Source organism: Falco biarmicus, chromosome 3 (genome assembly GCF_023638135.1).
Source record: "Falco biarmicus isolate bFalBia1 chromosome 3, bFalBia1.pri, whole genome shotgun sequence".
NCBI classification, from domain to species: domain Eukaryota; kingdom Metazoa; phylum Chordata; class Aves; order Falconiformes; family Falconidae; genus Falco; species Falco biarmicus.
The window spans coordinates 36,905,827-37,194,184 of record NC_079290.1 but is presented as its reverse complement, the minus strand read 5'-3'; the positions used below and the strand labels follow the sequence as shown (position 1 = coordinate 37,194,184).

General features: G+C 43.3%; 2 protein-coding genes across 7 annotated transcripts; both read right to left on the bottom strand.

The window, feature by feature from the left end:
- Positions 1-4,884: 4,884 nt before the first annotated feature.
- Positions 4,885-8,496, bottom strand: HEY1 (hes related family bHLH transcription factor with YRPW motif 1). Its single transcript, XM_056333526.1, has 5 exons — positions 8,118-8,496; positions 7,922-7,997; positions 7,761-7,844; positions 7,566-7,647; positions 4,885-6,738 (listed from the first exon to the last, which is right to left on the bottom strand). Exons 1-5 carry the CDS (start codon positions 8,312-8,314, stop codon positions 6,155-6,157), a joined length of 1,023 nt encoding a protein of 340 aa, XP_056189501.1. The 5' UTR covers positions 8,315-8,496; the 3' UTR covers positions 4,885-6,154.
- Positions 8,497-61,111: 52,615 nt separating this feature from the next.
- On the bottom strand, positions 61,112-188,986 carry TPD52 (tumor protein D52). 6 transcript variants are annotated; one of them, XM_056330267.1, is made up of 8 exons: positions 188,834-188,986; positions 160,943-161,058; positions 159,034-159,182; positions 158,127-158,228; positions 157,059-157,085; positions 152,103-152,144; positions 150,706-150,754; positions 148,160-149,654 (listed from the first exon to the last, which is right to left on the bottom strand). In XM_056330267.1, exons 1-8 carry the CDS (start codon positions 188,853-188,855, stop codon positions 149,538-149,540), a joined length of 624 nt encoding a protein of 207 aa, XP_056186242.1. In that variant the 5' UTR covers positions 188,856-188,986; the 3' UTR covers positions 148,160-149,537. The 6 variants fall into 6 exon arrangements, with proteins under 6 accessions (XP_056186245.1, XP_056186242.1, XP_056186239.1 ...); XM_056330264.1 differs by lacking the exon at positions 188,834-188,986 and adding an exon at positions 166,018-166,501; XM_056330268.1 differs by lacking the exon at positions 188,834-188,986 and adding an exon at positions 166,028-166,142.
- Positions 188,987-288,358: the final 99,372 nt, after the last annotated feature.

Sequence of the window (288,358 nt, the reverse complement as noted above, 5' to 3'; positions counted from 1 at the left end):
CTTTAAAATAAGGACTATTCAGTACTAGTACAGGATTTCCTCTTGTTGTTGATAATTTCCTCTTAACAGAAGACGCAATGGATCCCAGAGAAATTCAAAGGAGCAATCTACAGACAGTTAGGCATCTGCATTACACAGGGAACATTCTTCAATCACATTGATGTTTTCCTGATGAAGTAAAAAATAGATCTACCTGCTGTGTACCATGTAAAAGAGTTCCTACAGCACACACTTCAGTTCCTTTTTCTACATTTTTAATCATTATCCAATCCCACAAACTTTTACAAAACCATTGCTGAACAACAACAACAGATTATGATTATTCTCATTTCATCTTTTGATACTGAAATTCAGGCTCTGAAATGGCCTCTGTTAAAGGAGACAGGCTTGATGATAATAAGAAGCAGTATTACTAAGTTACTATCTGCACTATCAATAGTAGATATATAATACAAAGCGAGTTAACAACCCTGCATTCTCTCTACCAGATGTTCCTTATCTCAAAAGCAGGTTCCATACTCACTTTCACTAGAAGAGCCAGTTTTCCACTACTGGACTGAATGTGCAGCTGCCCTACTCACCTGATGGAGGAGACCTCATAACTATGTAGACGGCTAACACATGCCCAGAAACACCATCCCAAAATCCAGGAGCTAAGTGGCTGCACCAGCAGCTAGGTGGTAGCCACTGATGAAGGCTGAGAGATTTGTGGAAGTGGCTGCCAGTCATTAGGTGCTTGTATCAGTTATCCTGATGTATCAAATTCTCTGTCAAGTTGGGTCACAAGCCCCCTCTCATGCATGGACCATGCTTTAATTCCTTGAACTCCTTACACTCACTTGACCAGATCGTACAAATGCAATCAGTAAATTATCCTGTGATGCATTCTTACAGCCAGCGACAGTCCATCTGAGCCCTGGTTCCTCCCTAGCCAGTAAGATGACCCATCAAATACAATGAAGAAATTCACACACATTTGTTTCAGCACCTTACTGGTTTTAAATTATGTGCCTCAGTCTTTCTGTGTTGCTCATCTGATTCTGGCTTGTTGAGCAGAATTATGAATACCAAGAGTATTGCCTTCCCTACTCTGAATCCTTTACAAACCTTCATGCAGCTTATTTTGTCATCTGATGTCACTCATTTCCATATCTTTGCAACAGGCAATGCAAACAATGCAAGTCTTCATCCATCTGTTCACAGCCTCAGTTTTCCTCTGATCCTGCACATCAGCCTTCCTTCCTGCTCCCTGCCATTCTCTCACAGAGCTGTTTCACCAACTCTTCTACTCCCAGCACCCTTATTCTGTGAAAGCAGTGCAAAACAGAGAAATGCACGTACTGTCAGCATTTAACCTGTTGCCACTGTCTGTGCCTAGATTTTACAGCTTACCTTGGAGAGAGACAAGCTATCTGGAAGCTCCAAGAAGCCTTTCCAATGCGGAGAGAAGCAAGTCATCTGCAGAGATCTCCTTGTGCTGAGGCTGCCTCGACGAGCAGCAGTGCAGATGTGCACAGCTGGCTCCAGCGACCCCCTCTTCCTTTCCAGGAGGCTTCACCTGAAGAAAGGGGCCTGGTCTGAAAAGGTCCAAGCAGCGTAATGTGGTTAAGGGCTCTATAAGCAGGGCAGAACGCCCCCAGTGCTTAGCTCTTTTGAGCACATAGATACCCCACCACCACCACCACCCCACCACCCCCCGCATTATACAGTTGTGTTACATGGTGCAATCAAGAAAAATGAAAAAAACAACTGCCTATGAACTTTACTTTGCTGGGAGGGCTTGGGCAAGCTGTACACAGCACAGGTCAAAGCAAGGCAGTTTGGTCCACTGCTTCAAGCTGCAAGAATGATGAGCAGAATTTGCTAGAGAAAAATTGCGTGGGACTAGCTGGAATATGAGAGAACAACATATAATACTCAAGCACTTCCTTAATAAAAGCTTTCACCAAATGAACACTTCAGACTCCCAAAAGACACCTTCAAGTATCTGTATCTTACTAAGCATTGGCATTTCAACATTTATTTCCGCAGTCAAGCTACTATATTGCAAGCATGAGTCAATGCCTGCATCTTCTGACTCCAGAAGAAAGGGACTGCTCTAATTTTTATTTATAAGCTGGGCAAATGGAGAGAGAGTGGCATTCAATTACCGGCAGCGCACACACTGCCCCATGTAGTGCATGAGGCAGGGCAGGCTGGTTAATACATGGACATATTCATGCCTTGGTGTACTGAGTCACAAGTACCACAACCCATCTCCACAACCTTTCATGTATGGCCTCAGAAACAGGCTTTGTAAATCATTTTTGTTGCCTTCCAGCAGAAAGCCCATGACCTCCACACTATTCACTGCAGACTTCCAGCTCCATACAGAGTATGTTACAATCCAAACTGGGAGTTTCTGGCAAGCAGCACTTGTGAATATGCACACAATATAAAACAGGAAGAAGGATTTCAGTTTATCAGTGCTCACTTGGGCTTGTTTGTTGCTGAGGCAAAAAAAAACCTGGCAGGCTTCCCACCACTATGCAATAGTCTAGGAAGGCTCCTGTCACCTGGGGACTCACATGCTGATGTGTGAGTGAAGAGAGCAATAGCCAGGATTCATGGGGTTTTCAGCATGATCCTAATAAACCCTGTCATACTTACTAGTGTTAAGACAGGAGCACTGAACAGAAACTGTCTTAAGAACTACTGACAGCTTCTTTCCAAAAGCTAAAAAATGTCACTTTCATGAGCTGTGCCTTTACGCCACAGCGCAGAATGATTTCCAAAGGTTTCTATCTGCTTTTATGCAGCACTCACCAGCCTCTTAAATTTATTCTGCACTCAAATCCAGCTTCCTTGATAAAGGAAGATAATATTAGCTTATAAGAAATACACATCATCTTAAATCCCACACAAAGCTTTAGCCTGAGGATTTCCGGACAGACATAGTTCATCCAAAGCAATTGAAGGTAGTTCAGGGGGTCATGGGATCAAGTCACATATGCATTTCCTTTCTTCTCCGGCATCCCTCTGGTTAAGCCTGTGCTCCTGAATTGCTCTTTTGCAATAGGGTAAACAAATAAATGTTTTGGGTTCAGGAGATATCTGTTGTCTGTAGAAGCAAGCTTATTTTGCCTTTCTCACTTTGTCCATAGAAACCTAGCATCCTACAGGAAAGAAGAATAGCCACACATCTCAGAACCGTAGTTTTTGAGAAACAACAGCATTGTCATTCGTATAGAAAATTTCTAACCACCACTGTGTCTTGATGAAGGGAAAACAAGCACTGCCATCCCTTTTTCACAGCTGACAACACAGACATGGATTAAGCGATTGCCAAGCATAATTTAGTAAGTTAGCAGCACAAGTAGCAATAGAGTCCTGCACTTCCCCATTTGAATTACTAGGTTTTGTCAGTTGCTAGAATCCATTCATCTCTTTCTACAATAACAATCAGTAGATTTTGAGTCCCTAAAAATTAATATAGACTTAGTGCAACAGTTGAATAAAATTAGTACTTCTCATTAATACCTTTGCCACTGGTAATGGAAAGAGAAGACAGTGGGTATAGAGACAAACACCAGCAGCTAAACTTTTATTGCACTCTCTGCTTCTGAAGTCCATTCAAGAGTAGGACAGTGGGACGAAAATAATTATAGGGGTCTTTCTACACAAAAGAGCCAGCTATTTAGAGGCAGGCAAAGTCATTTGAATGTCAATGAAATAACCATTAAAAGGCTGAGAAGCATTGCCATTTATTAAAAGATCTAAAGAATAGTTGCATGCACTATAGCAATCTTCTAGGTAGGAGTTGTTAATTTGGTATAAAAACCTATTAGGGACAGGGCAGAGCATAATTAAACAGGAGACAATACACACTGTGAAAAGGAAACTGGATTTGGAATTTTACAGCCTCTTATTTCATGTTTCTACATGAAATACTGTGCTCTATAATCTCTCCTTAATAACACCTATATATTTCTAGCTCCCACAGCGTTTTGCATTTCGTTTCTAGCAGTGGTCTCCTACAGCCTAGGGAGGAAGGTAAAACAAGGTTACGCACTTGAATGCTCTCCCACTCTTTCCAGCCTCACGGCAATCCTTCTTCCGAGAAAGCCTCTCATCAATGCCACTCCTTAATTGGCCCGGGAGCCCGTCTTTAAAAAAAGCTCTCGTCTCCCACAGGGCCGAGCTCTTTCTGCTATTCTGGCAGAGCTAAATCCAGACAAGGATGTGCCATTTACCAACACAAGTGTACTATAAATTCAAATGTACAGGAAAGAAGCAAGGTACTTCCAGAAGTTGTTGATGTTCTAACAGACCACATCTGGAGAAAATCTATCTACGTGTAAGCCTGACAGGTTGTTAGTTCAAGAAAACGTGTAAGACACTGGTAGTACCACTCAATAACAAACAGAGGATCAGTCAAGAGACCCTGGGTAGACTCTGCACTAATGCACTGAACATTAAGCTAAACCCAACTGCTAGGCACAAGACTTTGTTACAGAGCTATATGACACGAGTTAGAAAAGGCCTCTGCAAAGATGATCACTTTTTAATATTTATACAAAACAGTAAGAATATTCAGGTGTAGTGCAGCTTTAACCTCTCCTTTAGCAGTAACCCTGGTGCCTTTGCTGTCGCCCACACACTGCCAGGCAAGTAGAAGTGACACACAAAATGACTCCTACGTTATCCTTCCCTCCACTGTTAGCCTGAGGCACTGCAGTTCCTCATGTACACAGCTACTGTAGCTAAGTATGCCATAATATTTGAGAAAAAAGTAAATACAAATGCCCACAGCAGGACTAAGTAGCAATTGTTTGACATCTCCCGTAACACCCAGAGGCATAGAATTCTCCACTGATATATATCAAACAATCATGTCATTTAAAATACTTTGTTCTTTCTCCTTTATTTAGCCACAACACAAATACAAGAGCAGTCAAACCCCGTCCAGTGAATCTCACTAGGTAAAACCTGTTCAGATTAAAATTCTCATGAAAACAACCAAAATGTATGTACATGCACACACTCTCACTCACACAAGAATTCAGCAGAGCCCTTACAGAACAAGGAGTGGTCTGAACTGCACCTAAAACATGACAGAAAAAATCAACCGTTTAGGATACATCTGTAGAGCAAGAAGGCTGTGCACTGAACAGTTCCCCACTGTGCCATTCCATCGGCTCTTTAAATACCAGCATCATTCATTCCAGGTGCAAATTTGAAGCTCGCAGAGGGACAGAGTCTGACCTCAGTTACCCAAGAACACAGGGTCACAGAACAACTACTCCACTGTAACTCAGAGCAGAATCTGGCTCTATGAAATGGATGCGCATATGACTAGCTCTGGCTGGAAGACTACTACAGGTGACAACTTTTTTTTTTCCCTTCACTTCCCCAGCAACTAAACCCACCACCAATATAATTTGGCTTTTGCACCATCCTCACTCTAGAGTTTGCTCTAAAGCATGTACTGCTCCTTTCCATGGAAGAAATAGTGTTGCAGTTCTGAGATGTGAGTAAATGTCCACTAGGGACTAGAATAAGACCACCAAATATACCAAACCACTGCAGAAGAAATAGAAATTGAGCTCTATAGAAAAACCTGGTCAAGCTGGTCCATCTGATTTGTCAACGCTTTGTTCAGAAGTATAAGACTCAAATATAGTTTACAAAAGGAGTAATTCTTTATAGGACATCTCAATGTCACAATACTAACAAACCCACAGCTTGTTAATGCTGAGAAAAGAGGTCTTGGAAAAATTAATATCTAAACTAGGCTGTTGCTAACAATAATAGGTGATATCTCTTCATAAAAAGGCAGTCTGACACACTCAAGAATAATGAAACATTTGAAACAAACTGTTTACAAAAGTGATTTAAATGCTCAGCACAAATCTAACACAAGCGTTAACGACTATTGTAATTTTATTTTTGGACAACTTCAGCAACTATTTAAAAAAAACCAACAAACAAACAAACTCCTAATACAAAAATGTAGAAAACAAAAAGAAAAATCCAAAGAGACAGTTTTTAGACAAACTTAGTTAAGGTGAAGCTGTACCTTTGTCCCAGTTATTAAGAACTTCAACTTTAAGCGTTGCATAACCCAGCTCAGCTAGGTTTGTAGGTTTCCCCACCCTTACTAAAGAGTTAGTTCTTAGAAGGCTCCAATCTCAGTCCCCCAGGGTCTGTATGGTTTGCTAAGGGTTGCTGACTGCGTCGGTGTAGCCGGGCTCAGCACATTGGGGGAGAGCAGATGGAAGGAGCCAAACGAAAAGGGGAATGCAGACAGAGATGCCATGGAGGAGAGGAGAGGAGGAGACAGTTTGGTAGTCGATGTGACCACCGGGAGCACTGGTCCAACGCTGCCATTTGGGGGCACTCTGAGTGAGGAAGTTTCAGCATGTGGGGCAGCAATTCTGGTCTGGTGATGCGGTTCCGTGGAGGAAGCTGTAGTACTGGTATTACCGTGCCCATTTTGAGCCAGCAGCAACGGGTGAGATATGTGAGGGTGATGTCCAAAGGCACTGCCCCAAGGAATGTGTCCAATGCCAGTGTGTGCGCTACTTGCTGCTTCCCGTTGAGAGGCGTAGTTATTGAGATGAGACACAAGTCGAACTCGCAGAGGATCGGAGGCGTCCAGACCCTCTATAATACTAAGGTATCGAGCAACTTCAGCCAGGCACTCTCGAAACCCTAGACTCCGATAGTCCATAGCCAAAGCATGAGCATCAAAATAGCCTAAGAGAAAAGAACAAAAAATGGACTCTTAAGACGTTGTTTTCTAGTCATTGCCTACATGTAGCCTCCCCACTCCACCCTCCCCTATAAGCATACTTCGCTTGGATGTGGTTAGTATTCCCAACCATAGATTAGCTGCCAAGCTCCTTTTTTTTTCCTCCTTCTTTTTTGTCCAACAAGCTTTTCTTTTCTATCTGTGCTGTGATGCTGCAAGTCCCAAGACCAGTCACAGGCTGCCATTTTTAAACTGGAATTGGACACTATCACTGGAGGAAAGTACTTTTGTTTTTTCCACGACTCCCCAGTCCAAGCAAAACCACAGTGCAGTGAAACTCATCAGAAACACTAGTCCTAGCTTATCAGAGGGGAATTCTGCAGGCAACACGCTTTTTCCCTAAAAGTGCATTTCACCATTGCTGCTAGTTCTCTTCACTACCCATTTCATCCTGTATATTTTCCTAGTTTGCGTTCTGAACTTTTCATAAAGTTAGAGAAGCAAATAATTGACCACAACAAAAACCTCGTGTTTTCCAAGTTGCCAAAAGCCGCTTCACTTCACAGTGCTGACACATCACTAGAGAGACTCGTAATCACTCTCCCCTAGAACAACCCGGAGCTAGCACTGTAAAATGTTACAGTGCCAGCGATGCTGCAAATCTTGTCAAGTAGAAGAAAGTCCCAAATTCCTGACAAAACATAAGAGAGTTCCCATTCACTTTCTCCAGGCACTCCCACAGCACACTGCACACCAAATGCTAGGGAACGCGCTCCTCTGGCAGCAGCCCCTCTGCGGAGCCACTGACCCGCTGTCAGGCACCAAACTTTACCTTTCCCTCCTGCTGTATGCAACATTTTCAGGTGATCGACAGTCATCTGCAGAATCTCTGCTTTTTCCAGCTTGGCTGATCCCTAGGAGAGAAAGGGAAGCACGGAACCTTGCAGGCAGCGCCAGAGACGTTAAGAGGGGTGACCCTCCACCCCGGGAAGAGGGGGAGGCAGCGCGGAAGGCCACCGGGCGCTACCTGCTTCTCAAAGGCGCTGGGCACCAGCCTCCTCAGCTCGGACAGGCTGTTGTTGATGCGATCGCGGCGACGCTTCTCGATGATCTGGGGGGGCAGAAAGCGGGGGGTCAGGGGCGGGCGGGCCGGGCTGCGCGGAGCCGCGGCCGGCCGCAGGCACTCACCCCTCGGCGCCTCTTCCTGGCCAGGATCTGCGAGCTGGTGGAGGGAGACACGGAGCCCGCGGCCGAGCTCAAGTTCCTGCGGGGAGCAGCGGGACACCGGTCACCACAGGCACCGCCACCCCGCGGGGAGCGGGGGTGCCGGGGCTCCGCGGGGCTGAGGGGAGGGAACCGCGGCGCCCACCCCGCCGGCGCTCACCCGTTCTCGTCCGCGCTCTCCTTCTCCACCTCGACGGCCTCGTCCAGCTCCTCGCTGTCCGACGAGCTGTACTCGGGGTGCGCCCGCTTCATGGCGGCGGCGGGGCGCGGGCGGCCGTCGGGCAGGCGGCGGGGGGCGCGCGGGAGGAGGGCGCCCAGCGCGCGCCCCGCGCCTCGCCCCGCGCCCGTCTCCCCCATGGCGTTCCCACGCCTCGTCTCTTACCCGCCGCGGGCAGCGGGCGGGCAGCGGGCGGGCAGCGGGCAGCGGGCGGCGGGCAAGCGAGCAGACAGCCGGGCAGCGCACGCCCGCCACCGCCCGCCGCTCAGCACCGCCACGCGCGGCCCCCGCCGCCCCCATTGGCCGCCGCCGGCCTGGCCTCGGCCAATTGCCGCCGCCGGCCGGCCGCCGGGCCCCGCCCCCTCGGCTGGGAACGGGGCGGCGGGGGAGGCGCGGCCGCGCGCCGCCGGCCGTGGGAAAGCCGCGCGGGGCGCGGCGGGCGGCGGCGCTGCGGCGCGGGGCGGCGCGCGGCAGCGGCGGCCGCCGCGTGCGGGCGCCGGCGGGGGGCGGGGCGGACCCCCGGCTGGGCGAGCCGGCGGCGGGGCGGCGCGGGGGGGGCACGGCGCGGGGCGGCTGCGCGGCGGGGCGCCCCGGGGTGTCCCGCGGCCGTGGCGGCGCGGTTCCCGGTAGCCCCATCCCTGCGGGCCGCCTGCGCCCCGCGGGGCCAGCTGCCGCCTCCGAGGCCGGCGTGGCTTCGGGGCGCCTCCCCGAGGCAGCGAGGCCCCGGGCGCCGCGTGAGGCGGGGAGGAAGCCCTAGCGGCAGCCGCTTGCGCTCCCTCGGAAGCCGGGTGACATGGTCGGCCACGGCCCGGAGCCGGGGGGGCGCTGGAGCTCGGGGGGGGCGGGGGGGGGCAGCTTTTCGGGCAGCGCAGGGGAGGCGCCCCACTGCGCTTTTCTGAACTGCAGACCTGCCGGGCAGAGCCGCTCCCGGTGTCTCCTGTGTTTTGGAGGTGGGGAGAAGCAGCAGCGGTTTTTAAGAAGTCGAAAGCAAATGCGCTTTGCTGTGCCGGTGCTGGCCGGGAGGACGGGGCGGCGGGGAAGGCCAGCGCTGCATGCCGGGCTGCCGAGCCCAGGCCCTGCTCGCGGTGAGCACATGCTGCCCGGCGCTGAGCGGGGCCCCGAGCCTGCGTGCCGTGTGCCCCAGCACAAGGCCTCTTCGTTCTGCCAGCGTTCTCGGGCGGAGGTGCTGGCAAAATGGGACAGGTGAAATGAGGGTGTACTCTTTGAGGTGGTTTCATAATAATTAAGTTTTCATTTACATGAAGCCTTTCAACTAAGGCACCTCTCTTCCAAGTGGACTCTTCGCATTTTGAAATTGGAGGGGCTGGAGGATAACCAAGCTGTGCGTAGTGTGAGGTGCAAAGAATCGACAAACCCAGGTTTCCCCTTTTCAGGATCCTGGAACAGCTGCCTTCAGCCTCCCAGTTGTTTGGGTGAAAGTTCCTGGCACGGAGTTGCTCCAGATTTCATGCAGTTGCCCGTGTTTTTGCAAAGCATCTCTGCTGGGAAGGGAAATGGGAGCAAGGACCAGGCTAAAGGCAGTAGAAGGGTTGCATTTAAGATGGAAGCAGTTCCGCAGCCACCTCTAGGGAGCTGAGGGCGATAGAAATGTTCCCACAATACAGTTTTCATAAATATATCCTTTCTGCAGTGCTATAATTAAGCTTGTGTCAGCACCACATTACTGAATCCACCTTGCCAGCCTCTGTATTTTTGTTGTGAAACACCTCTGTCTGCACCACTTGCTTTTACAGGACCAAAAGCCAGGTCACTAGAAGGCGCAGTGACGTTTATGCATTTTTGGCCTGCAAATGACATATCTGGCTTTTCCCATCCAGGCATGTATATGTCTTCTTCCTACTAGGGGGGAAAAAAACATTGTAAAAGAGGTTACTGGCATTAGGCATTCATTACTTGTGAGTAGAGCTCTGGCCACCCACATTTCCAGCAGTCAGATCCTGGAGCTGCCCCCCATCCTTAGCTCCGTGAACCACTGGTGCCAGGCAGCCTCCAAAGATGCCTTCAGACCTTGTGGAGACACCGACTTCTCCCAGTAATTTACAGGAATGGGCAGGTAGAGTGTAGCTGGGTCTCAGTGTAAGCAACTTCAGTTGGCGATCAGCTGCCGTGGGAAGATAAGAAATGTGTGTGGTTTCAGTCTTCCCATCCAGCATTAGGAGGAACAGACAACAAAACCAGCTTTAAATTACTCTTGTGCTTTTCTGGTACTAGGCAGGGCCTGGTCCTCAGCATTGGTCTAATTGTTAAGTGTGGCCCAAAGGGAAGTTTTATTAGCCAGAAATTATGAACGTGTTGAGACAGCGCTGTCGTGCACCTCTCTCGCCAGGAGGGCAGGGCAGATGGGAGAGCAGCCCTTTGCTTGCCAAAGTCAAAGGAAATTAAAATGACAGTGTAGAAGGTGGTGGCACTTCTATAAAGAGCTTAACTTCAGACCCCATTGATACCTTCACAGCAATGAGGCAATGAACCTTAGGAGATGACAGCCTTCTCTCCTCTCCCCTACACTGCCACGGTGCCTCCCATCTCCCTGCTTCACACTGCAGCACAACCACCCTCTTGCCTTCTCACGCTCGCCTTTTACTACAGCCATCCCTGTCTCTCAGTCACCCCACCATCCAAGGATTTTGTCCCACACCCCTTCCTATCACACATGCCAGTGTGCCTGCCTCCCCCGCTGCCCCCGCCTGTTTCCCCTTTGGCTTCCAGGTCTGGCACAACTCAGCGTTTCCAGCTCCAGGCTCCGCAGCCACTTCTGGCTGTCCCAGTGCTGAAAGCAGGAGTGGCAGGACAGGGCAAAGCCGTCCCGGCAAAGCAGACTCAAGTTTGAGACATGCAGCGACTGTTAGTCAGTCCCTTGGAAGGGAGCAGAGTCGTCTTTTGTGCGCGCCTCCCGTTTGTCCTTGCTGAGTGCCTCCTGCAGCGATGCCGGTGGTGGCCAGGGTCCCACTGAAAGGGGGTGGTTATTGCTGCTGCAGGCTTTCCTCCAGCGGAGACCTGCCACTGCTGACCCTTGCTCTAGTGTGCGCGATAAATTAACTCCCATCCCCTTCCTTTCCGTCTTCTCTCCCAAGGGAGCAAGTGCTTTGAAGAGTAATCCTATCAACCTGTCACCCCAAGTCCCGGAAACTCGCCGTTACCATGGTTACTGTGCCCAATTCAACCGGTGGCTCTGGCACTCGCACTGCAGCCAGGCGAGAGCATCGATGCCCCCCGCGACACCCCCCTCCCCCCCCCCCCCGCGTATATCGAGCTGCAGCATCAGCTCTGCAAGCAAGAAGTTGCTGCTGCTCCAGATCCTGTATTTTTCCTTACTGCCTCCTGGCTGAACGTGTGGATCATTGGTGCCACTGACACGGTTCAGAACAAGTTAGCACAGATCGAATGGAAGCGCCTGAGAAGTGCACGGGAGCCACGGAGGAGGTTTCTAAACTTCTTGCACGACCTGTTAGCAGTACTACAACCGTAAATGTGTTTTCTCAGGAGCTGAACACTGAAATTCATGTCTGCGTGTCGCCGAGGTCCAGGTACCCAGTTTGGAAGTCAGGCTGGGGTGCTCTCTGAGCCTGCTGGCCCCAAGCTCTGCCCTGCAGATACTGTGTGCCGCTGTGCTGGTGAGCAGCCACTGCAGCAGGACAGCAATCAACATTATACACACTCATGTGCATCTGTAGTGATGTCCAGGTCATCAAGATGTTTCTGTCTTCAAGCCAGCCAAGGATGGGGATAATTTTTACATCAAAGTCCCTACTGTAAGCAGAATGGCCCAGCGGCAACACTTCTGCTGCAGCGTAGGTTTCAGCTCTCATTTTCTGCAAGTAGTGTGTAGCTATAAATAAGCAAGACTAGCACTGTCAGCATACTAACAGCAGCAGTGCAGATTTCCCTTCTGGATGGCTCCAAACAAAGTAGACAGTCTTTGCATTTACCTGATTAGGCTTCAGCTCACCTCCAAGCCCAGACCTGGGCTACAACTGTGTAAAAGGCTAATCTGTGAATACACATCCAAGCCGCTGACAGGCAAAGGTACCTCATACTCAGTCAGCCCTCTGACTGAGGAACAGCCAGATCGGCTATTTTATCACCTGGTTTCCTTTCCAATCAATTCAACTCCTTTTTTTCTTTTTATGCAAGCTTCCCTCTGAGCCAAGGCTCTTACAGACAGCAGCTTCTTCCAGTAGACATCACGTCTCCCATTCCTAAAGTACAGCCTGCCCTGTGCACTGAAGGAGGCCAAGACCCAACATGAGGAATGACACCAGGTCATGTCAAGTAATGGCTGTCTGGTAACAGATGCAAAAGGGGGCTGACTTGGGGTGGCGTAGGGTGGAAAATTCTGGTTTGATTTGCATCCACCTTTGCTCTTAATTACAGGAATATGATGTAATGTCCACGTGTGTAAGAGTGTACCTTGTGTGTAAAATCACACAAGAAATTCACTAACACGTTATTGATGGGACAGCCTCTGTCATCATTGCCAAATGCTGGAGGGCAAAATGGCCACAGATGTGTGTCACCTGCAGACAGCATCCTGCCAAGGTGACAATTTCACCATAGCTGGGCAGTTTATTTATCCCCCTGTTCATTCCTCGGCATCAGAGTGCAGTTTGCACCAGGTATCACAGAGTAAAAATGTGTTTTTGTTTTTGCTGACCTTTTTTCAATCAAGCTCTCTGTAGTTTGCTGAAACAGTTTTCTTCTGTTCCTGCAGTACTTTTCTCATAATTGGACTGAGAAATAATCATACAGAAACCTGCTCTGGTTTCCTGCTGTTGAAGTCCTTGCAGTCCATCAAGGAACAGCCTGACTAGCCATTTTTTCTGTGCAATTTTGCAACTTCAGTGTTTTAAGAGCAGTATTCAGACCATGCTTTGTGTTACACAGTGATGTATGGAAGTCCCTGCTCCAGAGAGTTTACTTTGAGACCTACTTTGAGTTTTCTTTGCCAGTAAGATGCAGCTTTGAGAAAAATGTGTGTGTGCTATACATTCTTGCTAGGAAGCATAGAATAGAAAACAACTCCCAGACCATCTGTGGCACGATGCAAACAGTTATTTAAAAGCACGCACTTTCAAGGGGAAACCCTGAGTTTCTGGCAAATAGAAATAATCATTTTTCCTATACAAGTTTCCTAGATCTAAATTTCATCATGCAAAAATAAAAATGAAAGTTGAGCATGCCCTGTAGCTGTTGGTAAGTACAGTTTGGAATAAAGCAAACCAAAGTAATAGTTTATTGCTTTTGAAGGTACCAGCTATTAAAGGCTCCGATGACCATTGCACAGACAAGTTAAATGAAAACGGTGGATATTACCTATCTGACATGGTAAGCACTAACTCCTGGAAAAGAGTCTTTTTATTTTCTCCCAAATGATAACCTGTATTCATGTCCCACCTTTCTGCCATAGCATGTACTAGACACCTGCTGTCCCGCAGTGATCAGCCACCTGAGCAAAAGTTAGACCTGGGGAAACAACCACTACATAAGACACCCCCCGGTCACAGAGTAATGAACTGTGAGGGGACGTTCAGTATGTGTGACAAGAGTGAGAAAGTGCCAGAGATTTTTAATTGCCACAAGGTGCTCAGGATTTTGGCTAGGGTTTCATCGTGGAGATCCTGGCAAAGTAACCTGATTTGCCTACTTTAGGTAAAATAAAGACTAAGCTTGACTGGTCTGAATGTGAAAGCTTATTCCAGGCAGGCAGAGTATTTGGACATGGGAGGATATCAAAATCAAATCCTATCATCAGTTGTCTCTTCCATTACGTTATGGAATACCAGGATAAAAATAAACAACAGAAGTGCCGCTCTGATTTTGCCAGTACAAAGTTAGATACCGAACCTACTTTTTGTTAGAGAAACCTTTATTTCCTAAATAATCTACATGTGTATCAGCATGTGACCTGAGAGTTTTTGACTCCAAACGGAGGGGTCATAAAGCAGCTAATTCTGAGATTCAAGCCAATTTTGAAGTGCCACAAAAACATAATAACAAAATGGAAGTGACCTGCACTGACACTGAGGGTATTTTCCTGCAGGGTGCCTCATTTCAGACTTGTTCACGATACTTAAAGACTCCAGCATTCCTACAACTTTCAGAAAAGCCAGGACTTGTAGAACCTGCAGAGCTGACCAATATAGCAGGGCAAAACCAACATCCTGCGTGGATCCACTGTTCTCAGAGTGACCTTCATTTCATCTGCTTTTAAGGAAGAAAAATTATTCCAGGAGAAATAGTTTTCTTTTGAAATAGGCCCACCTAAAAGATCTATTCCAAATAAACTGAGTCACATGGGAACAGGAGCTACCAAAGCAGCATCCCAGGTCAGCTATAGCAGTAACTTCCCATGCATACCCAGGCCTCTCTTTTGATTCGTAGTGCTGTAGCCGCAATAAAAATCCCTTGTGCATACTTGTCACAAAACCAAATCGCTAGGACATGCCTCTGGATACATAACTGTCAGAGCACTGCGATGCCATGATGATGAGTTCTGTATGAACACCTCCACAGCCAGTATTAATGACGGTGCTCTAAAGCAAGTGCAAACAGTCACACACTCTTAATGCTTAAACCACAGCAAATGTGTTTATTCCCACACAATTACTTCGTTGTAACATGTCTTAAATCTGTGGTCGGCCAGGGAAGTGGTGACCACTTCTCACATATATAATGTATACCAAACATATTCAGCTTGGCAGGAAGACAAGAAGCTGGAAGTGTCACACTGGAGCCTAGCCCCCTGACAGCATGAGACATGTGCTTGTAAGCTGTCTCAAGGAGGATATTTGATTGCCCTCTTTCTTCTTCTGCCTCTCTCCCAACAAAAGTGGAGTGACCTCCCCCATGACCTGGCAAGTGCTGAAATTCCCCAAACACATTTTTCTGTTGTGCCCCGATGCTGAACAAAAGGAAACGAAGCAGCCTCGATATACTTGAGGTATGGAATGAAAATAATAGCTGGCTCTTGCTCATCCTGCAAAAGCTGATCTTCACCTCCTGCCCAGCACAGTTTGCACTGCCTCCCACGCTTATCTGCTGTATTGTTGGCAGCTTTTTCAGATTTATACACTTATTTATTTATTTATGCCTTTATTTATTTATTTGGAGAAGGGCAGAGTGGGGGGCGGGTGGGGGGAGGAGGGGGGGGTCTATGTAATTGCAGTTTACACTGCGTTCCCACGCTACTATTGTTTGTGGCTTTGTTTCCTATTCCCATCACGTGTGCTAATTAGTTGGAGCTGCTGGCTAGCTGGGAGGCGTGTGTCTGGAGTAAAAGCAGAAAGATCACTTCCTGGAGGGATCTAGGCAATCTGAACAATTCTTTGCTTTACTTTCAGCCCTCTCCCTCCCCCTGGCTTTACCACTCGGGGAAGAGAGAAGTGCTGATTGTCAAACGCTAGCCACAGGAGCAGCAGAGATTTTCTCTTCTGAAAAGGAGCAACGCACCGAGTCAAAGAAAATCGGGCTGGAAAGAACACCTCGTCTGTGTTTAACAAACGATTTTTAAATATTTTTTTTTCCTCTAGAAATCCCCAGTATCTTTCTGTTGTGGCTAAGAAGGTAAAAGCAGCACTTTAAAAAAAAATCCTCAGGTTATTTTAGCCTGCCCTCTTAGGAAGTGAGTCAGATTCTTATGGCAAGGCTAAAGCTAGATCATGCCATGGCTTGCAAAACAAAATGAGACCTGGAGAGAGAGAGGAAGAATTACCTGAGTCATGCATTTGCTTATTAGTGCAGGCGTCTGACAGCAAGGCCAAGTCACATGGGGAGACCAAATACCTGTGCATGGATCAGGTTTTAGATTCAACATTTGATTTGGTTTAGGCATTTTTTCTTTTAAATCTCCAGCTAAATCCCCCTACCCATAACCTTGGTGCTTTTCAAATGCTGAAACCCCGCTCAGATTGTGCAGGCAGCATGCAGCCCACACAGGCACCGGGCTGGAGCCTCTTCGGTGGGAGCTACCAGGGTCCCACCGACCCCTGGTGTCATGTCAGTGGCCTTGGCTGAAACCCGTCTTTCTAGTTCAGGCAGCAAGCCCTGGGGCTGTGCTCCTCTGGCATTAATAATCCTTGTCCCACCGGTCTAGAGTGACCCTCCGTGTTCTCCGGTTTCACACGCTGAGTTAAAAAGCGGGGGGCTGAGAGGGTGCGGGCAAGAGCCACAGCTGCACCAGGGGAGGGGGTTCCTGCGGCTAGTGATCCCCTGTAGGGACAGTCGTAGCTGGGGCTCTGCTCATTTCAGCCCTGGGCAGCTGGCTTGAGTGCATAATGCCCTAATGCCTGCGTTACCACTGCGATCGGGCTTGGTGAAGACACGGGCGTGCTCAGAAGGAGCCAGGTCCTAACCTAGCACATTGCAGGGGGAGAGCCAAGCGCTCACCCAGAAACAGGAGAAGGTCTAAGGCTGCATTTGCTTCTCTTTCACCAGGTGCAAGCTTGTGAGAGCAAAGGTTTGCTGCTAATAACCGTAGTCCAAGTATAGCCTGTGCTTTCCTATACAGCTCTGGTAACTTCTAAGGAAAAGCCCAAAGAAATGGCTGAGTCTGCCCCGCCATTGTGGGGTTGCAGCTAGGTAAAAACCTGAATTTCCATCCTCTGGGAAATTCCAGTATTTCTAAAATTTTGTTTTATTTTCACTTGGGGCAGGGAGAATTGAAGTATCTTAAGCCTGTTTGGTTTGGGGTTTTCCTGTCCTTTCTGTGGGGAACGTAAGTCCTAAGTTTTGGAAACAGTGAAACACTTCCCTGTGAGTCAGCTCAGCTTTAAATGGCACCTCTTTGATTATTATATTGGATGTCGTCGTTTATGCCATCCCCCAACCCTGTTTTTTCTTAGAAACTGGGCCCCCTTTCTGGGTTACCTGTCTTGTGATACCCTCTTCAGCTCAGGGTACAGGAAAATACTTTGAATTACGGAGGGTACAGGCTGGCTGGCTGGCCCAGAGCAAGGCTGGGTAATTTTTTTGCCATGGAAAAAAAGTGTTCTACAGTCCCTCTGCAAGGCTTCAGAGCTGCCATCTTCATACCATCATGCACAGCCAGCCTTCTGTTCACAACCACTTTTGCCATTTACAAGGACTTCACATCCACAGAGTAGTTCCAGTTGCTTTGGTAGGTAAATTGGGAAAATATTTGCAGTCTAACTTTTGATGAGATAAGGAGCTAGAATTTCAGGAGAGATGTGACCAAGTAGCTGGTGACCCAGCCCTCTGCAGATGGGCAAGCACTTCTGGTGCTCCAGTGGGTGGCAAAGCACGGTCTGCCTTGGAGCCAGGCTCACCCACCGTGAATGTGTAGAGGCTTAATGAGGCTAAGACCTGCAGAGTCCACCCTGCATTGCAGCCTGCTTTACTGAGGAAACAGGTGGCTGGCGAGGAAGGCACCCTATAGAAATATGGAGGGCATTTGCATGTGCATTGTTAACTTCATTATTTCCATTAAATAACCCCTGACTTGGCCCCGGGTTTGTATCTTTGACAACCATGACAAGCAAATAGTCTTCAGCAGTGTCCCGTCAGATCCTCCTTTTCCTGGTGGAAAGCATGCCTCTCCTTGGCAATGGCTACTGAGGGGAAAACTAGGCTTTAACGTAGCACTAACAGTCCGTAGAGTCTGCAGCCTTTTGCACCTGTGGTCTTCTCTGGCTTTAAACATTATAATGTATTATTATTTATTTCTTTTATAATACAACTCATGAACCGTTCTAGCCACTGACCTCCCAGAGAGATTGCTAATCAGGCAAAATTACACTGCAGGGAGTGGTGAGTGCTGTGTTCAGATATCTTTTAAGGATTTCTAAGGACCACCAACATCTTTGCACAAGTAACCTGAACCAAAGGAAAAATAATCTAGCAAAGCAACTCTGTGCACTGTAGCAATTACAAAACTTCATCAGGAATTAATCTAGTAAATTATTTTTTAGTTCTTGCAACTCATTTTTTATATTTAGAAATTAAAAAGCTCCAGCAAGAACGACAAAACAAGCCCAGCCCATCAGTGAGTCATTCAAAAGCTCTCTGTTCTTTTTCCTGTTTTCTCACTGAATATGGAAAGTGGCTCGTGATTCTGTCCTGATATGCAAGGCCTATTTGAGAATGGTTTAGCTGCCTGAGGGAGCTCCACTCAGACTTCGTGGCCACAGTTGCCTACAACAGCCACTGCAGTGAAACAACATAGCTCCAGCTAAAAGAGAGGATTCTGGGTCCATTGCAAAACACTCTGTGAAGATGCCCACCCCTTTTGGAACAACAAAGTAAGTGAATGACCTCATTTCAACTTTCTGTGTGTGTGTGTACTGGTACAGTACGCTTGGTTACACACAAAAATGTTTTAAATGGTGCTTTCCCATGGTCAGCAGAATTTATAAACCTTGTTTCCTATGCAGTGATGCTCTCTATCCTGATACTGGCCCAATATCTGTACCTGCCCATTCACTCCACAGTGCTGCTGCCTGCGCCCACAGGCTGGCACATGGGCAGGAGGCAGAGTGCTGCTGCGGGCATGAGGGCTTGGGCGTGCTGACTACCCAGATCGACTCTTCTGGCATGGCCAGTGGAAGACTAATCTAGGTCCCTCTTCATCAGTCTTGCATAAAACCTGTAGGGTTTTCATTAGTTTGAACCTCCCATTTGTCACAGGCTGTGAGTGTTGGCCAACAGCCTTCAGCGTTACTGAGTGGAAAATGTCTGCTTGATAGACGGGTAAACAGCAAGGCAGGTAAATGACATGGTTGCCAAAGCTTGGTTACCAGAGGAAATCAATTTAAAAAGAGCCTCTTTCAAGTACTAAAATGTTTCCCGGTGGATTAGGAGGAAGAAATTATTTCTGTCCTTACAGGTAGTAGTAACAATGGTATTGCTGTAGACCTGATGTTCTAAATAAATGAGACACAGTTTTTTTAGGAAGAGTCAATATCTTCAGATCTAAGGTTTGTGTGCCCAGTTTATCCACTTTCTCAGCTATATCACCTGGTCTAGTAAAAGATATTCCCTTCCTTTGTAAACTTTGCCTCTCTTAAGGATTTGGAAGACTCTTAGACACTAGAGTAATGGGCCTCAGAATAGGTACACAGATTAGATAGTTAATCAGTCACTCACAGATTGTTTCTGAGATAGGAGAGCTTTCATATGCTCTCATGGAGAGTTCTTGGGTTTGTGATGACTGAAAATGGGGGGATGGTTTCAGTACTGCATTTACAAATACAGGAATGTAGAGCCTACCTTTAACTTGAAAATATTTGCATAAAGCATTCGGGTAATATAAAGGAAACTGATTACTTTATACCAGCTGGATTACAGCAAGCCAATATTGACTTCAGGTTTTGGTTGTCAGCAAGATTTATTTTGCTCAAGGTAAATATTGACTGTGGCACAGCCAAGGACAGTATTTACTTTGGAGGAATATAAATCTTGTGGCTCAAAACTGGAAGTCAATATCTTCATTGTTATACTTTTTCGTAAATACTAGGGGGGGGGCTGTGGCTAATGGGAACCATATATGTACATAATTTAAGAGAGTAGTTCTGATGCAGTGGGGGAAAAAAAAGAAAATATGGAAAGAGAGTTATAACCTTGGACCAGTAAAAGATGGGAGATGCTGAAAGGAACAACACAGTTGGAATATTGTAACTTCCAGGTAAGCCCTCCCTGCAGACACTGGTTGTTGACCTCTTGAAAAGTAAACAGCAAGAAATGTAAGCGGTAGCTGCCATCAGGAATGGTATAACATACGGAACAAGAATTTCTGTTCCCAGCCTCCTTTGAACTGTTAGTTGATTTTGTCTTAATACTCTGTAAGCCCTACAAAATACAACACCCCTGCTCTGTTACGGGGCAAGTTTAGAAAGCCTTTGAAATTGTGCTTATCGGAGTCTTTGTCACTTGTGTCTCTGTAAAGAAACACAGCATCCAAACTTAAGCCAAGAGGAAGACAGGGAGTCTGTTTGGATTTGGGGCCGCTAACGTGGAAAATGCTATGTTGCTTTTCACTCAGTTGGCAAAATCATGGAGGAGGCATTAAAATCCATAACTATTATGTTTTCTATTAAATCTCTCGGCACATACGCACACACACCATCTTCCTTGAGGCAACATACAACACTTTCCCAGTCAGACTGCTACAAGAATATAAAAACAGCCATTACACTGCTAATGTCAGAGATAGTCCTATTAATTACAGAGACAGACAGCCCGCAGGATCCCATGGAGCTGGAAGAGGAGGAGTGCTCCCCAGAACAGAGCCTAGATGTAACAGCATGCAAAAGGTGCTGACAGGTAACCCCAGCTGAGAAGAACCAGCCACCAGCTGGAAAAGACTACCAAGGGCTATGGCTGGTCTCCCAGAGGCCTCATTCATGCCACCACATCGCTGCAGGTAGCAGGATGAGTTTGATGCAGGCTAGCTAAAATACACCTTCTTAGATAAGAAGCCCATGGACTTGATCCCTAGCCAGGTATATCTTGTAGCTGCTGGAGCTGAGACCTTGCGGACCTGGAGCTCAGCCCTCATTCCAGATGACACAGGTGTTAATGGAGCCAAATTGCGTCTCTGATCTGGAAATCCAGCCTTGACATGAACATCTCTTCCAAGTGGTGCCAAAGACCGAGTGTTAAGAGCATGTAGCAGCAAAAGGAGACCTACATGGCCCTGGGCTGCCTTTCACCTGCCAGCTGCATCAGAAGGCAGGAGCAGCAGTGGAGACACTCACTGAGCCCACAAACGTGACAGGAGTCAGGTCTTTACAGCAGGCCATTTGCTATCTCAAGAAAATCCTCATCTGGTGGCTTCCAGCTGGATTTGCCATTACCTGTGCTCGCCAGCATTAATGTTTGCCTTTCAAAAGCTCTACGGACTTAACAGCTGTTGTGGCCATTGCTGCGAAGATACAAACTGAGCTTATTAGAAATGCTGGCCTCCTTGCTTCATGCATTATTTCTATTTGTATGTTGTAGCCTCTCCGAAACGTTGCTATCAGAGCTGAGAAAACCCATACCAGCCTTCCTGCATCTACCCTCTCCCTCGGCTTCGCTGTGCCTGTGGTAGCGCTTAGCATCTCAGGTAGGCAGATCCCCATCTGGAAGCTTTGCTGCGGCCAGTCCTGTGCATGAGCGATGACAGGCCTTCAAACAGCTTTCAGGGGACTCAAACAGAGGAGTTGCCCAAGTCATCCAACAGCAACGTTAGCTCAGGTCCATCCTCTCTTGCAATAAGTGACTCTCTATATGTTTGGGATCAATAAATGTCAGCCTGGTATGAAATGACTTAATAAGATTAAGTTACTGTACATTAACAAGGTAACATCGGGGTAACATGATCGTGTATTGCCTTTCACCAGGCAGCAAATTACTGTTTTAGTAATTTTTATTCTTCCTGTATTTTTATGGTTTGGTCTAGAAGGTGGAAGAAATTTTGAATATGGAATTTCACACTTCTGAGGTAACAGATGTGAATTTTGTCCCTCAATTCACAGGAAAATAATTCACTCCTGACTAAACAAATGCCAAGAGAAACACAATGGGTTTGGAATAAGATACTCCCCTGCATGAATGCCTCAGAATATTGTAGGAGGGAACTCTAGAAAGTAATGGACAGCAGTCCTTTCATTACAGCATCTACAAGACACAGGGTTGTTTAGGAAAAGATAGTTACCACACAGAGGCATGTGGTCCTCAAGATGAAAACCTGTCACATGCTGAAAATTCATCTGAGAGCAGCGTGTCTTGTGAAAAGCATTTGCTCTCATAATGGCAAGGGGCTCAGTTTCAGCTCAGGTAATTGATTGTGTGTCTGTTCATCTTGGTTGGCTGTAACTTAAGGATCTCACCTTTTTTTTCCGTGCAGAGTTCTTCCTTACATACAAAGTGCTGTCTCCAAGGGTGGGACACATCCAACCCCTTCCCGCATGTCAGGCCTTCAGCCTCAGTCTTAAAATAAACGTGAGTTCTCCCGGTGGGATCACGTGAGGGGTAACCAGGCTATAATTGAGTCCCCTGGGAGGGTTTTACGTGAAGAGGAGATGAGGTTTGTGGCTTTGTCCAAGCCAAGGAGCTGAGGTAGGAAATAAAGGGGGACCCAAGAGGAGCTCTCCCTTGCTCTCACCTCCCATGCCAAGAAAGGCATAATGGTGCATTTTGAAATTAATATTTATCTTCTGGTTCTGCTGTTCAAAAAATTTTTCATTCCCTGTGTTTGTGTAGTTTTAAGGCTTCTTTGGCTTTAGTGAAGTCCCTTCCCTTGTTCAGATTAATAACATTTTTTATAACTGGCCGTGCTAGAGGTCTGGAACACTGTCCACCTCTTTGGGAAATAATTACCATTTGTGTGGTCTAATAAATGGTCCCAGAGGGTTCAACATGAAATAGCCAGGGTCTACAGGAAAGAAAACTATGTGGAAACTCACACAGCCCCACTAATCTGCAAGGAAAAAAAAAAAGTTGTACCCTGGGGTAAGAACCAGTAGCGACTCGCTTAATTGCTACCATGTCAGCGTGTGAAACTACTACCTCCGCACAAGCTAATGCAAACCTGATGCGGTTAGATTTCTGATTAAGACCAGCTAAATTTCACTTCAAACGAGCAGATAATCCCCGCGACAGATCTGCTGTGCAGCCGGGGCTGTGTTTGTTATCTGAGCCTGGTGAGGTGGCTGGTGGCAGGGACACGGACACCCCAGGGCAGCCACCTTTAACGTGCAATGGGCATAAATAGGGTGGCTGGTGCCTCTGAATCCGTGTCCGTCCCTCTCCCACTTGGCTCACTCAGCCTGCGGAGGGGAAACTGAGCTGGAAGGCGATGAGAGCAGAAGGCGAAGCCCCTTTGATTAGACCACAAATGATCCTCTGCATTTCAATCCCATTTTCTTTTTTCCCCTAAGAAATTGTGCTTCAATGAGGGCAGCCTTACAAAGTCTCCCAAGTCCAGCAGTCCCCACCATGACCACATGAGGAGGGACTGTGAGTGCAGAGGAGGAGGCCAGACCCTGCTCAGCTGCCCCTGAGCAGCACAGATTTGGGCTCAGAAAGTGATAACTCAAAACCCTGCTTTGTTCCAGCGGGGCCAGCCAGCCTGCCCAGAGGCTGTGATGCCGTGGCCGAAACGATGCCCATCTTCTCTTCAGCACAGGACAGCCTTCCCGTAGTGGCTCTTCCCCAGACCCTTGCCCCAGACTGGGCCATGCAATGGCCTTGCATTCCTTGGCTTGGATTTTGAGAGCAGCTCATAAGCTGCTCCAAGAGCAAAGTCCTGACCCCAGGCTCCCTGACCTGGCGTTGCTCCCAGTGCACGTTGAGATGTGCTTACACTGCCCGGCCCTTCAGCCCCTGCCCAGTTGCACAGGAAGCCTGTGGTAAAGCCAGGAATAAAACTGTTGCCAGAAGGACCTCCTGGCAGTCCTGCCCCTGCCTTAATCACTAGATTGCACTTCCTTTGCTTCACTCGTTACACAGGATTTCTTCTTTTTTGGTATTTTTAGTGGGCTGCTCTCCAGTTTCCAGTGGGTTTCGGACATGGTAAATAACAAGGCTGCTGTTTGTTTCTTTTAGGTGTACGTGAACACTTTCAGATACAAATTCCTGTAGTCTTTTCTTTGAAAGGAATCAAAATTCAGAAGTGTACAAAGCAAAACTTCTCTTACAATGCTTTCAATGCTCCTGTAAATCTTTCCTCTTTTAATTAAAGCTACAGAGAAGTGTACATGACAGTGATGCGCTATCTCCCATGTTACACGCTGCAGTCACTGAAGGAGAGATCCCACAGGTGCTTAGTGGTGCACCAGGCAGCGCCTAGTGCATGGCAGAAGTGTCCTCATTCATCACCAGTGGAGATGCTACAGAGAGGTTGGGTAGGTTCAACAGGGAGGGGCAGTGCCAAGACACTGCCCACCTCTGCGTTCTGCAAACACCGTATATTTTCAAGAAAACGTGTTTGGTTTTATCTGAAAATACTGAGATGTTTCATTACTAGCTCTTGTACAGGGAAACTGTTTTTCAAGGAAGTACCAGGCGGGTTGTTAGGAGGAAAGGGGCAATGAAAGAGGAGAGAGCAGCTGTCTGAGACTGATCAGAGGAGCTTTAAGTAGGTGAAAGCAACAGTACTGGCTTCTCTTTCAGGTCCCTTAGGGTCATCTTCACAGGACCCCTTGTTTGGGTGGCATGTGCACACACAAGAAGAGAGGTGTTTATCTTGTTTGGCCATACAACATCCTGAATGACTTCTAGAGGAATGGGTGTTGAGGACCATAGGCTATTGCTGCCGTAGCTGTTGCTGGCACCTGAAGTTCAAAGTGGGCTAAACAGCTCATGGAGCATGCATTCACAGATGTCCACCTTGAGAAGCTGTTTCATTGGTGTCATTCTCCTCAGCGCCCCTCTGAGACCTGCTCTCTTCCATCAGCAGCCCACCAGCTCTGATGGGCACACCGCCCCATTTTTGTAGCATCTCTTTTCGCCCGCCTAAGAAACAACATCCAGCTCTGCAACCTTATAATGCATACTAGCTAACCTCACACACACAGTGACTCGGTGCCGATAACAGAGTTGACGTTGAATGGCTGAATCCCCTGATTTGCACTGCCCCGCCATAAATTAAGTGAACTCTACCCCCAGCACCCCATCCCTATGACCTCCGAGGTGCTATATTTATCAGGGCACTTTGTGTGCTAAGTCAATGTGGAAATTGGGTTAGTCATACTTTCCTGGAAGTGTGATCTTGCTCTGTTTGGCTGCAACCCGTGAGCTTCCTCAGCGCTGCAAGCACTTTTAAAACCAAATGCTGTTGCAGTGTAAAGCCTTCCTGCTCCATTATGAACCAGGACTGAAACGATTTGCATTGGAAGCCAGCAGGAATTCAGGTTAAAAAAAAAAAAAAGAAAGAAAGGGGTGTGCTGAGGTGGCTGAACCAATGCGTTTCACACGGAGGTTTGCTTTCAGCTGAGAAAGGGATTAGTGGTTATGTGAGATAGGAGAGTCCTGCAGAGAAGTCACAGGACTGGGTTGTTCCCTAGCTGAACTGCTGCATCTCTTAAGAAAACTGGAGCAGCCCCAACACGAAACAGAATTATCGATCCTTAACATATCATGAGAATGAGAAGAGAAATCATATTGCAAGCAGGCAGTAAACAAGGAGAAAAGTTACCTGTTCCAGGTAAATGAACAGTCAGGAGCTCATCAAGACATAATAAATTCAAATTGCCTGAAGGACAACATCATCCTATTTCTTGATATCCCTTTTTGGTGGTTATTATCTGAAGTTACAGGGTAAGCTTTGGAGGACCCCTCATACTAAGCATTCAGACTCTAAACTGAATCCTCAAAAATGTTTGCAAGTTCATAAAGCAGGAAAGATTCACAATATTTTATTTAACACTGATTTTATTTAAATGATGCTTTAGACTAACTCAAATATCAAAACTCAATTATATTTCAGTGACTTTGACACAGCATGTTCATTTCAAAATTTGCACAAATTGAAGCACTTCTCACTCCAAAATCCTATTCTGGAGAGAGTTCTGCTTTGAGGAATTGTTATTTACTGTTGCAAAACACTCCACAGAAAGCTTGTGATGGCCAGAGTTTGTGGATTTACACTGATTCAGTCCTGATGGCACTGGAAATTCAAAGGTGAGTTATTTGCATTGTGTGCCTTGACCATCACCTGCAGAACTGCAAATGGACCCTGTGCTGCCTCCTGCCCTGCCGCGCTGCGTCAGCACCTTCGCACCCAAAGGCCAAACCTGCTAAAACATCTGAGTCTCAAATGCACCTGTAGCTCTAACTTCCTACCTCATTTGATGGTCACTTCTCATTAAGGCCATGAAAAAGTCTCATAAAGCCATGAAAAGTTTTCCAACTCTAAAACTTGCACAGTACAAAAGCCTCTACTTTTTCATACTCTTTGTTTTGTACAAGAAACTGTCTTCTGTAATGCTTTGCTGTCAACTATCAGATTCTTCAGAAGAATTCGTTTCTCTCTTTTCAGGACAACCAACTGCTTAGCTGCATCCTGTGAGGCAGTGGAAGCAATGCCTTGTCGCCCTGCTGCTCTTGCACAGGGGTGGATTGACTGCTAGTGTATGGTTACCCCTGAGTGACAGCAGCAGGGAGCAGAATCAGTGAGTTATCCAGCAGGTGAGCTGTGACAAACCCCAAATCTGTCAACAAGCTGGAGAAGCACCTCCTCTCTTCCTTGCAGTCAAGGCTTTTCAGTGATTTAGCACTGAACAAGGTTTTCTAGTCCTTAACCTGAGGGAGTAATGCCTTCCCTCCTGGAAGTCCTAGGCTGAGCTGGGAGACTTCAACAAAAAACGTCTATGTGCAAGAAGAAACATCTGCCTATGGTTGGTGCTAGCTGGAGGAGGCCCAGTCGCTAGCCAGAGAATGGGGCACCTGGACCCTATTGTTCTCCCACAGGGCTGTGTCAGCTTCCCCGGAAAGTTGGGTTGATCTCCTCCAGCAAGGATTGGGCGATGTTTGAGAGTAGAGTTGGGCAGAGAGGGGATTATGCAAACCAGGAGACACTGGCAAAATGGCAAGATCAGGCTACCAGAGCTTGAAGGCAGAGAACTGGGGGATGCTGCCCCATGCATCTTTCCAGTTCTCATAGAATATGAATATCTAAACAACATGCATTTGCGGTTTGCTGCCTACCAACAACTTCCGGAACAATCCTTATGCTCTTTCCAAAAGTGAGCAAACTATGAACAACCATGAAATTGAATGTTACATCCTCCCCAAGTACTGCAGCAGACAGCACTGTCAGGAACCCTGGATAAGCAGTAAGAAACCCTGTGTGGATGAGGCTTGCAAGCAGTCAGGGCTCAAAGCTCCCCTTACGATGAGTAACACTGACATTTCTTACAGGAGGCATAAAGATCTGTCCATCTCTGTGTGTCTTTCCCTGACCTTGGCTGGCCTGTGACCAAGGGGACTGAACGAAAGATGCACTGCAGGGGAAACTTTCCTTGCAGAGTCTGCCAGGCTCTGTCTTGAGATTTAGTTTCCTGTGACCCAAAGCAGCGTGAGGCATGTGTCAGGTTGTCTGTAAGCTGGGAGTAGCAAACCCTTGCTGTAAAAACTCTGGGCTTACTCTACCTGGATTACGTCTATATTCTTAAATAAACAGTCCAGGGCTCATGAGGCCAAGTGCCACAACACAGCTTATACCCACACAACTAAACTTTCTTTCCCCTCAGGAGAGACTGGCCTCATCCCTTCTGCTTATTGGGGACTGGACTAGAGCCATGCTGGTGAACAAACTGACAACCTGGATAATCGTGGAAGACTGGCAAAGCCCACTGCCTGCCAGCTTGAAGTCTTGGTGACAAGGGACGTCCTGCTGTGAACAGGGATCCTGAAGCTGGTCTGGCTGCAGCTGATACAGCTGAAGCAGTTGCCGTTCAAAGTGTTCATTGTCCCCCCATCTCACCCACCTCAGCAGATCTGCCACCAGACCTGTGGGAATTAGTCATCCAAGCCAGCTCAGCCAAACCTGGCTGAGTTTAAGTGGGTTTGGTACAAGGTTCTTCAAGGACCTGAGTCATTCAGAGACATGGCAATTAAGGACTGATTTTGTGATCAGCTGCAATGTCTGTAGGAGGTGAAACGACTTCAGGCCGGGGAAGTCTTGTTCTGGCTGATGTGGAGGCAAGGAATGAATGGTGGCCCTCTGTGTGGCCTTCACACTGAGCACAAGTCATTCGCTGGTCGCTTCATTCCGCAGCTCAGTGTGACAAAATGTGATGGTGCCCAGGTGTCTGCCTTTACTGGGAGCATCCTACCAGTGGAGAGGGTAGGACTCCGGTCCAGTCTGTAAGTGCCTGGGAAGAGCGGGAAATAATGCCTCTGTTATATTGCAGGGTCACTCGCTACAAGTCATAGCGTACCTCTACATCTTTCCCAGTTTGTGACCCACAACTGCATGAGATCGGCGACAGCCTCTCCCCGCTGCCAGCTGCTCTGGTTTTCAGCCAGGCTGCGCAGATCAGCCTGGCAGTAAGTCTCTGAGACTTCAAGAGCTGCAAAGTGTAGGTCTGATCCTGCCCTGTAGCTGAGGGCAAGCTGCCCTCTGGATCTGCAGAGTCTGTGGAGCCTTGGCTCCACTGTCAGGCATTGTCTTGCTCTTTGGTTTGCTTTTTATTTATGAGAATTAGCCTGGAGGTTGAGAAATCACAAATGGACTGGGCGATGTTTGCAAGTAGAGTTGGGCAGAGAAGGGATTATGCAAAGCAGGAGACACTGGAAAATCAAATCAAAAATACTGTCCTGCAAGGCGGGTTGCATAATAAAAATAACAATTAAAAGAAGCAAGCAAGCAAGCAAAGCAATCTGGTCTATGGATAGGAGCCTTTCTGGTCATGTTCTGACCCCTGCTCCCGCAGCCCTCGGGGAGATGCGCAGGGACCGGCGGGTGGGGGGGTCCGGCGGAGCGGGGCGGCCGCAGCGGCGGGCGGGGCGGGCGGACGGGCGCCGGGGTGCGGTGGCCCCGCGGGCGGCCACGCATTGTGCGCGGCACGGCGAGCCGGCGCTCCGGTGCCAGCCGCGAAAACAAATGCCTTCCCGCTGTCTCCTGGAAATGCTTCCACCGCTCCCGCTGAGCGAGTTCATTTCAAAGCCAGCTGACTTTTTGCCCTTTCTAATAGAGCTTAAAATGTTTCTGCTCTCCAGCCGCCTCCCCCCGCCCCCGGCGCTGCACTCGCAGGCATTAATACCGCGGGTTTGTGACATGCCAGCGCAGTATACGGCCATCGCGAGGATTAGGCGGCGATGGGTATCTGAGGGGCCGGGGCGGTCTTAAGATTCTTCCCCACAGCGGCAGTGAAACGCTATAAACCCGCAAATCTGAAAAGCTATGGGTTAAAGCCAGCAAAATCCCCTTTGGAGTCTAACCCCTCCAGCTGCGGGGCTGCCGTCCCGCCTTTCCCACCCCGGACTTTTTTTTTTTTTCATTCTTTTTTTTCCCTTTCTTTTTTTTTTTTTTTTTTTTTATGGCTCTTCTCCCCACCCGCCGGCCGCGGCGGAGCGGAGCGGGCCGTGCGGGCGGCGGGGCCGTGCGGGCGGAGCGCGGCGGGGAGCGCTCCCGGAGCGGCGGCAGCTCCGCCCGGCGCTGCCCTGCGCCCGGCCCCGCAGCTGCCCGCCCGCCGGGGCCGTGTGTGTTTAGGAGGTGCCGTTTCCCACAGCTCTGATCTAATGCAGCTGTAATTCAATCTCCGTGTGACCGACACTCCGCCGGCGCTCTCCCACCCGCCGGCAGGCTCCTCTCTCCCAGGCTGTGTGTGTGTTACACATTTACACTGTCAATCTGACAGGCTCCCCTCAAACAACCCCTCTGTATAGATTTACAATGTCAATCAGGCGGGCTGCGGGGGCTGACTGCGGCACCGACCCCCGCCGCTGCCGCCCCCCCCGCCGCCGCCGGGCCCGCAGCACGGTCACCCTATACCTGCCACTCAGCCCCGGCAAAAGGACTTTTGTTTAATGGCATTTGTGTGCGACCACAAAGAGCAAAGGCAGCTGAAGCAGATAAGGCTGAGAACCTGAAACAGATGTAAAAGAGATCAGATCGAGTTTTCTGCGGATCCTCCACTCCCGCAGAGATTTATGACCCCTTTTAACCCCATTTTGAACAGGTTAAACTGGGCTCGTTTGATGCGGACGAAATGAGACCGGCACTTGTGCAAAAACACACCCAGAGGAAGGGATCAGCCCCCAGGTTTGCTCCAACCCGTTGGGCCGCTGTGCCGCTCCGCGTGTGAGCGCTGTGCACACACATCCCGGCGGAGTGCCAAGCTGCCGGCTGACCTTTGGCCCCCGGAGAGTCCTGATTTTGGGCTGGCAGCTTACAGCCCAGCAAGGCAGGCAAGGCAGGCGGACAATAGCGGACGGGAGCACAGCACAACAATAAGCTGTCCTTGGAAGTGCTGGGCTGCGATTGTCATCCCAGACACAATCATGGGAGACTCGGTTGGGATCAGTTTCTTTTGGCAGGCGGCTTTGAACTCTGCTTTTCCCTTCCTGCTTCTCCGTTAATTATAAGTTTCTGCTTCTTCCCAATGACAGATGAACCCGCCAGGGGCGAGAAAAACCAAAGGGAAAGATTCTGCTCGGTTAGCACGGCTAAGCCTCTGTTGACTTGCACCAGTTTACTCCAGAGTTACACCAGAGGGCCTGAACTGAGAGAGGAATATAGCTTAGTAGTAGTTTGGCCAGTGGTTTGTAGAAAGGGGACAAACCAGTCTTCCTTGCAGGTTTGGCAAAGTGCCGTGATAATCACTGCAGGTAACAGCAAAGCTTTTCTGCTCACTTACTGCTGCAGAACTGCCCTCCTCCTCCTCCTCCTCCCCCCTCCCACGGGCACCAACAGCACCAAGTTCTAGAAGATCCCGGGGGTCATTTCTGGAGGGGCTATACCAAAACTGGAGCCCCCAGTAAAAGACCCATTCTGCATGTTGCATCCTCGGGCTGGGATGCTGGCTGAGCTGGGGCAGGGCAGTGCTGGTCCCTGGGCTGCATTTTGGGAATCACCAGCCAGCATCGCTGGGCTGAGCCTTCAGCTGGAGGCTTCCAGCTCCTGCACTGCCCAAAGGAAGTGGTGACAGCTCTGCAGCCCCCTTACAACTCCAGTCCCATTGCCCTTACCTGGGAGGTGACCCAGTTATTTTTTTTTTAACATGAGTATCAGAGTTTCACTGATATCAGGAGGGGGCTTGTAAGAATGTGCTTTTCCCACTGTTCTCCTAAAATGGAGACTTGAAACAAAGCAGACCTAGAAAAACTAAAATAAGAAGGACCGTGTCAATTATTTTCCTTTCATGGATATTACTGACTCATTACAGTTTTCTAGTAAGTACACTGAGTTTTTGAAGCCAGCTGTAAGAAGTGAAACATATTTCATTTTGTCATACAGGGCTTCTTCTGAACCCCCTTGTTTTCTCTGGTCGGAGATGGAGGTAAAGGAGGAAAGTCCTCTGACAGCGAATTAGAGTGTTCAACTTGTGGCTGTGCCTCCGCCCTCCCACACATGCACCTGTGTCCCCAAGCCTCTAACAGCAACAGAGCTAAATAAAGCTTTGCTTGCTCAAAGGAAAATAAGAAATGTGACCATCCTGCCTGGGAAGGAGAGAAAACTTCTAACTAGAGGTCATGTCTCGAGTCTGTATTCATAGGGCACATGCTACTGGTAAGGGCCCCAAGAGAAGAAGAAAGAGCATAAAGATAAAAAACAGAAGACTCATAAAACAGAATTGGAGGCCTCTAAATTTTCTCACTTTTGGGGTGAGTACTTTCTGCTGACCTTCTGCCCAGCACCTGAGTCACACCCGTGCAAATGACCAGAGATGCCTGTATTTTTCCCCACATTTTGTGCATATATGAGAGAATTCAACTTGCACCAAGGGGGCAGAAAACCAAGTATTTGCCACAGCTGCCTGTGCCGTGGGTTCATGTCCATCAGCAAACACCCAGAGCTGGGGAGAGGAGGCTCCACACGTGGGCAGCTGCTCCCAGAGAGGCAGCGTGTGCACCACAAAGCCCCACGTCCTGCCGCCGCTGTGGGGCTGGGGCTCAGCCCAAGTCTCAGCCTCTCCTGTCCCCGTGTTGCTGGAGGAACTGAAGTTCCTCTGGCTTTGTGCAGACAACGTTCCAGGGCCAAGAGCAAGAGGGCACGAGGACATCTTCCCGCTCCTTCAGCCTGAGACCAGGTAGAGCTTAGTCTAACTCCCTGCTCCTGTCATCTCTGCCTCAGCCTAACACCATCACCCTAAATTCAAGAGATGAGCAGAGAGAGGTTTTTTTTTTATTTAAAGGCAACATAAAAAGACTATTATAAAGGTTAAAAGCCCCATATAATTATCTTATTTTATTTTATTTTCAGTCCCGTGGTATTAATTAAAAAAACATTACCCAGCTTGAGAATTTGATTCCTTCGGCCTGATAGGGGGAAGGAAAGGAATCTCTCTTGAGAAAGGTCTCCAGAGTCCTTAATCACCATTTAGGGGCCCTGCTCTTTGAAGGACCATAGAGGAACAAAGTGGTTTGGGGATTAGCGAATGGCTTTTATTTCTTCCCTAATGATGAGCAAAGTGCAACGAATGCCTAGGGCAGATGATAAATTGAGTCAGAAAATGTTGCACGAGTGCCCTTTGCTAAGTGTCAACAATATAAAAAAATGCCTCTGTTTGCTCATAAGAAATAATGTTTGAATCATTAAACAGTAGAGATGGTATTGGCCATATTTAACTGCCTTGTACCTGCAGCCCCTTTGCAAACAACCCCTTTGAAGTGACTTCAAAGGGTCTGTGCACATAAGGAGAGGCTGCAGTATCAGTCACTGCACTGGTTACTCACTGGACTGTGGAGCAGAGCACAACAGAGCTGAGCTGCCTCTGCCCAACAACCTCATTCAGCAATGGGAGTGAAAAGGAAGACCATCCAAAAGCCCCTGAGAATATTTTACTCCAAAGAAGAGAAAGAAGAAAATACAGCATGTTCCTTTCAATGTTGTCCTCCAAGCCACTTTGAGCCAGAGTTTCCTTCAGCCATGGGGGAAAAAAAAGGATGTTGATTCTAGGGGGAAAAAATTAAATAGAGTCATGATGCTCTGTAGTATGTTTCTGAAAGCATCTGTGGTGAGGGTGAAGAATTCAGGATGGAGCAAATATCCCCAGAAGTCACTGGAGACAATCCCTGGTTTTAGAGAGTGCCAAGCCAGGCTTGAGTCAAAGTTAGCAGGAGTCAGAAAGCTCAGGAGCTAACTTAACAGAAAACAACCAAATTTGCAAACCAGGCTGTAATTTCTTTCCTTTTGTAAGGCTGAGATACAGCTCCATCTCAAAGTGCAGGCAGGAATTAACATACTGAATGATAGGGCTGGATTTGTGGAAGTGCCTTTTCTTCTTTCCTTCTTTTTATAGACAATTTTCCCCTCTTTGCACAGACACCATAAGAGTCATTGAATTCAGGCTGTCTGTGCTGTCCAGGTAGGCAAAGATCACATCAGGATGCTACACCTCATTGGTTTCAACTTGGAGAAATGATATAAGTTCCTTGGGTAGATCTAGAGCTCAGATCATTTTCTTTGGAAAATAGCGAGATACTGACAGGAGGTTAATTTTATGTGCTCATCTTACTTGTCCGTTCATTAAAAAGGAAGCCTACAATGATAAGCTGTTCAAAAGTGCAGTGTTTTTATGTCTGGGGTTATGCATTTCAGTCATATATATGACATCCTTTTCTACCTATTGTGGCCATTTTAAAGGTTCAAAAGCACTTTCTGAGGAAAGACACAATATAAATACATACTACATGATTGTATTCTGCAAGATATTCTTCATAAGTAACCCTCACCAAACATGTGTAAGTGTTCTTCCTTCTTTAAAAATCTAAAATCGGTTTTTAGGTTTTTAAGTTGAGAGGGTTTAATAAGGATTTTGGGCAGGATGGGGAATCAGGCATGAACCTCAGGATTTCTGAGATAATTAGTATTTTGAAATGATGAAACAGCGTGAATAGAAGTGCCAATGGTTTATCTCCATGGAGACAAATAAATTACCTGCTACTACAGAAAAGCAACCTGGTTAGCACCTTAGATACTTGTAAGGAATGAAAAAAATAATGATAGGGCAAGCACTCCCCAATTAGCAATTGGCAGAGAAAGAAAATACCTTGTAATGGAGAATGAAGACTAGCAACATGCTTTACTGCATGTTACCTGAATATATATATATCTATAAAAAGCTGAGCTAGCATTATTGTCTTCATTAAGATACCTATACTGTGCAGGTGACGTAAATGGATGAAGTGCTTATAGAGATATACATATATATAAACTTTACTGAAGCGGGAAAGTGGGAATTTTGAATATAAGGAGCTAGAGAGCTTGTGTTTGCCTCTCTTTTATGAAATTAAACAAATAGGGGAGCAACAGATTTTTTTTAGGGTTGAAATCGGAAGCAAATACTTTGACTAAGCCAAGGAAGCATAGAGATTAGGAAAACATTGTGGTCAAGAAAAGTAAAGATGGATGCTATATAGACCTCCAAAGATGCAGAAGAGAGCAATTACGATATGGGTTTCATATATGCCAAGAATGTCACAGTGCCAGTCTTTATGAAAACATGTATCAGTGGCTCAAAATGGCTTCTAGAAAAAGCCAAAAATGGGTTCAAAAAAGGGGTTCAGGCAAACTGCCATGGCTGGAGGGAGCAGAGGGAGGAAGTGAGAAGGGAAGCTTCACGGTGAAAAGCAGTGCCACAGCTTATGAACCCCTTGGGTCATGGATGGGCTAGGAATGGAAACTTGGTTCCCAGGGACCAATGCCATCGTGGTCTCCTCACAGGCTGAAGGAAAGGAACATTGCCCTTAATCAGGAGCAAACCAGAGGATGCCTGCCTCAGGCATAAGGCTGATGGGGGAGTAGCTAGAGACAGCTCGGTCTTTGGAGCTAGTCTTAGGAAAAAGGATCCTTCTGCAAGGGAAGAACTCCCTGGAAGCACGTTTGTGATCCTGGAAACTGCAAACACATTGTGAATAGACAGAAAAGCTAAACACACAGAGAGGTGATCCATAAAGAAAGCTAAATCAATTGTAGTAAAGTGGAGACAGGGATGAGGGCAGTAGGTTCAGCATTGCTCAGTAAAGATGCAAGAGATTAGGGTGAGCAATAAGCAAAAGGCCTTCCAACTGTAAACAAGCTGGGAAAAGAGGACTCTGGGAAAGCTGAACAAATAAGCAGAAGTGACTTTAAAAGATACTTAGAGGAGCAAAAATAAATCTTGTATAGAGCCCTTCCGAGAGTGCTTTGCAGCAGCATCGTCATGTGACATCAGGTGTTCAGAGAAAGTCACGTCGCCCCTCTGCATACCTGTCTGTGCCGATCCTGGCCAACGAGCAAGGCCATATGCTAGCATCCCTATAGAGCAGGCTGAGGTTTGGATCTCATTTCTGCAGATGCCAGAGGTTGCGTGAGCTCTTAAGGAATAAATACTAGAAACATTTGGCTAAAGACGGATAGGACAGGTCAGAGGAGCTTCCTGGGCAGTCAGATTTTGATTTAATCTGAATTAAATAGTGAATATTGGCAAATAGTGAAATAGGAAAAAGAGATAAGCTGGGTTTACTCTACATTTTATTAATATTTTGAAACTGAGCTGATGAACAGGTTAACAGATGACGAGCCAGGATATGAAGTTTTAATCTGTCAGCTACCAGTGTTTCATAGACAACTTTTCATCCCTCCCAGTCATGATACTTTATATATTTACATAAGGAAACAAGAAGCAGAAAATCCTGATAATTTTAATCTTCTTATAGCCCGAACTTCTGCAGAGAAAAAAAAAGGGAGAAAGATGCTTTGTCATTATTTCCCTTTGGAAAAAAAATCACATGCCACATGGTCATAAAGCCCTGAACTGAGAACGATAACAAGTCCCCTTTCCCAAAATGCTTACAATGTGGAGAGGGGGAAAAAATGGTTTTGTGTGTAGAGGGGATAAATGGTCTTTTCATATCCAGAAGTGCTTTATTTTCGCGTGAGTCATAGCTGGTTTGAGTAAGTCCTTTAAAATGCCTCACATTTTGGCTCTGGACATGGAAAGACTGTCAGAAGTCAAGTTTCTTAAAGTCACTCAAAGGAGGTATATGAGCTAGGGAAACAGTGCGATTCCACCGTTGCAGACCCTGTCCCAGGTCACTGGCTGTTGGTGGCACTGGTGACCCCACAGCCACTGCCACCATGGGAGCTTCAACATGTGCACGCAAGCCTGTTTGGATCACATCAAAGCAATATGGCTTTCAGATGTGAGCGGGGACATGCGACCCTGCCTGTGGAGGTGGAGCCTAACTGGTGCTAGCAACCAGTTTTGGGGTGTTTATGTGGGGTTTTTAGCTTATGTTGTGCTTTTGTCTAGAAAACATCCCTAGGGATGGCAAGGGTGGCTCCTGTCAGGGAAGTCTTTTGTGCCAGCATTTAAACAGGATCTGTTCAGGATGCTCACAGTTAATTCATACCATTCCACATTTCCAGAGCCTTTTTCAGTCCTTGTACCTAAGCCTGAAAGCTCCAATTGTTTCCTCAGCATTTCAAGATTGGAATCAGCTCAGGTCTCTGGGTGGAGATATCCTCTGGGCCAGGGTATTGTTGCCTGGTCCGTCAGTCCCGTCCCCACCCCCCCCCCCGTCCCCCCACCCCCACCCCCCCACCCCTGTCAGCTGTGTTTGCTGGGATGCCCGGCAGGACTCCCGGCGCTGTGCAAGTGCCTCTACAGCTGTCAGGGATGTTACATTGCCCGATTCCAGTCTGAAGGGCTTGGGGGCACGGAAGAAAACAGAAGCGATGGGAGGCTTCGTAGCCCTCCTGGCTGACTTTCCACCAACCAGACATACTTCCCCATCCATCTCCCTGGGAGAGGCAAGGGATATGGGAAGAACCTCCAGGAGCATGGATATCTGCCACAGCTCTTGTTACAGGGTTTCTGGACCACTTCATGTGTTTCTCTTTTATCAGTAGGAGCCATGCCTGAGGCATGGAGAAGCCCCCACAGAGAACCTGCTGCAAGTGGCTTTCATTCTGCAATTGGAGTTGCTCTGAATTATTCTGGGGAGAGTGGGGATTTTCAAGCAAAACTCTGGAGAGAGCACTTTGGATGATGAAAATAATTCCCTTACCCAGTGGAAGAGCTTTGCATCTCCCCTTTGGCCTATTTGGCCTCTTCCAAGGCTCAATAAGAGTCATTAAAACTTCTGGCAGTTTGCTGTAAGCCAGGCCTAATGTTGAAGCAAGCCTATCCCTGAGGATTTTATTGAACTACATATAAAAATAAATTACACATTCAGTACAATAGCCCCGCATTGCCTGTTTGATACTAAAATCAGCTTTGTCCCATCTATTCACCTTCCAGTGCACTTCGAATGCAGCTAATGAGAGATTTCCACCATGGAAATGATGGGGGGAGGCTGTCCTGTCGCTCAGACACCTTTCTCTCATTGCAGCCACCAGCCTATGGCTGGATTTGTTCCTGACATCTTGGTGCCCTGTCTACCACATATTCACATCCATTAATGAGCCTCTCTCCTATTCTGAATGTTACCTGTCACATGAGGAAGGTGAATCTATTATAAGGTGAGTCACAAAACAGTCAAGACCAAGCTGAAAAAGCCACAGAGATTCCCTTAACAAGCAATGGCCACAGGATGCAGCCAGCAGAAGACAGTCCTCAGCAATTATAATGAAAAATCATAGCCAAGACACCATCAGATCTGAATTTGTCTCTTTTTGTCTCACTGCATTGCTTTGCAGCCGTGACATCACCTGATTTAACTAAGTCCACCGTCTCCCTGCCATTAGGCACTGGCAAGGAGCTGCAGGTACCCTGCAGGGCTCAGCGCAGCCAAGAGGGAAACCTCTGAGGGTTTTTGCTCTGTTCAATCAAACCGATTTGCTGCCAGGCCAACATGCATGTGACACACTTAAACCCCCTTCGATTGCATGCCCTAAATCATTAGGAAGTCAGGAACTGTTGTTCCTGAGTTTATAAAGTTATGGCATGCCCCAGCTCTGCTGGTATTTAATTGCCAGTACCACAGTCACCATTCCCACCTGTCAGGCTAACCCCAAAACAAGCACCAGGGCTGCTCATCCCGTGGGATCCCCCATGAGGAATGTCTGACTCCAGGAAGTAAATTGCATTTCAAACTGGCATCTCCTGTGGCTGCAGTCAATGAGGAACACTGCCCCATCTACCTCTCTTGGCGAATAAATTGCTCAGCCTCTGTACCTGTCAGCAGGGTCAGGTAAGTCTCTAAATTATCTCAGAAAACAAACTTTTCTAATACAATATGGTGAACAGATTTGCCAGAAATTTGAGAAGAGAAAAAGCAGTAGTGAGGCCAGGACACCATCAGGTTTTAGGAACAGCCCAGCATGCTTTGGGCAACTGATGGTTCCTCAGCAGCGCTAGTAGTTTCTGACCCAACTCCCTCAAATGCCTTTTTCAGAAAGATGCATGAAAACGTCTGTGCAAGCCATGACCTCAGGCCACAAATGCCACCCCTTGCATCTTGGACCATTGCACAATCCTGTGGAGGGACTTGCCCATTCTCAGACCGTCCCCCTGCTTGTCTCACCATGCCACCAATGAGGCTCAGAGTAGGCTGGGCACACAGCAGCATGCCCAGATAAATAATAAACTTTTATTTATGCTAAGGAAACATATCTTCTGATCTGAGTCCATCCATACATCATTTTTTGTTTTTCCCCTTGCTAAAAAAAACCTTTGAAACAGATATTGATGCAGCTGGATCAGCTCCACTCTAGAAATTTAGCAGTTTGAACTCTTCTCAGTTGGTACCTCTGAAAATTGGAGTCCTTGTGTTTTGTCTCAAGAATAACCCTGCCATGAAACCAGCACGCTGGGTTTCCTAAAGCAGGACTGTCACTGTGCCTCTTATTTAACCCCAATGATCAGGTCCAGATTTCCTTCCATGGAGACTCAAGGATTTCTGTCATCCTTCACAAAGAAAACAGCAGTAGATGCTACGTAACCTTTCTTCCAAGAGCAACATGTACTTCCCATGTGTACCTTTACATCTGCCCCAGCCTGCACGTGGGTACAGCTGTGAGAGAGAAAGGGAGGGAAACAGAGAGCCAGGAGAGGCCATGGAAGGCAGGGCAGGACCAAGAGCAATCTTCTCCCTGTGGTATCACCTAAACTGACACTACCATCACATCTCACCTGCCTTAGCAGCAATACCTCATTCTTCACCCTTAAACACACCCTTTGAATGAGGGAAGAGACCATCAGCCAATGCTGGAGCTTGGGGTAAAAAGCAGCGGGTGGACTTTAGCTCCTGCTGAACTATTGTGTAGTAGACTCTGGTGGTGGTGGTGATGGTGGCAGTGGCCGTGGTGGTGGCCACCCTGGCCACGGTGCAGGGTTGCCTGAGCCTGGGTACAGTGGGATCCCAGGTGCTCTGATGGGAAGATCAGGGTTGGCACAAATGCCAAAGTTGCAGCCAAGAAGGAAGCAACCAGAAAAGCCCCCAGGAGAGCTGGTCTCCCCTGCCATGGTTGAGAGGTGGCAATGGGAGTTGTTCTGGTGTCTGTAAAGAGGAAAAGAGAAAGGCAGAGAGGTGAGGGGAGGATCAGCCACATCAAGGAATGGGAATGAGAAAGGGGCTCTGGCTGAGCCAGGTGCCTGCTGGATTGTTCTGTATTTTCTCCCAACTCTTGGGCACAGCCAAGAGAAATCCTTCAGACCCTGAAAGTTGACTTACCTATCAAGCTCCTTTCCATCTGTCTGTTGATACATACAGTTGGAAAGTTTCAGAAAGATCCAGTTAAACTTGATGTAAACCACAAAGTCATGTTTTCTACAAACCTCCCACAAAGTCTTTCAAGCCTAACCTAAACTTAGCATTGCCAACTCTCCTGAGATTTTTCTTGATGTCTTGTGATAACGGGTGTTTTTCCTAAAGCCACAGCTCCTGAGTGGAAATCATTATGTGAGAATCTCGGCTTTCATTAAAAAGTAGATTTGTATCCCTCAGGGCCATGAAAGAAAGCTCAAAATTGTGAATCAAGTGAATCGTACTGGCTTAGAAAACAGAAGAAAAATCAAAAGAAGCCCATGGAAACTACCATGCCCACAGCTCAACACAACTCCTGGTCTGGGGCAGCAGGAGCCATCACTGCAGGGTCATTGACTTTGTTCTCGGGTGAACTGCCCTGTGCCACCACACACTGCAAAATAAAGGTCTATAAACTTTTGTTTGGTAGTTGTTGGGCGATTGGATGCCTTCACTATGTTCTATTTTGGAGTGCATAGAGGTAGAAAGATATTCACCAGTCCAGGTGTGCACACAGGCATGCAGGCACATACCCACCTCCAGTATCAGGTTTGCTGGTGTAGACACAGTCATCATTGCAGTTACAGAGACATAAAACCCAGACAAATTCATCAGCCTCACAAGAGACCCACTGCAGATATTTTTCAGTTATAATGAGGCTACAAAAAGAACCTGAAGATTCTTAGTTTTCTGATTACAATATTGGGAATAAATGTTACAGAGCAAAAAACAAGTGCTTGCATGTCGCCTGCTGATTTCTCTAACTAAACTCCTCTGAGTACAGTAACAGGAGACTGAAAGAAACAATTTGATCCTTATCCTAATACAGAAACACATTCAAAAAGAGCAGGGAAAATAGGACCTGCGTCTTTAGCTTGGCATCTCTGTCAGTCTTTTATATACAGATTTCACTTGAGTGCATGCTTGAACTGTTATATTTTAATTTGAGAACATAAACATACTATTTTCAGTACGAAAAGAGCTGGTTGTTCCCAGCCACGAATGCTTTGGTGATTTCTTTCTGCCAGTGAAGGACAGCATTCTTCAGAGCAAGTACATCACTGACTTTGCTGCCCAGGTGCAGCAAAATGCAGAGGCAGGTGATGCACTCCTGCACTGCTACAGGTTTTTTTTGGCACTGAAGTGAACTGCTATAGAAAAGAAGCAGGGAAAGAAATTTCAGATTGGTCAAAGAGGAAAAACTTTTTGTGACCTTTGAAAGAGCACTGCAGAAATCCAGCTGCCTCACGAGTGAGCGCCAGACACAGCAGCATTAGAAAGCTTTGCATTAAGGGGCTGAGTCTGAAGGTTTTCTTGGAGGGGAAAGTGCTGGTTTAAAGGTTTTTAAAAGCTCAGGTCACATGTGTGCGCATCCTGCTCAGCAAAATATATTCTGAGCCTTTTCTCTTAACACTTCTTATTTTCTAACTAAGATAATTGAATGACTCAGTGAACATGGCTGGCATTAAAATCTTGGGGGAGGGAAAAGCAGAGGTAGCAAGCTCTAAATCCTCTGCCAAATCCCCTTTTCATAATTTATAGTCTGTCACCAGTTTATCACTGAGAACTGTCCCTCTTTTTCTCATTCTCCAGGCTCCTTTCCCAGTGGACAGTCCATGCCAGCTGTCTCGGCAGCAGGAACGTCCTTTTTTTCCCAAGCCTCAACCTGTGGGAAAATCTTCATTGGCCAGTAATTGATTCCACCCTGCCAGCTCCATTACTTTAGTCTACAGTCAAACTGCCAGCAAGCTGGAGACGGGCAGCCTCAGCCCTCCCCTGCTCCCACTATTGAAGTCCACTCCTACCCTGGCCGTTAGCTACTGGGGCTCTGAGTTGATGTGTCAGCCCGCCCTGCAATTAGCACTAATCTGAAAATTGGCCTTTGCTAGCAAAGCCAAGCACCTGACAGCTAATTGTTGATGTCAGATTGATGTGCATTTAATACGGAAAGGTTATTTATCAAAGGGTACTTTTTTTTTTTTTTTTCTGTTGGTCTTGGTTTGTCTCTGGATTGCCACAGGCACTTACAACCCACAAACCAATAAAGTTCTTATACTTCATTTAACTTAAGGAGCCTTCTAAATACCCTTTTCAAACTCTCCGTGTAGGGCAGTGCAGTACTCATCTATTTATATTGTTTAAAAAGAAACCTCTGCTAACCAAGCAGTTATTGTTTTTAGTCTCTTTTTTTGGGATCAAAATATTGGGGGGAGAAGAAAGGTTGATAACAGAATAGCAACCGCCAACCAGCCCTGGGATTAAAAATGAATTGAGTTTTGACTCATCCCCAGAGTCTTGCCAGCCTTTCTTTACACCAGGCTGCTCCAGTGTTTACAGTATTACCTATGGTTTCCCTGGCTGCCTGTATCATAGGAAACACTCAGGGAAAAATACCAGTCCTGTTGATTTTAATACAGTTTTTGCCACTCATTACAACAGCAGAGCAGGGACTTGCTCAGTGGCTTTGTGGATCCAGAAGGACATGGTCCTTCAGGTCCTCATTCTGTGATCAGATGGCAGAAGGCAAAGCCCTGTGCGCACAGAAACCCCCACAATCTGCGGTGAAGTTGGCTGACACCTATCTACCATAAAACGGGACCTCTTGCTGGCAAAGGTCGTAGCTAAATGTTTCCCAGAGTGCAGGGCAATCGCTAGACTGAAAACAGGCTGTACTCTGAGCATTACCATTGGGAGCATCTGCCCGATGCTGCACAAGTTACCACCTAGCACCCCCATAAATAGCTTAAAAAAGCAAACCCACCAGGTATTTAAAAAAAATCACATTTGTTTGGGTTGGACACACATTTCAAGTCATGCTAAAGTTCTGCCAAAAAAACAGTAAGGTTTTGCAGTCGCTCAGAGGAAATTAATATATCCTGTGGAACCTAGGAGGTCAGCAAAGATACTAGGGGCACACATAAAACTCTGGCACACAAGCTACAGTATGAAAAAAAGTGGGTGGTTTTAAATTAAGCAAGAGAGAAGACAGTCTCCAGCATGGAAAAAATGTATGAAAAGTGGTAAATCAGATAGGACACAAACACAACAACTGTTTGATACAAATCATATTCTGACAGGGAAATGAGAAGTACCAGTGTGAGCTGTGTGAAGCAATTGCTCTTATTCATTCCACAGGTGGAGGAAAACATTTTCATGTCTATTGAATGTATCTCCTTTTTGAATGAAGGTGGTCAAGCATTTCACAGTGTCTCTATCCTGTAAATACTGTGTTTTAAAATATAAAAGTATGTCATTTATATTCTTCCACTAACTTCACACCACAAAAAAGTAAGCGGAAAATATCCAACCATGAAGGATCTAGAGAAGGACTTTCACATAAAAAAAAAACAAAACACCTTTCAAAAGAAAATATTAATTAATTCACATTTCATCATTCATTAGGCATTTCCTGGATAACGTCTGTGCCTTACTTTCAATATTAAATTTTATCCTCTGCAGTGAGTTGTTTAATAAATTGGACAAATTAAAAAATTGGAGGTAAACAAAAAATACAGTAGAGTTTACTTGGAGCGATGAATGGAGCAATGTGAGCAGATGAAGCAGAGGCACCCCACTTACTGAGGCTGAGGGCTGGGGCAGGCAGGACTCAGCACCCAGCATCCAGCAGAGCTGCTGTCAAAGTCCTGCACATCCTGGTGGTCCCTGGGCAGATGGAGGATAGATAAAACTTTCACCACCGTCAGGGCTGCCACTTTGCCAGGGTCACTGCGCTCTGCTGAGACCAGCAATCACACCACTTGCTCTGATGGGTGCTGGACATGCTGATCCTCCTGGGCAGAAACTCCGGGCCACTGCAGATTCAGGGAGAGCAGCCCCTGCCCAGAGCTGCGTGTCCCAGCTGCAGAGCTGCTGTGGGGCCACGGGCAGCCAGCAAAGGCTGGGCGCATCCCGCACGCGTGAGCACCGGCCCCAGATGCAAAACTCCCCACCTGGCACCCTTGCAGGCAGCACATAAACTAAGCAAACGCTTCATTTTAAGTGCATGCTTAAACCCCTCCGGGTTGGTCCTCAACCGAATTTAAAGATGTGTCGGAAAGTTTTGGCAGCGTTGCTTTCAACTTGGCTGGCGAGGAGATGTTGAAAGCTACACGACTGCATCCACACTGGAGTTCTGAAATGTGTTAATTAAGACATTCTGTTACCAGCCCTTTCCTTCCTACGCAAGACAAAACCCACCGGGTGATAAACGTGACTGAAATGATTCGTATGTTTTAATGCTTTCCTGAATATGGATCAATTTTAACACTTTTTATAACACTTGTATCCTAGCCAAGACAAAGCCAACGACTCCAGTCTGATTCAAGCACATGTTTAACACCCTCCACTGAATAGGTCCTAGAAAAGGAGAGAGTTCAAGAAGTCATCTCTCTTACTCCCCTGCTCAGGGCAGGAGAGCCGCCAGGTAAATGTGTCTGAGCTGTCCTTAAAGATTTCCAGTAACAAAAGCTGCACAAATTCCCTCAGGCAATTTATCCTACTCCTTCAGTTTCCTTACCAATAGAAATTATTTTATGAAGTCTTAACACAGTCCTCCCCTACTGCAATTTAAACCATCACTTTTCTTTCCTGCTTTCCATGGACATGGAGAATGCTGGTCCCCACAGCTGACGCATATGTAGTTGAAGACCTCCACATTTTCATTAATCCAAACAATGCTGATCTCTCAGTGTTTCCTCAGAAACATACCCCAGGCCCCTGAGCACTGTTTTCTTCTGCATTCCCAACAACTGACCCCCCTGGAACTGGTTGCCCCAGTGGAGGCCACACAAGTGTGAGCATAGTGGAGGGATGAGGTTGTAGATCCTGCCAAGCTATTCTCCTTTTACACGTCCCAGTAGGACACTTGTCTTCCCTGCCACAACATGACAATGCTGAATTGCTACCCTCTGCAATGCCATTTTTGCAGAACTGTTGCCTCCTCTATAGCTGCACTTCATTGCATCACAAGTTTGGAGAGCCACTGGGCCCAGGGGCTTCACAACTGCTCCTCTGTAGCACTGAGGTTTTGGGCAGCACTCCTTCAAACCTGCTGCTCCTGAGGGCCAGCCTCTTCTCACCAGTCCTTCCCCAACCCAGATATCTCTCCACACATCGTCTTGCATCACGGACACCTCCCTCTCCCCTGAAAAAATGAAATTCCCACCCAGACCAGCCCCCTCTGCAGAAGTCCCCCCTGGTGCCCTCCAGACCCCACATTCCCCTCCTGGCAGGGCAGGATGAAGCTGACACAAAGGTGATGCATGTGTGGTGTGACAGACCTGCTGAGATGTCCTTCATGTAGACAAGCATCCCTGACTTCATGGAGGGCCTCTTTGGGAAGGGCCAGTTTCATGAGGGCACCAATCCCTCCATTGATGCCAAAGCAGAAGCACTGTCTTGCAGAACATCCTCCTTCTGCAGAGCTGAGGACAACCAGCAGACTTGGGAACTAAGGTGCACATGCAAAGGACAGATGCTGGAGCCTGACTCCATTCCCCTCACCTTTGGATACAAGGAAGCTAAAAGCCCTGCTCCCTGCTCTCCCACCACTCAGTCAGAAAATGTGGGCACCTCTGGGGTGACTACAGATAGGTTTCTTTCTAATTCCTCCATGATAAGCCCCAAAAGATGGCCCTGGTGATAGATTTATGCCTTAGTATCATTCTCGTCTGTGATGTACATAATGTGAACGTTATTTAGATAGCCATCAGCGTACATCCTGGCATGGAGTACACCAGCTGCTAGTTCAGCAAGAGTTTCAGAAAAAAAAAAAAAAGGGAAATTTTCATTATATAAAGTTTTCTCTTACTTAAGTATTAATATCTCTAGTTAATACATATCCCTGTAATCTGGAACAAAGGCCTACTTCTTAGCATGTAAAAGCTTCTTTCTATCAGATTGGAACACTTCTGTGTCTTGGTTAGCTTATATGTTGAGTTACTTAAAAAAGAAGGAAAAAAATGCGATTTTAGCATCAGCTAAAATGAGGAAAAGATCTTAGCCCGTCCAACCAAAACAATGACTTGATGCAGGACTCAAGTCTATCAGGTAATGCTCAAGGGAACGTTTTAAATAAAGAAAAAAGAGTGGAAGTGGAAAAAAAAAATCATCATTGTGTTCTTATTCAGTAATGTTCCTCCACTAGCATTAACAGCTTATCTCACCATCGAAGCACTTCTAGATAACAGACTGGGTTTTATGTTGAGTACAGGCTGTACCAAGTCACTAAAACCTTTCTGTTGTCAAAGATTATGTAAAATGGTCAATCAAAGTGTCACTTCTTCCTGCCCGCCTCCCAGGCTGTTCTGCTGCATAGCTCCTTATAAAAGCCAAGCATAAAGGAGAAGCAAAGTGCTGAAAAGTGCAAAAAAATGGCACGTTGCAGAGCTGGCAGGAGCATGGGGCATGCCACCACCACAGAGCTACATTTCAGAAGGTCGTACCACAAGGTCACTCATGTAAAGAGAGAAAAATATCCAAATTAAAATTGTTTAGTGAATTTGTCCTTGTAAAAACATTTTTGTTTAGCAGCCTGTGCACCTGCAGAGCTGCTGAGGAGCTTTCTATGCCTTGGCCAGTACAATAGGTCCCAGCACAACACCAATGTGGAAGATGAAGCTGGAATAGCTTCAGGAGAATTAGACTTTTCTAGCATTTCAAATGAGATTTCTAGAGTGTCTACGCCATGTCCATCATTCAGAAATAAGCTGTGTGAGATCAAAACAATGAAAAATCATGAAATCTGATAACTGAATTGAAAAAGTTGCTTGGTTTCGTTGTTGTTGGTTTGTTTTTCCCAAGTAGGTTTTCATACCTATTTTAGAGCAATTTTGATGGTGCTTTCTGAGGAGACCTAGGTGTACAAGGTGGCATCTGCAGTTTGGTGCTCCATGACCAGTGTTTATGTGTGATGGAAACAGCTCCTCTGAGCCAGAGCAGTCCCACAGGCATCACGAGCAGCAGGGCTTTGGGGACAAACTCCTCCTCCACATGAGGGCAAAGTGATCACCTCAGCCATGGAAATACCCGCAGACATCAGAGCAGCTTTGACTGAAGGAAGATTGCTCAGGAGTGTCTGTGCCAGGCCTCAGAGAGGTGGGAGGTCTAGGTAAAGAGGACATCAAATTCAATATGTTGTGACCTCTTTTTTTCCTCCTCATTATTTTTTTCTTCAGGAAGATGAGATGCCCATTCTCCTCCATCAGTCAGCTCAGGCAAAGTAATTTTTCAGGCCAGTCACTGCTCCTACCTAGGTTAAACACAGATAGGCATTGATAAATGCCTTGGAGGATGCAGTGCTCTTGAAGCCCACCCAGAGGAACGGTGGAGTTAGATGAATGTCATGGATGAAGCTCAGTTTTAGCCAACCGGAGCTGGTTGATGCAGCACATAGGATGAGGCCCAGGCGCCTCATCTGAGATCAGGTCCCCTGTTTGGGGTGGATGACTGAGACAAGGACAGCTGTACTGGGTCAGACCAGTACTGCCCAGCTTCCAACTGTTGGCAGATCTGCCTCAGCCAGCAGCAGCCTCTGTGCATTTAGCAACCCTTGACAGCTTTGCTCTCCTTCAGTTTCTGGAGTCTGCCCTTCAATTTGTGCATGTTTTCAGCCTCCCCAGCATCCTGCAGCAAGGAGCCAACTACACATCACCTGGAGAAGGGTTTTGCTTCTGCTCACTCTGAACTTGCTGCTTGCTGGCTTTATTGGATGCCCCTATTCCTTGCACTGGAAGAACCATCACTCCCTACCATAAAGCAATGTTACAGACCTCTATCAGTCACACCTGCCCTCAGCCATCTCATTTTCTCAGCACCAGAAGGAAACAAACCAATTGCATCTCAACCTTAATGCTCATATACCCGGGAAAACTGAGCAGGTAGGAGAGCTGCATATGTTTGTGTAGGGTTGGAATAAGCATTTGCTAAGTATTTGCTTAACATACAAATGCCTTTCATATTTTGAGATAGACAAATCAAGCCTGTGCTCCAAGGAAGGGATCAGATGATGTCTTCCCCCCAGCAGAGATTTTCCAAGATTTTAACCTGGATTCATCTGCATATTCTAAGCACATGGATTGACAGGGAGGGGAGGTGGGTAACAAAGAGCTTGTGCTATTTGTGATTTGTGCTAGAGAGTACATAAAGAAAAGGACCAAGAAAAAGAATTCCTACCTCTCAAATGTCCAAGAGCTGGTCAAGACTAAATACAGTTTGTATCAACAAGAGCAGCAAACCACCAGCACATCTCGTTTTCATCTGCTATACATGGGGGCCTGACATGATAGATTTAAAGGAAACCTGCATACCATTGCACCAGGATACATGTCCTCTTACAAACTGTATGCACATGCACACAGGCATAGTTGTATCATGTGCTGGCAAGTAATGGAGAAGTTTAACAAGCATACCTGAAATAGCTCACATACTTAAGAGATGCCAAACAGGCTCCTTACACCATTTCCAGAGGTTTTTTTCCCCTGCTCTCCTCATCCCCCAGCCATTCAAACAACAGTTGTTCATGTGGGCTTGCACTCTCACGCAGTCATCAATTAGAAGGCGATGACTTGAAAAACTGTCATTTGTCATTGCAAGCCAAAACGAGCAGGCCTACTCCTTCATGCCCAGCTCTGATGAGGAGCTTCCCCAGGCCTGGGCTTGCTCCAGGCTCAAGTGCTCTTGCTCCACTACCTGGTCCCTCTGATTTGTCCTCCTCCTTCTCTTCCTGCCTCATTCCATGTTCCCTGCACCCACCATTGCACAGTCTTGCCTCCCTCCCCCCTTTCCTTCTAGCCCACTCTGCCAGGCTTTTACAGGCTTTTTCTCCCCTCTTATTTGCATCTCCCCCTTGCTCCAACGGTGTTTGCTGGCAATCCATCCTCCCAGGCACTCACGACGGCTGTGATAGCTGAGCAGCAGCTACAAATACCCCAAGACAACATAACTTCTGTGTTTGGGGAGTTAAACCTGCTATTTCCCCATTGCAAAAGCACCCAAACCTGAAAGTTAGTGCGTTCACAAAGGGCTGATTGATCAACATAAAAGGGTGAGAACCAAATGTGCTTTGCAGAAGAGCCTGAGGGGTTTATAGAGATGTACCTGAGCAATGCAGAGAGGATGTCTGAGCAGTTGTATGGGATGGTCCAGCTAAGGGTGGGAAAGTTAGGTTGGAAATGGCAAAGAAAAAATGGAAAAGAGAAGCTGGACTGTCATGAAGAAGCTTCTTGGTGAAGAGATCTAAGAGACAGGACAGGGAGTGGATGCTCCTTCGCTTTAGCCATTTAAAACTGGATTTACGGTCACGCTAGATGCGGCACTGCAGAGGCACGGATGCCCTGGGGGACAGTCCCCTGCAAGCCAGATGGCCTTGATTCCCTGCAGTGGGACTTGTGCCGGGGAACCTCTTCTCCCATGAGCACACAGTGTCCTGTCCACCTCCAGGGTGGCCCTCACAAAAACCCCAGGTGACAATAAGGCCCCGAAGCAACCGCATTCCCCTGGGAGGGGGCTTCCTCTGTGCTGTCTGGGGGCCACAGCATATGGCAGTCACTGGGTTTGGCCTTGCAGTTCAATTAAATTAAAAAAAAAAAAAAAAAAAGAAAGAAAAAAGCTGTAGCCCCCTTCTGGGGGGGTGAGGAGGTGGACGGTCTCCCCAGTAGCTGCCTAATCACTCACAGGGTGACGGCCCTGCTCCTGTCAGCACAAACTAGCAATTACGATTAATGGGCTGTGGCAATCGGATCCCGGCACTAACAGAGACAGCAGGTCCTGCCATTTGCATGCAGTAAATAATTCAGGCTGTCAGCTGTTCGGATGCGAATCGGTAATGTTGCGGTTAAACACTGGCCACATGGCTAATTTGAGGTGTTCCCACCAGCCCCCGTACCGGGGAGAATTGGCTCTGTGCTGGGGCAGGGGCACAGCTGTGCCACCGGCACAGCCCCAGCAGGCCCCGCGCCACCCTGGCCAGACCCCGCCTGTCAGCCTGTGCTCAGCTAATGACATGTCCTTCTGGTAGCAAAAAGCCAGGAAAAGCCCAACACCTTCTCATTTAGCTTAAGTTTCAAGGGACCACGAAGTTGAGAAGATGGGGAATGCTGGATGCCAGCGAGCAAGCTCCAGTGATTAAACCTACCTGTGCTTGCAGCCATGGCCAAGTGTTCCACAGGGATCAAATGCATGGCCGGACTCAAAATTGGAGTATCCCTATACTAAAAATGTAGCATCATATAACAACCTCAGGGTTCATCAACTAAACCTGATTTTGAAAGTCCAAAGGTAGTGTTCCAGAAGGGCCTCAGTTCAGGAGAGTACGCAGTGGGTACCTGACATGAGCATCCACAGACCACTCCGGGTGAACAAGGTGTGCACTGCCAACATCCCATTCTGCCTATCCAGCTGTGAGAGGTGTGTTTGAATGTACCCACCCTTATGCAGAAATAATTCTTTTAGCATAACCCTTTAGGGTGGAAAGACTTAACTATCCTAAGCTGAATTACTGCTTTTCAGCGGCACAGCATGAAGAATAACAAACATGGGGCAGAAGGGACAGAATTATTTGGGAAGTAATGGGAAAAAAATAGCACAGGAAGTTGTCTACCCGTGCATCGATCCAGTTCTTCATCCCTTGTTTCCCATGAAGAGAAGGGACAGTGAGAGATCTGGCACAAGCACAACACCAGACTCGGAAGGACCAAGCTGTTTCTTCACTAGCACCTCAGTGTGGACAACTGTAGCTAAATCCTGTCATTTACATTCAAATCAGACTTGCTGTATTCAGCCGTGTGCCCGCATTCACTGGCCTGGTGCGCAGACTGAGAGGGGCTGCGTTTCACGTTAGGAGCTTGAAATGGTTCAGAGTTGTCCCATATGGCTCAGTGCCCCAGAAGCACCTTGCTAAGCATCATCCCCCCAGCAAATGTATTGGGCTGCAGTACTGGCAGATTTCTTGGGAGTACTTGGCTTTTTCAAATATGCATGTCTTTTAGTAGAAAGAAAGCATCTGATTAAGAAATATAAATAGTGACAGGCATTCTTCTGAGGAAATGAAAAGAAAAAATGTTGATCGATCCTCAGACTTTTAGAGTTTGAAATTAAAAATGAAAAGAAGGGGGGTGGCAAATAGTAATATTCTGTATAAGCACAGTAGCATAATCATGGTAGGAAAATCATGGTAATGAATAGCAAAACGTAAGTTTAAAGGCACGAGGTCACTTTGCTGAACAAGTACCTACCTCTGAACATGCGTACGGGCAGATCAAGGTGCCTGTGTCAGCCCAGTCTTTTCAGCACTGAGCTCACATCTGTCTGAAAATGTCTGGGCATGTTCCATTCATCCCGCCTGTATTTAGGACAAGTAATTAAGAGAGTGTGATTGTCAGAAGGTCAAGCTATTTCAGATCTACAAAGACTTAAAATCCATTCAAGTGCTCAAACGTATGCACTGAATAGTCCCACTGTGGCCAAAGGGCCATGAAGCAGCATGGAAATCAGGCAGCAGTATGGGTTTTCGCACATCAGAGCCATATTTTTATCCTCATTGAGGCCCAAGGTAGTTATGCATATATACACCAGCAGTAAAACAACAGAGTGATCCTTTATGACAGCATGACCATAATCTAACTTGACAAATGCAGTTGTCAGCATCCCTTAAAGTAAATTATAACTACGCCCCCTTGGCTAAATCCTGAGCCCTTTCAAATAACAAAACAAACGGCTCTCTCCCAAGAGTTGTGTTCTCTGCATTGTATTTTCTGACATGCTTTCCCACCATCAACCTTTCATCCTGCTGAACTAATTTCCATTGTAAGTGGCGGAAGGCAGGGAGGATAACTCCTGCTAACTGCACACTGGTGAAGTGCAAAACTGCCCAGAGGAAGGGCAGCAGAGGGGGCACATCCCTGGCAGGGACGGCCACCAAGTCCTGTGTCAAGGAGCTCAAATAGGGTAACATGTACATATAACTGTGCTTTTGTATAAATAGCGATAAACTGGGGCTAACAAGTGGCAAAAGGTCCTCCCCAGCTGCCCATCTTCAGAGCTCACAGGGTGCTACTGTGGTTTGCATCAGGTGCTTAGCTGCAGCTCTTCCAGCCTGGCGCTCCCACTGCTACCATCAAACAAGGCATCCAAAATAAGGTCAGAGACGTTGCAACTGGCCCTTTTACAGGAGGGACTCGGCTGAGCTCAGGGTCCTACCACAGCGTTGAAGGGAGACACAAGCAAGGTGCTGCCAGAGGCACTGCTACAGATAGCTAGCCGCATACTTTTATCTTTCTGTGTAAATTGAAGAAAAAATGCCTTTTACATCCGATTTTCTCCACCCAGTACCCACGCACAGTTGTATTCTATACTGTACGCTACAGACCTCTCTGGGTTGCACAAGGGACCATGCTTTTGATCTGCCCAGGTCCATGCACCTGAGACTCAATTCTGCTCCAGGAAGACCTTCTGCCCTTTCAAAACCACTCAATAAAGGTGGAACTATAATGACACTTATTTCTCATGAAGACAGGACCACGTGCTCTGTGTGTCCCATCTGGGCTTGGCTTTGCCCTCCAGCAGGAGTGAAACGGCAGTGATTCTTTCAGGGACACACAGGTGCTTTATCGCAGGGAGACTTCCAGTGCAAAGCTATATGCCTGCAGGGAGGGTTGATAGAGACCAAGATGAGCAGGAGTTTCATTTGTTTTCCCTTTGTTCTCTGTATTTTCTTTACCCTAATATTTTGGGTTTCACCCATAAGAACCCAACCTTTGCTTCCCCTCTGATTTGTGGGTCAGTCACAGCAATGTAGAAAGCTGTATTGACATTAGTATAACTCACAGAAAATTTAATTCCATGGCCTTGCCAGAGCCTAACCAAGGCTGACGGGGCTGTCACAGCTTGGATGGATAGGACAGTTCAAGGAAAATCATCCTCATAATTGGTGGTGGCTATTCATTAGCTGAACTCTTCTTTCTGCATCAACGTTGTTTCTCAGCCCCAGTCTGTGTGTGGTGACAGTTTTAGTGGAATATGAAGGCTTGGAGTCTTCGCTTCACTAAGAGAAGGGCTGAACCTGCCAAACCCTAACCCTGGGGTTGCATCCTGCCTTTAAGATTTGCCTGGTGGCCTCACCCACAGGCACCTTCTTGCCCCAGAGCTCAGCAGCACTATTCTGGAGATGGAGAGGCAACTGCCTTCCATTTCCTGCCCCTGTCCATGGAAGTATATCTTCCAAAACAAGCAACTAGAACGATAACTAGCCTTAAATTGTACAAACAGCAGGGTCAAAGTTGGTTGGAAACTCACTCAGGAGGGAGTTTCTGGGGTGTGAAGTAGCACAGCAGTTGTGCAAGAGCAGCGGCCTCTCCAGATGGCTCAGCAGGACCTAGGGAGGATGTGTCCATGGCCTTAGCACACTGCATCTATCTTAAGGTATCCAGTGGAAATACCTTGGAAACCATCTTAGATATAGACCTCTCCCACTCCCATGCTTCATGCGTGCAGCTTCCAGCAACAGGATAAAAAAACGGAGGGCTAACAAGTTTATCAAGTTGTGCTTTAGTCCCCACAGTACGTCGGCTGCTCCTATTGCTGCCAAGAGACATGGCAAGAGGGTTTGTCAGCCCATCCAGCTTCCGATGCGGCCAACTGCTGACGCGCGTGGAGGGAGCGACAAAAGTGCCCTGCCATGCTGCTGCCACCAGCCCCTGACCAGCTGGCCGTGGAGCACAGCTCCTGTCACAGAGGATAAGTGGGAGTCAGCTGAAATCCTTCTTCCTTGTCCCAACAGCCGAAGATAAACAAGACAGCCTGGTGTGCATGGTCACCGCTGCCTTCACCCCATGGGGTGTCTCAGGTGGACAGTACCCAGGCACAGAGAGATCTTCACCACGTCATCTAAACGGAGTCTGAAATTGAGGTCTCTGAGATAGACTGCAGCTATCTGGATGTGGCCAACTGCAGGGCTGAGCCCTAATCCAAGTCCGGAAGGATTCAGCTAGCTGGCCTGATCCTGCACATCGCCTCAGGTCTCCTTAGGTGACTCGGGATCAGCAGTGCCAGCAGACAAAAGACCCTGGGGGGCAAGCATTCACAGCTGCAAGGCAGCTTCAGCTCACTGCTGTTTTCAGAGCCTCAGCAGATAGAAAATAGCAGGTGCATTAAGCTCCAAAAGAAGAGTATAACAGGCTGTAAATTAAAACGTGCCCAGCAATCTGCGTACAGTCAAATAAGGAATGATGCATGGAAAACAGCAGAGGTTCGCATTCATCTCCGGATGATCATTCACGGGATGCACAACAATACAATCTCACACACAGAAATCAGAGAGTCTTTCTGAAATGAAAGATCTGCTCTTCCCGCCTGTACTTCTTTTTTTTTTTTTTTCCCCCCAAATAAAGATTTCCAATGTGCTGAAATCGTTAATAATAATAATTGGGAAAAAAAAAAAGTCTCTGGGAAATTATTGGCATGAGCTTTCAAGGCTCTAAATTAAGGCCAGCCTAATTTTCCAATTAGGCAGCTTGATAGGCAAGATGACATGTGCAGAGTAGAAGGGCAGGCTCTAAACGGCATTTTTATGAACATTTCTCATGCCTGCAGCAGCCTTTCTATACCCAACAGCTGAGGAGTGCACTTTCCCATGCCGTCAGGGGTGAGGAGGTTACGACTCCAGCATTGTGCCCCTTGTTTTTCACACAAGAACCCGGCGCGCCACAGCTCGCTTGAAAGGGTCCAGCGCCCCGGAGAGGGGCGGGTGCCCCCAGCCCCCCTGGCGCTGCTGGCTCTCCTGCCCGCCCGGCGGCTCCCCTGCCTGCCCCCCGCCCAGCCCCGCGCCCACCGCTCCAGCGGGCACCTCCGTTTAACCCGCCATTGAGGCGGATGACCGGCAACGCTAATTGGGATTGGGGGGACCTTTTATCAGAGTCGGTAAATGAAACTTCAGCTCCCCGGTGATGCAGCGTGTGCAAAGAAGCCACAGCCCGAGGTGCAAAGGGCACGGCAGAAAGATTTCAAGCCGACGCTGCTCTTTCACAGCTCCAGCTGCCAGGCAGCCGCCCGCCTCCCTGGGCTCCTGCCCTCGCCTCCCCTGCTCGCCCGGGCGAGGGAAACCCGGGCGCCGGGGCAGCGCATCGCTCCCAAGCTTGCTGAAGACTCTGCCACCCCAAATGCTGCTGTGAACTCAGTGGTGGTCTGCTGGGAGCCAACAGGAACCCAAACCAGCGTGTGAGACCCTCCCTCACAGGCAGCAAAGCCTGGCCCTCAAGGGACGATGAAACGACATGCCAGCGCCTGCTGGCAGCTACGTGATCCTGAGCAAACCACAGCAGGCCTCTTTGTGCCTCCTTCTCCGGGTCAGGCTATTTAACAGCTAGATCCGTGCTAGCCTGCAACAAGCCAGGGGAGCTCACATAAGGGCTTTGGCAGACAGGGAAGGCAGGAGTGAGCAGTGACAGGGCAGGAAAGGACATTTAAACATAAGAGTCCACGGATCACTGCTGCTCTGAAAAACCACCCTTGAAGAACAGCCCTGCCAGCTGCAAGATGCTGCTGGCAGTCAAATCGACAAAACTGTCCTTTAACTTGGTGGGGCTGGCACCGAGCTCTGAGCTGATGGACACCCTTACCACACTGCACGCAGGCCTGAACCTAAAGAAATCTAAGTCTGACTGAACCTATTCCCAGTTTGTCCATGCATGCAGCAGGAATAAAGCAGGAAGAATGATACCTTTGGTGGGAGATGGCAGTAGCCACGTGAAGTAGCCACAGTATTTCTTCCACTGCAGGGAAAGCCATGCTGAACAAACAGCAAGACAGCCTCAAGGATATGCAGAAGGTACCAGTTTCCACCTTTGCCACTTCTGGAGGTCCCTGATTTCCTGCGGTCCTTTAGCAATTGGATCCCAAAGTGAAGACCATACCCTCCTAGCTCAGGAGTTGATCACCTCCATGCCATACAGAAGAAGCTCTAAGCTTTTACAGTCTTAGAGAAATGAAAAGAAACAGTGTTCAGAGCGGCATCTGAAATAAGATGCCAACAGATCACATAATCACAGGTCGGTTGAAGTGGGAAGAGACCTCTGGAGGTCATCTGGTCCAGCTCCCCTACTCAAGCAGGACCACCTAGAGCTGGCTGCCTAGGACTGTGTCCTGGTGGTTTTTGAATATTGCCAAGGATGGAGACTCCACAACCTCTCTGGGCAACCTGTGCCAGTGCTCGGCCACCCCCACAGTAAAAAAGTGTTTCCTGATGTTTGAGGGAGCCTCCTGTGTTTCAGTGTGTGCCCAGTGCCTCTGCTCCTGTCACTGGCCACCACTGGAGTCCTCCTTTGGCCTCTTTCTGAAGATAGGAGTGACATTTGTTTTCCTCCAGTCCTCAGGCACCTCTCTTGGTCACCATGACCAGCAAGACACCCATACACCCATTTGCGAGGCAGGTCGGGATGTACCCTGAACTCTCTTCTCTGACGTCTCTGTACGTTTTGGTAATTGGCACATTAGATTGTGGCCTTCAACTTCATTTAGTTCTGTGTTTTATTTGTATTCAATTTAGTCATTTTGACATGAAAATGGCAACTCCTGTCCCTGGGAAGAGAAGTATTAAGCCCTTACCTTTCTCCCCCATGCTACTGGACTGAGACCGTGCAATACCACATTCCCGTATGCGTTATGTCTTATACATCAGCGAGGTTTGAGGCTGAGAAGATGAGCAAAGATTCAACTGGCTGAGCTGCTGTTTTGTGAAAGGCAGTTAACAACAGAGTTGATTCTTTCAGTAGTTCTTTGATTTCTCATACAAGACAGGAGAAAGAAAAAAAAAAAAGACCCTTTTTACTCTAAATGTCAACATTTTTCAGTAATTTAAATATGCTGCCACTTTCAGCAGTTAACCCAAAGCTGCAGAGTGACTACAGCATCCACCCCAAGGCTGCCTTGGATCGATTAACCCATTTGAGAAGTGTCCCTCTCGGCTGCACTTGGCACCCAGCCTGCTGCAGACAGGCTGCAGCGGTAACAAACGGCCCGTGTCCTCCTCACAGCCGCCATACAGAGCCAGCGCACCAGCCTGCTCAACTTTGATTGAACAAGACACAACCCAGAAGGAAATAAGAATACTGAAGCGTATTTACTGATGTTAGTCTAATGCAGTCATACCGAGGATAATATTTATTTTGGGTTATGGCCAGCTGACAATGTAATAGCCTCATTTGGGCAGTCTAGACCCTTCATATGTGATAAACCCTTCCCCAGAATGCATAATTCCCTAAAAAATACATGCAGAGTGCATGCTGTATCTAGCAGAAATGCTCTCTAGCCAAAACAGACGACTTGAAAAGCTTTCTGAGCACGAGGGAATAATGCTGTCAGAAAAAAAGCACGAACAATCATTTGCCTGATTTATAAATGTGGCAGTATTAAGAAATGAGGAGGAACCCAAACTTTCCAGAATGCCCTAAAGAAAAGCAAAATGTGAAGTATTCTTTTCCTTAGAAATGAGCTCCGTGCCAAAGCTTTGGTGGCAAGATGCTGATTCGCTTTCAATAGGCAGGCCTGATTTCTTGAGCATTTCCCTTTTTCCCCATCTCATCACCTAAAGGCCTGGAATATGAAAGCGCAGACAAGCCCAGGGGGATTTACCAGGTCTTGTTATAGCACATCAGTCACCAAAAGAACACTGAACTATTTCCATTTTTCTTCCAGCTCCCCATCACGATCAAGCTGTTTTGCTTTCCAAGTATGTATGAACTGTTTTAATGTTCTGTTCATAAAATAAATGGTAGAATTTCAGGAAAACTTATTAAAACCTTCAAAACAGGACTCGAGTAACACAAACTAAACTAAAACCCCAGCTAAAACTCAGCTAAAACCCCAAACAGCTTGGATTCTGTATTTATTAAAGCTAACTTTGCTTACAAGCACACCTGTAAAACCAGAAAGCACTACAGACATTCAGGTGTGAGACTTGGGTGGAGTAAGAAGTGGATGTGGGGTAGGGTGAAGTTCACGGACACTTCAGTTACAGGCCTAAAAAAAGTGTCCTAGCAGAATGGGTGGAAACATTTCTCGCTTGTGTAGAAGTTAAGATCTGTAGCTGCCCACAGCTACTTGCGACTAATCACCCAGCAGCCGACCGAGTGGGGACGGCAAGACTGGGATAGTAGCCGGCCCCTCTGCTCAGGATGCTTTCCAGGCTGTTCACTGAGCACTCACCATCACATCTCCGAGCATAAATTTTACCTCATATCAAGCATGAATTACAACTACTTGAAGCGAATCTGACACATTCATCCAAATTTCAGTGGGAAATTTTAAGAGATGTGGGCATCATGCAAAGCAGTACCCGATACAGGAAGATGAGGAATTGAGTATCTGCTAATGAAGTGGGATCTGTGCTGTTTTCAGAGCTGAAAATTTTCAGAGCAGAACCACCTTCAACACTTTCAAATATCAAGACTGTTATAGGAAAAAACCTCTTCTGACAGATCAAGAAACAGCGACCTGCTAACACCAAATGTCTTCTCAGCTCCATAATAAAAAAATCAATTGTGTGAGGTTAAATCCATGTGATTTTAGTAATTATCTTTGCTCATCTGGTCAGTGCTTCAGAGTGAGACAAAAATAACAAAATTTAGAATAAAACATAGCATGATATATAGAAAAATTCCCAATTTTGGCAGTCTGATGAATGTAGTTGCAGAACTCGGCTTATACTGGCCTCAGGATTCTCAGCAAAACGACGGATTTACACTTGACTCAGTACGTTGACTCAGCAGCACTCATTTGGTTAATACTAGTAATACATGTAGTATACTTAAGTGACAGGAGTATTCCAGGTGGTGGTGCAGGCTAGGCACAGTGCCACAGGAGCTGCTGGTGTGGCTTTACCCCCCCTTTATGTTAGCAGAAATTACTGTCTTCACACATGAGATAAGAATGACCTCCAAACAAAAAGATGCATGTGACTGCCCAAACCAAGACACATGCAAGGCCACTCAGGAATCCGAACTATGTGGACAAGGAGACTTAGAGGAATGGGTTGTACATATGCTTGTGTGCACCTGGCAGCAGAAAATGCAAAGAGAAGGAGCAAAAAGGCATGCAGTCATAAAGAAAGAGTGAACTCCGGGGGACAGGTGGCAACCAGCAGAAAAGTGTCTGCATTTTTCATTCTTCTGTATGGATGGCCCTAGAAATACCTGTTTGCATTATCAACTTCTACTCTGGTAAAAAAGTGGAGTGAAAAATGATAATAGTCTCAATAGGCACAGGACCATGCAGTTGTGCCATTGTAGTTGTTCAGTAACAAATGTTGGTTGTTCCTTACGTTGCATTAAGGACCTCTGGTCTACACATATTCTTGGCATATGCAGGTATTACAAGTATGAAACACAACCCCAGCTGCACACCACAAAGACATTGCAGAATTCCCTGCTCTGTCATTGCAGTTCTGCATTTGGGAGTTGTACAGAATTGAGGAAATGTGTGGTGGGCTTAGGCTACCCCAGAGATGACTCCCTGGGACAACTCTTGTCTGAACAGCTTAGAGGTCCAATAAACAATGGCCTTGAAGGTCACCAAAGATGAGTTGGGAGAACGGCTGGTTCTCCAAAGGCCAGAAAGGCTAGCAGCAGCCTCAAGCCATTGAAGGTTCAACCACACAATATGTAAGATGATCAGTTTATGTGAACTTGCGAGTTTCCAAATAAAACATTAAGCTGGATCTGAAACAGCAACTTCTACAGTCTCTAAAAGTCACTTCTCTAAATGTTAGCCAAGGAAGAGTTGATAAAACCACTATTTGATACCCACTGTGAAATAACTCTTAGACTGCCCCCAAAACATTAATGTATGTATTTCCTCCCAAATCACTCTTATTTAGGGTTGATCAAGCATGTAGGATGAGTTACATTCAACAGACAGGATTTCTCTTTGATACTTTAAATCCCTTCCGACTTCTTAAAAAGGCCTTCTTTTCCTACTCCAGTGCTAGGATAACTCTTCACCTGGAGGCTAACACCCAATGAAATTCATGTTCAAACTCCCCCAAGATCACTGAGATGAATGAGCAAATTAAAGCAACAAAACAAACTCACATTGCTTGTTTCCTCTCTCTTGTTTGGATCCTTACTGATTTCAGAAACAGAACTTCAGTCTGCAAAACTATAACAGGATCTGCTAAAACATGCCCATTCCCTTCAGAATGATTAGGCATTATCCATGATGAGTCCTCCTCATCTTTTGGGCAAATAAATACCTTATATCAGAAATATATATCAGAAATATTCTCCTTGACAGATCATGCATGAGACGTATTTTGGAAATTACCCACAGCAGGTACCCTTAAAAGAGAAATGACAATGCTTTAGGAAAAGAATTCTAAAATGATTAAAGCTTTTGCATCCTGTTCTGAGTGATTTTTTTGGGGCCATATGAAGACTTGCAGAGTTTGGGTGGCGATCTGACCCACAGGCCAGCTACAATCTAGCAGAATTGCTCACAGTTTCTGCTCTCTGATGCCATCTCATCCAAGTATCTCTCAGATGCAGGCAAGGAAAGGGGGGTGTGAGCCATGTTAGCCTGGAGCTGGCTCCCTGGTACCCTGCTTGTTTAGGAATCCCTTATCTCCTCTTCCCTCATGTGGCTGAAACAGCAATATACTCAGTCGTGAGAGGCAGAAGCCACCATCCTTTAGTGGCTCCATCACTGCTCACATGGCCTGCTCCAGCAGAAAGATGAGGTGTCTGTGGATTTGTGTAATACACACTTAAGCCAGTGTACATTTTGCTGAGTTAGTACATACAGCGAGAAACATGTTGTCATTGCATAGTCACTACGGACAAACAAGGCAATACCACCTTAGAAAATTTCATTTTATTCCAATATCTGGGCAAAATACTTGAAGATTAATCAGGCTTTCTTTTGTAATTCAGTGGTATAAATGGCAAATTTCACTTGCCCTCAGCACACCTGCTAGGCGCTATGCAGATCGCCAAGTGACTGTGCAGAATTCAGCTGTGGGTATACTAGAAATCAAAAGAAATGGTCTCTTGATAGCAAAAGCTCTGAAAGATTTGGAAATAGCATAGCATGATTCTTTTGTTGTGCATTCAGATACCCATTAAATTTATCTTAAATACACTTACAGAAACCTAAGACCTACGCTTGGCCTACTACATTGCAATAGTTTCTTTTTGTTTATATTAACATCCAGAGAAAATTTACTAACATGCATTGGAAATGAGTGCTCCAGTCAAAGCAAAGAATTACCTCTAGTTCTTCATGCAGATACAGATTAAAACCAGTATCTGCAGTAAAACATTCTGCACTGCAACTTGGAAATCAGGAACCCTTGATATAGTTCTGTAGGAAACACCATACTGGAAGGAGCACAACAGCAAGCTTCGGATTTCCTCCATGGAAGTACAATGCCTTAGATCAACACCCTTTTGGGATGGGAAGCTGAACTCTGGAATTCTTTACACAAAAATATGTAAACATTCAATTAATAATACCCATGGAAGCTCAATCAACCTTTCACATTGAAATCTAAACTGAAAAAGTGAGAAAGATGAGTGAATATAAACGGAGCAAGAATCAGGTACAATGTGCTTATTCTTTTATTGATCTCGTTATTTATATAACCAGGCAGACAGACACTTTTAAATTCCTGAGGAAACATTTGTGTAATTTGCTATAGAGCACAAAGCGCATTTATTTACATGAAATTCACTCCTTTTGCTTTGTTTGCTTGCTTTCTGCAAGCCCTAAAAGCACCGCATCGGCTTCCAGCAATGTTGTATCAGTTTTTGCGCCCAAGAACCTAGATGTGAGTTCAAGATCCAGCAGTCTCAGGCGTACTCGCGTTCCTCTCTGATACTTTCTGTAAAGCAAAGGGGAGAAGAAGGTAAGTTTTGTTAGGCAACGGTTTTGCATCTCCTAAGGCTGCTCTCCTGTCTGCAGACCAAAGCAGCAGCCCCACAGAAAACAACGTGCTGCAATGGAAGCCCAACACTGTTGTGATGCCTCAGCACTGGAACTGCTGGGACACACTCTGTAACACCACAGAGCCAGTCTCTGTTGATACAGTCCTGCCCATGGAAAAGCAGGCACCACCAGATCCTGCTGAGGGAACGCAGGCTCTACAGAAAAGCAGTTTACTCTATAGGAAACTGTTCGTGTCTTCCATCAAAATATTTTACTGTATCATCTGCTATCATGCACACAATGATCTGTGGGATGATATATCATTAAAGGGGATGACAAGTCATCATTAGATCACTGGTGACATTGCTATAATCAAAAAGCATAATGCCAGCTAACTATGGTTTTTATTTCCAGTTCTGGGCCTCAGGCAAGGGGACTTTTCTTGTCTTATCCCCTCCTCTGAAGAGTGGGTATCATCTGCAAGTTTTTTATTACATATAATTAAAGAGAAACCCCACAACTGCTGTGAAGAAACATTCTGCCTATGGGGTTGAGTTCCACTGTTTTACACTTTTTCTTCTTTCTTCCTTTTTCCTTTCAAGTCAGAAGATGCGCGCATTCAATGTGTTTTAAGAACAGACCCTGTGTCAAGATGTCCATGCCAGATTAGTGAAGATTTTTTAAATACTAGCATCTTTTTTACCGGAGAGCTACTGATCAAAGTCCAGAAATAAAACTGAGAAATATGCTTTTCAAAGTTCAAGCCACACTTTTTTTCCGTAGTCAAAGCATGAAGAGCTGAAAATGCATCAAGCTTGACCATCATGAGGAAAAGCAAGAGAAAGCTTGAAACATTCTCCCATTCCTGACTGGGGAAAGTGTAACAGGGAAGCCTGGTTGCATGCAATTCCATCTTGCTCACTTTCACCTTCAGCTTGGGCAGTCTTTACTGTCTGACAGTTGTTTTCTAGCATGGAGCAAAACTGAATTGGGTTTCAACTGCCTTTGGCACATCAAACCAAGATCCTTTTGGAAAACTAAACATCTTAAGAAAAGATGCTGGCCTTGCATTTATCTTTTTTTTCCCCTGTCAATTCTATTTTACATTAATTTCCTGTGGCTCTTGGTTAATCCCAGATAATATACTGTTATGTTAAAAGTGCAAAGGAAGATCATTTGATACCTCCACTCTGAACAAGTAGCTAACATAGGGTACTTCAGCCAGCAAGATTTCTGCCAATGAACATTATGACGATCTGCATGAATCAACACAGTTGAAACACCACACATTTTCTTAAAAACATAAATGTGAAGTCCTTCATCTGTCCAACATGCAAGTAACCACTGCTGCAGCAAAGAGCATGGCACAGCTACCAAAGACAGAGAACAGTTTATGTTTGGTTGTTCCTAAATAGCTGGAAAGGATCAATTCTGCCCCTTTCTCTGTGAAATACTTACATTTCAAACCAGAACAGTTTCACAACTGACGATAATTATTCACGAAAGCTAATATGCAACATTTCAGAGGAGTAAGACAAGGGCAAAACAAAATTAAAAGACAATGTGTAAGACCTTAAAAATGGACGGTACCTTCTGGGATTTGTTAGACTTATTTAAAAGAGAAAGTTCCCCAAAGGAGTCAGGACGTTTTGAGATAAGAAGGGGAATGAAGAGGAAAGCTTCTCACTGACAAATCTTAAATGAAGACACCAGTTGACTCATGATTTTAGCCATTTGGGTATATAGGAGAAATCTCCAGAAAATTCTCTAGCATGAACCAAACCTTTACCTTTCCAAGAGCTACTGGCTAGATGGGTTGCCTTTGCGTCCAACCATTAAGTTATCCTGATCCCTAACACTATCTTTGGCATAAATTCTCAGACCTTTTTGCCTTCATCAATGAGTGTGAGGAGTTCATGGGGCATGAGAAAAGACTTTTTAAAAAAAAAGAGAGAGAGAAAGAGTAGGTTTTGAGAGAAGGCAAAATAAGAGGGAGAGAAGGAAATCTGAAAGGAAGAAATGGTCTGTGGAAACAGGAAAAAGGGAGCCAGGCTGGATGGGGCTTGGAGCACCCTGGTCCAGCAGAAGGTGTCCCTGCCCATGGCAGGGGTTGGAACTAGATGATCTTTAAGGTCCCTTCCAACCCAAACCATTCTATGGTTCTATGATTCCGATACCTTATAATGAGAAAAAAAACATGCTTAAAAGATTTGAAAGAGGGGATAACTGATAAAGCAGGTGAGAAAAAGCACTGAAAAGACTGCAGGCGAACAGTGTAGAAATGAAGGAAACTATATACAAAGTAGAGCCACAGAAGAGGAAAAAAGTCACTGAAAAGTAAAGACTGCATAAAACTATTAAAGCTTGAGTCACACTAAACTCGGACCTGTGAACAACAACATTCTGTGCTGCTTTTAAGAAGATGGACATGCTTTTAACCTAATAAAAATTAATACTAAAACTAGCGGTTCTGTGACAAATATTAAAGACCATCCACGCCTCTGCCTTTTTCTTCTCTCCTTCCTCCTAGAGGAAAAGTATCTTACTGGTAACAGAAAGCAGGACGCTATTGTGAAAACTGGCTTCAGGGTCCAACACTTTTCTGCTGAAGATTGAACTGAATAAGTTTTAAATTGAATTAGAAGTCCTCTCTCTATTTGACAGCACAGAGTGGGAAAGAGATTGAGCTCCATCTTTATAACCAAAATAAAAACCATTATCATCATGCAACAGTTCCTTTTGGGCTGATTGCTAGACTAGAGTGGTAGGTGTTTTGCAAGTGCATAGATGAAACCGCTATTTTTCTAATAAAACCTTTAAAGTGCTATTTAGAGCCTGGAAAATCTGAGGAAAATTTGTGAAGAAACTGTGCTTCTCATGATTAATAAATCTAATCTAATAATAAATTAATAATCTTAAGCATGACTCCTCCTGTTTTAGCATTATGAAGACTTTGCTCATTGTACAGTCTGCAGAGAACTCTGCTCAAATTTCCAGACACGACTTCAGCATACACTTGTAATGCAAAATCCAAGCAATTGTATTTTCATAGAAAGCACCACAACCTTCATTGCTGCTTCAGTAATTCTGATTCCAGATACTTTAATCGTACTTAATTATTAAAGAAGGTCTTCCAGGCACAGCATATCTGCTTACAAAGAGATCCTGAAGAACATCACTTTATGGAGCTGCCACAACTGCCAACCTGTATGGATATAAACATTTAGTTTTGTGGCAGATGTTCTGTTCAGCTAGAACACTTTACAATAAATGAGAAGTGGAAGATGTAGAAAATGTAGCAAGATGAGCACAGCATGCAGTGGTGGTCTACTCAACACCTTTAGAACAAGAGGAAATTATAGGTTGCTCTATGCATAGTAAGCATACTCTTATCCACGAAGGTATTTATCCTTTCAACAGATAAAACTATCCTATGGTTATGGCAGAAGCTTGAAGCAGGACCCAGAAACAAAGCAGGCATTTTATTATTTTCAGCAACGGTGTCCTAGGAGACACAGGACACCAATGTAAAAGGAAAGAAACCATCTACCCCATTTTGCAAAAGGACTTGCTTTATTTTTAAGTAACAATGCTGGTATTCAAGATCATCCTATCTCATGACCATCAGTAGGAACCATTAACCTTCACCCAACTCCCAAGCACTGTGTCCATTGAAGATGCACATTTTCCTCCTACTGCTTCCTATTGCCAGGTAAGAGTATTAAATTCACTTTAAAGTAGACAAAGGTAGTTTAGTTTCATATATAAGTGGAAGTATAGGAATATTCTACAGAACCTAAAAAAAACTATTTTGCAAGCAGAGTCAAAGCTTTCTCCACTTCTATAGAATTTATTGACAAGAGCTACCAATTTTAACCCTTTGGGAACACCAGTTTTGCATGGGAGGACTCTGTCTTACACACAGCTTCAGAGGTGGGACTCCACCGGCTGCTGTTGCTGAGACGTGACCCCATCTCAGGCCAGTGTCGGCGGAGCACCCACTGAAACACCCACCAGAAACCTCTGCCTGAACTTCAGCCAAGGATCAGTGTGCTCCAAAAAACTCTCTCTGCTGTGAATGAGTGCTGCTGCAGGCTTCTCTCCCTCTCTTCTGGAGTGGGCAAAGCACTGGGTACAGGTGCACCTTTCCTCAAACATCCACTTCCAGAAGATGACTTTAAGTTATGTTGGAGGCAACCTAAATAATTGCTCTTTGTAATTTCTGGACTGCCACAGAAAAGAATTTGAAAAAAATCAAGATGAAAATCCTTTTTCTTATTTGAACCGTAAGTCTGTACAACCATACATCAGCAACATCATACTGCATGTAAGAGCACAGAGAAAGCATACAGTACAGCCTTGCAAATGCCGCTTAAAGAACCTTTAAGAGCAAACAAAAAAATGAGCGTTTATGTCCTCTCACTACATTAGAAGTAGGGTCTTTTATCTTTGCACACAAATATCAAACTACTGTGTCCTAACTTACATCAAGTAGGTTTTCTCTTTGCTGAACACATAAATAGCACAGCATATACTTCCACACCTAAGCAGCTTGGAAGCTTCCTTCTGACTGACTATATCCCTTTTATTGCAACTTGGCCCCTCCTGATCCTTTCCCTTTTTCACAGAAGTTTTAAAGCTCTTAAAATCCTGATGATAAATTAAAGGAAACAGCCAAAACCCCCAAAACTCTTTAGTCAGGATTTTAAACTTGTGATTTTTAAAAAGTAAGTCACTTTACTATTTTCCCTTAAAATATATGAATAAACAAAAAAACCCTAATATTTTTACATAATAAAATTGGAGGGGGAAGATATGGAATGACATATTTCAGCTTTTGCTAACTTTAAAGAATGCTGGGGGGTAATTTTTTTTTAATTTTTTTTAATTTAAAAGTCATTCCAGGCTACAGCAGAAGGTTTACAAAGGGAGTTAACTTGGAAAGCAATGAGCATGTAGAAACAAGGAGGCTGTAACTAAAAATGGGGTTTTGATCCTAATTATACCATTTGCTACCAAAATGGAACAGTAGTTTTTGCAGGTGTGCAATTTCACATGTAGAGGAAGTATCCTCGTTACTACACAGCATTAAAATTTTTATTCAAACTTTAAATTATAGGTGTAGGCATTAAAGGATTTTGTTAAACTATGTAATATTTAAAACTACATGTGATCACAAATTAGCAAGCAGTCCTTTTTCTATTAAAACTACTCAAGTTATTAGTTTAAAATTTAAAGTAACAAACCTTCTGGTCTTGGAAACAGTGCTACAAAAATAACAGCGCAATTACAGAAATGGTTGAGTCTCACTAGGTCTTGGCTAGTATTTCCCACTCATTTTAAAAGTGGATTTTAAAGCATCCACAGATATCCCCTATTCCATACTATAAAAATACAGGACTTCTATTTTGAGACAAATGGAATATTTTAGCTTACAGTCCCTCTATTTTGTTACTGCTTTTGGAATGGCAACTTGTGCAATGCAAAGCTGAACAAACTAGCAAGGGCTGGCCATGACCACTCTCACCCACCGCTCATTCTTCCATGCCACCTGTCCCACCTCTCATAAACATGCATTTCTGAATGGAGCAGGAAGGCAACTATTAAATCTGTTTTTTAATTCTTATACTGAGGGTGACATTTAATTCTAATTTTTTACGTTTTTTGCAACATTATGTTTTAAAATCTCCCAACACATTCTAACGATGGCTTTCGAAAACTGCAATAAAAGGAACCCCTGGATTATCTCCCATACAAAATAGATTAATATATAAAACATTCCAAAGACAGGGTTAGAGTTGAGCCATGGTACTCTCAGAGAATGCTATGAGAAGTCTTGATGTCTTTCACTTTTGTACCATGAGAATTTCAAAATGTGGTTTTCAGACCTATTATTCAGGAGGGTTTGTTTCAGTGCCTTAACAGAGTCCAGTACAGAACAGTTTATAAATTCTTAATTGTTTCATTTTCTCTTTTTTTTTTATTATGTGGAAGGCATCACATTATCAACCTCAGAAAAAATACAACAACAAACGTAACGGAATACATTTGACCATCACTTTTTCTCCAGATTTTTTGTTCGCTCTTCCTACCACTGTTCAAATCCACTCAAAATCACCCTGCAGCTCCCCATTAGTCATACCAAAACTACGATGCACCTCCAGAAGCAGGTCCACGTCTACCTGACCCCAGCCAGCAGCAAAGCAGTGCAGCTGGGGTGGAACAAAGCTGTGTGTGGAACACTTAAATCTTGTACCTCAAAAACATTTTCAAGCATTCACAGATGCTGCCCGAGCCCACACTGGTCTCAATTTCATGAGCAAAGAGAGGCCATAGAGCTGGTTAGGGAGCTACCCTGGCACAGATCTATAGGATTTCTGTATAGGTCACCCTCTGATGCCTTACAGGGAAGGAGCTCAACAAGAGCACACCAATTCCCTGCAACCCCTCACTCACTGCCAGTATATATAAAATTCTTGTTCAGAAGAAACACGGATTAGATCAGCAGATTGCTGTCAAGTTGAAGGCAGCGCAGTTCTGTGCAGCAATCTACATCTTGCTCAAGTGGCTTTTTCTAGCCAGGTACACACCGTGCATCTAGCAATGGCAATCCTGCTTCCAGCAGCTGGATCAGCAATCATAATGTAACACCACCACCGCCCTCAGTATGAGCTCTTAAGCAATGCTGGGGCAAAAAGACCAAATTCCAGCTTTGCATGTATGAGCAAGACAGCAGAAAGTGGTGGTAGAAACGCAGTGTGAATTCTGCACAAAGCAGAACAGGGGATGGCAAGAGATACTAGGAGACTGTAGTATCCTGCTGCCTACCTTCCTTTAAAGGCTATTAAAGAGAGGACAAAGAACATGCATAACACTGAATAACCATGTGAAGATCTTGATCTGTTATGTTATTAAAAAGACTGAGCTGTCTATACCTTTACAGAAAGAAAATACTGGTATTAAAAGGTGCTTAAATCTATCTGGGAAAAGCATGTAACAGCAGGAAAACGAAGTCCATCAAATGCAAATGGGACTCACAATTTTGCCAATAATATTGATGAACCACTAGAAAAAATCTCCAAGCACTGAGACTTTCCAGCCATTGACGGCCTCAAGTGAAGAGATGTCAAAACAGGTGTGTTAGTTCAGTTCAGAATTACGTGCTGAAATGTCATGTCTCGTGAAACAGTGAAGTCCTGAGAGGTGACCTGAAGATCCCTTTTGGCTTAAATTTTATTCAACCATTATTTATTATCACAGTACCCCGTCACTCAAATAAAGGATGGATATTCAAATTAGGATTTTCAAAGCACCTCTGTTCTCTGCAATCAAACCGTTCACAAAAAATGCTCCAAAGTTGCTGGTTATATTCGATGGGAAAATTCAGACTTTCTGCTCGTGACTCATCAACCCACTGCCACTTCAGCTTTATTTGTTTCCTACTCAGCTTGTTTTCCTCTTTCCATGAGCTAAGCAAGCAAATATGCACTCATTTCTTCTGAACATTTACCATTTATGACTCCTGCCTAGTATTTTTTCGGAATATTTTTGCTCCTTGTGTCAAAGCCATCCTTTCACAAGCAAGAAGGCTCTACTCTGCTAGATACAAGCACAGATCTAGATACTTTACTAGATAAAAGCAGATAAAAGCCTCTCATATCCACGGAAGCATTTAACAGAATGCTCTAAGCCTGTGTGAAACCATAAGCTTAAACAACAGCCACTGTCACCTTGTGTTTTTGAACAACAGTGCATAAGCAGAGCCTATAGCAAGCATCCCTAAAACCAAAAGGTGCTTTTATGCACCTTGAGGAAGTCCAAAGCCGAACCCCACTGTAGTCTGACCACTGCTAAAGCAGAAATTTGAAATGAATGCCAGAAAGAATTTGGGGATATTACCTACATCCTGATGTGAAGAACACCCTTGAACCACTTTAATATACCCCTGGTCAACTGGAGCTTACAGAAGCAAGCACACACATTAACACTACTGCACATACTGACACTTGGTGGGCAGGTAACTTACCAGACTGGTGACAGCAGCAGAATTTGGGGGTCACCCCATCATTAGGGTGCTTATGCTTAAGGAGTTGCCCAAAACTGTACATATTGGTCAAACCCTGGCATCTTCATTCTGTGGGACCCAAGTTCAGGGGCCTTGTCACTGTTTCCTGCATCTCCACTGTTGGCCATTGAGACAACTGGTGGCCCCTTGAAAATGGCACAGATGTAGGTGAATGAAACATGGAAGTTTTCATTCCTATAGCTAAGAGAAGGTAAATGCAAAGCCTGACAAGCATTGTTTTATGGTTCTCATGGAAAAGCCCTGAGCAAACCACTGTGAAGACATTACCAAGCTCTGCTGTTACAATGATGTCAATAATCAAGATATTTAAATCTAATTCTGTTCTACTCAGTATGGACAGTCAAAACTCTCAGTGGAGCTTCTTAGTTGTGAAAAACTTCTAAGAAGTAACACATTTGCCTTCGATTCAGACAAAAAACAAAGTTCCAATACTTACTAGAACAGACCAAAAAAATCTTGCTGTAATTTTTGCTACAGTTTCTGCAAGAATCAATTTGCATTCACTAAAACTTTTGGGACAGGATCATTCCTTCTTCAGAGAAGGAATCCTCAGAATAATCTAGATTTTGAAATTTACTTCATATCCCATCAAAGATGAACACTATAACCTTTTCTCTATGGGATGGTGAGGTAAGCCTTGACAAACGAAACTTGCCATAGGTGGCTCCTGTCATCTAAGAACTTGTATCAGATATAGTTATGTCATCACACAGTAATTTATGCCAGTTGCTTTCTCAGTCCATAACATATTGAGAGGAAACATAACTCTAAAATAAAAGAAATCTGAGCATTTAATCTAAATCGTTATATTTTTCTGCTGTTTATTCAGTGAACTATTTTGATTAAAATATTGCTTTGTAATTTATATACAAAATGCTCACAAATAAAGACTATATACTTAAATATATGCAAAATGTATTCAATTATACTACAAAACATCAACAAGACCTCATAGCTCTTCATGCTTATGGGCACCAGAAGCCAGGAAAATTGATTAAAAGATGAAAGAAAAATGAACAAACTCATGTGAAGCACGCCCTAGCTCACACTCTTCTGTCCATCTTTCCGCAAGTGATCTCTATTGCAGTTCCTGCTCCTTCCCTTTCTCACACTGGGACCTTGTCTCAGTCAGACACTTTTCATGGACACAGCCCTAAACCTTCAGCCCTCCAAATTTCAAATGCAGTTACCACAATACTGTTCTAGTTTTCCTCTTGATACACGTGGTCTCAATCTTACTCTCTTTCTATACTTAGTCCATTTTCCTAATCATAACTTCCCTAATCTCTCGCCCTCTCCCTGGGGTGTCTGACCAGGGATTTCCGGTGTTCTTTTTCTACCCCAGGAAAAACTATTAAAGACATTTTTTCTTGTCCTCTCTTACTTACTGCCTCCTCACTGATCCTAGTCCCAGTCCATTTCTTACCCCATCACAAGTTTTCTCTTTCACCACTAAGCTCAACTGTCTTCTTTTTCTTGCAGTGCTTCTCAGTTTTCTCCCTCAGCTGATTCCAGTCCCCTTGCACCAGCCATCCTGGCAAGTCTCTTACAAGGGATTAAAAATAGTAGGTTTTGAAAATCCAAACATGGTTGTTATCAACATTCAAATCAGACCGTTTCTCCTCCTGACTGTCTGGGTAATGACACTAGCTAAGGGAACAACGACAATGAATTTAAAAACCTGCCCAGCCTTGGTGCTCAGCCCTCAAGGTCTGTACAGCTTGGAGAAGTTGTCATACAGGAAAAACTTCAGCAAACCAGGATAATTCACATACTGTCAGCAGGTTTTTGCAGACATGTCTTCTAACCCTGCTCTGACACTCCCATCTGCACTGATAGCAAGTACTGCCCATGTCCTTTGCCTTTAAACCCCATCATAGCTATATATTGGATTTATTCTTCTCTTGGGAGAGCTGGATACAGAAGATGAGTGGGGAGGCTATTCCAGGGGCACTGAGTGCTGGTAACCATGTTCATGTTAAGAGCTGGCATAGACAAGACAGACAGAAGATGAGCTGCTGAAGAGCTGGATTCTCAGTTGCACATGACTCCAACAGGAGAGATGGGAAAGATGCTGATGATGAGGGAAGGCTGGATGCTAATGATCTGGGGTCTCAGAGGAAGCCTGGGAGGTGGGAAGGGGGTCTAGAAGAGATGTAGGTTGAGGAATACAACTTTGGAGAATGTGGGTGAGGTTTGTGGGGAATACTGGGTTGGTAAGACTTGGTGGGCTTAAGCGAAGAGGAAGAACTGGATGGGACTCTAAGCCAAGAGGAGCTGGAGGACCCATGTGGTTCCCCTTTATCAATCAGCTAAGGCCACAGGAGGGCTGCTCCTTCCCAAAGGACTGCTGAGAAGTACCAGCCTCTTCAGTTGACCTCCCTATTCCTATGTCTTTTCCCAATTCTCCTTTCGACTGTTGGTGCCAACACAAAAGCACTGCCTGTAACACCTGCCCTCTGGTGTGCTCAGTCACTCTTACTGCTCCCCTGTGGCAAAAGTAAAGTCACATTTATGTAGCAGTTAAGTCTATAAAATGAAGCATATGCAGATTGCTCAGACAACTGCAAGACACGCAGTGAAGAAGTAATTGAAGATTTTAGCTAACAATATCTGACAGCATCAACACTATGGTCTGACAAAGCTACAAGAGGATGAAATGGGATCTTGTAGGGAAAAAGCACCACTGTAACGTTTCTTATAGATTACAGACCTAACTATTTCCAGTACATGCAAATCATCTTGAAGCATCACTGAACGCACAAATCTAGAATATATGCCTGCATATAAATAGCACAGAATATTACCCACCATTTTAAGGTATGTCAAGTAATACTTACTTTAAGTGTCAATTCCTTGTTAGTGTCCATTTAATCTGAATGTCCCAAGAACAACCTCATCTATTTACATTATGAATGAACAATAGCGACTAATGCTGAACTGACTTTCTGATGAAAAAGAGGTCATGGAGCTCCTGTAAAAGGGTCATTTTCAGATTTGGTCAGGAACGTTTCTTTGTAAGCTAACACTTGCATTATTCATTCAAATGGCTTTCACAGTTAATAAAAGCCTATTCAGAGACAACATGAAAATCCTACTGGGGAGTGGCACCTTAAAAATAAAACCAGTTTGACATTGTCAGTTTGATTTTCAAAAACTGGCAAGGAAGAGTGTGAAGCATGGGGAAGGCTCACTCCTCTGCAGAATGCCATGCGCCTGTCTGAGAAACCCAATATTTGATGGTTCCACTTTCTGCTAAAAATAACTAATATTAAGAGATCTTAACTGGAGTCTGGAGAGGGACAGATTTGCAAAAGGTGTATTTCAGTTTTTTAAAAAAATGTGTTTTTATGAAACAAAAGAGGAAAACATATTAAAAATATCCATGAAGAACATGGTGGCTCTAGGCAAGGAGTTAACAGTAAGACAGCTCAGCTAGCAAGCCACTCACCTGTTGCAGTGATGCCAGAAGTGAGCTCAGACTGCTAAGGGCAGCTTTTAGAAATACTAAAGGGAGGGAAAAAGCATACAAAATAGCATGAAACAAAGGTACTACCAGACACCATTAAGATATCAGAAATGACAAAGGTTAACCTAATGCTGTAATGCTTGAGGTTAAGAAAATACAGATTATCCCTGAACATAACTATCAAAAGGAATTTAGAAGGAACATCAGAAAATTTTGTTTTGGAGGCAATGCAGAAGAAATGAACAGCTGGATATATCAAAAGAGACATGCAGACAAAATCCAGCAGTTGCAGGTTGCAAGTCGACAAGGAGGTACCTCCAAGGAAAGCTAAGAAAGAAACCGTGTTGCTGGCTACAGCAGCAGAATGTGTCCTGGGTTTCTGAAACCACAGGCAGCAGAAGGGTAGGATGGGTTTCCAAAGGGGATTCTGTTCAGGGGACACTGACACAGAAAAAGGAGCATGCTTATAGTTTTAAAAGGGGGACTGAAAGAAGAGGGAAAGGCTTAGAGTCAGTACAATCTAAGCAATTCAGTGAAACTGGAGAGACAAACAAGAAGTAGGTCTCAGGGATGAAGAAAGCTTATTTAAGAATAGTAAAAAGTAGGTGTATTCATGACAGCAGAACTGCATCCAGTATGCAGAGTACACCTGGAAATGAACTAGCAACAACTGCCACCTACGAGGAGAACAACCATCTTCCTGATCTACTTGGTCGGCTTATGCACTCTTTTGTAACTTTTGTTGTCTTCTGGTCAATAGAGAATCACTGGTAAGTTCTCATTAAATACAATACACAAACATGGACTGAGAAAACACACCAAATAAAGCTGTGGTTCTTTTATTTCTAGATGCGGAAAGATGAAAGCTCTACAGAAAATTAAATCACTCCATCTTTGTCCACAGTGAGGGAACTAGAGATAGATAAAAATATCTGGAGAAAAAGTGAAGGAATAGAGCTTCTGTCATTAGAGGAGGAAACCAGGAAACAAAACAATAGTTCTTACACAGAGTCAAGTAACTTTCTCCTCTATAGCCTCCCCTCCAAATTCTCCCTAGAAGCAGCTTCTTCAAGGAATTTTTCATCTGTAAGCTATTTCTTGAGCCATTTTGAAATGGAGCCATAACTCATTTTCTCCGTCTTAAACTGTGCAATCTTTCAACTGAATTTACATAGGCAGACCTTTCATATCCGAATATATTTATAAAGGGGGTATAAAACTGTCAACCAAAGAGTTCAAGTCATGACAAAATCTGTGTGTATTTCAGGAATGGAGATAAAAAAAATAACACAATATGGACAAAAGGAACTTCATCTAGACCCCAGCTGACAAGTCTGTATTTCTCTTGCTCGGTACCATCAACAACAGAAGAACTGGATTCGGAGCTTTGGGTTGGGCAAAGTTGTCATCAACTGTGCCCAAAGAAGCACCATGTTCTCTGGCAGAGAGATTCTGTTGTACAAGAAACAATTTTAAAGGGCTATATCCTTTTCTGTATGAAAGCTCAGGAAAACACCTAATGTTATCAGTTTCTACTTTTAAGCTGTTTTCTTTGAACCATTATATAGAAAACCCAGAACAGATGTCCTAACAATTATTCAAAGAAGGCATGTATCATATCAGACCTTCATACAACTAAAAAACTAAGGGCTGAAAGTACGACAGCTCTGTCTTCACAGCCAGACCGCTTCTGCTAGCTCACCAAAGACGGCTGGTAAGACCTCTACTCAACGCAGCAAAACCGCTGCACATGCCTGGGACAAACCTCGTGACTGTCCAAACTATGCCAACCATACCTTGAACGACTGCTTGCCAAGGGGAGAGTGTTATTAGCCAGGCTTGGCTCAAACAATTCCCTGCCCACAAAGCTACTTTAATGTACTGTCTCCACTGGGGAAAAAGCCACAGTAATCCAACAATACATTACGATACTTTCCCATCACTGCAGCAATTCCCACCACAGGCAACACTTTGTCTCCAACAAAGAAGCCTCACATTCTGCGCCTGCAAAAAAACCTATCCATACTGTAGGGATGCCAAGAGGAACATCTGTGTGCTCAGAAGGACACAAAACTGGCTTTTTGTGTGCGTGTGTGTGTGTGTGCGCGCGCGCCTGGGTGAAAGAGTGGGGGCGGGGAGCTCACGGACAATAGCTTGTGTGACTGCCTGGTAAGGAAATGCTCTTTCATTCCCTTCCTCCTTCCTTTAATTTATTTTTTAATCCGAACAAGGGAGTCAAACAGCCGCAGCAGTTATCAACTACTTCTCCAAGCCCAGTGAAAAGAGTTAAGTTGCTCCCATGTTACTAGTTTTAGCCTCGATTTATTTTAACCAGAAAGGATTTATTTAGGTGTTAAAACACTTACATCTACTTTTCATCAACTAATCTGAGGATTCTGGGTCTACTTGTCCCTTTAGCACAAATTATTATGACTGTAATGTAAACCTCATTCCTGAAATTCTGAACTACAGATCATAAAATGTCTCCTACAGGACGGATGCATTTGTGAGCTTTGGTTATGAACAAAGCGAAGTTTAAAAAGGAGGGGGGAAAATCAGACAAAAGAAGTACAGATACTGCTGCCTTTGAATGTTGGGTCAATCATTTGGAGAGCAGTGTAAGACAATGTGAACCAGGAACTTGCACCACCGTGAAATTAGAACTGTAAAGCAATGGAAACCAGCCCAGTGGACGCAAGTGATTATAGAAAGACCCTCTACAGAGGGCAAAGACCATTGCTTACTGATGAGCATTTATATTTTGTTTTTATAAGACCTACTCAATCAACTATTTAAATAATCCAACAATTCTTTACTGATGGATTGAAAAATGCTGCTGTATTCTCCACTTCAGAAGGTACTTTCTGGTGGTGGGATTGCCCTGGCCCAGTGACATTTAACTATGTTCAAGTTCGTGGCTACATGCAAAAATCAGAAGAAACTGTAATTTTTTTTCCCTGGAGCTATGCTTACTCACGCCATACTCTCCTTTTCTTCCTTCCCATTCTCCAGCTGCTCCTTCCCAACCTGTGTGGTACAAACTCATCATCTGACAGAGACCATTAACTCAGACTGCTCCATGCTTCATCTTTAATGCCTGCAGTACCTCCAAAACTGGGAACAAGCAGCCCAGGGAATCAATTAGCAGCAAATTATCTGTTTTCCCAAATACCTGTAACTCTTTAACCAAGGGTCTGAAATTACATCCCCATCCCTTTGGGGAAAAAGGAGCCAGGAGATGTAAATCTGGAACAGAGCTCTGCCTTTAAAAGCCTCTCAAAGAGCTGAGAGGAACGCGCTTGAGCAAAGCAGGCAGGTTTTGATATACCTGTTACATATTAGACAAAGAATATGGTATTTTCTGTTCACGGTGTGCAGTGTTATCTTAGTGTGCCTTCTCCAGAGGAAACTGAGTTACAGGACCTCCTACAACTCCTGTCCACATGGAAAGGGAATAAAACAGCTCTGTCATGTAGGAGAGCGATCCATGGCATTTTACTCTGGATGTGGAGACACCAGTCCAGCACTTCCACTTCAGGAAGCTCAGTGCAGGGACGGCTGAACTCAGGCATGCAGAGTTCAGGTCTAGCAGAGCTCCCTGGGTGTGGAAGCAGTCCAAGCACCTTTACTGGGCACATCTTGACTTACACACCATGCAGACCTAAACTGTTTCTCCACGGTGCCAGATCTGATTCAGCTGCGCTAGACTCCCAGTATCAGAGGCACCAAGGGGCACAGTGAAAGTGGCTTTTCAGAGAGCCAGCTAAGGACAAGGAATTTTTTTTTACCTCTTGTTTAGCCCTGATCCTGCCAAATCAAGACTGATTACACCTTTCTGCATTGGGCTCCAACTTCCAGAAGCTCTTATTGACCCAGGTCTAATGCTGCCTGAATAGGAAGAGTCGGCTCTAGTTCGGCGTTGCACTTAAGCTCGTATGTCCAGCTGGAACTCAGGACATGAAAGGCTATGACACAGCGCTGCAAGAAACCAGCCCACATATGAAGGGGCTTGAGGTGGCTGGGTAGCAACACCTCCTGCATGAAACCACCTGGATGACCTTCCTAGTGCATCCTGTGATAGCCCTGAGATCCTGGCAAATGGACTAAACAGCCCAATCACCTTGTAGAAGAGGCGACTGCAAAGAATTAAGTCCAAACTAGGACTCATTTCCCTAAAACACAACTAAATACTTGAATAGAGTTTGAGTATTTACTTAAGCTTAGTACTGCGTGAAAGAAAAATAACTCACCTGTTGTATGCATGAATAAAAATCACCAGAAAATAAAGATAATTGCTTAATACAACATCTGTGCACATACAGACAATATATTTTCTTATTTTGCAGTTTCCAGTGAAAGTACGTTGATATAAATGCTCATGAAAACAAGATTAAAATGTTGAATTCAATCAAAGATAAGAAACACAATTTTTGGAGATTTTTTCTTTTTCCCCTCATTGCTATTGCCAAATCCTCGACCCAGTTTCAGAGCATGACTGTGCAAATCCTGAAATATTTGTGAACTAGTGCTTGCATTCAAGAGTTCTGGTCCATGTCATTGACATAGATAAGCTTACTAATTTCTGTGGGACTACATGTACAGCTGTGCAATATGCCTGCACAAGTGGCTGCTGAACTGGGGCTAAAAAACCCCCAACCAACAACATAATGAAGAACAGATAGAACAAAACAAGGAGACAACATCTCTCATTTGCTGGACTTTTTCAGAACAGTAACTCTTCTTTACAAATGTAACACATTTCTACTCTACTTTTCCTGTTTTCCTCCAAACTTTAGGTAGTTAAACAGAAGCTCCCCAGGTAACTTCTCTGCCCTCCTTCTCCTTATTAGCGTTCATTTGATTTTAAAAAAGGCACCAAAAGTTTCTCTAGCTGGTGTCATAGGATACAAGCATTCCATGAAAACATTTGCTCCTAGCTAATGCTTCCACCAACTCCTAGAAGACCCAGCACCTTGGCCTATATCCTGTATTATAGGAGTGAAAAAGTGAAGCTGTTAAGATCCTGTCTCATTTTCTCTCTGTTACCTACTACTGCTGTACATTCTACACCCGACCCTTGACAATATGCAAAAAATATTAAAACCTTGTATCACAATCTCCTTAATTCACCACTGCAGTTACTCTGTACTGCCTCTAAGTCCTGATTTTAAAGCCCTACTGTAAAACTGCTCGCTACTTAAGAAAACAGTCCACATCTCCTTTGTGTGCAGTAATTCTGCAAGGGTCTTCACTTGTTCAATCACAATTTGTTTGCGCTGTAGCTTTGAAAGGTTTCTCCCAAATTATCTGCAAAATGACAGAAACAGACTTCAAGCCCCTTCCCCGTTTTTCTTTTTTTTAATTTGCAGAATAAAAAATATTGTTCATTTGCAGAATACTCTACTGAATATTTACATTTATACTCTTAAAAACACTGGAAAGATATTTCAAGACTCCAAAGATTCCAAACACTTGTAAAATGCATTACACCTTTCTATAAATGCAGAAAACCATTCTAAGCAAATTGTGATCAGATGCTTTGTATCCTCACCTTTAGTTTCTGACAAGTAAGAATGCGTTTTGTATTTTAATAGGTTTTGAAGCTGTTCAGGAATAGAAAACCAAATACATTCTGCCAGTGAATTACTGCAGACTTATAAGCGGTGGCACACATGAACATCACAGAGCGGTTCTGGAAATACTTGCAAAGAAGCCCAGCATATGCACCCATCACCCTTCCACACACTTCTCCAGGTCATGCACCTTTTTGTTCTCCATTTTTAATCATTTACTCTCTTTTTTTTCCCCTAAGCTGCCTTGAAAACCTTGACTGCTTAACTTACCACCCTCAGACTCCTAGGCACTGCACTGTGGAGAGCTGTGGTAGAGGCTGTGCATGCACGGGCTTTGCTGTGGTGAATTATCTCAACAGAGCTCAAGGACTCACTTGCACTTCTAATTTTTGTTCTGCCCTGCATGTGGCAGGAATGTTGGAGCCCATGAGGCTGGGACTGCCTGCCCAGCACAAACCTGAGCTGCTGAAAGGGCAGACTGAGCCTTCTTCCTTAACCCGCACCTGACCACTCCTGATTGTGTCCTTGTGACAGGGCAAGCTGTATGGCTGCCAACCAGATCCGGAACTGGATTCATGTGAAAACTAATAAAAGAAAAAAAAAGTCAGTTTTCCTCTGCATCAGCTCCCTGCCCCAGCTCTACAGGCGGCTGCACAAGGGAGATGGCCAGTGCAAGCGGCTGAGGGAACGCCAGCGTGGGCCCTGCCTGCGTCTGCTCACAGCAGAAAATGAGGCCACAAAAACAATTTGGGACTCCCTCCATCCCTCTGTCCACTGGTAACTGACATCAAGAGGAACTAGTTAGATGGAGAAATAGGATAAAAGACAACAGGCTTGCCAGTGCATCATATTGGAGGCGTTTCATTAAAGCATATGAAAGCCAATGGAAAATTCAGTTTATAAGCCTAGAAGAAAAGGGGCACCCAAAATGTTCGTATTTGCCTTGAGTAAATAAAGGCAGCCCTTGGTTTAAATGCCAACTTTGTACTAAAGATTTAGTAATACCAACAAAACAAAGAACGGTTTTGTCCCAATCAATGTTCAAATAAGCTTGGTCATTGAAAAGGGACCTGCTTATCACTTCTGCCTATCTCAGAAGCCAGTTTGTGGTTATATTAGTTAGCAAAAGTGACAGAGACCTCAAGACTGCTTCCATACCTTTCACTTGTTAGTCTTTTCTTTCTATCGTTCAAGAATTTCAGCTCCTGCTATTGCTTACCTTCTGGTGGAATACAGTAAGACACAATTAATCATGATAACAAAATCCTATTCTTGTTTGTGAGTAAAACTAATTGTAGTACAGTATTTCTTTTCCATCACCTCAGAAGGTGCCTTGCAGCTTTCCCACAGTATCAAGTTCCCGATACATGCACACACACAGAGGGTGCCTAGGTGACGACTCATTCCAGCTTAACCTACCTTTTCAAACAAACTTCTCCAAACAATGTATTATCTGCATTTTAAAGGGGGTGTGTGTGGGGGTGTGTGTGTGAAATTCTATCACTCTCTCTATAAAAAGGACAGGGAGGTTTATTGTACTCCACAAAAGATTTAAGGAAAGTATTGATGGTCCAAGTAATCTGTAATACCCTGGAGGTGGAAAGAATTATTCTGAAAGTTTTCTCACACAAGGAAAAGGGAAAAAAAAATACACATAAATGATTTTACCTATTGATGGGTCAATTCCACTGAAAAATTTCATCTACTCTGAAAGAATTCACTTATGCATTTTAAAAGATTATGCCTGCAGTACCACACTTTTGAAGCTAATGGTGTTAGTTATCACAATAATGACTATACAAGGCAAAACCAGGCATTCAGTCACCCAGGTCAAATTCAGTTTCTCTTATACTTGGGAATAAACTCGGATTACGTGAGTGATAAAACACCCACAGTGCCCAAAGCATGGCTGAACACCAGGAGGCAGGTACAAGTTTACATCGTTACAAGACTGATCCCCAGTACCTGCTTGGCTGTTCATCACCTGTAGAAATTTAACCTGCAACCAGGACGCACAGCGTACGTCCTCCCATGGACAGATGTAAGTTCAGCACCGTTACCACCACTGTGCCGCAGTGCTTATGGACTGAAACCTTAAATTCAGCTCCAGTAATGCTGAATCCTTGTGATCCACCAAGTTCTTTAAGCACGTTGCAGCTGCACCCTTTCAGACCCCATCTTAGCCACATCTCATGCTTTCCCATTTCAGCATTAACCACACTTAGGAATAAATGAACTATTAGAAGAAAGCGTGCTAGTTAAGGTGAAGTTATTCAAACTCCGTACTGATGGATGTGCGCCAGTAACACACAAAGAAAACCATGTCAGTTAAAAACTATTTGTTCCACACTGTAATTAAAGTCTTAAAACAAAATGTTTAAACACTTGAATTAACTTTCTTTTTACAATACGTGATCTATTTGTTTAGCCTTTCATCTATGGGCAGAACAGATTTGATCAAATCAAATCATCTCAATAATAAGACGTGACAAAATAGGAGTAATTAACTAAACTTTTTGCATAGGAATCATTTTAGTATATGAAAAGTCATGTTGTTTGGAATATATAAATAAAACTTACATAAATATACATAAAGTTTAATATATAAAAAGTCAGATTTATTTCATATAGGATTTTAGCAACATGCCACACTTAACACCCAATAAAACAGCAAATAAATGCCAGAACAATGGCTTTGCTTCATCAACTGCAGCAAAAATCAGAAAGAAACCACGTAAGTTCTACAGTTCAGCTAGCACTGCAATTACTGTTAGATGGGATCTGGAAATCCCTGGAAGGGGACCTAGATTTGTCTGTGCATTTGATTCTCTGCCCCAAGAGCAATTTTTGTGGCCAAGAGATGCAGCATCATCATTTCTGAACGGCAGTGGGGGACTGGCAGTCAGGCTCACCCCTGCAGAGCTGGGGTAATGGTAAGGCAGCAGCTACCCTGACCTCACTGCTGCAACAGTGTTAGTGAAGTGGCTCAGGGAACTCCACGGGATCCCTTTCACTATATGAACAGTTAGTAGCTCACACTCTTGTTACATAATGATATAGAGAACAGATTTACCTCCAAATAATTATTTCAGTGGTTTTCTTTCAGCTTTATCAGGCGTAATTCCAATGTTTCAGCCTTACTTAAGAAACAAAATTAATTTTGCTGGAGGGTTTGGAGAAGAGACCAAGTAATTGTTTACTGAATGTTCTTGGAACACCATCATCATAGTCGGCATGTCAAATACATGCTCATCCATCTTTGTGATGGAAAAATAACAATTTATAACACTTGCGTCATTTGGTATCACAGTACAAGCACCACTCCTACTACAACCTATGTTTATATTAAAACATAGCAAGTCTGAAGGTAACACTGGACTAAAAACGCCTTATAATACTGATATTTTGTAGAAATCTGGTTAAAGTAAAAAAAAAAAAAGGTGAGGACTAACACAAATAAAGAATTTAATATTCAAACACCTGGATTTTATCCTTAGTTCATGCCTTGGATGTTTCACAATAAATGTTTCACAGCAAACTGCTTTGCACAGTAATTGCACAGTAATACACAGCTTAGCAGTTTGGTATCAAATACTGGTAACTAAACTGCATGCCCCAAAAGACTAAAAATATTTAGATTTTTCAGTGTAGCAGTATGTTAGTCTTAAAGATGCCATCCTTCAACACATAGAAGTGACAGTGCTGTAACTCAACGTGCTAGAGTATGCCATAGCAAGTGATGGACAGAAAGTAACTCTGAGCTAATAATCTTTTGCGTTTTCAACACTTATTTCCTGATTTTGATATCTAAATAACTTCTATGAAATGACTAATTGATATATCTGGCAATAACAAGATACCTTCTTAAAGAGCTTCCCTTTCAGGAGTCAACTTTTTTGTGCATATGTGCACACAGAAGCAGTCAAGCAATAACAGATTTTAATTAAACTATAATGTGTGTGTAGGCTCATACCAAATACTCCCATATGATGGTGATACTGGATGTTCACATGTTTTTCTTTTTTTCCCCCCTACCATTTTCTAGCTTGAACAGAAAACAACCCAGGTACAAAGCTGTTACTTACAGTTCATTCTTCAATAAGACCCACTTTTCCTCATAGCACAGATGAGAAAAAATAGGAAATTACAGGGCCAGATGTTGAGAAGGCACATCATGAGGTTATTGTTAAACAGTGCAAGCTCTTGGTGAGCCAGAAAATATATATTTACTCAAGTTACAGTTCAGCAAAGCCTGCTAGTAAATTGTTTTAGAGGTAAGGTCATATGACTGACCACCTCAGCTTCTTCCAACAATTATCAAGCATATAGAAAGGAATGAGAGCTGAATGAAATGCATAAACTGTGACTGAGGTGGCAGAATCAATTCTGGGTAATAGCTGTATCAGTATTTCAGCCAAAAGCTTCCCATGTCACTCCCCATTATTTCATGGCCATTTACAAAAGAAGTTGAGCAAATTACTTTGAGATTGTATTTATGAGTATTTCTCATCCATCTGGGTGACTTATAAGGGAACATAAGAAGCTTAAAAAAACCCCAGTATTTTATATGCAGCACACATAAGTATTTATTTCAGGAACTTTGAAGTGTTTATTGGCACCTACTGTACTGGAAAGCTGGCTTTTCTACAGTACTTGTCTTGAAGTGTCTCAAAAGCAAGTCTTCCTTAATGATCAGCCACTTTTTAAACGCTTGACCAAAAACAGAAAAATTAAAGGTGGGAGGAGACTTCCAGTCTTACCTTTTACACTAAAGGAGTCTACCCCTGACAAATATTTATCAAACTTGTTTTTAAGAAACATCCACAAAGGAAAGTTTTTTTTAAACAGCCCCTAGGTAAGCCCTTTCAGAGTTTCACCATCCTAACAGTTGAACTTGTTCACCTAATATCTAAGCTAATTGTTTAAGCTAATTGTCTAAACCATGCCAATTTTTTTTTGTTCTTCCTCCAGCAAAGATCAAAAGATATGACTGAATAATTTTCTATACTGGAAATAGGTTTCAAATACAGGCACTAATTATTTTCATACTGAAATAATTAAAAAAATGATGAAATACAAGACTTTCTTTAATACTTTGTTAATTCTGGTATTTATGACATGAAGGAAAGCTGTAAGAAAGTGGCAAAAATAAGCTTTTGAAAAGCTAAAGATGAGGTTGCTCCAATTTGCAATTCAGTCCCTTAGGTATACATTCAAGTTTGATCAACATCACTGGCTGTACTGCTATGGGAAGCATATCATAGAGCAGAAAAAAGAGCCTAACTTTTTAAAATTGCAGTTCAGTTTTCAGTTTTCTCTTCCTCCCCTGAGAAAATCAGCACTGCCAATAGCTGTTATTCTTGGCACTACCAGAAATCACTCCATGCAAAGCAAACTATTACCCAACACAAAAAAAGACACTTGATTCTCTAATCATAAGACTGATGACTGGCACAGTGATCGAAGGACTGTGAAATGCAAATCCATTTTTCTGTCCAGGAGAAATAAAACAATAAGAAGTCCAGAAATCACTGTTTCTTCCTGACTACTATCAGTCCTCCCTCACCGGGCTGCAGGACATGTCTTTCTGCTGTCAGCATTCACGTTGCCTTTGGTCTAGGAGAAGAACCAGTAGACACTGAAAGATACTAAAATAATGGAGAGCTGTCTGGAGATGAGCATTGCTTAGAGAAGCTGACGCATTTGAAGGCCCTCACCATAAGCACCTATGAAATCTCTTTGCGTGTCCAAATACCCACTATCTTAGCTCAGTCTATGTGGATTGTCAAGCAAGCAGCATGAGGCACCCCCCCAATGAAGGCTACCCCTGCCAAACTTCAAGGTTTTGCCCAGAAGCAGGGCAGGTAACACTCCATGAAAAAACACCCACAGCAACGCACTTTCAGAAATGCTTGAAACTTCTCTGCAATACAGAAAGTAAAATAAACAAACAGCAGAGTCAAGGAAAAATGATGACGGATAATTTAATTCCAAGCATTCAAAACCTTGCAGAATTCACCATTACAAGTAACAGCAGATATAAAACACAGTGTATGAGGCAAGCTCCCTTAGGGAGCACCACAATCAGTTTTGCCTACGTAGTATAAACAGATGTGCACATTAAACAATTGCTTGCTAATAATGAACTGTATTGAAGAGCTGCTTTACTATGGGAACAACCACCCCACATCAAAAGAACTTAATTTGTATATCAAAGGAGAAATTACACTCAATAATAAGGGTTTTTTTGAATTGTCACCTAAAAACAGTATAGGACAAACCTAACTTTTGGTCTGAAGACTTTTGAAGGGAGAAGAGATTTCCGTAACAGCTCCCCCCACCCCCAACCCCCCCCCAAAAAAAAAAGAAAAAGAAAACACACGCTGCATACTGCAAATATCATAGGAAAGAACAGAAACTAATTTTAACTATGCGGTATGAGGAGGTGGGTGTGAAAAAAAGGAAGACTACTTCTTACACATACTCCAAAACCTCTCAGCAACATCAAAGGCAAGCATGCCACATTCTTCCAAGAGGTGTTTGTTTACGCTCCCAGAGTAGTTTATGGTGCGTAGGACTCCCAATTGCATGGAGGAATGTGCTCCCACCAGTACCAAGATCCTCTCACACTTTCCTATTTACTCCTCAAACACCTCCTTTATTCCACTAGCCCTATATGAAAGCTTGCTAGAGACTCAAGAGGCACACAGTGCTGCGCCACTGAAGCCTGCTTTGCCCACTCGCAGCAGAATATTAAATATCGCTCTGCTCTCTCCCTGCTGCTCTCCTCTTTCAAGAAACACTTTCGTGCTCTCTGCAGAATTTTGCTACTTCATTCAACACCATCTACAAAGTCTGAAGTAGCTTAGTGGTGGGCTTTATGTCATTTACTGATGATGGCATGGCTTTATGTCACACACAGCACTTTCAGGCTTTTCACTAATCCCCATTCTTTTCTTCTAAGCCTTATGTTACTTGAGAATTTGACAGGAGGAAGTTTCATATGGACAAGGCCTTCCAAAACCAAGCTGCCACTGGTTGTTGACCAGATGAAATACAGCACAGTAGAGCTTTCATCTGTCAAAGGCTGCACAAACCATAATGCAAGCTCTTACTCTTTTTCTCCAAACAAGGGCAGAAGTAAAAGCTCAAGGTTCAAACTCATTTGAGTCTTTAAACCCCACAGAAGTTCTCTGAACAAAGAGCCAAGTGCTACAAGCAAGGACAGCCACGCACTACTTTCCGTTTTACCTCTCTGTGTAGGAAAATCATCAAAAAAATGTTAAACCTTTTGTGAAGAGATCCCATTTCTTGTATCATTGTACAACTAAAAGAGATGGTGTTACAAGATTTTAAATTCGGTACAAAACTTCAACTCAATTGGTTAGAATTAAGCAATAAAAACATTTCTGCTTAAAAATCAAGTCACATGGTGACTCTGTCACCAGTCTAAACCCATAAAATGGAGAAGAAAAAAACGGTAGGTAAGTTCAATGTACTCAATTACTTCCATTAATTGTTTACACTTCCTAATGAAATCAAATAGTTTCACAGCTCTAAGCAATATAGCTTAGCGATGAAAAAGCTGGCCATACCCTCCTTGTTTTGAAGTCTCTCTACTCATGAGCTGTTCCTAGCAGGAAACACCCTTCCTCCAGCTGTAAGGACAGTTGAGCAGCTGCCTTAATAACCAATGCCAACTCCACATATTAATACATAAAAGCAGCTGCCTGCCTGCCTATGCAGCTGAAGGAAAAGTGCTGGAGGCACAGGCCAGTATCTAATACTGGCACTGATTGCAAAGGCAGCTGCTCGGTTCATACAGCTGCAGGAAGAGTGCTAGGTATCAAAATCAGAGGAGAAATGGAAGATGAAATGGCTCAAGCTGTGTAATCTAATTCCCAGAATTTATAACAGATACTTGCATCCTTAATCTCTGATCCTCAGCTACCCATTTGTGAACTGAGATAAATATAGGATAACTATGCCTGCCTGCTCATAGGATCCTGAAAAATTAAATTCATTTGTGACTGTGAAGCATATTAATATGATATCCCACCAATGCCAAGAAGAAATAGGGAATTCTATCTTCTTTGTGAACTATTCAAAGCACGGCATAGTTGTTCATTACATAAATACCATTCGTTCTATACATTAAATAATATTAAAGACTCAGAAAAAATTAAGATGAAAATTAAGCATGGATGGGCAAATTAAGCACTCTTCAACTTCTGAGTGCTAGCTAGACTTTGTACACCACACACACATACTAGAGAAACATGCCCTGGTTTCCCTGCTCTGACTCAGTAGGCATATGTAGCAGTCTGTACTTCACTGCATAGCATAAATACCGTAAGCAGCTTATATCGCTTTTGGAAAAAGCAATCTCCATCGATATGCTGCAGCTGACGACAAACACTGAATAAGCTGTATTCTCAAAGTGGTACAGAACCTGCATGCAATTACTAGCACAAGGGGCTTTCAGATCCCCTTCTTTGTTGAAAGGGCAACTACAGGGCCAGCAGAACTGACCAGACTCTTTCAGTTGGGAGCAGGGAAGAAGTGGTAAAAAGAGAACAGAAGTGGAAAACAGACAGCAGTATCTCTCAGAAACACAGGATCTCTGCTGCAGTGGACTTCAGTATATGAGGCACAAGGGAGGAACCAAACACAGGACAAGAATCAGAAGTGGAGGGAAATCTAGGGGCAGAAGATGGCATGAAGAGCTTCATACAGCACCAGCTCTTCATCTCGTGCCAACTCTTAACTTTGGGTCTCATCTCCAGAGTGAGACCAAGGGGTTGCTCCTGGGTTAGAAAGCTCTGAATCAGGTGCAAAGAACCTCCAGTGCCTCTGTGGGAACCAGCACTGGGCTGGCACAACTAGTAGGTCTCCATGCAGCCAGGTACCTCTGACTCAGGCCCACAGCGTACTCCACAGTACTGACACCATGTCTCCCCTTGCTCTCTAGAACATTTCAAGACTTTATTTAACTTAAGCTGAGATGCCCTAATTCTGGCTGAATTGCTAAGCAAATGTCTGGGGAAAGAAAAATCAACAACCTCAACCATATAGAAATTGCCGTTATCTGTTCTCAACTAGCCAGTTCCTGGCTATGCAATGGTATAAATGCAATTTAACAGCTACTGTAACTGCTGACAGAACACAGTAACAGCCAATACTTGTGTATTTACTAGAAACCGAGCCTTTCAAAAGTTCCCATAAGAAAGAAATACCTGATACACAGTGAAAACCATCTACATCAAAATCATCAGAAATACTCCATATCCTGTTGGGTTATTCCACACAGCATTATTAAGAAAAAATAAATTGATCAAGAAGTCTTTTAGATAAAGAAGTCTTACAAATGTTTTTATTCAACCACTTTATTAAAGAAGACAAGCAGAAGATAAAAGAAAATGAAATCTCACAGTGTTCCTAATTACCCCTCCTCAATTTCTCTAGGCTTTTGGCAAAGTTTGAAGATCATATACTGCATAAAATTGCAATAAAATGCATACATTTAAATGACTGGTACCATTATGGATGCCTGCAACGTACTGTTTCAATACCAAATAAATTTTAATATTGGTATCAAATTGAGTGAACTTATGAAGACAGCTCTTTGTTGTGCTGCTGGATGTGTTTCTATGTTTCAGAACTGAAGCACACGGTAAACAAACCACTCACACACCTCATGATAGGCTCAATTATACCTAAAACCCTGGCTGATAATTAGTGCTTCCTACTCAATTCCCTGTCATTCACACAAAACCTCTAATGAAAGCGAATACGTTGGTGTGTGACATGCTGCATTTTATCAATACCCTATATACAAAGGTAAAATTAATTCACTACCAATAATGTTATCCTCCACTGCTCTATTAGTCAAGAACTTCCTTGCCCCCTACCCAAGACTCTAGTAAATGAAGAGATTCTTGTAATTTTTTCCCAAAATGGTGATGGCATTTCCCTCTTTCTGCGATACATCTGTTGTATTGAATGCGAATGTAGACTGAAATGTCTGAGGAAATCAAGCAGACACTTTCAAAATATCTCCAAATCCAAAGATTTAGAGCAGAAGAAGAATGGCAAGCTGCACAAGCTAAAAGACAACATCAATGGTGGCCAGCAGGTCGAGGGAGGTGATTCACCCCCTCTACTCCACTCTGGTGACAGCCCACCTGGAGTGCTGCGTTCAGCTCTGAGGCCTCCAGCACAAGAAACATGGATCTGTCAGACCAGGTCCAGGGGAGGCCCTTGAAAATGACTGGGGGATGGAACACCTCTCCTATGAAGAAAGGCTCTGAAAGTTGGGATTGTTCAGCCTGGAGAAGGCTCTGGGGAGACCTTATTGCAGCTTTCAATGTATAAAGGGGTCTTCTTAGAAAGATAAGCACAGACTTTTTGCCAAGGCCAGTAGTGACAGGACGAGGGGATAAGTTAAAAGAATGTAGATTTAGATTGAACATAACGAGGAAATTTTTATGACAAGTATGGCAGGACACTGGCCCAGGTTGCCCAGAGCAGCTGTGGGTGCCCCATCCCTGGAAGTGCTCAAGGCCAGGCTGGACGGGGCTTTGAGCAACCTGGTCTAGTGGAAGGTGTCCCTGCCCATGGCAGGGGGGTTGGAACTAGAGGATCTTTGAAGGTCTCTTCCAACCCAAACCAGACTACAACTGTATGATTCTCCTAGCTGCAGACCAGATTCCTAACATGACAGCCAACACACACAAGTGTTACAAAAAGGATTACTTCCATCATACACTCAAAACACCAGTGAAGGATCTGGAGATTTTTAGCACATTTTAGGGTTTTATTTAGTTTAGTTAGGTTTAAAGAAATAATGGCTAGAATATCCTGCTGTTAGGTACTCTCCTACTTTCCTGAAGACTCTCCCTTTGAGTGCCATCAGACAGGTAGTGGACTATCATATCTACAGTATAGATGATGTGGAACTGGAGGATGTACAGGATAGAGAAAAAAATAAGAACAAAACTCTTCTGCCTATCTCTGAAACGACTGTCAGCAGAATATGCAGCCCTACATAGTAAAATCTCACATAAGAAATATTCCCAGATGCGCTGCAGAGATGGGCCAATCCCCAACAACTATGCACACAAGCAACATGCACTGTCGAGAAGAGAACAGTCTTAAACTATTACTCCTCTATTCATAGCATAATTACTATACAGCTTCATACAGGTTGTTTTCATTATATTCTACAAGTGGCAACTCCAATCTGTACACAAACTGGGAGAACAATTTGACTTCCTCTATTTTCTTTCCCTAGGTACTGTGTGTTTCTATATATCTCAGAGGAGTTCAGTACTCTTATTCAGCTTTTACTTTTCTGAAATTAAAGCAATTAAGGTTTTAACAGGAACCTTTCCCTATGAACAAGTCTTAAACAGAAAAAGCCCACTAAACAGTTGCAGTAGACAATGGCCAATAAATACTGGGATTAATAATGAAATCTACACTTTTTTTACAAAATGCAATTCTCTGTACATCTTTATTCAAAACATAAGAAAACATCTGTATACAGGATTAGACGCAGCAATTTTATCTTAGCATTCAGAAATATTTGTTATATTAAGCAAAACATCAGTCAACATTTAACTCCAGCAACTGGCTGAGGTATGATATAACTACATACTTTTATGTAGTATGTTACGCATAAATTATTAATTAATATATTACATCTTAATTTATTCTTACAAGTCTCAACTAAGCAAGGTAAGAATCTGAACACTAAGGAACAAGGTAGTGTTGAATTTTTCTTGACACCCTCCATTACAGCACAGTTCTGCAAATTGGCACAAGCAGATGTAGATGCTTCACTAGCTTCCAAGCTGCTTCGCAGTCTTGACTGCCAGAAAACAGATACTGGGAAGCCATAGCAACATTTATGCCATTTATCAGTAGAGTCCTTTTCAATTATGATGTGTGTCAACAAATTTCAGCCAGGAAGAATAATGTCTCCTGGCTAAAAAACAGAAATAATAAATTCATTTACTTCCTACTCCTGCCCAAAAAAGCCTGTATTCATGGGTACCTTACAGTTTCCGTGCTGTGATTTTTTTTCTTTCATAAAATGGGAATAATAATTTATTATAGCAGAAAAACATACTTCGTTAATATTTACAACATTCTACTTGAGGATTCCAAAGTCAGCAACAGAAATTAGTAATGTGATATAACAAGCCGTACAGAGACACATCTTATTGACATTTACTCATACAAGCTAGAGTACGTACACGTAACTACTGCTTCCCCTAGAACGTCATCAAGCCTTCATACAAGCTCAAGATCATGAATAGCAGCAGGCATTTCATTACAGGGATGCACAAAACAGGCAAGAAGATACAATTCCTACCCTGAAAGCCTACAAACATATTTTTAATGAAAAATTAATTGAGCTTAAAACAGGAGGGAAGGACAAGTGAAGATGACAAACCAGCCACGAGGTTTCTCAGGACTTATTTTTAAAAATATAGATCATGGTAATTCAGAACAATTTTAAAAAAGATAAATATAGACTGAGGTTCATTGTAGGGATTATCCACACCACAAGGAGACTACAATTAAAATGATAGGAAAAAAAACCCCATTCTTAAGATCAGTCAATAAAAGAAAGGTAGAAAAAAAGTTAAAAGAGATAAAGATAGAAAAAAAAACCCAAATTTGTTCTGCAGTCAGAGTAGCTGGGCATATGTCTTTAGGGTTCCTGTGAATGTGTATCCATATATTTCTGTACTGCAATCACTGCTGGTCTAATGTGACCCAAATATTCAGCAACTCACCCCGCAGGCCAATGAGCTCTCCTTAGTCTCCTCTTAATCTCCTGGTGGGAAAACACCCTTGGACAGGAGCATCACTCTCTGGGGGTTTGCTGAGTGGAAGCAGTGGCTGCAGGCTGCATCTCATACACGGTCGTGAAACCTGCCGAGTGCTGCCATGTTTTGCCTCTCACATCCCTGCTCCCACCGCAAGCCACGCAGCTAAACATTTAAGCAAGTGAAAAGGTTTTTACTCTCCAAATGCCGTTTGTTTTCTTACAGAAAACATCCAAAGGAGGGGTTGCCAATACATTTTGTGCAGTTTGAAAAGCTGTTCAGAAAATAATCAGGTTTTTAGGAAGTATTTCAGGGTGCAATGGAGTACAATTTACAGCAAGACACTGCTAGTCCCAGGGGAAAGCAGGAGAGATCCAACACTTATCTACAACAAACTTGTTCGACTTGGCTTGTGCTCACAGTGCGCTGGCGGGGCGGGCTGGCTCTCCTCGCACAACGGCACTTGTGTCTTCTCAAGGCTCCTCAAGTTCCCACCAACCTCTTGCTCCGCGGGAGAGAACAGCAGCATACTTGTTCACTTCAGCGTACTTTTTCATTAGAGAAGAAATGTTGATTTCAGGGGTCATTTCAAAAATAATTACGTCGAACAAAAGCACCTCTTCCGTTTGGGATTACTACCTATGAAAACTTTAAATTTTACTTCCACAACAAAGACCATGCAGAACACGGTAATACCAGATTACAACACTTAGATTACGATTCAAATCATGAAAATTAAACCTACATCTGTGAAAACAGCACTGGTTTGCTGCAGACTTTAATCTCAAATAAACTGAAAATTAGTAAATAAATAGATCACTAAAACACGCAATCACAAGATCAGAACTGAAGTTTATCAACCTATATAAAAAATTATTCTTACTATTTTGGATGCCATCCTTCACCAGCCCCCTACTATGCCTTCTCCAATTCCAGCATATGTTTGTGTCTCTGCTTGAGATAATTTTTGATAGCGGGCAAACTAATTAAACATTCTTTAGAAGCCACAGGGCTGAAGTCACTGTGCAGTGACTAAACACTGCAGCTGTCAGGAGAGGCAAAGTGGGTTCCCATCCTAATCCCACACTGACCTCGGAGCCGAGCCTGAGAACCTGTCAGAAAGGTGCTCTCACAGCACAAGACAGCGAGCAGCAGCTGCTTATGCTCAGCAGGCTGCAGCCAGGCCTTTTTTTGGGTTTTTTTTGTTTGTTTGTTTATTTTCTTTTTTTTCCCCTCCTTTGTTTTTATGTTTTTTGGGGTTTTGGTTGTTGTTTTTTTTTACTGTCACTTTGGATACACACTGCACAACACTTGTACATCATCCTCGTTCCTGGTGAGAAGGAGCTGTCTCTGAGCTCAGTTTTTCACAAGCTCAAAAGCTGCTCAAGCCCAGGACGAAACCCAATGTCCTCTAGTCAAATTGCAGGCCAAAAACCTGCACCCACCCTGTGCATGGGATAAGAAGCATGAAAGATGTATGTAAAGGTATTTCCAAATCCAATTAAATGCAGGTATTTGACAATGTAATTAATGAAAGTATTAAGCTTTTTCTTCCCTTGAAAATAAAGAAAATTAATTTGAAAAGTACATCAATAAGCAAAAAAGAAACTTATTTAATCATACTAAATTAGTCATTAAAGCATAAATATCTGGCTGAATATCTAACCTATCTTTAATCTGAAGGTGTGATTTTAAAATACAAGGTAGAAGGCAGAGAGTAAGCAAACTTATTTTTATGTTTTAACCAAGATGCAATGCAGATGCAATATCAACTCACAGTGAAAAACCTGACAAACAACAGACTCAACAGAGAAGGAAAACCTGAATAATGCCTTTGATTTAGGCATTCGTTCAAAAAACCACAATTCTCAGCAATTCAACTAGGTATGATCTGTCCATAAAGACTCAAACTCCTAAATTGACTGGACAACAGCAGTATTGTCTGCAGATCAGTAAAGGAGTTGGTATATCCGTGGTGACAATACTCTAGCCACCATGCTTCTCATCCAAGCGATCTCCTCACAGCACCTTGGAGCAGCCTAATTTTCTAAAATAAAAAAGAATGCAAATGTAATCACTGTTTATGGAAAGGTCATTCTGAAACCGAGAGACTGGAAAAGGACACCTTTTTTTTTTTTTTTATGAGTTACTAAAACAGAGTTTAAAGAATTGCTCAGCACCTCAGCATTACTCAGCACTCCTCATCAGTTCTGATTACAGTTCACTGCAGGGTCTAGCCCAATGCACTGCAAAGACCTGTTCTCATCACACACAATCCAAAATTTTCCTTTGGTGCCATGACCCCATCCTTCCACCACCAATTAAACAACTTGGCAAGCTTCCTCCAGTTCAACCCAACTTTTACAAATTTGGCACATGTGTTTCCTGGTTTTGTACAAGCAGGGCATTTCCTGACTGGAAGAATGGATACTGGTTTGAAGAAGATCTTGATTACAGATAAAGTCTCACCTCCACTGAAGTCTCACATAAAATTTCAAATAATACTTAGTGATATCTATAACCAAATATTGAAAAAAAAGTCACGTGATCATCGATCCTGGTCTGACCTCAGAAATAAATACATCTTAAACTAGGAAAGCAGGGTTACTGCCTTTTTCTTAAGTAACTTTCAGACACTGCCTTCTTACTGTTTCTCAAAGGTACCAGTGCTTAGATGACGAAATAGTTAGATCTCCTCTAAGTGGTGGGAATTGAGAAGAGCATTTGAATTCTGCCTTCTCCTGTGAACAGCATTTTCCTGCTAATTTCTGGGACTGCATCAAACCACCTGAAGTCTCAGTTTCCCAGCCGTCAAGGCAATAGGAGAGAGGTGAGTAACAGGCATTTGGACAACAGTATCATCACTCCTCCAGGCGTCAAGCCACTCCTGAGGAATCAACAGCTAGAAGTTCCTTCGCAAAAGAGGTTACCAGGAGCATATCAAGCCTCTCCTCTGATCAGCACACTGACTTATAAAACACAGCACTGTATTAAAAGATCTTCATCCTTTGGGCTTAGAGGTATTTCAAGACACGGGGCCTGGATATATAAAAGACTTTCTAGTAGGCAGATTTCTATTATTTAAAGGTATTTTTGAAGCTGAAGCAAAGGAAGTATTTATTCACAAAACTTAAGTCTTCAAGACACAGGCTCCAAAGAGTGCCTGCCTACGTGAGAACCACCTCACAGCATACCTTTGTGTTTCAAATACAAGTTGCATTCCTTCAGCTGAGGCTCCTTCTAGGAAGCAAACTTAAATAAGATACAAATTAAAATCTGTAAAAACAAAATTCCATATGAAACTTTACCCCTGGGAAAAGGAAAGAGAAACAAAGAGCAGATTGCATGCGACAGATGTTAGCCACGTCTCTCATGGTGTTGTTGGAATGTGCATGTGTACATGGCAATGGGTGCAGGAGATGGGACCTAACCAGAATAAAACTCGATCTACAGAAGGACATGGGCAAAACTTTGCTTTTAATCTTCAAAGTGCAGTTGGGATCATTATCCCATCATACCTAATTAATATTCAAAGTGATTAAAACCTTAAGGGAATATAGGTTTATAAACTATGAGAGATTGAGCCTGGATACACTGACTATAAAAGATAAGGCTCACTGCTATGAACAGCCCACAAAATACTTATTAAAACTCCATCTGAGAAGTTTTAGGCTTGATAAAGAGAGTGACCACAGATGAGCTCTTTTAAATAAAAAAATAATCTGGTCATAAGTAGGAATCCCGAGGAAGTTTGTAGACTGTTTGTTTCCAACCAGGAATTTTTAACAGCCTCATTATTACCTGAATTAAAAGATGCCTTTCTCATTAATCAAAATTTTGACTGTAAATACACATTTTTTTATTATCCTAGAAGTTACCTGATTTATTGATAAGAATATTGGGGAAAGATTTTATACTTTTGTCAGTATATGTCACGTAGTTCACTATATAATTAATGCTTTCTGCTATGATTTGAGTTGGCTACAAAGCAACCTCCTGCAAAATGACTAAAAGTTGAACTTTCAAATCAAGAAAGGAGTACCACCAGAACAGGAGATACTCCACTGGGGAAATTACTGATTGATAAAATGGTGTATCTACTATATTGCCAGCTGGTCGTGGTGTTTGCCTTCAGAGAGAGGCTGTACCACTATTCACATAAGTACAATCATTTCCCAATGTATACCTGACAGGTGCCAATTTCAAGCCCAGTTAAAACAAAACCATTCTTACCAGCAGTACTTCTGCAATCATATCCTTCTATCAGCTGCAGGATGCAAAAAGCTAAAATAAACTATTCAGGTAGCAGCTAGCCACACTGCTAGACTGCATGTTACATTAATTGTCTGTCTGCCCAGCCAGAAAGTTTTGAGTACATTTACTGTTTTAATGGGGAAAATAACTGACTGAGGAGGGTGGGGAGGCAGAATTTGGGGGGGTCAAATTTCCAAAATCTAACCTTCTGAAAGCTGATTTTCTATTCATGGTATTGACTGTCTAATTAGATTTTAACCCTCTTCCTCATCAAGCAATAGCGACTTCTTATTTCATATTCACATAGAAACAGAGTAGCGTTCTTGTTCTCCATCTGCTGGCTCTGCAGCAGCAGTTGACCATGATTTCCAGAACACTCCCATTGCTGACAAGGCAGCAAGGAACCAGACAGAAAGACTTTATCCTACACCCCTTACTATTAATATTTGATGAAGCTGTGTCTGTAATGAAATGAAAGCAGACATAACAGAACCAGAAATAATCCCAGAACTAATCAGACAGAAAATATGAAGGTGATGACCTGGGCTTTATGACTGCAAAGAATTCACTGCTTTAATCATACTCATTTCTTCTGAGTACCTTTACTTCAGACCGGCTATCTGTTAAGAATGATATTTACTTTTATTTACTACAACATGATAATTATGATCATCATTGTTTTGTATCACTGATATGACATTAGTGATCTCACAGCTTATATTGTGCCATACCCTGGAGTTCTACTTGATCCAAGTGTTAATTTAACAGTCACCTTCAAAATAATCCCGCACACGGAGCCTATCGTGCGTGCCTGTATCCCTCCCGCCTCTTACTGACAGTTTCTAATAAGCAGTAATTAAGTTTTTTAAAAGCTGATAGCAAAAGTTGTAGATACACATTTTCACCCTTGCAAGTATACGAGAGACAGAGACACTCCCAGCACAGAGGCTAGCATGGAGCAGGATGCTGTAGAAGACGGACGCCCAGACAGGCTAGCCTAAAACAGCAGCCAGCAGTTAAACAAGGTGGGTTCACTCATCCAGCAACCTCTGATGTGCGGCATGATCAAACTTCCAGTGGAGTCACTGGGACTACTCCAAAGACTCTGCTGCTCCAGCTTCCCCAAACAGTCCTGTATCACGCAACATTGCTTAAAATGTGGACAAGAATGGCCCAGGTGCCAAGAAAAAGGCTACTTCTATAGAATGCTAGCGACGATTGCCAGCATCCCATTTACATCCTTCTAAATTTTCACGTGTCTCATTTCCCACTCACTGGACTGACCTCAAATTTCATTTACCTCTTCCCCTAGCCCAGAGCACTGGTTACCTTGTCAGACTATCACAATCTAGTCCAGATGGCGTACTGACAGCTACTCCAGCTGCTACAGGGAAGGAGAGGCAGTTCTCAGATGGCCTCCTGCCTCGCTTTTCAGTGGGAAAACTAAGAGAGACTACGTAACTGGGATCAGATGGTTTGGTGCAAGGCTGAAAGGAGCCAAACTATAGATCTGTATCACTCCAAAACAGTTAACTTAGATTTCCAGAGATTTCCAGAAGGTCCCTTCAAAGGAGACCATAAAAAAACCCACCCCACACATAACACCACACTAAGCTGTCATGGAATAAGGATAATCATCACACTGAGGAATGGGAAAGACAGGAAATAAAATGAGGAATGAAGTGGTTGATATTTTTTCAATACAGGGAAATCATCAGTCGAGTCCCACAGCAAACTAATACTGCAACCTGTATGCAGTCTCCGCCTAAAATCAGAAAGGGGGTTACAACTATTTATGTTAGTAAAAATAAAGCTAGTCACAGATTCATAAGGACCTCACTGAGTAGTGTGAATGGAATATGAAGTGACAAATGAAATCCAATGCAGGTAAGTGTGAAGCGCTGCACATCAAGGGGAAAATAGCCAAAATTTACATTCATGCTAAACTACTTTCTATTGCGCAGGAATGTGGAGTTACAAGAGATGATTTTAAAGAAAACACCTGCTTTGGACTCTGCTTCAGTCAAAAAGCAAATTGAGTATTTGGCTTTACATAAGAAAAAAGAGAACTAAACCAAAAATATTTTTTGCTGCTGTACAAATTAATGGCCTTAAAAAGTGTCCCTTTCATTTATCCTCTTCCCTGTGAAAGGATATAGTTATCTTCCAAGTGTTCAGAAAACAGTGGAAAAAATAGCTGGGACAGTTCAGCCTCAAAAAGAAAGGACTGAATGGTGTGACCAGTGCTCCCTGCTCCTGACCCCTGGTAAACTTCAATTTTGTGTGACAAACAGGAATACATATGAGTCTTGAGTCACGGAAAGCAGTGAGCGGATAAAATGCTTCGTTGTTGCTTCTAATGCAGGAATAAGTGGGCATTAAATACAACCGGCATGATAAGCAAAGAAAAAAAACCCTTCATTTATCACACAGGTGGGGATATTCTGTCATTAGTTACTGCAGACGCTGAAGCAGTTGACAGAGGTTCCAGGAGTGTTTTGCTAGGGCAGGAGAGATCGCTGAAGGGCTGTTAACCATGCAGACACTACCTCTTGCTCAGGAAGTCCCTCCACCCACAGGTGGCTGGAAGCTGAACAAAAGCCCCGTTCTGCTATTGCCGCGCCCATAAAGCTTCCCCAGGCACTGGCTACTGCTGCAGACCACGTCCTGCAAGAGGTACTGCTGCCTTACCCCAAAAAGCTGGTTTTACTTTCTTGTTTCTGCCACCAGAAGCCACAGGCAACCACAGCCACAGGCTTTGGGGGAAGGAGATCAGGTGGTAGGCAGGCTGGAGGGAGGCAAATCCAACAAAAGCCTGGAGTCCTCAGCCAGCTGGAAAGTCCTTCCCTTCCTCTCAGTTCTGTGTTCTGCATCCATTCAAAATACCTTAGAAACCTCAAATATTTTCAAATATCCCCAGACGTGAGTTAAATAGCTGTGATTAGAGGAATGCAGAGTCTCTAAAAGCTACACTTAAACCAAAATACCCAAAGACCAGGAATCTCATCACTTACCTGGAAGCAAAACTTAGTCACTGAAAAAGGAAAATACAGATGTCCTGGAAACTTTCTGTTGTTCAAACAAACATGAAAAAGTTTTTAAAATAATTGGTTTAAAAATAACAATGCAAAAAATAAGCCTGAATCTAAACTGAAGGTAATTCAGCAAAAAGTTGTTCATGCTTCTCACAAGGAATGCAACCTTGCTTTAATTTGCTTTATTTTTTTTAAATTGTTTAGATTTTTTAATGCCTGTATAGCCTCTTTCATTTGAGGTAATGAAAACCTAAGAAGTGACTGAAAACTGCAAGCCAAACTCATTCCTTTCATGTATTTATACCTTTTAAAATGCACGCATCTGACTCAACACTTCTTTCAACATAATCAAAACCAAGAGTTCCTACATTAAAAATGTACCTTTTCTGTCACTGAATAGCTGTAGAAAAAACAGAGTTAATCCTTTTATACTGAGGGAAACCCTCGATAACATACTTTATTCACTGAAAACACATTGTGACTGACTTTCATCTGGTATGGGAGGAGGTCATGCATAGTGTCAGTGCTTCAGTGAATTAAAATCGTGCTCACAGAGTGCCCTGAGAGGCCACAAAAGTGTCTCTTGACCAGTGACTCTCTGTCCCGACCACAGGGCATCACAGATACACCACAATGATGGCAGCTATGGGGCTCTCCCCAACAAAACGAAGGCAGGGTGATGCCACCTTCCTAATCCAACATGTTCTATCACACCTAAGGATTTGTCCTATCACCAGGCCTAAGAAACCATCTCAACAAAAGAATAGACTCACTGGCTTCTCAGATGACCAGAGGTGGGCAGGGAGGATGGAAAAAAGGGAGCTGTACAGATCACCAACATAGGAAGGGTGAAAAAGTCACAATGGATCAAAATAATAACACTAACAAAAAGGACCACCTTTTATGCATCTGGAAAAGTTATTCCTTATTACTTTGGGTAGTTTAGTTGTTGTTTTTTTTTTCTTTTTGGGGGGCCGGGGCATTACTTTCTTGCTTCATATTTAGCTTCATATCTACAGTAACATCAAAATTATATACTGCATAACTACTGCCTACCATTTGATCCCCATTTGCATAACTGATGTATGCAGATGTCCAACACTTTGTAACCACACCATCTAATTGCCAGTATTATTTTTTTCAGACCCCTTCTCCAACTTGTCAACTTAATTTTGAAACCTAAGGCCATATTACATTTAAAGGAATCTGAAACTGGATAAGCAGCTTCTCTCAGCTTGGTATCACCTACATGTTTAATGGGCACACTCAGTATTCCATCACTCTGATCATTAATGAAAATGCCGGTAGCTACCATTAATCCAAGGCAGTGTCCTATGGAAGCAAACTCAATGTATCTTTTTCTTCAGACAATGAACCATTTGCTGATACTGATGCACTACGGTTTTGCATGTACTGTTTAGTTCCTACCTTCCTAGTTTGCTATCAGGCGGCCACCAAGATGGCATAAAAATACTAACTAATGTCAAGCTTCTGACATGTACTGTTTCCCTTCTGTCCACAAAACCTGTTGACCCCAATGACTAATTTTTTAAAGAAAACTAAATTCATTTTACACAATTTGTAACAAATCCAAAGAGATTGTTACTCACCTCCTTGTCTTCTGGGGTTTTGCAAGATATAATGCAAACAAGGAAATTATTTCATTTCCTAAATTAAAAAAATTACAACTATCATACAGTAAATTACATTCCACTTCTAAAAGTTTACAGTCACCTATGACAGGCTGAATGAGATTCTACTAGATTTAAAAGTGAATTGATTAAATGTAGAGAGATTTACTTATCCTTTCAAACTGCAGTCCTCCTAATTTTGCTGTCCTTGCTTTACATATACGATTTTAAACAGAAAATGCTCTGGACAGGGAAGAATTAATTTTCTTAGTGGAGCGAAAACTTGCAGCAACAGTGCTGTATAAAATACTGTGCAATCACACAACAAATCCAAAGATCAAGTATTGAATTTTTAACCTACGAATTCACTTCCCCTTAATGTTAACTGAAGTCACCCGAATACAATACTACCTCAAAACCCACAGCCCTCTGTGAGGGCCAGATTGGCCCGAGTTTATGTGTTGTGAAGCCTCACTGAAGCGAAACAACATTTCAATCTCAATACCAAGAAATTGTTTCAAGTACTCAAGTTTGGCCCAGAATGGTCCCATGCTCAGTTACACCTCCAGATAAATTTATTCCACCAGTCTCTGAACAGCATATAATAAAACACAACACAGAGAGGAACCCTAAAATGCAAAGGCACGCTGCAGAAATGTCTGCTGATGCTGAACACCTACACTGCACATAGGATCTTGATCCCTATTTCATTCTTGCAACCTGTTGTGCCCCATTTTACCATGTCAAAAGCAGGTGAAAACAGCAATAAGATGTGTTTCTCACTCACTATCAAGTTTTACAAACTCGTATGACTACACTGCTGCAGAACAAGAAATATGAAAATATGCAACGTCCATTACGATTTAATAGTATAACTGACTCGTTCCCTTACCTGGCAATAGTTCAGTTACCACTATCCTCTGTTCAATAGAGATTGAAATAAAACACATAATCCAAGAAATAATATCTGAGCAGAATACATTTACATATAAATTTATATATGCACACATACAATTCTGAGCAACTTAATTGTGATTCTAATGCTACACAAACGATTTCCTGATTCTAATACTACAAAACAATTTCCCCACAATCAATATAATAAAATGAGCAAAACATTTCCCTGACAAGTATATCTAAAAAGCAAACAGTTTTCCAAATACTTACTTTTCTCTTTAGGACTTCTTAAATTTCAGCCTCATTCCTTAATATATTTTACAAGCTAAGGCTCAAATATGAACCTTTCTTCTTGGTTTACAAGAATTACAAGTAAAAGGGTTTTATTAAAGAGAGTGACATTAAACACTAAAAGTATCAGTGGAACGTATGTGCTATATACCTAATTTTCAAATAATTTAGCTATGGAATTTTTCACTGTAAATATTAATTATGCATTCCAATATGTATTTTCTCATGGTAGATCTTAACTGATCCTCAACAGTTCTTTCATAAAACAACTGTTCTCAAATAACTGGGTCAAGCTGTTATGTTTACAAGTGTCTAAATACAAATTTACACAGACTTGTTACATTCCTTAAAATAAACAAACATGCATGCAAACTGTTTACAGTAATACATTTAAGGATTGGCTTTGCTCTTATATTTCTATTTAATATAATTGCACAGACATTTGGAAAAGCAGAGCAGATCACTGACTGTCCAAATATTTCTCCTAGAAAACACACAGAAAATGTAAACACATAACTTCTGCAGTAAAATTAACTTGGCAGTAGCTGCATGCTTCCAAGACCAGTTTGGTCAGAAGAAAACATCTCCATCCTCAAGGCCACTGTCTGTTTTCCCATGTGGTTCCTTTGGAAGGAATAACCCATGTCTTCACTAGGCAGGGAAGAGACACTTAACCATCCATGGCATACAACTAGAGTGCCCACACAGGAAGAGCTGGCTGTCTCAGAAGCATAATGCCCGTGAATAAACCCAAGAAGTTCAATTTATACTCCAATTACATACATGTACTTGGAAGCCTTCCACTGGACCTGGAATTCTTTACTATCTGTGCTTTCTATAAATGAAAAGACATCACCTTTTCCAAGCAGAAGGTAACCCTTCTTCATGCAATAAGACCTAAGCAGGTGGTGTCCTCCACGAAGGTCCTTCTCTTCTGAAGCTGCCTGTACTATGATTGAATGTTATGGAAACAGGTCTTTTTCTTGCTTTGCAGGGTGAACTTTCACTGTTGGAAGGTTCTGATGGGTTCCTCTGAAGTGATGCCTGATCCCAGGCAAAAAGTCAAATTTGTGAGTAGAAAGCATAAGATGGGAGGTAATCTTTCCAGGGCCATTAACACCTTACTCCAAGTGGGTTTTTATCAAAGGAAAGTGCAGACTGTAATTCCCAGCTGACTTTTTAGATTTCTCTCCATATAGCCAAAATCTAATCAAACAGCGCGAAACAGGTCCATAATGGTACCCACCAGCCTGGCACACAAAACGCCAGCGCTAGCATTGCCACTCTGCCATCGCTCAACAGGCAAGGGTAGAGTTATAAAGTTGAGAAATGCTCCAGCGAGGTGCTGAAATAACAGATTATTGTTATGCACACAACTGGCATGGATTAAATGACTATTCAGTGCCTAACTAATTAGCAGGACTTCTACCCTGTTGTGACCTGCAAGGCTCCTGATAGGATTTACTATATAACGCAGAGTCCCACTGAAGTGAATAGGGTCTACCTGGAGATCTAAAGGTACACAAGTATGTTTTTTATTTGATCTTGTTACTTATTATTAAATATTAATACCAGTAAAGACTATTTTTGGTAGTGTGGCTTTGTAGAGTCAGACTGCAATGCATTATTAATGTTGTTGTACCTAAAAGGAGATGACTTTCAGGCCTTCACAGACTGGATTTAGGTGTTTAATTTCTACTGAAATTCAGCAAGACACAGAAAAGCTCAACTACTGTTGGTACCTCTGGAAACTCTCTCAAACTTACAACACATTTTTCTTCCCTTCACATACAGGTATGGGGCATCTCAACATTCACACAGACCCCAAGAAGCAGTCTTACAAATTCTTTTTTTTTAAAAAACCTGTAAAAATACATGCCTTTCTACACACACTATATAAACGTACCAGCTTGAGGAGTACCTACCCTACTGTGTCTCTGAATATGGGCCTCTACATACACAATGTTATCAGCTCAATTTTATCACAATCTGTACCTGTATTTCTTATTGTAAGATCCAGTAACCTAGTCCTGAAATTATAAGCAGCCTTATTGTTTCATTCTTAAATAACAAGTTTGGTGTTTCATTTTACGTTTAATCTGTATCATCCATCCTGTGACAATATAAGATTAATTGGGCAACTTGATAGTATATTTTTCCCACCAGAACCATAAATAGGCCATAACCTTGGGAAAGCAGTATCTATTAATAATTCTTAGAAGTAAATCATCCTAATTCTTAAAAAAACCAAACCAGTAATTCCCAATTTGAAAAGCATCACCACAGGTCATCAATATTTTAAAATCTTCTCAGCCTCAAATTTCAGAATCTCCCATTTTCCCATTGTAAGGGAAATACTGTACTCATTCTTTACAGTGCGCAAACCCACATTTCCTTCACAGTTTTAACTAGCCCGCCCCCCCCACCCCTTCAACTGCAGGCCACGATGTGCAGGGCATCACTGCAAAAATAATGTATTTTTTTTTATTGACAGGCATTTTCCCCTCTGCATCCCCAGGTCCTTTCTTTTTAAGGCTACAGTGGTGAAGCAGGACTGGAAAGTGCTCAGCTGCTTTGTGTCTATCTGGGCAGCATCTTGCTTTCCCACAACAGGTAGGCACAGGCAGAGAGTACTGCTGAATGCAGGAGACCTCGCCAGAGGCTCAAACCACTAGTTACTGCTGCCGTTTCAGGCTCAGCGTATTTTCTATTGACCATGGCTCTTTGCCAAGCTCTAATTAAGACACTTCAGTATGTCAGAGAGTTAACCCTCTGCTGCACCCACCTTCTCCAGAAGCAATCAAGGTATAAGCATCTTCCTTCTAGAAATACCAGAGCAACTTTCCCGTTACTGGCACTTTGAGGGCTCCAAGCCCTCCACATTTTTAGCTCACCAATTCTACAAATGAAGATGAATTAAGCAGGTAGTTGGCACTATGACTTTTAGCAGCATTTCTAAAAGCCAGTAAGTATTCCTCCTGCATGAATTTGGTGTGTACTGCTGTTGTCCATTTTCCTTCAAAGAAAAACAGACGGGTCACAAATTATCACAGAGCAGAATTCCTTTAAAAAAACAAAACTGTTGAAAATTCTTTACTCTCCAAGTAGTTTTTTGTTTCATTCTTGAGGGCTGCAGAGCAGCAACACTGTTGTAAGGGAAATGAGGAACTCTGAAGGATCGAGAGCTGCATTTTATTTTACAACACATCAAATATAGATGCAACATCTGCTGATCTATCAGTACTATCTATTGGTCTCAAGAAGAATAACCACCACTGACCTGAATGAGGGGAAGCTGTGACAATAGTCAGAGAGGGTAAATGGAAGCCCATGTCGAGGATGACTTGCATCGACTGTTATCTGTATTTTCTTGTTCCAAAACCCCGTTTAACCACTGCATCCTGTCTATACACAGAAATCTTCCCCCATGAAAAGCAATATAAGCCACAATGCGACTGAGAGATGAACTAAGTTAATTTCATTCTAGTAAACGGGGGCAGGGGGATGTCTTAACTTGAATTGAGAAATGTCTACATGCAATAAAACCAATAGGAAAAAGCAAACTGTTTCAACTTTTAAAGAGTTACAAAACCAGCAAATGTAGTTGACTAGCCAACTGCCCACATATTGCACAGTATAACAAGGTATTTCATAATGGAGGCTTTGATTACTTTGGGGCAATAAATCTGAATTTTACACAGTCTAAATGAGGTAATTTGTAAACCAATCCCATTTCTTTGCTCTTAACTGTGCATTAGCTCCCATGGCAGGAAAAACGGAGCTGTCTTCCAAAGCTGTTACTGATCTGATCTTGGTTGTGAACAATTTTTTCCTTTTTGCAGTGAAATTCTCTCCTTTAGACAGTATGTTAGCAACTAAAATACCTGATCCTCCCTGTAGCTGTGTTTCTGTAAAAGCAGCATCCGAGCCCTTCATTTTGACACATCCAGAAAACTACATGCTACATGAACGTGCTCATAACGTTGTCTCAGTATTAAATGGTATTGCACATTTTTAAACCAAAATAAATAAACTATCTAGTGGGCTTAAGAGTTATTAAATGTTTTAAAAATTTAGTAAGATTAATTTCAAATGTTTTGTGCTATTCTAGCTTTTCTATTATTCTAGCTATATATATAATATATAGAATAGCTATATATTAACTATTCTAGCTAACAAGATCTAGTGCTGAAATAAACGTACTTTTGTAAAATCTGAAAAAAAATCTTTATAAGGAAAAAGGTTAACATTCAGCTGTGTTGCAAGTTCATAGGACCATGATTCCTTTCCCACAGGCTGTACAAAGACAAAGCCTAAAAGGAGCAGTGGTGACAGGTAAGCCTTCATCTATCCGTACTGTCCATTCCTATGCTTAATTTTCTTTATAGCTGTAACCCACAGACGCTATGTATCAGAAAAGGGTTGTCCTGCACTGTGCTATCAGAACATTATTTCCTGTACTCACAAGGGTATGCCGTCGAATATATTTTTAGAAAGGTTGTTTCAGTTTCCACGGAGTTCTTTTGAACTCGCAGGGGCAATGCATGCCAAGCATACTGTTGTTTTTACACGTAGGTTATGGTATCCTGGGGCCTTTTGTTGAAACAAGCCAACTAATTTATCTTAGAAATCTTTTTTCTTTTTTTTGACTCACACTTCACTCTCCTTCTAAGAAAGGTACATGAACTATGCCCATTTAGATCATGGCTACATATGCATCACATTTAGGACTGACTTTACCAGTAAGTATACTAATTTCAGGAAGAATATTATTCATTTCCACTTCCAACGCATAAAGATACGATACTGACTGATAGATAATATTGTTGCATTGTGAATAGTCTCACATAGGCTAACTCATACTAAACTAAAATAGGAAAAGATATACATTAAAACTTAATCATTATCTAATCCACTACATAAATCTTAAAAAAAAATCAAGCAGAATTCTTTGTAGAAGGTATAATAAATAGCTGTTTTTCATGTGATACATGCTGCTGCTATGAAAGACAATGGAAAAGCTGTTAAATGTTGATCAGAGATAATCTTGTTTCCCATTTAATAGCAAGCATTTCAAGTACTATCACCTCCAAGAAAAAACCCCCAAACAAATCCCCTCATTATTCATTTTAACTGAAATTCTTTATGCTTATTTGCATTTTAATTCTGTAAGTTACTGCTTTTTCATTAAAATTAATTAGACCAACAAAGTCATTATGAATTTTTCATTCTGGAAAAACCTAGAAGCCCACACTGAAGTTGTTCTCTGTGAAGTGCAGGCCAGGATGTTGAGTACGCATATTGCATGCGCAGGTAAGCAGTTTTCAGTGCATATCCAAGAAGTCTACATTCTCTGCTCTCTTATTTTCTCTAGAACTGCAAGAAATTTGTCTATAATACCTTGTTTGCTGAAGTATGAAACTAAAGTACATATACAAGTGCACATACCATGCAAGCTTCCCTGCCCCCCCCCCCCCCCCCCCAGATTACATTGATGCTACTACCTTAACGCTCCAAACCACGGAGAACATAATTATTTCTACACCTAGTTTTCAACTTTCCTTTCATTATACAGCACTACCTTCCAAACATAAGAGAATGCTACAGTGGTTAATACTTACTTCAATAAGTCAGATGACATACTAAAGACCTTGCCTCTTGGAAAATGTATTCTTATAACTCCTTTTGAATTACCTAAAAACACTCAGAATTACAGCTCAGACATCACAGGATGCACATGGCATCAAAACTGGAGCACCCCAGTTAAAAGTTTGCTCAAGTTGTACTATTAAGTAAGTCAGGGGTCAAAACAATTTAGCCAGGAAGCTTCTTGCTCTCTGATATGAATTCTCATTTCAAGTTCTTCCTGCTTTTCAGATTTGGAGTAAAAAAGGTCTTCTTAGTTATAGAAGCATTTTAAAGAGTGTAAGGCATTTACAGACTTCTACAGGATAAATCTTCAGTCTTATTTATCTCCTCTACAGGTAACACACCTGAGGAAGACATTGGTTTAGACAATTGAGTCCTTTAGATACATATAATTATTTGGTATTCCCTTTAGGGTACCAAAACCAGCAGGTGCTAAAGGAGAAATACTGTTTTGACTATTTTCTGTTTTTAAGCAGAGAAATGAGCAAATTGTTTAGGAGACAAAGATACATAGGTGAGAAAAAACAAACCCCTAAGACTATCTAGTATTTTTATGAAGTTCATGAATCTGATGGGGAATGCATAGATAGAATTTTCTGCACATTTGGAAAAATTTGTCTTGACAGACTGGCAGAGAGACTGTGTATAACCCTGGTATATCCTAGAAAAGTCTCTAAGGAAATTTATTCCTTCCTACAGCAGTAAGATCAGAGCGCCACAGAATCAGATAATTGTGAAGATACACTTTAACTGACTTTTGCTGGTACAGTGACTTAGTCTTTCCTTACTGTCTACTGCCTGAAAAAGATGCTAATGCTAACACATTTCTGGAAACATTTGAAATCTTTTTGGTTTTTGCTTTTTTACACTTGCTTCTTGCATAATAGTCAGTAAGTTCTATAGAATAAGGAGCAGAAAACCGTAGAAATCAAGTAAAAAAACAAGAAAAGAGAAAAAGCTAATTACATAACCGATGCTTGTACAAGACAATTGTAGAGATCCACAATACAAGCAGATTCCCACAAGTCTGAGCAGACCAGCTTTCCTCCCTCCCTGCTCCACGAGTATGGAGCCAGCCCTCCACTCTGAAACAGCAGACATGCCTTTGCAGAAGCAAGTTTCGCACTTTTAGCAATTACAGTCCTCCCATAACTATGAAGTATTATACATACACACACACACACATATATATATTATATTTGCCATAACATGTAGCACCTACACTCCCTGTTGCGTTACACTCCATGTTGCAATAGCTCTTCAGAATAATTGCCTCCTAAGGAGCAGCACTGGGATGCAAATGCAAGGAGAAGCAGCTAACCATTCATTCCTGCAAGAGATCCCTTAAAGCAGGGGTTTATCAGCTGGCTGCACTCCCCTCCTGCCCTGCAGACAGAGCTGCCCAACACTGAGTGTGCTCCCAGCGTTGATGTGCCATGAAAGTCACCCAGGGCCATGTAACCCTCTCCCCTAATTTCCATAGTGGTTGCTGTCTACCCTGTCACTGAAAGTTGCACAGGACAGAAAAGCACACTGTTTTAATAATTATGTATGTTAAGCAGAGACCTCTTCCCTCCCGGGAGAAGGAGGGAGCAGAGGGGGATGAGAGAGAGGATGTGTCAGACTAATTTACATGCAAATACTACGCCTCAGTTCCAAAGTACATTAAAAGAAAAAGCAGTTGCCCTAAAACAATTTATGGCCTGCAATGTTTTATTACCCTTGTACACTTACCAACTAAGTTTTGAAATGCTGGCCTATTGATAATGAAGGTTTGTCATCTGGAAATCCTGGCAACCCAGCCTCTAGGATCAGAGCCACTGTAAGACTCTTGGTTTAGAAAAAAAATAAAATTAAATTAGTTAACGTAGTGGCTGTTTCCAGAGCTATTCTGCAAGACAGGAAGACAAAAGTATTTTGCAGCTTCTCCTGATCTAAAACTGCTAAATATTACCTGGATCTAGAGCCCAGCCAAGCTCACAGCTATGGGAAAAATCTGATGCATAAGGTAACAGAAATACCCAAGCAACCACGCTCACACTTATTCCTGCCTACATGGATAAAGTATCCACCTTGTTGACCTGTCAGTCTCACTAATCCACCCTCTATTTTCAGTTAATATCATTAAAGTTCAGCGCTTGAGAGCCTGGAGGGAGAGCCGAGCGCCCCATCCCCTTTTTCCATGGGGCGGTAACCAGATGTCAATGGCCGCAGCTGTGACTACATAATTACCTGTTTGCATGAACGCGGACCGCAGTTTAGATTTAATAGGTCAGACGACAATGCAGCAAAACGCATTTAGCCCACGATTACCCCTTTTCAAACATTCTCTCGCTCGCAACTTCGACCCTGGGAACATTGCGGGCACAGACTCGGGTCAATAAGAAACACTGGCCGGCACAATGGGGCTGGCCTCAAACAGCGCTGTTGACAGACACCGGCACAAAGGCAGTGAATAGAGTCCCCCTCAGTTCTCACACAGAGCGAAGAATGAGTCAGTGTACTGCCGCTTTAGTGCTCTGTTTGTACAGTGTATACAGCTTTTGTCCCCCGCCACTGTTCGCCGCTCAATGGGGGCTAAAGAGCCGAGGAAGTGAGGGCGGAAGAATGGCTCCACACTCGCCCCGGCAGCCAGCGGCCGATCCGATCCGATCCCCCTGCGCAGGGCAGCTCCGCCGGGAAGCCCGGAGCTGCAGCCGCGGCTCCCGGTGCACGGCAGTGCGCTGCTGGCTCCCGACCGCGGGCAAAGCCGCCGCGCCGTGCCGGGGTTTTGAGGAACATACTGTAACTCCCTCAAAAACAAGAACACAGCAACATACCGCCCCACGCCCACCATGACCCAATTTGTGGCTGCAACTGTGGAGTGGCTGGAAGAAAACGGGCATATTATGAGCAATCCAGACCGAATAACTTGGTTGTAATAACAGGCCACAGCCCTAACAAGCTGCAGGCGTTGTGAAGGACATGTGCAAGGCCAAGGGAGATAGGGAGGCTGTGTGTTCTCGGAGAGATGGGGGAGTTGGATGGAAAGATGAGAAAAAACAGGATGCCTGCACAAGGGGGGAGCAGCATGTGGGCACCACACCGGGACCAATCATAAGGGAGGTGGAAGCGTGTGAACGAGTAGTTTTAACCTATCACTTTTTACATAACAAAGCCTACGTAGCGTGTGTATCTTTTGCTGAGAGTATAAATTGCTGCAAGTCTTTCAATAAAATGGCACTAACTTGATCACATTGGTCGTATAAGTTGTGTCTGAGCCTTCTGCGTCAACATGCAACGACCAAGAAGAAAAACTGCGCGTCGGATATAGAATTACAACAGTCCTACAACCCTTCAAAAGGTGCATCAAAGATGGTAACAATGCAGGCGTCCTTTTAAATCTCCACTGCAAAGACTTTTAAAGGAACTGAGAGAGCAGCAAAAAACAACCATAGTTATGCATCTGTATTTCACACAACGCAAAGACTGCGCAAATACAGGGTCAGGGAAAATTTATCATAGACATATGATTACATATCATTGCATATGCACCTGTACATTAGTTAACTATTAGCAGAGAAGAAAACCACTTCACAGAGATTACTGCTACTCTTCAAATAATTATTTTGGTCAACTTTCCCTTCATGGAAACCGTACTCCTATTATTTACATTACCATCCTTATAAGCAAGTTTAAGAAACAGAAGTAGCCCTCTAGCACAACGTCAAAACTGTTACCTTCACCTGCTTCATACAGTAGAGTATAAAACAAAAGACACATACTTTATTCTAAGGAGTGAAGTCTTTGCTTGCAAAAGGTAACTAGACTTTTGAATGATTAGCATGAAGCTAATAAGGGAGATAGCAACTACACTTTAACTCATGCAGACTATACTGCAGATAAAGTCATACATGATAAAGTTGGAGTGAAAAAATTGTTTAACATGTTTTAAGACTGGGAATTGCTTTAAAAAAAAAAAAAAAGGGGTGGGGTGGGAAGAAGAAAACTGCATTTTAAATTAAACAAATCCCTGGATTTCCATAAATGGAACACAAAGAACATTGTTCATTTTACCACTAATAGCCAAGACTGTACGAGCATGCTTTCTACTGCCCTTTCAATTCTATTTTTTAAGCTCGAAATGCTGGAATGTTATCACATTAGTATTTGGGGGCTTTCTTCTATAGGTGGTTAAAGAAATCGATCTGTCTAATGTCAGAAAAAAAATAAATCCCACAAATCGAAAGTTTCGTTATGTATGAACTAGTCATAAGGATTTGGGGAGTCTGAAGCCATGACTTTCACTCTTGGCAAACGACTTGTGCTAGTAACCTGAAAGATACGTGAAGACCATCACCTTATTCTCAGATATTTTATTTTAAAACAGCACAAGAATTTCTACGCTTTGTATCTACATATGGCCTTCCTTAAAGAAAGCAGGCCTACCTGCTCTGAACACTAGCTATAAGACATATGACTGCACTTGAGCACACTAGCACTATGTATGTAGAACAGGCCAACCCTTTGTACAAATGCCAAAGCATGCCTGCAAGCCTACCAAGGATCTGATCAATCACAATCCTGAATGGACATTTTGAGTTCACTTTACAGGTCGAAAATCCTCACTTTTCAACTACTATCAGGGTTATAACATACCCTGCCACAGTAATACTCACAGATCTAAAGGCTGAGCAGCAAAGCTAGAAGAATTAACATCTAGCACATTTATTTATTTTTTTTATAATAAACGGGAAATTCCCAGCAGAGAAAGACCTTCCAAGTTTGCCCTATGACGACAGAAGAGGAAAATGGAAACATAAACTGTTTCACCCAATCTTTCAAAAGAGTGATTCTAGATGGGGATGGATAAGAAGCAGACCAAGAACTTACATGTCAGGATCAAGGGTGGACAGGGGCAGGTGACACTGTAGTGGTGGTCTGCTACAGGCTGCCTGACCAGAAAGACTGAGGGGATGCGTCCCCTCTGTAGATAGAGAGGAAAAGCCTCATATTCACAAGCCCTGGTCCTCATGGGGGATTTCAACCACACCGGTATCTGTTGGAGAGACAACACAGCAGGGCATAAACAGTCCAGGAGGTTCCTGAAATGCGTTGGAGATAAATTCCTACTCCAAGTGACAGAGGAGCCAACAAGGAGAGGTGCTATGCTGGACCTTCTTCTCACCAACAAGGAGGGGCTGGAGGGGAATGTGAAGCTCAAGGGCAGCCTTGGCTGCAGCGACCATGAAATGGTGGAGTTCAAGATCCTTGGCGCAGCAAGGAGGGTGCACAGCAAGCTTGCTGCCCTGGCCTTCAGGAGAGCAGACTTTGGCCTCTTCAGTGATCTGCTTGGTAGAGTACCGTGGGGTAAAGCCCTGGAGGGAGCAGGTACCCCAAGAAACCTGGTTAATATTCAAGGATCACATCCTCCAAGCTCAGGAGTGATGCGTCCCAACAAATAGGAAGGTGGGCAAAAACGCCAGGAAACCTGCAGGGTGAACAAGGAGCTCCTGGACAAACTCAAGCATGAAAAAGAAAGCTACAGAGGATGGAAGCAAGGACAGGTAGCCTGTGAGGAACACAGAAATTGTCCAAGCAGCCAGGGATCAGTTTAGGAAAGCTAAAGCCTGATAGAATTAAATCTGACCAGGGACATTAACAGCAACAAGAAAAGCTTCTATAGGTACATCAGTGATAAAAGGACGACCAGGGGAAATGTGGGCCCTCTCTGGAAGGAATGGAAGACCTGGTTACCCTGTACATGAAGAAGACTGAGGTACTCAAAGACTTTTTTGCCTTGGTCTTCAGTGGCAAGTACCCCAGCCACACCGCCCAAGTCACAGAAGGCAAAGGCAGGGACTGGGAGAATGAAGAACAACCCACTGCAGAAGATAAAGTTCGGGACCATCTATGGCATCTGAATATGCACAAGTCCATGGGACCTGATGAGAGGCATCCACAGGTCCTGAGGGAACTGATAGATGAAGTGGCTAAGCCACTATTCATTGTATTTGAGACATCATGGCAGTCTGGTGAAGTTCCCACTGACTGGAAAAGGGGAAACACCCCCCATTTTTACAAAAGGGAAAAAAGAAGACCCAGGAACTGCAGACTGCTCAGTCTCACTTCTGTGCCCAGAAAGATCAAGGAGTAGATCCTGCTGGTAACAATGCTAATGCACATGGAAAATGAGCAGGTGACTGGTGACAACCAGCAGCCAACATGGCTTCACTAAGGGCAATTTATGCCTGACAGATTTGATGGCTTTCTACAGCAAGGTAACAGTGTCGGTGGGTGAGGGAAGAGCAACTGATGTCATCTACGTGGACTTGTGCAAAGAATTTGACACTATTCCACATGACATGCTTGTCTCTTAAACTGGAGAGACATGGATTTGATGGATAGACCACTTGGTGGATAAGGAATTGGCTGGATGGTGGCACTCAAGGAGTTGCTTCAACGGCTAAGTGTCCAAGCAGAGACCAGTGATGAGTGGCCTTCCTCAGGGTTCAGTGCTGGCACCAGCGCTGTTTAACATCTTTGTCGGCAACACGGACTGGGTCGAGTGCACCCTCAGCACAAGCTGTGTGGTACAGCCAACACGCTGGAGGGAAGGGATGCCATCCAGAGGGACCCTGAAAGGCTTGAGAGGTGGGCTTGTGCAAACCTCACGAAGTTCAACAAGGTCGTGCACATGGGTCAGGGCAACCCCAAGCACAGATACAGGCTGGGTGGAGAACAGATTAAGAGCAGCCTCAAGGAGAAAGACTTGGATGTGTTGATGGACAAGAAGCTCAATCAACATGACCCAGCAATGTGCACTTGCAGCCCAGAAAGCCAACCATATCCTGGGCTGCATCAACAGAAGCATGACCAGCAGGTTGAGGGAAGTGATTCTCCCCCGCTGCTCCTCTCTCATGAGACCAAATCTGGAGTACTGCATTCAGCTCCAGGGCCCCCAACATAAGAAGGTCATGGATCTGTTGGAGGAAGTCCAGAGGGGGCCATGAAGATGATGAGAGGGCTGGAGCACCTCCCCTATGAGGACGGGCTGAGAGAGTTGGGGTAGTTCAGCCTGCAGAAGAGAAGGCTCCAGGGAGCCTTTAGAGCAGCCTTTCAGTAGCTAAAGGGAGCCTCCAAGAAAGCTGGAGAGGGACTTTTTATAGGGCATGTAGCGATAGGACATGGGGGAATGGCTCAAACTGAAAAATGGCAGATTTAGATTAGATATTAGGAAGAAATTTTTCACTATGAGGGTGATGAGGCACTGGAACAGGTTGCCCAGAGAAGCTGTGGATGGCCCATCCCTGGAAGTGTTCATGGCCAGGTTGGACGGGGCTTTGAGCAACATGGTTTAGTGGAAGATGTCCCTGCCCATAGCAGGAGGGTTGGAACTAGAGGTTCTTTAAGGTCACTTCGAACCCAAACCATTTTATGATGCTATGATAAATCGCTGCAAAACTCCTTTTCATTTTTTTCTAAGCTTAAATGACTGCTTAGCAAGCTAAACCTAGCCTAACCTACTCCAGCAATGCTATTCCCTTCCACTGGCTTACTATAATTTAGTTTTAGCTAAATGCAACGGTGTATAGAGCAGGCCAAAGCTTAGCGTCTTAACGAATCTTGTAGAAGCAGAGTAGTATTTCAAACCTTCACTTTACAGCAACATGTGATTCAAGTCACCAAAAGACCCAGAATGGGATACTGTATTTGCTGCCACGCATCACCGCTGCTCCATCCCCCCCGCGCCAGGGCTGGCAGCCGTGGCAGCTCTGCCTCCTGTCAAGCAGAGGATCACAGCTTGTTTACTGAGCCCTGTCTGGAGGAAGCAGAGCACATTTCAGTCTCGTCTGCAGCAGCCCTGTCAAGTCAGCTGCCAAGAACAGTCCTGAAAGGCTTTGGAGAGAGCAAAATCTAGTACTTAGGCGGCAAGTAGACTAGTCTGGCACCAAGGACCCGAAGATGAGTGAAGGGCAGCAGGCACTACCTGATCTGAAAGACTAAAACACTTTTAGGTAACTTCTATAAAGTCATAGGAAAAGACATGACTGAACTCCTTAAGTAGAAGGACAGATTAGCAATCAATTTAGAATTACCACTCAGATTAAGATCTCTGCCTGAATATTTGAAGTTAATGAGTACAAATTACAAATAAATCAAACTTGTATACTACGTACATCTCCTCATAACTATGAACTTTAGACCTGGAAAGTCTGATTGGGATTTCAGGTTGTAGGAGATTATAGTTTAAATATTTATTTTTTAAAAAAAAAATCAACACTCCATTACTTCCAGAAGATTTCAGAAGGGATAAATGTGCACTGTACGTTTCTATAATGACATGCTTTATATAGGTTTGTATGAACTGTGAAACTGGTTCATAAGATCTCATTGCCTTTGGAAGAGCCCACTACCTACTATGAAAATAACACGAGGTTTCACAGAGAACAAGTAAGCAATCCTTCATTCCTTCTAGAAAAATAATTAATCAAAGAAAAATTGCTTAAGCCCTTTTTCTCTTACCCTACTAATGGGAAGTCACCAAACACTAGTAAATGATAGGCATTTTTCATTGTACCCAGTGGTTATTTCCCTGCCTTCAGAGTCGTATCGCAATTTCTCAGCTAAGTGGGTACGTGCTCATGCACTGTGACCACATTATGTGCACTTTTCCATGTGATCAGAGCCTGTCAAGTCTCAAACCAGATAATTTAAAATACACCTTCAGTATTCTTCAGAACAATCCCTTTAGGATTTGGAGGACTGGGGGCTGTGTGCATGCATGTGTGCATATTATTTCTCACCCAAGCTGGGCAGCTGGATTTTGAGTTCTTTAGACAAAAAATAAATTGTTGTAAAATGCTAAGACAGGAAAACACAAAATTTGCCTCTTGACAGCTATCACAAAAGGAAAAAGTAAAGAGCTTTGGGATTTTTTACAAAAATGCTCCATGATTGACTATCATCATACCTCCTATTTCAGCGTCCATAAATCATGACTATGTTCAGCAAGTTCACAAAGCAGCAGACATCTGCATCCCTGCTTGGCTGCTATCATGCCTGAAATGCTGACAGAGCCATGGCAGCAGTGACCACACACAGACTCAAAAATCTACTAAGGCAAGTTTTAACAGCTACTGCATACTCTTAGAAGAGTAACACTTTTTTTTTTCTCCCCAATATATCAGTCTTTACATACACCGCAATTCCTTTAGCACAACAGCATACCTGCCTAGGTTTTTAAATTTAATCTTGACAACTTAAGAAAAATCAGGCAAGCAAATACAATAGCAGGGACTGTGTTATCACACACTCTTTACATAGTAAGGGCAACTACGTACAACCTAACTGTTGCTTTAGTTCTTCTATTGCCTCTGCTTCTTCCTCCAAAACATTTGATATAAAAATTATAATAAATTGCTATTTCCATCCTTGTTCCACACAAGCACATGTGAAAAGAGAAGCAGCAAGGACTGTGTTGCTTTTATTAGCATATTAGTAAGCAGAAAAGAAAAATAAATTTCTCTTAAATATCAGACATGCAATAAAATGTTAAGAGGGGTGTTCTGCCTCTAAACACCACTTTTCCTTTTTATTCAGGTTTGCTGAGCTGCCTGGCAAAGCGGCTGAATCCCCTACACAGCTTGGAAACACTCAGCCTTAAAATTCTTACCTTCCTTTGTAGGAATTTACCTGCCTTTGTGCCCTAGTTGGATAATGGCATCTAAATAGGCTGACAAGGAGTTACAGAAAGCATCAGGGGAACAAAACCATGTCAGGGGTTTGGTGTGTAGGAGTAACAGAATTGATTTTATCAGCCTTTTGGGCCTATTCCAAGTGGCAGTCAACACCCACTTCTCCCTTGATGAACCATCCCTCTGTACAGACAGCTGATGCAAATACAAATGCATGACTAAATCCCCAATGGCCACAGGCAGCTTTTAAGTATCTTCAAGGATGGAGACTCCACAACCTCTCTGGGTAACTCATGCCAGTCTCAGTCACTTTCACAGTAAAAAAGTGTTCAGAGGGAACCTCCTGTGTTTCAGCGTGTGCCCAGTGCCTCTGGTCCTGTCACTGGGCACCACTGAAAAGAGCCTGGCTCAGTCTTCTTTGTACCCTGCCTTCACGTATTTGTAGACATTGATGAGATCCCCCCTGAGCCTTCTCTTCTCCAGGCTGAAGAGTCCCAGCTCTCTCAGCCTCTCCTCATTGGAAAGATGTTCCAGTCCATCATCTTAGGGTCCTTCACTGGACGGTCTCCTGAACTGGGGAGCCCAAAACTGGCCCCAGCACTCCCGGTCTGGCCTCACCAGGACTGAGTGGAGGAGAAGGATTATCTCCCTCCACTCACGGGCAATGCTTTACCTAATGCAGCCCAGGACACCACTCATCATCTTTGTCAGAAGGGCACACTGCTAGCTCATGTTCAACTTTGTGTCCACCAGGACCACCAGAGCCTTTTTTGCCAAGCTGCTTTCCAGTCTGGTAGCCCCAGCACGTACTGGTGCCTGGGGTTTTTCCTCCCCAGAGAAAGGACTTTGCAATTCTTTTTGTTGAACTTCACAAGGCTCCTGTCCGCCCATCTCTCCAGCCCGTCAAAGTCCCTCTGGATGATAGCACAACCACCCTTTGTAACAACTCCTCTGAGTTCTGTACTCTAGGCAAACTTGCTGACGGTACATTCCATCCCATCAGCGAGGTCGCTAATGAAGATGTTAAACAGGACTGGAGCCAGTATCGAGCCCTGCCGTACACTGCTAGTTACCGACCTCCAGCTCGAGTAATCTTAGTATTACATAGCAGACTGAGAAGAATTATCAGTAAAATAATTCTGTACATCATCTCTAGTTTTGCCAATATTAACAACTTTATCCTATCTTTCTGCTATTGAGTGTCCTAAAGTCTTGGCTCTTGCAGTTGTACAGCTACACAAGAAGTTCAATTGCCTTTTTAAAAAAGTTGGTTTAATTAAAAATTCCTATTCTGCCAAGTCAAAAAAGAAGTGATGTGAACTCAAAGACTAGAGAACCCCAAAAGTAATAAAACAAAACATAAAACCAACTTTAACATCATGATTTGTGAGAGGCTTGACTCATGCCTTCTGAAGAGCTCGAGGTTGATGTATTACCTGCAGAGTGTTTCCCTAGCTGTGCTAATTCCCTTCTCAGACTTGCTTACTGAAACTGCTCCAGAGGGATGAATAATTAATTACCACCATGGTTATATGATAGCATTAATTTTCCTGGGTAAGATCTATTTTATATGAAGACTTATAATTCACATTTGGTCCAAACCATCATTAATATGGTTTCTCAACCCAGAAACTAAATAGCTTCTGTCTTTGGGCAAGTTTACACCTCAGTGGATTGCCATGAGCTAGTTTAGACCAAGCTGGCTCCCAAACTGAAATCAAAGGCCACATTAGCGCAACACTGCAGCTCAACTGATTATCCTCAGAAGAGGGTTTAGCACACAATTACACCCAGCCTAATAAAGCAGTTATACTGCCTCAGTAACCTACACATTTAGCCCTTACATCTGTTACAGTAACAGGTCAAAGTGACCAGACTAAGCCAGAAACATCTGCACATTGCTCCACAGTTTAATAAAGTACAGTTCCCTGTACGCCTGAAAAGTACCACACACCTATATAACTACCATGTCCCTACCTCATCTGTTGTCACCCAGAGTCACTGGTCAGTGAAACATGTTGGGGACCATTAGGGTTTTCACTAAAATTCATGTTCTTCTGCATCTAGAATGGCTGAGATTCCTCGAGCCTTGTCTAGCTATTGAGGCAATTAATATACTTTACTGGAAGTATTTAAGGGACAGATCTTCCTGCATGCAAATGGCAAGGCTTTCTTAAAGTGTGGGGCAAAAGAAAAAAGAATTTCCAAATATGCTGCATATAGAGATTCAAGTCATTTATACTCACCGATTTCAAAACAAAATACTAGAAACAATTTCAATTCTTCTGCCAAAACATGACTTTATAATCCTAGTTTCTATGGTTCTTGACAGCCAATAGCTGGATTAGGCAAAAAGAGAGAGTTTAACCTACCTCAACTTTTACAGACAACACTCAAGCCTTCCAATGCAGTAATAAGTTTCTCAAGCCTTTTCTTCCCTATTATGAGTGCACGTCCACATATGAGAAGAAGTGTGGCTTAAAGAGTATTTACAGACTTTGACACTGCCAGAAAAGCTCCGGGCCACCTATGGACTGCTTTGTTCTCCCAAGATGTCTTATACAGCATATTCCATATCCCATTTATCATTATGCCCTGGGAAGACAAAGCTGGCACAAAATTTTCACCAGTAAATGCTACGAGTTTTGTGAGATTTTTTTTCCTCCAAAGGCAATTAAATCCCATAACTCTCTGCTACTTTAAACTTATTATAGAAGTGAAAATACAGATGAAAAAGTGACTGGCAGGCTCGCATGCACTGCTGTGGCCATAATCCCAGGTCTATGCTGTTTATTCCATACCACATGCTGTGTAGGGTGCCTCATTAATATGGATTAACTGTACTTTCGATACCCAACACCTAACCTGCGGTATTATTACATTAACTAAACTCTAAAGTATCTATCTGGGATGAAAAATTTACAGTATAGTAAAAAAAATGTTTACAGACTTTGGGCTCCAGGAACTCTGGAAGCACAGTCTTGTGCATTACAGAACCACACAAAGCCAATACCTCCATCTGTGGCTGAAAATAACCACTGAAGAATGATGTACAGTGGGTGGCAAAAACAGTCACAATTGTAAAGTAACCAAGCAAATAATAATAACCAAGCTATGTCCATAGGGGATAAAAATGCTATAATTTCCAAAATTCATGCTGCTATAAATAAGTTAGAGGTTATTTGCTGAAGTACACAGATGAAGTTTGCAATCACATGGCTATTCTGCATGCCTGTTTTAAAAAAATAAAGAGAGCTGAAATTGTTCCGACAGCAGACAGAGTGGCACCGTGTGTATTGTTTGGGCTCGGAGCAATGGCGAATTGCACTATATAGAAGCTTTGTAGAAAAGGGAGTTCATCCCACCTCCCTGCATTTAGCCCTCTTCAAGATAAACAATAAGGCTTCCTTTTTAAGTTGCAATGTTGGTATGTGGGAACAGGACAACAAGATCAGTCCTGTTTACTATTTCTCCCTGGAATTTGGGCACAGTTTGAGACCAAAGGCTGACCAGAATGCCAAAGCCCAAGTTTGCTGATGACTAGTGCAAACCACCTTGGTCCTTAGAGAATTTCAACATAACATTCTGGTGATTTTCATCACAGAAAGAGACTGGTTTTCACAGTGTGGAGACTGGCTGTCTGGTTATGTATTCCACAGAAGATACAAACTGGAAGAGATTCAGGAAAGCATGTGCACACTTCGTATTATACTTCAGCAAATTTTACCAGGTCATAATTATTCAACAATTCAAAAACAATATTTAAGTTCATCTTTCAAAATGCAGAGGAATTTTGCCCTCTAGTAGGCAGGATAATTTGGAACCAAAGAAGGGTGAGGGAGGAGCAAGGCAGTATCAAAAACATGTTAGCAACATGACACTGATGGATGTAAACTGTTTGAAGTTATAGGCACAAAGGCAATCCCTGTTATATAAACCGACCAGATTCTCCCAGGCTGCTTTCCTGGTCAGGTAAGTGTTCATGTTGACTAAATAAGATTATGTTAATAGGTATTTTAGTAATCATTTCTGCTTTAATTATGTATATAAATGAACAAATCTCAGGACAATTACTTATAAAGCTTTCCAACAGCATTATGAGAAGAAACATACCACATACTGCTATAACACGGCCACCTCTAAAACATGGCAACTGCTTAAAAACACACAACAAATCTGCAAATTCTAACAGTTCAGTAGAGAAACGGTGGTAAAAAGCTGAGCAGTAATATGTAAGCTAAAAAGGCTTACTAACTTATATAATACTGAATAGATATAATAATATAAAACTTTAATTATAAATGTAAAATCATATTTATATTTGAAATATATATTAGCAATCGGTATTGGAAAAAAGAATGCAGAGAACAAGCCTGGAAGGGGTACAAGTAGTAAACAACGGAGCACATGAACGAGGCAATGGCAGCAAAAGATGATGGAAGGAAGGAAGATAATGTATTCCCTGTAAGAGACTGGTTACACATTTTCTCCATCACCTTACAAGATTTTTTCTACAGTGTGGTTACTACTAGAAAGGCTTGTGAGAAAAAAAGACCAATCTGTTGGGAATGAAAACTGCAACAGAAGGAAAGCAATGAAGGAGGAAACAACCGATTTAATACTGATGAGCTAACAGCAACAATTTGTACACATAAATAAAACCAGAAAATACTGCTAGTACAGTTACTGTGTTCATTCTTCTCACTTACCAAAAGTGGGAGTTAAAAATAATTTTCCTCAGCAGACCTTGAGCCTCTTCTAAGCAAGACTACACCATGGAAATCAGAAGCAATTTTGCACACCAACCCAGCATGATGTGCACTTCATCAGTACTTTCAACATGCATTAATATTAATGTAAAAAAAATACTAAGTTTCAACAGGTTTTCAGTCTCATATGACATGTTTTTTCTGCATCTGCATGAGTCTGAAAATTGTACTTGCAAAAGCATCGTTTATTGTATAACTTGTACTGCTGGTTAGCAATTTCCTCTTTCCCCTTGAGAATTACACATAACAGATAGATGCTATTTTGCTGGCAACAGACAGTAAAAAGGAAGTAGACCACTGTAAAAACAAACATGTAAAACTAAAATCAGCATTACTGCAGCAAGAAATGTCTCCTGTATCTATCACAGTAATTACTTTTCTTTTTAAGCAGTAATAGTTCCATCAACATTTAAAGTTTTACATGAAAGCTGTCGCATGTACCAGCCTGCCAGAACAGCAACACTCCAGTAAGTATAGGATAGGGAAGAAATACATATTCTAAGGAAAACATCACTAAATCTCTCCACTGCCACCAGGTCTGTATCCTGCAGATGGCCCATACTGCTACTCAAAGACTTTTCTCCCAATTAGTCACAGACGCCAGGTTAAAGCGTAAATTTGATGCTTGTGATTCCTCTGGCAAAGGCCCTGAGGAAGGGAGCAGGGTGCCGGGTCTCTCTATCGGCCAGCCTCCTGCCAGTTGTCTGGTCTTTACTTAATTTTAAAAGAAAGAGTTAGAAAGGTTATGTCTTTAACATTGTCTCTCTAAACCTTTCCATAATAATCTTGCACCATTATCTACACAAAAGTCAGGAAAACTAGGGTCCAGCAGGCAAAGGGTGAATTTACCACACACCAACATCTTCCCATGTGCAAGTATCTTTGCTGCACATGAGAGTAGTTTACTTGGTGCTTTGTGCGAGGTAGCTCCTTCTGGTTGAAAGATGCACTAATTGTTCCAGAAGCATATTCACATGGCATCAAAATGGGATAGTTGGCTCCAAAGTCACCCTCCGGCCTAACATGCCGTGACTTTATTTAATACGCAAACTGGAACTAAACCAAATGGTGCCTTCTTGTGCCTCCCTCCTGCACAAAATCTCCCTCCATGCACCTCTGGGTTTTTTTCAGAAATTGATTTTTTTTTAATCTTACAAGATCTTTTAAACAGTTTCAACTATCACTAATAAATTTAAAGACTGTCTTAATCAAACAAATGTGCTGGAAAACAGGCAGCCTTATTCACATTACCCAGTCTAAAAAGAAACATTGTTTTAATTGGATTCCATTCTGCCTTATCTATAAAATATTTTAAAAATAGAAGAAAAAGAGAAGAATTTAAAACGTTTCCCAAATAAAATTAACCCTGGCAGCCATTCAAACCACGTAAATATTTTGATATAATTTACAGAAACAGCATTAGGTAATGTTTTATGACGCTCATTAAGCTGTCATGTTCTAAATCACAACTGGCATCAAATGATTTCTTCCCTCCTCTACTACTTAAGTTTGGCAAATACGCACTGTATAAAAGGTGTCAAGTAAAATCGCCACAGGATATACTGGAAATCCCTGCACCAGCTGCATACTCAAAACATAAAGGAAGTGTCTTTCTGATCCTACAGCCTGATAATACTGGAGTTGCTGGAGGGTTACAGCAGTCTTTGAAAATAAAGCTTCATTACATTGGCATGGAGAGGTGCAGTTTAATCCTTTGGAAGCTGGTCCTGCAATCCTACATTTCAGAAAATTGCTGAAAGCCATTGTGCTTTTGATGGGAACTGGTCATTAACAGTACAGGTGCAGACCATGCAACAGGCAGTGTCAGCACAACCCCTTCCCACATTTTCTGGTTCTTAAGAATTCCATCTGATAATGGCAGAAGCAGGCTGTAACAGCACCTTTTTGCCATGGATTAAGTTGTTGCTCAATTGGAGATCTAAGGCAGACACTTTCCTCTTTAGGACTTCATTTCCTCTGCATGTTAAAAGAAAAAAGAAAATACACCACTTTCTTCCTATAGCTGAAAAGTTACTTCACCCTTACTTCCTACAGACCCTTTCTCATTTGTATACACTCTGGATGCTTTACAGAATTGCTGTATGTTGATGGCATAAAATGCAAACTTAATACAGCATTTAAGTCAAAGTGTATTAAAGAAGCATGTTTGTACTAATTACAGTATATTTAGTACAGCACATATTAAATAAAACCTTGAAATCATAAGGGTAATAAATATTCTTGTCACATTAAATAAATAACAAAATGCCATTGATATTTATAATCAAATGCACCCTTGTCCAACCCTGTGAGATTTTGCCAGTATCTTTTATCTAAGCAAACTGATGCATGCTTCCTATCTCAATACCATCAATGTTGATAATGAAATATATTCTTTGCCATCCTGTGAAAACAGCTTTCCCAGAGAGGATAGGAAGAAGGAAACAAACAGTGAAACCCAAAAGGAAATAGTTAGCAGGTTCTTCAAATGTTTATACGATTTGAATTTTCTATTATTATTGTTCTAAGGTTTCTTATACTTAATAGTTTGTGGTGTTTTCTTTTATCTGTTTTTGTGTTGGTTTGTTTTTTTTTAAAGGCTGAAGTTTACTTTAGAAGAACTGATGGGGAAAAAAAAATTATGTAGTTACTTCAAATCTTCCAAGTGAGGGACACCTTTTTTTGTAGTTGCTCTTTTACACAAGACAGTCTTGAGAAAGAAAGAATCCTTTCTTATGGCCACATGGTGGTAATGCTACAGGGTCTTTCACTTAGACATTCCAAGAAATCACAACTGTCAGGATCAGGACGCAGCAGTTTAAGAGAACAAGTTTTACAAACAAGAACCTCTTGTAGGTTTTTTGTTTATTTTCAAGTAACTTCTAGTCAAAGAGCGAAGGACATTATACAACAAAAAGAAAACTGTATTATAGTATCGTGAAAGTAGTTGAGTTCTGGTGAGAAAAAGCTAAACAACCTAGGAAATATCAACAGCACATGTCCTTGTAAAGATACCTTTTTACATAAATGCAAGAGTTTTTTTTCCTTTAAAGATGATAAACTAGTATTTTGAAGGAGTTGCCAAATACCTGAAAAGACAACACAGTAAACCCAAAGATCAGCATCAGAATACAGGTTCTCGAAGAGCCATGCTCTCAAAACTGACTTCATAAAAATGATATCATGAAGTTCTGTGTCTGAAGATTAAATCTGGTTCTTCTGTCCTGAACTGATGGCCTTCAAGAAATCATCTGTTATCTGTAAATTAAAATGCCCACTCTTCTCCTTGACACGAACAATAAACACTTTGCAAATAAACCAGTGAACAGTTCTGATTACATCACATACAATATGGTGATAAGGTCACTTTTGTCAGCAAGTGAATTAACTAAAATAACAGTAACAAAGTCTTACTGCAGTCACCAATTTAAGCTGGTATAGATCTAAATACACACTGCAAATTCCACCCAGTTACTTTCAAGCTTTGGTAGAAGATATTCTAGCACTAGTTTGACCTTTATTCTGATGATCAAATGCAGTTACTGCCTTCCAAAGAGAAGCCAGTGTCCATCAAAAGACTCTAAGCCTTCACGCTTACTAAGACACTGGCATATGAAAAGACTGTATTTGTTTTGATTAGACAAACTTTACTCTGTAAATCCATGAGCTGCTGCCTTTATAAGCAGATCAAAGCAATTGTACAAGCAAAGGCATAAGTCTTCCCACTACTTTTTAATAAGCAGGAGACCCAAACTCAGCAGCACCTGAATGCTATTGATGACATACACAGCTAGCCAAGACAGCAGTTTTCTGTGTTTATTTTTGATTCCATGAGTAGTTTGCAAATATTGTGTTACAAATCCCAGTTAGAAAGGAACTGGTACAACCGTGTTTATGACACAGCACCTTATGACAAGCTAAAGATAAACAACAGAACAAAAGATTGCACGTGACTGCAATTTTTTGCAAATCCAGGTAAATTTTAGAAATTGCAATTCCACAAACACAATGAATTGGAAAAGGTGGCAAGTTTTATTTATCTATTTTCTTACACAAATATTTTTATTTAGAGGATTAAGTCCATATAGCATTTAAACACTTAATTAGTCAGAGACAAATTCAGGTTCCTGGACTGAAATGAGGAGAAAAGGGATTTGAATCAGTCACCTACATCTCAAATGAATGCTCTAAGTCCATCAAACCCAAAGCATCATCACTACCACTTCCACTGCCACTACATTCTCAATGTTGTAAATGCTGTCTGTATTGTTTTGTGAACTACCACCTTTAGTTCCAAATTTTATTTCATAAGAAAAAAAATGCTCAGGCTATTAATTACCCTCTCTCCACTCCCGCTCAAAAGCAGTGAGAAGGAAGTAGAAACAAGCCTTAGGTGGATCTGCTTGTTTTCATCATTGTAACAGGCGGCCAAAAATGTAACTGGCCTAAGACAGTCTCAGCCCCAGCCTTATTACGCTCCCAGCATCAATGGACAACTGACTGAGGCATCTGCTCCAACAGCAGTTTTCCCAGGCCTCATTTTCCCCTGTACCCTCCAACATGCACCACAAAAAAAAGACATACAACACTAATTAGGAAGAAGATGAGAGCAGGGAAGGAGTTGACAGACACTTGTCTGCCTGGGAGCTTTTTTAGGAAGACCTATTTCGTCACTGGCCCCCAATTTGTCTTGCCACCCAAGTGTCCCAGAGCACCATGACAAAATGAGCTATTAACACCACACAAGGAAACAAGTAAGCAGCAGGCTCAGCATGAATCGTAGTTAGGGATTTGAAGAGAACGTACAAAGTTGCCTGCTCCCCAAACCTGGGAGGAAGCACGCAAGCAAACATGGGACAAGGCAAAGGGGGCAGCACTGGAAGCAAGGATGGGGCATGAGTGCATGGAGCCTTGCTATGAACCATGCCAGGAAGCAGTTGAGAGCTATGGGTCACAATCAGAGAGGAGACCAAGACAGACAGCGTCACAGTGGATGTCTGCTATGGGCTGCCTGATCAGAAAGAGCAAGTGGATGAAGCCTCATTCAAACAACCAGAAGCCATCTCATGACTGCAGGCCCTGATTCTCACAGGGGACTTCAGATGTCCTGATGTCTGCTCAAGCAGAAACAAACACAGAGCAGAACAAGCAATCCAGAGTGAGTGCCCTGGCATCATCCTTTGCCACAAGTGCCAGACAGCCCAGCCAGGGCAGGTCTCCCGCCAGACACGTTACTCAGGGCAGGAGAACACTGTCTGGGAACATGGTAGCTGATGGCAGCCTCAGCTGCAGTGACCACCAATGCCAAGAGCTTACAAACTGAAGGAAAGTGAGAAAGACAAGTGGCAGAAGAGAGATCTGGGCTCCAGGACATTACTTTGGTTTATTCAGGGTAGACAAGTGTCCTGGCTTCAGTTGGGACAGAGATAATTTTCTTCTTAGTAGCTGGTGCAGTGCTGTGTTTTGGATTTGGTGTGAGAACAATGTTGGTAACACACTTACCTTTTAAGCTGTTGCTGGGTGATGTTTATACTCAGTCAAGGACTTTTCAGTTTCCCGGGCCCTGCCAGCGAGAGGGCTGGAGGGGCACAGGACATTGGGAGGGGACACAGCCAGGACAGGCGACCCAAACTAGCCAAAGGGATATTCCATACCATGGGATGTCATACTCAGCAATAAAAGCTGGGGTTAGAAGAAGTAAGGGGGGGACATCCAGAATTATGGCATTTGTCTTCCCAAATAACGGTTACACGTGATGGAGCCCCGCTTTCCTGGGGATGGCTGAACACCTGCCTGCCCATGGGAAGCAGTGAATGAATTCCTTGCTTTGCTTTGCTTGCATGTGCAGCTTTTACTTTACCTATTCAACTGTCTTTACCTCAATCCACAGGTTTTCTCACTTTTATTCTTCTCCTTGTCTCCCCCATCCCGCTGTGGGGAGAGCGAAGAAGCATGTGGAGCTTTGTCGCCAGCTAGGGTTAAACCATGACAAGAAGCTCTCCCGACTTGAAAAGGTGCCCAGAGAGAGGCCATTGATCCATAAGGAACTGATAAATTCATCAATGCTCTACAGTGGTCTTCCCCAACGTTCAAAAGTTGAGCTGGCCTGGCAGAAGGACAGCTCAGCTGAACAGGGAGCTTCAGTCTGAACTCTACCATAAAAACAAAATGAATGGCCACAGACTGAGATGAATGCAGAAGCATTCCTCAGACGTGCAAGAATGGACTGGGAAAGGCAAAGCTTATCTAGATTTAGAATAGCAAGAGATACAAAGAGCAACAAGGATTTTACCACTACAGCAGCAGCAAAAGACAGAAAATCTTCTGCTGATGCCAAATGTGACAGGCATAAAGGACACTGCTCATCCTGGGCCATCAATCACATATGCTTTAAAAGTCACAGACCTATCCAAAAAAGGAAGTTGAGTATACAATGCTCTGATAAAATACTATCACAAACTTGCACAGTAACGTGATTATTTCTGTTAAATCTTGTTTTTTTAAAAAAAAACCCAACTATTTCAGAACTGCTTATCACAGGAACACGATTTAGACACAGTGACCTTGCTGATTAACAATGATATTCCTCCTCTCTCAAGGAAAAAAAGAAAGAGGGAAAAAGAGATGGACCAATAATAGTGATGTTATGAATTCGAACACATGGTATTTTGCCTACATATTAAAAACTAAGCATTAAAGCAACCTGGAGACAAATTAAATAGACAAGATATTCTTGAATAGTACATAATCATGAGGCGCTAAAGACAGTTTAGTAACCTTACAAATGCCGCTTCCACTAGAATTTGTTGCTTTCTTACCTTTTAGCTCTAACTACTGCATTCCCCAGCACACCTGTTCTAGTTCCACCACAGCTGTTCTAGTTCAGGACACACAGTGGAACCTGCCACCAAAGTCTATACAAAATCTTCTTCTACAATATATTTGACCACATTAGCACTGATCATCTCTTATAAACAGTATTATCACAAATAATGTGTAAACTCCCTAGTACATCACCTCACGTATATACATTTAGCACAGAAAGTTCTTGCCTAAGGAGGCTTACCATTTACATGGGATTAAATTTCCACATCCACAAAACTCTCAAGTATTTCAATAGTTAGTGCTTGTTTTAACAACTCAGATGATAGTGATGTCCCCTCTCCTCAGTGACAAAACACCCAGTAACTTCCCTTGGTCATCATAAGCTGGAAAAATGTAGATAGCAACAATGCAAACTTGCAAAGGAATCTGCATTCAAGATGATGTCTGAGCTATCCAGATTTGTCTGTGACCATACTTTTATTCTGCACAACATGTTAACTTCTACGGTTTAAACCACAAAATTCATATGAACTACCCAAGCTCAGTCCAGAAGATGGTCAAATCCCATTAACTAAGAATTTCAGTATGTCATTCACATATGTTAATTGCTTACCATAAGTTTATTACTTACTTCCCATCCACTCCTGGTCTTTTGCACACACAGTGAAACTTGCCACCAAAATCTATATAAAGATCATCTTCCACAACATGAAATATTCGACCAATGGCAATTTTATCTTTGGCAGGTCCCATCTGAATTAAAGGAGAGCGTCTCAACATAGATGCAAAGGATTCCGATTTCTCTGAAGGAACCTACAAATAAATAATAATAAAAAAACATTTCAGAAAACATACTCTCAGAAGGAGGAAGTAAATTAAACTTAACACACAAAATTTATTCACTAAATTACAAGCAAAGATTTCAAGTGTCTGGCACATTTTTAGTAAAGACTTCTAAGAAGGCACCTGATACATTTCTCCAGCCCCAAACATTTTACCCATTAAAGGTAAAGCTTTCATTAATTCAGTCACACAAAAACATAATTTGGATCTCCTGAAAACATCTGCCAGTTCTACTATTGATTACATAAGTTGATTTGAAAATGCATTCCCAATGTTAGGAGATGCTCCTGAAAAAGAACATCTGTCATGTCTTTGGTGAAAACCAAAACAGAATTAGTACCTTGCAGCTATTCATGCAGCTGTTTAATAATGAATAATACTTAAATCTTTGTTTTAAAGAACAAAACCATTTTGGCAAAGCAGCAAAAGTAGAAGGCATGCACAGGACTGATACAACACATTAAAAAATTCTAAACCATCACCTTTTAGTAGGGCCTGTAGCAACAGAAAATGGGGTAATAGCTTTAAACTAGAAGAGGGTAGATTTAGATTAGATATTAGGAAGAAATTCTTTACTGTGAGGGTGGTGAGGCACTGGCACAGGTTGCCCAGAGAAGCTGTGGATGCCCCATCCCTGGAATTGGCTGGATGGGGCCTTGAGCAACCTGGTCCAGTGGAAGGTGTCCCTGCCCATGGCAGGAGGGTAGGAACTAGATGACCTTTAAAGGTCCCTTTCAATCCAAACCATTCTGTGATTCTCTCATTTTTCACCTACAATATCAAAGTAAATATTTTAATTCATTAACTAACTAAATAAAATGCCAGTTTCTTCTTAAGAGAGCTTTTGGAAAATGGAAGAACATAAATCCTCCTGCTCTTTCTCATGGAGACATCTCTGTCCTGTGATCTGAAAAACCTGACTATCACAGGCTACGCATTGTATGTTAGGTGAAAATACCCAGTTGTATCTAAGTGAGACTCATTCTCAGATACACCTTCCCTGACAGACTAAATTTGACCACTTTTTAAGATGTGAAATTCAATTAGTAAGAAAAACCTTCTTGCCAGTAACAAATGAAAGGGTCAACACATTTTGGAAGCAACACGTACCTGAAATCTGAAAGTGAAACTAAGGAAATAATTCCATAGATGGATAAACAGATTAAAAAATGAAATTAATTTCCCCCCGCATCTGGTGGTAATTAACTGATCCAATAATTACTTCATGCAAAATTTCAGACTAATTTCAAGCCAGCAGAAGAGCTAATAAGAAAAAAAATAATCAAGCAATTGAACGTTTAAAGATCTGTTGGCTTCCATGACACACTTTCCCATTGACCACTTCAAGTGAATGCTGAAAATCCATCTATATTCTGTGTGAACAGAGAATAATGCCATTGTTTCCCACTTGTACATTTGGAAGCTTTTGTTCTTGGGGAAGTCAAAACAAGAGACAGTTTTGAATTACACCTCTGCTGGAAGGCACAAACAGCATGGGTTGTTCTGACATGACATAGCCTCAGGAATTACAAGCTAGAGATCTGACACCTGATAAATCTGCTGCTTTAGAAACAGGAACTATTAAATGTAGCATCCCAAGGACAAGGGCTGGACAAAGTGCAACGTCTGCACAGGTGTATGCACACACACCACAAAAACAAGGGTGACAGTAGAACACAAACAGAGCAATAGGATTTTAAACAGAAAAGCTAGTATCAGATAAGGTTCCAAACAGGTTTGTTTGAATTTCACAATGCAGTTTAAATTCAAATAGATGAAAATTAATTTTACAGGATGCATTTGTAAGTGCTCCAAGAATACATGCAAAACAGTGGAAGCAATAAAAGGAAGTATTTAAATGAGATTCATGATATGAATTGAGGGGGCAGCAGCAGTCTAGATGCAACTTTAAATCCATGTATAAGCCATAAGCTAAAAGTAAACATTTCAAAATTAACACCCCCTAAAAATTACTCCATCTGGGCACGAGATCATAAATCAATCCTCATACTGAAATGCCAAAACCTGTTTTAAAGGAAACTGAGGTACAACAAAGTGCAAAATGTAATAGTCTTCCACCAGCTTTTTCACTATGAACTCTAGTGAGTTTGCAGAATCATCCGATTGGTTTGGAACTCAACTGTTTGCTCCTGTAAAGTAACAGAACACTTTTCCACTATCCTGTACGCACATAATCATTGTTTTCAAAAATGATACATCTCATCTTGACTATGCCTTGCCACTCAACACCAAGTTACTGCAGTCAAATACAACAAAACTCGACGGTCAACTACTTTATCCATTGAATTGATTGTTCAATTCCCCACTTCCCTAACCAGTGTTACCGCATTTCTCTGTCTTTCACACCTGACTTAAGTCAATTTGTCTAGGGAAGATGATGCCAATGAAAACAATCATCCAGAAAGTGATAGCAGGAATGCTCATAGCAGAGGATTTCTAGTAGATGCTCTGTCTCTCAGATGGATGTAGCTGAGTGCTACAAACAAAAACAACTTCCCAATTAAGAGTTAACATTATCAAAGGGAGATGCCTGCAGGGACTTAAGAAATACACATATGTAAATGCAGAAGGGCAGCATATACGATACTGAAGAGATGCACACAAGCACAGTATCATCAGCTGGCAGAGATGCTGGCTTTTCAGGAACCAGTGTTTCAGAATAAATCATCTTTCCAAATACTTTTGCTGCTCCATCTATGAGACCAAACATCTGACAAAAATCTTTCTGCAGTCCTCCAAAATCTCTGTTAAGTCTTCTAAATTTAGAATACAAGTCTATGTGTTTAAACCAACCAAGCAGGCACCACCACCATGCCCTCTCTTGCCCTCTCTACTCCCTCCAAGACAACTCCTGTCCCCTTATGCCACCACTGAAACTTGTACTACCCCAGAGTAAGCCTGTTTCAGGAATGTAACAAAGAGAAGCTATTTACTTTCTTGTAAGGACGGTTTTCTGTTGGTCTCAGTTCCAAACTAGATCACCAAAGGACCAAGCGAGTATCAGAATGAACAAACAAGAGTGTGAGAGTGCCCACAAACAAGTACAAAGTTAAGAACAAGGCAGCAACATACAAACTCAGGATGATACAGACTACTATAATTTCATCCCAGAATATTTTCAGCTATCCTTCATAGCAAGGCAAACTAATAAGAAAATTGGTTTAGGGAAAAAAACACACCAAAATCCTACTACTAATAATTATAAAAAAAACACCAAAAAAGGCAGATGTTACCATTGTAGGCTAATGCATATATACTCCCCACTAAGTTCAAGTCTTTCTTTTCATATTTCAACAGGATGTGAGGAGGTCCACCCATGGTTTGGATTAATTTAATGAATGCTAGCAGAATCACACACTACGCTAGATGATCAATTTCCATTAACTGAACTGCTTTTTCTTATATGTAGATCAACTGGAAAAAAAAAAACCCAACAAACAAACAGTGAGCTAGTAGAGAGGATCAAGAGAACTTCTGATTTTAGTTTGAAGATTTTCCTAAGTTATCTAGAAAGATGACATTAGTAATGGCCATTGAACATGCTGAGCAATAGTGAGGCTTTTTTTAACCAACAGAACAATATACAGTAAATTCCTTCATCTCTCGGCAATTATACTTGTTAAATGGCATTCACCTCATTCTTGTTGCCTTCATACAGTGGCACACACAGTAGGCTCCGTACCCTAAAAAAATGTTGCTTGTGAAATTTTTATCTCCACATCCTGAAGACGGTTACACCAACATCCTATGGATTTCCTGGTTTTATCACCTATAAATGGTCCATTCTAGTTAACAACATCCCTCTCCTTTATCTCTCTGGCAGGAAAAAATACAGATACAAAATTCTTCCCATTTGCAAACTTGCCTATGAAATAATCTCTGTACACAACCCACAAGGGCCATCTTTACACACTGACAGATGTGGTCATTCCTTATTAGAACAGAGATTAAACTCACTAAGATACAGATGTTATGTACAAATAAATCCTTGGTCATTCTTCACTGTGGACAGTTTTCCAAGAAGCCACCTGGAATCTGTTTGAATTCTAACACAGCTCTACAAGTCTGCAGCATTCTCCATTCCACCACCTGGAGAGGAAATTCTCAATAGCAGAAGTATCTGATTTACATACACAAGAATTCTCAAGAAACTCCACTGGCTACTGCCATCAAGGATTCTTTTGTGGACAGTCTAGAAATAGAGTGAGCTAAAACACAGTGTCTTCTACAGTTTTCTACATAACCTCAAGGAGATCTCATTAAACAGTAATTACCTCAAGCATTTAAAGAGATTTAATGACATTTTGAGTACTTTCCTCCATGATTTCTAAATCTCCTTAACTGGCTTCCCACATTAGCACTACAGAAAAAGAAGACTTTAAGATAACAGGGCAACATACTTTATTAAGCACTCTTCTGATTCTCAAGGAGCGTTAGGCACACAGCTGTGATAGATAATGCATCAACAACATGTCAAGTTGCAAAAATTGAAGAATATTACAAAATTCAGACACACAAAGGGCACATTCTTCTAAAGAACCTGAAGTATAAAGGCATTTTCCCCCTACTCCTTCTTAAATGCCTAACTTGCTTGATTTTCCATCCAATTTCTCGGGTTTAAGTTTTTTCACAAATACTTGGATGCCATTCACTTTCTGTGTGCATAGTGCAGTAAAAACCAGTAACCCTTTCAATAACAGAATACTCTGCAAGATGATATATATTAACCAGAGAGTGGAAAAAGTCATAGATCTAAACCCCAGTAAGATCCAAATGAAAGAAGTTACTCCAATGGAGGATGTAACATACTATTTCTGGAGCAAAACCTATGACTATACGAACAGGGTGGTCCTATCCCACCCACTAAGCAATAAGTTTTTAAAACCCTAGCTACACGTTTTATGTTTGCTTGCAAAGGCAAGTATCATGTATGTTGGAATGTGAGAGATAAGGATAAACATGGGGAAGTAGGATGGGAGATTGGTAATCTGACTGCTACAGTTAATGGGTGAATGACATCAAACAGCATGCAAAGAACACAACCCTCCATAATTAGCAAATTTGTGTTCCTCAGCACTGTCATCCATAGCTAGAAAGATTTTTCTGTCCAAAACTAGTTACACAAAACAACAAAATGGGAAAACTGATTTGCAGCAACAAGTTAGTACAATGCCACAATAGGTAGAGGCCCAATGGATTTGAGATACTCAAAACTTGACTGGAAAAGGCCTTGAGCCACTTGAACCAAGTCTGCCCTGCTTGGAGCAATGGGTCTGAACAGATGACCTCCTGAGATCACTTTCAACTTATTTAATTTAGGAAGACTGGGAGCCTGCTATAAAGAATATTAAAACAAAACCCAATACATTAAGCTACTCTCTGACCAAGTACATACTGATAAGGCACTTAATTCAACCAAGCAACCTAAAGAAATTTCACAATCTACGAGCCTACCAGACCTCAGTTTTCCATACCTTGTAACTACTAAAAGTGTGCAGTTGCTTAGATGTTAGATGTTGCGCACCTAAATCCCAGGATTTTTTAAAAAAGTTGTTGTAGGCATTACTAGGGTAACAGGTCACAGTGATTCATGCAGTTCATTTACCAAACTCCTCTTGGGTGTACTTTTAATACTTTTTTACTCAGAGGGCTTGTTGCATTCAAGTCAAAACTCCACTGTGCAGAAGGATATCACCTTAAAGGCAACAGGACCAACTCAGTATACTGCAAAAATCTGACATCCAACAGTCAACAGCCTTCCATCCAGAAGCAGCATAACAAGCATTGCCAGCTCAAATGTTCTCCTAAATTTATCAAAGAACAAGCATCAAGCTTTGTTTTCACGACCATGGTTTCCCTGCACACTGAAGTTGTTGCAAGAAATGAGGGCGAAGCCTTCAGGAGGAGCACTGAGAGGACTGACACATGATTACAGTGACTGAAATTTCAACATACAAGCAATTACAGCTCAAAGTAATTTCTCTGGGTGCCGCCACCTTTTCATACATTAAACTATTTGGTCTAATGCTGATGACTCTTTATTGAGAAGTCAAATACATCTTATTCTGGTCTCAGAATATAATTATTCAAATTTTAGGCCTCAGGCCCTTATCTCAGAGATGTACAGCTCTCAGTCTCCCCTCAACCAAATCAATTCAGGAAACAAAATCTGAAAAATACTTGTACTTGCCATATACAGTACATGACTCGCTTATATTTTGTAGTATTGGGAGAAATCAGAAGTCTAAGACAAAATAGAACTCTGGAGCATCACTTGGAGTTTCATGTGAACAGTTATACAAAGACAGGAATCATCTCTTCAGTATGACATGCACCTCCTCTTCTCCATCTCCATTCCACCCTTTGAAAAAGAGACATTCGCAGAAAATACAAAATTACCTGTTATCCTCTTATTTGCAAAAAGCATTTGTCTCAAGTAGTATTAAAAAGGACAATTTGCAAATCGCTAGCACAATATACATTATGCACACATGCAGAATACACACCACAGACACCATCTTGATGCTCCAGTGTCCAAGAGGTGTATAAGGCTATTTAGCCTTTTTTGAAGCCTGATGTTTAACTCTGCAGTATATACTAAGGCAAGTATTAAAATGCTGTTGTTTAAAAAACCCAAATGTTCATGGATAAAGCAGACATGAAACTATGCATGTAACAGAAAACATGTAGGTTATTCTTATACAACTCTGCATAATGCAAACTAGGACACAAGTTTTAACTAGTATACAAGTCATCAAATACAACTGCCATAAAATTCACCCAAGGCTCGTAAGTGACAGCACATCATCCCACTTACAGCACACAGTTACAATCAAAGACAGCATGAACTCAGCTTGTTCTTTTAAAGTCCACTGGTTTGCGTTTTTTCCCCACCATAATCTAGCTTTTTCCTCCCCGATTAGTGGCCTGAGGTTTTGCCTTATAAAAAAAAAAAAAACAAACCAAAACCCAAACAACTGACATTCATACTGTTGCCCAATAGATTCGACTTACAACCCAAATGGGGCAACCACAAAGATGAGGAAGCTCTCTTCAGCTTCCTTTGAACAAGAGATTTCTCCATTTTATTCTATACAAACAGATAAAAGTAAAGAACTAAGTAAACTTCTTGCTAACAAAAGGTCTTGAAGATTAACTACTATACAAAGCTGAAACAAAACCAAGATTTGTGTTATTTATTAAACCTACTGAAGGAAAATAGTCCGAAGAGAAAGCATAAAAGGAGGATCCATGACTCAAAGCAGAAAAAAATGCAGTGATTTAAGGAAAAATCTAAGATTAATGACTGCAAAGGCACAAAGAAGAGCTCTGAAAGCAGTCAAGGAGAAAACCAGAAGCTTCCCTGCTAGTAAGCAAGATATTTATAAAAAGCTTCATATGAATCACTTCCTACGCGAAGACTGTTACAAGGCTCAGTTTCTGTAAAGACAGCACTTGCACACCAATTTACACTATGATGACCTGAACCCTTTAAGGGAATTATTGTAGTTATAAGGATTCTAATATATACTAATATTGATTATTTAATATCTACAATCTAATAGAAGAAATATCAGTGCAACTAAAAATTCTAGCAGATGCCATATTCATTAATTTCCGCCCATACTTGAGTAGAGATTTGAATTGCACCCTCAATGGCAGCAAACCCCAAATTACATCATTTTGGAATAAACATAAACAGTGTCTATAACCATCTTTTTAAAGGAAAGTTATGAAAAAAGCAGGAGAGGGGAGAAGAAAACAGAACCACTTTTTAATACAATATGGTACTACAAAACCAGTACTCAAGAGCAGCATGTGAGCACTGAAAGTTTTTCCTCCAAAACTTCAAAGTTTAGAGGGGAAAAAACCTCAGACTTTATGATTGGAAAAAAGCAAAGGAAAACAGCTCTTTTTGCCTAGAAGAGGATGAGGGAAATTGACTGCTATGTTTTCATTCTTACCGTTATTAAATCTTTATTAACTTCAAAACCCTTGCATACTTAGGGTTTTAACTGTCCAGAGTTATTTCCCATCACAATCTTAAAACTACAAGTATCCCCAAAGAACTACCACAAAGCAAAGCAAACTTCTGCTGTTTCAATCAAGAGGAACATCCATACATTCTCCTCAGCGCAGCAAAGAAACATGGTTTTATTTTAGAAAGCAAATCAAAACTCTTCAGCCAAAAAGGCTGGAAGCAAAAAGCTGAAATTAGGCATTTAAGCATCTCTTGGTGAAAAGCAGTGACTAAGTGTTTTGGCAAAGCGTCATGTAAACTTCACTGTAGATATTAGGTTTTCTGATGACTAATTTACCGTGCAAGTCTAACAGCATTTTGTAAAGACCTGTTCATTAAAACTCTGGCTCATTTTTTTAAATGCTGCAGGATTAGACTTTAAGGAGCATAGGTACAGAAGTTAAGCTATCTCAACACTCACTGCTAACTTGAAGGTAAAATCTGGCAGTGACCTTCCTGCATGCAATGTGCTAGAAAGAAGTCTGTGTCCCAGTGCAACTTGGGAACACACCTGAAGTTCTGGAGAAGAGCACCCTCTCCCCTTGTGGAACATTTGAGAGAGCATGATCTACTCCGTAAGCCCTCTGTGCAGCTTGCCTTGGACAAAACAATCTGGCAATATTTTAAACCTTAGCTGTAAACCAGAGAACTTAAAGCTGCTCTTGCCGATCTATCTGAAACCAGCTGAGCTACAAGCCCGGCAAAATGAAGAGTATCTTACTTTATGTTTCAGTATAGTCCTAAGTAAACTATAATACTACTGAAAAAAAAAAAGCCTCTAGGAAATCCCATTTAGACAGTTATATTAAGTGGGTACCCAAGTTGTCTTTAGAAGTCAAAAACATCAAAAGTAATACTGGAATAGGAACTCTGATGCTTCTTTCTTACATGCATGTATTACAATTGATGCTTTTTTCTTAGAATGGTTTGGGTTGGAAGGAACCTTTGAAGATCAGCTAGTCCAACCACCTCTGTCATGGGCAGGGACATCTTTCACTAGGACAGGTTGCTTAAAGCCCCATCTAATGTGACCTTGAACACTTCCAATGATGGGGGTTCTACAACTTCCCTGGGCAACCTGTTCCAGTGTCCAACCACCCTCACCATTCTCCCTTTTGTCCAACCTAAACCTACTCTCCTTTACACCTGTATTTTAAAAACAATGCAAGATTCATCATATTCTATTTGATACCAGTTTATGTTCGTCCACACCCTTCCATCAAGTTCCAACTTTTGATACGCATTGCAATGCTGACCAATGAATACAGCATATTCCAAACCTAATTTTATTTTTGCATACAGAATAACTTCTAATTAAAAGTATTTCAGCTGTGCAGAGAGCACACAGTATACTTGTATGTATATATTTGTATATATATTGTCCTCATAATAATGAACAATGTAATCTTGTGAACTAAGCACATTTTTCAAAGAGATGTAAATAACAATTAACCAAATACATGGAGCACATTAACCAATAAAATACCCATGATGAAAACAACCTTTGTCTCTCAATTACATTCTTCAAGTAGGATCATGCAGATCTCAAAAGTAAAAAAGTCACAGAAAGGGGATTTGTACACCATGCATAATATTTAACAGGTTTTCCTGAACTGCACTTTTGTATCCAAACTTCTTTGCTGTCTAGAAATCTCTTTAAGTTCTTGTTAAGGCTCTCCGCACCTTCTTTCTACTTGAAGATGGATATTTCTTGTACTGCATCTAGATGATAAGTCTATTAACTGCTCTTCAAACTCATGAAAGAGCATAATTATTCAGAATACTTCGTAAAATGACGAGTCACCAGTGTCTTATTACAGGCTGCTAAATCAAGACTGTTCACAATACAAAAAACATACATTGCTTTTAATAGAATTAATAAACTAACCTTGTATGTCCTACAACATACTGCAGTATAATAGTAAATCTGAAGACAGGTGATTTTTTTTAGTCAATCATGGCTATACCTGCCCCTTATCAGAAGAGTCAAAGATACACTCTATTTTGTTTGAGTCTGAATTTTGTGGTATTACATACACCACCACACGTGACTAAAATTTAAAACTTTACTACTTTTTCCTGTGACTTTATCCAACTGTCCTTAGGAGGAATAGCATAAAACAATAGGGTACATCTGGGGAGGGGAAAGATACCACAGCTGTATCAAGAAAGTTAACCATCTACAGCTGCTTCTAGACCCTTTTTTAAAGCTTCTTCATCAATCAATTGCCCATTTAAAATACTAGAAAGCAGCAAAGTCATATAGCTAACACACTATCATGTTACCCAAATCACCACTGCTTACCCACAAATCTTATAAATGTACAATCTGCTGCACTAGTTGACTCAATACCAACTTATTTGTGTTTGTAGTAAAACGAAGGCTTTTCCAATTACCTTCACATTTTGATTGGGTACACAGTGCAGAATCTGCAAACCAAGACTTCCATAAAGAATTTCAAATGCAGCTTTGCAAATATGCTGTTGGCTAGCCAGAAGGATCATCTACTAAACAATGCTAAGCTAGGGATTTATTTCATAACACAAAATAGTACATAATCTGGTCACAATAGAGCTGCTTATTTTTCTTGAATTTAAATAACTTCTACCCATAACTTAAAACAAAAAGTATTTATGTCTTTCTTTCAAGGATTACTTTATAGCAAAAAATCGGAACATTGCAATGGTATCAATACAAGATTAATGAAACATGAAGGTTTCACAAAGGTGGAAAGAAAGAACGGATGAAAACACAGAGGTGAAGACAACAGTACAGAAAAAAATTTATTGATGTTCTGCTTTAAGGAATAAAAGAAGAGCTGAGTCTTATTACAATTTCTTTATTAGTAACAGGAAAGGAAACAAATTCAGTTAATTTATACTTATTTAAGTATTTTTACTACTTTATGTATATGGAAAGAGATGAAAAAAAACAGGAACCAGGAGGTGATTCCTACAATGCCCAGAACCTGTATGTCCATGGCTTTTCACATTCCTCCCACCTACCTCCAATTTACACATACTCCTCCCCTACGCCTGCACCAGTTCCTAAATGAGCTGGGATCAGCTATCTCAACAGTATGATTCCCACCCACGCTGAGGAGCACACAGACACCTGCCAGTGTGCGCTTACCAAAACTCACAGCCTGCGGAACACCCAAAGCGTCTAACTCTCCTCCAGTGCAACTCTGAACAGAAATCACCTAGTCTCTCTATCAGGGAAAGCAGGTGAACCTACTGCATGGATTACAGCAAAAACAAAATCATGCCAGCACACACAGACCTATGAACAGCCCACAGTGTTTTGGGCCCAACATCTGCCTGTGCAGCTAGATTGCTTAGACATAACTCTGCATCACGTCTCTGAGCAATGGTATCTGTGTCCTCGCATTTTAGGCTGCTCTACAGGGCTGCCATGCTGAAACAGGACACTGGCAACGCCACACAACAGCACTTTCTTATCTTCAGCCTGACAGTTTCTCCATTTATCTCAATCCTGCCCTTCCAGGCTCTTTTTTTCCAGTCTCCTGGGGGGCAGGATACTGTTTCAATAGTCACAGTAGGAGAATAATTGGGATCTCCCACAGCAACAGTGGATGTAAATATCCTGTTGATAACAAGCACTAGGACAGATTTCAGTGCCCATTTAACCTTTACATTATGCTTCCATACACCTTCTTCTAGATATCTCACATGATAAAAAAGAGGCTGCTGGCATTCACTTGCTTTTCTCCATGACTCTGACAGTGCCAAGACAGTTTGAATTTTCGGATTCCACTCTGCCAGCCAGTCATCCAAGGCATATCACACGTGCCTACCACTCACTGACCTCCAGCCATGCCAAAGTGATCACTTGCCAACCCAGAGCTATCTGGACTTAGTTCCAGAAGACAACTGCATCCGCTGCTTCTCCAGCGCTGTGGTCTTCCTTATGCCAACCAAGGCCAGAACAGTGCCAGGTGCTCAGGGCCTGCCCATGTGGATTTGTGTTCCTGAGTCACTGCTGCCTATCGCAACTGTGTACAATTTCACTGTAGTATAATTACATTCTCCAAAGAAGCCACATGCACCATTCCTCTGCTGTCCAACAACATTAGAAGTCTGTCTACTTCATTTCAGAGACTGTTGCTCCAACACCATGTTGAGTTTTACAAAATTCTGTTGTGCAGGCATTTCTGTCATATGCAAAGGCGGTCATCCGACAGACTCAGCTGCACCCACAGCTGGGCCAAACCCAAGTCAGAACAGCCAAGTTTTGGTGCCTCAGCTAGAGCATTCACAAGCTAGAACTGCTCCTTCCTAGAGGTCAAAAGAAGGACAAACAGGCTCATTCCCACTGTAATGCAAACCAGCATTTCAGGCAGATCTAGCTGAGACAATGCAAGAAGCCTGCGATGCAGTCCTTATTTAGCATGAACCTGAAGGCACCAGGATGAGTTCACAGCATAGCAGGGGCAGACATAACCCAAGTTTCTCAAGCACAGCTGTATAAGCTGGCAAAGTAAGCCAAGAGAAACTTCCAGGTAATGAAAACTCATTCCAGTTCCCACAACTGGCAGGACTCACTCTCAGTTAGTCAGCAGTTTCCAATATTTGAATGCTAGCCAGAAAGAGTAACCTTGTGCTTGACATACATATTTGTAATCAATCAAAAAATGTTTTTAAGTTATTCATTAACACTAGAAATGCACTCCATCTACACAAAGATTATGGGTGTCCTAAGACATATTACACTGTGAAAATTACAAGCGAAAATTGCACCAAGTGTAACTAAGTATTTTTGTTCTCAAATAACTGCAACTTCAGTAAAATAATCTTCTAAATGTTAACTTAAGTGGGAAGATAGATTGAAAGAAATACCTCCCATCTATAATTACATTAAAAATAATTCTTATTTTTTTTAATGTTTGATTTCAAAACATCCAGTGTTATACATTATTTTAAACCAAGGTTGCCAAGATTCTGCATAAGCAAGGCAGATACACATCACTTATAAAGAATATCCAGAATATTCAGAACAGAACACTTCTTTAAAATTCTCACTTGTATTTTAGCTTTTAATCTCTCCCCTAAAACATAAATAGATATGATAATTCTTTATATCACCTATTAAAATAGTTTTTACTTTCTTCTCTTTATGAACATTGATTTTTTTTAATAGTAACAAGAAATTAAAATAGACACCCTCCTCAGATTTCTGAATCCTTTCAGGAAAGAACCTGTAGCTGACACAAGTAAATTTAAAAATACTTATGTTTCTGCAAGAATACTTTACCTATTTCAGAAATTAGTTATTATCATGTATTGATACCAACCCTGTCCCTTCCATCTGAACTTTAGACAAAGCCAGTTATGTTCCTTCTTAATAAATGCTTTCCTTAAAACACGGTATTCAAGGAACTAAATAGGAAATTCCTCAAACATGCTACTTCTTTGAGATCCAGAAACAAGCAATGCCCTCTGCTGTGCCGGGTGTGGAGTTTCACCAAAACCCTAGCGCAGCATCCCTGCCTCGGTGGGACCCGCAGCCTGGTGGAGAGGCTGAAGATCTCTGCTTCTGAAACAAAGACACTGATTCTGCTCACATCACTGATCTCTGACACGCACCTGATGGTTTGTACCCTGTTACTGTAAAGTAAAAAGGTACCAACAGAGTTTTAGCACATTGTAACACATGGCAGACCAGCAGCAAGGTAACATAGGGATAACCCATTTCTACCTAAAAATCTATGTGACAAACTTCCCCACTCGTTCTTCAAAACATTTTTAGACTATTTAGTTCACAGTACTCGAAAATGTGCAATTTATTCTTAATTAGTTATTTAAGTCTAACATTTTCTTCAAATGTTGGTAACCTAGCTAAGAAAGTAGCTCAACCACCATTTCTCTACCTGTATCAACAAAAATCATCACATCCTTCCTTTTAAAAGTCAAGGTTTCCCATTTTGCTAGGCAGGCAGCTTCAATCTGCAAATACAGGTAACACCTAAAGCATTTCCAGTCCTTCTAAAAGATTTCTGTAAACAATTCCACAGTGAAGAAAAGAACTTTAAACTTGCCCTTTTTTTGTTCAGTTTAGAATACAAAATTTAGCCATTATAAAAATGCAGAAGGAAAAAGCAGTAAGAAGTAAGCTGCCTGCTGTAGACAGTTGAACATCATGTGGATGTTATCAGAATATTTTGCCTACCAAGTTCATTTTTAACAATTTCAATCAATATTTAAGCGCCTGCTCTGTTTGCAAAACATAACAACAGAACTGTAAACTGAAGGTGAAAAATAAAACACAAAACCCTAAAAAATTACCAACACAGCAGAAAATACCACCAGGCAACGATGAAGCATTATCCGCAGTACGCATTTGCTGCTGTGCCCAAAAAACTTACTAAGCTACCTAGGGAAAACATCATCATGCTTTCTGAATCATCTTAGACGAACACATCTCAACACACCCATTTATCAAGTTTCCTGACATTTGCCTAAAATAAGCCACTGCCTACCAAGTATCATAGTATTCATTCCATTTCAAAAATGAGGGAAAAACATCTGACACAGGACATCAGTACCAAAACATTAAGCCTCCCCCCTCGTCCCAAAATGAAACAGAAACACTAAGGACCCAAATAACATCTCTGCGCTCTTGAAGGGTGTAAGTACACCAAAATCCAGGCAGCATTTTGTACCCGTCTACTTGCCTGCAGAGATAAGGAGCACAAACCTTCCTCTGGCTGCAGCTCAGATAAGGGATGAGCACAACCACTTTTCTCCTGCTTGAAAAAGAAGATCCTGCAGCTGCGTGGCACCCGAAAGGGACTGTAGCTAGAGCCACCGCACCCTCTCCTGAGGAGAGCAAGTTGCTCCCCTCAGAAGGATTTTCTCAAAAGGTCTTCTAATGCTTTCAGTTTTTCCAGCAGCATCCAGTACATCCTCCCGTAAGTATTGCTCAGCTTTATGCCACATTAGTATCAGGATTGCTCCCAGATGTGGAAAGTTTATTTAGTACACCCCTAGCAATCAAAAAAACAGTTAAAATTGGTGAAAAGGTGATTTCAAGAAAAATACACAGAACCAACAGATTACACTCCAAATCAGACCCCTTTCATTTTCTTCGTTTCAGTACGTCATCTTCCACTGCTAACTCATTCTCACCAAACCCCACTCCCTCTCCTGCACACTCTTAAAAGAGCAAACAGTGAATAACATCAATCACACTTGGGCTCACTGAGCACTTTGCTAACTGGCTTAAGAACAGCACGAAAGTGGATTCATAACAATCTTCTTCATCTCACTGTTATGCTTTTAACATCACCACGACACTGTAAAGCAAGCTACTGGTCTTCCTCTTGTTTGAGTAAGAAAATAATGCAGCAAAGTGTAGAGCAATGCAGAGTTGTAGTCCAGCTCTTCATTTTACTTTCCTAGTTTGATTTGTGTATTGAATTATTTATATTTGTGTGAATTATTTATATTTGTGTATATAATTCCACTTGGAAAAGATGCTGTAAACACTATGTAGCATTCAAGTCAGTTAAGAACCTTTAAAGGCTTAATGACAATTTATTTATAGATAGAAACAGAATAGAATACATTCCTAGCTTCTTACTTCAAAAGAAAGAAAGGGGAAAAAAAAGGAAAACAAAAAAATTACTCCCCAAATCCCCAAAGTAGCATTCAGTTTCTTCCACGCCTAGATCAAATGAATCCCTTCCTAAACTCTTCTGTGGACATCTGCCTTGGACACCACCTGAGCCAGCACCTTTGCTCAGGCAAACCTTTTGTCTTTGCACAGCCAGCCTTGCTAGCGTGGATATTCAATGAAAAACAGGATCATAGAATGGTTTGGGTCAGAAGGGGCCTTAAAGATCATCCAGTTCCAACCCCCCTACCATGGGCAGGGACACCTTCCACTAGATCAGGTTGCTCAAAGCCCCACCCAGCCTGGCCAGCCTAGCCTTGATGGGATGGGGCATGCACAGCTCCTCTGGGAAACCCATTCCAGTGCCTCACCACCCTCATAGTGAAGACTTTCTTCCGTATAGCTGAACTACATCTACCCTCTTTCAGTTTAAAGTCATTATCTCTTGTTGATCACTACACGCCCTTGTAAAAGTGTCACAGTTTATGCAGTAATTTCGGGTTATCAGGTCCTGGATTCAGTGACACAGACATTTCTAGTTCTATACTCCCAGCACTAAACTACTCCAGCAATATTAATTCACAACACTAATCTCCATACCCTACTGGGCACAGTACAAGTAACCCCAGCCCCTGACGTCGTCAAACAGAAATGGAAAAGTTAGAAAAAGATGTGACAAGGATCAAGAGCAGCATGGAATCACTTCCACTTGAGGAAAAGTCAGAGCTCAGGATTTTTCACCCTGGAAGAGATATTCTGCGATGTGCTAGTACACAAACACACAGAGCTTTTTTCTGTTTCCCTAGACATCTGCTAACGGCCACTGTCACAACAGGCACTGGAAAAATCAGCACGATGAAAACCAAGTCAACAGCCAGAGAAAGTGATGGTTATTCACAAAATCTCTACATTCATCTTACCACTCGGCTAATTCATTCCCAACTTTCATTAGCTCATATTCTCATACCCACTGACTCACAACCAGAAGTGTATAACCAAAGTGGTCTGGGGCAAGACCACTTGGCACCACGGACAAAGAATGCCAGCTATCAAGGCCCCACCACAGCTCCAAGATTCTTCCTGTTTGGCAATGATGAATTAGGTTTTGGACAAACCCTTCACACCCTTCAGGTGCCAACAGTTGTTTACAGGGTGGCCCTTTGCTCCAGAATCTCACTGCAGCCTCAATAACAGCAGGCTGCTGCTCACTGTGTCTCTCCCTGTCTTCACGCTGGAGCAAATGGAGGAAAGCAAATGGCACATAAGATATGTGACAAGCCTACTGCCCTCCTGTTGTTGTTTGGAAGCAGGGTCTGCTCTTGACAAATCATCTGTGCTGCAGACTCACAGCACAGGCCTTGGCAAAAACATCATGAGCCTCAATTTTACTCCCATGAACAAGTTCCCGGAGAACTGTGGCCTCCAATACACGCTACTGTTTCAACCCCTGGCCTGCTGTTTCTTTGATACCTTCACACGTATGCATTTCCACAGGTGTTTCATTCACATCAGCCTTCATATTTCCACCACAAATCCGTCGAGTACCGGTTTACCAGTTCTTTGATTTGGCCTGCTAAAACTGTTTAATTAAAGATTTCCCACATCCTCCCTGCCCGACTTTAGCAGTCACAACGCAGTTTTGCCCACGGAGCTGTACCTTGCTTCCTAAACAACCAGAAGTACTTGCATGCTTTCTAGACCGGATTTTTGTAGGAGTACGTTAAAAACAAAGCATAAAAACTCTCCGCGCATCCATAGGATGTTTACTACGCAGGGTGAAGCAGGGAGGAGAGAAAACCACGCGAAATCAGCCGGGCACGCGGGCAGAAGGGCCGCAGCAGGGGGAAGCGCAGCGGCGGGGAAGCGGGCCGCCCGCGCCGGCCAGCGGGCAGAGGGGGCGGCGGCAGACGGCGGCGGCAGGCCCGCGGCGGGCACTGCCGGGGCGGCCGGGCCAGGCCCGCCCGCGGACACCGGCCCGGCCCACACGCCACGCCCTCACCTGCCGGCGGCCGGGGGCCGCGGTCCCGGTGCCCGACCGCTCCTCCGTCTGCTGCGGGAGGGTCCCGGCACCCGGCGCTCCCGCCGGCGGGGCGCCGCCGCACCGCCTCACCGCCGGCAGCCGCAGCCGCCACGGCCGGACCCCGGCCCGCACGGCGGCGAGGCCCCATCTCGGCGCCGCCATGGCTGTCCGCGTGGAGGGCGGAGCGTGAACTCTGACCCCGCGTCACGCCCGGGTCAGGGGCACGCGGCGGGCGCAAGCGCACCGGGCTCTGCTGAGGCGGGCGGCCGCCATCTTGGCTGAGGGGCGCTGGGCTCCGCCCTGCGGCGGCGGCACGGCACGGCCAGGCCCGTCTGCCCGCGGCGCCCCCCACCGGCCTGCGGGGGAACGCGCACAGCGCCGGGAAAGGCGCACCCGGCTGCCCGCTCCGCCCCGTGCCGCTCCAGGCGCTGCCGGCCGCGTGCCCGCTCCCGCCCGCAGGGCTGCGGGTGAGGGGAAGGAGCGAGCCCCGCCGCCCCTCAGCCGCCTGAGGAGCCGGCCCGGCAGGCCGAGAGGCAGAGGCGGCGACAGGCCTGCCTCGGGGAGCAGGGAGTAGGTGGCGGCTGCGACATTAACACGCACAGCCTGGAAAAACTTCAGTTGCAACAGCCACCCGAAGGCTGCTTGCACTCCAGGGGAAGGTGCAGGCAGAGGAAGATGCAGCCGAAGGTTACACGAGGCCGCAGCTGCAAAGCTGAGTGAATTACATTACAGATCCAACGATACAGGCACCTGGCCTTAAAAAAAAAAAATAATTAATCAATTACTCCACAACTCTGAAAGCCCAACTCTGGATGAGATGACCCTAATTAATCAGATAAGTAGGAACCCATAGAACAAGGCCCATGTTCCAGAAGGACCTGCCCTATGGAGGAAGAGCGCCACTCACTGTGTCATTCCATTCTCCATTGCTTTGTCAAGGTGTATCTGTCAGAGGCTGAGGGTATATCTCAAACCATTTTCTGAACTTCCCAGTGTAATCAGGGCAGTTTAATTTTCTGTAAACTACTAGAAGTCAACCTAGGCCTAGTCTCTTCCAGAAATGCCAAGCTCATCCATGCACATTCCCCCTGGTACAGCACTACTTTGAAACCAAACTCAAAAGGACTGTTTCAACTAGAAATAAAACCAACTTATTTATATAAGCCTCCATATTCACAACACAATACATTCCTCATATACAGGTTTTTATTAAGCTTCTCATACTTGATTAAACATATATACTACATCTGACATGCTAATATGGTTGTCAGGAGCCAACGTTTTTCCCTCCAGACATTTGTGGCAGTTGAAGCTCCATGGATTTCACACAAACGTTTCAAAACTTGGTTCCAGTTCTAAGCACAGTGATAAAACACTTGCTGGGAGTTCTAACTATACTGATGCCATGTGCCAGAAAGATACAAAATGCAAGAACCTGGAAAAGTACATCAGATAAAGCAACAGGTAGGAGAACAGATCTTGTAAGAGCTATGCTGCAGTATGACACTGTGCACCTCTTGAAACAGATTTCTGGGGTCTTAACCAGGGATTGGGGTGCTAGTGGTACAAGCCTTTAACACATGAAAAAAAAAACCCAAAACTGTGTAGCAGATGTTTTCAATGATCAGCCTACAAGGGAAACAACATTAGCATTTGAGAGCAATTCCCTTGATGCCCAAGAAAGAACCACTTTTGTGTTCAGGCTTATTTTTACAGTCCATGCTTTGTTTGGTGCAAATGTGATGCCACCATGTGTGAACTAAGATGAATCTATTCAAGACTGATCAAAAGTTCAGAAGAGTGTCTCTTGCCACATTATCATCATGTACAAAAAGCAAGACTAAAAATGTTATTGTAACTGAACCAAACCAGTACTATTAGGCATCTTGCTTCCATTTGTGATGGTCAGAAGTTTCCTAGGTGGATAAGCCACAGACAAATCAGTAAGTTCTAGATGTTATGTGTTATCCTATCCGCATCTGTTGTATGAGGAACACGCTCATAAGACAGTACACTCCTACCCATGTGTAATCCTGCTGTGAATAACTTGTTTAAAGCCTGCTGAAGCAGAAGTCCTTTCTTTAGCTGGGAGTGATCCTTCTAGTTCGGTGTCCTGTGCAGGCAACACTTAACTGAAAAAATCACAAGGGAGTGAAGTAACAAGCTTCAGTTTGGCAGTGGCAGTAGATTCATAATGATTAAGTTGAGCAGTAGTTACAGATTCAAAAGAAATTATGTATCCACAGTATATGTACAGTATAATTAACTTCTCAAAAGAGGGTTTTTTCATTGCTATATTTTAAAGGTTGCCTTCAAATTACAGATAAGTCCTTTAAACGCTTGAAAGGCATAAAAATTCCCCTTCCCACACAAAACCCCAAACAATGGATTTTAGTTTCAAAAATAGTTTGAACCCAACAAACAAGCTTGGTATCAGTTAATCTGGTAAAATAGCTACGTGCTAAATAAAAGCACATCTGGTGGAAAGAGCGCAAAGAATGTTACAAGTGTGCTTAGTTTTTGCTTGCAGCATCTGGCAGTGGGTAGCAGGACAGAGGCAGGAATCTCAGTGGGTCTCCTCCTGTGTCTGTTCTGCAGTAGTTTCTGTGGCACTGGCATTGGCAGCAGAATTAAGAACTTCTCCAAAGTCTCCCCCAGCAGGTTTGCTTCCTCCAACTTTAGACTGGAACACAGAGAGCACCTCAACATAAAATTGCAGTTACTTGACATGCCAAACACACACACCTGCATAAAATCAGTACCTGTGCATGAGTAAGTTTAGTAACTCCCTTCAGCAGAACGGCTTTTTTCAGGACTGAGCTACCTCTATTATACTCTACAGACAAGTCTTTACGTATCATGCAGAAAACAAGCACCAGATCAACATAGCAGCCTCCCTCTGACTTCAAGATACACAAAACATGAAGCAGCCCTGATTCCAGGGAGTCTGCAGATTGACACACCCGCAGTTAAAAATGGAGACAGGTATGCAGCCTTTGAAAGATTCAGTTATAACTCACTTCTGTATTGCTCAAGAAATAGCCTTGAACAGTTTGCAGTCTCAACAGCAATTCCCAAGATTTTTAGTGGAGCACAGCAACTATTTTACTTTCTCCAGGTAATGGGTTTGCCTTTCCGCTTCCTTCTATGGTATATACCCTGTGGAATGTCTAGTTGCCCATGCTATCACTTGCATGCTTCTCATCCAACCCAGTGTGTACACAAGAACAGTCAAATCTGGTCCAGTTAGATGTATTAGTTATTTTACCATGATTTTTTTACCTGGAGAAGCTATTAATGGTTGCTTCTGGCACTTGAGGCTTTTGTGAGTAAATTTTAAATTAAGGTACAAAGTCCTTGCGTATTTTATGCCAGAAATAAGAGAAATATCCCAAGCTACTCTCCTGTGTAGGAAACTAGTCCTTAGGAAGGCACAGAAATAAAAGCCTATACCATTTTAGATACATACTACTACATATGTTATACTGGCTGTGCAGGTTAGCTAGCTCTTAGTCCTTCTAGTTAAAAGCATCCTCCTGTAAGAGGTGCAGGAAGCCCATTTTTATTCTCAAATCATTAGGCAGAGAAACCATTTCCATAGTACTTAAAATGACATCGTCTAAGCACCTTCAGCAGTTTACCAGTAACTAAAAAACAGGATACCCAGAGTCCACTTCAGTCTTCTCTCCACATCCACAGCTCCATAATCCCCAAAGCTTTTTAGTAATGCTTACCTTTAAGCTTTCAACTTTTTCCTCAAAGGATTTGAAAGTAGGAGAATTTCTAGGAAAATAATAAAAGGAACCACAAAATTAAAAATGTATCTGATTAGTCTATGAACATCAGAAAACAAGCAGTTACTTTTCCCAGTGTCAACATGAGTTTTGTTTATTTGGGGGTCTTTCCTTATTTTAAGAGTAGCCTAAAAATAATTTAGATCTGGATCGCCCAAAGTACTACAAAACTAAAATTCAAACACACTCAAGTTGCAGCTCATTTGTGTCTTTGGCAACTAAGCATTGCCAAGCTCAGCAATAGGATCTTTCATCACCCCGTGGAAGGGAGAACTTATTCCCATGTTTTCAAACAGGTTTCTGGCTTAAAGGATTTGTTTGGAAAAGCTTAGTCACCACTTCTGGATAGCCTAGTACATTATTGCTGAAGAAAGCCTTGTAATTAGAGGCTTTTCACTTGTTAGAGAAAAATCAGTTTAGTTTAATAGGGTATGTGTTCAATTAACAAAACATGGTTCGCAGTGGCATTTTTTGCTAACATGTTAAATTTCAGGGAGACTCCCCCTTGCCTTTTAAGTGCTGGAGATAGCTGTGATGACAAATGGTAAATTCTGCATATGAAGAGCACGACAGCTTGGGATCTTCAATTCTGAGGGCCAGTTTATTATTTAGTAGGGTCAGAAGAGCAGCTTTCTGCTCTGTCACTGCCATTTGCAAGTTGTGCAACAGCTTGTGCGCGTTTTCTGCCTTTATGCAGGATGGAAGATGCTTGCCTTCAGTGGACCAGGACTAGGGATTCATAGCAGACTAAAAAAATTATTACGTAAAGATGAGAGGTTTATTTCAGAAGAGGTCTTAAGCTTCCCTTACCCCTTTGCTTGGTATTTGTGCAAGTCACCCACACTTAGCAGAACTCTTTCATTTGGGAAAGCACAGTGACATATCTATCTCTCTCTCAAACCAGACTCTCTCAGGAGAGGGAGGGACACAGTGCCAAGCAAGAGGAGAGAAAAAGGCAAGCACTTCAAGTCAGCAAGAGACTTTTTGTGAAACCACAGTATGTTTTTGTCCACTTTCATTGTTCTAAAACAGATGCCAAGCTATTGCCTTTTAAACTTGGTATCATTTAGTAGCATTACGTTTCTAACAGGCAGGGAAAAGTTGTCATAGTTCTCCAAACAGCAGGGAAGTGCACTTGGTCACATTCCAGATGCGTGATAACCACCATCATTAAGCAGAAATAAAACAAATTTTATCCCGTACAGGAAAACCATTACAAAGTTGGGTAGGTTTTTTCGGTTTTGTTTTAAATCTACAGTAGTTGACTTAAGTTCAATACGATTTGGTTCCACACATGAAAATAAACAAACAAAACAGCTGGATTATGCATACATTACCTCATAATAGGCATACTAATTGAATGCTGTATGGAGCGTATACTAAATGCCAGCATTAAGAAAAAAGAAAGCGAGAAGTTAGTTTGAGAGACAGACTGAGAAGAAATTGTCTTAGAGAGCTGACTTCTGAATACTATCTTTGGTAAATAGCTGAACAGTCTTACAGTCTTCTATAGTAACTGCTTGGGTTTGCTTTTTTAAAATTGCTTAGCCATGCACACACACAAGTACATCAGAGCAAAAGCTGCAACAACTTTTTTCTTTTTAGAAGGATTCAAGTGCCATGCTTGTTAGTACGCATTCTGCTTAGCTGCAACAGTTTGCCTACTCATTAAGTTTATCAAGCAATGAGAGTCATGATGCATTTACAGTTTTGACAATATCAAGTAGAAAGTCAACATTCAAGAGTCTTACCAATCAACTAGTCTTCCTACTGAAAGAATTATTCCTCCATTCAGAAGGCTTCCATTTCAATTCAGTGTAATATTTCCATACTCATCAATAAAAATTACCTACTCGTCAATATAAATTATTTAGCAACAGCAGTCACCTCAATCTGTATTCAAGGCCAGGTTTATGCAGGGGGCAGGGAGAAAGTCCTTGTCTCAACCTTGTTCTGAAATTCATTGAGGATTTCTGTAACCTGCTAGCGGCTGTACAGTTACCGTTTGCTTAGCGACAACACACACCTACTCCTGGAAGGTGACTGGATATGGATTAAGAAGCTCCCAAATAACTGCAAGACCACCTGGAATTTAATTTCTTTTTCATATTCTAGAAAATCCCTGTTTACTCTTGATACAAATTAGTCTTACACATTAAATGTTTCTTGTCAAATTCCACAATAGTATGTTAGAAAAACTGTTGATCACAATTTTTCATAAATATACTTGGAATGAAATTTCGAGTGGGCTTTATGATGTCTTTCAAGAGAATACTTTCGGGGGGGGGGGGGGCGGCGCAAAAATCCAACCCCAACACTCACATTTGCTGCACCTCCAAAACTCCAGTTCGTATTTCAGCATAACGGAAGATACATTCACACATGCAAAAAGGTTCTGTGTTCATTGCAAAATGAGCTTTAAGAGATGCTTTCAGGAAGCTCATCAGTAGAATACAGTGACAGAAAAAAAACTATACACATAAAAAGATCCCTTCAGGTTGGGATCCCTTACGGCAGGTGCACAACTGAAGGCTGGTTTGTAGGTAGTGTATTGGGGATCAGATACGCAAAGGCCAGATGCTGTCCTGACACTCGCCAGTAATGCATGTCCGTGTTTCCTCCACTTCCCCAACCCCTTTTCTGCTGTTTCATCTTCACAGATGCTTTGGCTTCCACAAGCTTTTCCAGAACACGTAGAAACTGACTGTCTTTCGGAATGTAATTTGTATTCCTCACTGTGTTGCCGATTACTACAAGTTCTGGTCTTGCTACATGCGAAGTTTTAGTACAGCATTAGGCTGATACTAACAGTTCTCTGTCCATTTGTGATCAGCTGCTTCCCCTCACCCTGCAAGAAGGGCCTCCCCACCAGAATAAGTTTAAGGCTAAAGAGGGTGAAAATGACCTTCTTTTCCCCATATATATTTACAACCTGGAGGCATGCTTACACTGCAAAGCAACAACCTGTGGTGTATTGCAGATCTTTTAACAGGTGTCTAGGGAAATTTAATCTCATAGAGATTATTTAATTGAAGAACCATTAATACACTGTGAAGGATTTACTTGCTGTTGTACAGTACACTTACATACACTCCATATCCATCTTGTAAAATGTCACCATAAGATAGTATATAGTTTTATCACAGAATGATCTGGTTTGCAAGAGAATTGGATTAGATAAATGCAGTTGATCTTTTTTAAACATCAAATCACCTGTTCAAGTAGTGCAAAGAAGCACAGTTAAACCTTTAAAAGCCTTAAGAAGAGAACCTGTATTTAATTTCTTTTCATAAATGACAGAATGCCACATCAAAGCACTTACTCAAGTAAGCTATCAAGTTGGGCAGTCTGGAAAAGAGAAGCCCTTTTTACAGTGCTCATGAGCAAGCCCCTAGCTTTAATATATATATATATAAACCCCAAAAAGTTGCTCTCCAGCCTTCCATGTATTTTGTGTTGCATTGAAAGTTTTCCTATCCTTTATACAATTACTTTTTATAGCTACTACATTGCCTCACATTTTGAAAATGCACAAGGAGGTATACCAGAGTCCCTGCCTGGAAAACAGGGGCTTAAAGACTGTGTAAGCCCCAGTTATTTGCTTTTGTTCACAGATAGGTTTTCAGCTGATACGCTGATAAATGATAATATTCAGCAGTTCACAGATTTCCAAAGCAAGCAAAGAAAGTTATTCTGCAATCTCAGAGCACAGCAAAGATGGATTTCTGTTCCATAGTATGGATGCAGTGCAAGAAGAGCTAATTACAAAGTCATTGCTCAGGAAGTTTGCAGATTGCTAGAGGAAAGACCCAAAGGTGATTTGAAAGCAACTGCAAAAGATCTGCAGAATTTAGTTTTTATCTTGATCCACTATAACTTACAGTTTCTCAAAATCAGTCTGAGAGGTACCAACAATTTACATCATTTTAATTGCTATTTGATGCATATATTTCCATAAGGACTAGCATTCCACTAGATGATGCTAGTGACTGCCTAGTTGACTTAGGACACAAAGAAATGGAATGAAGCTGCACCAGGGGAACTTCAGATGGGACATTACAAAAAGGCTCTCCACTGAGAGGGTAGTCGGTCATTGGAACAGGCTCCCTAAGGGAAGTATTCAGGGCACCAAGCCTGTCAGAGTTGAAGGAACATCTGGATGACGCTCTCAGTCATATGATCTCGTTTTAGGTAGTCCTGCAAGGAGCAGGGATTTTGACTTGATGATCCTTACAGGTCCCTTCCAACTTCAGATAGTCTGTGATTCTACAATCTTGGTACTACTGCTGTTTTGCACATAATACTCATGTTGCCTATATAAGGAAAGCTAGCTCATCAAAAGTTCAAGATATTCTTATAAAGAAGAATGAAGGTATTAAGAGAAACCTAAGAAGGAACAAAGTGCATTTTCAGCACAACAAAAAGCAGAAGAAACACACACAGAGGAAGCAATAATGCACAGACTTCACACCACCAGTCCTCTCTCTTCCTTTCTGTTTCAGTACTTTCCAAATTCACAGCTCCACCAGCTGCCTTACTCCCTTTCGCAACTCCCTCCAACATCATTCTTGCAGTGCAAAGTAATTAAGACCTGCATGTGATGTTTACTGCATGGAACATGTGGAAGTAGCTGAACACAGAAGAAGTCATGCCATTAAAGCTGAGAAGTCCCTAAGCTAAAACAGTAGAAGAAAAGAAAAGCCATGTTGAAGAAGCTACATAAGAGTTTAAGAATAAATATTCACCTGGATATTCAGTATTTATTCAAGTAAGTATCAGGCCCATCGATTCTCATTTCCAGGAAAGAACTCGGGCATATAAACTTTTCTGAAGTTCAGACTTGTGCAGTCTTAAAGATAGATGCCACTTGAGTGGTCAACACAACACTGAATTCACTGACTGAATCCCAGATGAACTTGGTCATCATGAAAGCAAAAATACTCAAGGGTTTTAAATCTCTTGTTTAAGTGCAACTAAGATCTTGAACAGCACTAATTCTTCCCACTTTTTTTTTTTTTTTTGCTTTGTTTTAAACTCAGCTGCTCCTGAATTTATAAAATACCTTGAATTTCCATTGCCAAGATTCTTCCCAAGAAGCACACCAACAGTGTGGACTCCCTCCCAGTGGCCCAGTTTCTGATTAAGAGTTCTCAACACCCACCTAGCTACTAACTTGCGAAATTGGGACACTCTTCTTTTGAAGTATTAAATTCCAGAAGTGGGTTATAAGTCTGTGCTTGTCCTTGCCAAATGCAATAGTTAATACTAGTAGCGGAACACCATAGCCTTAAGGAAGAAAGGTGAACCCTGTTAAGGTGAACCCTGTTAAGTGAGCAGTCAAGCTCTGCATCCAAAAGTTACAGAAGACATCTTTCAGGCTCCGTTTGTCTCACTGATGCTAAAGGGGAAGTGTTTCAGACAGGCTGCTATTCTTGTACTTGAGCAAACAGCTCACTTCAGAGTCTGAGTTCTGACAGCATCCCGTCCCTGGTCCCTGCCCGTCTCCTCCCCAGGCACCGCTCCTGAGGCTACAGCTCCTAGTTAGCATTCTAGAAGCCAGATCCCTACATCTTTTTAGAGATCCCACTGTCTTTAGCTACTTAGTGGGAGAGTACAGAAAAGATGAAGCCAGACTCAGAGGTGTGCACAGAGGGGATGAGAGGCAATGGACAGAAGTTGCCACAGGAAATTTAACTACTGAAAACTTAACACTGAGTATTTGCTTAGACTAGGCAGATAAAGGGCAATGCAGACAAGGTAACTAAAATACTTCAGCAGCTCCAGACACCGAGTAATCAACTCAAAGATAACTACTGTTGCACTAGACAAACTATGAACAGAGAATGCATAAATTATTTTACATTTAGACTCTAGTGATTTGATTAGAATCACAATGGTAAACAGCCACTGTAACAGACACAAAAAAAGGGAAAATTTCTACTCTGTCAAAGCACAAACAGTGTACAAACAAAGAGAAAGAGGAATGCTGCATGCCATTGACCTCAAAACCATATTCTGTCTCATTACAAAAAACCATGCAGTAGCATTTAAACAGATTCCTTTCTTACAAGGACGAGAGACTAATTATTATTATGTATTCTCATGATTTCATGTTCTGAGATAGTTACCACGAGAACATGAAACATCTTCCCTGACATTGAGAGCTTCAGTTTTACATTAACACTGGAGAAAAAAAGAAATTACCTTTTACAGACAAAACTTATTTAAAGATTTTAATGGAGACAGTCTGACTATATGCTTAGTTTCAGAAACAATTCTTGCGCCCACCTTACCTAAAGGAATGTGAAAATGCCTGTAGTCTGCACAATGCCAGAGTAAGCATTAAAGAGAGAAAGGAAGTTCTGATAAATCTGAAGAAAAATATGTAACTATGTAGCTGCACCTCAAAGTGTTTTCTCACTAGACCTCAAAAGCAAGAAAGAGGTTAATGGCAGCACTTTAAAACAGAGGGCTGATTTTATTACACTGCTTTCCAATGCATCAACATTCTGTTAGAATGCATGAATTTTTATTTGTCCAATAATTTAAAAATATGTTTGATTCACTACTCGCAACAAATTACAAGCAGAGATGAATGTTTCTGTATGTTCCATTAAAATAAAAAGTAAAAATAAAAAAGTAAAAACTTAAAGTAAGAATTAAATCATCAAAGAAATAGTTGTAAGCTAAGCATATGATTGGATTGCATCCAGATAGAGTTTTGCATGCAGCTCACAATAGTGCTAAAAATGACCACCACACTTACCCAATTTGCATGAAGGGCTGTGTCACTTGACACAAGTCAAAATACATTGTATGCCCATATTTAAGAATTTTAATGTGCCAATAGTCTAGTAAAAAGGTAATAAAATCAAGCCCCTGCTATGAGGTAAAACAGCTTACAAAGAAATAAAACACACCTGAAAGGAATCCACACACAAGACAGGAAAAAAACCCCCAAACAACAACCAAACAAACCAAACCACAAAGAGTGAAAGACATTAGTTGTTTAAATGTAGTATTCCACATGCTGAGAAAGTCAGAGAACAGAAATGGCAATGCTACATGCATCACACAGAGGCAGGCAGACACACTGCCACCTGTAACCCTATCAGAAATATAAGAGTAGCAGTGGAGTTGCTTCTGATGCTTATATAAAATACACACCACAGAACTCTTCTGCATCAGTGAGGACATATAAGGAGATTTTGCAGCAAGTTGCTCAGCTCTGCTAAACGAGATGCTAAGGGCTCTTGGTAGATTAACTCTTAGAAGTGCTAGATACATTAACAGCATAAATTTCAGGGATCACCTGCTTAAATCAAAAGTGCAAATACTTGGGAAAAGCTGAAGAAACCTACCTGACATCTTCAAACTTTTTGGTTATGACTGAACCAACAGATGAAAAAGCAGCAGAAGCCTTCTGACCAGCCTGAGACAGGGTTTCTGATGTTTTCTTGTATCTGTGTTCAAACAAAATTAAGTCTGTAGATATTTTAATAGAAAACATAAGGAACCTTTTAGTGTACGCAAATTCACATCAAACCCAGATGTGTACTTCAGCTTTGGGGTCAAATGGACAAGCTACTTAAGAGATTATTTTGAGCCATTGCAGTCCCTTCTGGCTACAGTATCTCTGCCACCTTAGACTTCATATCAGGTTTATCAACATGTACTACTACCCCACCTGCAGAAAAGATGCGATCTGCTATTGTAGGACATTAACAAAAACACACACAAAAAAGAGAAAAGGTCTGGTTTTTGTGCCAGGCATATAAAATCTTGTACCAAATGGTTTTGTCAAGAAACTTCACCATAAAAAGTTTGAGGTACATCCTCTTACATTCTGTGTAGTCATTACTTGCAGAAGGTGTTTCACTCTAGACCTTAAGCTAACAGCTGTGTTTGGCAAGAGCATTAACTGTGACTTTGCACTCTTCCTGCACGAGCTCAGTTTACAACAATTTTGCAGGCTGGAGAAGAAGGGTGTTCTGCTGGACTTTGGACACCTCTGTATCTCAGATCCGTCAGCCAAAAAGTGTAATAGAATATTACGGTCAATCATTCTTATCTTGCATGAGATGATATAGCTAATAGTGGCCTTCTTTAAAGTAATCGATAATGATTTATCCAGGTAAGTTTTAGTGCAACTTAACTTTGTTATTTACACTCATCTGATTTCACAAGAACAGAGGGTTTAGACATCACACAAGAACTACATAGTTTTCACCCCAACAGCTGAGACGATCATCACAAACTGGTACATACGCTGTGGTTGATGTCACATCTTGCCAGCTTTTGGTAATGTTCTGCCTTAGCTCCTGTAGTGAGTTAATTCCCAGCTTTCTCTTGATTTCTGCTAGATGCTTCTCTTTGGCAGCTAGCACTTGTGAGAGTGTCTGGATTTCTTCTTCCACCTGTGCCAGCAGAGTTGATGAGAGATAAGTTAACAAGCGATATACCCAGCTATTTAACAATGTATTTTTTAAAACATCTACCAGGCATCAGTAATGAGAGGGCTAACATTTTTAACATTGCCTCACAGTTGTTTCTAAACACTAAAAGGAAAATCCAATATAGTCTACAACAAGAGCCAGTGAAAAAGCAATCTACAAGCAGCTAGCTCTGTTACTGGGATATGCACAAGGAAGTTGGTAACTAAAAGATTATATAGTTAGAAGTCATTACCTTCAGACAACATTAGCCTATGTGAAGCTTGAAGATTAGTCAAACCTGGGACAATTGCCAAGCCTGTATTCTCCTTCCACGTCAGAAGAGATACCAATGTATGACAAGTATCAGGAAGCTCAGAGCATGTCTGATCCACACACAAGTTTTGCTTCCTTGCTTGAACAGAAAGGTTCTTTTGTGGCTTAAGCCAACAACTGCAGGCTGCATCCAACTACAGGAATGCCTTCCCCAGAGCAGGGGTGAAAATGGTGGCAGACTGAGCAATTATAAAAAAACAAAACACCTCCCAAAACAACAAGAGCAAGAAAAAAAACCACCCACCCCCAAAAAAACTCAGAACAAAGCACAAAAACAAACAAACAAAAAACCTAACCAAAAAAACACAACAACAAAAACACAGCACCTGCTCAGCAACTAGAAAACATGTTATTGTTTATATACTTCCTTCCTTACACATATGGTTACTTCAGTCTCTCAAAGAAGCATGACCAGATCACGTCCAGACATGTCAAAAATAGTTTTAGGATGCCATTCTGTGGGCTATACAGATGTTACAGAGGCACTAAGGTCGTAAGTACAAAGGTGAAGGGCATACATCAATCCTACTTCCTCAACCAGACTGGACCACCCTACTTTAGAGTATCAGGCTGCCCACTCATTCAAGCTCCTTTGAGGAAATACCAGTATTTTCAATGCACCTTTCTTTCGGATACCTGTTCAACATCCAGTGTGACAAACCCTAGCAGGACTAGATTTCCCTCATCTTCCGCTGATTTTTTTGGCATGAAATAATACTCAGGACTACCAAAACCATGACTGCATTAAATGCGTTTATTTCACAGCTAACTTTCATTTACCAATCTTGGTCTTAAGTCAGTGTCTTCTATTAGGGTCCTAAAGCCACACAAAACTACAAAAGAAAAGGGACTGACTCAAAGGTTGACTTTGACAACTTCTGAAATGCATGTATCAGGCTTGAATATTTGACTGTCCTTCAAAGACTACTACTTTAACCCTCTCAAAAAATTTCTGTTACATGAACTACCGACAAGAATAGTTACATGGTTAGATATTAGCATAACAGTATCTACATCAATATTATTACAAAATATCCTTCATGAAAACAACAGCTTTAGTTACTCCACACCAGTTGAGACCACACTTGGTTTTGGCTGCCAACCATGTTCTGTGTGACAGCTTATTTACTCCCTTCTCACCTGAGGAAAAAAAAGGGTTAGGCATTTACACATCTTGGTTTAAGATCTGCACGCTCAGTACTTCTAGCTTAATTCCCCACAGCCAGAACTGGCTGTTCTTTCCTCCTTGACACCTTCCCTTTCCCTCCCCACAATACACAGGAGTGCCATATCTAGCTTTAGACATTCACAGAATAAATATGCAAAGCATTAACTCTATGTTCAGAGACAGCGTTACCCCAGATTTTCATTCTCAAAACCAGTTTAAGAGCTATTTGCAAGAGGTTTACCTTAGCAAGCTCTTTTCTTAGTTCATCCTGTTCTTCTTCTGAGAGTGTTTCTGCCATACCGACTGTAGCAGCAGCATCCTCTCCAACCTCAGGTATAGAGTCACTTCTCAGCAGCCCTTGAGGTGAATAAACCATTAAGAGTCAGATCATCACGAGTCTGCCAGATAGCAGGTAATGTTAATACGCAGCCCTTTTGTGCCAGTGGACAAAAAAACCTGATGTGACACCAGAGTCACATTCCCCAAGTACTACAGCGTACAGGAAACCAGAGGCATTTTACTGGCTGTTTCGTTCCATCAGGTTGTATTAAGGCTCAATATAATTGCAGCTGCTGCTATAATAGGAGACTGGAGACACGTTGAGAACAATGCAGCCCACTACCATAGAAAGCAAGGTGCAGAACACAACGTCCCAACCAATGGTTCCTATACAACCTCTGCCCAGGAGTCCTTACACACTCTGCTCGGTCTTGCTCATGTGGCACAGAAACTCTGGAAGCGCTCAAGACCAAAGCTGAGGCTCCCTCCCTCACTGCTCTTCGGATCAGATAAAAAAAAAAATGCCCTTTCTGAGCACACTGGGAACAGTCATGGTGACAAGCAAGCTCAGCAACAGCAGAGGGTTGCACTGCAAGTACGAACTATTCCCCCATACCCTGCACAATCTCTCTGACCCTAGTAACTGGGACCACTGTGGCTAGAAAGTTGCAGATACCACGGAACTAGAAGTCAGCTGCTGGTTTTGCACCTGGACATTGAGACAGGTGAGAAGCCCAGAGAAGGAGCCTGGGAACAAAAGGCTGTCACTTCAGACAAAGCAGTGGAGTGCTGGGAAGGGACTGATGGGGATGTGCATCCACTCACACTGCTGCCTCTTCCCCTTCCAAATCCAGAAACTAAAACACTGCCAAACTCTGTATGAATCCCAAACATCCCTATGGTCTTCCTCAAATTTCAGCTTCACAGCTTCAGGGAAAGGAGAGAGAACAATACTATTTGTATTACTATGATGTGCTTGCTTTAAAGATTCATTTATTGCTAGTCCTCAGTGGTTGCAGTAAGATCACTTTAAACATCTTCTAATGCAACAAACAGATATTCCAGCAAAAGACTCCCCATTTTGAATCCTTGTAGCTGACTTAAACATGGTTTGCCAGAATTAAGGAATTCTGTTCTAATTTGCAGAGAGACTGCGTGGTGGAATAGTTACGGATTCCTAGAACTAATTCTCTGTTCAAGAAGTAAAATAGCTTTATAGATAGTAAAAAAGAAAATCTTAAAATAGAAGAAAAAAAACCCAGGAGGATTGATTGTTTGTAAGAGAGGGTGAGTGTGTGTATATGTATATAAATTTATAATTCAGACAAGTTGAGGACATATTAAGTAATGTTCCCTTACTAATCACTATAGTAATTAACCAGATAAAATTCCATTCTCATTTCAGCAGCTTCTGATGGCACTCCATACTACCATTTGGTCTGGGAATCCAAAAACTCATTAACGTGCAATGAGACCACCACTATGATTTCATTATGAGGCTTGACATCAAATAGCTGCATAACAATCAACTGAAGAGTTAGGGAAAAAACAATTCTGTAAGTCTGCAATTAGTTGTAGGTATTCTAAGAAACATGCTCCTAGCGGCAGGTGAAGCCTAAGAAAAGAAGTTCTCGATCAAGTTACTGAACTCAGTTAAAACTCAATTCCACAAGTTCTTTCTGAAACAGTATGTTTTCTGCCTTTGTGTCCAGAACATTCATCCTCTAGAAGCACACCGCTACATGGGCAGAACACTTGCAAATGTTAAGTTACCACAGAGCACACCAAGAAGGAAGTGTACAGAAAGCAAATGAAACCCCATTCTGCAATTATATGTAAAATCTATGCCACATTTCCCCAGAGATTTATGTCTGTCTTCTACACAAACATGACATCTTTCCTACAGGTTTCCAAATACATTATTTTTCTGGCAGAAATCTAGGGCAGAAGAAAAGTTCAAGTTTAATGCCCAAACCAAAACACAGCACTACAGCACCAAAAAGAGGATTACAGCTTATGTCTCACAATCAGATAATTTTTGTTTTATACATCAAATGGTTAAGAATGCCATACCTTTTAGTCAAATTGCTATTTATCCTATTAGTTACACATGCCTATACTGAAGGAACACTAACCATTTAAACTGCATTTTCCCCTGACACTCTGTATGACCCCCAGGAGGCTGGCCTCTGACTCCTGACCTTATTGTCCATCTGCAGGCCCTTCAAGGACTACAGAGCTTGCCATTGCAAAAGCCATTTCAGAAAGTCTGCAAGTACAAAAGCCCATGCTGACTCCAAGAGCATTAGCACATCCAGCTGAGCCTGTTAAATCTGGTTATGAAGTCATCTGGATTATCTTACCAAAAATAGATCAAGTCAATCCAGCAGTAGGAAAACATGCTGGATTGTCTCCTGCAGCAATAGCTTCTGTTTGGGGAATGCACCTTCTTCCCTTTGTAAAACTATTGTTCTAAGGGAGTCTGTGCTGCTTGTTGCCTACACTGAACTTAGGACACAATGGTAAGAAGCAAGGGAATGAACTCTCCTCCCCTTCCCATTTCTAGATCTTTCAGGAATACAGGAAATCACTGCTACTCAAGAGTCCTCCATACCTCACTCTGTACATCTGACCATGCCTTCCTCTCCTCTTTGCCTTCCGCCACCCTTCCATTTATTACTTTTCCTTTAGCTGCACTTGAAGTATGCAAACACCTTCCATAAATCTTTATTCTGTCATCTCCCTTCTCTTCCCCTGTAACTGTTCACCTCTCTGCTTGCTTTGCTCCCATTCCTCCGTTCATTTCAATACTTGCAGAACACAGAGCTCATCTGTGCTACAGGAAGGCAGTGTTAGGCAGCCTGACCAAGAAGGTAACAACCCACAGACCTCCACAATGGTGTGGCTGCAACCCATCAGCTAGGGCTGACAGACAGTAAGATCCTGGCTTTAAGCAAGCTTCATAAGGAAAGGTACACAGCTTACCTTAGACATTTTTGTGGGGTTTGGGGCAAGAAACCACAAAGGGAAACAGCAGTCAGCCAACAGATGGAAATACTTCAACTCAGTCTGTTATTGAGAGAGCATTTCTCAATTGTGGTCTTCTGCTCACCAGCAGAACTGTTGTTATTGGCTTCCAACTTGTTACCTTTCATTACATTAGTTCTTTTGCATTTTCAGGGTTGCAAAGGACTCAAAATTCAGTCATTTGGTACTCTGATTGCTATAACCAAGTTTAGCTGAACATTTTGCATCTCAAACTCTTAAACAGAGTAAAAATGTCATTGGGGGGGAAAAATGGGAAGACTTATCTAGTATTATGAAAATGTAACTAGTTTTAAGGTCAGTTTTTAGGTGTCTGTATTTCTAATACTAACATATTATCCCAGCAGTTTATTAGATCTACTTATATGAACCAAATAAAGACATGAAAAGGTTAGTTGATTAGGACTCCATAGACTACGTTTAGGGAGACGGCACTTAAATGCCTATTATTCTTCCAGGGTAGGCAAAGCATTGGAGTCATTCCTGGTTTGGCATTTGCTTTGGTTAGTTTCAACCAAAGTTCGTGCCCTATTTTGACCAGAGGTTCCTACCTCTTTCTGGCCTGAATTCAGAGATCAGCAGTAAACATTAGCAGTTTAAGGAAGTAGTGGTCATTTCAGATGAGCAGCCTTTGGGGTGGGGGAGGGTTAGCCTTCACAAAGGTTTATCTTCAGACACATTCTCTGTGAGACACTCAGAATGAGTATTTTGGCTATCACTATACAGTTGGCAAAGCTAAAGAAAAAAGGCACTTCAGAGTTCAGGAGAACAAGCTGTTACAAGGTTTAAGATCACTCCAACATTTGAGTAACATACAGTGCTACAGAGGATATTTATTTTGCAACATGTAAGAAAGATCAAATTGAAGTGCTTCACATTTATCTCAGTGAAAAAGGCAAAGTGAGACATACTTCTTCAGCTCAGGGGAAAAAGTTCTTGGGCTTCTCCCAAACGCTAATCATACATTCATTCAAAGTGAATGAAAAAGGAAAAAAAAAAAAAAGCTCAGCAAAGGTTAGTGCTTCTGGTGATGCATCACCACCAGATACAAAGGACTGCTCCCCCCTGCTTTAGAAGAGATGGGAGATACAGTAATTGCAGAAGTGAAAGCTGACCACTGTTTCCCAGAGGCCCCAGTTCACAAATTCAGAGGTTTCCTTTAGTTCCCCAAGGGATGCACCTTTCTTTAAGATTTTAAAGAACAAGCCCATTAAATAAATGTAATTTTGCTTTGCCTTGTCACACCTGAAGTAGGACTAAGCTTTCTATATTTTTAATTACTCTGGAAGATCATGTCTGGCAGCACATGATGGAAAGGAAAGGTGGTAAAACCAGACTAGGATGCATTGGAGGGCACAGCCATAAGTGTTCTGTACAATTTACTAGCTAGAAACTAGTAGGGTTAAGCACTAGACGGACGCTGCTCCAGCACAACACACAACAGCCACTTCCTCAGGGGAGTGCAAGTACAGTTAGTATCTGCAGGCACAAGATTTACAGCATTTTAAATACTAGGTGGAACATAGTAAATGTTTTAGAGGGCATTTTAATTAATCAGTGTATTTTCAGTACTAAGGCAAGAGTAGACGTTAGACTATTCAGTGCTCTGAAGTCATACTAAGTATGCAATTCCTAACCTCTCCACAAAAAAGCTAATAGTCAAACTAAGCCAAATAGTTCAATCTTGCAGAAGCTGTGCTTTTGTTCCTAATTTTTTGGGTCACCTTGTTTTCCTTTCTGCCTTTCTACTGAATTAAGAAGTATCAAATAAGGTAAAGCTGGTAAATGCATAGCATGAGATACTACCTACATGACACACCAAAGCTAATAAACTACCAGAGTTACAGCAGATCAGCTTTCACCTTCATTTACACTGGTGTTTCAGCCAAATTTTATAGATTCTTAATTTGAAAAGTTCCTTTTTACAGATATTAATCTAAGTTTTCCATCTAGAGGTTTTTTAAAAAAAAAAAAAAAAAAGAAGGAAGTTACCAGACTTCACCAGTGTAGGCGATCCAGGTGGAGAAAGGTTTATGCTAGGCGACAGGTAAAGATAGTTTCGGTTCACTCCAGCATTGAAATCGAAGGGTGATTTGTAATCCTCATACAGATCCATGCCAGAAAATTCAGAACGCGCAGCCATCCTCTTCTTCCACTGAAACGCTCATCTTCGCTTTCTGGGTGACCCAGACAGCAGGATTCAGAAACCCTCTGTTCCTTCACATGACCACTCGCTATACCTCCTTGTAAAACTGAGCTCTCTTATGCCTCTGTTAGATTTGATAGAGCCATCTAGCAAGTGATTTCTTAGCCATCTTGTAGCTGCTGCTGTTTACACGGCACAAAGTTAAGTTCCTGTAAATCCGGTGCTGGACTTGAACAGACCGTTCCTTTAACAAACATTCACAGTACACCGTTTGTGGCTTCTGGGAAAGCCTTGGTCCTCTGCAGAACTGCATCAAGAATTTTCAATGATTTAAGTAAAAAAAGGTCAGCTGACTGCAGCTACACCAGGATATTCTTAATCTTCTAGGACACAAAAGGATTACTAGCCGTAATCTATCCTATATACCATCTGTGTAGGACTTTTTCCTCTGATTAATGGAAAATTCTGTGTGCGTAACTACTTCTCCAGCTGCTTCTGCCAGTGTAATTATCAGTAGCCAGAACCCAGTCTCTGCTGCCCAGGTATCACGCTTTAGTGTGAGCTCAAAATAGAGGAAAGCAGCGCTCATCTCTGAAGGCTATGCTATAACCACTGTCTAGGTTTTGTAATGAACATGCTAATGTGCACTATGATTTTTGCCCATGAGGCTAAACATATGCGAGAGGTTTTGGGGTTTTTGTGGGTTGGTTTTATTTTTTGTTTTATTGGGTTTTTTTCCAAAAAAGATTACTGAAGTGCACTGCCCTATATCCCTGGTGCTTCAGCCAGCGTCATTCAGAGCAGCCAGTTACGCCATGAACCATTAACACTGGAATGCATTGTCCTGATGAAATGTATTCATGTTTTGACACGTATACCATGAAGAAAGATCAACTTATGTAAACCATCTGACTTCATGCTGGGGGTACAGGATTTAGCTCTGGGAAACGGAAGTGCTTCTTACCTAAAAGAGGCACTCAGCACAGTTTTGCAGTGCTTCGCTATTTTCTTTTTTCCCCAAGGCCAGCTTCTTTCACTGAGAAACAACCTTACTAGCAGTAAGTAGATTGCCCTTACAGCTGAGCAACAATTTCCTCTCAGCCTCACACCTCCAACTCGGCTCTTCACTTCAGCCTGCACACAGAAAAGCATAACCAAATGGAAGTTAATCTTTTTCTCCACCATAAGAGTGATGTTTTAAGACAGAGACAGTCAGCGGCATCACACCACCCTCTGTTCAGTGCTGCGAAAGTGAAGGAGCCTTGCAGCATACCCCATGTCAAGCCTAGACAATGTGTTCCCTGGAAGAAAGCATACCACTTCTGAAGTTTTAACTTCCCATTGCCACTGCAGTCTGTTCCTGTGCTCACTGACCTTCCAGCTAATTAAAGAACACTTCCTTTAGGCTGCCGACCTACACTGGCTTCTGGTCCAGATTCCCTGCAGTCTCATGACAATGAGAGTGCCAGAACCAGAAACACAGGTCTCTGCCATTTTCCGAACCCACTGAAAAGAGGAAAATGCAATGCCCCTCTGCATTTCCGACATGTGACTGTGGCATCTGCCAGAAATACTACAAAGTTCACCTGACAAAGGTCAAAGCTTTGGTCACAGATTCTAGTTAAAGCATCCAGAGGCAGCAGAGAACTAACATGGCTACAGGGTTAATATACTCTCTATCAACCACACGCGCTAGTAAGAATAGCTACTGATTCTGGTTTGCAGCCTTCCCTCCTGTAACTCAGCAGGCGGGGACTGCATTCCCTGCAAAAGGCTTGGGCAGTAATTGTACTAACTGGATTAGACAAAATGACAACTTATCAGATGTGGCACACTGGAAGAGCTGGGTGTGTTCTACTGACACTCTCCCAACACAGAAAAAGTGTGAAAGTAAAGCTACCCCCTACAACTTTTCCCAACCCCAGAGAATCATTCAATGTAACACCAGTCAATGCTAGCAGGCTACAATGCCGGAAAGTAGCTACCATAGGAAAAAGAGCCCTTACAAAGATTTGCTCATCCCTGCTAACAATCAGCACTACCATCTCCTGGCCAAGGGCACTTACTGGAGTCAACACGTATGTTCTTGTGATTTACAGGAAACCCTCTGCATTCAATTTTACCTCATACCATCCCTTCAAAGAAATTAGTACTCTTTTGCATCTTTATTGTGCAAAAGTTGGTTTCATCTCCCTAGAAACATCTGGATTGCAAATCTGAGACCGCTGACCTGGTCTGTCACCACCACAGGAAGCGCATATGGGCCAAACTCTCTGACACATCTTCAGTGTAGTTGCAGACACAAGTACAGGACGTTGCCCAACACTAGAACATAACTTCGGCTTACAGGGAAAGTCTGCTGAGTTACAAGCCCAAGACTCCACATGAGAAGCTGAATTCTGCTTTTGCCCTGGCTTACGCATAACCTGAGCATGAGCCCAGAAGTCATGCAAGACGATTCTCTGTTTTTTAGAAATATTACTGTCCTAAGATCCCTGCCAAGAGAGGGCCTTTGCAAGCACTCCTTGCTTCAAACTGCCCTCTTTGCTCAGGTTAATCTACCTTATAGTGGCCATACAGCTGGGTTGTTATAGCACCTCCCAAACAAGCTGCCTAAACACATCAGCCTCGGCTCTCTTACTTGCAGGAGTTTACAGGAGCATAGCTCCTCACTTACTCTCAGCTACACATCCTACCTGGTTATAAAGGAAGCTGTCGTGCAGAACAACTTTCTTCTTTATCACCTACGGAAGTTTGATGGTCTTCACGCTCAAGTACAAGCCAACCTAGCTGTAAGAAGAAAGGACTGCAGTCTACCCTACCAAACCTGCTGTAGGACAACTTCTAGGCTACCTGTCATTCCTACCTCATCCACTTCAGGCAAGACAAGTACTGCCTTAGTAGCTGTAACAGTTTATCTGCTTCTTCCCCAGTAGCAGCTTAGCACACGCAGGCATCCCGGGCAGAGCAAGGCAGAATTTCTCCTATACTGCCTAAAGGCAGACGGAAGAAGATAGGTCCTGCTAGCTGTTAGTGTGGCACGTTTGGAGGAGGAATTAATCTCTCCAAAGGACTTTCCAGATTAAAGTGATGGCCCCAAGGGAACAAAGCAGGATGGGGATGACACATGGCAACCACATGGAACTGAAAAGAAAGTTTTTGCTCTGCAGCGTGAAGCTTTTTGACGAGTTTTACAGCTCTCAGTCTGAACGTAGCTAGGCAATGGCAGGAACCAAGCTATGTCTGCACTATGAAAACAGGCTCATTATGAGGCCTTCCTAAAGGGCCCTCCCAGGACCCAAATATCCCACTGCATGGCATTCCTCCTCACTGCTCATGGTAAATCAGAACACATGCAGCTGGCCTGAGGTAAAACTGAGGCTGTAGAGCCATACCTTCCTAGATGTACTCTGCCTTCCCAGTGCAAAACATACATTTTAGAGCTGTAGCTTAAGTTTAGACTTCTGTTACGTGGCTTAGAGTACTTACTGTGATGCTCAAGTATCTTTGATCTTTGCCCTGCATACTAAATTCAATTGTTAGAGGTGTACCTTAGTAGTTACTGCAGGTATCAGCTGCAAGTCAGTACCTGAAGCCCAAAGATGCACCTGCTCCACAGACAAGGAGCAGTGAGATTGTGCTTACATAGTAAGAGATTAAAACTAAAGATTTTTCTGTTCCAGAACAAGTACTCATTTGGCCTTAACAACTTGGGATAACTAAGAGATTGGTACTGAAGTCATCTATGCCATTTTAGAAGCTAGTGTTTGAAAGACTGGCATTGAGGTAGATAACTTCTGTCAAGGATGCTTGAACCAATTACTGACAAGTTCAACTGAATGTCACAAAGTGGCTCAGGAAGGCTGAGCAAGCCTCAGCAAAGTGTTACCATTACAACTCCTACCATTAATCATGTTGTAATCTCCTCTGTTAAGGTTAGAGTGTGCTTAAAGCTTTCCCAGGTAACTATTTAGCACCAACAGCCAACACAGATTGTGCATGTCCCGAATCAAAAGGGAGGGACCTTACTGCACAGCTAGAAAAGACGTTAAGTTTGAGCAAACACTGTTAAGCAGGTATTTGCCTTCTAGTCTCAGACACTGTTCTTTCTTCAGATACCACCTGCTATCCAGGTCAGCAGCTTCCACCTTAGTCCAAGGTCCTAGCAGCAATTTAAGTAAAATAATATAGTATTAGAGCACTTCTACCCTGTTGGTAGCTAAGCAAGGATAAGATGTTATGGCAGCCTTGGAGAGAAGGAAGCTTTTCCCACATTTAGGTCTAGCAGAACAATAGTTTATACATGAAAAAGTTATATCACTCTTACCCTAAAGAAACCAAATCCAGTTCAAGTGTGACTAAATACCACCTCTGGGCTTCGAAGAAACTAAGCTATGTATCCAGTAGTGTTTCATACAAAGAGTTAAACTCACAATACAAAGGCTACTACTAATGCCTCAGAATTAGAGGAGTGCAGAGACTACCCTAGCACAAGATCCAAACAATACTTTGGATAAAGCTACCTGAACGAATCCACAAGATCCGTGCATAATTAAATCAGAGTTCTGCTGCTACACAGACACCACCTTCACCATCCTGGACATCCTGTGTTTGTGTCCTGTTTAAGCACAGAGAGACCAAACTTGTGTGCCACTGCCCATACTTTTGGAATGGCTACCATTATCCAGCACTTAATTCAGCAAGCAAAAGAGGATGGGGGAAGATGAGGGGAAAAGTTTGTTGCCAAAGAGGGGGAAGAGACACTTGCTCTTTTTGGGAGGCATAGCAAAAAGATTCACTCTCTTGTTTCAAGGTTGACTGTTAAGATTCAGTTGCCTGCTCAGCCTGTACATGGTCTGAATTTGAATATTCTACAGTCTGCTAACAAGCAAGACTGACTGGAGGCCTTCCAGTAACTGCAGCTGGGGTAAAGATTTCCAGCCAGGTCTTCCCCCACCCTATCTTTCCCAGGTAGGTCCCAATCAGGCAGCAACAGTCAGGGTCCTCTCCCCGTTCCAACCGAGTTTTACAGGGCATAAGGCATTTTAAGAGCTATAAAGCTACTTAAGCATCTTAAGCCAATCTAGGTTCTGTGTAGCATCATTTTGATCTTCAAAGTCTTACCAGTTTACAGACAACTAAAGCCTTTCAGCACCTGATCCAAGGCCTTAAAACTGCATTAAGAGAGAAAGAAGCCAGGTAGCAATAGGACAGAAGCCCAAACACTAAGCAAGCCTTAAATTAGTACGTTCATGCTCCTATTCTCATATTGTGCTCTCTCTGCTCCCCTTTAACAGCAGATAATGCTTTCAGGCCCCGAGATTTATGCATTGCATGAATGGAGCCACACAGCTATACCAGTTCTTGAACAGTAAGCATACAGGCTTCTGCAGCCCTGTTAGTAATAGTCAGCAGACTGTGGTTTAAGGGTTTAGGCATTTGCCATCTTCTAGGAGAGTCCAACTCAACACCACCATATTAACCTCCTTTCTTCAGCCTCCCCCGACATGCTTCCTCTAGACTAGCTCTCCATGATGCAACAGCATTGTCCAGTATGATTCTTCATATAGAAATATCTTCTCCAGCATTTTCTTGACTAAATGCTGCCTTCACTTACTCAAAAAAAACCCCCAAACCACCAACAAAAACCCAACAACCAAAAAGCCCAAACAAACAAAACCTTAGAATGATCAGTACTATCCCAAGATGTATCACCCTGCAAGACAAACACTTTTGAGCGTTACAGTTAAGGATTACAGGGTTGCTAGTACTGCTCTTTTCTTAAACCGAAGTCTCAGCCCACAGCCTTTCAGACAGCTGATGTACATCTTAGCAAAGGCAGCAGTTCTGCTCTCTTCTCCTCCCAATCCAATTATAAACTCAGGCTCATTTCCTGCAGTCTTGTGAGGGAATAGATCCACACTCCAGCATATTTTGCCACTGGACAAGCCGATACCACAGTAAGACTCAACCCATTCATATCAGACAAAAGTCTCTGCATTTGCACAGGTTCTCCACCACCAGATATCTGCTCCAGCACTGACAAGGTTTTCATTAGGCAGAAATCCCAGACTTATGGCAAAGTTCTGTGTCTCAAACAGCAGCCAAAGCAGCCACATCTGTCAGCTCCAGCAACAGCAGGTGAAAAGTGTTTCCAGACTGTGGGAAGAGTCCAGGACAAAGGACACAGTACCCAGCACTCCAAAACCAGTGATCAGGAAGGGCACTGCATTGACTTCCAAGAAGTCAAGCCAAACTCTGCAAATACACAGAAACATTTCCCAGTGAGATAAGAGTGTTAGAACAGTCAGGTAGATTTTAGAGGAACGTATTTATTTGACTCAGCCACTTACCCCAGTTACACTGCCATTCTCTAGCGTCTGATCCCTGGCCAGAGACTGAACTTGTCAAAAATGCTGAAGAAACAGTGCTGAGCTGCAGCCAGATGACAGTTGGAAAAGGATTAGAAAGAAAAGGCAGTACTGCAGAAAGGGATTGTTTTAAACAAAGTTTTAGTATGTAACATTGCAATCTAATTAAAAGTTTTACTTGAGTGACTTTGATTGGAGTAACTCCCAACCTACCTTGGAAGACAAGTCTGCTCTTTTGCACCCTTAAAGCAAACCTTCCTCTTCAACACTGTACCTCAGAGCTTCTATTTCTGAAAAGCAGCTCCAGAAAAGTCCACCATTCCCACACCACTGTATCAGGTCCCACCATGACAATGATACTGCAGTTTTAAAAACACAGCAGATTTGATTAGGCTGTAATTATGTATTAGGCTGAATCATGTACTGTGGTATCTGAAAGGATAATCACTAAATAAAAGCATCATCTGTAATCTTAGCAAGCACTTAGTAATATGACCCAAAGCACCTTAGTAATACCAGCAAGCACTCTCCAGTGGCTGAAGTACACACTAGCTCCCACCACATAATTACCAAGGTCGTGCCTGGATTTGGTGTAGCACAGAATTTGCACCATTTACTATTGAGGACAGAAGTACAGAGTACAGAAGCACCTAAGCAGCACAAAATTTGATGGAAGCAACATGGCTTAGAGTATGTACTTCACAAGATCCATCCTTGGAGATATTCAAAAGCCATCTGGACATGGTCCTGGACAACCGGCTCTAGGTGGCCCTGCTTGAGCAGGGGGGGTTGGACCAGATGACCTCCAGAGGTCCCCTCCCACCTCAACCATTCTGTGATTAAGACAACAGCTGTACAAAGTCACAGGCTGCTCACCCAGATCCTCCAAGGTCTGCAACCCTGAAAGAGACAGTTCAGGAACACAAGCGAGTCCTGGTGTCCTGCCCCATAGAAGGTCTATGGCCAGCCCTTCATCTTATGAGTTAGATTTGCAAATACCTGCCTATTGACAGAATGAAGTTCAGTTTTCTCCTATCCTTTCTAAACTGAGGTATGGGCAGAGACTTCGCAATAGACTTTGCACTTCCACACATCTCCCCAGTGTACAGGAGTATTATGACAGCTGACAAGCAAGGCAAATGCATTTACAACGGCAGAGACTATTTTGATTGCAGTTAGAAGTCTGCAGGGAAAAGGTAGTGATCAACTACCAGAATGGCCAGATTCTGAGGGGGGAAAGTCCTGTATTTGCGTAGGAGGGACTGGCTTACATTTTGCTCACAAGAGGAATGAGCAAGCAACTTCTTGGGCACCACACATGATTCCAAACCTTTAACACAGAAGAAGCTCTTAGCAAATACATTTTATAAAGCCATCCGCTACTGCTTGACCCTGCCTTCCCCCAGAGGAACATGAAAAGTATGCCACTGCATCAGGAAGAGTTCACCCTTGTATACAAAGAAAAGCTTGAAGCAGACTAATTAGGCATCAGTGTCATTACACTAAAGCTACCTTATATCAGGAACCTCTCTTCCTCTGACCCTTCAATTATCAGTTAAACAGAGCCTGGGGAAACTAGTCTGAAGTCTTTTAATTTCCTTCTCAGTCTCCTCAATTTATTCCTCACCACTCCAGTGCAGCATCCTTTATTCCTCCAGCAACTTTCCCCAGTGCTTGCTCTCAGGTTCTCCTAGCAAAGCTCTTCAGTCCAGACAAAAGCTGGCACAAAACGTTCCAAACATGCGTTGCTTAAGCTACATGTAGTTATTCAGTTATGTGTGACAGACAAACTTTTGGCTTAATAATGTAACATGTCGATGGCAACCATCAGGTTGATATTCTCTTCTCTTCTGAGGCCTTGACTAACCAAGTTTAAATCTTAAACTGGTGCTTTCAAATAAGTGTAATTGCATAACACTTAAAGTATAATTTCTCCAACACAAGCAATCACAAGTAGTAAGCTGTGTAGAAACCCTATTAACGTTTTTGCACTTTCCTTATCTGAGAACATAGTGCAAAATGTCCATGAAACTGCAAAACCTCGCTTAACTTGAAGTGCACTGGTACAATAAATATGCAATCATACGTGCCCCAGAAATCTCTCAAGTCATAAGAACACACTACTGATCCTCCCTTCCTCAACCAGTCAAATCACACCTTTAGACTAGCAATGCTTTTTGCCACAAACCCTTCAGAAAACCAGCCTGTCCATGAGGTACTTCAAAGCCAACAATAGACACTGAGGCAGTTACATACCTTATCTGAGCAGATGAGCCCATAACAAAGACAAGCCTGTATTACTCATTTACATTTCTCACCCACTGCAGCATTTTGGTGAGCTCGCCTAAACATAAGAAAGGCCCAACACAGGAGTACTAATGGCACACCAACAGATTGCTGGTATGAAGAACTCTTGCACATTGATGCAGCGGTTCACTATTACTGGGTATCTCTCATTTGAAAACACAAAGTTGTGTTGTTTTCTCTGCAGCATCAAACAAGATACATTACCTATTCCTCTACAGTCCAGCATTTACCAGTCACCCATCCAACCACGCAGTGCTTGAATTGCCCTATTCCAGATGGGGTTTGGCTGCTACTTGCCCATACTGCTACAGGGCATGCCCAGCTGGGCAGCACTAACTCCTGCAGCGCTTCCAAACTGATCTGGAGCAATGGCTGTCACTAGCAAAGGGACCTTGAACCGCATTCTGCCGGGGCTGCAAATTGGTCAAACTCAAGACATGGGGCTTGAACATTTCTGCAAACTGCTCTTAAATCTCATTTAAAAGATAAAAGGGAGAATTCTGCAACTGTGCACGCAATGAACCACAGGCAATTCATTAACAAGCCAACTGCACTACTGGCTTATTTTTTTCTAATATAAAGCAGATAATGCACTACCTTTAAGGTATTATGACCACTGAAGTTTCCATTATATTAATAAGTACTCTGAGATTTTATCTGATTGGTATGTCCTCGAATGACTTTTAATGCTGCTTGAGCTGAGTAAATCCTGTTAAGAGACATTTGCTCCTACTCCAAGTCAGACTAGGGCAGTAAATTAAACTGTTAGCCTGGAGAGATACTGCTGTCACACAAAAGCAACAGACAGTCACAGAACACTAATCACTCCAAAACCAGAGGAAAGCAAGGAAAAGGGTCAAGAAAGTTTGTCCAGAGATTTTTCCCTACAAAGAGATAAAGCTTTCAAAGATCTCCAGGTCCTAGAAGAACTTGAGCATACCTCTTTCCATCAGATCAGACTTTGGACACAAGGCATCACGTTCTGCCTCTGGGTGACACTACAGACAATCTGTATTTGCTTTTCTACAGCCTACACAGGTTCAGATCAGAAAAGTACTAATCTCTCCAGATTTCCAAGCAGTAGTCATATATTTGTTCATGATCTAATTGTGTCCCAGTCCATTCTATACAAAGGTAAATTTTCCTATCATCATTATGCTTGGATAAACTGATTTCCAGACTCCTCACGTTTCACAGTGGTGTAAATAGAGCAAGTTAAAACATTTTACTGAAGTATATGAGTAGACAAATTGTAAAGACACATCTAGATGAACATAAAGTCAGGTAGACGTTTTTCCTGATTCTGGTACAGCCAGCATGATGGAAACTACAGGGAGAGGGAAGAAGTGCAGTGGGTTTGAAGGACTGAAATTTGAACAGTGTGTCTTGAAGGAAACTGCTTCAGCTCTAGAAGTTGGGCAGGGGAGAAAAGGGGGGGGGGGGGGGGGGGGGGATGTGTTTGGCTCTGTGTGGTTTGGGTTTGGTTTTTTATGTTTGATTTTTTTAAAGAAAGCACACCTTCACTGCTTTTAGTGAGCAGTTGGTCCAAAACTGCACTGCACTGTTTCTACAAGTTGCCTCCTCACAGTATTTGACCAAGAACTGAACATCACTGCTAACTCTAAGAATAAAGCTTTGCACTGCTAAGTTCAGCATCATTCTCTATTGCACAAGCTAACCCATCATACACCCCATTTCACAACTGTAAACATCAAACAAACAACAAAAAAACCCCACCAAACCAAAATCATACATTCATAGCCACTGTAAGTCCTGGACATGTTCCAGTCTAATGGATTAGCCTGGTAAACTTTTCAGGTTTGATGCGTAAGGATTGGTCTAGCTGAAACCCAGCAGGTTACTGTTACATCACATTTGGCACATCATAGCTCATCCATCAGCACAGAAAACACTCTGAATAATTCAGAGCTTAAACAGTTACTAATAATGTAATTCACAATTTTTTTAATTCTGCATTGTCATATAAAAACTGGACCAGGATACTGAAGAGGTGAAAGTCCAAGCACTGACTTGCATACTGCTTGTTCCCAGCTGTCAATCCTCTAGCATGCACATTAGCTAGGAAGCTGTGATATGGCATTATTATTAAGGAGCCATCACACCCCTCAGAAATGCTGCTGCCACCACCTTGCATGAAGGCGAAACAAGACCTCTCTAGTGACACTGCCTTAAAACAGGCAGATTATAAAAGTTTAGTCATTTCACCCGAAACTTGTTTTGTCCTCAACTTATCAGTTCTCCCTCCCTAAGAGCTTAAAAAGTCTTCTCACCTCCTCTTCATGACATGCAGAGGTCTTCCTTTGACTTCGGTATCCCCTCTTGCCATTCCATATTTTCACTTTCTCAAAAGATGCTTCTTGAATAGGCAAGTACTTTTCATTAGGGATGGGAGGGAAGTACATTTCTGTGATTCACCAAAGTAAAGTTTGTTCTCGAGTTGTAAATAAAAAACAGAATCATATTAAAGACCTCGTGTACCAGCATGCTAGAATGGAATTTAAGATGATGGTAAATTTATTCTGGTAAAGCTCTCCCTTTTGCTGTTTACTCAAAAAACACTCCCTCATCTCTACAAGAAACACTCAACAGGTTGCTCTGATGATTCCACTGACATTTAAGTTGCTTGCTTTCTTATATAATCTTCAAAAATCTTCCATGCCAGAAAACATGCTTAGTGACAGGCACGCAAGCCAACTAAAACCTTTCAGCTTCAGAGCACTAATTCCAACAGTTTTCACTTGCTCTCATTTAGAAATATGCAGAAACTAAATCTCTCTGCTCACCACTGCTCTTGTCAACCATAGCATTCATCTGCAATCCACACAGAAAGGTATCAAAGCAGGATGTCCGAAAATACTCTTCAAGGCTAACATAAGTTTCTCAATTAAAGATTCAGAAAGTGTCTGTGATTTATCATAGAATGGTTTGGGTTGGAAGGGACCTTTAAAGGTCGTCTAGTTCCAACCCCCTGCAACGAGCAGGGACAGCTTCAACTACAACACGTTGCCCAGAGCCCCATCCAATCTGACCTTGAATGTTTCCAGGGATGGAGCATCTACCACCCCTCTGGACAGCCTCCTCCAGTACTTCAACACCCTCATCATAAAAGGTGTCTTCCTTGTATCTAAGTCTGAATCTACCCTCTTTTAGTTTAAAACCAATACCCCTCCTTGTCCTACAGCAACAGGCCATACTAAAAAGTCTGTCCTCAACTTTCTTTTTTTTTTTTTTTAAAAACATTGAAATATTGGAAGGCCACAACAAGGTCTCCCCAGAGCCTTCCCTTCTCCACACTGAACCACCCCAACTCTCTCAGTCTTTCCTCAAAGCAGAGGTGTTCCAGCCCTCTGATCATATTTGCGGCCCTCCTCCTAACCCGCTCCAACAGGTCCAGGTCTTTCCTCTGATGAGGACTCCAGAGCTGAACGCAGCACTCCAGGTGGGGTCTCACCAGAGTGGAGTAGAGGGGCAGAATCACCTCCCTCAACCCGCCGGCCAGGATTCTTTTGATGTGACCCTGGAGATGGGTGGCTTTCTGGGCTGTGGGTGCACATTGCCGGGTGCCGGCTCACACCCTGCTTTTCATCCACCAGTACCCCAAGTCCTTCTCGGGGCTGCTCTTAACCCGTTCATCTCCCAGCCTGTACTGATACTGGGGGTTGCCCGACCCAGAACAATTTGCAGGAACAAATTATACACTTAACAATGCAAACAACTTACAGCTCAGAAGCTGATATTAAGCAATGCACCCAGAGAGATGCATTAAGCAAAAAGGTCACCCCTGCTGTTCCAGTCATGCTCTCAAAGCACCAACTGCCTTTCCTGCGGGACTGCTGGACTGTTAAAACCAAGTCTTCAGAACCACGACTCATGGAGAAACATACTGAACAAGTACCCCCATACACACTCCAGCAAAGCCATGAAACTCTTGCTTCTTTACAGAATCACCCTGTACTACCTAACCAACCTAACCAGAGGGCAGTTTGTGCAGCACTGCACATGGTGGCAGGGCCTTGCAACATATGCGGCATCTCTAGCAGCTGTTACCTGCCTTGTGAACTTCTGGGGTTTTCCTCCCTTGATGGGAAACACCACTAAACAAGTTTATATCGAACAGCAGCACTGGTTGCTGGAACTAAGTAATAAAGGATGCATTTGCAGTGGACACACTTCTCTGAACAAATTAACCGTTGGAAACAATGCAGTCCAAAACTGAATTCTGCCCCTATTATTACATAATCAGAGATGCCTTCAGAAAAACACAGTTGACTGAGTATTTAGATATTCACATGAAGAGCAGGAAAGCAGGACTTGTTTGTGTCTAGAAATCAAGATCTTATTCAAAAAAAGACATGCAGCCACTGCATTTTACTTTTCCAAGGAAGTTTACTACTACATCCTGAGTATTCACACTCGTTCTGCTAGACTGAGTAAAGTGCTAAACATGTTTTAGCAAGGCACCAAACCCAGAAAGGACCATTATTTAGACTGAGCTGCAGCCCTGGCAGAGCATCAAGATCAGCAGACAAAACTCAAGGAGCGGTTCACAAGATAGGCAGGTCTCACCACTGTACCTCAGCATTTGCTAGACGTGCATTAAGAAATGCAAATGTACTTCAGAAAAGACTAGTATTTAACACTGATTCCTAAAAACAGTTATTTGAATGGTAGCAGGGACTGTTTATTCCTTCCTCAGTCTTCAGATGAGGAGGTTTAACATGGGTGTCCTGAAGACACCTTCACTGCAGTTAAGTATTGCCTTATTGGAGAAAACAGCAGTAAAGCTTTAAAGTCTTCCCCTCCTTCCAAATTACTGCACTTAAATCATACAACAGCAGTAGCCAGCTAGAAGCCACGCTGGAGTTTTCAGCAGTTAAGCTACATAAACTAAAGGCCAACTTCTATGGAGCACTGGATCCCCACACACACATCCTTAACTTGGGTTTGGGGTGTGCGTCCCCAGCCCAAGCTTTGGGCCGAGGTCCCCACACACCCTGGAGCAGGAGCTGGTGGGAAAGATAGAATGCAGGGGTCCAAACATGGCCCAGGACCTGGGAGACGTACAACGCCAGATCCATGCTGTGCTCAGTAAGATCCGGGATGAGCAACTGCTTGGCAGGCAGCAGCACAACCCCAGCTTGCCATTTCAGACTCATCACCCACCCTTCTTCAGATGTCCAGACAAATTATCTCTGCAGTAACATCTGCTCCCTGTTCCTTCAAGTGCCTCTGGAGGTAGTGACAGACCACATGCCAACACTCTGCATACGGCAGGTGGACACATCCAGGATGCATCCCTTGCTCAAGGATCCGTACATTACCTACTCCAGGCACTATAGCTGCGCAGCACCTGAAGAGTCTGCTCAGGCAGCAGACACAAAGGGCTGTCACAGTCCAGAATACAAGAAGGTAAAACAAATACCTGCTAGGCAAGCACCGGAGCAGTCCTGGGAGAAGAGAAAGACTCACTGCAGGTCTATCCTTTTACTCAAGATCAAGTGTCCTCTCGAAAAAAGGGTTTGGAGCCCAGCGTTGCAAGCAGCTTGTCAAGGAGATGAAACACACAGCATGAACGGTGCCTTTAAGAGCTCATGGCTCCAAGCAAAGCACATTGCAGTAAAATGGCCTGTTTTCCTTCTGCCAAGACAGTGACATCTGGCAAAAGGAAAGTCAATATTTAAATAAGGCTCCTTCCCCACCCAGTGCACTAGGCTGGTACTACTCCTGATGCTCCTCATCCCTGAGCACACATCAGCTGCTCAGCAAGCCTCTTTAGAGACTGCCTAGCACAGATTCGAGTGGTTTTATGGAAACAGCATGCAGTAGCACGTGATCCACTCATGCAGACTGAAGCCTGTCTATGTTCAGGCATAAAACTAAGCTTCGCAAACAGTAATCAAAGCCCACAGAAGAGTCAGCAGTCTAGTTAAAAACAGCAATTGATTTGGGGGCTTCTGCTCTGCCTTCAGCCTGCTTCTCGAAACTCCTCAGATGCAGGCAAAACACTTTTGAACTGTGCTGAAGGGATTTGTCTTCTACAGACCAATACAGTGACTAGAGACCAAGATGCACTTCAGCAAGTGCAAGCTGTGCCCATTTCATACCCCTGACCCTTCTTTTTGGTTGGTCCTACCTACAGGACAGCTTCTTTAAAGATGCTTATAGGAAAGTCCTTGTACAGCTCCATTCTCGGAAGCCTGTGTGAGGAAAAGCAGGCGACATATCAGGACCCTAAACTACTCGGCAGAGACTACAGGGGACCAGAAGATGCAAGTTTATAGAAATGGCCTTCTTCAAACGCAGCCCTTCCTACCAGCGTCTGCAGATGTCCGCTATTATATGAGTATTCCCAGGGACTGGATTGCTGTAGAGCACTGCAACGATCATCAGACACTGATAACTCCTTTCTTTTAAATTCTGCTATCCTAATCAAGTTAATCAACTTTCTAATGCCATGATGTGATATATGTTTAGGCAGAGAACAGCCAAAGAGAGAGGAATGATAGGATTGCTTTTTGCTTATCTTGGGACTCCTGCTAGCAGTTTAATTAAAGTACTTTTTTCTAAAGTAAACAAAGCAAAACAGGCATGAGCAACCCCCAGGGTGCACAGCTGAAACAGTTTTACCATGCTAAAGAGCAGCTAAGCAGCATTACTCACAAAGCTTCTTTTTCACCTTTTTTTACTTTTTTTCTCATGAACCAAGATCACTGCCAAGCATGGGCTCTGATCCTAGCAAAGCACAGGGGACACACCTGACTAAAAACAATTACTCCAGCCCAGGCTGCCTCCCTTGGCACATCTTTTCATCTATATCCTGGGCTCAGTGGGCTCATGAAACTCCGTTCCCCTCTAACTGCTAGAGAAAGGAAAGCAAAACAGGAAAAAAAAAATGCTGCTCTGCCTCTGCTAGCCTCTCCCACCACTCCCAACAAGCTACAGATGCTGACCAGACTCTTTGTTATCCCACAATACCATATTGCCAATCACTAGTAAGAGGCCTTAAGCTTTGAACCAAGTTTACAAGGCCTCAGGACCAGAGGTTTGTCAGGTTTACTCTGTCTGAACTATTCTTGACTTGCCTGCAGCTTTGTTTTACTTGGTGTACCTCAGAAAGTAGAACATGGGATGTGACAAAGGAGTGGTATAAGTAACAGGGCACAGGGTCAACACTGGTGACCTTACAGCTATAAGAAAGTAATCAATTAGCAATGGAGATCTGCAGCTGAACAAAACTATTTTAGAGGTAACAAAGACAGCAAAGAAATAACATCTAACATTACATTTAAAGGCACTTTCTATAGTAGATCTGGACACAACATGGAGCTTACAGGACAATAAAAGAAAGAGCAAATGTGTAAAAAGCAAATGTGAAAGAGGTACCCCAGTGGATCATACAGTGAGGAAGAAGCAGCCATAAACATCCTGTTCTTCCCAGCAAAGTAGTGATAACACTGACAACTTGCTATAATACACCAAAATGTTGCTAGCAGCCTCAGTGGCCATGAGAATAACACCAGGAAAAGGTGTAAAAACTAAGTGCATACAACATTACCTTTATTATTACCAAGACTTCATCTGCATAGTCTTTATCCATAGCAAGAGCTAAACTAATAATCATTCTTGAATTAGATTGCTAAAATTCCAGTTACACAAACAATAAATTACTGGCTTTATATATATACACACACACACAAAGCATGCTTCCTCTCTGCCTATGAAGTTTTTAAGCATAGCACACACTTTTGTGCTGCTGGTAGGCTACAAGCAGGAGGGGGGCAGTTCAGAAGCCTATCACTCTAATCCATGTGTGGCACAGCATGTTCCTACAGACCTCAGCTCTGCAGAAACTGAGTGTCCCAGGGTCAGCTAAGGCAGGGTACACATTTGCTGCAGCACTCCACTGTCAGTGAGAATCCAGGACATTTATTGCTCTGCTCTCACACTCTGCAATAGAGAAGTCTGCTTGTGAAATGGGAAAGCTGCCTCTTTCAGTGACAGCATTCACACCACAACAGTAGCGCTGGTTTCTTGCTAGATAGCTTCAATCTACCCCCTTTCTGTTCGGAAGCAAGTAACAGCACAATAAGCATTTTTCCACACACCACCATTCACTGGCAGCCAGTGTCCCCTCCACTGCACCGTTCCCCTGCCAGGACAATGGCTGCAGACTCATGCAGACAACTGCCACCACTTGTAGTTGCAATAGCAGAAAAATCTGTCTACACCTCTGCAAGAGAGAAGTGTTTTCACAGCAGGCACCAGCATTCAGCAGTATTCAGTTACCCTAGCTCGTGGTACCACTCCCAAACTGCCAAAGTCAACACACTGCTGCATGTTCTTTCACCTCCCTTCACCACAGGCTGAGGAGGAAGACGAGCAAGAGGAAATAGCAGAAGTGACACTGAACCTTCAGGAGAGATCCAGATTACAAAGTTATGTGCAGCTGGTCTGTTACTGCAGCCCTTTTCAAAAGAGAAGGCTTGTGGTTGAAAGCCTGCCCTCCAATACAAAGTTTTTGAGTGAAGGCTCCTAATCTTTCTGGCTAATACACACTCAGATACAAGGGACTTTGAAGATGCTTGTTACCTTTAACAGCAGAGAAAGCTGTCCCTCTGGAGTCTTAAATTGAAGCTGACACAGAGTGACAGTTTTGGCTGAACAAGAGCATTTCAATTTAGTGCTTAATCTCACTTAATGCTTGCTTTCCCTTTCAGGCACCCTTTGTTTGATATTTTTCTGCTTATTCACTGCAGGATATTAAAAGGACAAGGGTAAACACCTCCCTTCCTCCATCCAGCAAATCTCAAAACAGAAGTGCCCATATTGCAAAGACTTCAGTGTGGTCATCATCATCCTACCTGGAGGTGAGCTTCTCTTAAAAACATGAAAATCCCCATACACATCAGATATCTGCTACACAGGGTTCAGCAACCTACACCGTTGTTCTTTTCTATTAAACTAAAGATGAAGTTTTTTGGGTTTGTTTTTTTTTTTTTCCTTTTGAAAGCTGGTCAAGCAAACATTGGCTTTCAAGAAGACTCCCTGTACTGGATCTGCTGCCATGGAAACATCACTTTAAGAGATACAGCTGATATCCTCCCTTACCTGCAGTAATGTCCAGCACCCTCAGAAATCAGCAATCCACAAACTGCTCCCTGATTTTATGTCGCAAATTAGTCTCCTGACTTAACACAAGACTTCTTGGTGCTGGCTGAGGGGTTCTCTCCCCATGAAAATTGTCCAGACCCCTTCCTATTAAAGGAGCAAATCGTTGTGACTGAAGAGGACAAAGCCTACCCAACACCCCAGTCTTTACAGCACTCAAGGCAGCCAAAGTAGCTTTTGGGGTGCCCTCACCCAGCATGGTCAGCATGTGACACAAAGCATCAGAAGCCCCTACATGTGTTTCCCCATCACCCCGCTCCTCCCAGGACTACGCTAAATCTGGCTCATGAAGCAGAGGCTGTTAGTCAAGGGGTACTGTATTTAGCAACTGTAGAAGCCAAGAAAAAAAGAAATGCATGTACAAGATAGACAGGAGCAAGATGATGAATAGAAATAAAATTCCCAAGGCAGACTAGTGCAGTACGTGGTTACTGCCAGCCCCTCCAGATGGAAAGGGCTGTGCTCAGAAGTCTCCAGGCACAGCTGAAAGCAGTTCAATAGCACTCATACCCAGGCCAGCTTCAGGAGAGGTGTTAACAGATGGCAGCCAACTTCAGCCATAAAAATCAGCTGTTCCCACTTCACCCACAAAGCACCCAGATCAAGCAGAGCAAGGCACTTGCCCAGGCTGCACCAGCACAGTTCTTAAACCAGAGCCAAGGCACAGCGCTTTGTTTTAAGCCAGCAAGGTCAGACCCAGCCTCCAAGGTCTCCCATTGCTTAGATGGTTGTTTGCAGTGGGTGAAAGGGGAACATAGGGGCTGTTCCACAGGGCTTCAAAGTGTGGGAAACCGGAACAAGCAGGACTTGCATCAATTTCATGTCACTGGGATTTTAAAAGCCCTGAGCAGTTACAGCTTGGCCTCATCAGAGGATCAAAGGAAGCAGATCCTTAGCTAAGCCTTCCCTACCCCAAAAGGTCTGAAAGCAGCCTTTACTCTAGCTGGGTGAAGGATTGTCTTGTCTGCATGTGACAGCACCGGTTATAGGGAACCGGGACAGAAGATCCACACATGCCACAAGCAACAGATTCTTTCCACTGCTGGAAAGCTGGGCAGGCTCCCTCCTCCACCTCTTCCTGAAGTGTGTTTGCAAGCATGAATGAAGAGTTTAAGCTATCTTTCAATGCCCAAGCACTGGAGAGGGCAGGAACAGCTGACACTGCTCTAGCCTCCAGCTGCCCACCCCACGCCATTCCAGTACCTCATTCACGCACCAGCTGATGGGGGAGGATAGCAATGCCAGTAACACCACCCTATCAAGCCAGGGCCCTCAGCCTGAGTTAGAACAAGACTCTCCCGCCCACACCCCCAGAATTTTACATGCAAGAGAGGGGAAGACTTGCTGCTGATCAAGGGACTTCTGATGTAACTGTTCTGTTTTTTTCCTCTTTCAAGTCACTGCTACAGACACTCAGTTCAGTGAAATTCTTTGCAGGTCCGACAACAGCTGTCCACTTGTATTTACTTACAAGTGCTTGATTTCACAATTGTACATTAAGGAAAAAACAATTCTTATCTACAGTACTGCAAGTACCTAGTGATAAAGAAAACAAAGCTGTAGAAAAAGGTGCAGCTTCACCCATTAGAACAATGGGGGAAATCTTGTCCTACTGCCTGCAACAAGTAATTTCTACACAACGGGAGCATTAAAGTTCATTCTGTCAGCAGAAATGCAAGTCAAGGCTCTAGGAAAAGAAATGCTTACATACTCTCTCAAACAATCATGTGTAGTGTTTTGGGACTCTTAAGTCCCACAAAGCCAGAAGATTTTGAAAGACACTGGATTACATAAGCGAAGAGCTGCTGAAGCTTAAGAGGAACCCCCTAAGCACAATGTCAGAAATGCAGTATGACTAGATAACTGTTTGTGCTATGCTGCATGTCTTCATGGGACTGCTCAGTGGCACCATCTCCCTATTCAGAACACATCAGCACACTGCTTCTACTGTTGGGGCAGCTTCATCCTTATTTCTCCAGTGAGTGACGAACTGTACCAGTGCTAACAGTAATAGTGGCGGCAAGCCAGAGAGAAACTCTTTTTGCAAGCAAAACCAGGTATACCACAGGTATACTAGTGGGGGTGTGTTAGTTTGGTTTTCTTTTTTTTTTTTTTGGGGGGGGGGGGGTGGGGGTGGATGGCGCAGCAGGGGTGGGAAGCCAGAATCTTTGTGAAAACAGAAAACACACCTGCAGTTATTTGTCCATTCTGCAACTGAGTCCACACAGTGGAAGACCAGATTTACATCTCTTTGCTGAAAACAAAGACACTTCAAATGAAAAATTGCTCAGTGGTTCTGATGCTGATGATAGTAGGCTAGTAACAACTATTTAAAGAATGCTGCTGTACCTGACCACTCACGAGAGAGTGAAGACTTAAACACATTATACACCTATAGCATTAGCCTTGTCTAGTTTGGCTGCAGTCTTAACTATAATCTAGATTTTCTTCCCACCTCCTAACTTTAGCTATCTGAGAAAGCTGTCATCATAACAATGGAAAGTAAAACCTCTGACTCACACTTTTAAACAAATTAATTTCTGGTTAGAGGCAGCAATCCAGGATGTTTAAGCCAGCCCCAGAGACAGGACCTGGCAGCCTGGATTTTAGCCATGTACATGGCTTTGGTATGTAATACCATCTCATCAAGCACAATTTCCAATACAAGTACTACAGGGAAATGGGTTAAATAGCAGGGTATTAGAAGCCATTAGTTGAACAGGCACAAGTGTGTTGGCTATTCTAGATTTTCCTGCTGTACCCACAGGTCTCCACCTCATCCAAAAAGGCAATAGAGGAAGAAGGTGTTGCACCATGTTTGCTCCATAACAGTCACTTACGTCACACTACATACACTATTCTGATACACAGCCTGAGGTGTGGTTCCCTCTTAATACAAAGCAGTATTTATATAAAAATTAGTTTAACAGCAAAACAAGCCTCTAGAAAGTGTCAGCATTGTCACTAAAGCTTTTCAAAAGATCACAGTATTTTACTTTCCTTTTCCAATAGAAGCTGTTCAAAACCGAGCCTGCAGTTGCAGTAACAGTGTTTGCCTTTTAATAGGCTCAAATACAAAGAACAAACTTCAAGAAAAACACTGAAATCTGTTAACGCTCCTGCAATTGGAATTAAAATACAGATCAAACCGACAGCTGTGCTGTTTTCTGGCTGAACGGTTCTGTTTGTCAGTCCCTAAGAATAGGGTTTGGGGATTTGGTTTGGTTGGCTTTTTCTGTTGCTGGTTTGGGGTGTGTTGTTTGTTTTTTTTTTTAATTTATATATATTGACGGTAGACACAGGACTTCAGAATGGTTGAAGGAATCACCCTGAGGAGGTTCAGCCCCTCACCAGATTATCTTTTGCTCTGGCAAAGATAACTTGCCCTTTTTTCTTATATAGAGAAACACAGAAGTAATTGATAATTGTACAAGTGTACTACAGCTGCCTCCAAGCACTTAAAACAAAAGCATGGACAGCTCGAGGCTGCTGCCTGAAGCAGCTCAGCTGGCAGAGCAGAAAGCTGGACCACACAGAGTCAGGGGTTCCAGCACCTTGTACGCCTCCAACACCACTGCCGCTGCGAGTGAACACCTCCTACCACCCCAAGCATGCTCAGTGGGAAAATGCTGAATGCAATCAGTCCAAGGGTGCGGATGCCTAGCCGGGCCGAGCAGCCCTACCAGCTTACTCGAACAAAGTAGCTCGTTGACCCCAGCCAGCCTTGCTTCATCCGGTGGAAAGCAGCCGGTGTCTAGTTCAGTACTACACCCCTACAAAAGACTCCCGGTGGATACACAGATCGGTAGGACATACGTCACACACTTTTGTGGGAGAAGCTTTTACAGCCAGAGATCCTGCTTGGCCCACATTCAGGTCAGCCCTCATCAAGGCACCAACTACTCTCTCAGGCTGCAGCCCCAAGGTCAGGGTTTTAAATAAACCATGAAGTTTAGGAGCGTGCTGCCACCGCGGGGGCCAGGGCAGCAGCCTCCCCCAGCACGAGGGCGCCAGCCCAGCACCGTCGCCTGCCGCGCCGGCGGGGCCACACAGGCGGCCGCCCGCCCGAGGTGCCACCCCGGCCACGCTCGGCAGCTGGGGGGTGGGGGGACCGCCGAAACGGCCACGCCAGCTGCTGAGCAGCCCTGACACGCAGGGAATTCGGAGGGAGCAAACCCTACCAACAGTGCTGGTTAATCAAAAGTCGCACGCTCGTAAAACGAAAGCGGTCCGCCCTTACTCCAGAGGGAAAACAGAAAGTTTATTCTCCTCCCCAACGCCGGTAGAAGAGTCGGGGTTTACTGCCCGCGCCCGCGGCCCGGCGGCACCGCCGGCGGAGGCGGGGTGGCCGCAGCCGCCCCGTGCTCCGCCGCCCGCCCGGCACGAAGCTAGCACCCGCCCCCGGTTCCGCATTTCCCGAGCCGACGGCGTGACTGCAGGCGCAGCCCCGCCACAGGCCGGGGACCCTCTCCGGCACCGACCCCGGGCTCCAGCGCAGCTCCCTCAGCCGGGCGCGCTCGGCTCCTGCGGGGGACCCAAGCCCGCCACGGGAGTTACCCCGGGGGTGCCTTCAGCTCCTCGCCCAGCCCCGGGGCGCGGAGGGCTACACGGGCCGCGCCGGGCCCGCCGCCGGGGCTGGGCAGGGCAAGGCGGGGCAGGTCCGGGCCGAGCGTGCCCCTGGCAGAAGGGCTGCGAGAGGAGCCCCCGTCCCCCCCCCGCCGCACGGCAGCGCCAGGCACCGCCACCCGCCGCGCAGAGCCGCCGGAGGCGCAGCGGCAGCCCCCCGCCACTCTACCTTGGTCCCTCGGGGGCTCCATGGCGGCCCCAGCGCCGGCCCCAGCTCGCCTCAGCCCGGCTCGGCAGCCGCCGCCTCCCCCCGCCCGCCGCTGGTTGGCAGCGGAGGCGCCGCCCGTGCTCGCGGGGGCGGGGCGCGCCTCTGACTGACGTGCGGCGGCCCCGCCCCGCCCAGGTGAGGGCGGCCGGGCAGCGCCGGGGGCTCAGCCCCGCAGCCGGGGCGGGGCGGGGCGGGGCGGGGCGGGGCGGGGCCAGCCCCCACCCGGGCCCGCAGCCGCTGCCGCCTGGCCCGGCGAGCCTGTAGTGTATCGGGTCCTCGCATTAGGCGCCCGCAGCGCTTTCAGTCCGGTACCGGGCGCCCTAAACCTGGGCTTCGGGGCCCGCCCCAGCGCAGCCAGCGTCTCTGCGGCCGCAGGGCTCCCCCTCGGTCACGCCGCTGCAGCTTTCAGTGCGGGGCGGCGCCTGGCGCTCGGCAGCGTTGCTGCCCCTCGCTGCAACCAGCGCGACGCTGCCGTTTGCGTTTGCTGGCCCGGCTCTGCAGGGGCTGAGGAGCGACCCGAACAACCTGCTGCCGTAACGCGCTCGGGGAGGCTGCGCCCCGGAGACACCAGCCGTGCCGCCGTGCGGGCCGCGCTGCCGGCCCCGCTCCCTCCGCCGTGCGGGGCGCTGGCTGGCGGGGCGTGCGCACCCTCACCGGTGGCGCGGCGCTACGGGAAATAACCCCTGCGGGACTCCCGAGCACCTACACCGTGCAAGCCGACGCGTGGTGGCCGGGTTAAACAGACTTGTAACAGCTGAAGAGAAACCCAGCAACTGTCCTAGCTGCAATCTGAGCTCTTTCTACTAAAATAACATTAAGTGCAGAAAAGTTTGCATTACATAGTTTGCCCAGCAGGCTGCTTTACAAGACTACCGAGAATACTAAGCTACCAAATAGATCTTTTTACTCCACCTTTTCAAATCCCCGGCCTTGACGTCTATGGATTTGATTGTTCCAACAGATCAATGTTTGCACAGAACAAGTGGCAAGGCCTCCGCGGCATGGGGCTGTGTGAATGGCTAAATTGTCACCAGCGGCCAGCATGCGCGGTCACATGCCAGAGCAGAGCACAATAGAGAGCCAGGAGGTGCCAACTCAGGATGTCCTTGCTTTGGATAACAAACAGCAGCAGCAAATCCAGGTATTTTTCAATCGACAAGGCAGCTGCGGAACATGAGATTTGATAGGGAAAAGAACGCTTGCTTATATTCTAGGATCTGCACAGCTGCAGCAGGAGGTTGTGTTGATGGTGCCATAAAAATAACAAGTAGACCAAAATATATCCCTACATGTTTATAACTTGTTTCATCTTGTAGCACAGAAATTAATTTGCTTATACATACGATTCTCACCACAAGCTCATCCCACACATCTGTTTTATGACTTTCAAAAAATAAACTCAAATGGATATTTGAGATGGTACATTTACCTTTTTATTTTTAAAGAAAATAATAGATTTTTTCCCACACTACTCCAGCTGAAGTCCCAAGGTTCCCCACTGAGAAGCTGATATGTGATACATGATTTGTAATCACAGTGGAAGAATATCAGCAGCATTAAAATTTGCCCTCCTTTGCAGCTACTTCACACTAGCAGCAGCAGCCCTGGCAGTGCTGAAATGCCTGTCAGGAACCAACCTGTGGAGCTGTGAAACTGCTAGCATCACACTGCTTCTTTTAGGGGCAGGGATATTTCACCAGCACATCCCAAACAGCAAGAGCTAGTGATCAGGTATTACCCAGAGAGCTGATTTAGTGCCCTCTGCCAGTGACACTCCCACCATCCCATCTGAGTCTGAGTGGACCACTGCTGGCTCACCACCTGCCTGGCTGAGGCATGCCCTGTTCGATGCAAGTGTAACCTTAACATAAGCGGTCTTGCACCGTGTTTTGCTGAACACAGTCTCTTAAGTTTAGAAATCCCCCCTTCCCAGTCCCCTTAGGCATTCTGCAGTGCACGTTCCCTAACAACTGTGGCCCACACAAAGTTGCAATGGGGCTACCTGTGGGACTGGATCCCAACCAGGTTCCCAACTGTACTGTCCAGAAGAGAGACACTCAAAACCCACCATCTCCAAATATAATGATGAATTCCCTTTTTACACATAGCCCTGACTAGTGAGGAGAAGGAATCATTGTAAATAAGCATCTGTTACTCAAACCGATGCCTATTAAAAGTAGTACAAATATTGCCTATGAGCTCCAGTTATGATAATAGGATACAAAGACATGAACTGAGAAGAAAAGACTGAGTCTGCCCTGAAGGTCTTGTAGTCTTTACTACAAAGGACAAAATTGAAGGACAATGGGACTAGGGGTGTACTGAACTACTGAGCTTTGTGCCTGTGATTTGTTGTTTCCTCCAGTCAGTTATCAAAAAAACAGCCAAACACATACCTGTGTAGAAGGCAAGCCTATTTGTACTTGGACTGCCCACCTAAATACAGGACTTCAAAATACTTTGTCCTAAGTGAGACTGGGCCTGTCCTGTACAAGGGACGTGTATTATGTGTGAATAGACATAGAGCAGCAAATGCAGAAGCAGCTCACATTATAGCTGTACGTCACATTTCATTTCACACTCACAACATACGAGCATTGCCAGTGCTCTGCCGTACAGATAGGTTAGGTCTCCTGCTGTGGAGTCAGAGCCCAGTTTTTCGGTATGTTCCCCCTAGATCAGCTGTTTATTGAAAATAACAGGCAAGGCATTCCAAAGTGAATTAAGGCCAAGGTTTCAAAGAATTAATACTGCCAAATTCATTGAAGAATCCAGATTTAAGAGAACTAATTAGTTTTCAAAGAACCTTGGCGACCTTTAGCTTTCCTGCCATAGTTACAAATGCAATTCCCTCTGAACAGATACCTTCCTATGGACAGAGAGCTGAACCAGATGAGGATGTTACACTGGTTCAGGATAGTTGTTATGCTCATCTAATGGCATACACAAACAAGGCTGTACAGCTATAAGGGTGCTGGGTGGGCTGCGTCTACTGGGAGAGCTATGTCCCAAAACATTTTAGACCTGAATCACGGAGATCACATAATCTAAGCACTAGAAAGTGCTAAAGATATCTGTCCCAAATCCTTTGCCTTGCCAGGGTTGTAGTACTTTACTTGGCACAAAATGTCCTCCATTCATTCACAGCCTTGAGTAATCTGGGAGAAATCCATCCTAAGCGGAACATGTCCAATGTTTTGTTTCAAAATGCAGCAAAAGAGCACCATCAGCTTAGCTTCTTTGTAAGTCAGTGCCTAGAAGGATTTTGTTAACCTAAACCTGAGTTCAGCTACCTCTTCTAGGCAAGGAATTAAGCTCTTATCTCCCATAAATCTGTCCCAAGCTCAGGGGAAAGCACCTTGCTGGAGGTTAGGATGATGTTCCAATGGAAATAATGCTCCAATGGAAACTGTTGTTCCACTGCATATGAAAAAAATGTTCACAGGATCAAAGGAGTCTGATATTAACTTTTAGCAAGAGAAAAGTTTGGTCACTCAGCTGCATTCTACTAAGGACTTCATTAAATATTGTGTGATGTAGCTAAAGACAGAGAGGGTTTTTTCCCTCCCCACATGACAGTCCTGATGTCAAAGCAGTATCCATATTGCTCTCTGGTTCAACTGGTAGCCCATTCCTCGCAGCCTGCTGGCTTGGGCCACTCTCCTGCAAAGTGCAAGTTCAAAACCCCTTCAGGGGGGCGGGCGGGGGAAACAAGTACATACTGAACCACCAGTATCACAGACAAATAAAAACTGTAGCTATTCAACAACCCTATATTTGCCATATTCTAAGTGAATATCCCTGGGATATTAGGGAAAAAAAAAAAAAAGAAAGAAAAAAGAGACAAGCAAGCACACTCCCTCCCTCTAAAGCACTTAATAGATCAAAGTCCTGGCAGCCAGAGAGGGGCATATGTTGGATCAGAAATCCTATGCAATATGGCCCACCTGAGGCAGCATTAGAAATCCCTAGAAGCAGAATTGCCTGTGCCAAATTAACTGTGCCGTCAAAAAGAGACACTGAACATGTAAGTGCCTCTTGAAGGCTGGATATCAGCTGCCTAGCGAGTCAAAGAGTCTATGGTTTTGACTTGTGTATTTCCTGCTAAAAGCCTTTTGTGGAAAATAAAGCCTTCACACTTCTTTGGGTCTAAGGGTCAAGATCATACCTGTGTGTGCATATCTGTATCTGCATAAGCAGATGCCCAGTGGGACTTTAAAATCCCGTAGGCTCCCACCTCACCACAAGCTACAGTATGTTGCCAAAAATATCTGCGGATGCCTTTCTACCTCTTTGAATGCCTGAGTGTCTTGAAGTCCAAGGCCACTTTTCTGAATGGTTAAGTGCTTTAGAAGAGAATTACCCTTCAGTTTTTAATCATTTGGGTGTCGATACATTTAGGGTTGTTGGAGATGGTTTCAAATGAAGCTCGTTTCCTGTAACTAATCTGGCTGGGTGCATGCAAAAGCCTGTTACCTGTAGCAAGTGTGGGATAAACAAACTGGGGTGTATGTGGTGTGGTGTAAAAATAAATAAATAAAAAAATAAATAGAAATTCAAACCCCTTGTTAAATCTGCGGCAGGGGCACTAGGGGGAGAGCTAGAGCACCCTATGGGTTTAGATTTTGTCTCCTGGTTATTTCATCATTTTGCAATGAAGGAAGAGTACCTAAGTGCTTATCTCAATTAAGACACCAAAACTCGTAACAGGGCTTATTTTGCATGAGATACAAGAAATTCAGCACACAGATGCAGCGACTGCTGTAAGCTTCATCACATGAAAGACAATGGTATAATGCAACTATTAATTTGATGTTAATGTCACTACTTTTCTCCTTTGCAGAGTTACTAAACCGCATGTATATCTAGGAATACTTTGTATTTCTCCTTTTCCCACCCCCACTCTTTACTACGTCTTGTAAGCAGAAGAAATGTTTCTAACTTCTCAATACTTACTCACTTTTGTACCACAACTTCCTTTAATAACATTTGCTCAATTATAGCTCCTCGAATGATGTGATAAAGTATTCTCAAGACTCCAAGCTGTTTCCAGTTATGACAGAAATATATTGATTGGGGAGCACAGTCCTTTCTTTGTCACATGCTTTACCATCTGCAGTGGGTACCTTTATTGCTGTAGTAAATATACTGTAGATAAAGCTTTCGCTAAACTGCATCTGTGTCAACTACCTGCTGCTAATTAGTTTAGTCACAAATACTCTATTCCAGAAAATGGACTAAATGTAACATTTTCATGTTCTAAAAATTGATGCTAGGAATGAAATGAGGTCATGTCTTCAGTAACTCATTACTAAATCACTTTTAAGTCTGCAGTGCTGTGCAGTTACTACATAGTAATTAAGAACCAGGGGATCTAAGATTGCTTTTCAAATTGTAGTTAACTTTCAGTATGCTCTTGTGAGATGATTAGGTATTACCAGGTCCACTTCATTACTGGTAAACCAAAACAAAAAGATTATTTATAATTTGCTAGAAGCAGACCAAAAAAAAGCAGAACTGGAGCCAGAAGAAATATATAGGAGTCCAATTAAAAGGTTACAAGGGAGAAAAAAGGCAATGCCACAATTAACTAAACCTGCTGCAAATTGTTTATGGATTTTATAAGCAGAAAAAGACTATTGCAAAAGCCTGCTCCCTTGCATAACACAAGACATAGAACTCCAGCCTTTAAATTCCCTCAGTAGACATTTTTTCATTCTCTGTTTTGCAAACAAAAAGTCAAGCCCCACAGTTTCTTGATAGTGTAGCATCTAGCCTCTTGAAGAGAATCAATCTTTGTTTCAAGCTTCTAAGCATATAGCTGCTTTCATTGGCAAGGCATTTCACTGAGCTATGTGAATGTGAAGTGAAAATAAGAGCAACAAATTAGAGTGTGAACACTGAGATTAAATATTCGTCCATCTCATTAATCTTTTACTAGTAACAATGTTTACTCCCTGCTGCCTTTACCCAGCCAGTAGGCAGTTCCATCACAATCTCCCATAGAAATATATTTCCAACATACAAGATGCACAAATCAGATATAACTCATGTATGTTAGTTTTTCCTTCAGACTGTTGCAAAGCCAGCTGCATTACATCTCTTAGCATAGTTCCTACCTGGTCTTACAAAGCTCACTTTGAAACTCCTTGCAAAAATCCTGCCTTGAATTTTCCCCAAAGAAGGCAGACCATACTTAAGGTCCAAGGTGTTGCTGAGAGAGTGGCACAGCTTGCCAAGAGGACAGATTACTATCCACTGCTGCTCTTTCACATGGGCACAGATGTATCGAGCTCTGCCTAGGGGTTAGTGAAGAGTGAGTCGAGAGCTTATGGGTAAAGATTAAGGGGCAGGTTAACATGGGTGACACTGTTGTGGGTGTTTGCTACAGGCCACCTGATCAGGAAGAAGAAGTCAATGAGACCTTCCACAGACAATTGGAGAGCGCCTCATGATCACAGGCCCTGGTTCTCATGGGGGACTTCAACCACACTTACATCTGCTGGAAAGACCACACAGCCAGCCACACACAGTCCAGAAGGTTCCTGCAGAGCACCGATAATAACTTTTTGATGCAGGTGTTGAAGGAGCCAACAAAGCCAGGTGTGCTGTGGGACCTTTTACTAACAAACAAAGGAGGGCTGGTTGGCGATGTGAAGGTTGGAGGCAGCCTGGGCTGCAGTGACCATGAGAGATGGTGGAGTGTGGAGTTCAGGATTCTGCGTGGAGGAGGCAGGGCAGTAAGTAGGATTGCAACCCTGGACTTCAGGAGAGCTAAATTTGACCTCTTCAAGGACCTGCTTGGAAGAATTGTATTGGTCAGGGCTTTAGAAGGTAAGGGGGTTCCAAGAAAGCTGGCTAATATTCAAGCATCACTTAATCCAAGCTGAAGACAGGTGCATTCCCATGGCTAAGAAATCAAGCAAAGGGGGCAGGAGGCCTGCATGGATGAGCAAGGAGCTTCTAGTAAACCTCAAACAGAAGAAGGAACTTTATGGGATATGGAAAAAAGGACAGGCCACTTGGAGGAATATATGGATGTTGTTAGAGCATGCAGGGATGCGACAAGGCAGGCTAAGGTCTGTTTGGAATTAAATCTGGTGAGGAAGGTTCAAGGACAACAAGTACATCAGCAGGAAAAGGAAGACTACAGAAAATGTGGGCCCACCGCTGAATAAGGTGGGTGCTGTGTTGACAAAGGACACAGAGAACACAGTTACTGAATGACCTCTTTGCTTCAGCCTTTATAGCTTGCCTTATATGCTTCAGTCTTTACTACTAAGGCCATCCCTCAGGAATACCAGACCCTGAAGGCAAGAGAAAAAGTCTGGAGAAAGGAAGACTTTCCTTTGGTCAAGAAAGAACGGGAGATCATTTAGGCAAACCTAGCACACACAGATCCATGGGCCCTGATGGGATGCACCTCCAAGTGCTGAGGAAGCTGACGGATGTTACTGCAAAGCCACTCTCTATCACCTTTCAAAGGTCATGGAGAACAGGAGAGGTGCCTGAGGGCTGGAGGAAAACCAGTGTCACTCCAGTCTTCAAACAGGGCAAGAGGGAGGACCCAGGAAACTACACGCCAGTCAGCCTCACCTCCACCCCTGGAACAGAGGTGCAACAGCTCATCCTGGATGTCATCTCTAAGCACATGCAGGAAAAGAAGGTTATCAGGAGCAGTCAACATGGGTTCACCAAGAGGAAATCACGCCTGACCAACCTAATAGCCTTCTACAATGGAATGACTGGCTGGGTAGATGAGGGGAAACTGGTGGATGTTGTCTACCTTGACTTCAGCAAGGCTTTTGACACTGTCTCCCGTAACATCCCCATAGGTAAGCTCGGGCAGTGTGGGTCAGATGAATGGACAGTGAGGTGGGTCGAGAACTGGCTGAATGGCAGAGCTCAGAGGGTTGTGATCAGCGATGCAGAGTCTGGCTGGAGGCCTGTAGCCAGCGGTGTTCCCCAGGGTCAGTGCTGGGCCCAGTCCTGTTCAATTTATTCATCAGTGACCTGGAAGAAGGGACCGAGTGCACCCTCAGCAAGTTTGCTGATGACACCAAACTGGGAGGAGTGGCTGACACACCAGCAGGCTGCGCTGCCATTCAGCAAGACCTGGGCAGGCTGGAGGGCTGGGCAGAGGGGAACCTCATGAAGTTCAACAAAGGCAAGTGTAGGGTCCTGCACCTGGGGAGGAACAGCCCCACGCACCAGCACAGGCTGGGGGCTGATCTCCTCAAAGGCAGCTCTGTGGGGAAGGGACCTGGGAGTGCTGGTGGGCAGCAAGCTGGCCATGAGCCAGCAGTGTGTCCCTGTGACCCAGAAGGCCAATGGGATCCTGGGGGGCACTGGGAGGACTGTGGCCAGCAGGTGAGGGAGGTGATCCTGCCCCTCTGCTCTGCCCTGGTGAGGCCACATCTGGAGCGCTGTGTCCAGTGCTGGGCTCCCCAGTTCCAGAGAGACAGGGAACTGCTGGGGAGGGCCCAGTGGAGGGTTACGAAGATGATGAGGGGACTGGAGCATCTCCCTTCTGAGGAAAGGCTGAGAGAGCTGGGCCTGTTCAGCCTGGAGAAGAGAAGGCTGGGAGGGGATATCGTCAGTGTCTACAGATATCTTAAGGGTGGGTGCCAAGAGGACAGGGCCGGGCTCTTTTCAGTGGTGCCCAGCAACAGGACAAGGGGCAACGGGCACAAACTGCAGCTCAGAAGGTTCCACCTGGATGTGAGGAAAAACATCTTTACCTTGAGGGTGACAGATCACTGGCACAGGCTGCCCAGAGAGGCTGTGGAGTCTTCTTCTCTGGAGACATTTAAAAGCCACCTGGACATGACTCTGTGCAACCTGCTCAGGCAAACCTGCTTTAGCAGGGGGGTTGGACTAGATGATCTCCAGAGGTCCCTTCCAACCCTGACCATACTGTAATATCGTGATACTGTGATACTTCCAACTTCAGACATAATAAAACAGAGAAATCTGGCCTCTTCTGTTCTTTTCCTACGATACATACATTTGTTTAAAGGCACCACAGAGTGTATCTGATTTCTCAGATAACCTAACCCTCCACCAGAAGGCCTCAAAAATGGGGCAGCCACTTCCTTGTTCATCAGCAACAAGGAGGCACAGATGTGGTTCTGCAAAGTCAGCCACGTACCACCCCCAGACTGAGGGGGGTTCAGTTTTATTTTTTCTCACTTCAAAGAGAAAATCCTGGTACTTGTTTCATTTGCAAAAGCCTGTATATTTGTGCATGAATAATACATCTGTGCACATGCTAAATGCAAGCATGAGGGTATTCTTCTTTGCCCATGCAGTCACTGAGGGGGTGTGCATGTAAACCACAATAAAGCAACATCACTGGCCAGCTGCAAGCAGTGCACGTGCAGTTATCTGACTGGTAACCTAAAGGAGAATTTACGTCTCTTAGAATAGTACCCTGCCCTCCTATAGCACTAGCTGGGCTTACATATAGATGTTTACACCCTCATTCCAAATTTGCATCTCTCAGCTCTTTCTTTCAGCTGAAGATGTGCTCAGTTGATGCTTTGAGAGCTCCAGGCTCATTTCTCACCGCAGCAGCAGCTCTCTGGGTCGATACATAAATGCAAACTGGGTGAATAGCTATGAAACATTTGTGCCTGAAAAATCCCCCTACCTTCTGAAAACATATTTTTGCATTACACATTTTTAATTTCCATCACTTCACTAAATAAACAGTCTGCGTTTCTGTTATAGATCTGATTAATAGCCAGATTTGGGTTAGTCCCAACCACTTCTGAAGCAACTCAATCACCTTCACAGATTCTGCTCCCTTCATGGCAGCAAAGGCTGTTGAGCATTCTTAGCGTGCTGTTAGCAAGGTGGGTTTTCTTGGCAGATTTGGAGGAAAGTCATTGCGGTCATGTTGATGTACTTCACTGCAGGGTGGCTGCCTCTCGGTGCTGACTAGAAGTGTCTGGAAGATAAATAATGTAAAGCTCTTTGCAGAACTCCTGGTGTGCAGTACAACAGGGGATGGAGCTACAGTCTGGATTTGTTTAACCTCCAGGTCCCGCTCTGTAATGTAGCCATTCACACACCCATCCAGTCCCTCAGGTGCACGCTTGTCTGGCCTCTTTTGCATATGCATCAAGTCCCAGCTGCTCCATTTCTTCCTCACATAGCCATGAGAATACTTGGTTACTCCAACTCACAATTATTTCCCTTATCCTCAGAGTCAAAGATGGCAGCTGGGGGGTCTTGATCAGGTTTCCATGGGCAGGACTCTGCAATGCAAGCCAGAACTTTGGTCACAGCCTTGTGCTTTTAAGCCTTTACCAGGTGGGTATGTTGGGCTCCTGGCTCGAAGCAGTGCATTTTACACTTAATGCCACTTGCTTTGCACTGCAGTAAGGGACTGCTACCAAAGGAAAACTTTTAGTCTGTTCTGTAAAGCCTAACAAATAATAACATCCTTAGCACCAGTAAGGAGTCTCAGAAAATGACCAGTTGCCTGTTCTTCCTTCTTCCACTGAAACAATTTGTATGTACTCCCTTCCACACAACCAGGAGAAGACAATGCATGGCAGTCCCCCTACACACACACACAGATCTCAAGGTGCTGTGGTTTGAGGGTTGTCCTGTTTTCAGCTGGGATAGAGTTAATTTTCTTCCTAGCAGCTGGTAGAGTGCGTGTTTTGGGTTTAGGATAAGAATAGTGTTGATAACACGCTGACATTTTAGCTGTTGCTTACACTAAGTCAAGGAATTTTCAGTTTCTCAGGTCCTGCCAGCGAGCAGGCTGGGGGTGCACAAGGAGTTGGGAGGGGACCAGCCAGGACAGCTGACCCAAACCAGCCAAAGGGATATTCCTTACCATACAACATCATGCTCAGTATATAAGCTGGGGGGAGTTGGCTGGGGGGAGCAGATTGCTGCTTGGGGACTGTCTGGGCATCAGTCAGTGAGTGGTGAGCAATTACATTGTGTACCACTTCTGTGGGTTTCTTTTCCTTGAGCTTTACTTTTCTTTCTCTTTTTATCTCCCTTTTAATTACAATTGGTATTAGTATTATATTTTACTTTATTTGAATTGTTAAACTGTTGTTATATCAACCCACAAGTTTTACCTTTTTCTGATTCTTCTCCCTATCCCACTGTGTGGTGGTGGGAATGAGTGAGCAGCTGCCTGGTACCTAGTTGCTGGCTGGAGTTAAACCACAACAGTCTTTTTCTCAGGGGACTCCATACAGCCACCTTCTACCTCCAATGCTTTCCTACAATATGACAGATCTCATCAGTAAACAGGGCATACTGCTTCTCATTTTCTGGTAATTTATTTTACAATGAAGCTTCTTCAGCACGTGTCATCTCCTCCTCTGATGACATTCTGAAATCTTTGCTTTCCACCAGTCCATGATCACTTTCAAGATTCCTGGATGTTTGGGGTTTCCTATTCGAGCTTGTTGTGTGATGAGTGCATCCCAGTTACTCCATGTAACATCAGTTGCATGACGTGTAGAGGAGACTCTCCCTTTGAAGAGCCCAGCACCAGCAGTTAGGGTGCCTGGAGGAGCTGCACTTCAGTCCCAACCACTTCTGAAGCAACTCAATCACCTTCATAAGCTGCCACTATCTCTTTTTCAGTTGGAATATAGTGGGCCTCAGATCCTCTGTACCCTCGACTCCAAAAGCCTCAGGGTTGACCTCAAGTCTCCCCTGGCGCTTTCTGCCAGAGGTTCTAGGTAGGACCATTCTCCCTGGCTGCAGTGTAGAGCACATTTTTTGCATCTTGCCCTGCCTGGACTGGCCCAAGGGTTACTGCATGAACTGTCTCCTGTTTACTTTATTCAGAGGCTTGTGTTCCTCAGGGGCCCACTTGAAATTGTTTTTCTTCCAGGTCACTTGGTAGACAAGGCTTACAATCAGACTGTAATTTGGAATGTGCACTCTCCAAAAACTCACAATGCCTAAGAAAGCTTGTGTTTCTTTCTTAGTAGCTGGTGGAGGCATAGCTTTTATTTTGCTGATTACATCCATTGGGATCTCACAATGTCCATCTTGCCATTTTATTTGTAAAAATCGGATTTCCTGTGCAGGTTCCTTGACCTTACCTTGTTTTATGGCAAAACCAGCTTTCAGAAGGATTTGGACTTTTTTCTTCCTTTTCTCAAAAAATTCTTCTGCTCTATTACCCCACAGAATGATATCATCAATGTATTGCAGGTGTTCCAGAGCTTCACACTGTTCCAGTGCAGCCTAGATCAGTCCACAGCAGATGGCAGGGCTTTGTTTCCACCGTGGGGCAATCAAATCCAGGTGTATTGGACACCCATCCAAGTGCAAGCGAACTATGGCCTGCACTCTGCTGCCAAAGGGATTGAGAAAAATACATCAGTGTTATCAGTGCTGGCGTACCATTTGGCTGCTTTTGAGTCCAGTTCATCCTGAAGCTCTAGTATGCCCGGTGCGGCAGCGCTCAGCAGCAGCATGACTTCACTCAGGCCATGATAGTCTACTGCTAGTCTCCGTTCTCCACTAGACTTTCACACTGGCCATATGGGGCTGTTAAAGGGTGAGTAGGTCCTATTGATCACTCCTTGGCTCTCCAGTCGATGGATCAGCTTATAGATGGGGATCAGGAAGTCTCAGTTGCAATATTGCCACTGGTGCACCACTGTGGTAGCAATTGGCACCTGTTGTTCTTCGACCTCCAGCAGCCCCACAACAGAAGGGTCCTTCAGGAGACTGAGAAAAGTAGACAATTGCTTAACTTCCTCTGTCTCCAAGGCAGCTATACCAAAAACCCACTGGTACCCTTTTCAGTCCTTAAAATACCCTCCCCTGAGATGTCGATGCCAACAACGCATGGAGCCTCTGGGCCAGTCACAATAGGGTGCTTTTGCCTCTCATTCCCAGTCAGGCTTATTTCAACCACAAATTCAGTTAGCTGTTGGCATCCCCCTGCCACTCCAGAAATGTAAATGGGTTCTGCACCTGTATAGCGTGATGGTATTAGGGTACACTGTGCACCAGTATCTACTAGTGTCTTATACTCCTGCAGGTCTGATGTGCCAGGCCATCGGATCCACACAGTTGGATCCAAACCTGGTTGCCCCTCTCCTCCACCTGGCTGGAGGCAGGGCCAGTCTAGTCCTGGTCATAGGATTCCACTTCCTGTAAAAACAAATTCCTTTCCACAGGATCAGGAGTAAGATCAGCCCTTCCACTCTGTCCAGGGAACTGCCCACTAGAGACTGGAGCAGCAGTTTTCCTGGAAGAACCCCCATTTGTGATTGTTTTTCCTCGCAATTCACATACCCATGCCTCTAGGGTTGAAATGGATTTTCCATCCCACTTCCTCATGTCCTTTCCATGGTCCCACAGGTAAAACCACAGGGTGATCTGCGGTGTTTACCTGCTATATCCTCTCTTTTGAGCAGAAGAAAGCTTACTGTTAATAGGTGAGATACTGGTCCATACAGGTGGGTATACAACTTATCCTCTTTTTGTTGCTGGAACTCCTAGAACAGTTTTTCACACTTTTTTGACAGTTTTTTCACAGCCAAGACACAAGTACAAGTTCTTAGGGAGGAAGAGAGATTTTCTTCATATTGCCAGAGTTGGCAAGCCACGTCATCCACTGCCAGTGCCTCAATGATGTGCTCCATACAAATTTCTGCCATGTGGATCATATATGTTGGACTTTGTCTGAGTCTGAGTAACTGCGTGTTGTTTGGGTCATTATAAAACATCTTTAGGATGGCTAATTGCCTCACGTACCAGATACCTCTCTCTATTGGCTAGGTGACATACATCTTTCTTGAAGGTTCAAGATCATGCTTGACAGAAGTTGTCTCCAGAGGCTGAGGACCTATGTGCCTTTTCCAATTGCCTTGCTAATGCCCTCTCCCCTAGAAAGTGATCCCAGCTGCTTGACTCCCCTGTCCTCAAATTCCAGGTTACTATCCCCATTATTCCAGCATCAAAGAAGCCAGGTGATAATGTGCTTACCTGGATGATGGCTGAAATTTTTTCACATATCCTCACACAGCTCACTCAGGGATAGGCATCGTGTGGTTACCTCTTGTTCTGCCTCTTCCTCCTGTTCTTGTGATGGCTCTCCTTCATCCTCCTTTACTAAATGAGCTGACTTTCATGTCCATTTCTTCTTGTGTATTGGGGCAACTGGTTCCAGCATGGGTTGGTTCTCTGGTTCAGCCAGCGTCTGTCATTGGGGTTGGAGTAGCCACAGCATCTGTCATTTTGCTGTCAGTTCTAGAGACCTTCTTTTCCCCTTGAGGGCACTGAACAGTGTTGAACAGGGCTTGGTAGGCATGGGCCAGGCCTCAGCACGTTGCAGTGATTTGTGCCTCTCTGGAATTGCCAGGGTGACAGCATACTTTTTCCAAGTATTTTACTAGTTTTTCTGGATTTTGCGCTTGTTCAGGGGTGAAGTTTCTAAACACTGGCTGTGCCCACTGTCCTAGTACTTGCCCATACTATCCCACACACCCTGCTACTCATAATTATCCAACTTCAGAACAGTTCTCTGGGTAGTATTCTTAAGTAGTTGTTTAAACTTAAGACCTGGAACACATTCAGCATTCCTAGCAATAGGACCATGCTGGTTTGAACATCCCCAGGATATTCAAAATTTTCAAAATTCTCACATGCTACTGTAATTAACCTGGTAGGGAAGGGGAAGATGTGGAATGATATCTCATTAGGTTGGGTCTCCAAGGAGAAGAGGAAAAAATTGTAGTTATTAATAGTTCCTGTTAGATGACTCTCGAAGTACTGAGGTGATAGCAATGCTGAGTACACATACCAGATTAGTTTCATGACCAGCAATTCTGTCAGATCACAAGCCAGTATTACAAAGTACAACAAAATTATAACCTTAGCACAGGTCCCAGATGTGATAAACAGCACAACTTACTGCAAGTCAGGTGCTGCACAACACAACTCTGAGAACACGCACAACTCTGAGAGCAAATAAATCAACATTGTGACCAGCAACTATTAAACCAACACAATGAATGCTTGTAACAAATTTTTTTTTTAATGCTTTTGTCAGATCTGGTGTTATCTCAACCCTTCAAGCCCCATGTTGGGAGCCAAAAAGGATTGTCATGGTTTAACCCCAGCCAGTAAGGAAGTGCCATGCAGCCACTCCCTCCCTCCCTCCCTCCCTCAATGGGACGGGGAGGAGAATCAGAAGAAGGTAAAACCTGTGGGTTGAGATAAGAACGGTTTAATAACTGAAATAAAGTACAAAATAATAATAATAATAATAATAATAATAGTATTGAAAAAGGAGATAACAAAAAGAGAAAGAGAAGTAAAGCTCAAGGAAAAAAACCCACAGAAGTAATACAATTGCTCACCACTCACTGACCAATGCCCAGCCAGTCCCTGAGCAGCAATCTGCTCCCCACAGCTTATATGCTGAGTACAACATCCCATGGTATGGAATATCCCTTTGGCCAGTTTGGGTCACCTGTCCTGGCTGTGTCCCCTCCCAATGTCCTGTGCCCCTCCAGCCCTCTCGCTGGCAGGGCCCAAGAGACTGAAAAGTCCTTGACTGAGTATAAACACAACTTAGCAACAACTGAAAACATCAGCGTGTTATGAACATTATTGTCATACTAAATCCACTCTACCAGCTGCTAGGAAGAAAATTAACTCCATCCCAGACGAAACCAGGACAAGGGTATAAAAGAGTGTGTGAGTTCAAAAGCTGTGAGGCAGCATGTCCTGCAATTCACCTTCTAACTAGTCCATGATTATTATTCATATAACTGAGGCCGTCACAGTAGCTTTATGAGCAATATTTTGGTTTGCTGTGAAGGAAACAGACATGCAAATAGTTTGGTTGCTCAGCCTGGAGCCAGTACATGCTTACCTGAGTGAAGAACTAGTATTTACAGCTGTTATCTCTGAACACTGACCTGTGTATTTTTATTTTTCTTGTGATGATAGTATACAGTGGTGTCTCCATTGTGCTCTCCATTTAATGTATTATCTACTGCTGTCGACTTAAAACAACCTAGAACAAAGTGTCTTCTGCAGCTCTTCTGTGCTTTATCATCAGGGTTTACGAAGTAAACCAGTATGCAGCTCTGTGTCTCTATTCAATTTCAGCCTTAAGAGAAAAATATCACAGATAACACACCTAATTATCTTCTTGCATGTACCAAGATACAGTCAGAGTCAACTCGCTGGTGTGAGGTTTCCACTGCTATCAAAACAGAAAATGAGAGGGGAATTGGGCTACACATATAGCAAGCATCTTGAAGAAATTAAAGACATGCTGCACATTATTTTTCTTATTGAGCAGAGCAGTAGTAAAGAGGTTTATTTAATTGTGAAACAGCAATGAACTTTGGAGGATGTTTCCTGCTCCTGTGAGGAAACTTCATTTTGTGCAGCATATTTCTTTCAAACTAGAGTCTCCAAGTGGCTTGCAGTATTAAATACGTCAGCTGAAGAACTAAATAATAAATAAGGCCAGGGGAAGACAGACCTTTTAACAGAGCTTCCTCTGTCTCTAAGTGGTCATTTCTTTCATTTTTAAAGAGGATGTACACTCCTCCCCCCAAAATAAAAAAAGAACATCTCAAACTGGCTAATGATAAATACTCCACCTATTTACACACTCCATTTATCTGCACACCAGTGCATAAAATAAGAGGAGGTGTGGATGTTTAGGAAGGCGGTTTACACATAGATGATTTCCTTGGCTTTTACTTGCCTAATTGCTTGGCTCTTCCAGCAACCTGTTTCTGTAGCAACTGCCATCTCACTGCAATTATGCTGTCTCAGAGTGATCAGACAACATTTGGAAAGTACACATGCTCATTTATCAAAGCCAGGGGAAACGCTGGTACCTTCCATGTGATGTTTATGGGCTTCCCCACCGAGCACCTCCAGGCGTTGTGCAATGAATGTTTCCAGGAGCTGTAGTTCAGCAGCCTGGTCTGCTGGCAGTGAAATCCCTTCTCACTGCTCATCATGCATTGCTTGCAGCTTCTCAGACTGCAAACCAAATGGATCTCTCACCCAGGGCAGAGCACAAGGAAAGAAGAGAACAGCAGACCTGAGGGCAGGAAAAACCTGTGAGACCTGCAGCCGGAGGAAGGCACCGTGGGGTGGAGGAGAAAAAAAGCCAAAGCTCCAGCTGTCTTCCTTTCTCATAAGGCTTCTTACATAGCTTGTCTTTATTTATCTTGTCTTATATATTGTCCTATAGAAGGACAGCAGGACAATAAAGAGGAATTGGCAAGAACATACCATTTCACAGCCTTAATGTACATGTACTTAACGTACATGTGCTGAACAGTGCAAAGCGGCCAGGCTCACACACTCTCCTTAAATAGCTTCCTTCTCATTGCCACTGTTGAAGACAGGATAAAATCTTTAAAATAATGAAAATGGCTAAAAAATGGTGTTTGATATAATTCTGGTTCTTTTCACTTTCTTTTCCAATCCAGAAGGCTGAGGGAGCATTGATCATGTCCTCAGAGTCATCTTTCTGCCTCCTGGGAAGTTTTAATGACACAGTGCTATCCTCATATGTATCGCAGGCACATTAGAGTCAAAACAGCTTAGTTAAATCTACTCCATAAAGAAAAGAAGAAAAAAAATTGAGGTGAATTCCACACATAATCAAGAGCTGGGAGACAGTGGGACTTAAAGAAAAAACACCCAATACTATAGCTCCCACATCAAGCTGCAAGACCTGCTCACCACAGATCTCATGACTTACGCTCAGAACTCATTTTCAAAACCCATTAGTTACCATTTTTAGATCACTCCTACAAGCTTATTCCTATTGTCTCTACTGGCAAAATGATACCAGATTAAAATGGAAAATTTTACAGTCCCAGTCAGTCATGGTACTATTGCTGTCACTCTTGTTGTCCATCACCCTGTTGTGTCATGGCAGGCTGAAGGACCTGCTGTGCCACATCACTGTGGTGACTCCAGGTCAGCTCTGCAGTGCCCAGCTTTGGGTCTTTCAGCAATGTAGCTGCAGAGCAAGGAATTGCATTGCAGGTTGCAAAATCTACCTGAGGAGCAGCATAAATACAGACCGCAGCATGAGTCCCAGGCTTGCACATCTACACATCATCAATCCTGAACTAGTCAGGGTGTACCTCCATGGGACATGGTTTTTGTTGAGTCCAGTACGCAAACAGGTATCTCTGCTTTTTGTGAGGTACACACTGCAATGGGAGATGTCCGAGTAATCTCCAAATAATACATCTCAGCTGAGTTCATAGTTGAGTTTTATAAAGCAGGTCAATCTGAGAGCATTTATTCACATGAGAAATGAAGTGAAAGTAGTGGCTTTAAATGTTTATTTATTATTTGATATAGCCATCTGGAAGGTAACACCATTCTCATAGAGCCCAGGAATTCGTATGTCCTGTGCCTTTGCCCAGGGTCACCCACAAACCAGGAGGGGTGGATGTGTGATTCAGGACCCCCATTCCCTTCTCTCTCTGCTGGTGTGGTGTCCATACAGCCACGGCAAAGGCTACGGTGGAAACAGACACTGTTTGCATATATAACATTGCTTCACTAGAAGCTCGTGTGAGTATCTACTCATGACATGGCATGACAGCTGAATAAAAACAGAACTCAGTCAGTGTCTTCAGCCTGCTGACTCTGATTTTCGTAGCACACTTTATCAATGTCAGGAAGCTGTCAAAAATCTATAAACAGTGCTGAAGGAAAGGGCTAATGTCATTTCCCCCAGTCTCTGATCTACATAATGGGAAAATATTAACACAGATATTAACACACGATATTTCTTGTTCTAAAGATGCAGGGATTTTAACTTGACTGAAGTGTTTAGAAAATGCAGACAGATTTTTCAGCCAGCATGAATCAGGGCAGTTTATAACGACTTCAGTTTAAACAAGCTGACTTTTACTGAGGATGCAGTATAAATATTGACAAATCTACTATTACTCACTGGAAATAATGAGCTGGGTGGAAACAGTTTCATCACATGGCCGCACAAGGCCAATTCAGTCTCACTTGTGTTTTGAATTGGAGGGAATATTGACAAACAGGGTTAAATCCTTCTCTGGAAAGCCCAAAAGCAAGTCAGGGTGCTGCGAGGACCGCAGTGCTGCTCCGTAGCAGCCCAGCCAGCGGTGCAGAGCCCTCACCAGCAAGGGGACAGGGTGCTGAACAGCCACTCCAGGGCAGGATCAGGTCCAGGGCAGTAACTGGGGTCAGACACAGTCGGGTGGTCACCAAGCAAGTCCACAGCAGCATGACATGTCAAAGGGCGAGCCAGGAAGCTGAGTCGGTGGAGCTGGTTCAGGGCCAGAATCGCAGCAGCAGGAGCCAGAGCATGGGCTTCACTGTGGCACAGCAGCAGTGTAGCACAGGTGGGGGCCAGAGGTAAAGGCTCAGCTGAAAAGCAGCTCCCACAAGGCAGGAGAAGCAGGTCTTTGCTTCTGTGTTTCTTCACAACAGCCCTTATCAGCAGAGAAGCCAACCTTGGACTCAGCCGGCTGTGCTCCAGAAATGTGCCCAGCACCCTGGCAAGAAGGTTGAGTTTTTCCATCCTCATTTAGAAACATTATTTTCTCCACCTTCTCCTAATCTCCTTTGACAGATAGCAGGCAGAAGAGAACTGTATCTTATTAGTGTGAATTAAAATTTCCCCAAATCTTCAGCAGGCTAATTGCTGAGTGACTTCACAATAAAAGGAGAAAGCGAGTGTATTTTAATTTCAAGTCTAAAACTGGGGGATTAGGAGAAGACAGGTTTAGATAAGCTACTGGGAAGAGTTTTTTAACATTCTACAGGCTGTATGAAAAGCCAGGGGATTATCCTTGTAGGTTAATCCACTGAGCAGAGCCGGTCCATCCTTGGCAAAAAAAACCACAAAACACATGTTATTGCTACTTTTGTTCCCACCACTAAACACATCTGTCACCTTGCCTGGACTGTGTGGAGGGGCCGTGCCGTTAATGTGACTTTAATGCGAAGTGAGGACTGGTATCTCAGGTAGGCTTGAAGTGGATGGGCACCCGGTGGCTTCCCTTGCCCCTTTGAGGTTTTCCTGCACAAAGACCCCAAGGAATGGCTGTGCACATCAGTGCTGGGGCTGCATCCAGCAACACTGGATGGAAATGCATACAGAGTAAGTTCTCCTTCCTCTTTCTTCTGTACCAATGGTAACATCTGTGAAAAGAGGTAGCAAAACTCCAATTAATGTGATTGCTTTCATTTTATTCATTTTACCGGCATAAATGTGTGTGGTGATAAGAAACTGCAATGGAGAAGACAACAGGCACATTGAGAGCCAGAAAGGGGACATATGGCCCAGTTATAGTATTAAATAAACTGACTTTTCAGTGCTTATTGTGTTACTTAAATATCAGCAATCTGAAGGTGAGTAGCCACACATTGTAAATGAGATGGAGCCTAAGTTAGGTCTGAATAAAGAAGAACTTAGAAAGTGAGCAGAATTGGACAGGAAAATCCTGACCCAGAGGTTAATTTTGATGTTCACAGGACTCCTCACTGACAGAACAGCCACCACCTACTAGTTCCCAGCAACTGGGAAGAGCGAGCAACCTGTCTGGTTGTGGAGGCCAGCAATTCCCTCCTGAACCATCAGGAATCTGATATCACTTATCCACCTCTGAGGGTGGGAGAGATATTTATGGGGACCTGAACCCACTAGAGAGCAGGTTTTCAGCTGTGGTGCCCTGGAGAGCTTCAGAGACTTCTGCAGGGGTCAGGAGGCTGGGTCCTAGGGGTATATGGAGCAGACCACCCAAGGAAGAGTTTGAAGCAAGCACTGTCAGAGCATTTGGACCTGGAATGATTGAATTCCCAGGGCTCCTCTTTCTAAATGTAGCAGTGGACATGCAGTTTGTGATGGATTGGGAGATCAGGAAAATCAGGGCCATTTTCCCCATCCTCATTCCACACATTGCAAAGATTTAACAACATCAGCTCTTTCTCAGCACCAGCTGGTACAATCCCCGAAGCCTGGACATTGCCATTTGATGTTCAGATCCTACAGGGATCCTACATGTGTGTAAGTTAAGATAGGTATTTGGTCCATGCTGTCTTTTTTACATGAGGTAGAAGGGAACTGCAAAGTTTTAGCTGTGAAGCAATACAGCTCAGGAATATTGCAGGAATACATACTTGAAAAGTTACATGAAATGATCAATGCAAGTATGTTCAACCATTCAGCTTTCACACATTCACTGACTTAGACATGTATTTCTGTGGGCAAAGCTTAAAAACTTGACTATGTATATTTATTGATCTAGCAGTTTTCATTCCATGAGTTGGTAAATTGCTGTGGAAAATGAGTGGTTTGAACTTTTCTCATCCGAACTCTAATATATTGGTTGCTTTGAGCAAGATTCAGGGATGGCAAAGAGGCTTGTCACTGCTGCAATATTACGCAAAGAATATGTGAAGAATAAAGAGACAAAAATGTGTGTGGAGGGAATTTTGCACAATTTGGTACTCTCGAAAGACTGTGTTGGCCCTGCATATGCCAGAATAGACAATCAAAGGGGTTTAATAAAAGGCAAATAATTCACAATAATTTGTGTCCCATGTTTCTATCTTCTCCAAGAACAGATGCTTTTCCAGCCCATAGCAGGAGATAATGATCCTGAAGAAAGAAGAAAGGGAGAGAGGAAAGCTAAGCTCTTGTAGATAAAACTTATAAATGCTGCTCTGGCCTGCAGTTGGACTGACCTCTCCAAACCTTTCAGACCTAATCTGGCCAAGAGTTCACTTTGATTAACTCATGGGGAATTCCAAAGAAATCAAGAAACTAGCTCCTGGTTAGATTCAGGGGGACAGGACAATGTGATGCTTTGAACTTGACATATTCCACTCTGGGTATCGTGTATGCCTTACACTAGGTTAGAGTAAGCTAAGGTTGCTTCTTCAAGCTGCTGGAAATCACACAGAAAAGTCTTCAGGGACTTCAAGCCACCAACTCTTCAGCTGAAGAGAGCTAAAAGAAGAAGACATTCCAGGCAAATAATTACTAAGGAGTAACAATACGTAAAAGTCACAGAGAGGAAGTGACTGCAGGGATCCCTCAGTTTACTTGACCTAAATACACAAGAATTCATTCTTTGAATATTTTACACTGCTTTGCTTGTAGCATGCATTCCACTTCTGCGCTATGGTTTGAATGGTGTATTTCAGATGTCATTTGCAATAGTCTCAAGAAAGAAACTATAAGAAAACCATTTTTAAAGGAGAAAAAAGAATGATCTCCTAAAAGAAAAATTAGCAAAATGGGCATTTCCATCCCTAGTTATCTGGGGCAACAGATGGGGTGGTGAAAAATGTGCCTGCAGGGCAAAGTTCTGCTCCGATCACTCTCATGCCCACAGCAGACAGTTTTAATTTAAAGCACTGAGGATTATGCACTATGGAGCTACAATTTGTTAATTTATGTTCCCTCACATTAATCTGGTGTGTAAATCATGGCAACAAGCAAGTATGTAGTTAAAGGTGTAGACTGCTCTGCCCTAGCAAGCATACAGTTACAGCAGGTTCAAATATAAAGAAACCTTTACATGTCCTTTTAAAAAACTCCTACTTCTTCTATGCTAAAATACCCCATCAGCCCACTAGCTGTCTTTCAGAGACAACGCAGAAACTAGGATATAAAAAAATGGAGAGAGGGAAAGTTTTATAAATAAACAATTTTCAGTATCAAGTCTTTAAGAATTTCTTAGGATGAGATAAAGAAAGTGGTTCAGAATTTTTGGCCAGCCACTTTTTAGGTGGTAACACTGAGTCAAAAATAGAAAGCTGATTTTTTTTTTCTTCTTTTTTTTTTTTCCAATAAGTCTATGCTGTATTGGTATATACATTGATGAAGCCTTCCCTTTGCCATTCAACACACAAATGGTCAGAAACCAGTAGCTCCATCATGAGTTTCATATCTTTCTGGATTACGTTTCTGCCATAGATCAGTTGTCTCACCCCTTTAGGAGCATTAATCATTAACTTGAAGCAGCTAAAATAGGCAATGTGAATTCCCCTTGAGTAGTTCCCAATTTGAGTACTGTCTGTGGACATTCATACTTTTCACATCTTAGGCAGTTTTACCTCTGATTTCCAGCTAGGTGTACCTTCAGATGTAACAAACTGGCTCAGAAATCACATGGAAAACTCAGAAAAGTGTGCAAAACCTGTTCTTCAGAATGCTTACTTGGATATACTGGAACTGTGGAATGATAAGACAATGCATAAAGTTACTGGGTCTACAGATAAAACGATACTATAAAAAACACTTCCTTGCGGAGGGAACAGTTCCTGGATGTTTCCTGCAATATGTGAGGAATCAAAAGGAAGCACAAAACCCACAGAACCGTCTTTCTGGACAACTGGTGTGCAGCTGCATACTAAATTTCTGTCATCTTATGTAGAGTGTAGTAATGGTCGTGTCCACCTATAGTGGATATATTGTTCATCTGTATGGTGTCTACCTATGGTGGACAAATTATCATGCATATTGAAAAGGCTCTTCTCCTTGTTTGGGAAAGATGAAAACAGGAGCTCCTGCAACACAGTATGCACAAAAGGAAGTATTCCACAGAGGTGTCAATCAATAAATAATGAATTGCTCTGGGCACCCTCAACTGTACCAACTGTGCTCATCTGATAGGAAGACTTTGCTTTACATCAGTGAAAGGTGTATGCACAAAGTGCACAGGAACTGTACCCAAAGGCAAAGGGGAGGCGTGTAGTAGAGAGCAAAAATAATTGGAGATCTGGGAAGTGTTAAAAAATGTTTGCATATGATTAGAATAATAATAATAAACCCACACATTTTTAAAAGAAACTGCTTACGCATAAGGCTTACTAACTAACTGTTCTATGGGAGGTGGTTAATGAATGCAGTGTAAATGGTTGAAGGTATCTAAAAAATGTGGCTTATTTTTGGGCTTTGTGCACCACTACTATAATACATACAAAACCATTTGACTGTGTTGGGCGATGTGCTAGAATTCCCAAGCATAACAGTTTGAAAAATCACTTGCTGCTTCATTACTAAAATCTCAGTCCCGTACCATTAATTTAATCATTTAAATTTACTTGCATCATTTACTTGCATGTTGCTGGATGCAGGCATTCCCTTATATCTGAATAACAACTTTCCAGCTATCCATCTTCAGTTGATGGTGATAGGTGTTCCACCTATTCACAGGTCACTGTCTGATTTAGCTAGGTTCTAGGTTTAAAAAGTAGAAGATAGCTTTGCCAGTAAGCCTTTAGCCTGCATTCCCCTGCAGATGTTTGGAGCAAGAGTAACATCCAGTGGTCAAAACGTTAATTACATTATACGAGGGCCTTGCATGCTGGCAGCATCTTTATGACTGCATCTTCCTTGCAATAAAAAAGCAGGTGAGAGCAACCCTTGAAAACTCAGGGACATGCTTACATTGCACAAAAGTAAACTTGCACACAGTAACACATCAGTCTTCCTACAAGGTTGGTGTGTTTCTCCTGCTCATGCCAGGTAGATGTACTGACCTTTAAGTTTGTAAATACTAAGACAGACCTTCCCGGCTGGCTGGATGTCAGTGCACATGGATGCCATGCACCAGGTCATGTTATAAGGAAAGAGGGAGGATGGGCTACAGGAGGAAGGTGCTGTGGCCTTGGGCTGATGTCTGGGGATTGAAGCTCTGGGCACAGAAAACTGCAGGGTAGCTGTGCTGCAGTGCTGTGACTCATCCCTGGCACAGGGACCTCAGGCACCAGGCAGAGCTCAAAGCAGCAAAGCAGCTATAGCTCGGTCCTGGAAATAGGATGCCAACACTGCAGGGGGAACACAGGTGGAGTTTGACTCTTAGAGTCAGGGAGGTAGGAGAGGGGATGTACTTAGAGGAAGCAGACACTTATCTGTTCATTGGTGAGGCCACACAGTCTGGGGTGCGTGGGGGGCATTAGAAATCTGGTTTCCTCCTCCCCAAATGCTCTTTATTTTCACCTGGGCTGGGAAGTGAGAAATAGGGTCAAAATATGTGTCCCACACCAAGAAAACAATTCTTCCTTCTGCTTTGTGGACTACAAGAAGCAAATGACCTGAGATAAAGGCTCTGCATGTGCTCAATGGCACGAGGAAAGGAGATGACTTTGTGCTCTCACCCAGAAGATGCTTCATTAATCACACTGCAAGTGGGGGAGCTGCCAGGTGTTCATGGAGAAGAGCTAGATTTAATCTTCTCAGCAACACCGGTACTAACCAGAGAGCAGGGAGCACATTGTCCAGCCAGGAAAATAAGACCTTGAAGACAAGGCAACTAGACCATGATGTCAGAAATTTAGCAGGCAATAACTACAGTTAGGCATCTAGGGCTAATTTTTCCCTGGAACTGCAATAAAGGAGAAAAATAAAAATAAAAAATAATAAAAAAATTAAAGAATCAGCTTTTAGGAGGTTCAGTGTTCTCATCCTTGTGCTGTGTCAGCATCAGGGATGAAGAATCCTGGGAGCAAACCTGGATGCAGATTTATAGGTGTGCACAGAGCTCTGCCTTTCATGGACAAGGTGCTCTGGTTCCCCCCAGCACTAACAGACTTGCGTTGCTGCACTCCCATAGCCTTCCAGTTGCTCTGCGACCTTGAGGCCATGAAACTTGGCAGGAGCAGTTAATGATTCTGTGAGCCCCATTGACATTTCCCTGCTCCCGTGCAAACATTAGCCAAGGTAGAGGGGAACAAGCTGCCAGGAGGGCTGGCTTACTTTCTTTTCACTCCTCCTTTTTTAACTTTAACAGCAGAAATTTTGCAAATCTTGTGTGGAATCATGCTTGCCCAAAGTGCTGGAGAGAGGAATTCCCCCTCACCATCTTTTCTGCTGTGTATGCCTCCCCACAAAAACACTGTGAAAGGGTTAAATGCTAAGGCATATGTGGGGAGAGCTCACCCCAAGGGCAGGTATGTTATTTAGATTCCTGTCTGCTTCACATGCCTATGTGGATGTGATTTCAGAATTATTTCCTTCAGGTTCATACTGTCTGACATGAAATGGAGCATCTCCATGAGCAACAATCTTTTACAGAGGAGCTTCTCACTGCTTCCCTGGGAATGCATTGGGAATTTTCCACCATGTATATGCTCAGTGTGGCAATGCTCCCTGTGTTGTACTGAGCTCTGTGTGTCACGGGATTGCTCGGTGAGTCTCAGTGGGACACACGGCACAGGTAACTTCAGTCTTTGGGGCAAATTGAATGGTTCTTCTCTCCCCACCCCACCCAACTGCTCAGGTAGGCTGTGACATTTTCAAACTGCCAGCAGACAGGTATGGGCATGGTAGCTCTTTATGTTGTGATGGTGTTAGGGCAGTAAATTCCATTGCTTGTGTCTCAAGATCTCTCAGGTGTTTTTTTCCAAGGGAGAAGGGAGAATGAATGCCACACACAGCAGGAAGATGTAGCTATGTGAGTACAGGGTCATGTGAACCTCTGACATATGGGCTGGTCCTCTTTGCGTGGGACCCTAAAGCACTGTAACCTCTTCTTCTGTCTGATGCGTGTTAACAGAGTCAGCCTTCCTGCTCGTATCCTAAGGCACCCCGTCCTCTCCTGCAGAAAGCAAAGAAGCCTTCTACCACCTCACAGAGTAAGACTTGTTCAACTCTCCTCTCTGAAGCTGAGACTGAAAGTGACTAGGAAAATGAGCTGGTAGCAGTTAACAGGCAGAATAAGGCAACAAAGCAATACATGTTTCAAACCATAATTGCGCATCCTGCACAGCACATGGGAAAGCAAAGGAGAAAGCTTTGCCATGGCTGGGACATGAAGGCTTAGTGACTTTCCAGAGGTTTTGATGTCCCTTCTGAAAACCTGACCACATGGGACACAATATATGGGATGCATACATCCCATGGTGCATCATATTTGACCGTGTTATGAGCCATCACTGGGGCCTGCTGTGCTTTTGGTGCCCCATGAATATTAAACACTGGGGTACAAGGCTAAGGTAGGTTCGTAATCTGTACAAAGGCTGTCCTGCAAATGCTTTGGGAATCCTGTGTAGGAAATCCAAAAAATTCACAAAAATATTCCTACATTTGAACAAAAAGCAACTTTAGTATCCCTAAAGTGCACCTACTAAAAAAGCAAACAGCAGCAAATGTGCAAACACTGATAACATGTACACCATGGAAACAAAGAAGTTTAAATGAATGGATAAAAGTGATTTACACTGAAACAATGGAAGTTTGGGAGAAGGCTTGCAGCTGCAGTGGATGCTTTTTCTCTTTGAGACCATGCAGGGGTCTCTTGTGCCCAGATCAGCATAGGTCTGAGGGATAAGATGTGTTGGGTCATTCCAGGTTGCTTAGTTTCCATGGTAACAATGCTAAAAATCACATCACATCTAATTGTGGAAAGCAGTGTCCAAAGACATTGCACAGATATTGCAAGACCCTAGAAGTACGGGGTCCTTTTCAGATATTCCTCTCAGGTTTCTTTGTGTGCTGATACAGGAAACCACCCTGGCAAGAGCATCTGGTAGCCAATGAGCTGTGTACTAGCTGCCTGCTGCTTTGCATTTTATTGATTCTTGGCAGAGGCTGCATTGGTTCTGCGGGTATAGGATGAGAAGTCTAATTAGCAGCATAAGCAAGGCAGGTCTAAGAGATCATCTGGGTAAGAACTGCCTGCAAAGGCAGGCAAACAGGTGTTATGTGTTCATACCCTGCAAGCTTTCTTGCCTGTGAGGTACCAGGTTCTGAACTGCGTAACAAACAGCAAAGAAAGTGCACTTATGAACAGCCATCAGAACCAGGCACAGTGGGGTGCTGGTGCTCATAACGTCACTGCCTCCTTCCAGCATGCTCAGCCACAGGCAACACGGACATCTCTCTCAACCTAGTAAAAAGGAAGATCTGACTAGCCACAAGAGCACCTTGCTAGAGCCGTCTCTGAATCTGAAATACCATTTTATCTCCCCTGTGGCCATGATCAGATTCCTTGTGCAATCATCAGTCCTGTTTTGCAAGCAGTTCCAGAGCCAGAGGGGTCTGTGGCTTTGTTTTGCAATGTGCTCCTTCCTTGTACTTTGCTTGTTACCAAAATAAGGCCAGCAGTAAATTTAATGCTATATATGAAAGGCTTTGCTTCTTAACACAATATTTTAACAAATAACTTCTTAAGATTTGTGAAGGTAATACACTAACCCTGGCTTCCTACACAGATTTCCTACAGTAATTACCAGCACAGTCAAATAGCACAATTCACAGATCTTTTGTCTGTAAACACATTTCAAGGCCATTTGAGTAGAATGAGATGTGGGTGTTCAGGCTGATTTGCTTAGTGTTTCCCAGCTGGTCCCATCCTCCTCGCTGTCCTTGAGCTTTTCAGCTTTGTCTGAAATAAAGTGTGATTTCACTTTGGGTTCTCACGCCAAAGTCCTTTTGCAGGGCTGCAAGGGCTGGTTTTACTTTTCAACGCACCTGTGAGCTGTTTTCCAACATTGTCCTAGGCACTTGCAAACATAACCAGGATAAGCATGTGAGGGCGAAGTCATGTAGGAAAACACGCTCAAACCAAACGTTGTGGTTTATAGGTGCCAGATAAATGTTTTCACTTTCTCCAACATAAAATTATTCCCAAACAGAATAGCAATAAAATCTCTTGCCAGGTCTTCAATTTCACTGCTGTCAGGACATGTACACTGTTCTAAGGTACCTCTGCCTCTGAAATGCAAGTCTTTGGCCCATACAAAGCGCATTTAAAGATAAGCCCCGGGCCTGCAGGTGGAGCGGTAGAGCCATTGCATAATAGCATCAACTCTTAACACCTTCAAATTCTGCATATCATAAATACAGCTGCTAGAGTCTCCCAAAACTGGAGGGCAGATGCAGTTTGTTGGGAAATATAGTACAATTAATACTAAAGAAAGAAGAGCCAAAGAGGAGAAACACTACCTGCAGACACTGAAAATAATTTCCTGAAATAGATAAAAGCCTTGAAAGTAACATTTCGTTTCTCCAAAGTTTATAATTGTCACTCAAGTAGTCATGGGAATGCAACATGAACATTTTGTTGCTGTTTGTGATTCAAAATAAATGTGTAGTTGTTCAAAATCTTTGAACCAGCCCAGGATTTGTAATACTTGTAAAGCTAGTTCAACTAGACTGGCAGAAGGTCAAGGTCTTGCTGTTAGGACTCAAATCTGAGTGTTATCCTGCACAAAAATGTTCCTTCAAGAAAGAAGATTCTGTAGCACAGACTAAGGCTGTTGCTTTTGGTTTTTTAAGGAGACACTTCATAACCGCATGTTCTGATAAACATACCTGGAAGGATTTCATACACTTCCATTTTACAGGTCATCTGTTTCTCAAGGAAAAGAAATTAAGGAGGCAGGGGACTTAAAGTAGCAGCTGATAAAATCATGGTTAGTGCAGACAGTAAAAGCAGAGAACAGCTTTCTATGGCAAAACAAAAAATCAGGAGGCATGAAACAAAACACCTAAAATAATGGAAGGTACTTCTTAGCACCATACAGAGTTAAGCTGTGAAGCTCCTTGTCACAGGGCACTAGGAGTCTGGGAAGTTCCTATAAGTTCAAGGAGCAATTAGATGAAAAAGGATGAAAAAGCCATGAAATACTGTTTAATACAAATTGCCCCTTCTACCTACGGTGGTCCAAGGCTGTAAGTAGCTGCAGATCATTAAAGTATTTTATACAGTATCTCTGCATTTTTCCTGTTTTTTTATTCTTCCTTAGGTATCTGCTATTGTTCAGTGTTTTGCTTTTTGTAAGAAAGAGATAGAGATGAGGACCAAAAGATGAAACCTTTAAAATGATAGAATTGTAGAGCTTGAACATGAGCATCCTCAACAGTAGCTGTTGCTCCCTGTCAGTGAGCTGCTGAAAACTACCTGTTGGTGTACTGACCACAGTTTCCTCTTTTAGGATGCTGAGCCCTAACAACATTAAGTGCCCTCTCATCATCTCATTCCACACAAACAGGAAGAAAGCTGAATCATGGCAATGCATAGCAGATGACAAACACTGGGAATTCTTTTAGTTCGTTTCTCCTTTTTGTTTCCTAATTGACTGAAAATTCCTGATTTCCTGAAATACGCAGCTATAACTCCCAGTAGTTTAAATTCTTTGATTGTGATTTGGGGTTTTTTTGGAAGGGAGAAAAACAGGTTCACCCTAATGGATTACACACTCCCCCATCCCCACCTCTCCCTTACTTCTGTGTTCACGGAGACCTGGAGTAGAGAAGAACGATAAGCAGGGGTGGGACATTGTCACTGTAATACATACAGGGCGTTTTGTCTGCCTCTTTAAAAAGAGAGGAAGAATTACACTAAATGCAATTAAAATCTTTTTTTTTATTTTTTTGCTTTTAAAAGCAATTAAAAAGCTTTTATTACCCTTCACTAACCTCATGCGCCTCCCAAGCCTGGTCCCTGTGTTGCAGAACAGCACTATGGTACCTGGGAGCAGGAAGTTAGCGTGCTCCACGCTGCAGCGCTGGCTCAGTTACCTGCACCTGCACTGCAGAGGTACCCCAAGACTAAGCAAGAGTGGGCCCTTATTGTACAAAATCTTGATACCGAGACTAAATCACAAGATAACTGGCTAAAAATTGTTTCCAGCCCTTGGTTCATATAGGTATCTCCAAAAGCAGAATTAAGTATTCAAACTGCCTATGGGAGCCAGCACTGGAAACAAGGTGCGTGAACTTTCTATGCTGAGTTCAAGGTGACTGTGCAAAAACCATGGTGTATTTTATCAGACTGGTAATTTCAGCTGGTATCTCTTGGTTGTCGCAGATGCAGTTGCTCTCCCTGTTCCCCACAGTCATTCACAGCTGGTCTGTGATGTGCCCAGGGGACCCCCTGCCGTGGGGGTACCACATGACCAGAGTAGGTTACCCAGCCTCTCCCCTGCAGGCAGGCAGAAGTCAGAGCTGGCAGGCAAGCAGACAAAAGGCCAGTTTTTGTGGCTGTCAGAGGAACGTTATGATCACCCCTCCCGCAGAGACAGCCCCACCACAGACTCTGTAGTTGCTCAGGGACCCGTTCTCCACGTCTCTAGCAGTGCTTAAGATTGCAAGACATAGCTAATGGCAGAATTTGGCTCAGGATCTATTTTTGGTCCAGTTCCTTTTCAAGAGTATAATCTGTTAAAATAAAACCAAGCATTTCCTCCTGAAACAAACCACTACATATTTTCCTTTTGCTCCAAATGTACTGTTTAATTACAGCAGAAGAGGGACTGGCAACTCTGGCAAAAGACTGCCCTCCAAGCAAACAAAAGTAAATAAAAGAGCTCTTCAGAAGGCTATCTTTATATAAATGACTACTTTTAAACCTAATTTTGAGATGGAGTTTATGTATAAAGTACAAAAAGAGCAGAGCAGAAAATAATAACTATACTGAGCAATACCACACTCAGAAATTACAATTTATAACAAAAACACAGCAGGGGAGACACTTCAAAGGATCTGATGAAGCCCACCTCACAAGCCCCCAGTCTTTGAAATACCCCTGGATCAATAGCTGCATGAGAAGAACATCGGTGTTGTCTGAGAAGACTGGGATATTTCCTGGTCCACATTCCCACCCACGCCCCACCCCACCCCCCAACCCCCCCCCCAAAAAAAAACCCAAAACAAACAAACAAACAAACAAACAAACAAAAGAACAGATGTAGATATAGATACCTTTTGCTTTAAGTAACTCTCACAGGACAATGAAATTTGTATTGCATTTTAAAAATTCTATAAAATGTGTTCCAGTGTCTAGTGTTTTCTTTAAAGCTTTCAGGAATTATTTCATTGTGAAGAATTTCAACCTTTGCTTTCCAATAAGATTTTAAAGAAAATTCTCCTTCATGCTCAAGGAAGCCTGAAAATGGGAAGCCTCAGCCATTGTCAGATAAAGATCCAATATCTCCCTTTATCCCTAAATATTTATGTGCTGGTTTGGGGAGCAATGAGTTTGGGGGTTCAGCCATAGTTTATTTGAATTTAAAACTAAGGTATTTACCAATTCTATTTGAAAATGACATTACACTTTTCCAATAGAGGCATATATTGGAAATAATAAACATAAGAAGCATCTTTCATGAAATGATGAAGGAAAACTTAAATTTAAATGTGTTGCAGAGTCTATGATATTACTCTTCCAACATGTATTCCTAAGTACCAAATAATTTTCAAAGGCAATAAAAACTCAGTATCTCTGCTGTTATAGGAAACGCTGTTTTCCTTTTTTAGAGAACAGTATTTTAAGCTTTTTCATCAGGCCTTGTTTGAAAAGTCTTTTTAGCAGTTCCAGCTCAATCCTGCACACTACTGACTTGGCTCAGCTCAGCCCTTTTTGGAAAATAAACCAAATCATTGCCGGGTCCAGTCACCACCATTTCCCCAAAAGCACTCACTGGGAAAAAGTCTTGAATTTATGGCAGCGGACTGCAGATGAGTTGTTTTTCTTTAATTGTTCAAATTAAATTGTTTGTGTTTCATGGGTAAAACTTTTAATTTTGTAAAATAGGTAAAAGAAACCAAAAGGATGATTATGCATTCCTGATAAGACACGTAGTAGCACAGGAGGAATGAAGGAAATTATTTTGTTATGTTACAAAATACTAAGGCAGAATTGGTGCAATCAACCGCAAGATACACCAAAAAGTAACAGAAGCTACATTAAAGCTTGAAACAGCCAGTGCTTTAAAATGCTGGGCTTTGAAAGAGCAGCAAGGAGAAAACAGAACTGAAGTTCTTCTGCTTTGAAATACTTCCAGTAAAGGTGACTCCCTAATTTTGCCTGCCAGAGATAAGAAAGTATTTAATGACTTAATTAACCCACCCTTCCCATGAAAACTATCACAATGTAAAACTTCCACAGCCAGCTGTCAAGCTGTCCCACAGCCCCAGGAGCAGGGGCGGCAGGGCTGGGGAGCCCTGGGACCCCATCAGCCGGAGGCAGCAGGAGAGGGGAGGAGAACCCTGCAGGGAGAGAGGGCGGTGGAGGGAAAGGAGTGGGGAAATGTAGCAAGTTCAAATGCATAAATAAATTAAATAGGCAGATATAAGGGGGGAGTGCAGGCACCAGGATGCAACTGATGTCACTCCAGTTGTTTGTTTACTCCTTCTTTCACCTTAGACTTGACAATATGCAGAGTTTTGTACAAAGTGATTGCTTTTATTACAGCACTTGAAACAGTTGGAAGAATAAGCAACCTAGTGCTTCAGAATGATCCCTTTCTCCCCCAAATATCGCCCATATTATATTACTAACAGCTCTGACACCACTACCGCTACAGCTCCATGAGTCAATACCTCCTCCATCATCTGTCCTCCCTTCATTTCTTTGCCTTGCCTCCTGCTAACCCTCATGCCCTGCCTTTGAGGGGCTGGCCGCCCATGCCTCAGGCTGGCGCCAGGGGCTGCGCAGTGCCCGCACGGAGGGTTGCTGACTCCACACCACCTTGGGGTGTCAGGGGCTGGGACCCAGGGAAAAAGGGGAGACAGCAGGCAGGCACCGGCAGGACCCGCTGCCTCCAGCCCTGTTGTGGCCCAGGCTGGACAGTAGAGAACCACCAGCTGACCTGTCACGTGCATATCAGGACTGGAAAAAAGGAGTGAAATAGCTGCAAGAAAAACATTAAAAGAACTTAAAATCCCTGAGAAGATGGAGGGAAAAAAGCATCAAGGCACCCGCAGCCTCGCCTGGCCCTGTCAGCCCGCCTGGGCTCCACAGACCTGCCCAGGGCCCCACAGCAGCCCCCTGGGGCTGTGAGCCCCTGCCGCAGCAACACCATGGCAGGGCTGGCCTCCAGCTCCCCACAGCCCTGCCCTGCCCGGCCATGGGCCCCCACCGAGCTCTGCCCATGTCCTGGCCTGTCCCCATCCCCAGGAAGAGCCCGGCGGCCAGGGCTGGGGCTGCCATGGTGCCCCCAGCTCCCCACACTTGGCTGGGGTGGTGGGACAGGCCCAGCCTGGTGAGTGGGTGGGAGGTATAGCCACCTGGCAGGGGCAGGAGCCAGCTACTGTGCTCCCGATTTCCTCTGGGATGTGAGGAAACCCGCCTTCCCAGGGGACCCATGGGGCTGAGTCAGAGGGACTTTGGCCAGTCCTCCAGGACAATCTGAAATGTAACAGCTGAGCTCCTGTCTTGCCTCGTCCCCCGACCCCCGTGTTCCTGGTGTTTTCCTTCCTTGCCGAAACCCTTGTCCCTTGGATCAAATCTGTCCTGTGGTGAGAATGAAGCTAAAAATTCTGTCCCTTCTGGGTCTTTTTTTTCTTCACGGAAATAGAATTGCACATTAGCTACAGCAGTGGAGCTCTAGATGTTTTTTTACTCTTTTCCTCCTTTTGTAGCCCAAAGGAATGTTCATTCCCATCATTAATCACCCTAAAGGCCATGCCAAAGGAGGTTTTAGTATTCTTAGCAGCTTGGAAGAAATGATACGAGATTTTGTTCAAATGCAAGTGCTAGTAAATATTTCAGATTATCTGTTCTAGCTGCTTTTTCTTTGTTTACAGGGTTTTAAATAAGAGGCTGAAGGTTTGTAATGACAGCTGTCACCTTAGGAATAAGCGGGCTCCCCTCTCTCTTTTCTCAATTCCCAATAAACACATTCAAACCACAATGGGATCATGCTTCCACTCTGGGTGCTGAAGCCAATTTATCCCATCAAAGCTAAGCCAGCAGAACACACCCAAGAGATTTGGGAAGTACCATGCTGAAGTCTGATAGTGGATGAAAGAGCAGGAGTATCTAAGCGAGCAACAAGCACCTTCCCACGCGAGGGTCTGGGCACCTCGGAAGGGATTGCTAAAGGAACGTAAGAACGCGGCTCCTTTCTATCTCTCCTCCCTTGTTTAAATTGTTCCCCTCTTTTATCAGCAGTATCTCCAAATATTTTTCTTCTTAACAACACCCTTTCCTTGGGCGTTTGTTTTTTGTGGTTTTTTTGTTGGTTTTTTTTTTTTCTAAAACCACAGTATTATTCCTCTGAGAACAAAACCCCTTAGCTTCTCTGGGCAGGATTAGTAAAGATGCAGCTTAAATTACCAAAAGTGCCATATCATTACTACAGCCAATACCAGTTTCCTTATTCAACAAGGTAACTTTCATTACCCTTGTGTAAGTCCACACTGAAGTTTTTGCAAATGCAATATGTAAATTAACATGCAGTCTGGGTCTGTTCTTGTTTTACACTTTCATCCATAGCTATGCTGACACAGTGCTGCTGATCAACCTGTATTTCATACATCATATTTAGCTTGGCCCTGCTACCCTATCCTTAATGATTTTTTTATTATTATTTACTGTTTCTCAGGAGAATGCAGTGCCTGGCTCTCTAGCCTTCCCTGCATTGTAAAGTGAGGCCCTTTCCCTTCCGTGTCCATGTGCTCTAAATATAAACTCCTGCAATATTTAAAGCAAAGGTCTCAGAGAACAGACCACAGCCTCCTCACCGGCTCTAATTAATCCCTGGAGTAGATCACATCCTGCACAATTATGAAATGATACAACTGAAGACCACACCTGGTGAGTACAAAGGAGCCTCAGTTCAGGTTGAATGAGCAATGGAAAGGTGGTGGGTGTCTTTTAGGATATCCAGCACTGGGAGGAATGTGGACAACTCTGCCAGTGGGTTTTCCAGCTGTACCTTTAGGACTGACTTAAATTCTGTTCCTTTGTCTGTCTGTAGATCTGGTCTATACTTGAGACATTATATCAGTTCCCTTTAGCGCCCAGGCTTTAAAACGCTTCAGCAAACTGCGAGGTGTGACAGAGACATAGTCAGTGCCTGCTGCCCAGCTTCCTCAGCAGCTTGGCTGTATGTGGTTTCACCCTGTAGGTGATGTCTGAACACAGCTGAGCTTCACCATGCTCTGTTGCAGACAGCTGTTAGTTTCTAGCTCTACATGCTGTCAAGCACATTTCTCTCTGCTTTTCCCTTCCCGTCTCCCTGTGCTGTTTCAAAGCTGATCCTTGTGGACAGAGAAGCCTTGAGAAGGATGAACCCGGAGCAGCAGGTTCCCTGCAGAAATCAGAGGGGAAGGTTAAAGAAAAGAAAAGCTATAGTCCATACCTTGTTAAGCCATAGTGTTTTTGAAAACACTATGAAACATAGGTTTCTGAAAGACTGGTTTTGATGTGGGATGTAGTTTAAAGGTTGATTTGATAGGCCACAGGGCTTCCAAGTAACAAGAGATGTAGCTGAATTTGAGCTGCACATGCCTTGAGAACCTCCTCACCACTTCCAGTTTCCTGAAGCTGGACAAATCCTCTCAAAAGTCTGTGTTTGCAGAGGCTTTTGGCTTGGCACAATGATTTAACTGTATTTGCCTGTGCAAGTTTTAACTTCTGTGCAATATTTTAATGGGTTTGACTGTGACTTTCACATGCCTCAAGTGCCACAACAGGTGGAACAATAAAGTTTTTATTTGAAAGCTTTGTGAATTTGGGTTTTAATTCAGACTTTTCCAGCTGCTGATCTGTGGCTCAGTGACTGAAATCTATGTCCAGTGCATTTTCTTTTATATGTGTGAAAACAAGAGGACAGATGCCACACTTCCTGTTTGGGTCCAGGCTGAGCCTTTGAGAGCCCATGTACAACCACAGGAACATCCCTCTAGAAAAATAACTCCTATGTAAGAGCATGCTATGTGCCCATCAGTGTGCCTGCTTCATAAAGGATACGAGCACCCAAGCTTTACAATTTGCCTCTTTGCTTGCAGGTCCCTTTACCACTAGCCGTGCTCTTATCATCAGTATAAAGTTCCCCATCCTTAGTCCTGAAGCCTGTGAAGTGGGTGCTGGACCAGGGACCTGCGCTGTTCCCTGACTGACCCAGAATAAATGGTGAATAAATGCTAAGCAGCTTGAAGCTGTCGTACTGGGTTTATGCACGCTTTGTTCACCAGAAATACTCTTCTTAAGCAGGATCCCAGGCTGGCCTGATACCAGAGCACCCTGGTTGCCAGAGAGTTTGAGTTGAGGAAGAGGAAACCCAGCACTGCATGACTTCATCTACTGTGATTAATTTTTGAAAGATTCAAGCTAAATTGACTCCAGTTCTGCCTCACAGGTCCAGCTTCAAGGAGGTATTCTGAGCCTTCAGTTTTATTCAGGCCCCACTTTGGCTTCTACATTTTAAAAATTTTGCTGAGCTAATACTGTTACTTTATCTAGGCTGACAAGTCCCTTTTCATGTAAGCAAGGGATTAATCAGTTATCTCATTAGCTTAGCTGCTAGTTTTCCAAACAAAATGAGTTGTACCAATCAAAGTACATTTTTGGCTAAACTTCAAAGATTACAAAGTTCCCCAGTGCCACTATATTTATTGGGTGTATTATCTGTCCATGTCCCCACCAGTATGGTAACAGTGATAAACATGACAATGGCAGACCCAGACTTAAGGCAGGTCTTGCTGCATTTAGCAGAATGCCTGCAAATCCTCTGCAAATTCTTCCCATTCATTATGGCAGATGTACTGAAAGGAAGAAGAGCAAACCAGCTGAGCACATTAAGATTCATCTCTTTGTGCTTAACCTGGGTACCATAAGGCATTCATAAAGCATCTTTTTTTTTTCTTTTTTTTTTTTTTGGAGCTGCTAGCTGATACTCTCACATAATCACGTAACTTGATAAGTTTTTCATGGGTGATAGTAAATCATTCAAGGTGGGGTGGTTTTTTTTTTCCCTTTTGGCAAACAAAAAGCTGCTTAATAGCAACTTTTTACAAGGCAGCACACATCTTTTTAGCACAGGTTAACATTTCACAAATATAGAAGTGCAGAGAATCCCCTCTAAAATTTGTACATGAAAGAGTACAATTTAAAATCAATCAATTAAACACAATAGCAAGTCTAAGACTAAAGCTAAGGGAACAACAGGAAATAAATTAAACAGCATGGTCAGCATATTCCTCAGCATTGTTGTACAATATAGCAGTGTTGTAGTAACCCTGGCCCTGGTATTTGTCAATGTTCTTGTTGCTTTGTCCCATATTCCGTTTCAGGATTTGCTAGTCATGCATTAACAGAATTTACATTCCCAAGGCATGGAAACAGTTTTTTTTAGCTCCTGACATTATAGATGTATCTTGAATCAATAGAGCTGGCCACTTACTGTGAAAATCAGAAATACTGTGGAAGGTAATTGCTTCACTGCAAATGACTTTACATAATTTGATAATTGCTAGGTCCCAGGCATTATTCTTGATGTTAATCAATTATGATTTATTATCCATTTCTACTCTTTTTATCATCACATTGTTGTTCCAAGGTTCTTCTTGATATTTGGTTCTCAGAGCCCAGCTGCACATTTTGTTGCTGGCAGTTTAAAAAAATAAACTACAATAAATATCGGTCAAAATGCTGTGCCCAAAGAATATGTTTTACCTGTACTGTGTCTTTCCATTTTCAGTCCTTTTGGTAAGTTACAGAGGGCATGTCAGTAAAACTCCCTTTTCTGGAGTAATAATGATTAGATTTTACCTCAGTTCCAGGTGTAGCTACAAATACATAGCACTGTGCCTCTTCATTTGCAGCTGACATTTATTGAACACGTGTGAGAATGCTTTGAAAATATACTATTATTCAGTGCTTTTGTTTTCCATGTTTCTTGGGTTTTAAGGATTGTCAGGTCCAACTGCTTTTGGACAGTAGATAAAGACAGTGCTAGCTGACCTGCATTTTCTTCCAGTCTGTTTTAACATTTTACCTCTGCTAATATTTCCCAAGTGAGAGTTACCCCTTAGAGATGCAGGCAAGAGCCCTCAGGTCCTGCTGCAGGTGAGGAGAGGGAAGAGTGGCCACATGGCAGGTTCCTACACAGCTTGCCCAGAGCTGCAGAGCTGGAAGTGGGCTTTCAGCACACCCCTGGGGAGCTGGTAGGACGGCCCAAAAATTACTCCTTGCATGGAGCTTTCTGTCCAGAATTCCTGTGACATACTTTCACAATCATCATAGCTGTGTATAAAGTTAAGACTGCATAAACAGGGAGGAGAGAGGGCTTCCCTCTGCCAAGGTGGCAAGGATCAGCACTAGGGCCTTGAATAATGCTCTTTTTTCACCCCCAAGGCTATAGGGCTTTTGTCAGACTGCATTATAGGCAGTAAGGCAAGAGGTGCAGATGACAGCACCAGTGCTAAGTAACCACGGATGAGGCTCCTCCTATTTGCCTCTAAATAAAGCTGAAATATCTGGAGCTGAGCTGTGTAAAGGCTTGGAACAGAAGTAGGCAGTGTTTCCATCAGGTTGGTCTAAATGACCCTCAAAGCGTAGGATGACACTCTCCATCGATACCAAAGCACAAGCAGAATTCTGGCCTGTGAGTGACTTGAGTACTGAAGATCATTCACCATACCAGATGGTGACATGGTAGCTGGACTGCTAGCCAGGTTACTTAGTCAGTGGGTTACCTCTAAAGTTACAGGAGAAGAAGGCATCTTCTTTCTCATGCCTTCAGAATGGCAGGAGGTTTGCCAAACTGCTGCTTCATTTCTCTTTCTACTGAATGCAGTTTTCCTTGTGTTATACACAGATTCCTGGCCTATGTTTAGGAATGCATAGCCGTTAAAGATGCCCAGAAAGACAGGTAGAACTGTAGTCATTTTTTTGACAGAGCTTCTTTCTGCCTTTGTTTCAGCTGATAATTCAGCAAAAGGCTTACTTGTGCTTTACACACTTGATATTTGCTGTGGCTAAAGCCCATTTTTCATGTTAACAGTACATCATCAGGAGAGTACTGAGACGACATTTTCCTTGACCTTCTGTACTTCCTGTTCCCATTTTCAAAAGTCATTTCAAACGTTGCTGCTGGTTATGTTCCATTTATATGCAATCTGCTCCTCATGTCACTGTTGTCACTCATATTGGCTAACTATGAAACTGAGAATCAAGATTTTTCTTTTTCAGTGAAAGGGCATTTTAAGCCTCCTTCTCTATCACTCATTAATTGGAATTTCAGCATTACATGCAACACACAGTACTTGTTTCTGACTTTACTCATTGCATGGTATATGCAAGTTGCAAGCTACCACTCAACAAGGGATTTTCCCACAGTGCAGTCAATGATAATCTGTGATTTCAGGTAAAGCCCCTATTTCTTTCTGGTAAAACTGTGACATAACAGCTACCAACAGTGATGGAGTTGCATTCATAGCCTCAGATATCCCTATGACTTTGCTTTCTACCCCTTTTTGAAGCAAATGGTGTCACAGCCATGGTGTCAACACTTTCCGCTAGGATTTCCCCTCTTCTTCTCCCCTCATTCCTAAGCCAGAGACATGAAGCTGCTGGGAGAACCCTTCCTCCAGGCTTGCCTGCCGAGAGCCAGTCTTGTCACCACCGCTTGCTGTCTGCAGGCTTGATACAACTGCCCATTTTCCTGAGGGATGAGAGTCTAAAGGTGACAGTTTCATTGCCCAGAGACCTCCAACTGACAGGCAAGTCCGTCACTAAATATAGCATTGCATATCCTCTGCTACAGTCATTCTTCTTGCCATAAACGTACCATTAAGCAGGGTGTTAAAAATGGACATAAGACTTATTGCTGCACATATCAGAGACCTTTATGGAACAGTGAATGCTATCATTATCCTTGTGGACACAATCTGAAGGGTCAGTTGGTCTCCACAGAGGACTCTATAGGAAACAGGATCTCCATCAGCTATGCTAAAACAGATCTGTTACCTTAGACTCATTTATGTGAAAGAGGAACATCCTACTTGAATGTGTATGTCCTCTCTCCTTCTACAACCCCCATTTCATTTGTCCCTCTTCCAGGTGATGAGCAGGCTTGGGCTGTGTTGTACTGCTAGTGTAAGAGCCTGTCCCACTTCTAGCAGATGAGTTTGTTACTAAGCAGCTCTTCCTTGTTAACTTATATTGTCTGGGTGAGTAAAGCACAAAGTTCAAAATCACCATGGCAAGGTCAGACCATAAGAGTTTGATTTGGCTGCATCTGACCAAAAGAGTTTGACCCAGCTGACATACATCTGAGAGGAGTCTGTTTTTTTAGGGATGTAACTACATGAATAGAGTTGACAGGAAAGAAAAGTCTGGAAATAATGGTCTTGGAGACATCTATGGGAAAACGAACATCTGGTCTTGAGAAGGACTACCCTGGACTAGACCCAGGTAAAATTTCCCAGGTTAAACCTGATTTATCTCACTGAAAGGTATTATATCATGTGGGCATGATGTAATTTTCTTTGAAACAGCTGAGGTTTTCCCAAGATAACCTACTCATGGCCACATCGCAAGGGTTCTATTTAGTGTTTGACTGAAAGGGAACAGGCAGCGATATTCCTTTAAAGCATGTTATGTTATGACTGAATCATGTAATTAACAATTTGCTGGGTCTGAAACTAAAATATATTTTGCTGGGGCTTGTCAAAAGAGCTATAACCCAGGGTATGATTTGTAGTCGCCCCTGAAACTGAGCTATGTTACTATCTAACACGTATAGCTTTGGCCTGTATTTTTAAATAAAGCTTTAATTTTCTTCATGTTTTCTGAATGACAAGATCTTGATAGTTCTGCAGAGCAATAACTTGGCACACCAAATTACAGTGCACCTAAGGAATCCTCTTGCTGATGAGTAGTGTTGTGAGGAATCATGAGTCATATCTATAGTGCTTTTGTATCAAACCTGAGGGTGCCCCTTTGGGTGCTGCATGAAGAAGCACTGAACTTAAGCACCCGCTGCAGATCCTGAGAACATCCCATGCTCTTTGGCACGACGCTTTTCTTCTAAGTCTTTGCAAGCTGCTCTGCAAGGCCCTTCTAGTATCATCTCCACCGCCACTCTGACTTATTCATGCCATACACATGGCATGATGCAAAGGTGGGTAGTACCCACTAAGCCCTTACAGAAATACAGAGCAAAAAGGAGCTAATTCCCCCATACTGGCAAGGAGCTACATGTCTGGAGTAGCAGCCTTCCAGTGCAGTGACCCCGAAACCTGAATGCATTTGTGTTGACCTGTGTATAAGCTACAGAGGGCATCCACCTCAGAGGTTCTGCCTAAATCAAAGTCTGTACAGATCAGAAGGCTCCAGATTTCCTGAATGGGACAAGATCTTATCTCAGGCATTCACAGGCATGTGGTACAGGTGTGTACAGGAACAAGGTATGTCTGCAGTACAGCTTTGGTATGGCAGTTCCCCCTCACCACCTCCATCCAGATAAACGCTTGCAGAGGTACTCAAAGAGGGTTTTTTTTATATTCTAAGCATGGAAGACTATGGCCAAAAAGATCCCAATGTGAGCACATTAAACTCCATACAACAGTGAGTGAATATGCAGCAAGAAGTGCATACTCGGTGCAGTGGCAGTAACATGGGCTGGGATGGCAGCAACAGGGAGCTGGCAGAAGTTTGGCAAGCAGCGTGCCACCTTGGCAGGCATGAGGACAACAGAGAAGGCAGAAAAACATTCTGTGAGGACCATCCCAGTTGGTCCCTTTCTGCCTTGACCATTTGCCTGGAAGACTATGCTCCAGCGACAGACCCTGTTCCTGGAAGCCCACCTGAAAAGACGTGTACCAGCCTTGCTACCTGCTTTCAAAAGCTGACTGTGCAGAAATGAAGGCTCAGGAGACTGAGGCTTTGCAGGGCACTAAGGCTGAGAGGTAGAGCCATAGATGGCCTCTGGTGGGAAGCGGGGACCGCTGAGTGGACGGAGCATGGCTGGTCATGGACCCCAAATTGTCCTGCTTTGTTTGTCCCTGAGATATGACCTTCTCATCCTAACACAACCTGCCCTGAACTGTGTTTGTGATGGGCGAGTGCAGCCCCAGCTGGGGAGCCACACAGCCCCACATGGGTGGCATGGGACTCATCCAGCACTGCAGCTTGGGGATGGTAGGGATGGAGGACAGGACCATGAAGTAAACATATGGTCTGGAGCAGCAGGAGGGGCTAGGGTCCGCATACCATATCAAATGATGTGTAGGCAAGTGAAGAGCCCATCTACCGAGGTTCCTTTTGCCTCTGCACAGTGCACTTAGGAATGCTGGCTCACAGCTGCACTAGTGCCTGCTCAAAAATAAGGCACAAGCCTGGCCTGCCTCCCATGCCGGGTAGGGGACAGGAAGAGACAGTGGGGGAAGGAACTGAGTAGGCACAAACCTCAGAACATAATGTTAGATGCAGAGGAACAAAATGGCATTAAGCATGTGTAAAACGCACAGTGCTCGTCATCTAGGTGAACTAGCTGATTGGTGTCAACGCCAAAATCTGTCTAGCAGCTATCTGTCAGGGAACCAACTTTTTGGAGTTCAGTTATCAACACCGGAGTTCTGAAGCAAGGAAAGGCATATAGTGTTTGATAGCCATGGAGGAGGCATGGGCTACAGGGGTTGCAGATGAGCTACAGTGTGAGCTGACCCTGTAACTGCAGTACAGCCATCTCAGACCTTGCCGCTTGGCTGTTTCCTTCTCACTGAAGACAAACCTGGACCTGGATATGTAATCAGAAGCCACCAGTTCCAGAGCTAAGATGCTGCTTAGAGGAGGGTTGATGACTTCCAGACATGTTTGCTATGGGACCCTGTCCACATTGATTCCTGTGCATGAGGGGTCAGATACAGCAATACAGCAGGAGCCAGCTTTCCATGCTCCTATTATACGACTATTTTGTTTCAGTCAGCCAATATTAAATGGCACTGTGGGTTTATTTCTAGCAAGAAGAGAAAATTCTTATGAGTATGGTTATTCTTGATTGTTCAGTCCTGTTTGCTTACAGGGGAGTACATGCATGCCAACATCCCCAAAACAACCTGGAAACAGACAGCACACAGTTGTGTTGCTCACTCTTTCCAAGACTACTTTTCCTCCCAGGCCTGCTTGCCCAAATTTTCTGCCTTCAGATCTGTCCCAGGGCAACTCTCTCCATTACTTTTTCTTACTTTTCCTGGCTTCCAGCCTCTAATGCGCTTCCAAAAGCCAACTTGCTTTCCTCAGCATTTGCAACTCATTCCATCAGGCTGGGTTTTAGTTCCTGATACTCTTTCATGCCATGCATTATGCAAGTTCCTACTCTTTTTAGCTATCATGGCCTTCAGAGGCTGTTCTCTTTCCATTTAACTTGGAGAAACCCTACACAGTCTACGTGCTGTTCTTAACAAGGTCTCTACCTTCTGTCTATAGAAAGCTATTTGATTTCAAATTGAAATAGCCCCTATTAGAGTACTAAGATACACTTCTAATCACTTGTGTGAACGGTAACTAAAGGCCAGATCCAACAGGACTCAGGAGACAGTGGAAAATAATTGCGAAATAAGCAGAAGTATGTATTGCTGCACAATAATTATTCTGTACTTCCTCCTGCATTGCTCTTGGCATGCAGTGGGTTCAAAGAGGTTTCAGTTTTGAAACTTCAGGTGCCCTGAAATTATATGAATTACAACCTGCGCCATCTTCATATCCTAAGCCAGGAAATTCCGAATCTCAGGAGTTGCTTCCATTTTCTTCCCTACTTTATCCTGTCACAAACACATAAAGTGCTGTTTCAGAGCGTGCTGTGGTGTAGCTCTGCTTTGACAGTGGAAAGCAACTCAGCATCTACCTAATGCTGAAGTGCCTGAGTTTGAGAAACCAGGTTCTTCACACCCATACCCGCGCAAGGGACACCATCTGCTCTGAGCACGCCGAGCACGCCCACGGGATGGGCTCTGTACAAAGGCATTCCCATTCTCTCTCACCGAGCGCATGTCTCCCTGCAGAAAATGATAGCTGAGCCAGGGAAAGAAGGACAACCTGCCAAGCTGGGCCATAGGAGCACTTTGAGACCCAAACTGTCTACGTAACAGATTCTGTGAGCTAAACAGAGGCATTTGGTTACGTAGCGTATTGACATTGCTGATCGCATAGGGGTATCCAATGGAGGCCTGACTGTACTGGTGCAAGGTAGTTGGGATTTGCCAGAAACCTGCTCTGCCATGTACTCTTGTGTTAACAGATTGCTGGGAGAGTTCAAAGCATCAGTGATTATGCAGCTAAAGGGAAGTGAAGCAGACGCATATTAAACTTTTTAAGATGTTTTTCTTACCAATCCATAAAGTGCTGGTTCTCATTGTCTTTTCCATAGCCAGGAGACTTGTTATTCACTACTTGTCCACTAATATGTGGTTTGCACTTTACAGATGTGATTCTGGTTGGATTTTTTTTTTTTTTTTTGTGCAGCCATTTGATGATTTCTGAAGAGGCAATTGAATGCTGGTGAAGGTGAAAGCTAGCTGTAGGCCAATGGTAAATGGGAAGCAGAAAAAAAATTCCAAGCCGCCTGCAGTGACCTGAGAAAAGGGCTCTGTCTGCATCATGAGTAATGCAGTGTAATAGGAGCGGATCGGCAGAGTGAAACAGTTCATGCTGAAAACCTGACATCTACATTAGGTGCCTTTTAGGAGGGTTACTTAAGATGAGCTCTTGTCTGGTCCAATGGACTGAACATGCACTTGTGGTTCAAACACATCAGACATGCTCCTGGAGCACATCTCACGGTTTAATTTAATCTGAAAGGAGTATAGCTTACAGACTCCAGCCATGCCACACCAGATGCAGTAAGTGGGGACACCCGGACAATTTGTTTCAAAAGCACATTCCCCAACAAAAACACTAATGTAGGTCAGGCAAAAGACTGCTTGAAATTGATTAAATTTAGACTAAATGAAGCAAAGTTTGCCCTGTGTGATACATAGGAACAATGAAGCTGCAGGTTCACAATAAATTGCAGCTGACAAAAAAAAAAAAAAAAAAAAAACCACACACAACAAACTAGTATGCAGTTTCTTCTTTCTGCATCCCTCTACTTCTTTCCTGATACACCACAAAGGAAGCTTGGGTGCTTAGCTCTGCATTCTGAATCTCACTAAGGAAGCCAGACATTTAGACGTTAGATATTGCAATGCAACCTTACAGTGTCTAATCATAAGCATTTTTTATTTGAATTAAATATTACCCAGTACATATTTTAAACAGGGGAGAGCTAGATTTTTCTTTCAGTTACTCTGAATGCATACTGGAGCAAGATTTATTCTATAAATATTTAAATAAACCGTATACATTACATTAGTTTTCCTCCCAGTATTTCTATTTACTTCTATTTGCTATCAAAAGTTCCATTATGGATTCAGCTCAGTTTTTCCCTGGAGGCTGTAGCCACAATAATATTGTCTGATGTAAATAGGTTGTGGTGACTGAATTTTTTACTCCAGTAAGCATATTGCTTGGAACATGTTGCTCACTCTCATGGTCCAAAAAACTGTGAAGGCATGACTCATACCTGACAACTGCTACTGATCTCATTTCCTTTACTCAAACTCCACAGTTTATGTACAGTTCTATTTTGAATAATAGTAGGATGTGTGAATGTCTCTCCAGTCTTTTTTTATTCAGCCTTAGAAGCAAAGAAGGGACTTTCTTCTAGTAGACTCATGCTTATCTCACTGATGTTGAGTCCATTTATAAGAACATAATGAAAATTTTAGCTTCTGTTTGTCCCACAGCAACTGCATGTGGTATTTTTAGAACTGCTTTCTAAGCATTTTTGAAATAGATGGCTAGGTGGACTTGCACCAGCATAGATTTTAAGGAGTTATTTACACATATGCATTACCCACCCTAAGATGCTTGACTGTGCATAAAGATTTACATGCACGTGACATGCTTCCTTTGTGGGATGTAACTAGTTTGCTGTTGTGGTCTTCCCCTGCTAAAATCAGCCACAAAGATTTTATGCTGCAATAATCCTTCTCTGGTCATGTTTATTTTAGTGGTTCTCCTGTTGCCTTCCCACATGGCTTTTGCACTGTGCGTGACCAGCCGCTGTGATGGCCTGTGTACAGTCCTGCTCTGGGTCCCTGAGATTGAATTCGTGGCACTGTGCCATTGTCAGCACAAATGCTGGCACAAATGCAAGCGCATGCTCCTGCCTCAGGAATGAGCACATTGGACCGCATCTTCTCCCTTACCTTTTATTCCTGTATTGTGTTTCCACATGGAGCCACTCAGAGGCCCTCAGAAAAGCAGGTGATGCAGGGAGCCGCATGATTGCAGCTACATAAGCTGGTAATTTTGAGAGAAGCAGTAAAGAGACTGGCCGAACAACACTGTAACTGGGCTCTCATGTGGTGCCCTAACAACCCAAGGCTATATGAAGATTACTTGAAAACCTAAAGGGAAAACTGTTCATGGCTGAGCTCATATTATGCACTGGACTGGATTTATTGACATGAGTCACACAGACTAATCCTCACCTCCAGCCTTCCATTTAGCACTGAGCATTTACTTCACCCTATAGCTAAACAGTTATTTTCTATCAAGATTTCAGTAAAATCTTTAGCAAAAGCTTTCATCATCCAAGTTACAAGACGAAAAACAAGTTCCCTTAGAATAAGACACAGTTAGATGGTGTTCCTTATTCCACATTGTTCACCATGCTAGCAAAGTCAGCCATTAGGGGAAAGAAATGAGAATTCATGCATTTTCCAGGCAAGATGGATTAATATTATTAAATCTACAACAGGACTAACTAGGCAGTGGTAGAAAGTACCAGTTTTAATCAATGAAGTCCAAGGTTTTGTACAGCAGAGAAGTCATCAAAATACAGTTTCAAAAAGCTATTCCACACAAACACCACCATAAAACAACCTCACGAGGAGGTCACAGACCTTATTCATGCAATGACATTCATAATTTCATAGAATCATAGAATGGTTTGGGTTGGAAGGGACCTTTAAAGGTCATCTAGTTCCAACCCCCTGCAACGAGCAGGGACAGCTTCAACTACAACACGTAGCCCAGAGCCCCATCCAATCTGACCTTGAATGTTTCCAGGGATGGAGCATCTACCACCCCTCTGGACAGCCTCCTCCAGTACTTCAACACCCTCATCATAAAAGGTGTCTTCCTTGTATCTAAGTCTGAATCTACCCTCTTTTAGTTTAAAACCAATACCCCTCCTTGTCCTACAGCAACAGGCCATACTAAAAAGTCTGTCCTCAACTTTCTTTTTTTTTTTTTTTTAAAAAACATTGAAATATTGGAAGGCCACAACAAGGTCTCCCCAGAGCCTTCTCTTCTCCACACTGAACCACCCCAACTCTCTCAGTCTTTCCTCAAAGCAGAGGTGTTCCAGCCCTCTGATCATATTTGCGGCCCTCCTCCTAACCCGCTCCAACAGGTCCAGGTCTTTCCTCTGATGAGGACTCCAGAGCTGAATGCAGCACTCCAGGTGGGGTCTCACCAGAGTGGAGTAGAGGGGCAGAATCACCTCCCTCCACCCGCCGGCCAGGATTCTTTTGATGCGACCCTGGAGATGGGTGGCTTTCTGGGCTGTGGGTGCACATTGCCGGCTCACACCCAGCTTTTCATCCACCAGTACTCCAAGTCCTTCTCCTCGGGGCTGCGCCCAATCTCTTCATCTCCCAGCCTGTACCGATACTGGGGAACTTGCACTTGGCCCTGTTGAACCTCATGAGATTCTTCATGCTTTTCCCCTTCTTCTGCTTTTCACCCACTTCTTCAGCTTTTTCAAGTGCCTCTGAATGGCATCCCATCCCTCAGGTGTGTCAATTTACTTCATAATTCTCCATTACAGTAGCTCCAAGAGTTGATCTACCCCCATAAGTTTATCAGTAGCAGCTGGCACTTCCACGTTTCAACATAATGGGGACCACAGGCTTCTGATCATGGGTGTCTTGTGTTATGTGCTGAACCTGTGGCACTCATGCAGGTCTGCAGAAAAAGGGTGCTGCTGCCTATCACACCAAGTCTTCACTAGAACCAGGTCTCACCACATCTGTCTTCTTCTACTTCAAGATCAATTTGGTAGTGAAACATGCAGAAAGTTGTCAGAAAGGGAACATGGAGGGAACATTCAAAGGGAGAAAAGAGCCGCTGCACTCTGCAGTAGTCCCAAGCTGGCATTTGAGCCCAAGCTCATCTCCTGTCCATGCTGCTTGGAAACAAGCCTCAAACCTATTAGAATCTAACACAGGGCCACTCCACAGGCAGGGGGGGAGAATATTTTTGCAAAAGCTAAATGCATACCCATTTCAAGGGTGTTCTAGGTTGTTATAGCTGTACTAGTAAATTAAACATGCCAGGAACTGCCTCTTCACATGGAGGCTGGCTGTATAGGATGGCTAACCTCCATGATATTAAAGTCTCTGATCCAGATCTTATTCAGATCAGGCTGGCCACTGGGAAAATGCTTGCTGAGGATTGGTGCCAGTTCCTGATCTGCTCCCAGGAAACCCTTGGGATAGCACAAACTGGCCTGGGCCAAACCATGCCTGTACCATGCTCCCAGTGTAATGGTGCAGTGTCATGCTTCAGAGCCCAGAAACTGCTCCTTTCCTTTTGGTAATATAGCTACAGTGTCAAATAAAAATCTCCCCTCACCTGATCTTCTGCAATGCTGTTCTGAGCCCAACATCTGGCAGACAAGTAATGAAGTCTTTTTTAGAAACTGTTGGTGTTGCATATCAGAGGGATCATCGCACGTGTAGGCAGCCCACGGTGGGTTGCCCTCAGAAGGGTGGCCATGGGGGACTGAGCTACAGGGACCCCAGAGTGAGCAATGTGCACATGTAGAGTGCACAGCAGGGAGCAAGCTCTGTACCAGCTTGCTTCATGGGTGTGGACCAGGAAATAAAAAGATAGCCTGAACGATGATGGGCAAGGCCTTCTGAGGAAAAGGAAAAGGAAGAAGATAAGAAATAGGAAGAGGAAGAAGACAAGGAAGAGGAGAAGGGAACGGAAAGAGAAAAGGAAAACAAGGAAAGACAGAACTGGAAAAAAGAAGAAGAGAAGAAAGAAGAGGCAGCAAGAAGGACCTAAAGAAGACAATGCACTGAAAACTGTGCTACAAACAATATTAAAAAGATTAAAAAGAACTGGCACGAAGTTCAGCCTTTAGGCAAATATCTGCAGAGGCTGTGATGGAGCTCCTTGCAGGAAATGGAGCAAGGGGAAGCCGCACTTTAAAGATTCATAATGCTATTAGAAGAGATTTCCCTGTCTCATTACGTTTATTAAATATCCAATTTTAGAATAGTGATAAGGTCAGACATTAGTACCTAGTTCCTATGTTAATATTTAATACTTATTGACCCCCATTCTCATGTTTCAGGGGAACATGCTGGAAACCGTCATAAAAATTACATAGGGATGTAGTACACAAATATATGGAAAGACTAGCTGTAGTACTAATTTCTTTGTTGCCTGAAACTAGATTAATTTGCTTCTCATCTGCAGCTTAGTAGGACCTGTAGGATATGACAAATATTCTCAGCACAGCATGCTGCTGCACATACCGAAAGGTTGTGGCTGTTTCTCAGTGTTCCCTGGCTGCTACATCTGTGGTGATGCCATTCGCTGCAAAGACACATGCAGGGAGAGCATCTACTTCGGCCAACATCGCCAGTTTACAGCATCACCTTTTTACTCCTGAACTACAATACCCCAATGCCAAACACAGAACTCGTGATCCCCTTTAAACTGTTCTGTAGCCAAAAAGAGAATGCTATCTCATAGCACAGCTTATGTTAAAAATCAATTAATAAATACAGAATTACAGGTGTCTGATTATTGTTAGATAAATGTGATAGTGATGTTATACATATAATCTGTCCCATGCTACTGCCATTTGTTGAAGTTAGCCCCAAAATGTGAATACTAGATGACCAATCACTGCATCTCCTGATGGTTAAAATCAAAACCTTTTAAAAACGTGTACAAGAGAGCTTAACACCTATATGTTAAGGGAAAGGGAAAAGCATACCTAAAGATCATGCACACCAGGTGGTGATAAATGGACAGCTTGTGAATCAAGTCCTCAGTCTGCCACATGTGAAAAAGCCTACGAAAATGAGAACTTCAAGAAAGTATAAAGATGAGAAAAATTAATCATTACAATATTCATGTATTTTTAGGCATTCTAACCTTAAAAAGACAGAATTAAGTAGAACTAATGAGGTTTAGCATGTCAAAGTGAGCTTGGAGGTACTACATATGCTACCAGTGATCTGCAGCAGGTCATGTACAACAGCTGAGATGCCAGCACTTGCCAGGTGACTAATTTTGTAGATAGGTTGACCCTCAGATAGGATTAATTTCTAAATGAACTGGGAGACCTGCATGAATCACAGCATGATGAGAGACTGGAAGACTAACTTGAACTAATTCCAAAACTGTAATAAAGTGCAGGTATCTGGCTGAATATGGTGGTTGTAATAAAGGCATGCAGATAGCTTTTCAAAACAATGTCCTCTCTCTGCAGGACAGATACCTTATACACAAGCTGTAGGCACTTCTGAAGACTGTTTCATTTTGGTGTTTATTTAGTACAGGATTACGGGAGGCTGTGCTCCATGTTTGAAGCCCCAAGTTATTATTACAAAACAGCACAAGACAGAAGCAAGGAACATTTTCCCTGCATACCTTATGCATTTCTCACTCTACTTGGACCTGAAGTGACCATTCCCAGGAGAGGAATTTTTTCAGGCACATGTTTTTTCTGAATAATAGAATAATAATGATACTAATTATATTATTATTATACCTCACAATATATAATAATGATACTAATTATATTATTATAAGAACAATAATACCTCATAATATATAATAATAGTATAATAACTAAATACAATTTAATAACAATAATATATGTTATAATGTAATATATGGTAATGATAATATAGCATCATTAATATATAATACTAATGCTAGTAATAATAAATATAACAAGAACAACAAAGCGAGAACAGCTTTTCTCTCATCTGTACTGATTCATTCTCTCTTCATTGCTCTAGACACAGGAACAGCATTGCCTGAGCCCTGTGTCCTTATTCTCCCTTCTGCCCTCCAAACCATGGAGCAGGCTGAAGTCAGCTCTTTTGAAATACAAATGGAGCTTATAGAAATGCTGTTCTTCCTACTGTAGCTCCTTTGCAGGTCCGGGCAGATGCAATGAGATCATAACCAGCAGTCACAACCCCATATCAGTTTGTCTGGATTTCTTGTGTGCTGGATCATTCAACTCGGCACCAGCACAGAACAACAGATATGGGGTCCCAATGGTGTGCCACTAACCAGGAGATGCTGCTCATCAGGGAGCATCTCTGCATCTCCAGCTTCTGGAGGAAATGGTGGTGGCTGATTCCAGGATCGTTCAGACATAAACAGCAGGTACTCTGGGTTCATCACTTCCCTGCCTTAGCAGAGCAGCTGCCTGCGTCCTAGCAGTGAGCCCCTGTGCCCTCACATCAGTAGGAGCTGCAGGCTTCTGCACACTTGGACACAAGCATGCACAATTGCTCCTAGCTTGGAAATCCCTAGTACTTTACAAAATACACAGCTCTGGTGTCTCCCAGCCTATGATTTTATAACACCCCTCTCCTCTTTCTTTCTCTCTCTTTTTTCCTTTTTCTTTTTGTTGTGGTGGTGGTGGTGTTTTTACAGCTATCTTATGTTTCTGGTTCCTGGAAAGAACTCAGATGGGAATCTCAGCTTCCATGGAATCTTTTTCTCTTAACTATTAGCAGTGTGAAACATGGTATCAAAGACTTAAAGAAATGTGAGCAAATAAGCCCACAAGTTCCTTACATTTTTGAAAGCCTAAATAACAGTTTTGAGGTCTGAGTCATTATTTGGGGGTGTTTGAAGTTAGAAATTATGAAACCAGCAAACCTTTCAAGTCAAACAAGTTCTGCAGCTGTAATTACTGATAAACTTGTACAGAGATCATATTCAAGTTAGGCACATCTACATGTCTTGAGGCTATATACATGTATATGTACATATATGGATGGATGGATGGATGGATGGATGTACAGTTTTTCCTGGAAGGTCACTTCCATTGAAACCGATTAGGATCATTTACAATAGGGCAGGCTTAAACATAATTTTACGGTCAGTGTATTTTATATGGGAGCAATTAACACTTTCTCTGCTTATATCTGTAGCGAATGCAGTACTGGCTCTAGCTGGGGGCGGAGTGCGTGTGTCTGCCCGGGCACAATTTAACTGGCAGCGAGCCCCCCACCAGGCTTCAAACAATGGCCATTGTCACCCTCTGAAAGCCTGCAAAGTGCTCATTGAGTTGCCCATTCTGCAGGGCCTCCCCCCCAGGGCTGCCGCTCCCCGCAGAATGGGAGCTCCCCGGTCCTTTTCTTTCAGGTGAGGGCTGATAACACCTTGTGGGGAATTGTCAAACACTTGTAAGATAAAAAGACAAGGGAAGCCTACCGGTGACAAAAGATAAAACCACCACGTATACTTAACTGGGCTAACCTCATCTTGTTATCTCTCAAATTAGCAGACTTCAATCTAATTAAGTGCTCACATGGAAGAAACCCAAGTTGAGGTGTGACTAATCAGCTTGAAGGCTCTTCTAACCGCAGGGCTCTATTGTGCTGGGGACAGAGGAGAAATGATTCATTGCCCTAATGGTTTGCAAGCTAAAGTCAGATCTCTCAAAAGGGTGGGCAACTGGTCATTTAATAAATGCAGTTTGTATCTTTAACAGGTAATTCTGACGGGTTATTGCAATTCTTAAAACAAGATCAGCATGCAAGTTGTGTCTTTTTTGCTGTTATCAGCTGCATTTACTATGCCAGGGCTGTTGCCTAATACACTTCAACTGATAAGTTATATTACATCTAAGGAAGAAGTTGCTATAGTAGATAAGGCCTAGGGAATCAAACTGTGTCAGGTTTATACTTTGATTTATTTATTTATACCTCGAGGTTTATCGGCAGCAGAGTAGCTGATAATTTGCTGTTGTGGTTTCTTCAAAAATTCCCAAGTCAAAAATGTAACATTAGGAGCAGATTTGGATCCCAAAGCTGTGAGCTGGTAGATTCAACAGTCAACAACACACAGGAGAGCAATGTGTCCAGCGTTTGCATCTGATGATTTATTATTTCTCACTCCATGTAGCTGGATGCCCCCTTATATCTAGGTGGTCTTTTATGCATGCCTTGAATCCACACAGATGGATCTCACAGTAAATTTGAAGCACTGTTACCATGCCCCAGCTAATAGATTTATATCTGTACGGATGGATATAGCAAGTCTGTAGTATACAGTCATATTTTGTTATATCAGTGAAGCTACTTGTCTGTTCCTGTTTTTGACACACTCATCTAAAAGTTAACTGAACCCTCCTGGGTATAGCATCGGCCTCAGTTATTTGTGCCCAGGTCCGAAGATGGTGCTGGTATTGAGAATTAGCATAAACTGTAGCAAAGTGTGTCTAGACTAGACCAACATACGTGAGTTAATAGTCTGGTGTGGGCGAGCATCACCCACGGTGCAGCACCAGAGCTCTGCTAACAGAGTGCTGACCCTTGCTGTCTGGTCCATGCAGAATACAAGCCCCAGGGAGGGTGGACACTCGGCTGGAAGAAGAGCAAGGTTTTGTATTTCTCTCCATTTGCCTGGAGAGGGAAGCCTGCAAATGAAAAAGTCAACCGGCTCCTTCATTTGAACGAACTACAAAAAAAAAAAAAAAAAGAAAAAAAGGCGGCTATAATAGCAGCTACAGCCTCCCACACTGGTTTGTCTCAGCTACTAAAGGGGTGCGGGAAATGGGGGAAGGCAAACAAGCATCTGGTCTTCCTGATTATCGTCTGACCTGTGAATTTAAAACCCTATGAAATTCAGAGGTGGGAGGGTTTCTCCCAGGGAGCTGTGCAGCATTCCTGGGAACAAAGAACAGCCCAACACCCAAAGCCACCTGCAGAACAGCTCAGCCATTCATATCCCCAAGCAGGCGAGAAGGTGACAACTCCTTTCTGCACCTTTTCCCCCTCATTTATGCTGTCACAGCGCAGAGGTTCAAAGCCCACAGTCCAGCCTACAAATCCCCTTCACGACCCTCCTGCCACAACTGCCTGCTGTCCTGCCGACAAACCCCATGTGCTGTCAGAGAGATCTTGGTACCTGCACGTTGCTGAAGGTCCTCAGAGCTCTGAGCACCTCCTGCGCTCCAAGGGAGCAGTGTTGCAGCCAAGGGCAGGCCCATTTCCCACGCACAGCCCTACAGAAACGGGCTTCAGCCAGGAGAACAGAGCTACCAGAGCTGAACCATACCCATCAGAGCTCTGTTGCTGGAGTGTCTACTGCACAACTCCAGTGGGCTTCACCTCCCACAGTGAGCTCCCTGCTACTGAAGCCACACTAGTGCAGGTGTAGAAGCATACAGATAGGGAGTTGTTTTAATGTGAGCTGCAGGGGAAAGGGAAGAGGTGCAGACAGAGCTAGTGATGTCTGGTCACAGCTAAGAGTCCATCCCCAGATGTGGCCTCTGCAGGAGGTAGCCAGGACCTTTCCCATCACGAGGACAAAAGCTGTGAGGTAAAGATACCACCTCTATTCTCAATGTCCTAATAGCTGCTTCCCAGACCGAGAGTACCTGGGGCTGCAGGTATCCCCATCATGGCAGCTGTTGGATTGCAGGAGGCAAAGGAGAGATGGAGGAAGGGATGGGCGGGAGTGAGGGCCCCACCTTCCCTCATTTATTTGTTGCTTCCTTCCCTTGCCCCCTCCTGGGTGAAAAGAAAGCATTTACCTGCTCGTGGGGCAGGATGGTGTTACCAAATGGTGAGAAAAGAGTTTTAAGTAAGTAGAGGAAAGAGTACACTTGAAAACTGCTGCAGTAGCTACAGCATATATATGGACATACACAACCCACACATCTGTTTCTTTCTTATTTTCAATTGTATCTATGAGGCCACATCTCCTCCTAAAATGAGGAGAGGAAAAGAGGATCAAGTAACATATTAAGGAAGGGACCCCATGTTGCGTCAGCTGGAGGACATATACCCAGATCCCTTTACAGTGGGAACATAATCATATAGTCTCTACACCAATATCCTTGGATGTTTGAAGCAAAATAGGCCAGTAGAATTCGTCATTGTAAATAAGTTACTTGGAGAAGCTGCCTACAGAATGTGTGCCACCACCCTCTGTTGAATATGGACAGAACCACTCAGCCACACACTGCCAGCTTCACTGCTGGCACCCAGCATTGCCAGCATCCGGCATCGCCAGCACCCAGCGTCATCGGCACCCAGCATTGCTGGCTCCACTCCTTGGCTCTCAAGCACTGGGAACCATGTCTCTCCTACACTAGCAACTTTTACTGTGTCCCTCTTCACCTGTGGAAAACTGACCATGCACACAAGCTGCAAAACAACCTCTTTGGTGCACAGGCCTTGCAAAAAGACATTATCAGATTCTGATGAGCTTTAAAGCGGATGCTGTTACTGCAGCTGCTCACCACCAAAAGCTTACAGCACTATTTCAGATAAAACATGTCATGAGTGAGCTACCATGAAGTTTCATCCATTTAAATGTCTCTCAGTGTTTAAAATAACAATGCAATTCTTTTTGGATTTACCATAGCATGGTTAAAACAAGCAGTTAGTGCCAATAATAAATTCACATCCTTTATGTTCTCTTTTTACACAAAATGAACCGTAAGCTGCTGGCACTGAATAGGGCCACAGTCTTGGTGGATTAAAAATAAACATGCTGTACAAAGGAAACTGATAACCTAGAGACAAACATCATAAGTAATGGCCTCCGAAAATCTCCACCCCTCAGCCATCACGAATGGCTGGTGAACACAGATGTGGGGCTCCTGGACAGGGCTTCCAGCTCTTGTGTGTTACACGAAAGGCTGTTTTCAGCCATGTACTCTGTTGATCTCCTCATTGCCCTCCATCTTCTAATATCACAGGGACCTGGAGGTCCCCAGTACTTCCAACAGTTGCCCACTTATCATGGATGAGCATTGTTAGCATCATGAGGAGCTCTGATTGCATCTCAGATGTGAAGCTGAGCAGGATCACGCGTTGCAAAGCAGCAAATATGTTAGAAGGCAAGAAATGGAAATACTGTGCCAGCCAGAGGGTATCTCACAGTGTGCTGCAGACCAGCTGTTTTGTTTGGCACGTGATAACTTGGGATAAATCCCTAGAAACTTTAGTACCACAAAGGAGATTCAAGGGGGTTGAGAACCTAGATGAATCAGGCTTTCATTAAGCAGGTTTACCTCCAAACACAAGCAAATTAAGCACTTGCAGAGAGCCCAGGACTACCTATAGCAGTCTCAGAAAACCAGGTTCCTTTTCCTTGGCAGATGTGGCCTGATTTTGTACCCAGGAACAAGATCAGTAATACTCAGTGGCATATAAAATGCTGCAAAACCTGAACTGATTCCTAGGATGAATTATTTCCTCTCTCATCACCAAATGAGTGACAAAAATAATTAGCACAGAACACACAGGTAGCTAACTCTCAGTGTAGCTTTACCAAAAAGCAGAAAATAAAACGAAACCAAACAATCATATTATGGGCAAGGAAAAAGTACAAGCCTGGTAGGAAAATGTCATGTAATATAAGTGGATTCAACAGAAACTAGACATCTGCAGTCTAACTCCAGTCATGCTACTAAGTTTTCTTTGAAAAGCCTGTACAGTTAGATGTAAAAGCATGTGGGTTGTTCCTCTGCCCTCCCCAGGGCAGATAAACAATCAAAGCAAACACATTTATCTGAGGGATCTGTTAATCCTCTGCATAAACAACATTTCACCATGCAAGTTATAGTGGGCTTAGTGTTCCTTGAGCATTGAGAAGCTTAACGCCGCAGTTCAGTCCTTATCCACAACCAACAACAACAAAATCCAAGCCACGTTTGCATGTCCTAAGGTTACCCAGGAGGCAGGAATAAGGGCCATATTTGGTCTTTCTCTGCACAAAATGCAGCCCTCCAGTCCACCAAAATCCCTGCTTCATGGTAAAAGTGAGTAGGCGGAGGGAGCCTGGCACAGGTTTTGAAGCAGACAAAGGATGTATATTCACTTTTCCTTAGGTTAGCAGGAATATTCATGAGGATCTCTTTCTCCCAAAGCAAAGGAGCTACTTAGCTAGTTCTTTCAGTGCTCTAAGATTGGAGCAGCAGATCCCTGCATAGCTGCCGGGCAGAGAAGGGTGAAGTCTGGCACAGGGAGAGCACATGCGCTTAGGGGCTCCGGGCTGGAGTCAGGGAGAAAAAGCTTTATTGGGAAAAGGTAAGCAGAACCCTTTCAGAAATGCTGCCAAACCTGAAAGCACAGGGGATCCTCTACAGAGCACACCTGTCAGGCACAAGCTGCTGCTCAAGCTTGGCTGAGGAGTTTGAAAGGTGGCTAAAGAAGGTGGCCCTGCTGGGAAGGGAAGGCATCTTCTTCCCCCAGCAGCCTTCCCAAGGGACTGCTGCCAAGTGGCCACCTTGTCGCCTTGCAGCTACAGACCTTCCTGGCTCTTGCCCTGATCTTCCCTACAGGTGCACAGGTTCCTTCTGGATACAGGACTTAACCAGGGAAGAAAAGGTCACTGGCTGAATCTGGGGCCATCCAGACACGAGCAGGTTTTATTTGCAAGCGCATATCTCCGTGCTGGCCCTGACCATGTTGGTCATTTTTGAACTTTGTGTCAGAAGGGGCTGGTTTTGCAAGTTAAGCTGCAAAGTGCTGGAAGAAAAAGTCGCTGCCGCAATATAGAAGTGCTCTGACATGTGCTCCCACACACAGAGAGGTTTTAATTCTGAAAGAGGAACTTGGTAATGTTGGTAGGGAAGCTGGGGGAAAGGAAAAAATAAAAGAGTTTTTCCCTATATGCCACATTGCCAGATCGTAAAGCCATTGCTTTGGGTCTTATCCAGAAAGGAGGAGTGGAAACCTGACAGTCACTCCTGGTATCGTCAATATGATATCAAAAAGGCCAGCCAGCTGAAGGCCACGTAGCTAGTGATGCTTGCTGCTGGAGACAAGGTGGAGGAGGCATAGGCAGACCCTTTGCTGAAAACACTGTGTACATTATATACCACGTAGCCATTGCAAAATACTTACAGTTTCCCTGAGGAACAATATCACAGGGAAAGCACTGAGCTGAGATAGGGGAAAGGGAGAGTGAAGTGGCTGTGAGAACTCACCTCCTGAGCTTGTCCTGAGACACCTCAGTTGCATGTGATGCCTGTGACAGGCTGAATCAGCTTTAAGCAGCTGCTAGGTAAATCTGTTCTCTCCTGAGGGCACACTCAGTGGTGGGGTCATTCTGGCAATCCCTTGGTTGAGGAACTTATCAGCAGCATCTCTGTAGGGAGTGGATCTTCCTCTGAATAAAAAAGAAAATCAGCTTTGATCATATATGGTCTGGACTAATCTTCCTCTGTCAGGCAACTGTTTTTGTTTATGGATGCCTTCTTAAATGCCTTGATCTCACCCAAAGCAATGTTAAATGTCATTTTTAAAAAATATCTGTGCAGAAAGACATATTATTTTTCAAAAGTAGAAATCTCATACCAAGTTTGTGTGGGAAAAGATGCAATCAGTCAAAAGCTTTTCAGATACTATATATTTGGCACTGATTAAGAAATTCTATTTATAGCTACCACAGATAATTGGTGATAAAAGGTACCTTTATTCCAGTTTTATAAATGAGGCGACTGAGGCATGGGAAAATGAAGTGACTTGTTCAGGGCTGTATAGAAAGCCTTGGCCATGGCTAGGAGCAGATGCATCACCTACCCTCCAGTCCCAAGCTTTTTAAGTGTACTTTTTCCTGACAAAATCTCAGCCTCTGTTGAAGATGAGAAAACTGTCAGAACAACTTCAGAAAGTTTCCTCAAAGTAACAAACCAATGAATTCTGCTTTTCCTGTGGATTTGCATCTTGAAAGCTGAATTTATCACCAGTAGCAGACTCCCATGATACTAACACCCTTCCCCCCAGCCCCCTCCCACATCTGCTTGTCTCCCTGAGCCCAGCCACAGCCCCAGCAGCTCTCCAGGAGGTTTTTTTAGAAGGCATCCAGGAGCTGCTGGTGACAACCAGCTTTCTCTTGGGGAAGGAGGTGACTTTGGGTCTCTCTTCTGCACCATAGCTGATCTTTATGGAAAACTCATAAGGAGTGTTGCTGCTTTGCAAGCCTGTCTTTGAAATGCCGTTGGATAGGTTCAGTGGTAACTGGGAGACCACAGTTTCTTTAGCGAAGCAGGCTAAAGCACAATCAGGCTTGAGCTAAAGGCACCTGCTGCGGTCTGGAGCTGTGGGAAGCACTGCAAACCTTCACATTCAGCAAGCTGCTAAGTGTGGAATTTTGGAAATTGTGTAGTTTATTAGTGCTGGGCCTGTTTATCTTCCAGGACATCACAGCAGGGATTACAGTGCTGCTTTGCGGATGTTCCTCAGCAGCACATCAGCTCCCCAGTGCATGTGTCACTTCTTTGCCAGGAGGCCACAAAGCCATGACTGCAGGCTAGTGGCCCTATGGGCAAGTGCCATCTTGTCCCAGCACAGACCTCAGGGCAAGCTGTCCTGAGGTTTACGTCTCACATCTGTAGGAGTGGCACTAAAGTGCACCGATCACCAGGATTTAATAGAAGTAATTCAAAGGCTGCTAATTGTACAGTTGTTTTCACCGCTTTTCATAGATTGTCTTGGTTACTGGCCGAGACAATGATACTTGATACTGTTGGAATAGATACAAGCAGGTGAAAGCAGCCCAGCTTTATCAGCATGCTCTAACGCATTTGCCCCACTCCAGCAGATTTTGCATCACTCTGGATGTGACCATGGTCCCAGCAGAACACATGCCCTCTCTAAATTTATTACTGTTACCTATACCTGCTAAAGGGTTACAAGTACACCGATGTCTTTTTTCCTCATGCTCTATGATTAATTATATACCTTAGTCTGCCTGATGCGGAAAGCACAGCATAGTGTGTCCTGACTGCTCAGTACACTTAAACCAAGTAATATGGCCTGAGCAGGAAGCCTCAGAGTCCATCTTATGGCATCAGCACAGATATCACACTGAAAATAGCACACTGTCTGGTGCAGCCCAATAGTAGAGACTACGACTGCACTTCAGACGTGTTTTCTGAAAAATAAGGAACTTCTTTCCATAGTAAAAATCCACATTTCCTTCTTTCACACACTTCAGTAGTGACAGTAATTGCAGTAGCTGGGTGGGGAAGTTGATTGCCAAAAGCTTTTGAAAAACTTTAAAACAGAAGACTGTGGCCTGGCACCTGAGAAAACTGGAAACGATAGAGCAAGATCCATACACAGAAGTCAACTACAGAACAATTATGCTAGAGCTCTGCGAAATGACTGTGGAAAAGGCAAACTGTGATCAAAGGGTGCATCTACTGAGGTATGTTCGGGAGACAAAGGGGAATGTGAACATGACACTGCAAGGCCTGGCTTAGGCATCCTCTGAAATCTTGAATATGAATCTCTTCACCTGTATGTATGCAGTGTGATTTCGTACTAGAACACATAGAGAGGAACCACCACAACTCTTCAAGCATAGCAGCAGAAATTCCAGCTTCAGGCAAAAGAAACACGTAAACTGTAATTTGTATAGCCTGGACATGTGCAGTTTTATCTCTTTATCTTATTTTATCTTTTATCTCTTTGTTATTCTACTCCTTTTCCTTGTTTTCTCATTTATGCTTCCACTGCTCTTTCTTGTCTCTCCTGTTCCACCCGCTTCACCCCCTCCACTGAGCACCACCCGCTCCAGCAAACAGTGCTGCTCCTCACCCCCACCCTACCTGGCGTTATTCCCAAGTAGGAAGCAGGACACCCAAATGGCAGAGACCTCCATCATGCAAATGGACCAGTTTGGAAATGAGATTCAGTGAACAGAAAGTTCAGAGGAGGCCTCTGCTTTGGGCTGAGTGAGACACTTGATGTAGGACAGTGTAGTACAGCGTGACAGTGCTGCCTGTGCCATTGCACAGCGATAAGGCAGAGACTCAAGGAAGGTGCATCAACTCCTCCTCTGGAGGAAAAACTTTCTGAGTGAGCATGTGATAGGGTTGCCTATGATAGAAGGGGTTAGATTCAGTGACACAGGTAGTCCCTTCCAGTTGCATGTTTCTTCTGTACCTCTCACACATCCTCGAGACCCCAAGATTTTCAGTCTAGGACTTTACCATGGGAAAAACTAAGCCTTCATTTTCAGACACTCTGCCTCCAGTTATTCAACCATTAAGAACAAAACAAAACAATAACAAAACCCCTGCCTTGCCATTGGGTGCTTTTTTGTTTTAATGTCTAAGTACTTCTCAGATCCTTCTGACAATCTTGATAGCAATCAGCTCATCACTCATCTAGAGCTTTAAAGATCATTACTAATTCCTTGAATTGCTCCTGCCATTAGAGCAGAAATTCAAGCCCCAGAATTATGTAGTCATCCTAAACTGTACTATCACAGTTGAGAAGGGACAGCTAGTCTGTACCAGACCTCATTTCAAGATGGACTTGAATAACAGCTCAAATTGAAGACACTGTAGCATCTAGATCCACAGAGAACTAAATTGTGGCTGAATACAGTAAAGCTCACCTTACAGGAGATGGCTCTAATCCCTTGCCCTGCGATAGCAGCTTCAAGTGATCATGATGGATTCAGCAGGACCCATTACCTGTCATCTATTACAAGGGTAATCTCAATGCATGTCTTTGAAAGACAGTTTGTATAGAATTATCTCCATTGCATGACTCCCCTTCCAGTTTCTTCAGGTCACTTGTAATTCATAGTCATCCATATGTGTATCTTAGCAGAGTGCTTTTCATTAAATGGAAAGACAGTGCTGAAATGAACATGTTCTGTACAACGATGACAATAGAGCCCCCCCAACATCCTGTCAGCCTTACTTTAAATCACAAACAGTCAAGGTAACCACTTACACATCAGGCAGATAAACAGTTGTATCTGCTTGGAAAGAGGATGAAAACCATGAAGGCTCATTCTTTGCTATTGGCAAATGGCTCTCTGTTTCACTGTAAACGATTATTCCAGCACAGCACTCACTAGTATGTAACTCTTACCTTACCTGAGAATGTCCAGAATTACCCATGAAATTCACCAGTGGACTCATGCACACCTTAGAATGGCTGGGTAATGGTTTGCCCTGCTACCCAGCCCACTGCCCTGGAGCTTTGTCATCTCAGAATTAGATGAATCTAATATATCTTTCCACTCTGAAAAATACCCTGTACTAGAAGACAAACGCTTAAAGTAATGTTTCTAATTGCTGTTTCAACATACTATTGTTTGGTTTTTCCATAAAAAATTTACCAGATGCAGCTTCTTTCTTAGATACTGCTTTCACACATTTCCTCTTTAGAAACTGAAATACCATTTTAGCTAGTTTGTGGGCAAATATTTGTTTCCATTTCCTTTTCTTTCATAAATACTAATGTTGGTTTGTAATCCAGTTTCTTTTTTTTTATACAAAAGGAAGTGAAAAGTAGTGGGAAGCCCCAGGTGATCTTGAAATGCATTTCTCTGTGACTTCCTCTTCCTGAATACCTCATTTCTCCTATTTACTTACTTTCCTAAGATTTAACAAAAGAGGGATAAAAATGGTTATTTGCATAGCATTTCTTGCCCCCCCCCCCCCCCCCCCCCCCACGAGACACATGCATAAGACATCACCAAAAAGCCAAAAGGATCATCTTTTGGCTTAGGCAGCTTGAGCTCTTCCAAACTGAATAGATGCCTCATTTTTGCTAAAGCAGCTTGTGAACTGAGGTGGTTCTACTGGTTGGGACTTTAAAAGCAAGTTCTTTATGAGGGTTAGCAAGTGTGGAGAGTGCACACCTCTCCTTTCTCTTTCACCTACTGCAGTCGTGTAGAGAAATCCATTATTTTTGTTCATTCACTGGTCAAAGATTCACTGGATAACAATTTACTGTTGATGAATATTTAAGCCATTTGCTGCCACTTACTGGATAACCAGACATCCTGCTTCATAAAAAGGAAAGAAATAATCAGAAATAGGCTTACAATAAAATTCACAGTAGGCATTGCCTTAAGGCTGTGTCACTGCAAGAAAAATGTCAAGGGCAAATTGAACATTAAAGTTGTTCCACTCACTGGACACCAAAGTCTTTGTTAATGAGTTACAACTATAAAATGCTTGTAAACTGTACCACCCTATTCACTTCTTCCTTCTCTACGCCTCTCTGTACTGGCTGCATGGATGGATCTCTTGTGAGCAGGAGCAGGCAATCGGAATATCTAAGTGAAAGGAAATTGAATGCATTTGCATAAGAGGTACAGATAAAGTAACACCTACCAGGAAAAGAGAGTACATTTTCCTAGTTTTTTCATTTCCACATGATTTTATTTCCTGAGAATACCAGTACTGATAGCATTGCTATTTCCTTAACAAAATGAGAAGTTTGTTTTGTTTTAGTGTATCTGGAGAGTTTTAATACTAGCTGCCATTAAACAAGAAGTAGCTAAAAAACATTAGAAGCTGCAAAGCCAAATATTTACAAATAGTAGCCAGGACTAAGAGGATAGAAGTAAAAGAGTGTGTTTACACTAGTCTTGTCTTCAGTCATGCAAGAACATACTGCTTTGCTGGAGTCATTGCCTAACTGGGAATGGGAAGGTGAGGTACAGCCCATGCGTGTTTGGTCTATCCTAGTTTTCAATCCCTCTTCCCTTACCTACTACACACTACTGAAACGCTGTTCTGAAGGCAGAATTATTAGTTTATTCCCAGGCTGTCCTGAAGAAGTGTTATCTTATTATCTAAGCACACCACAACCACTAATTTATTTTTCACAGTGCCTCTTCCGGAAGAAGAGAATTGCTGTGAATTCCTTATTTCACAGCTAATAGCTGAGATGCAATTAGTGATGTCCAGAATATTTTCATAAATGAAGCAGCCAGCTCTCAAGCAGGCAGTCTGGAAGAGAGATACAGCACCAGTAGCCTCTTTTGAAAAGTCTGATTTTAGCAGCATGTATGAGGTTCCTGTGGCAGCCAAAGATGCAGCACAGTTCTGCACCGCAATGCCCCATTCCTTGGTTATGCTTCTTTCACCTCCTTAACTAATCCAGCAGGGTCCAACAGCTTCCTTCAGTCAATAAATCTGATTCATCCCTATGGGATCCATCAGTTGAGCTGTGATCTCAAGACAATAGCAAGTGATCACATATTTAACACTTCTGGACTGGATGTCACTAGCCAGACTTTGAGGCTGGAATAGGAAAATTTCAGCTGCCCAGAAGTCTTCCTGAGAGGTCAGGAAATAGCAGGTCTCACTTCATGGAGGCAAACCGGTTGAACTAGGCAAGCAGGGTAGAACTTAGGTCAGTTCAGAATGTCTCTCAAGTCATTCCCACATATGACCACCTTTTGATGAACTACAAAGTATAAAAGGTGGGATATGAAAAATGATGACTTTGCAGTTCAATGGTTCCTGTTGCACAGAGGGATTTAAGGTACAGATTAAGATACTTCACCCTCATGGTGTGACCAGTAACCAACCCATTCCTCTATATTGCTTTTTGACTTTCTTACTAATCCATCTCAGCATTTTTGATAACAATGATTTGTTGGTTTTAGCAGCAGAAAATGTTGAGAAATTAAGAAATTAAAAAATCTTGTTTGTTGTCAAGATCACTTCTTAACACCAAAGCTGTCTCTAGTTCTGTGAATACACAACACACTCAAGCACAATGTTGAGAAACTGCACAAAACAAAGTCGTCTGATGCAGGAGGCAGTGTGAGCTTATGCACACTAGATTTCTCCCACACAGGTTTACACCCCTCATCTCCATAAAGCGGAAACATATTCAGACGTGGGGCATAACCAGTTAAGTAACTTCCAGGGCAATCATACTGAACGTATTCATTAATTGTTTCATTTTGTCATTGTATGGGCTTTTTTTTTAAAAAACCACCCAGCTGCACGGTGTTTTGCCGACGCTGTGCACACAGCTGGCTATGGACCAGCTAAGGAGCGGTGCTGTGCCCCAGCCCTCTTCCACAGCCTTCACAGCTCCAAGCAAGAGCTGTGTCCAAGGAAAACAGAGTTGGCTGCTGCATTCCCTGCTCTCGGGGAGAAAGTGAGGCAGCTGCCAGTGCACATGTGGGGTGAGGGAGCTTCCTTTTCCTCTTTGTTGGGCTCTGGGTGAGGACAGCCCAGTCTATGAACAGACCTGGCTCAGGGTGGCTGTTTGGGGAGGAAAAGCTCCATATCCATTGACGAGAGAGGTGGTGTTTGAGCTTTGCCTGAAGGCACAGCCATTTTTAACATAGCTGTTGGACTGCTTTCTGCTCATAAAGTGGAGCGGGCCTTACAACATGACAAGCTTTATCATTTGTTGGGTGTAAAGAAAGCTGCACGCTCACTGCATGGGATGCTGCATTTTATGCCTTGCTTTAGATTCGCCTTACCCATAGCACGATCAAAGAGCACTATGAAAAAAAGAAGAAAACCCCCAAACCCTCAACTGTCCTAAACTGCCTTCTATTTGCCTTTTTCTGCTGCTTTTTAAAGTGAATATTGAGTGAAAAATGAATTGCTGCAACTCCACTGAGCGCTAACTTCTCCTTCTGCCAAGGATGTAACGGAAGAATGACTTAGCGAAGAGAGGCCATGGTGTCCAAGGGGAACAATATGTCCATTGTGACTCCCCCTCTGAGATACCCTTAGGAAGCGTGTTCTGCCAGCAGATGCCAAAAGTAAACCGTACCATATGGCTGACACCACATCCGCCTGGTTAACATATTAGGATCAAAACAGAAGAGACGGCACATAGTGAAGTACATACATGCACAGATGGAAAACGGAGTCAGGCACAACCTAACTGGTCAGGGGTATCTCTGTGCATCAGCTATGTTTAAATTTCAGATTAATATGCAACAACAGTAACACAGAGGCTCAGGAACCACAGGAAGGACACACTACCTACAGAAATCACAGGCAGTACTGATGTTTAGAAGGAGCTAGAGGGAATTGGCTTATGCAGTGATATCGTGCACACCACATGAAACTACTTGAAAACCACATGAGGTCTGAAGCCGACAGCCTCTCCTCCGGCAGCTCATGCACCGGTGGGAAAGCCTCGCTGTTATTAAAACTGCAGACATCAAATTGGCTGCCATCTTTGGTAGACTGTGTTTTAAATACCTTTGACAGAGGAAGGTCAACATGAACTAGGTGTGATACAGATCTGGTTACGGACGTGCTGTGAACTCCGGATGCAAGCTGCTGTAAAGCTAGAAGCAGATGCATTCAGCCCTTCCCAAGGCTGAGCTTAGAAGCCAGATGAAAAGACAGACTCAGCCATTTAGCTGCTCCATCTTAGTGTGTGGCCACCAGGACTTGGCCTCAAAACTCCAGTCCGAAGGAGGTCCCGTCGGTCAGCTGTGCATGGCTGGTCTGCACACACCAGCCCATCTGTCCAGCCAGAGCCAGGGGACTGTAAATACTATGGATGTTAGGAGCCAGGACACGGGATACTTGCCGTTCCCAAGACCTCCAGACCTCTGAAGGTGGCCCTGGGTTTCTCTGTACCTGGGACATTATGTGAAGGAGAAATTTTACAGAAATGGGACAGTGATGTGTTTTGTTAACCTGTATGACTAAGATTGTGATGTTTGTCTTACATTTTCTACTTGAGATAACAGCTTTCCTTCAACAACTGCTTTCTTTTAGTTCTAGGCACATTGGTTTGACTGTAATAAGCAAAAGATAAACGTGTTACCATTTCTCAAAACAGTTTTCTTCTGCCTTATTTGCACTACAGGTTTCTGCCTTTTAAACAGCTTTTCCACCCCAACTTGTTTGTGTTCTCTTTTTTGCAAACACGTGTGCATATATGTATATTTGTACACAAACGCACATGTACAAATACCCACATGCACACATATATATGCACAAATTCCCTATAGTGTTCACTAAACTGCAAATGTGAGTTCTTTAGTATTTGTATACACACTGTCCAGTATACTGTTACAGCAGTGTTGAGGGGAGTGATTTATTATTGATGGTATAGTAATTTTTGTTTTCTTAGATTAGCTTTTCAAGTTCCTTTTCTTTGCAATTTCTGATTAGTTTTAAAATACCAATAAGGGTCAAAAATGCAGTAGGAACTTTGCATGGCTCTTCCTCTATTCTTTTCAGCTCTTCTAGAGGAATAAAATATCTTTGAAAAGCTTGAACCGTTTCATGTTTTGATTGCTATTTATTGTTTTCCTCCTTTTTTTCATTGTCCAAGACTAATTCAATTTTCATTGTCTTCCATAAAAAACCTATCTGAATTAACACCTCAGAGAAAATAATTGATGTATGATTTTGCCTATTTCCTCTACAAATTCATTCCTATGTATTCATTCACTGAGTATTCCTAAAGGTCATCAATTTATGAGAAATTTTTGATAGTAGCACAAATTTGAGAGATAATATTTTGATTGACCAGCAGGTCACACATCTTCTACCTAAGCCTTTACACTTAGAATCAGATTTCTACTGTAGCTTTGTGCTGTTAGACATTTTGCAAATATTCTTGTCAGGATAGTTCTACTACTTCACAGTTATTTTTAGGCCTCAGGTTTCACAGGGAGACATGCAAGATGAATACACAGCTATTAATTTAGGAATTGTCTTCTCTGCAAACATTGGTCAGTCATTTTTCTTTTACAAGAATATGCATTTCAAAATGCAGGCAAAAGATGGGCAAACTCCAAATCAGAACTCAAATACATGTGTAGAGAACGCTTTGTAATTTCTTTTAATACTGAGGGCAGGTTCAGAATATGATCAGAGCAACTTTTCATAGGTTTGTGTCTCTAAATCCCTTTACAAACAGGTTTTAATACAGAACATTCAGCTGATCACCTCTGACTTGCATTACCTTGCATGTCCTTGGTCTTGGTGTTTCCTATTGATAAGCCACACCTGTTGTTTAGCTCATCAAAATGGGTACAAATCCCATGGGGTTTCCCAGAGGTCTACTGCTACCCTATCTCTTAAAGTTCAGGGACCAGGGTGCATTTAAACGACCTGCACTTCTAAATAACTAAATAATTGCTTCAGCCAGGTCCTTTGCTTCCCTAGAACTCATTTCTGCTACCCTGGAGTCACAGGAGTACTATAAGACAAACTCGCAAGTGTCTGAGAAACGTTACTGTTCAGCAAGAACACCAGCTAGCACAGGGCATGGGCAGTCCCTGCAGGCTGCATTCTGGGGATATTCCAGCTGCTGTTTCAGCTGGAGAGTGGCTGAAATACGTTACAAGCTATTGATGGGTCTCGGTCCTACAGGTATCCAGACTGAGTACTTGCTGCAGCACACCGCAGCCCACAGTTAGCCCGTGTATTTGCGTCTTGCCCAACAGGACGTGACCGAGACGTGCAGCCTGTTGCAGGAATCTGAAAGCGTGCCTGGGTGCTCCAGCTTAGATGGAGCCTCTGAGACCACATTAGGGCAAAGAGATGTGACTGGGGTGTCCTTACTCCTTGGCAAGTTCCAGCTGCCTTGTTCCATGCCAGGCAGCCCTCCAGCCCCTGACCAACTATAAATTCTGCAACGCACAAGGGCTCTGAATTCCTCCTTCTGTGGGTGACTCAGGTGACAGGAACTCAGCTTTGCTGCAATTCACGCTCAGTTGCCTTTATCACTTGCCTTTTAATTAACTGATGCATGCAAGAAACCTGTTCTCCTAACTATTCAGAATGTGGCTATTCAACATTAATCCATGGTTTTTTACTATATCAACAATCACCAGCACAAATAATTGCAGCTACCTGACTTCCATGAGTTTGGACAGAAGTGAAGTTACTGTAAATAAAGGAACATTGTTTCAGACCAGCCTTTCCTATGGGCACAATTACAGATGTAAGGCCAATTCAAAACCGAGTTCCCAAAATGTCATCAGATACCAAAGTCTATTAATAACATGCATCCTGAGCTGATGAGAGTGATTATCTTAAAGAACAAACATGTCTATTTTCTTGAGCTGAACTCTGGTGGGACTATTTGCTAAAACATGTAGCCCCAACCCAAACTAGTGAATACACCTAGACAATAGACCTGAGTCTCTTTCTTCAGGATTAGTTAGACTTTTCCTCTCCTCCTAGCCTTTGTTTTTGTGCAGTTATCAAATATTGTTAGCCACCCATCACATTTAATTCTGGAAATTACTGCTTTTTACTTATGGGTGCAAAACAGGTGATGTTAGAGTTTCATGTTATAGTTTGTTCTCCAACAAAGCTGGCTGACAGGCTTGTCCAGAGCTGCCTGTCCCCACTCCTGCGCTGATATTATACTGCCCACTGACTGTGTGCAGGGCTGCCCAGTAAACCTGATCAGTGACCTGATCTTTTAACTGGGTTAAAAGACCTCCAAAAAACCCCCAAACAAAACATATCCAGGGCTGCACTGCTCACCAAGAAAACATAACATGAAACTATGGCCTCCATCAACCCCTCCCTCAAAATAGTCTCAGTTCTTTGATGAATAAAATAAACAGTGTTTACTCACTGTAGCTGTTTTAATTCTAATTCAGGATGGAAAATGTCAGCACATCAAGTGTTTATAAAGAACAGAAATTCCACTTCCTTGTTGGGGTCAATTAAACAATTAGGGTTCTTTCAGAGCAGGAAAAAAATATTTTTAATGGCAAAAAATGAAAATGGTGATTTTTAGTGGTGTTTTTTAACCTTATATTTTTTTTCCCTCAAGGCTTTCCTTTTTCCTTTCCTTCATTTATCATGTGGAATGAAAGAAAAGCTTGAAAACATTCAAGTATAAACTCTCTATCAGATGTGTCTTATCGCATCTTGAGGGTTTCCTCATCTTTGGCAGGGCTTAACACAGGAGGAAGCCGCGTGCCTCCAGCTGCTGCCTCCTGAGCAGTCAGGGAGAGAGATACTGGCACTTCACAAAGAACCAGGCACGGACAGACCTGAAAATCTTCTCACCTGCCATCAGTGCAACTCCCCTCATCAGAGGAACTCTAGTCTCCTCTTTTCCCTGAAAAATTTCCTTCAGCTCCCTTATTCTCCTAAAATAATCCCAGGCTGACTCTATATCTCTGTGCTCTGGAGTGACCCAGCTACAGCCCCTCTCTCCCAGCCTCCAGCATATTTTACCTCTTCTCCCCAGAAATGCACGTCCCTCCGCCCATCCAGCTGAGACCACCAGGCACCAGGACTTCCTCTCACTCCCTCCACCTGCAGCCAGCACCCTCAAAATTATCCCAAATCCTGGCCATCACCTAGCCTTTAGGCAGCAAACAGAAAACACAGAAATGCCAGATGGTGTCCACGAAACCCCCCCACCCCCCTGCGACGCATCCACCCTTCAATCAAAATATCCAGCATTCCTGACTGGAACCCATTCCCACCGGGCTTCCCCAAAATTCATGATTTTGGGCAGCCAGTTGCCTACCATGGCTCTGGAAAGATATATTTACTGCAAGCAGAGGCATATGTTCATATAAATTATTTGCAACTGTGCACATTAGTTCATTCCAAAATGAATGTAAGATGTCACACACAGAGCTGGGCAGAACTTGGCAGCCAGACAAGCGACAGCAGCCTGCCTCTGCAGACAGCTGAAGCAGTATGTCCAAGTGAACTGCTTTGGCCATCTTTGCTCTGACACCTGCTGCCTCCTCAGGGGTGGACAAAGCTCTCAGGTGGGAGTGGAGTCCAGCACAGGCAAGGAGCAAGCAGTGTACACCACAGTTCAAATCAGGGAGTGCCCCGGGCTTTGTTTCGCTTCAGACTTGCTGAACTTGGTTTTCCACAAGTCCTGTTCCTTCAAAGATGCCTTCACTCCACCTAGTTCTGGCTAGGGGAAGAAAACAGATCCCAAAGCCAAGCTTTTCAATGTGTATTGCAGAATAGGGATTTCTACATGAATAGGATTGACAGAGTTTGGAAGTACATCAGCATGGAAACAAGGACCTTTTACCTTCCAGCAAGAAAAAACATCTTCCAGAGAACTATTTCACTGCCTTTGCCTTCAGACAGACAGTCCAATGTGGGTGAGGATGTGCTTATTTTGGCAAGATGCTCCCAAACTGAGCTGTTTTGTGTGTGGTTAGGAGTGTTGGATGCAAGCTCAGTAATTTGCTAGTGGCATCTTGCGGTAAGAGCTTGTGAGGAGGTTGACTAGACAGCCAAAAAGTAGGTCACCAGTGGGTGGAGTTCACAACCTCCCAACTCTGCAGAAGTCAGGATGCAGACGTTAATTCTCCCACAGAATCTGAAATTACTGATGAAGCCTGAAAGCTTGGCCACTAAATATAAGCTTTTAGGATGATAGTTTAATTTAATTGGTTACTCATTTATGTATGATGGTATATAATGTCCAGTCTGTTCCTGGATTACCTGTTATTTAGGAGAACTTCAGACCATGTGCCAGGGTTCAAATGTGCACGGGCATTTGCAGTTAATAAATATAAAAAACTTTGATAATACAGTTGAAGACCATTAGTCATATTTCCAAAGAGTGTCGTTCCTATTGTGCTGATGGCAGTTCAGAGCTATCTGCTGGCTCCAAAGCTCTGATGGCCATTTAACTGGCAGGGCTTTGCAGCAATGATGGGTGACAGCCATGACATTCTCCATTTATGCCTGCCTCTCAGTTGCTTGGCCAAGCATTTAGCAAGGGCAGTCAAGGGTGGGCACTAATTTCTTAAATGGCCATGTAAAATAAGTTCTATATAGCAACGTGCCAGTCTTTGTCCTTCCTGCTGCACATATGTAAAAAAAACCACAACCCTTAATCATTTTTCTAAATGAAGAAGTCAAAACAACGCACCCTTTTATGTTTGCACACCCTCCATAGCTGCCTTAACTCCAGGCTAAACTGCTTCTGTGTATCTGCATAATCTTAAACCTTAGCAAATTAGAAAATAAATATATGTGCATCCATTTGAAATAGCACGTTCTCCTCCAGGCTTTATCTCTCTGTAACTGCTGAAGTTGGCTGACAGGGATATTCCTTGGAGTCCTGTCACACAGATCCCTGGTGAAAAGGTTTCAGCAGTTTGCAGTGCAGATGCAGCATCAGGATTGCTACTGGGTTGCTTTGGGGGGATTTGTGAAAACCAGCTGCCTCTGGAGAGGATTGCTGCACATGAGCAGGTCTCTTCTGCATGCACTGGCTGCACAGGCATGGAGTTACCGCACACAGCACTTCTGAGACATCAAACATCAAACTTACTGCTTAAAAAAACAGTAGTTGTCTCTGCCAACAGGAAACCTGACCAGGCCAGTTAGAAAGTGGCCTGTGTGATGTCTGTGTGAGATGTACTGGTAGGATTCATTAAGCAAAGCTGGTGAGGATATCTGGTGCTTAAGGCTTTAAACAAGCAGGACTTTTACTCTGACCAAGTAACATAAACAGAAGCTTGTGCTGTAGGGCTTCATGTTTGTTGTCCGCTACCCTATGGGAAAAGGATTAATTGTAGACAAAGGTATTTCATATAAAGGGAGCACTAGTTAGGCACCAACACCAGCCCTACATCAGGACACACTTTCACATGAATGCCTGTCCTTGCTGCCGACTCCGAGCAGTCAGTCTGGATTAGGCATAGTCACCTACCAGACTGGTCCTTTCGAAGGGAGGGGATGCTCAGTTCATGACCCCAATGCTGGAAATGAAAGAGCAACAAAATGACCAGCACAGGCTAGCTAAGGTGAGGCTCAGGAAATAAGTTTTTAGGCATCTAAGGAACTTTACAGGTAAAAACACAGGTGTCCCAGGAGAGGGAGGTACTGCAGGATGAGGCAGGTTTGCTGTCATTTGGGTCTAGGCAGTAAAATTCCACCTGGGCTGTACATTTGGCATGTGGTTGCCTTTCTGGATCAGGCTGCATATTGAATTTACACAGGAAATCTGTGGTGCAGTAGGAGACCAATCTCTGATTTTCTAAATCCCAGTCCAGTGCCTTAACCACAGGTTCTTCCTCCTCCAGCGGCTCTGCCCTTGTAGGGATGCTACTGTGTCATTGCTATTTATTTCACTGGAGTTCTTCCGAATTAGCACTGAGGCCAGAACAGAAGTAGCCCCTTTCAGCACAAAATAAAAAGAAACAGTCCACAAATGTTAATGATACAACGTAAATGTCACTGTGTCTGGCGAGTACAGCCTCCCACCCCCAAATGCTGGCAGGTGGAGTTTCTTTTGTCCAAGATCAAACATTGATTATTTCAATGGGCTTTGTCTCAATATCTATCTTAACATTATGGTTAATATCTGAAAATTATGCTAGATTAACATCCAAGAGTAATGGCAAGATTGAGGTAAATGTGTTCAGAAAAGAGTAACCAGGAAGTTCAACATAAAGATGTGGCTGTCAAAGAAATATTTTTTATTTTAAACAAGTATGTTATTATTAATGCTGCTGTATAACTATCTAGGAGTAGCAAATGGACCCTTTGCTACTTCCAGTATCAAGTAACTAAATCATGCAAAAGTTAGGGCTTTTAATGTAAGAAGTATTGGTGCTTCTCATGCAAAAAAAGAAAAAGTGGATAAAAGAACAGCAAAAACCTGCAGTGTTCTGCCTCTTCTTCCCTTCCCATCATGATCCCAGCTTTTGTACTTGCTCTGTCTGTCCATCCAGTACATACATGCCTGGCCAAAGATCGAAACCAACAGAATCAGATTTCATGGGATGCTCTGGTATCTAAGGAATGATGCAAGGGTGAGGCAAGGTACGGAAAGGAATTTAAACCTCACTGAAAAATAACAAGAGGATCTTCAGCCTGAGAACACACAGTGTGAAAAACAAGGATACACAGATTTTATTTATATATTTATGCTCCATTAAAATGACATTCATTGACGTATGTAATTAAAAATGTCCCAAAGATTCTGGGTTCCTTAATTAATGATGTCTCTGCCTCACGAGCTACAGATGCTGAAACACTGCAGAACTCAGAAACACTGAGCTGCACTCACAAAGTCACTGGCACAATACACATGTAGTATTTTAAGCACAATATTACACAGCAATGTCTTTTTAAAGAAACAATTTCTGCTGTTTTCACTGCTTGCAGCTCATGCATGGTTAAGCAGGAAACATAGTTGTGTGTACAAATACTGAAGCCCAGGACAGTGGCAAAGGCATAGATTTCCACTTCTGTTGTATGACAAGTGTTTTGGTCAATACACAGATCTATTATTTACCATGAATCTTTATAAGTTAATTAATGAAAGCATTCTATCACATCATTAATGCAGGATTTCTAGTGTGCACCGATGCCTTTCAACATTCAGCCTATGGCTTCTGGACTCTCAGTGAGATGACTTGGCTGTTGCTGGAGACAGTGCTGTCAAGGCTGCCAAATTTCCTCTACTTTGGAAGTGGATTTCACAGAGCCACAGAATCACAGAGATCATCCAGTCCAACCCTCTGCTCAAAGCAGAGTCACCTCGAACGAGTTGCCCAGGACAATGCCCGTTTGGGGTTGGAATATCTCCAAGGATGGAGACTCCACAGCTGCTCTGAGCAACCTGTGCCAGGGTTTGATCACCTTCACAGTCAAAAAAGTTCTTTCTTAAATTTAAACAGAATTTATTCTATTTTAATTTGTGCCAGTTTCCTCTGTCTTTTCACTGGGCACCACTCAGAAGAGTCTGCCTCTCTTTGTTATTTGTTATTATGTCTTATGTCATACTATAACATAATATGTGATAATATTATTATGTGATTATTAGATGTTATTATGTCTTATGTCATATTATTACACCTCTGTTACTAAGTCTTTGTTATATCTCCCCATCAGGCATTTCTCTGAATCGATAAGACACCCCTCGCCAGACAAACCTCCTGCTCTCACAGTTTGTTTCCTCTCTGCGGACTTGGTGGTTTCCTGAACGCTGGCCCTAACTCCAACATGTATTTGAGCTCAAGGACTGCTCTCCTTCTTAAAGTTACTTGGATGCATTAATTCTTGATGGGACAGCAGTGCTGTCCTTATAAACACATTGTGGGATCAAATCTCAGGAACAACAATGAATAAGAATGCGCTGGTTTAACTAAGTTTCTTTTTCTCCTCGCACCAAAGCCCGTATGTCTTTTAAATACAGAAAAGGAAACTGCCTTCTCCTTTTGGCAAATCCTGTAAGAAAGGTTCTGTGGGAAGGAAAAAACCAAGAGGTGGAACATGGATGCCACTTCATCATCATTTTAAGCACTTGGCCCTGGGAAGCAATCCAATCTGAATGACATATTGCTCAGACACTCTATACAATTACTGGAGAGCAATCAAGTTCAAGCATTTCCCCCTCTCTTCTGACAACATACCACAGGGACTATATGCACCCCAGCAGCAACTGAGCCTGCTCAAGTGTGTTCACCTCCTTCACCAACAATATATGGAACTGGGGGAAAAGTTATGTCACTTCATACATTTGGCATCATGGCCACAGAGGGTCCTTCAAGGAGAGGTTCCAGAAAGACCACACCTGGAGCTTGTACAGTAGTCCTTTGAGGATGAGGAGTTAGAGGCTGTGTTTTGAAGTGTCTGTGTAGCCTACAGACTGAACCCTATGTCAGAAGAGAGCTTTAACCACCCGGGCAGCACACTCTGGGTGAACATGCTCACAGCTGACCTTTGGAAGCCAGACAGCAACTGAAATCTGTGGGACCAGGTAGAAAGCTGGTCAGAGGGATCCTCATAAAGCCTGGCACTCGGGTCGCTTTGCTTATGGCAAAGCAGAATTGATGTTCAGGTGGTGCTTTCTGCACCAGACTGCCTACTGTGGGATAAAAGATTGTTTCTCTTCTGCCACTGACATGGTGGCCTATTCTTAAAATGCATCAATCTTTTTAAAACTAAAAGCAGCCTCAAATCCCCCCCTCCAGCTGTCAGTGCTTTGGCTGTGAAGCTTCCTGGCTCCATCCTTGAGAGGCTTCTCTGCCTTTTTCCGATCCTGACAGCTTTATAAGTAGCATTGACTCAGTAAAACCCAAGCTATTAAAAAATAATGTTGTTTGAATGGCAAAGTCAGGCACTTAGAATTTAGGAAACACTAGATCTGTGCAATTGCAGTTTTGTTTTCTTTTAAATCCATTTTGTGCTGTCCTGTCAGTGAGTACATGAACTACTTTAATTACAGTTCTGACATTAATGTCACCACCACCCTAAGCATGCTCGAAGGGGAAATAATTGCAGTGGCACAAGCAGTAAAATAATTTCCTCTTTTAAGCACTTGCCCTTGTAACCTAGCTAACATTAAACCATCCTTCCTCCTGCCCTTCCTCTGTCCCTCCTTTCCGTGCTCTCTTCCTTCCTTCCTCACTCTCTTCCTTCTCCGCCATAGTAGCCCACCCCATGCAAATACCAGCAGCATTTGGATCTCTGAACATTGTACGTTGTATATTGGACCGAGATTCAAGACTAACACCAACTGGCAAGAAGGAAACCTATACTCTTAAAGCCATGGAGAGTTTGCAGAGCCCCAACTCAAGACTGAAAGGAGTGTCAGTGTAAAGTCTGGCCTGAGACTCTTTCTCCCTTGTGCAAAAGTCAGGGAATTTTTGCTCTACATGTTGCTGCTGACATAGACAATAATTAGGTACTAGGATCACAGGCCATGTCCACTTAATGTTAGCTTATCCACTTTGTTCTGCTCAGAAGCTGAAGACTGAGGGAAGGATTGGTGTCTCCAGTATTATGTTATTCCTGGAAAAACCCTAAAATAGGAGCATGTGTGCTGTGTGAAGGACATTATCCAAAATATCTCTCTCAACTTTCAGGTTTTTTCCCCCTCAAAATACAGTCTGAGTGTCTTTCCTCTACATTAAAAAATTCAATGCTTTAAGCTTGGAGAATAAACACATATTCAGTTGATAACACATGATTTTCATCAGTAAAGAGGTTCCTGAGCACTTCTTTTCCTGAGTAAATATGTTAGCTAGTTTGGCTTACAATTAAGTATATGCAGTTGCATACTTCAAGTACCCTCCTATCTCAGAATCGGGGGGATATATTACAGGTTGAAACCGAAGATCTGTGGAAAGCCAGACAGTTTGTAAAAAAAAGAATATTATAAAAAAATAATATTATAAAAAAATTTGAACCAAACGCCCGCTGTTCATGACATTTGTTATCTCCCTTCTTGCCCAACGGGTGCCATTTGTAGCATAATTACTGAAGCCCTTTATCCTGAAGATTTTTGTTTCTTGATTGGCTGTCTTGTGTAGATAAAACCTTAACAAGGTTCATGGTACACATGGTTGCCAGCCACGTGCCCTCTGACAAACTCAGCTGTGCAACCCAGCTGTCAGGATCAGAAGTCACTGGGCTGGATCTTGTGCTTAGTCAAACTCAGATCTCTCCTCTCCCTGGTACCTTATTTATACAGGACATGCAGAAACATAATTTCATATCGAGACATACCTTTGTATTAAATGTGGTCAAAGCTGCCAGTAGACTGAAAGATGTTAATGAGAGGGACACACAGACACAAAAGCAATCACGCAGTTTTGCTTCCCTAGAAACGGTGGTGAGTTGCATGTTGCACACTGGTGGAGAAACAGATGGAAAACACCATCAGAGAGGCTTAAGCATTTGATTGTGCCTTTGCTTCCAGGGGTGCTACACCCAGCAGTGACTCCATGGGATACTAATTCCAGCAGGAGGGCTCCTGCTGCCAGCTCAAATGCATCACAGCCATCTGACAAAAGGTGTTGAAGTGGCGCAAAATCTTTCTGCCAGTTCAAGTGTGTTCAAAAGTCTGAAGAAGCAGTTTTGTCCTTAAAGACTTTTCTTTCTTTTTTTTTTTTTTCTTTCTTCCTGATTAGGTGTAATCTGTCCTTGTCCAGATGGCATTAACTGTAATGTTCTGGGTAATTCAAGAAAAATACAATGGTGAGTTCATATCAGGGTGGTTAGTGGGTGTTTATCCACAGTTTTAACAAGAGCAGAGCCATGTTCTGATGTACAGAATAGTATCAGTATATGCAAAGGACTCAGAAGTCAGGAGAAATAAGCCCTTATTTCAAGCTCTTTCAACAATCGTCAGCTTCACCTTTGGCAGGTTGCTGAATCAATTTGTCTCCCTTTTCTTACTTGCAAAATGGGAATGATACTTACTTTCCCATATAATGAGATAGGGACAACAAATGGGAAGCATTGCTGTCATACAAACAAGTCTTAGCTCCTCAGTGTTAATTCACATCTATTAACCTGTTCAGAAGCACCTTGTTAGTCTCAGGCATTGCAAAAATTTTTGCTTCTGCTGTCACTCATGTGGGAGCAGATCAGGATTAACTCTCCTGAAGTTAATAAGAAAGTCACGCCGAGTAAATGCAGAATCAAACCCTCCCAACAACAAAACACCCCAGACCCACTCTCACATGAGCTGACCCTTCTCTAGCCATTTTCAGCTCCTTTACAGTCTCCTGTGACAAAAGACGTCTGTTTCAGGCTTTCACTCCCTCAGGAACCCATAGAGATCTAACATTTCTAAATCTGACCTGCTTCTCAAGACAAGAGTTTTAATTTTTTCACCTGGAGAGCAGTTAGGGCACTGATCTCGGTGTTTTACTCCCATGTACAGACACTTTGCAATAAGAAGCTTTCACAACCTTTAGCAACAACCAAGACCACACACTGAATAAATCCAGCCACTTAAGCTCTACAGTATCTATTTTACTCAATTGTTACTGAATGATGGTGACTATTCCAAATGGAGAGTCAGAGACTGTACAAAGGACAGTGAGCACCAGCTCTAACATCTTCCCTGCCCACCTAACCAATTTCACATTGCACATTCCAGGCTCCTTCTAGGTTTCATATGCCATCTTTAGCACCCAAAACATGCCTGGCAGAAGTCTGTTACAATGCATTCAGCTGCTCAACACAAGGAAGACATAAAATTTCAGATTTAGCTGCAGCTATATTACATTGCTTCAGAGAGCTGAAATATATTAAGTAAATCTCATGTACATCATTCCCACTGCTTATAGATCTTGAATATTTAGTTGAGATTTTTTTTTAGTGTGTACTATATACCACCTCCCAAGATAAAGAAAAACATTTTAATGCCTTTTTTAGACTTCTAGCCCAGTCTGAAGTGCAGTAAAAATGTCTCTTCTTTGGTGTAAGGTGGGTTTCTTTTTAAGGAATGCAGTATTTTCTGGGAAGAAACCAGGTACTCTCTGTACCTCAGAACGGAGCCTTCAGGACACGCAAGAGGAGGGGGGCTGCTCTACAGCATGGATGCATGCAGAGCAACTGTGCTCCCACATCAGGGACAACAAACTTTTAGGGTGACTGGATTGTTGCCTGTGGTTGCTAGAACCAATTCAAATCTGTCGGTGATAAAAATGGCTCCAGCAGTGCCCTATACTGCCCCCCTGTATAAGCAGCCATAGCACAGGCCAAGGGCAGAAGACAGCAAGCCATTTGCATAGGAAGAATTTAACTCCAAATGCAGTGGGGATCCTGGCTTCTCTGCAGCTCACAGACCACCGCCACAGCAATGCTGATACCATTTCATTCAGCCTCTGCTGCTGCCAAGAATTTAGTTTGCAAACTACTTTTCCCTCTTTCTCAGCTACAATCTAGCCTTGGCACCTTCTGCACAGTGGCTGCCAGGACACTGATCTGCAGGACCCCGAGCTCTCACCCACCTTGAACAGCCCGACCTTGTTCCAGCATCTCCGTGCAGGCTGCCACTAAAGCCACCTCACCCAGCTCCCCTACCCTGTTTTACCTACAGGAGTTAAAATGAGTGCAGAGAAGCGTGAGGTTCCTCCACTTGCCCACAGCCGCGCAGGGGCAGAGCATGGATCACCCTTGCTAGCGCTGACTCGGCCACACAGGAATTGTTGCCTTATAAAGACTATTTTGTTTGCAGCTCACACCCATGCCCTGTATACATAAAGAGAAATTGAAATGTTCCAGGCTCCACTGTCATCTTACGAACAAAGTAGTAATATACAGCCCCACGTCTTCTTTTCACTAAATGAGCTGCTTCAGTTGGGTTCCTTTCCCCACACATGGCTTCAGCAGGGCAGCGACAGCCTGGTGAGCCGGATGCCATGAGGACCTCCCTGGGACGTCTTTGCTCAGCCTTCACAGTTGTCACTGCCGTTTTTTCCTAAGATGATTGTAGGTCTAGAGTCTTCATTAAGAAAAGGTCTCCAATTCCTGGTACTAGCAATAGACTGTGTTAACCTTAGAGCACACAAACCATTTGTACAGCCCTGGTAACAACCACTCGCACTTTGTCAGCTATCTGGTAATAAGGCTGTACAATTTGTTGCAGGGAGCTGTAGTGGAGGATTACCTCAAAATCTCAGCCAGGGTAGCTCGCATCTTTCCACCAAAAATTCTGCAAGACCGTGTGTCATCCTCAGCAGCTCATCATGTATTTCATAGCAAAAGAAGGGCAGCTCAGCCAGAGGCTGGATACACCAGTCCTCAAACTGTAACTCACTAAAACAGCTCAGAGCAGCAAAAAGGCTGCTGCCACTGAGATAAAGGAATTGGGCGTAATTTCTTTTCAGAAGAGTGTCACAAAGGAGGCCATGGCATGGGGCAGGTTCTTGGCCCCTCACCTCCCTCTTTCTGCAGTTACAGAGGCCTGAAGGAAAATCAGACCTGAGGGCAATATGTAGTGCCTTTTCCAGTGACAAAGATCAGGAAACTTCTTTTATTTAGAGAAACACTGGGCAACACCTGATTTGGAGACAAGAATGTTTAGCTATCGGTGGCAAAGAAATTCTTCTGTCCTATTGATCTGTTACCATTCTCTCCAGATATGAAAACCTTGTGAAGTCTGTGACCTAAACCTCTCTCTCATAAGCACAGATTTAGACTAAATATGTATTATTCTCCTTAGACATATTGCTTTGCATATGCCAATATATATCCTGCGTTCAGATCTAATTATACAAGCAGTGACCTCTTCTATTTACAGAAGGGGAAGCTGGTCACACAAGCATTTCTTTTTTCCCCCTTTTTGCCTACATGAGCCCTTCTGACAAATATGATAAAAGCTTCTAGATGAGTTGATTTATGTTGAGAGCCCAGCTTTAGCATCAGGTTTGTATTAACTGATTCCTATTGAAGCCATTCTTGTTAGCCCATCAATGCTGGATTTCCTCAGCAAAGATGTTTCACAGCAAAACACTGCTGTGACTTCCCATGTGATCCTTTCTGTCACTCCCAGGCAGGGCTCTGTTCTGCGACTGTGTCATGGATGAGCAGTTTAGGTTAAGTTGCCTAAGGAATCACCATCAAAGGAATGAAAGAAATAGATTTAATACAAATTTGTGGGAGTGTAGCTTCACAAAGTTCTATGCCAAGGTTCACTCTATTACTTATGATGTGGATAGAACACACAAAGAAAAATCAAATTAAAATCGAGTTAGAATTAAGCTGAAATTATTTATACAGGGATCAGAGATGTAAAAGGGTAAGGGAGATTCTCCTGTTGAGTCACAAGGTTTAGAGTAAAACCCCTCGCTTTCTAAACTTTTAACAGAGCTTAGGTGCAGCTAGGACTAATCCTAGTCTCAGACTCTGTCGATGGTTTATGTCTAATGGAAGTGATATAAAGAGTAGGACAAAAGGATAAGGGAGATCCTTCCGTTGAGCCACAAGGATCAGAGTGGACCCCCTTGCCTTCTAAACTCTTGACAGAGTTTAGGTACTGCTAGATCCAATCCTAGTCTCAGACTTGGTCAACAGTTTATATCTAAGAATATAGAAAGAGTGAAATTTTATTCACAATTTAAGGTCGATCAGAAGATTTTAGCAGCAATTAATCATCAAATAATTTAAGTTATACAAAGCAAATCAATAGGATTTACTTAAATTATAATGGTGATTTAATTATGGATCTGAAATGATAACACTTCTAGTGTGGTGGTTATGAGATATCTAAATCAATTCACACACACACAAGCATAAGGGAAATACGTATATAGGGAGATGTATAATACATATGCATAAACGTACAAAGGTATACCTATTAAAAGTTCCCATTAAGTTCAGTGAAATACATTGAATGTCTTTGCATTTGTCTGCGGGCGAAGGGTTGAGTCTCCAGGGGCAGGGGTATCGGCCCAGGCTCCGTCATTAGCTGTCTGTGACAGTCCCCCTAGCATCACAGACGTGGGAGTTTGTGAGCTGTGAGTGGGATCCCACTCAGAGGGAGATGCTGGTCGCACCCACTCTGGTCCAGGAGAGCTCTAAGGGCATCACTTAGGACCACTGTTTATAGGTTTGGAGACGACTGGCTTTAGTGATCCATAAAATTTCATCCTAGACATAATCTGAGTCTGTAATTTTTTCAAAATTCCAATGACAGTTGCACCATTCCACTTGGGCTACGATTCGGGTCAGGAATGTTCCAGGGCTGTCAGGGGATGACTCGTTATCTCTGCCATCATTCCCCACCTTGGCCAGGCAACAGGAGTTCCTAACACGGATGGTGCCGCTCCCCACCTCAGCCACGCAGGAGTTGCTGGTACCGTCAAGGGGTGCCGAACCGCCCGACTCGTTACACAGAGGCCAGGGACTAACGGGGATTCCTGAGGATGTAGAGTGGCCCAGAGGAGGGGGCGAAATACACCACCACAGACTGCTACCTGCCATGCAAAGCAGTGGGGTACCAGATGCCATGGGCTCTTAGTACCTTTCCTCAGTCAGTCTGGGACTTGGCCGTCAGCGCCCCACACCCCCCACCCCCATTCCGCAGTGTGAGAAAGCTGGGCAGGCCAGGCCAGAAGGGTCCAGCTCTGCTTGGATGGCAGACAGCAAGGAGAAAGGGTAGACCCCACGTACAGACGTAGGAAGAGAAGATCTTGACATGACACACTCGCAAATATACTGCAGTCCTACAAAGACTAAACTTGGGACAAAACCACATATATAAAATATTTCTATAAGATATACATATATAAATATACAAGTGGCAAACACTTTCAGGTCATTTACAACAGATTAGCTACTTCTTGGTTCAGCAGCCTCAGAAGATCTATGTCATCTGTAGCAATGGGAAGAAGAGAATCAAGACAAAGAAAAAGCTCCTGACTTAAACTTGGAATTATTTTTTTTTTCCTCACAAAATAGGCATGTGTGTTCCACAGCCTGGCAAAAGACCAAGAGCAAATTCTGGAGGACAATGGAGATAAACAACCAGCGGTTTAAATTAGCAAACCACAGCGTACACAGCTAAAGCAAAAGTGAAAGCTTAGGGAGGCTTCAAAAGGCAAGAAGACTGTTTTGCCAGAAGCAGGATAAAGGCTTGCCTATAGCCTGGGAACAAGCTCAGATCAGGAGCACCCAGCTCCCCACACCTGCTATATGTGCTAGACCAAAATTATTTTCTGCAAAAACTTCAGACAAGTTGATGTAGTAGCTTCAGTTACAGTCCAGACTTTGCAAAGAAAATCTAGGTGTGTGACTATAATAACACCTTTTAGAGTGGGGAAAAAACAGTTATTTTGGGAAAAAAATACATTTGTAGTCATTTCAGCTAGAAAGAAGGGTCGAAAAGCATGGGTTTGGTAATAGGGACTCAATTCAGTTGCCTGAGTCATTTTTTACCACCCTCAAGGTGCCCCAGAGAGTCCTGTTTGACCCCATCTACTGCTCCAGTAGGGCGTGGGTGTCCTGTAGGTCCTGTGCTTAACCCATCAGTATACATGGATGTCTCACATTCCAGCCAGGACACTCTGGGGTACCAGTGTCCAGCAAAATGACCCTTATCCCTCAGTGTCATTAGCAGAGCACTCACAGCAGTCAGACAGGCCCATGTGGACAAAAGCAAACAAACTAAATACGAGTATAGAAATTAGGGGGGGAAAAAAAACCGAATTAACAAGCAGACGAATAGTAACTGGATAAGATTTTGCTACTACTAAGTGTTACTTGAAAAAGTTAGAGCAAAGACCAGAATCCAATGTTGTATACACTCATGTGAAAAAAAAAAAGTATTTGCACTGATGGATGCAGATTTGTCCTTGGTCCCAATTTGGGCTCAGAGGGCTGTGATGGGGGTGCAAACCTCAGCTGGAGACTGGTCACTGGGGGTGTACCCCAGGGGTTCTGAGCAACCTGCTCTAGATGACCGTACTTTGAGCAGGGGCTTGGAGAACACAATTTGCAGAGAGGCATCCATTCTGTGATTGCATGTGGAAAAAAGTTCTGCTGTCTCTAAGTTATGATTTCTTCTATCCATAAATATATGACACAGGTGATGAGCATATAATCGATGTCATAGTCAAGGTATTTGCCAGAAACAACATACAAATAAAGGGAGTAGATCGACCACAGCTTGATTCTTACAAGTTTAAAAAGAAAAGACTTAGCAAATCATGCCAACATTTTACTTCAAGTGAAGGATATTCACAGTGTAAATGTATTGGGGACAGTTGTGCTACAACTGCTAATCATCTAAGGACATTACAGCATGCAGATTTTAGGGAAGCCAGATGCTTTGTGAAAAATAACTAAAAAGATGTAGAAGAGCTCATATGAACAACAGAAAAGAAAGGAATACTCAAGTGCCAGGAGCCTATAAAATAGCCTAAGGAAAATCTGGAGTGAGTTATACCAGAGGAATTTCTGTGAAGGGAGGAAAAGAGGGAACATAACCACACAGAAAAAACTTGGCCAGTGCAATCCATTCAAAAGGACTAGTCAGAAACGTAAGATGGGATCTATGAAAAAAAAGTATTATCCAGCTAAGGAAAAGGTGGACATACGCAGCCCATGACAGATGGTAGCAGATGAAAGATTGAGAAGGATATGAGTAAATGAGACATTTAAGGAAGAACTGTAAAGGGGGTGCAATCACATCTTCAGCAAAATGTTTTGAAAGAAAGTCTTGCTCAAGGGAATCTCCCAGAAGAAATGGTACAGAAAAAAGATTGAAAATTCTGAAGCCTCTAACCTGAAAAGAAAGGAAGGTTAGGCGATGCTTGTTCAGCCTGTGACAGGTTCCTGGAGAATGGAACAGCTCATCATCCCACCATATGAGGGAGATAAAGGCAAGGCAGAAAATACTCAGATGTACATACAAAATAAAATATAGAATTTGTACAAGGCAAGACTGAAAAAAGGAAAGGTGTAAAAACAATTGTTCTCCATGGAGAAGAAAAACTGCCCACAGGACACACGGCTAGGTTCATCTTTGCATTTGAACTGAGCTGGCCACACAAGCAAGAAGGTATCTGGGGAGTCTCTCAACTGTTCGAGCAGCTGGGATGCAGGAGACGCTTCCTGACAGTGGTCTTTGTGCCAGGATCCCTTGCAAAAGACAGGCTGTTACTGAGACTGTTACACTGCCTCTGCCTGCTGAAGACTTTATTAGAAGAATTTTAGGCAAATGTAGGTTGTTTATGATTGGCTTATTCCCACAGTAAGACTGGGTATGGGACCAGGACAACCCAGTAAAATAGAAAGGACAAATTCTGTGGCATAGGCCATAAACAAGACAAAAGATCAGACAGTGAAGGATGAATAACAGTTAAAAATGCAGCAAAATGCATCTGCACAACAGGAGACTGAAAGCAAAAGAAAGACCTTGGAAAAGAGTGGAAGAAAGATAAAAGTTTGTGAGCAAGTATCACCTTTAGTAATGCTGGTATCATTATCTTCATTAGCCAAAAACAAAAGCCAAAACCAAACCTGCAAAGATGGATTTGATTTGAAGAATTAGGCACTCGAGAGAAGCCTGGACTTTCTCCAGCTCCATTCAACAACCAAAGGTGTGAGCAAGATGAAAAGCAGAAGCCAGTCAATGCTAAGGAGTGTCACAGATGCCAGAATGTGAAACAAGAAGACTGAAGACAAAGAATTACAGTGGTAAGACACACAAAGTCCACACCCAGTTCAGAGGAAACATTCCCTACCCCAGGTCACCATGTTATTGGCAGGAAATTCTAGGACGATGGAGTTGCTGGAGAATTTCATATGGAAGTTTTTCCAGTCTGTGGTATCACCTAAAAGGAGCTGAACAAAATGTGGTCTGATTCAATGGCCAAAACTCTCCTTAAAGAGATGTGGTATTTTGTTTGTGACCCTGCGGGCCACATGCCCCCTGCACAGACCAGAAGCTGAATGGCACAGATAAAACGTAATTTGCCAGCTTTGCTGAAGAGATTTTGCAAGAGCCCACAGTGACAAAAAGAAAGGGATGGGGAAGAGACTTTCTTTCCAGCTGAGCTCCTGCGTCCTTCCTATGCAAAATTACTCCATTCCACACTTCTCTGAAGAACGTGTGTCTGAGGGAACCTCCTCTTCGCAGAGTTTACTAGGACAGGCTAATGAGCATCTACCCTAACTGAACTGCACAGCAGCTAGTGTGTGCCGTAAGACACAGTACCTGCTGGGACTTCTGGAGAAAACATCCATGCTCACTAGCACTAAGCTAGTTCATATCAGGTGTTGTGAGAGAGCTTGTCTACCCTGGCTGATCCCAGGGCACCTAGGCTCCTGTTCCACCAGTGTTTGCTGACATGCTCTGCAGGCTCATCACACCTCTCTTCTCCCTGCTGCCCCACATGGATCCAGAACAGGAAGCTGATCTGTTCCTGCATTTTGCTACCTTGATAACTGGCAAGGATTTAAATCAGACATGTCAGCAACAATACCTGATCTCTGAAGGCAAGTTTTGATGATGCAGTCACATGGATTTGCTGGTGATGTGACAGACTGAAGACACCTGATGCAAGTTGTGAGATTTTTTTTTGTCCATGCCAATTCCCAACTTCGATACAGGGTCATAACCTCAGAGAAGTGCAGCTCCACTGTCCTGAAACTTTTTGGAAGAGTTAACAGCATCGACAGAACTTAAAGGTGAACCATGTAACCCAATCATCCAGCACTGGGGGAGACTATGAGGAACACCCTCCCAACTCAGAAGCACGTTGCTGCTGCTGCCTGGAAGCTGGACTAAGCAGCCCAATGTTGGCAAGTCAGTTGTGGGTACTACAGTGAAACATCATGGTCACTTTTTAAAAGACACAGACCTGAAAACTCAATGTAAACTGTGTAAACAGCAGCATGTGTGCTTCATCCTATGATACAGACTGGGACACTGAGTAAGAATATCAGAGGGTAATTCTGTGGGTCCACATGCTCAGTGATGAAGGTGCTTCACACTCACTGCAGAGTAAGAACACCCACACAGTGATCAAAGTGAAGCTGAGGCATTGCCTGTTTATACCTTAGCTTGTTTGCAGTAACACAAACATCTGCCTAAACTTCATGGCATTCAATGTATATAATTGGAACAGGACACTCAAATTTGCACTTTTATTTCTCCCCAACATGGTGGTAGGTCCATAATAACAACATTATTTATTATCATCAACAACAGCATCCAGGGGTATGTGTACTTGGAGGGGAAGGGGAGCAGGGAGCAGCTAAAGGATCTGTAGTTCTCTTCTCCCCATCAGCACTACCTGGTTTAACACGCACTTCGGGCCATGTAATACTAGACCATTCTTGTGTCTGTGCTTCCAGCTCTGACAGCAGCTGTATTTAGCCGCAGTTCAAAGGATTTGAGTCTACATCTGTGTTTATCGGGTTCACACATTGGCCAAAAGCCTTCTGGTAATAAGTGTGAAACCACCTTTGCTGGTAGGTGAAGGAGTGAAAGTAGGAAACTTTGTGCATTTGTGATTTCCTATATAACTTGACAATATGATTTTTTTTTAAGATGAGGGTAAAACCAAAATTATACTAGATTTGAAGGAACATTCAGCAATGATTCTTTTCCAGAAGTCTAAAGCGAAATTTACACTGTGTAAAATCCTACTACTATTGCACATCATTTACAGATTAGTTATGCCAAATACAATTTTTATTAGATTTTGGGGAGCAGTCATAGGTTACTGTGGTTCACAGTAGGCAGTTCTGTCTTGAAAACACCTCACAAGCATGAATTAATTAATCCACTTGAAAGAGTAGAAAAATGCATCCAGTGCATTAATCGAGGAATATAAGCAAAGAAGGCTAGTGGTGATGCTTTGGCCAAGAATTTCAGAAAAAAATACATGTTTCTGTAAAAGCCATTTGAGCAATATGGTAACTCTCAATAATATTCACTGATTTCCTCAGACACACTTCTAGAAATACTAGAAAGCCATACTTCTTCCAGTCACAAATCTTCCAGTCTACTTACCATCACACCACAGCTTACTTTTTACTTTAACCTTTTACTGAACAGTTGTTCAGAAATAAGGTTTAATATAGTCAAGATTCAAATATTTCACAGACTAACAGAGTTAATCCTGCATTTTTGTTTTCCCACATTAACATTTGTTTGTGACTTCTATGTCTGTTGTAGATTTAAAATATTGGCTTTGATACAAAACATGTATTATTTATGAAAGACCAGACAAGAGGCAAGTTGCTAGTATACTTACTGAGATATTACACAAAATGTTATGGAAATGTTACTAAAATACCCTACTTCATACTCAAATCAGCTTCAGAAGAAAATTAAATACCTGAGAAAAGTTAAGTGATAGGTTTATGCAAAACTTGTCAAGGAAGATCTTGCTTTACATCAAGCTAAATTCAGAATCATGAAATTAGGAAGTGTCAGTATCCGTTTTCATCCTGTTTTATGATCCCAAAGAAAGCTGACATTTCAATGTTTCCTACATGAAACGAGCATTTAGTCATCACCAAGAATCAGACTTCAGCAGTAGGCAAGACATAAGCTTGTTAAAGCTGGTCCAGAGACAGGCCAAGAAGATGATCAGAGGGCTGGCATAGCTCTCCCATGAAGACAGGCTGAGAGAGGTGGGGTTGTTCAGCCTGGAGAAGAGAAGGCTCCAGGGGGACCTTATAGCGGCCTTTCACTATTTCAAAGGGGATTATAAAAAAAAGGTGGTGAGAGACTTTTTACAAGGGCCCGTAAGTGACAGGACAAGGGGCGACATTTTTAATCTGAAAGAGGGTAGGTTTAGACTGGATATAAGGAAATAATTTTTTACGATGAAGGTGGTGAGGAACTGGCACAGGTTGCCCAGAGAAGCTGTGGATGCCCCGTCCCTGGAAGTGCTCAAGGCCAGGCTGGATGGGGCTTTGAGCAACCTGGTCTAGTGGAAGGTGTCCCTGCCCATGGCAGGGTTAGACTAGAATCTATTAATAGATGTCAATTCTGCTGCATTTATATTTATTGTTATACTTGTTGACACAGTTGTATTTTTTACCAATGGTTAGTCTCCCACACTTAAAGATATCAATAGCTGTGTTTGACTGTTTAAAGGTACTTTTTTGAGGTACATCCTGGACAAGCACAGAACACAAATTCCAAAGCTTTTGATTAGGAAACATTGTGGTAGAGAATCATGTTGAAACAAGGCTAAAAATCTTTGCTTCCAGTCATCTCAATGCTAAACTTACATTTCCTATCGTGGTGTAGCTCCATAGCTTGAAAGAGCTTGTTGTTTCAAGTAAAGATGCCCCGTTCTTTCCCACAGGAGCAGCAAGCTGGTCAAACTGCATCTTCCATAACATACCAGCCTAGGTAGTCAGAGGGAAAGCACTGTGCTACAGTGAAAGATGTAATTTGCCATGAACATCATCTAAACAGAGATACCATGACAATATAAAAAATTGCCAAGAAAAATTCCAGCTTTTTTCAGAAAATACATTTTCCAATGTAAAACACAAGTTTATAGCCAGCCCTAATCACTTCTAAAACCTAGACTGCTTTCTTATCATAATCAGGAAAATGGTGGATGAACTATGAAATTAGTCTTTTCCCATTCTTACATGTACCTACAAACTAGATCCTGGGTGAATGACTTGTCATAAATGAGGTGGGAGCATGCAGCCTGTCTTTTCTAGTACTTTCCCTTTACACAAAGGGCCCAGTGGCAGAGAAATTCTTAACTCCAGGATCACCCCAACTCATGCAATGACTAGGAGAGTTAGCCAGACACCAAGGATGACATAAACTTCATCCTTCAGGTAAAACAGTAGTGTACCTCCAGGAAGGCTGGGATTCACTGTCCTGTGTATTAACTGTATTTCTGACTCAGAATACTTCTTTGAACTAATTTTGGAAGCAAGTAATTTAAAGGTTGATCTATGTTTAGAGTTGTGCCAACAAAGCAACCCAGCTTTACTGAAATATGATCCAAGAAACCTCTTGAATTGAACTCAAGAAATCAGCTTATTTTACAACCAGTAAAACTTACAGTATTTATAGACAGTAGCTAGAGTCAATGTTTTACAGTAATTTGCTTACAGTTCCAGTCAGGATGCCACTGCAGAAGGAAAAAAAAAACCCAATAGAAGAATCCTAAACACGTAGCATCTAATTAAAAAAATGAATATATTATGCTTGTTGACCTGAAATGAACATTTAATTCACATTGCAGCTTTTTAATAGAGTAGAAACAGTAACAAAAACAGTTTTCTGTCACATGCTAGTCTATTCACATTCTCACCCCATTGCAGCAATACCCAGTTGCTTTCCAGTAGTGCATTAAGCAACATGTTTGCTCTCCCTTCCTCTGCCCCAGGGGAGAGGTTTGTAGAATGATTTGCTTTGATAATTTAGGTGCTTTTCATTAATGTATATGTTGCAATGTGTTTATGTCATAAAGGTAGTTTAAAGAAATCTTTTTTACATTTATATGATTATGTTTGTGGTAGTCTTAGCTCCTGAGGGAATTCATTCCCTAGTCTTGGACCAGACTGCGAAAGTCTTTAACCTCCTGCACAGAATACATCAAGGCCAAAGAGTGAATATTTGTTTCTTGATTTTTGTCTTGGGTTTTTTTTTTTTTTTCCTGCTTTGAGCTTCAGCTCCTTTCTAGATCACTGGTTTTGAAAGTGAGGTGTGAGAACCCAAGAGTATGCAAGACAATTCTTTGGGGTGTGGCAAGAAAATACATTTTGTACCATTAATAAATAAAAAAGGTGTTTATTTAATCTTTAGCTTATCCTTTAATTTCTATTTTTGTGTATGTTTTGTAATGCTTGTAACAGCATTACATACAATTTATAAATTAAAAAATACATGTACATTGGGGGTGCATGCTCAAAATTTTTTAGTGATAGTGGTACACTATCAAAAAAGTTTAGAGACCACTGTTCTAGATAGGATGCACTATCATCAGGAAACTGCTAATAACACAGACTGAGATCCCAAGTTTCAATCAGTATTCATAAGTCAATGCAAAAAAAACCCAAAAAATATCTTCCAGGCATACTTAAAGGAACTGCTGCTGTTGTGAAGAGTTGCTACAATCTTCCGATACATGGATTTCCCTGGTACCATGAATATTCTGCAAAAGTAAGTGTGTAGCTGCTGTCTAACCAAGAGTGGAAGGAATACAAGAATAGGGCACGACAGATGGGCTGCTGACACAGGAGTCCCTGGCCAAACAGATGATTAAGCATTGCTGGCTTCCTGATCTCCCATTTGGGTGTCAGCAAGAAATGTAGAATTGCTCCCAAGCTGTAAAGTGAACAAGCTGTGGGTTTGTGCATTTTCAAAACAGCACCTACAGTGGGCACAAATTCTTCAAAAAAATTCTTGTGACCACCTCTGTCTTGCTGAGATTTCTGACCCAAGAACTGATACCGTTATGTCACATCCTCAAAAACTCAACCAAACTGCTGAAATGGGCATGTTGATGTAGCTGGGTGACCAGCACCAAGTGCTTTAGCATCTTGTTTTGAAAATGTAGCCTCCCTAGATTAAATCAAAATGTTTCAAAGGTGTCAATTCTAATTTTTTAAATTCATGTGCATAGATGTGCCTGCAGGGCTTTTTTGTTCACTTTAATGTCATTAACCGAGTTATGATATATGCTCTAATTTCTAGGATTGCTTACAGAATACATTGACAGAAAGTCAAGTAGCCACTTTGTTTTAATGTTAATAATACTATAACTTCATACATTCTCTCACACAAACAATTAAATGCTTTCCACTTTACTTACAACTTCCAACAAAGCCTGAGTAGTTGAACTGAGGTAAGCCTGAAGTTTTCCTGACTAAACCAGGATTTTACAAAGCATTAAAGTTCACATTTTAGCAATATTATAAAAACTTTTTTTTCCCCCCTAGTGAAAAGAGACATGCCTTTCTGAAACACCCCTCAGGCAGCAATGTTTCCCACAGCAACATAAGGCTGTTAAGATTGAGTAGATTAGGACAACACCCTGTCCTTACCAACAAAGCAGAGGAAGAGGAGGAAAATGATGTTGAGCAAGAATACTCCAGGCAAGCTGATGCTTCTCAGACACACTCCAGGTCCATGCCATAGAGAAGGGAATAGCCACCACTGTTTAGGCAACACTTTCCCAGACCCTAAACAGAGTATCCAAGATGGCCATATGGGCATTACTACTATTACTATAATTTGGATAGGGGAATGAAATAGGTATGAGGTCATTGACACTGGATGTGGGAACCCATGCAGCATTCTGTGTGGAGAGGAGCTCGCTGGCACAGCCGAGGGCTTTGGTGGTTTGGGAAAGTGTACATTAGGGAGAAGAATAGCACAAGGACAGTGCAAAGGCAGGCAGTGTTTCAGTGGACCCCTCCCCTTGCTCACACTAGCCAGCTCTGGGGGTGGGGTGGGTGGAGGAAGCAGTAGGTCAGGAAATGGCTGGTGAAGTGGGTAGGGGACTTCATCAGGGACAAAATGGAGTGTCAGGACTCTAAACCCACTCCCGTCCTCCTGGGGGTTTGGCTGCCTGGACTCAGGGCCAATCCAGATAGCGCAGCTGATGACCCCGGGGAAAACTCTTCCGGAAAGCGATGCAGGGAGGCTTCACCCAGGGCTGCCCCTCCTTCCCCTGGGACCTGCTTCAAAGCTGGGTCTCTTCCCCTTGGTCCCTGCCCGAATTACACTGCAGCTATGCCTGTGCATTGCCTGCTAAAGACTGCCAGAAGAGATTTGCATGACCATGTCTGGCAGCAACAGCAGAAACTGCAACATCCTGTAACGAGTACATCAGTAATGACATTTCAGAATGCTAACCCTGTTCCTTACTGGCCTGGCATTAGCATCTTTGCTGACAGATTTCACTCAATTTAAGGAATTTTGGTTTAAATTTGATTTTGAGTGATTAAAGATAACCTGTAAAAATATTTTTAGGAATCACTTGAATTCTTTCCAGCAAATACAATTATGGCTGCTGTATGGCATTGCAGAACTAGCAAAGTGTGCCACAATAAATCAGTTTGTGTTGTTTCCTTATCTCCTCCCAAGACAGGGATTCACAAACATTGTCCTACAAGGAGGACATTTTAATAAACAGAATTTTCAAGTTTCACTCCTGTTCACCACTGTGGACCAACTCCATTCAATTGAGATTCTGCAGCCCATGATAACTGCAATAACTGCTCAGTAATTAATATAAGGAAAGCTTAATGGAGATAGATGCTTCCTATGAACTTTGGTAACTTAAGACAAAGTACCATCAGCCCATGGGCAGACTTAGAAGTAAGAAAAATGTATAAGATCATCTAGAAAAATAAAGAGATGGGTAGTAGGCTAAAGAGAGGGGGCTAAACTTGACTAACTGCAGTGAGAGCACTAGGAGGAGGCTGTAACCTGACTGAACAGGCACTGATCAAAGTCACAGGGAAAGCGCGGTTGTTTAAATACCCAGAAGAGGAGCTTCACTCCTTTCCTAATTAGAGTGTATCTTTCACAGCTCGTTCCAGGGGTCCTCAAACTTTTTAACCAGGGGGCCAGCACATGGATGAAGTGGCAGGCAGTCATCTGCGGCTGCTTGGTTCCCCCCCCAACCCCTGGTGGGGTGTGGGGGTGGGGTTCTGTAAATACCGGGGGCCAGATTGAGGACCCCTGGCTCATTCACTCCCTGATAAAGCATATCTGTCCTGAAAAAGACTGATAAATACAGGACTGCTATGGAAGGAGGACCATAAAAAAAACCCCAAAGACATGAAATATCAAGAATGTACTACTTTTTCCAGTCAGCTAAAGGTTGAAATCCATCTGCTTTCAGAGCTGACTTCCATTCAGAGTAAACACCTAACCCAAAGACAGACAAAAGGACCAGAAATACGTGATTAAGACAAACTAAAAAATCTTAGGTAGGAACGGGCTATGTTGTTACTTTAAAAGAGGACTGGAACCAAGAGGAAATGCCTTGCATTTGCTAAGGCTAAAATGGCCATAGGAATACAGAAAAAAATGCCTCTGTTTCCTCAGCACTTGACCCCAAGGAGCAAGCAGATCACCACCTCCTGCAGCACCCTTCAGATTAGCTCTTCCAGTCCTATTTCAGGAGAAAAAAAAAAAATCTCTTAGCAAACCCCTATGTCCTTTCTTCATGGAAGCACATGAAAACACACTTATCTAGAGGTAAACACATGCTCAAGAGTTTTGCTGGGAATTTTTTTTTTCCCTTTAGGCTGCAGGTGACTAAAATAGCAGCACTGTCCATGTGTAGAATTTAAAATAAAAAAATGAAAACCAACAAAACCAAGAGTGCTAAGCTACAACATTAAAAAGATCAGACTAAGAACCTTCCAGAAGAAGCAATATAGTTAGTAGCCGTAATAACAACAGCGGATAAAGCACAATCTCTTGATAAGGATGTTGGAGCTTCTAGACATCCAAGAAAATACAAGCTAAAGAGAGAAGGAAAACACTGAAGAGGAGAAGAAAACAGATGCAATGAATCTGCCACACAGCAACAGTTATCCAAAGGCAGTGGGGGGATCTATGAAAGGAGGGATGCCACTACACATCCTATGGGCTTTTCAGGCAAGGTGATAATGTAACCAGAGGAGAAGTCTGTACAACAGTAGAGATACACCTAGAAAGAGGGTGACAAGGACAACTGTTCACAGCCAGGCAGACAAAACTCTCTCAGAGCCTGTGTGTAACTGGACTGCCCTAGGTTTAAGAATAATTGGAGTCACACACATACAACAACCATGAGAAAGCATGCAAACTGGGACTGAGGGCTGGATGCTACTCCACAACACAGACTTCCTCCAATAGCATAAAATTACTGTGACACAGCTCTGAAGCAGACTGTCCCTCTGTTGCAGCACTCCCAAAACTAGCCAGCTGTAGCAAGGCTTTTACCACCCCATACCAGGTTAACTTCAGTAAGTAGTTCCCAAGCCTTGCCCTGCACAGCTACCAATCCCCCACAAGGTTTCAATAGTTCATCTACCATCCATGCTGTTTCTTCATACTCTTCAGGCCAGTCCCTCCACTTCTTGCCTCTGCTGCAGCCTTCTCATCTCTCCTACCTCCAGGACACTGACTCTCACTCCTCCCTCTGCTTCTTCCCAGTCTCTCTTCATTAGCTGCTCCTCTTTCATTCCCCTTAGAGCTATTTAACCACTTAGCAGGAACCAGTCACAGCTGCACCTTATCCACATCAGCCAACCCACCGCCCCTGAAGCCAGCCCACAGCTGTATATTGTTAATTAACCCAGCTTCACTCCTCTACATCCCTCGGCTGAGGGGCAGTAGTGCTATCCCATAGCCAGGGCTCCCCATGCATCTGGCACACTTCAAAGGAATAGCTCAGGTTCTGAATAAGAAAATTATGGATTTAATTCTGCAAGACTAGTCATTGATATTCACCTGTTAGACATTTTCACATTGTTTTGCTGAGTAAGAAGACTTTAACACCTCTGGATGCTTTCAAACTGTTTTGTACTGCCAGAGCAATATAAAAGTACTTAGTATAAAAGAATTAAGCCAGGAATGTGTAACGGAAAAGGCATGGATGTGTTTGGAAAACCTATAATACCCACAGCGCATGCAGGACTAAGTCATGCACTGGCACTCCGCTCGCAGACAGGTGTGCCGGTCTGTGACATTATATTCCTCCAGTTGTTTCTTACCACTCCTATGCTGAGAGCTTCCACCCCCGCAGCTCTGTTGGCAAAAAGAATTAAGTGAGCACTCCCTCGTGTGCTTCCAACAAGTCAGATGGATTAGTCAACAAAGAAGGTCTAAACCAGCCTGCTCGCTTTGCCTGAAGCAAATGAAAGCGCTCTTAAACAAACCCTTTTACCAGCAGAGCTATGGCAGTTGTAACTACAGCATCAAAGGGGTAGCATGTAGGTGCGAACTGGCAAAATCTTCAAATGGCACAGTTAGATCTGGAACATGCTGCCTATCCATAGCTTTACAAGCATGCACAAGCTATAGCATCTTGCGTGCACAACACCTGTCCACATGTATATTTTATTCTGCAGCAAATACAAAGTTAATGCAATTATACCAAAAATTCTTCCACTGTGGGCTAGATTAGGGCACATTATCTTACATCTGCTGTGTGCTAAGAGCATAGAAGAAAACAGTTATCAGACAACAGATGGTAAGTCTTCAAAAAGGGCAAGAAGGAGGACTCAGGAAACTACACGCCAGTCAGCCTCACCTCCACCCCTGGAACAGAGGTGCAACAGCTCATCCTGGATGTCATCTCTAAGCACATGCAGGAAAAGAAGGTTATCAGGAGCAGTTAACATGGGTTCACCAAGAGGAAATCACGCCTGACCAACCTAATAGCCTTCTACGATGGAATGACTGGCTGGGTAGATGAGGGGAAACTGGTGGATGTTGTCTACCTTGACTTCAGCAAGGCTTTTGACACTGTCTCCCGTAACATCCCCATAGGTAAGCTCGGGCAGTGTGGGTCAGATGAATGGACAGTGAGGTGGGTCGAGAACTGGCTGAATGGCAGAGCTCAGAGGGTTGTGATCAGCGATGCAGAGTCTGGCTGGAGGCCTGTAGCCAGCGGTGTTCCCCAGGGTCAGTGCTGGGCCCAGTCCTGTTCAATTTATTCATCAATGAACTAGAAGAAGGGCCAGAATGCACCCTCAGCAAGTTTGCTGATGACACCAAACTGGGAGGAGTGGCTGACACACCAGCAGGCTGCGCTGCCATTCAGCGAGACCTGGGCAGGCTGGAGGGCTGGGCAGAGAGGAACCTCATGAAGTTCAACAAAGGCAAGTGTAGGGTCCTGCACCTGGGGAGGAACAGCCCCACGCACCAGCACAGGCTGGGGGCTGATCTCCTCAAAGGCAGCTCTGTGGGGAAGGGACCTGGGAGTGCTGGTGGGCAGCAAGCTGGCCATGAGCCAGCAGTGTGTCTCTGTGACCCAGAAGGCCAATGGGATCCTGGGGGGCACTGGGAGGACTGTGGCCAGCAGGTGAGGGAGGTGATCCTGCCCTTCTGCTCTGCCCTGGTGAGGCCACATCTGGAGCGCTGTGTCCAGTGCTGGGCTCCCCAGTTCAAGAGAGACAGGGAACTGCTGGGGAGGGTCCAGTGGAGGGTTATGAAGATGATGAGGGGACTGGAGCATCTCCCTTCTGAGGAAAGGCTGAGAGAGCTGGGCCTGTTCAGCCTGGAGAAGAGAAGGCTGGGAGGGGATATCATCAGTGTCTACAGATATCTTAAGGGTGAGTGCCAAGAGGACAGGTCCGGGCTCTTTTCAGTGGTGCCCAGCAACAGGACAAGGGGCAATGGGCACAAACTGCAACTCAGGAAGCTCCACCTGGATGTGAGGAAAAACATCTTTACCTTGAGGGTGACAGATCACTGGCACAGGCTGCCCAGAGAGGCTGTGGAGTCTTCTTCTCTGGAGACATTTAAAAGCCACCTGGACATGAGTCTGTGCAACCTGCTCAGGCAAACCTGCTTTAGCAGGGGGGTTGGACTAGATGATCTCCAGAGGTACCTTCCAAGCCTGGCTATTCTGTGATTCTGTGATAACTTTCTAACCTACGATCACCGGGTATGATTATGCAAAATTAAGTAATTGACCTGAAAAAGGTCGTGATTTACCTTTCCAAATGTCACTTACAAGGTATTCCAAGACAGGTAACTGCAGAAACTCAATTTTAATTCAGTTTACTACAGATACAGCTACTGATTGTAGTCGAAATACTCTGCTGACACTGTACAAATGTGCAAGCTTCTATTATTGGGAATCACACTTCTGAAAGTCTTTTCTAATTGTAATCTGGAAGCAAGGATTGCAACATGAACAGATGTGCCTGTGCCAGGTTGGACAGCAATGAAATCTCAGCACACAAGCCTTCCCAAGTCACTCAGCACTCCCTAGGCTGCTGAACCTGTGCCACCAAAATCTACTTTGGTATGCCTACTACAGCAGCACCTGAACATGCAGTGTAAGCATAACCTCAGACTAGGGCTGGCATCAAGGTTTCAAAGTCCTTCCTCATCAGCTTCAATCTTTGTATTATCCTCCTCGTACCTGTGAAGTAGCACAGTTCATACTACAAAGTGATAGGTTAGGCTATTTATTTTCTGCTATGATCTGGTTTTCCACTTTTGATGTATCAGGGCAAACATGTGCTTGTTCCTGCCCCAGTAATAAGGCTCCAAGTCCAACACTTTGCTGTGTGATCCTCACAGCAGATCAGCCTATTTTGCAGAGTAATGCTTTTGCTTGAGAGACAAAAGAGCCTCCTCTCCCATTAGTGATCTTCTAGCTTCCAAAATCCATCAATATGCAGGAGTATATGCCCAGGAATATTGATTTCCAGTAACACAGAAACCATGTTAGTGAAACTTGAAGTCCCTCTGAAAAAAATCTTGACTCTTCCTTACTGTATGAGATGTGCTCTAGGGATAGGACAACAATCCATCGGTTTCAGACGCTATCTTGG

What these genes read in the sequence shown, in the direction of transcription:
- HEY1 (XM_056333526.1), bottom strand. Translation starts at nt 8,314, where the DNA reads ATGGGGGAGACGGGCGCGGGGCGAGGCGCGGGGCGCGCGCTGGGCGCC. An exon ending in CCAGGAAGAGGCGCCGAGGG is followed by an intron (nt 7,845 to 7,921) that starts GTGAGTGCCTGC and finishes CTGCCCCCCCAG; the next exon opens with ATCATCGAGAAGCGTCGCCG. An exon ending in CCAGCGCCTTTGAGAAGCAG is followed by an intron (nt 7,648 to 7,760) that starts GTAGCGCCCGGT and finishes TTTCTCTCCTAG; the next exon opens with GGATCAGCCAAGCTGGAAAA.
- TPD52 (XM_056330270.1), bottom strand. Translation starts at nt 166,168, where the DNA reads ATGGCTGCGCGTTCTGAATTTTCTGGCATGGATCTGTATGAGGATTAC. An exon ending in TAAGAAAAGAGCTTGCTAAG is followed by an intron (nt 159,183 to 160,942) that starts GTAAACCTCTTG and finishes CTGCTGGCACAG; the next exon opens with GTGGAAGAAGAAATCCAGAC. An exon ending in AAAAAGTTTGAAGATGTCAG is followed by an intron (nt 150,755 to 158,126) that starts GTAGGTTTCTTC and finishes TTATTTTCCTAG; the next exon opens with AAATTCTCCTACTTTCAAAT.